Source organism: Mytilus trossulus, chromosome 14 (genome assembly GCF_036588685.1).
Source record: "Mytilus trossulus isolate FHL-02 chromosome 14, PNRI_Mtr1.1.1.hap1, whole genome shotgun sequence".
In the NCBI taxonomy this organism is placed as follows: Eukaryota; Metazoa; Mollusca; class Bivalvia; order Mytilida; family Mytilidae; genus Mytilus; species Mytilus trossulus.
The window spans coordinates 20,706,400-20,980,210 of record NC_086386.1 but is presented as its reverse complement, the minus strand read 5'-3'; the positions used below and the strand labels follow the sequence as shown (position 1 = coordinate 20,980,210).

Here is a 273,811-nt window from a genome sequence, read left to right as displayed (position 1 = left end):
GTCAGGAATACTCTGTCAAATGAAATGGTCACTGGCGAACTTAAAGTCAGGAACACTGTCAAATGATATGGTCACTGGCGAACTTAAAGTCAGGAACACTCCCGTCAAATGATATGGTCACTGGCGAACTTGAAGTCAGGAACACTCTGTCAAATGATATGGTCGCCGGCGAACTTAAAGTGAGGAACACTCCTTCAAATGGTAGGGTCACTGGCGAACCTAAAGTCAGAAACACTCTGTCCAATTATATGGTCATTGGCGAACTTAAAGTGAGGTGCACTCCGTGAAATGGTATGGTCACTGGGGAACTTTAGTCAGGAACACTCTGACAAATGATAAGATCCCTGGCGAACTTAAAGTCAGGAACACTCTGTCAAATGATATGATCACTGGCGACCTTAAAGTCAGGAATACTCCGTCAAATGGTATGGTCACTGGCGAACTTGAAGTCAGGAACACTCCCGTCAAATGATATGGTCACTGACGAACTTAAAATGAGGAACACTCCGTCAAATGATATGGTCACTGGCGAACTTAAAATGAGGGACACTCCTTCAAATGATATGGTCACTGGCTAACTTAAAGTCCGGAATTCTCTGTCAAATGATATGGTCACTGGCGAACTTGAAGTCAGGAACACTCTGTCAAATGATATGGTCACTGGCGAACTTAAAGTGAGGAACACTCCGTCAAATGGTATAGTCACTGGCGAACTTAAAGTCAGGAATATTCTGTCAAATGATATGGTCACTGGCGAACTTAAAGTCAAGAACACTGTCAAACGATATGGTCACTGGCGAACTTGAAGTCAGGAACACTCTGTCAAATGATATGGTCACTGGCGAACTCAAAGTCAGGAACACTCTGTCAAATGATATGGTCACTGGCGAACTTAAAGTAAGGAACACTCTGTCAAATGATATGGTCACTGGCGAACTTAAAGTCAGGAACACTCCCGTCAAATGATATGGTCACTGGCGAATTTAAAGTGAGGAACACTCCGTCAAATGATATGGTCACTGACGAACTTAAAATGAGGAACACTCCGTCAAATGATATGGTCACTGGCGAACTTAAAATGAGGAACACTCCGTCAAATGATATGGTCACTGGCTAACTTAAAGTCAGGAATACTCTGTCAAATGATATGGTCACTGGCGAACTTGAAGTCAGGAACAATCTGTCAAATGATATGGTCACTGGCGAACTTAAAGTGAGGAACACTCCGTCAAATGATATGGTCACTGGCTAACTTAAAGTCAGGAATACTCTGTCAAATGATATGGTCACTGGCGAACTTGAAGTCAGGAACACTCTGTCAAATGATATGGTCACTGGCGAACTTAAAGTGAGGAACACTCCGTCAAATGGTATAGTCACTGGCGAACTTAAAGTCAGGAATACTCTGTCAAATGATATGGTCACTGGCGAACTTAAAGTCAAGAACACTGTCAAACGATATGGTCACTGGCGAACTTGAAGTCAGGAACACTCTGTCAAATGATATGGTCACTGGCGAACTCAAAGTCAGGAACACTCTGTCAAATGATATGGTCACTGGCGAACTTAAAGTAAGGAACACTCTGTCAAATGATATGGTCACTGGCGAACTTAAAGTCAGGAACACTCCCGTCAAATGATATGGTCACTGGCGAATTTAAAGTGAGGAACACTCCGTCAAATGATATGGTCACTGACGAACTTAAAATGAGGAACACTCCGTCAAATGATATGGTCACTGGCGAACTTAAAATGAGGAACACTCCGTCAAATGATATGGTCACTGGCTAACTTAAAGTCAGGAATACTCTGTCAAATGATATGGTCACTGGCGAACTTGAAGTCAGGAACAATCTGTCAAATGATATGGTCACTGGCGAACTTAAAATGAGGAACACTCCGTCAAATGATATGGTCACTGGCTAACTGAAAGTCAGGAATACTCTGTCAAATGATATGGTCACTGGCGAACTTAAAGTCAGGAACACTCTGTCAAATGATATGGTTACTGGCGAACTCAAAGTCAGGAACACTCTGTCAAATGATATGGTCACTGGCGAACTTAAAGTCAGGAACACTCTGTCAAATGATATGGTCATTGGAGAACTTAAAGTCAGGAACACTCCCGTCAAATGATATGGTCACTGGCGAATTTAAAGTGAGGAACACTCCGTCAAATGATATGGTCACTGGCGAACTTAAATTGAGGAACACTCCGTCAAATGGTATGGTCACTGGCGAACTTAAAGTGAGGAACACTCCGTCAAATGGTATGGTCACTGGCGAACTTAAAGTGAGGAACACTTAGTTAAATGATATGGAACTGGCGAACTTTAAGTAAGGAACACTCTGTCAAATGATATGGAACTGGCGTACTAAAAGTGAGTAAATTTCCCGTCAAATGATATGGTCACTGGCGACTTTAAAGTGAGGAACACTCCTTTAAATGCTATGGTCACTGGCGAACTTAAAGTCAGGAACACTCCCGTCAAATGATATGGTCACTGGCGACTATAAAGTCAGGTACACTCCTTCAAATGATATGGTCACTGGCGAACTTAAAGTCAGGAACACTCCCGTCAAATGATATGGTCACTGGCGACTTTAAAGTCAGGTACACTCCTTCAAATGATATGGTCACTGGCGAACTTAAAGTCAGGAACACTCCCGTCAAATGATATGGTCACTGGCGACTTTAAAGTCAGGTACACTCCTTCAAATGATATGGTCACTGGCGAACTTTAAGTCAGGAACACTCTGTCAAATGATATGGTCACTGGCGAACTCAAAGTCAGGAACACTCTGTCAAATGATATGGTCACTGGCGAACTTAAAGTAAGGAACACTCTGTCAAATGATATGGTCACTGGCGAACTTAAAGTCAGGAACACTCCCGTCAAATGATATGGTCACTGGCGAATTTAAAGTGAGGAACACTCCGTCAAATGATATGGTCACTGACGAACTTAAAATGAGGAACACTCCGTCAAATGATATGGTCACTGGCGAACTTAAAATGAGGAACACTCCGTCAAATGATATGGTCACTGGCTAACTGAAAGTCAGGAATACTCTGTCAAATGATATGGTCACTGGCGAACTTAAAGTCAGGAACACTCTGTCAAATGATATGGTCACTGGCGAACTCAAAGTCAGGAACACTCTGTCAAATGATATGGTCACTGGCGAACTTAAAGTCAGGAACACTCTGTCAAATGATATGGTCATTGGAGAACTTAAAGTCAGGAACACTCCCGTCAAATGATATGGTCACTGGCGAATTTAAAGTGAGGAACACTCCGTCAAATGATATGGTCACTGGCGAACTTAAATTGAGGAACACTCCGTCAAATGGTATGGTCACTGGCGAACTTAAAGTGAGGAACACTCCGTCAAATGGTATGGTCACTGGCGAACTTAAAGTGAGGAACACTTAGTTAAATGATATGGAACTGGCGAACTTTAAGTAAGGAACACTCTGTCAAATGATATGGAACTGGCGTACTAAAAGTGAGTAAATTTCCCGTCAAATGATATGGTCACTGGCGACTTTAAAGTGAGGAACACTCCTTTAAATGCTATGGTCACTGGCGAACTTAAAGTCAGGAACACTCCCGTCAAATGATATGGTCACTGGCGACTATAAAGTCAGGTACACTCCTTCAAATGATATGGTCACTGGCGAACTTAAAGTCAGGAACACTCCCGTCAAATGATATGGTCACTGGCGACTTTAAAGTCAGGTACACTCCTTCAAATGATATGGTCACTGGCGAACTTTAAGTAAGGAACACTCTGTCAAATGATATGGAACTGGCGTACTAAAAGTGAGTAAATTTCCCGTCAAATGATATGGTCACTGGCGACTTTAAAGCGAGGAACACTCCTTTAAATGCTATGGTCACTGGCGAACTTAAAGTCAGGAACACTCCCGTCAAATGATATGGTCACTGGCGACTTTAAAGTCGGGTACACTCCTTCAAATGATATGGTCACTGGCGAACTTAAAGTCAGGAACACTCCCGTCAAATGATATGGTCACCGGCGAACTTGAAGTGAGGGACTCTCCGTCAAATAGTATGGACACTGGCGAACTTAAAGTGAGGAACACTCCTTCAAATGATATGGAACTGGCGAATTAAAGTGAGGAAAACACCAGTCAAATGATTTGGTCACTGGCGAACTTAAAGTGAGGAAAACTCCCGTCAAATGATATGGTCACTGGCATTCTAGCATGAACATAAACCATAAAGTATACAGACCCCATACATTATGTAAAGGTCGCTTTTTGGAAACTCTGGAATTCTCACATTCCCAGAAAAAAAAATTACTAGGCGTAGAACAATTAACGTTTAGTAAAATTTGAGTTCAAATCAATCTCTAACTAGATCTCTATTATATTCATCTTTAATAACACACATTTCACAGCATCGTCATAAACGATTTTCTCTCGTAATATTAGTGTAACGACCAACTTACATTATAGTTGTTAATTTTTGTGTCATTTTGGTCTCTTTGGCAATCATACCACATCTTTTTTTTATAATTGATTATTATTATTGTTCCACTAGTACTACTTACATTTTATTTCTAATAGACAGACGTTATTAGGTCCATTAGAAGAAAAAGTTGTTATTTGCTATAGGACGCATGCAGGGGCGGATCAGTCCATTTTATTAAGGGGGAGAGTTCCAACTATATGTCCAAATTCAAATGAATTGATCGACAAAAAGGGTGTTCAAACCCCCGGACCCCCCTCTGGATCCGCCACTGACGCACGGTAGTATTTACATTCCGGAATTTAGATTGCTCTGTCTTTTGTGTATATATATATAATTATGTATCTGAACAGAGTGATTGGTAAAAAAATAAGTACATTTTGTATCAACTGAACAAAGTGTTCACAAGTGAGGGATGAATGAGGTTTAGACAATTACAAGTATACATACAGGTGAACATGAATTTTAGAGAATTTTTCAAAATTTTGTATTTACTGCACGATACAAGTCCTAAAAAGGCTGGAGGTTTTTAAAGATAATAACAACAACAAGTAAATGGTCATGATACATATTCAAATTCATTTCTGAATATTATAATGTAAGTACCTGATCAGTTTACTGTGCACGCAGAATTTCGGGCAGTGTTAGAAAGTTGGGAAAATTAAAAAAAAAAAAAGTATCATTATGCCTATGGGCCAGTAAATACTTCCTTGCCACCTACACACACACACACTGTATTTTATAACAAAAAACATAATCATGGATATTTACACACTTTTTTCAATACCTTGTATATAACTGAAAATTGTGGTAGATACTAGTAGTTCAAATTTAGATATAATTTGTAATCAGTTCTAGGTAAATACATATCATATGTACATTATGAAGCGATAACGGGGAAATAAAGATATATATTTATTTTATAGACGAAATTTGTTAATTTAAAATGGTCCAGGAAAGTAAATTGAAAATTCTTTTCTTGTTTTGGTTGAAACTGGCGTTTGTTGTATGTTGTTGCGTTCCAGACCAATGGGAAGGACGATTGGCAATAAAATTTGGAGAAATTGAAGATGGCCGACTTAGTGCTGGTTGGGTACGTTTTATGTCATTTGAGTATCGAAGTATAATGGTTACATAATTGTGAATACAAAGTTTTTCCTGTAGGAACACGATGTTTGAATGCAGTAAAATGCAATTTGGTACATTCTTTTGGTAAGTATTTGTTGATGTTGTAGTTTTTTTTTATATCCATTAAGTCGAAAGTAAATCAAGTTGCAGATACAAGTATTAAGAGTATTTTCGCAAGCTATACTGTATTGTAGTTTTATCATGGGTAGGCGTTATATTCGTGATTATTTTGCCCGAACGATAGTGCGGGCAAAAATAAAACATGAATATAATGCCTACCAACGTTAAAACTACAATAAAGTATATAGCTTGCATTAGTTATTTCGATTCTGATCAGGACAATTACGATAATTTCTACAATGTGTATAGGTGTAGAGCGTTTGTGTAGGCTCTTCCGTGAACCTCTCTTTTATGTTGTGAACACGGCATGCAATGTGTTTTTCAGAGGGAGGGGGTTTGTTCAGCCAACATGGACGTTGTCGTATCTAGGTCAATACGTCAATTATACATTGTAACACAATTGTAGTTAGTAACAGCTTGTGCCTCGATTCAGTTAAGAGTTCTAGTTCAAAGTGTTTTAAGTTAATGAAATACATTAATTTCATTGTTCTGCGGGAGCCATCATACGCATGTGCAAACACATTTTATTTGATTTCAAGCATGGGTTTGTTAACAAAGCAAAAGACCAACTCATATTAACATTACTCTTTATTTGAGCAAATTGGCCTATCATATGTTCTTTTAAATGAGATTTGAAGAAGCTCATAAAAAATGACCATAATAATAAATTATGGACTATCCCGGACTATACGAACATATTGCCCACATTCTTTTATAATCCTGTTCTCGTACCAATGTATTCGGCACATATGCTTAGGGTAAGGACTAAAGCGAAATATTGTCTCAATAAAAATTGTACATGGTCCAAATGCTCACATGGTTAAACTTGTACAACTATAGTTGTTGAATAATTGATGGAACATTCGAAATTATATATATTAGTTATATTTGTTCAGGAGTTTTACAATATGTCTTTTGATGCCACCAATCAGAAAGTCGCTTATGTTGGTCATATTGGAGTCGACGAATCAGAATGGTATGAACAGGTGTTACAGGATTATTCAAAGGTAGGCTAACTAACTACTCAAAATTAACATAATACAGTTACTTGGATTGAAGTACTCTTTTCAGGAGTGCAAATTGAACCACACTTTTTTAACGGTAGAATCATCAAATTGGACAATAGTGTACCTCTGAAGATGGTAAAACAATTTTGGTCTATCTCGCATGGTTTAGCAATTATATTAATCTTAAGTTTTTCTTTTGACTTATTCATTTGACGGAACTAAAGCTGTGAAACTCAATTCGTACAAGAAAATATAATAAGTATGAAGAACAGCGAAATCTATGAGTTATACTTTCTATTTAGTAATTTCCTAAATAATATAAATTATACTTGTCACTGAGTTTGTACTTAAATTATCAACACGACGAGTCTCACATGTGGAGCAGGATCTGCTTACCCTTCCAGAACACACGAGATCTGCTACCCCCAGTGTTTGATAGTGTTTGTGTTGCTCAATCTTACGTATATTCTATGTTTCGTTTTGTGTATTTTTGTTCAACTGCTGATAGTTTTCTCAATTATCCTCTGCGTTGTTGTCTTTTTTTTTCGAATTATGAGTTTGACTGTTCCTCTGGTATTTTTCGCCTCTGTTTTGTAAAGTGGAAATTTCATATCTATCTTTTAAATTATCATAATTAATCCAACGATCAAACACTAAATAAACATAACCTTTGGAAATAATAATAGGTCATCGTACTTGGTTTTTTTTCTATGATTAAAAAAACTGTAGATTTATTTTGCTATGCTGCCTAATCAGAAAATGCTTTATCGCGATAAGGACTTTACTTTAAAACCTTGCCTGAGATGTCTTCAGTATAAATCTGAATGTGTGTGTGTGTGTGTTTCAAATAAAATAAAAACTAATGTGGAGTCTACGTCAAATAGAAGCACATACCCTTTAAAAGTCACTTTGTCTTGTATTTTAGTTTATTTATAAAAGTACGTCATATCTAATATTTATAGGGCAAACAATATGCAGTTAAAGCTGGAACTTGCAAGATAACACCATTAGAAGGAAACGTAACGACATGCATCCCATGTAAGTAACAGACAAAGATGTACTACCTCTTGATAATACAGGACGCAATGAGATATATAATCATTGATATTGGTTACTGTACTTCTTGATCGCTTACAACTGATGCAATATAAATGAATATAAACCATATCAACTTTCATCCTTGAAAGTTTACTTGTTACAAGCGGTTATACGAACGGCTCTTATAAAGAAGGAATATTTTACCGGCTTGTAAATACTATGAAATCCCCTTGGATGTTTTAAGGGCTACGTCACTTCAATTTCTTATTATTTTGTACCAGAGGCGGATTAAGAGGTTTTTTTCAGGGGACCTGGTTCCCTTTTGTATGAAAAATTTGGTTGATTATATATATAGGGAATCGCTAAAGTATGAATTTAGTGGGCCCTCTCTTAGGCAGTCAGTGTCTCCCCCCCCCCCCCCCCCCCCAAATATGAAACTTTCTGGATCCGCCCGTTTACTACTCGATCTGTGGAACTTTGTTTACCCATCTTTCTTTATTTTGGCATGCTGTTGTACATGTGTTTTTTTTTACTGTCTTTTCTCCTCGATTTTAGCCTTACTTCTTATCAGCTTCGAATTAAAAATCCCGGGCATCATAATTGCCTACAACCAATAGTTTACACATGCAGTATATCGACAGCCTTTTTAAAAATTTTGTTGCATAATACATAAATTTTCCTCCATGACGTAAGTTGATATATCTATAATACTAAAATAACGAGGTCCAATTTGTCAGCCTTCATCATGTAAAAACGACAAATCAAAGAATTCAACTTTATATACTAGTATAACCTATATATTAAAAAGGTGTAGATTAAAGATAACACCAATCCAGGCCCTTTTGTTTTCCACGTAATTAATGAGTTATTAATATTGCCAATAATTAAGAAGTTCCGGGTCGAGTCCGATACCGATACCAATAATATATTCACCTGTTACCTATTACCTTAAATGTACGTTCCGCATCTGACAGGCGCACCACCAAACGGTGTATTCAGGATTTCTTCTTCCGTTAACACCCATATACCACAACCACTGATAATAATCATACTAATAAATAACAAAAAATAGTAAAGTGCAATACCACACGACAGAGCCGAGGGCTGGTTTAATAACAACCATTAAATATCTATTGTATGCAAATTTCGAATCAGTACGAAAAGTCATCATTTATATAGATATATATACAACTCGTCTAAACATCAACCAAATTATGTTAGATCTGTAAATTTGCTAGCGCAAATTCTTGTTCTTCCCTCGTCGGGATACGAACCTATGCTACTGATCATGAGATATCGTGACACCAAATCGCCTGCACTATAGCCTTCCCGCTAGATATATATATATATATATATTATATGTACTAGTATTTCAATACACACAAACATTTGTAAACAATCGATCTCTTAATGCAAGATACAAAATATCAAATGGCATGGATGTAAAAACTAACGTGACCTATCGAGTAGACCCTGTCGTGTCGAATGATTTAACCGCCAAATCACACAAACCACTTAACATAAACGCCACCTATATGGGCAGACAATTTAGAAGAAAATAATTTCATTCTAATTCATAAAATCAACCGACTGAAATTATATTTCTTCTTCCGCTAACACCCATATACCACAACCACTGATAATAATCATACTAATAAATAACAAAAAATAGTAAAGTGCAATACCACACGACAGAGCCGAGGGCCGAAAACACAAAGAACAGGAAAATTTAAAAAGGTGATCTATATCATGTAATAAAGATCTGAAAATAATGCTAGAAATTATCCAAAGAATCCTTCACGATAATATCGTTTACCGTTTCGGAACACCATCTACCGTGTCTCTATAAACTTTAAACCTAAATTAGCACAAGCAATAGCACCTTCAGACCTAAAACTGTGAAACCCATAACACTTAATATCAAGAACATACGACAGAACACTTCAATAAAGAGCTCGCGCATCCTATAGTATGACACTGGCGTATTCTTTTACGTAAAACATCAACATCTAAACATTAGGAAAAATTCAAACAAAAAATAGAATAAAATAGAATAAATAAGTAACCTCATCAAAACAGCTAGAAAAATCAGCCCAATGCAGAAATAAATCAAATGTTTCACTGACACTTATACGAATGACACTGAATCGCCTTCTCTCAATCTGTATACGCCTGTTTTGAAACGTTAAATGACAATAGACATATAATGATCTAAAATAACTTAAAATAATCACTTCGTCGAATAGATAGCAACTCAACTCGCAAAAGCACTGAAATACGTACAAATATCAAATACGCTGATTATACAAGTCACCAAAAGAAAACATAACCCACATTATATGCAGTAATTCTACCGAAACAGGCTACTTTATATCGTAGGAGTAGGCAAGCTACGCTTCACATCTTCTAGTAGGTTAATTACTAAAGACGAATTCGTCGATACACATGATGATCCAATAAGAGGATGTATCCACTGTAAAGAGTAAAACGGTTGTTCAACTGGACTAACAATATTTCTCGAATGTGTCAATACAGCTAAATATAAACCAACGTAAAAAGCTTTTGCTGGTACAGTATAACCATTTTCAATTCTGTTTGATGCAGCCCAATTATTCCAACGTAAAATACTCAGATAATATCCTTTATAGTAGAAACTGCTAAGATTCCTACATTAGTTCTAAGAGAAAATTCACTTTGCTAACTAGTGAAGCAGGTTAATTCTGCAATTCTTCCGGTGAGTGCCTGCAAAAATATATGTGTAATTAAAAACTGAAATATAACTAATAAAAGCAATCTAAAATTATAACTATCAGCTAAGTACTATGCATCTAATTATCCACAAAATTCATATGAAATCTCAAATCAAAAACTGACATTCAAATCTAGTAAAGCTAGTAATCTATACCAAGAGATCAAGGAAGATCAAGAGAGATCTATCATAAACATGCTCACATCAACGTGATCTATAACACATGCTCACATCAAAGTGATATTATACATGCTCAGATCAAAGTGATCTATGACTGGATGAAAAATCCATCATTAATGCTATTAAATATGCAAATGTTAAATCAACATTGCCAAATATGGTCTTTTTACTCTACCAGCTATATAAGCATGTCTGTAAGTAAAAAGATCCATAAAATTTGTCACTTCAGAAAAGAAACCATCACCATATAGAAAAAAACATCACCATATAGAAATGCTTTAGCCAGAAAACCAGCAGAGAGCCAGTATAAAGTAAAAGTTTAATTTTCACTGTCGAAAATATATTAATTCTTGTAGGAACAAAGAAATAGGAGAAACGAACAACCCGTTAATCCCTCGCCAATCAACCGTGAAAGCGTCAATACCTGACGAATTCACATTCCAAAATCTGGAATAAAAAACTATCAATTTAAAATTTGCCATCAGAGGCAAACTAATCAACCTCATGAAGTCCTCGAAGTGATTCAACTATCTGAAATACAAATTCAGAATAAGCCTGTAGCCAATCTTGTTAATCAACAATCCGACTAAGATAATCTGCTCTCTTATCCTCAGTACGTAGGCTCACTACCATATCAATATAAACATTGTGCAATATATATGTGCTAAAATGTCTAAAATCAAATTTTTGCAATACTGATGTCGTGCTCCTTTTACTAACAACATTTTAGTTGTCGTTACTAGTAATCTTATATTGTTGCAAGCTAAAACGTTTATCAACGACAAAAATACATATTTCACTACTGTGAACTCCTTCCATTTTGAACTTGTAGAAACCTCACATTCTATAAACCACATATCGTGAACAATATCACATGGAGTTTCACTGTAAGCTATAGTCTGCCAAGAACTTCAGATTTAAAAGGTTTAATATTGCCTTCATGTGCATTTAAAACCTTAAATCTTTTTATTAATAAGACCAATACTGTCTACAGATAAATGCATATTACTGTTCCTGCATGAATGACCACTATTTATATCATTAGACAAATGTTTTGTCAATAAATATACAATATTGCCTATAACTTGAGAAATAGCTGTCATGGCTACCAAAGAACTAGCATGATTATTTAGACGGTGTCGAAAATTGTTGAACGGTTCGGGCTTTCGCCCTCACCGTTCAACAATTTTCGACACCGTCTAAATAACCATGTTAGTTGGGTCAAAGCATGATAACTTATAATATCTCCCTAACAAATACTTTCCGTTTTTGCTAAACACAAATCAATGTATGAAATGATATTCATTATCTTGTTTGTACAATTGTCAGTAATAGTAAAACTCCTTTATCTTAGCCCCTGAAAATATAAAATTTTAATAGTAGTACACAAACGTCTCAGTCGTGGGTATAAAATCGCTATTTGTTGTATTACATAATTCCCCATCGTCATGTGCACCGAATGCATCGTCTAAGTACATAGTAATCTGCTTATTTTCTCCTCTCCATTTTAAAGAGATATTCTAGTAAAACTATAACAAGCAGAAACACCGTTAAAGTCCCATACAAATCATAGATATTTAGTATGAGGTGGAAACATTTAGACTAATGTGTAACATTCTTAAACGTATATGAATTGGTATACATGTAATGTTTTGCAATACGCATATCTTCAAAGTTTACACTTGTCTTCCGCAAATACCTGTCATATTCTGTCTCAAATCTGCTTTTAAAACTGTTGTTTAACTGAACAGAAACAGTTAACGGATTCACAAAAAAAAGTGAATATTTGACATCCCTACAATTAAATCATAGCTAATAAATTAGTAATCGCTGATTTAACAAAAGAGGTATCTTAAAAATAATAAATTATTTGACAAACAATAATCGATATTGTATTTGAAAAGAAAGGTAATATACAACCATCTCTAATAGTATCTATAATAAATATAGGCGTATCAATATCCATCTAAAATTGAATGTTTCTGCTACGTCTATCCTTAAGTAATACCAATAATATCAGGTTGACCTACTTGATATTCAATAAAATCATTGGTCAAATTATAACCAATACAATTATCTATTATAGCTAACATTTATAGATAATTTGAATACTCATCTTTCAAAATTTCACTGAGGCCAGGTTTTGTGGGTAATTTACTACTATTGACATACGGACTGAACCTGAAGTTGACCTGAAGTGCATGTAGGACCCACAAGAGTAGTATATTCCCTTTTTCTTTTCTCTTCACCTGGCAGTGGTACTCCATCAACTGATTAGCACACTAACTTATCCAAGTCCACCAAATTTCTCTCTACCACCAATAATTGCCGACTCAATACCTTACTTAATTGATTTAAAGCAGTTAAAACAGTTCTCAATGAAATATCGGGTTCACCTTCATAATCCAAGACTAAATTCGAACGTACTAATCGACTAACACAGCAAGAAAAATTAACGTGACCTATCGAGTAGACCCTGTCGTGTCGAATGATTTAACCGCCAAATCACACAAACCACTTAACCTAAACGCCACCTATATGGGCAGACAATTCAGAAGAAAATAATTTCATTCTAATTCATAAAATCAACCGACTGAAATTATATTAATATGCTATATACACGGGTCATAATCACAGGTTGACACTACTAAATTGTCAAATTGTTACCTATTGTAGTATTTTAATCAATAAGACTTTCTAAGATAACAATACGAATACTAAAAATCTGGACTAAAATAAGGCGTATAGGTACAGTTTTCAATTTATTAGCGGGCATGACGTAAAACAGCGAATCAAAAAATTCAACTTTATTTATAACAAATATAGGACAATGTTGTTGATTAAAAAAATACTCCATTCCAGGACCTTCTGTTTTCCAAATAATTAATATTACCAATAATTGATAAGCTCCAGTTCGACGGGTTAAAACAGAAAGATTTGAAAGCATAGACAACTGTGTATTTTATAATCGGCATGACTTTATCAGATGACAATACTAATACTAAAATAAGGCTTTGGCATAGTTATATACTTTAATTCAGTCACGGACCCGCGATATCACGGGTGTGTTTTAGTACAGTATATATATATATATATATATTCAAATGAAAAAAAAATCAAACTCTAAAGCTTTAAGGTTACATTAAACTCCGATGTGTACAGAAAAGTTATAGTCTTAAGTTCTTAACGCTATTTCAGTGTTGAAGACCACAAAAACGGACTTTCGGAATACCTCAGCACTAAGCACATTGATCACTTGACTTACATCATAAATGTATATAATATGTAGTCAGAGAATGATGCGATATTACGACACATAATTTCCGTTTATCGCATGGTATATTGTCACCACCAAAATAAATAAATACCGATCTGACTTGAAAGTGTGAAAAACATTAAGTTAATGGAATTTACATTCTCAGTGTATATTGTCACGGACGCCATGTATCTCCACTTTAACTTGCAAATTCAAGCAAAAGTTTGGTATCATCGAAACCTTAACATCAATGCTCTGTAATAATGGACCAAATATGAAATTTTTTGGCCAGATAATTTTTTTCTGATTACTTTTTTTAAGTTGAAATGGTCCAAACTAACAGTCAAATTAAAAAAAAATCAATAAAAAAAATCTGAATAGTCTGGTTGCCATGGAAACCACGTGACATCATATGCATATATTAGTAGGGCAAGGTGAAATGGCTAACATTGTATTTTATGGTAAAAATAAGATAAAGCATATTATTTTTTGTTATTTTCATGGGTATAAGAGAAGATTTCAATCATTAAAACTGCTAACTGACAAATTTTTATACTGTGCTAATAACGAAATTTTTACTTGTAGCAAGAAAACAAGTTCGGTGACACCATTTTTTCTTTTTCTTTATCTTTTCTTAAAACTTATTATGAAACCTTTCTTCTCACAATTTATTTCAAAATTCTATCTCATAGAATTTTTTTTATGCACACTAATGTGTTTTTTCATGAACAAACTACATTGTAACCAAATTTTGGCAATTTTCAACGACTCATAGCTTGAAAAATAGCACGGTGACCCATACTTTTTACTAAATTTTTGAAAAGAACATAGTAAAATCTTCATTTTGGCAAATTATAAAAAAAATCTGTCTCAAAAAATATATACTGGTGATCTACCTTACCTTCTGAGCAATAACTTTTTTTAACAATGGCGTCTTTCTCTTCCAACATTATCTTCTTTCTCAAGTCAGTATTCCACATCGATGTTAACATTTATAATTTTCACTTTTCTGGACAAAACCAATACTAACTGCCGCCCGCTAGCATTCAGTGCAATTTTGGGAGAATGCTGGCGAATTTTTACATGTGTTCATTCCCCATTGTTCAATAAGATAGCATTAACCAATCACACAGCCGGTAATTCTTGACCCTGATTACAAGATGACCATACTGATATTAACAACTTCCATAAGTCACAGACAACCCCAGGCACATTTACAATTTTATGTAGCTCTTGTTTAGAATAATGTCCTGCCAAAAAATAATTTTGTGTACCATACAAAATGATATTTTTTTGTATTTTCTTTAAATGAATTATGTCGAGAATTTAATTTCTTTTTTTTTTTGTACAGCTAACGCTAAGATGTTACTATCCTCATACTTTGGTTTTGGGCAGGACAAATTAAGTGTCAATTTCTACCAGTTCTCATTGAATCAAACATCGATAGAAATATCTGTTGTGAAGGAAAGCTGTGTACCAGTAACCCAGCACGTAGAGACACAGACTGCAGTTGGCGAAATGCATTACATAGGGGTTGCGGCAGGAATTAGTAATAAAAAAATCTTCGACATCCCATTATCCTGTCAGAATCGAACACAATCTTCAGTGGTGAGTGTGTCAACGAGATCTTATCATCTCTAAATATCCCCTAATTAAAATATAACTACATGATCACATGCAAATACAACGATTTCATTATTTCTAATAACCCCCTAATATAGGTTAATAAAAAGTAAAATCATAATAATACTGAACTCCGATGAAAATTCAAAACAGAGAGTCCCTAATCAATTGGCAAAATCAAAAGCTCAAACACACCAGACGAATGGATAACAGCTGTCATATTCCTAACTTGGTACAGGCATTTTCTTATAAGGAAAATGATGGATTGAATTTGGTTTTCTAGATAGCTAAACCTCTCACTTGTATGACAGCCGCATTAAATTCCATTATATTGACAACGATGCGTGAACAAAACAAACAGACATTAATGTACAAATGTCAACATTGTTCTACAATCATAATCACTTAAAAAAAAACATACTAAAGTAAATACGTATTTGTTTAGGGGCCAGCTGAATGACGCCTCCGGGTGCGGGAATTTCTCGCTACATTGAAGACCTGTTGGTGACCTTCTGCTGTTGTGTTTTTTTATTTTGGTCGGGTTGTTGTCTCTTTGACACATTCCCCATTTCCATTCTAAATTTTACGTACTATACAGAAAAACACTTCAGGCGCTCCAAATTTATATAAAGTGTCATTTTTTTTAATAGTAATTGATATCTGTGTTGAGAAGCATGAACAAATAATATGGTTTTATCAATATATTCAAAAGTTGGAGTGCAGATAAAACAAAGTCTTTTCAGTTTTAAAGAGGCATAACTCAACGACAGTAAAAGTGATAGAGTGCGAAAAAAAGGCGGTTTTGCATTTTTTTCAGAGGGATATCACAAGAACGGGTTAACTTTAATTGATACCATCCAAATTCGAAATTGATATGTGTTTGGTGGTAATAAGCATTGTGTTAAAATTTCATAACATTTGTTCGAGGCCAAATAAAGTTCGAAATTAAGATGAAATAGCAAATTCAATCATTTTCCATTTATTAGGGGATACAATTTTAAAAAGAACAATGGAAATGACACAACCCAAAGTCAAACTTGAAAAAATTTGAAAATGAAGAGTAAACATTTCCAATACATTTTTATACTGACTGTTGAAGACCCGAAAATTTACAAATAAACTTACCCTTCTACAGAACCTTGGTGTTTTGTAGACATTTTAGTTATTGTATTTTCGTCGATTTCTTTTTAGCCAAGGTGTCTAATTATTTTGTCGTATTTTGAAAACAAAAAAAAATAATGATTTTTTCTTGATCATGACTTTGTGTTGAGAAAAGACTGGCTACTAGTTATATGTACACTGATGGTAATATCGTGAACTAATATAATGGTGCACCGTTATATGTGCCGTCTCGTTTGTAGTAAAACAAAATTATACGCACAGTACATGTATGCAAAACAGGTGTATTGTCAATTCAACACAAACACAGTGACCTATAGCAGTTGGCGGGAGACGTTGTAGGCTGAAGACCTGTTGGTGACCTTCTGCTGTTGTTATTTTTCTTTGGTCGAGTTGTTGTCTCTTTGATACATTCCCCATTTCCATTCTCAATTTTAATTTTAAATTTCTACTTGTTATAACTATATAATTTTTTTTTTTACATTTTTAGGATACATCAATCAAGTGGGTTAACAAACGACGAAACTCATTTAGCTCAGTATGGTGGTGATATCCAGTTCATTTTTATGCGGAATAGAAGCATGTATTTTAATTCCTATCCACATAATGCCAAAGTTGACTTTCAGATACTTTATAATATTTATTAACAGCGTGTAGTTTAAAATACGGAAGTGTATTAGCGCCACACATTTTTTTTTTTTATTTTTCTTCCTATGTTTGCGTTATAACGCCAACCTTTGCGTTATAACGCAAACCTTTGCGTTATAACGCAAACCTTTGCGTTATAACGCAAACCTTTGCGATATAACGCAAACCTTTGCGTTATAACGCAAACCTTTGCGTTTTAACGCAAACCTTTTGCGTTATAACGCAAACCTTTGCGATATAACGCAAACCTTTGCGTTATAACGCAAACCTTTGCGTTTAACGCAAACCTTTGCGATATAACGCAAACCTTTGCGTTTTAACGCAAACCTTTTGCGTTATAACGCAAACCTTTGCGATATAACGCAAACCTTTGCGTTATAACGCAAACCTTTGCGTTATAACGCAAACATTTGCGATATAACGCAAACCTTTGCGATATAACGCAAACCTTTGCGATATAACGCAAACCTTTGCGTTACAACGCAAACCTTTTGCGTTATAACGCAAACATATCGCAAACCTTTGCGTTATAACGCAAACATCTTTATTTCAATTATTCATTAAGTTTTGTATATATGCCCGTCTGTCATTCATTTCGGATGTGATTTACTAGTAGATAAAAAAAGAAACATACATACAAGGCCAAATCATTATAATAAATATGCATAGGAATAATGGAATAATTTAAGTGCAATTATACATAAATTAAGACTGATTTGTGCATCAGAAAAGTATATAATTTAACAAGAAAATAGATATAGTATATAGTCATATTAAAATTGAAAGATCAAAAATAATGTCATACAATTGTGAAACCTCCAAGTCAAATAGACAAAATGATCTTTCTGCTTTAAAATGAATTATTAATAAGGAAACATTTTTTTTAAATCTCAGAATATGATCAAGATTCTTTGATAGAAAGTCATTGAATTTTCATTTCAATATAATGAAGTATTTTTAAGATGCTTGGGTAGCAATTTGAATTGAGAGAACATAATTTTATTAATGAAACATCTTCATTCTATACATTTATTGCCAAAGGGTAGCTTGTTTGAATGTAACCTACTTTACACAGTTCTCAAACGAGAGTATATTTATATTCGGTTATAGCTATATTAGCAGGGTTGATTTTTTTCTTAGGTATAACCTCAATTTACTCAATTTTCTTTGTAATATATATACTAGTAGTAACTTGGATATCGTTTTTGGGGACCTTATAGTTTGTTGTTTAGTGTGAGCCAATGCTCCGTGTTGAAGACCGTAATTCGGCCTATGATGGTTTACTTTTACGAATAGTGACTTAGATGGAGAGTTTTCTTATTGGCACTCATACCACATCTTCTTATATTATTATGCTCATTATTAGTCATTGATATGATCTAATTATTCAAGTAGTTTACTTTGCAATTACTACAAAGGTGATAAATTTTATTATATCCAGCCTCCTCCATTAATAACTACTGTTTCCTTTGAATCTTAAATAAGAAATAAGATAAAACAAATGTTTGCGTTATATCGCAAAGGTTTGCGTTATAACGCAAAGGTTTGCGTTATATCGCAAAGGTTTGCGTTATAACGCAAAGGTTTGCGTTATAACGCAAAGGTTTGCGTTATATCGCAAAGGTTTGCGTTATATCGCAAAGGTTTGCGTTATAACGCAAAGGTTTGCGTTATATCGCAAAGGTTTGCGTTATAACGCAAAGGTTTGCGTTATAACGCAAAGGTTTGCGTTATATCGCAAAGGTTTGCGTTATAACGCAAAAGGTTTGCGTTATATCGCAAAGGTTTGCGTTATAACGCAAACATAGGAAGAAAAATAAAAAAAAAAATGTGTGGCGCTAATACGCTTCCGTATTAAAATACATGTTAAAATGTAGCTTTCTTTCTAAATATGTATTCAAATTAGACATGTTAGATATTTAGTATTTGTTTTGGGTAACTTTTTTTTCTTTTCGTTACAATCATCTGAAAACACGGACTTTGACAACCCCTATAGCAAAGACGCATTTATTGTTTGGTTTTTATTATGCTCAAAGTCCAAACGAGTAATATTATCGAACACGCATACAGAACCTTTTCAATAAAGAAATTAACTATATGGCAATGTATAAGATATGGACACAGATCAGTATGGCTCTTAATATTACTACAAGTATGTTGTGTGATGTGTTTTTTTCGCTCAAGAGTTAATGTATGGTGAGGCAATACCATTTGTTGTCTGAGCTTTTCCTCGTAGGGTTACATTCTATACTATATGTTCCACAATTACAGCCATAAGGGTTTAATATAAGTAGCGTAAAACACGCTCATATATCATTTTGTCATTAAATTTATTAAATATTTGGTAAAACTATTCATTAATCATGATAATGTTTTAGTGAGTAAACTATATGGGCGTCAAGTTGGTTACCTATTCCCTATTCCCTATTCGTTACCTATTCCCTATTCCCTATTCGTTACCTATTCGTTACCTATTCCCTATTCCCTATTCGTTGCCTATTCGTTACCTATTCCCTATTCCCTATTCGTTGCCTATTCGTTTATACCTATTCCCTATTCCCTATTCGTTGCCTATTCGTTACCTATTCCCTATTCCCTATTCGTTGCCTATTCGTTACCTATTCCCTATTCCCTATTCGATACCTATTCGTTACCTATTCGTTACCTATTCCCTATTCCCTATTCGTTACCTATTCGTTACTTATTTGATTTTAAATATCCTTCCCCCTTTTTAATTATGGCATGGAATAGTTTAAGATGGCTGCCGTTACCATGGAAACGGCACAATTTTGAAAAAAAATCAGTTTTTGGTTTTTGGTGAACTGTTTGGATATGCTTCAACTCAGAATCATCATATTTTCAAACAATGTAGGTGCCCACTATGTACAGGTGTTGGATGATTTTGGCGATCATTGGAACTATTATGTTGCTATAGAAACTACACCAAAATTTTCAAAATTCTCCAAATGCTCAAAACTTCATGAAACTTCACAGTAATGATGAGCAACATTAGTAGATGTGGCATTTCGAGTTGGAATTTCCAAAATAGGTCTTGTTACCATGGAAACAATGCAAAAAGGTCCTAAATTTCAAAAATAAGAATTTTCAGCAAACTGGATGAAACTTTACAGGAATGGTAACTGGCATAGCAGATTTGGATTTTGAAGTTGGAATTTTCAAAATGGCCGCCGTAACCATGGAAACAGGAACAATATCAAAAATTTTAAAAATTTCAAATGTGTCCGTGTCTCTAGATCTGGTGGTAAAAATGTGTTCTTAGAGATGACAATACCCTATTAGCGCGCATGTACCCGTTCCAGCACTCGGTTAATACCCTGTTACCTATTTGTTACCTGTTCGTTACTTATTCACTTAAATGAAACGTTTGTTGTACGTTGCAACTTTTAGAAAGGAATTTTCAATTGTGTACGTGTCTCTGGTGGTAAAAATGTGTTCTTAGAGATGAACATACCCTATTAGCACGCATGTACCCGTTCCAGCGCTCGGTTAATACCCTGTTACCTATTCATTACCTATTCGTTACCTATTCGTTACCTATTCGTTACCTATTCGTTGCCTATTCACTTATGATACGTTTGTTGTAAGTTGCATCTTTGAGAAAAGGATTTTCTATTAAATTCATATCTCTAGTGGTAATACTGTGTTCTTATAGATGAAATACCCCTATTACCGCGTATGTACCCGTTCCAGCGCTCAGTAAATACCCTGTTACCTATTCGTTACCTATTCGTTACCTATTCACTTATGATACGTTTGTTGTACGTTGCACCTTTTAGAAAAGAATTTTAAAAGTGTCCGTGTCTCTGGTGGTAAAAATGTGTTCTTAGAGATGAAAATACCCTATTAGCACGCATGTACCCGTCCCAGCGCTCGGTTAATACCCTGTTACCTATTCGTTACCTATTCGTTACCTATTCACTTATGATACGTTTGTTGTATGTTGCACCTTTGAGAAAAGGATTTTCTATTAAATTCATATCTCTAGTGGTAATAATGTGTTCTTATAGATGAAATACCCCTATTACCGCGTATGTACCCGTTCCAGCGCTCAGTAAATACTCTGTTACCTATTCGTTACCTATTCGTTACCTATTCACTTATGATACGTTTGTTGTATGTTGCACCTTTGAGAAAAGGATTTTCTATTAAATTCATATCTCTAGTGGTAAAAATGTGTTCTTAGAGATGAAAATACCCTATTGGCGCGCATGTACCCGTCCCGGCGCTCGGTAAATACCCTGTTACCTATTCGTTACCTATTCACTTATAATACGTTTGTTGTACGTTGCACCTTTTAGAAAAGGATTTTTTAATTGTGTCCGTGTCTCTTGTGGTAACAATGTGTTCTTAGAGATGAAATGACCCTATTAGCGCGCATGTACCCGTTCCAGCGCTCAGTTAATATCCTGTTTCTTATTCGTTCCTTATTTGCTTTTTATGCACGAGGTATACGTTGCACCTTGAAATCAATCGTTTTTTAATTATGTTCATGTCTCTGGTGGTAACAATGTGGTCTTAGAGATGAAATGACCCTATTCGAGCGCATGAACCCGTTCCAGCGCTCGGTTAATACCCTGTTACCTATTCGTTACCTATTCGTTACCTATTCACTTATAGTACGTTTGTTGTACGTTGCATAGGCTCTAATTGGGTCATTTCATCTCTAAAAACACATTGTTACCACCAGAGACATAAGCACAATTAAAAAACGATTTATTTCAAGGTGCAACGTATACCTCGTGCATTAAAAGCAAATAAGGAACGAATAAGTAACAGGGTATTATCCGACCGCTGGAACGACAACATATGCGCCAATAGGGGTATTTCATCTTTAAGAACTCATTATTTCCACCAGAGATATGAACTTAATTGAAAATTCTTTTCTAAAAGATGCAACGTACAACAAACGTATTAAAAGCGAATAAGTAACGAATAGGTAACGAATAGGTAACAGGGTATTTACTGAGCGCTGGAACGGGTACATGCGCGCTAATAGGGTAATTTCATCTCTAAGAACACATATTTACCACAAAAACATGGAGACAATTAAAATTCCTGTTCTAAAATGTGCAACGTACAACAAACGTGTTATAGGTGAATAGGTAACGAATAGGTAACAGGGTATTAACCGAGCGCTGGAACGGGTACATGCGCTCTAATAGGGTCATTTCATTTCTAAAAACACATTGTTACCATCAGAGACATAAGCACAGTTAGAAAACGATTTATTCCAAGGTGCAACGTATACCTCGTGCATTAAAAGCAAATAAGGAACGAATAAGTAACAGGGTATTATCCGAGCGCTGGAACGACAACATATGCGCAAATAGGGGTATTTCATCTATAAGAACATATTATTTCCACCAGAGATATGAACTTAATTGAAAATTCCTTTCTAAAGGATGCAACGTACAACAAACGTATTCAAAGCGAATAAGTAACGAATAGGTAACGAATAGGTAACAGGGTATTAACCGTGCGCTTGAACGGGTACATGCGCGCTAATAGGGTCATTTCATCTCTAAGAACATATTGTTACCACCAGAGACACAGACACAATTGAAAATCCTTTTCTAAAAGGTGCAACGTACAACAAACCTATTATAAGTGAATAAGTAACGAATAGGTAACAGGGTATTTACTGAGCGCTGGAACGGGTACATGCGCGCTAATAGGGTAATTTCATCTCTAAGAACACATTTTTACCACAAGAGACATGTAGACATTTAAAAATCCTTTTCTAAAAGGTGCAACGTATAACAAACGTAGTATAAGTGTATAGGTAACGAATAGGTAACGAATAGGTAACAGGGTATTAACCGAGCGCTGGAACGGGTTCATGCGCTCTTATAGGGTCATTTCATCGCTAAGAACAAATTGTTACCACCAGAGACATGAACACAATTAAAAAAGGATTTATTTAAAGGTGCACCGTATACCCAGCGCATTAAAAGCGAATAAGTAACGAATAGGTAACAGGTTATTTACCGAGCGCTGGAACGGGTTCATGCGCTCTTATAGGATCATTTCATCTATAAGAACACATTGGTACCACCAGAGATATGGGCACAATTGAAAATACTTTTTTAAAATGTGCAACGTACAACAAACTTTTTAAAAGCGAATAAGTAACGAATAGGGAACGAATAGGTAACAGGGTATTTACTGAGCGCTGGAACGGGTACATGCACGCTAATAGGTTAATTTCATCTCTAAGAACACATTGTTACCAGAAGAGACATGTAGACAATTAAAAATCACTTTCTAAAAGGTGCAACGTACAACAAACGTATTATAAGTGAATAGGTAACGAATAGGTAACAGGGTATTAACCGAGCGCTGGAATGGGTTCATGCGCTCTTATAGGGTCATTTCATCTCTAAGAACACATTGTTACCACCAGAGACATGAACACAATTAAAAAACGATTCATTTCAAGGTGCAACGTATACCTCGTGCATTAAAAGCAAATAAGGAACGAATAAGTAACTGGGTATTATCCGAGCGCTGGAACGGGTACATGCGCGCTAATAGGGTAATTTCATCTCTTAGAACACATTGATAACACCAGAGATATGAACTAAATTGAAAATTATTTTCTAAAAGATGCAACGTACAACAAACGTATTAAAAGCGAATAAGTAACGAATAGGTAACAGGGAATTAACCGAGCGCTTGAACGGGTACATACGCGCTAATAGGGCCATTTCATCTCTAAGAACACATTGTTACCACCAGAGACATGGGCACAATTGAAAATCCTTTTTTAAAAGGTGCAACGTACAACAAACGTATTAAAATCGAATAAGTAACGAATAGGTAACGAATAGGTAACAGGGTATTAACCGAGCGCTTGAACGGGTACATGCGCGCTAATAGGGTCATGTCATCTCTAAGAACACATTGTTACCACCAGAGACACGGACACAATTGAAAATCCTTTTCTAAAAGGTGCAACTTATAAAAAACGTATTATAAGTGAAAAGGTAACGAATAGGTAACAGAATATTAACCGAGCGCTGGAGCGAGTCCATGCGCTCTAATAGGGTCATCTCATCTCTAAGAACACATTGTTACCACCAGAGACATGAACACAATTAAAAAACGATTTATTTCAAGGTGCAACGTATACCTCGTGCATTAAAAGCAAATAAGGAACGAATAAGAAACAGGGTATTATCCGAGCGCTGGAACGAGTACATATGTGCTAATAGGGGTATTTTATCTATAAGAACACATTATTACCACCAGAGATATGAACTTAATTGAAAATTCTTTTCTAAAAGGTGCAACGTACAACAAACTTTTTAAAAGCGAATAAGTAACGAATAGGTAACAGGGTATTTTCCGAGCGCTGGAACGGATACAAATGCACTTATAGAGTTATATCACCTCTAAGAGCCCAAATCTTCTACCAGAGACAACAAAACAATTGAAAATGATGTTTTAAAAGGTGCAACGTAAGATACTCGTATTATAAGTGAGTGATCGAACGAATTAAACAAGGTAATAGCATGCTCCGAAACGATGTACACCCTGCTTACATGTTTAACTCCACCACATTATGTTAGTATGTGCCTGTCCCTAGACAAGAGCCTGAAATTAAGTAGTTATTGTTTGTTTTTGTGTTACATATTTCCGTTTATTTTTTTGTATATGAAATACGGCGGTCAATTTTGTTGTTTGAATTGTATGAGGTTGTCATGTCTGTGCCTTTTATATGTGACTACACGGTTTGGGCTATGCTCATTGTTGAAGGCCGTACAGTAAACTATAGTTGATAATTTCTGTGTCATTTTGGTCTAATGTGGAGTGTTGTCTCATTGGCAATCATACCACATCTTCTTTTTTATGCAAGCGCTAACACGATGATTTCATCCCGTCGAACCAAGATCCATCTTCAAACATAAAACAGTTAAAAGGTAGAACGTATAAGAAAACAAGTAAGGAACAAATGCGTATCGAACATGAAGTAAAAGGATCGGTTGAGCACAAACACATATAAATAGGTCATAAAAAGATCATTTTACCTCAACAAATTTAGAACTATTACCATATGTAAGAGTATTAACAACTAGATTTGTAATTGCTAGCAATAACGGATGGCACCCTTCCCCCTATAACCAGGTGAGCGGCAGCCATTTTGACAATTCCAAAGTCAAAGAGAGCATCTACAGATGTCTAGTAACATTTTTGCAAAGTTTCATTAAGTTTGAACATTTTGAAATGTTTGATATTTTTGCTGTTTCCATGGTTACGGCGGCCATTTTGAAAATTCTAACTTCAAAATCCAACTCTGCCTATGCCAGTTACCATTCCTGTAAAGTTTCATCCAGTTTACTCAAAATTCTTATTTTTGAAATTTTTGACCTTTTTGCATTGTTTCCATGGTAACAAGACCTATTTTGGAAATTCCAACTCCAAATGCCACATCTACCATTGTTGCTCATCATTACTGTGAAGTTTCATGAAGTTTTGAGCATTTTGAGAATTTTGAAAATTTTGGTGTAGTTTCCATGGCAACATAGTAGTTCCAATGATCGCCAAAGTCATCCAACACCTGAATATAGTGGGCACCTACATTGTTTTAGAATATGATGATTCTGAGTTGAAGCATATCCAAACAGTTCAACAAAAACCAAAAACAGATTTTTTTTCACAATTGTGCCGTTTCCATGGCAGCCATATTAAACTTTTCCATGCCATAATTAAAAAGGGGGAAGGATATTAAAAATCAAATAAGTAACGAATAGGTAACGAATAGGGAATAGGGAATAGGTAACGAATAGGGAATAGGGAAAAGGTAACGAATAGGTAACGAATAGGGAATAGGGAATAGGTAACGAATAGACAACGAATAGGGAATAGGGAATAGGTAACGAATAGGCAACGAATAGGGAATAGGGAATAGGTAACGAATAGGTAACGAATAGGGAATAGGGAATAGGTAACGAATAGGGAATAGGGAATAGGTAACGAATAGGCAACGAATAGGGAATAGGGAATAGGTAACGAATAGGTAACGAATAGGGAATAGGGAATAGGTAACGAATAGGTAACGAATAGGGAATAGGGAATAGGTAACGAATAGGTAATAGGGAATAGGTAACCAACTTGACGCCCATGTAAACTATACTCGTACAAATTTAAAACACGTTACTGTATATGTGATATGATTGCCAATGGGATGTAACCATTCACCAAAGACCAAATAAGAGTGGATGTAAGTAATTATAGGCTACCGTGTAGCCTTCGACAATGAGAGAAACCCATACCGTAGTATCGGCTATAAAAGGCCCCGACTAGAAAAATATGCAACAAATCAATTGTTGATTTATGCTCTAAAATTGCAAGCATCTTTGTATTTGAATTTGTAAAGGCACAACAATTCCAAATTAGTAGAGGAACAAAATGCATCCATAATCTTAACTCAGTGGCGGATCCAGCAATTTTAAATAGGGGGAGTTCCCAATCCAGAGTAAAAAGGGGGGGGGGGCTCCTACTATATGCTCCCATTCAAATGCATTGATCGTCCAAAAAAAGGGGGGATTCCAACCCCCGGATCCCCATCCCCCTTGATCCGCCACTGTAACTTAACTATGTTGTAATATGCGAGATGGTTTCGATGATGCTGCTTGTTTGTATTAAATTCTCGTAGGATTATACTTTGTTCCACTGTAGTTGTAATTTGTTATTTTGGTTAGTCAACGGAAGGTTTGTTAAAGGTAAATATGACCAACTCACTGTCATAAATGCAAGATTGAATTTAAAGTATACGAGATGGTTTTAGCAAAGAAGCTATGTGTATGTACCCCCGTTGATGGCTTGGCGATATTTTCAACTCTGAGGTCATGGTTGTTGTCTCTTTGCCAAATTCTTCTTTTCCATTATCTATTCTTTGGATAATTGGATGTTAAACTGTGTTTAAATTCGGTGGCCATCATATGTTTTGGTCGGCAAAAACCTTGAAATTGTTTTTTTTATGATACATTGTATCTATAAACCATTTCTATTATTTTCTTAATTTGTGAGCCATGGCACAAGATTCATTAGAAGTTCTATGTTAATTAATGTACTACTAATCAGAAAATAGTTTTGGTCCATGTAGCTACAAATGTATATAGCTATTTAAAATATTAGATCCGCACCATAAAATACAACTTTATTGATTTTTTTCTTTCAAATATGAACATTTCTGACAAGTTTCTTGTCAGTAAGCAGGAAAGATTGTACAGTTACAAATTATTTTCATACTTGTATATGTCTATTTAGGTAAAATTAGTCGTTACTGGTTCTATACATTAATGTTGGGACGATTAGTGGTGCTCAAGCTGTTAACATATCTGTATTTCCTCGCATTCATCTGCTTTTTATAGCGTAAAGCTCCGAAACATACAGCAATGCACACAAATGTAGCTGTTATAGGAATTGATATCTTTAGGAGTACCTGCCTGAAAAATATAGTAATGTAATGAGTCACATGTAATTATTCACATACAGTAACTTATCATAAAAAATAAAGGGAAAATATATCAACATTATTGAGGGAGGGCAATATGGGGTCCATTAACATGTTAACAACAACTAGATTTTTGAAAAAAAAAAACAGTTAACAACAAATGCAAAAACGCTGATAACAGTTAAAACAGTGGGTTGAAAACAGTTAACAGTTAAAATGTATCTCAGATAACAGTTAACAACACATTGAAAAAGGCCAAAACAGGTAAACATAAAAAGGTATTGCCCTCTCATTATTAGAGTAAGAAAATATATAGACAATATAAAGAACACTTTACAAAACGTTAAATGATCGTTCCTTAAATACAAAAGTCATATCTTTCTAATTCAGTAATGTCACAATCCAGGGAAAAAGAGACAATGTTTCTAAAGGGGCGTGTATATGAAGTTCGGTTGACCGGAAATAGAAATTAGATCTACTAATACTTTCACTACTTTTGTTAAAATAGATACACTAATGAATAATACACAAAGCTTTTAGAATAAGTACATTTATAACTTCCGTATTATATGGCAACTAAGCTGTCGTTTAGTAATGATGATCGTTGATGGTCAGGAAAAAATTTATAAAAAAACATCAAGATTGAAAAATGGCAAAAAAATTTAGAAAAAGTTTTTTAAGATGTAGTAAAATGATATTTTTTGAATGATGAATGCAGCCCTTGAATGAGCTTATCTTACTAGATATATTAAAGTCATCATATCATTCTTAAAATTGAAAAAAAAAACCAAAAAACAAGATGAATGTTTATATATTACTAAATGAATGTATGTACGTACTCGAGATTCCGCCAATTTAGACGCACCCCTTGATTGACTGCAAGGGTACAGCGGATCCATGTACAGTCCCTACGGATTAATGAAGATGTGTCCTTTACAATATTATCCAACCACCAGAACAATCCCCACCCAACACCGCCCAAAGGAGCGTGTAGGACACCGGGAAGTCTGTTATTATGGTGGAGGAAGTCGAAGTACTCGGAGAGAACCACCGGGCCACATGAATATGTTTTATCATTAAACATTAAATCTTAAACATACATTCGATCTTCTAGCAAAACTTTCTATATTTTATCCGTCAGAAAATGTTTATCGATAGTACTGTTATTGGATAATTGTTACTCCGTACTCTTATTCATCGACTGTGTTTTTCTATATGCAGTGGCTTTAATTCACAACACCTTACATTTCTTCATTGCATTGCGCAAGTACTAAAGGAAAACCCCTGATAGTAGAAATATTCAACACATGCGGAAGGGAGATAGTATCAACCCATGGCTATTTTTTTTATATAAATGTATATATCAAGGACACTAGCGATAAACTATGGCAACAAAACCCAAAAGTAAGTCAACAGCTTAAGATATGTTTTATTAAAGATTTATGAAAATGAAACGAGCCGAATTATGTTTAATCAAAGTGTTTGGTACCACCCTAACTATTGCCAGCCCAGGACTATTTATTGACATACATATACAAGAACAAACTGTATACTCTTTCATTACCCGTAGGTCATCATCCGCAGTTGATATACTAGTCAAACAAAGGAACTGACTACCTCATAAAATAAAAACCTCAATCGCCAGTGTACTAAAAATGTGGTTAAACTTACACTTAAGATGACTTATATAAGTAAAAAAATACAGCTTTATAGCTCTATTATATTTAGTATATTACGACAAAAAGGTCGATTTTACGTTCACCGTTGTATTTAAGTTGTCAAATATTTTATTGTTTTTAATAAAAATGAGAATGGAAATGGGGAATGTGTCAAAGAGACAACAACCCGACCAAATAAAAACAACAGCAGAAGGTCACCAACAGGTTTTCAATGTAGCGAGAAATTCCCGCACCCGGAGGCGTCCTCAGCTGACCCCTAAACAAATATATACTAGTCCAGTGATAATGAACGCCATACTAATTTCCAAATTGTACACAAGAAACTAAAATTAAATTAATGTTCTAAAGTATTTTCAATTATTGAAAGGTGATAACTATAAACTACCTAACCCAACGCTTACCAATTCAGAAGACCATTGCTTCCATTAACATCCCAACTTAGAGAATTTGTTTTCTCAACAGTGGTAAATAACGGAACTAGTGGTGTTGATGTTATGGTTGTACTCGATTTCCTGTAATTTTTAACCACTATAGTTGGTTCAGTAGAGGTAGATATCAATGGTATTGCGGTACTCTGTAAGCTCGTCAACACAGGAGGTTCAGTAGAGGTAGATATCAATGGTATTGCGGTACTCTGTAAGTTCGTCAACACAGGAGGTTCAGTAGAGGTAGATATCAATGGTATTGCGGTACTCTGTAAGTTCGTCAACACAGGAGATTCAGTAGAGGTAGATATCAATGGTATTGCGCTACTCTGTAAGTTCGTCAACACAGGAGGTTCAGTAGAGGTAGATATCAATGGTATTGCGGTACTCTGTAAGTTCGTCAACACAGGAGGTTCAGTAGAGGTAGATATCAACGGTATTGCGGTACTCTGTAAGTTCGTCAACACAGGAGGTTCAGTAAAGGTAGATATCAATGGTATTGCGGTACTCTGTAAGTTCGTCAACACAGGAGGTTCAGTAGAGGTAGATATCAATGGTATTGCGGTACTCTGTAAGTTCGTCAACACGGGAGGTTCAGTAGAGGTATTTGATGTGTGAATATTTTTACGTAATAATTTTTTGTACATGTACACATTTAAAAAAAATATAAATGTATAGTAATAGAAGTTTGATAAGATGTGAAGAATGTTATATAAGATATATAAGAGCATGTACATGTATGTCATGACAAGAAAGGTAACGTTTGAGCGAGAAGAACAAAAGCCATTTGTGTTTTTTTTAAGCCATGTCGTTGTAATTTTTGTCGACTTACGAACGTGAATGTCTATTTAGTATCTGTCGTCTCTCATTTTTAACAGAATTCTTTCACAAATTTAGAATATAGCGTGCATATAATCAGGTATAAAAATTCTTTTACCCGATTAAACCAAAATGTGAAAAATGATATATTACAGAAGATATGTACTTTTAACTAATTTTTGGTTATTTCATACACAATGGGTGCTATTTGTTTACACCCTTATAACTATGCTTACAATAACATCAGATCATAGCAGTGTTTAGATCTGGTAACGCAATAAATATTCCCTTTAACTTGACAGCATGATCCTTTCTTGCAGAAATATAAATGATATGTTCCATCTTTTGACAAAGAACATGTCTGCGAACCTATAATAAATATAAAGCTCAGTAATGCTTTTAATCATATTTCTGTGACATTTATATTTTTTCAATATTCACATATAATTTCGATATATGAATCATTCCTTAACATCATAACAATATTTTTTTTAAAAGATTCCATTATAAAATCTCTTTCTTTCTTTTGGCTTTCTATATTGTGTTTTTTTACTGTTGTTGATGTTGTTTATATTTTTTTTTTACTTTTTTACTGTTTTTGCTGTAGTTCATATTTTGAGTATTTTACCGTTGTTTATATTTCGAGTGGTTTTAGTTTGAATACTTCTTTGATATCTTTCACTTCTCTTTCATAAGTAAGTTCTCTAACATGTTTAACCCCGCCACATTATTTATGTATGTGCCTGTCCCACGTCAGGAGCCTGTAATTCAATGGTTGTCGTTTGTTTATGTGTTACATATTTGTTTTTCGTTCATTATTTTACATTAATAAGGCCGTTAATTATCTCGTTTGAACTGTTTTACATTGTCTTATCGGGGTCTTTTATAGCTGACTATGCGGTATGGGCTTTGCTCATTGTTGAAGGCCGTACGGTGACCTATAATTGTTAATGTCTGTGTCAAATGGTCTTTGGTGGATAGTTGTCTCATTTACAATCATACCACATCTTCATTTTTATATCTTTGTCCAAATAAAGATACATGCAAATTGATCTTGTACTATAAATTGATACACTTTATATTATATACCTGTTCCCTTATTTATATCGCACATATGTCGAAGTAACGACATAACTTTTCTAAACATTAATATAAAACGATTGGAATGTCCGTTCTTTCAACCGTTTACCCTTCTATCCATAATTTGGCTAACCACCAAACCAGGTTCAACCCACCATTCTTTCTTAACATGTGCTGTTCCAAGTCAGGAAAATGGCAATTTTTGTCTAATTATAGTTTGTTTTTGTGTGTGTTGCATTGTCGTTTTGGTTTGTTGGTACATTTTAGTGTTTCTGTTGTTTCGTTGGTTTCCTTTTATATTTGATGTGTTTCCATCAATTTAAGTTTGTGATCTGGATTTGGTTTTTTCTCAATCGAGTAATGAGTTTCGAACAGCGGTATACTACTGTTGCCCATAGAATCATATTCAAAACAGTGTGGTCCTGGCCATTGATTGACGACTTAAATTATCCCATTGACTGGGACAGATTAGGTGAACGTTTGTCGCTAACAACCACTGCTCACTATGTACTTGTTAAAAACACTGAATCTGTGGGGTCACCAAAGGTTCTCAACACCTAAATAAAGCAATTCGAAAAACGAATCCGGAATAATACAATGTGTTGATTTATATCAATAATATAAATCAAAATATAAAGGTTATTCCTGAATAATTTTTCGAATTCTTTTACTATAAGAGGTGTTAAGAACCTTTGGTGACCCCACAGTTTAAATTCTATAATAAGTAGGAAGTGAGCAATGGTCGTAACAGACAAACGTTCACCTAATCTGTCCCAGTCAATGGCCAGGACCACACTGTTTTGAATATGATTCTATTTAGAATCCTCGATAATTCGAGAATTTTGTGAACTTTCACACAGCCTCATTCACAAGCCATATCTGTACATCTTTTGTATCGATCGAAAAACACATTTAAAAGATTTTAATCACATGACATTACCAGAAAGAAGTAGAAAACCGAACGCGGTTATGAAATATTAGCACTGCAATTATTCTGAAATCTATTTTTTTGCTTACCATTCATAAGCTGTAACCCAAAGGGTTGAAATGGGGATACCTGCATGACGAATAACGATAAGAATATCTCGTCCGTTACCAGTATTTGTTGTTGCATAACATATAATAAACATTTTCATTACAGCAAACAACACATTGAATGCGTTTGACGATTAAAAAAAATAACAGTAAGGGATAATAAATATTGTTTGCCAGATCTCAATCTCAGCCGAATCACAGTACGAAATTTGGATTAATCACGATAAAAATTCAACAAAATGTGATTTGACGCTAACGATAGCGAGAATGACCGTTTGACACCTGACGGTTAATGGGATTTCTACAATTAAAAAAACGTAAATGATATCTGTTCATGTAAGTACTTACTATGCGTTAAATTTACTTTGATACCAAGAATGAATATCCCGATTAATATTGTACGTTTTTTACAGAATATTGCTTTCATCATGTTCATGTACACCATTTTTAAGTTGTAGTTTAATTTGTTGTAAAATGTCTAATATAGGACTTTCCAGTATGTAAATAGTTTTTAGTTTTTGTTTTGTTTACCTTTTATTTCATACCAGACATTCTAAAAAGGAAGTTATAATCTTGAGGATATTTAACGAAAATATTATATTTCTTTTTTCCCAATTGCGGTTTACATAAGTTTTAAAATCCCAGTGCTTTTAGCTAGTTCCTTAATGACTACCAAAGATATTATCATTAACTTTGTTAAAAAATCATATGAAAAAAGAGGAATAAACTATATGTGGAACAATAAAGTCTTTGGGTGTATTTGATATATTACGTGCTTTTGAAGATTTTTTGACATTTGAAATCTGAATAATGTAATTCCACACAATCTTAAGGTAGATCACAAGTATATATTTTTTGAGACAGATTTTTTTTTTATAATTTGCCAAAATGAAGATTTTACTATGCCCTTTTCAAAAATTTAATAAAAAGTATGGGTCACCGTGCTATTTGTCAAGCTATGAGTCGTTGAAAATTGCCAAAATTTGGTTAGTTTGTTCATGAAAAAACACATTAGTGTACATAAAAAAAATTCTATGAGATAAAATTTTGAAATAAAGTGTGAGAAGAAAGGTTTCATAATATGCTTTAAGAAAATAAAAAGAAAACATGGTGTCACCGAACTTGTTTTCTTGCTACAAGTAAAAATAAAAAAAAAAAACCTATTAGTCCAGTATAAATTTTGTACTAAAAGAGTTATCTGCCCTTAAATGGCTCATTTAGGAAAAAAAGATTTTAAAACCAAACAAAAAGATATTTGTTAAATTATTTTGTATAATACAATTAGTTAACAAGTTTTCTTCAAATAGATAAAACAGTCTAACCATTGAATTGCATATCTGTCTCCAAATTGCAGATTTAGGCAAATAACTAGACCGATTTTGTACTGTGATTGTACAATCCAAGATGGCGGTATACCATGCATCTACCTTAACATACACAAGTGTTCTTCAATAAAATGTTTGACTAAATATATTTGGAATAATAAAGTCTTTGGATGTATTTGATAAATTACGTTCCTTTGAAGGTCTATTACTTCTGTTGACTTTTGAAATATGAATAATGCAATTCCACACAATCCTAACAAACACGAGTGTTCTTAAATTAAATGTTTGACTAAATCTGATTGCAAATATATTTGATGCAATTCGTGTCAAGCCTTCATCTCTATTCAGAAGTTGAAATATGCTGCTCTGTTAAAACGTTAGAATCTGCTGCATTCGTTTGCACCTGTCCGAAGTCAGGAACCTGTTGTTCAATGGTTGCTCTTTATTGATGTGGTTTCTCATTACTTGTTATTTTGATATCGATTAGACAGTTGCTTTTCCTGTGTGAACGGTTTTACACTATTTAATATTTTCGGCTCTTTAAAGCTTGCTGTTTTGTGTAAGCCAATAATCATTGTTGAAGACCGTACATTGACCTATAATCGTTAACTTTAACCAATTGTGACTTTGATTGAGAGTTATGTCATTGGCACTCTGACCAATGTTAAAATACTAAATAAACAGTTCATTATTCATCCTACAACCCACTATAAATAAATGTGTTTAATCGAAGTTCAACATTCACAGACAAAACACTGGGTTTCTTATTATCCTTCAGCACTTTGTTTACACAAAGTAAAGTTTAATGAATCAAAAGCAGTAAAAGCATTTCTAAGTTTGTATGTAAAATTCTGAATTCAAAATTATGAAATTAAAATACCAATATTATATATACACTAGAACACACCCGTGATATCGCGGTTCCGTGACTGAAATAAAGTAAATAACTATGCGAAAACCTTATTTTAGTATTAGTATGCTGATTATAAGATACACAATTTTCTCTGCTTTCAAATCTTCCTCTTTAAACCCGTCAAACTGGAACTTAACAATCATTGGTAATATTAATTATTTGGAAAACAAAAGGTTCCGGGATTGAGTATTTTTTAATTAACAGCATTGTCCTTTATGAGTAATAAATAAAGTTGAATCCTTTGATTCGCTGTTTGACGTCATGCCCGCTAACAAATTGAAAACTGTACCTATATGCCTTATTTTTAGTCCAGATTTTTAGTATTCGTATTGTTATCTTAGAAAGTCTTACTGATTAAAATACTACAATAGGTAACAATTTGACAATTTAGTAGTGTCAATCCTGTGATTATGGCCCGTGTTTTAATCCTGAATACACCGTTTGGTGGTGCGCCTGTCAGATACGAAACGTACAGAGAAGGTAATAGGGAACAGGTGAATATACTATTGGTATCGGTATCGGACTCGACGCGGAACTTCTTAATCATTGGCAATATTAATTACGTGGACAAAAAGGGCCTGGAGTGGTGTAATTTATAATCTACACCTTTGTACTATATTAGTTATATATAAAGTTGAATTTTTTGATTCGTCGTTTTTACGTGATGACGGCTGACAAATTTGACCTCGTAATTTTAGTATTATAGATGTAATTGTGTTTTTCCTACTGATCATTTTTTCTTTGATTTATACATTTTTCACATTAAACACGTCCGCTCTTATTTATATACTGCATTCTCTGAAATTATAAAAAATAGTATTTATAAAAAATGTAGACAAAACAACAACATTTTTGACCTTTCTTGGAGATGATAACCTTTAAACCTAAACGGAACCATTCAATTTTATTTGCTTAAGTTCCACAAAGTTCATATTAGTTTGAAATTGAACATGGATACGTTTCTTTATACAAATTTCTAAAGCATGTTTCAAAAGACAAACACAGAATATATGTACGTATGCAGAATGTAAAAAAGGGGGTGTATAAAAAGCGTACAAAGGAAAACTATAGTCTGATTTAATTATATTTGATATCAATCTGCTTTAAAAGTGATTGTGAGTGCAGACAATCATTATGTATAATTGATTATTTACCTAAGACCTTATGCATGTTCTATTCACAAAGCTGTACAGGATATTTCAACCTAGTTTTCTCTTTTTGACGAACTTAAAATATATTGACTCATAAATATTCTTTATCGAGACTCGATTTATAATATACAGCAGAAATGGTTAATTTCGGTTATCTTAGTTGTTAATATAATGACTAATAATCACAGTTAAGTTAAATGTGACACACTTCCCACCTCGATACAGAACCCTTTATACTGATTCCTACTTTTAAACAGTGAAATAATCTATAACAGTTACAATGCTTTAGGGAAATTACGTATATTATCCATTTATTTTATGATACACGTAAATTTTATTATTTTCAATAGCCTTTCATAAACTATGCCAAACCATAGCAGAATGTGATAATATTAGCAACGGGTGTTAATGTCTAAAATAAAAAAACAACCGCCTGAGCCTGGTGATTGTCAAATCGAAGCAATGTACATTGATACATTTGGAAAACAAAATTTGGCGCAAATGATACCCCTGAAAAACAGTAGATGGGCAAAAGGACTTCTGCCCCACACTACTGCCAAGGTTTACCGATTCTTATTTCTAAATCATTTGTATACTTATGTTGTAGGTATTAGTAAACCAGCTTAATTTATGAATTTATTTATTTTACAGTTGTTGTTATACGATGCAGGAAATGCTTACCCTTCCGGAGCACCTGATTTCTCTCTGCCCTGCAATACACGAAAGAATATGTAAGCGTTCAATTCAAATTGTCTTTCAATATATAGTTCTAAAAGAGGGACGAGAGATACCAAAGGGACAGTCAAACTCATAAATCTAAAACAAACTGACAACGCCATGGCTAAAAATGAAAAAGACAAACAGAAAAACAATAGTACACGTGACACAATATAGAAAACTAAAGAATAAACAACACGAACCCCACCAGAAACTGGGGGTGATCTCAGGTGATCCGGAAGGGTAAGCAGATCCTGCTCCACATGCGGCACCCGTCGTGTTGCTTATGTGATTACACACCCAGTAAATAGTCTAATTCGGTAGGTCAAATTCATGAAAGGGAAGGGGATTGTAGTTACGACGTAAGGAACATATCCGATATCATTCGTGAAACGGTTATTCCATAACGGTCAACCAACTCGTGATGGCGTCCGTAAAATTTACGAAGGGATGATTTCAACTTCACCATTTGGAACTCTTGGTTTAATAGCTTCCTTGTGAGCAGTAACCCTCTATCAAGAAAATCATGATAGGAAATGCAAGCACGGGAATATCGTATCAATTGGGAGATATATACCCCGTATGCAGGTGCTGCTGGAATGTTGCTACTTAGAAATGGAAAGTTCACAATTGGAAAGCTGAAATTATCTCTTTTGTCGTAAAGTTCAACCGACCCTCATTGTCAATTTCTAGATGTAAGTCAAGATATGAAGCCGAATTAACTAACTTATGATAATTCATTATGTGAACGCCATTTAAAGTTTGAAATATTAATTTGAAAGAAGACGATAAAAAAAAAATCTTCAAGAATCAAGATTAAAAACTAATCTGTAGATGCAAGCAAACATGCATACAACACTTGATTCTAGTGTGCGCAAGTATTCTATTAACTAAAGGTGGTACCCAACACTTTCACTAAAATTAATTTGGCTCGTTTAATTTCCATAAAATTTTGTCAAGGTATGTTCTTTGACACTCTTACAAAAATACAAAAACTTTAAATGTTTTGAACCAACCGTTTTGTCAGAAAAAATACACTGATTATATAGCAATTTGACAAACACCAATTTTTATCATTGAAAAGCTTAATATTCCTTTTACATCACAACATTATTAAAACGTTTAGCTGACTTTACAGAGTTATTCCCTGTAGTGTTAGGTACCATATGGTTAAAAATGAAAAAGACAAACAGAAAAACAATAGTACACATGACACAAAATAGAAAACTAAAGAATAAACAACACAAATACCAAATGATATTGAGTAGCATCACAGTAAAAAATGAATGAAACTGAGATAATTCATAGCATACTGGTAAAGTACATTTGTTTGTTTTTATTTTCCAATTTAATAAATAAATTTCAAATTCTTTACATTACTTATAAGGAAAAAGTAAAATAACAAAAATACCGAACTCCGAGGAAAATTCAAACAGAAATTCCATAATCCAATGGCAAAATGTAAAGCTGAAACTTGATAAAAGGCTCGAGATATATTTGTTCAAAATTGATTTAGTACTTGATATGATGTGATAACAAAATAAGTAGATTCATGTTATTGAGTAATAGTAACATCTTATGAATAAGGAATGAAACTGAGATAATTTTAAGCATACAAAGTATATTTCTTCATTTTATAAATAACTTTCTTTTTTTAACGATATTTATAAGGAAAAATTAAAATAACAAAAATACCGAACTCTTAGGAAAAATCCTAAACAAAAATTCCATAATCAAATGGCAAAATCAAAAGCCAATATACAGCAAACGAATAAATAACTGTAATGTTGTTTTCTTACATGTATTTTCACCGTTTAACTATTAGACATGCATTCTTCTGATATGAAAATGAAAAGTATACTTACTCTACCCTCTCCACCAGTTTCATTGGCATGTGCTCCTGCCGACACACCCTCATATTCCTTCCATTAGGCAGGTCCACAACAAGAGGATGCTAACTGAACAAAAACTGCAAATACGGCGATAGTTAACATTGTTCGTTTATCAATAGTGATTACTGAGATACTTTTGAATATAATTTTAACCAGAGTATTTATAGTAGTATTTCATTAAAATTCCAGCGATAGGTGGCCATGAGTGACAATCATATGCATTATTGACCTTACTGCTTTTAAAATTGTTCATAGTTATTTCAAAATATTTTGCTGGGAAATTCCGTTTGCAAATCGTCTTATTGATTGACAATGTGTACCATCAAGACCTATACACGAAGCGAGTTGTTGTTATATTTTATGACCTTAAAATGAAAATTGATAGTTTGATTATCATTTTAAAAAACAAAAATTAGAAGAAAAGAAGGCATATAGGGTACCAAAATAACTCATGAAATGAATCTTTTTTTGGTTACTTTATTGGGGTGTAAATGCAAAATACATTTTGTATGAAGCACGGATGAGTTATTTAGGTACCCTATATACAATTGAAAATGGAAATGGGGAATGTGTCAAAGAGGTCAAAGAGACAACAACCCGACCATAGAAAAAAAAACAAAAGCAAAACGTCACCAACAAGTCTTCAATGCAGCGAGAAATTCCCGCACCCGGAGGCGTCCTTCAGGTGGCCTCTAAACAAATATATCCTAGTTCAGTGATAATGAAGTCATATTAAATTCCAAATTGTACACAAGAAACTAAAATTAAAATTATACAAGACTAACCAAGGACAGAGGCTCCTGACTTGGGACAGGCAAAAAAATGCGGCGGGGTTAAACATTTCTGTGAGATCTCAACCCTCCCCATATACCTAAAACCAATGTAGAAAAGTAAACGCATAAGAATACGCACATTAAAATTCAGTTCAAGAGAAGTCCGTGTCTGAAGTCAGAACATATAACCAAAGAAAATAAACAACATGACAATAATACAAAAATAACAACATACTACTAGCAGTTAACTTACATGCCAGCTCCAGACTTCAATTAAACTGACTGAAAGATTATGATTCCATCATATGAACATCAGGCACAATCCTTTCCGTTAGGGGTTTAATATCATACCATCATAACATATATGAGAAAAACATAACCTGTGTCATGCCAACAACTTGATTTTGAATAAATGTGTTTAGTTCCGATGCAAAGACCCTATAAGTGAATCAATATTAACGCCAAAGTATGCAATCTTTAATGATCTGACAACAGTATCGTAACTCTATCCCTTCTTAATAAGTCTATTCAAAGGTTTTGCTAGTTTCTGAGGTGAATACTGACAACTTTGTGCTCTATAAAGAATATTTCCATAAAAAAATTGGATGTGAATACCTGAACGTATAAGAAGTCTGCATGTTGATCTATATTTACGAAGGATGTCCTTATACCATGTATACCGATGATAAAATTTAGTAAATGTTTTGACTAATTTGTGATATCAAAAACCCTGGTGTTATAATTTTTCAGTAATACATATTTTTTTGTTAAAATCTAAAACATTGGTACATACACGAGAGAATCGTACACGTTGAAGTATATAAACACCATAAGATGATGACAAGAGAACGTCAGCATCTAAAAATGCATAATTAACGATAGGAAAATAAAAATCATCTCTGTTATCATAAATTTTATTATTCAGCTTTCCGTTAGTGATATAGATATCAAGATAGAGTAAAGGGCAGTGGTCATTGTTAGTATTAGCTTTATTTAAAGTTAGTTCAACAGGATAAATTTCTTTAATATACACACTGAAGTCGTCATTATTGAGAGCCAAAATATCATCCAAATATCTAAAAGTATTATTAAATTGGTTTATCAGATGCTGTTTCGATGGGTTTATTTTTGTCATAAATTGTAACTCATAGCAATACAAAAACATGTCCGCAATAAGTGGTGCACAGTTAGTCCCCATTGGAATTCCGATAAACTGATGATATACGGTCTCCCCAAAGCGAACATAAATGTTATCTAGTACAAATTCAAGGGCATATATAGTATCAAAGCATTCCACTTGACATATTTTTTTTGTTTATTGCTACTAAAAAAATGACCTAAGAGAGTTTAAACATATATATTCACATTCTTTCTAAATGCTCATTTAATTAGGTGTGTTATTTTTTTTCTAAATGAGAATGTGAGACAATGTGGTATACAGGGTAGTAAAATCAAATCAAAACTTTGAACAGATTCAAAATCACCAATATGAGCATGCAATTTATCAAGTACTTCCATCGAGTTCTTGACACTCCAAAAGTAATTAATTCCACTATGTTCGAAGGCCTTATTTGAACAATTTAATATCAGGTTTTTATATATGCCTTCTTTTCTTGAAAAAATGAACAAAATATAATAAAACTATTAATTATCATTTTAAGGTCAGAAAATGTAACAACAACTGCTTTATATAAAAGTTTTGATGGTATACATTGTCAATTAATAGGACGATTTGCAAACGGAATTCCCCAGCAAGATATTTTGAAATAACTATGAACAATTGTAATAGAGGCAGTGAAGGTCAATAATGCATATGATTGTCACTCGTTGCCACGTATCACTGGCATGTTGATAAGATACTACTATAAATACTCTGGTTAAAATTCTATTCAAAGTATCTCAGTAGTCACTATTGATAAACGAATAATGTTAACTATCGCCGTATTTGCAGTTTTTGTTCAGTTAGCGTCCTCTTGTTGTGGACCTGCTCAGTGGGAGGGATATGAGGGTGTACATGCAGGAGCACAGGTCAATGGAACAGGCGGAGAGGGTAGAGTGAGTATTTTCTTCTTTTATTTTTCAAAAACAACGAATGTGTTCATTATTAATATCGTGAAAAATAAGATAGTTATTTACTAAAAGTTGCAAATTTTCTATACAAGTATGCTTAATATTATCTCAGTTACATTCTTTATTCACAATGATGTTATCCGTTAACATTTATCTAAGTACTACATTAATTTTGAACAAATAAACAGTAAGCCATTTTATCATATTTGATAACATTTTTATTATCTCAAACCTTAAGTGCGCACACTTTATCGAATAACTTCCTTCTATTGAGAGAAAATAAAACGTGTACTAATCAATTGATATGGTGATTTGCCGGCCGTGAATAATATCATAGTGCAATTAACGGACTGTTTCTGTATTGGCACTGGTACAGATTGAAGGTTTACTGTATTGGCATCGAGACACGTAGCAAATACAGCTGACTGAGACTCTATCTATACCAGTGCCAATACAGAAACAGTCATTTCATAACACTTTAATCAAATAATCCAACTTTTTCAATACAGACTTGTTCTGAATGCTGTATTTCATACATCAAATGTTAATATAGGGCCAATATTTCCAATACGGACTGGCAATGAATCCTGAATAACATAATGCGTTACCCAATATCACTGTTTGGCTTATATTTAAGGTATTATCATTCAATTTGTCAGCATTCAGGTAGAATGTTTAGGTACATTTACTTTTACATGTTTAGTGTTAGACGTACAATGTCCGAAAATATTCCTTATATAAACCGACTACTCTGACTTTTATATCTTTTTAAGTATTTCTTAGTGCTAATACTATGTTTTTTTCTTTCTGTTAGTCCCCAAATAGTAATAGAAAACAACAAAGTCTAATACGGGACTTACTTACGAAAAACACGTTACTGCTATTTTGGTGACAGGAACGAGTTATTCTTCTTTGAACATGTTTTGTTTGGTGTATGGGTGTCGTGTTGTTTAATTTTTAATTTCTGGAAAACATGCATATTCTAATATATAACACTCAAAGAATATATAGTATATGGTATATTCAAATGATAATCTACTTTGAATCTTTTAGGGACTTTTGAATATATCTGTTGATGCCAATATAAACAAAGTAGTCGTCAGAGGATATAGCATGTGGAACGGTCAGCAAGTTAAACAACATATTCTCAACGATTATTCAGCTGTAAGTCTCTTCTCTCACACATGAAAAAAATATCTATGACTCACTAGTCGAGATGAAAAAAAAACTGTCAACTTGAACCTCAGCATAGCAAACCATAGTCTGAGTACACCTAAACACACACACAAAACGGGTTTGATCTGGAACGATGAGTAGATCCTGTACATTATGATAAACCTGTCACAAATTCGTCCACATTTTTTTTCTAGATATTGTCGTGCATTCAAAAAAATCTACCAATTCACATATTTTGTCCTTCATCAAAATACATAATTTTTGTCGAGACAACTTTTCAATTTCCTCTTTAGTTTATAGAACTATACTGGCGCACAATAAAATCAAGAGTTTGGTTGCCTCTTGTTTTTATTTATGAATTGAGGAGGTTTTTTTTAGCTTTAGTTAGTTATTGTCTTCTTTCAAAGAAAGCTTCCAAACTGTTAATTACGTTCACAACATGATGAATTATAGTCTCATATATTGCAAAACTATATTCTGCTTCTTGCAGGGCAAAAAGTACACTGTTTACGGTGGGAAATGCGTGACAGCCGACTTACCCCCATATCCAGCTCCAGGGAAACTTAACTGTGTACCATGTGAGTTTTGTACATAATTGATTAACTTATGTGCAGTTAGTTATCTGCATTATAGATTTATAGTCTTCTTAAACATTTATATACCACGTAAATAAGATTAACCAGTATTAGTATGAAGCATTTTTGTATTGACAATAAGGCCTTAAACTAAAATTATACTAATTATTAGTTAGAATGCAAACCGGGATTAAGTTCATAAATTTGCACAGATTTAAACATGAAGTTAATGTTTCTGTTGTTTTTTAATATGAATATCTTTGTCAGGAATATGACAGTTGTTATCCATTCGTTTGATGTGTTTGGACTTTTAATTTTGCCTTTTGATTTTGGATTTTCCTTTTTGAATTTTCCACGGAGTTCAGTATTTTATTGTTTTTACTTTTTGTAATCTCTGCTTTTTCTTTTGATACTAGTAGTTATATTGACATGCCAATGTTGTATTTGAACCTTGAAAAAATGCCAAAGTCTTATTTCTACCCTATTTTCAGTTTTGTCAAACCACTACTTTTACTTTCAACAACAAATTTTCCCACATTTTTTGCATACTTTGATATACAAAAATGTTAATGCAACTGATAGGACTAATAGAACATCTGAAAGTAAAATTTGAAGGAACGCAGTAGTCAGAATAGTATCTTTAAACAAACACTCAATATAATATTAAGACTATATTTGTAAAACACGAATACGAACAACAGGAAATATTTATGTAAACAATTTGAAAATATTAGAGCAAATAAATCATTTGGACTGCAAAGATAAACGTACGGTTATAGCAAACAGGAGCGAAACACAAAAGGTGTTGACATGTAAATCAGTTGGTCTTTCTACAGGAGAACCCTGATACAGTATAACCGGTAAATATCAGATTAAGAGAACTCTGATAAAGTATCAAATTCAGAAACAGTGGTAACGTTGCTTCGCTTAACTATCATTTAAGTCAACGTATATAGGATATTTGCATGTTGAAAGGTTTTTGAGTACATGATGAGTAATTACCTATATACTAAAATATACTTTGCATTTAGTAAGTAATGCTGTAAACATATATTTTCCCGTGTGTGTCATAAGTAGCATGCATGTTCCACTAAAATACAGTTGATATAATTCAATTATACCTTGAACATGTAATATGGGGAGAGCTTTTATAGGCTGTGCCTGTTGCTCAATCCTTTTCATATCTTAATGAATAAGATATTTTTAAATTCAAATCAAAACCAAGTCAACGTAAAGATGACGTAACCACTGTTTCGGAGATCGATGAAGTATAACCCGTAAGTACCAGATTAAGAGAACTCTGATAAAGTATCAAACTCCGAAACAGTGGTGACGTTGCTTCGCTAAACTATCATTAAAGGCAGCGTAGCGAAGTAAAGAGGACGTAACCGCTGTTTCGGAGTTCGATAATGTATAACCCGTAAATACCAGATTAAGAGAACTATTTTTGTTATTCCAGCTGATGCTAAACTGGTGCTTTCTACCTATTATGGAATTGGCGATAACAAGTACGAGATTGATGTTTATGAATTTATGGTAGAGGGTAAGAAAATGGAATTTAGTGTCACTAAAGGATCATGTGTTCCTGTGGGAGAACAACAACAATTGACCAACGGCTTTGCCGATGTTGGCTTCATCGGATTAACCGAAGGAATAAAAGACCCATCAGTGTTTAATATCCCATCAGAGTGCAAATGAGACAGGACAGTTTCTCCGGTAGGTCAAAATGTTACACACGTATGTACGTACATTTCAGTTTGCTATTATAACTATACTGGCCTTGGATGAAGGTGTTAGGGTAGATTAACGTGGGTGATAACGTTTTCATTGAGCGTGTTTATCTCTCTAACACCTTCATCTAAAACAGTATGTTTGTATTATACTATGGCATTAGAAGGAAAATTGTGAAAACAAATAAGGTTGTGAATTCAGATAGTTAAGAAAAAAAACCCCGACAGAAATGATGTAGAAATAAGAATCGACAAACCTCGGCCGTAGCGGAAGTACATTGTTTCGAATAGGCATATTTCCGTCCGATGCATGTGTTGATTTTAGGCATCAAAATGTGTGCTAATATCATATCATGTTGCTATGGGTAGACAGAACATAGACATGGCTTGTGAAAATTTACAAATGCTTCGTTTATAATAAAATTAATGAATAATATATGTAATTTGCATAAAGAATAATAATAGATTATATCACTGTATAAAGTAAGAATCTGTATAATGGGTTCTGTTCCGAAGAGAGAAGTTTATATTGTGAGTTATAGCTATTATAACACACGGAAGCAATTTATCTGCTGTACAGTATGTAATAAATCGAGTCTTGCTAAAGAATGTATGTAGGTCAAACTGTTCATCTTAATCAAGTTCGACATTATAAGAGAGATTCGAAACTGACTTTTAAAGGTTGTGTGATTTACCTGAATAGTTTGATGAATAGCACATGCATACCAGTTCATTTGAATCATTATATATACATAATCTTAACGATCACCAAAACATTAGAACTGATTTCATGTATATACCAATGATCAAAAATCAAATCGGACTATAACTTTCCTTTATATGCTGTGTGCCCTCTCCCCCTCCTAGATTTTACATGTGTACATATGAATAGTATGTAGATATGTTTTTGTCTTTTAAAATTTCAATTGCGAAATAGATGTAAACAAACGTATACATTCAAACCTTATTTCATTTCGGTTTAAGTTAAGGAATATCGAATATAATTGTATTTATTTTACCTTTATCATACTAGTACATACTTTATGTTTTACCTTTATCATACTAGAACATACTGTATTGTTTACCTTGATCATACTAGTATATACTATATTTTATAATTTCAGAGAATGCAGTATATAAAACAGACTGGACGTGTTTAATGGGAAAATGAATAAATCAAAGATATATATTTTAGTATGAACAAATCCTATTAGATATGATATTTGTATTTGTTTTTGTTAATTCAGATTTTAAATAAAAACTAACAAATATTACTGCTGCTTTTTGTTCATTTAACTTTATTATGTGTAAACAGGTTACTAAGGGATAATAATAAAACTATTTTTTGGTCAGTAAATTCAGTTGAATATTAAAAATAGGTAGGAATATAAATATTTTTTGTTGCAATTTTATTCGTTTAAAACCTGTTGCAGAAGTGTTTCTTCAAAAATAGGCCCTCCCTACCTGTTTGTCTACATGTCTGCTCGTCAACCATCTGTCCCCATCATTTGTTCAGACATTACTGGAATGGATGCTACACAACCAAACTATCTCAAATATTCAGTTAGTCCCTCTTTTAAGTTTGAATGGCCATCTTTATTGATTGCTTAAACAAAACATACAATAGAGCTTTAATTAATAAAGTGAACAAAGAGATAAATAAAATCAGAGGAATAACAAGAACTAAACATGGAAACCTCAAAATTATAAATAGAGCAAAATGATCAAACCTGTCTCAGAAGGTAACTAAAAAACAAGGTATAATAAGGGATGTTTTGGTTCCTCTTCTAATGATTTGAATTTTATAATTTCAATAGACTATAAGATTGAGAATGAAAATGGGGAATACAGCCCGTAACAGAGAAGTGATCGAATTGATGTTTCTTTACCGTCAAAACTAGCTAGTACGTTATCGACAAACTTACTGGAGTAGTGACCGAACCATTGGTACTTTAACGTTAAACAGATTGACAATGCTGACAAATTTTCATGTGTCGATTATCAAGTTTAAGACCGATAATATTGAAAATAATTCTAATAAGATGAAACAAAATATGTCCATGCACCATTCCGAAGTCAGAACAGAAAAAAAGATTTATGGAAGGACGTCCTGATAGTATTATTTCCTTAACAATTTTACCCAAAACTAAAAGAAATACACTGGTAAACAATTATAAAGGTGTTTGATAGGAATGAAGTCCTTTATTTTTTCGGACTACATTGTGTACCGTACGTAACTATGTGTAATGGGTTTGAATTTATTCAATAACTTTGAAATGTTTTTTCATATATATATATGCACAAAAGGGAGGACTGGTATTTTTACTTTTGTTAGAATATGTCTTCGTCCGTTTCACATGCCAAACTTTTTCTAGTACAGTTTAAACGGGAACATTTGGTTGAGAATTCTTTTTTAATATGACAAAATAACGAGCATAACTATTTCTTGCAATGGCATACACAGAGAATATTTTTTTTTAGTAAAAATCAGTAAAAAAAATTCTCCAAAATATACAATGGCCAGGACCTGACAGTTTTTAACAATGTACAAATGAAAATCGTTCGGAAAACTGCGTTTGCTGTTATTTTAAGGGATCATGCAACATTTCACCTATTATCCATAAACAACATAGGTTCTCAATTACTAAAAAAAGTTCTAAAAGATAATTTCAAATCAGAGTAAACATATTAACTTCCTTATATACAGTCGAATTCGTCTATAGGTTACACAAAGCTGGTTCTCAAAACGTTTGTCTCAGGGAAAACATTTTCTTTGACTTTTAAAACATGTACGGGAAACGGATTTCCTAACCATTCACATATAATATTCCGTATTTTTTGTTCGATAACGTAAATTATACGACTTTTTTTTATGACTACGTGAACTTGTGGCATTTATTTTTGCTGGTCTTCAGGAAGACAATTTACAATTGTGCAGTGAGCGGAGGCACTTATACATAACCTTATAATTCTGTTTGGAAACAAAAATAAAAATTCCCAATAAATAAATATGCATGTATGAATATACATGTATTATATGTCGTGTACATGATTGGATTTTGTAGATATAACTACCGCACAGAAAAACATTTTAAAGTATCATGGATTTCGAGGCTTTCAAATTCAAGGTTTTGAATTCTACCCTTGTTGAAAACCTGTGGAGACCTCTACAGTTCCTAAAAACCTCATTTTTTTTAGTGCCGTCTCCGTGAACATGCTAACACTTAAGTCATATCTTTTCATTTTCATATTTTTTTCCCTGTTTGTCTCTGTTGTCTGGATTGTTGGAACGATTTAGGGTATCTTACAATATTTACGAAAACTTTCTGAGAATAATGAATATTTCTTCTCTGTCGGATATGGATCATTACCAATGATAAAATGAAATGCCGTTCATCACATCTTATAGAGGTTTAAGTTTCAAATATTCGTCAATAACTTAAGATATAAAGCAATTTTGTCTTCAATATATTTGTATTTTTTACTTCGATCTGAAGGACATTTATTTCAGTTTTTCTGTGACAATATACAAGCATGTCGGTATTGCAACAATGAACAGATCTGTATGATTGACATAATCCCGGGGACATAATAAACAGATAGGTAAGAAAAAGAAAAAATATGGGATATTCTGTATCAGACGAAAAAAACCTATTACAGAGTTTAATCTCATAAATATTCACAGTGCAAGCAGTATATAATATCTACATTGAGCAAACCGATGAGGTCATGTGTATTGTAGAAACGATGGATGCGACCCCGATAAAGACATTCTAACCGCATTTCTGCGCCTGTCCCAAGTCAGAGGCCTCTGGCCGTTGTTAGTCTTGTGTTATTTTAATTTTAGTTTCTTGTGTACAATTTGGAAATTAGTATGGCGTTCATTATCAATGAACTAGTATATTTTGTTTAGTGGTCAGCTGAAGGACGCTTCCGGGTGCGGGAATTTCTCGCTACATTGAAGACCTGTTGGTGACCTTCTGATGTTGTTGTTTTATTTGGTGGGGTTGGTTTCTCTTTGACACATTCCCCATTTCCATTCTCAATTTTATAGATTATGTTTTTTTTTGGTTCCGTCCGTTCGAAAGTATTTGATCATTTCAACTCCTTTGTATTTCATAATTATGATGATAATATGTGTCATGAACAAAGATATATGTTCGATTGAATAATGATTTCCTCGTAACAAATGATAGAAATTTCGGAGATCCCGTATTTGATCCTTTACTGTTAAAATGTAAATGCCAATGACAGAGGTTGATAATAAAAAAAAAATACTGTTTTAAATAAACTTTGACTTAAACAATGAAAACTTACACGTTGGACATGAAATATTTTGTCGATGAAGAAAATTAAATTATGTCACTTCTGAAATAAGTTTGTCGACAATGTAACGTATTCTGACTGTAACGAAACGCGAATTCGATCACTACTCTGTTACGGCCTGTATCTGAATGAGACAACAACCTGACCATGTAGCAGACAACAACCAAAGACCACCGATGGGTCTTAAATGCATCGAGAAACTCCCGCACACGGAGTAGTCCTTCGGCTGGCCCCTAAACACATATGTTACTAGTTCAGTGATTATGAACGTCATACTAAACTCCGAATTATACACAAGAAACTAAAATTAAAAGTAGAAGCTTAAAAAATGATATATTGCTTTTGTAATTATCATTTTGTTGTTACCAAGCAACATATTTTAAACCCGGTGAATGCTTTGTTTCTATATGAATTATATAATACATATACTAGTATTATATTAAATTTGAAACTGTAATGTCTTAGATATTTATATTATCTTGACTAGTTTTTAACATCTTAACCACTAGAATGACCCTAAGCAACGATACTGTATACAAAGCCACAGACTTTGGTATCTTTCAACGGATTATGCAATCAGTAATTAAAGAATAAACAAAAGCTTTGTTTCTACTGTTAGTTGATGAAATGACAAATGTAAAAAATCTAACATCATTTTGTTAGCTATTTTATGCTTGGAAACTTCCTAGCAACCGTACTCATTGCAAAGCAACGAATTTTTCGTCGGCCACTTCAAATGTGGAACATGAACATGTCAACAGACATATGGCTTTCTGTATATCTATAGGCCTGCTTCAGATGATACACTCTTATTGTCATATCTCTGATTTTTTGGGGCGTTAGTTTAAATCTTAACTTTTCGCTTGTCATTCACCCTGAATATGTAGTCATTTTGAGCATTGTCCCAACGTTCTTCTGAACATGATTATCACGCTGTGCTATATTCAGTTAAGACTGGTCAAGATCTTCATTGCAAAAGACATTAATCAGTGGAGCGTGGAACCAATTAATGAATGCATAAACTATTCTAACAAAATCTCCATAATATGGAACGAAGTGCTTTAAAAAGACTTTGTCGAAAACGCGCACCTGTGTAATGTATCAATTGGCGTTGTCAACTACCCAACGAAATTTTCCAATGAGGTCAGAATAAATTGTCCTCTCGGTTGTATGATATGGAACGCCGGAACTGTCTTATAGTGTAAATATTTAATGTGTTTTGTCGCTTTGCCTTTACGTCCTGTCATTTCTTCTTTATGTTATGTGAAGATGCCTTTATATCCTGACATGGCGTCTCTGTGTTATGTCAAATTAGTAATTTGTTTGGTCAAACCATTGTATGATATGTCATTGCTAAACTTTGTTGTGTAAAATATGCATTACATTATGCTGTAACTGTTATATATTCTGTAAATACTTCGGAACTTTATGATCAACCACTTTACATTCTCTCATATTTTATCTACGTAAGTAAGTTAATAATTGCGTCCAGTCGCAAGTGTTATTGTTATGTCAAATTTTCTAAAGGTTTTGCTTTGATACACATTTGTTCTATGTAAATCTCATGATATTACAGTCTTTTGGCGTTATTTTGTGTTTATACATACGTATCTCCAGTGAAAAACATAATACATCATGGTATAATTCATATGCGTTTTGCCGTACAGTTGATACTCTCTGTGAGCATTCATTACGTCATGTGCAAATGCCTTTTACACTATGTACAAACAACTAATACGTTTTGTGCAAAACTCGTTTACCTCATGTGCAATCCTCGTTTCCCTCATGTGCAAACATCGTTCACTCTATGTGCAAACATCGTTTACCTTATGTGCAAGCACCTGTTACGTTATGTGCAAATATCTGTTTGAATGGTTTTACACTAGTAATTTTGGGGCCCTTTATAGCTTGTTGTTCGGTGTGAGCCAAGGCTCCGTGTTGAAGGCCGTACTTTAACCTATAATGGTTTACTTTTTAAATTGTTATTTGGATGGAGAGTTGTCTCATTGGCACTCACACCACATCTTCCTATATCTATGTATAAAAACTACATCATTATTTGCAAACACTATTACGTTATGTGCAAATACCGCTTACATTATGTGCAAAGACCGATTACGCTATGTGCAAATGCCTATTACATTATGTCCAAACATCTATTACGTTAGGTGCAAACACCTATTACGTTATGTGCAAACACCTATTACGTTCTGGTAAACGCTTTTTTACACTTTGAAAGTTAAGAAGTAATGGCTTTCTAAAAAGCCCTGAACTACTTCGCTGTATTCTTTTTCCTGGTTTTCAAAATGGCTGGACCCGCCCCTGAATTGTTATCAATGATTTAAATGTTTTGCTCTAAATTTTGCAGAACTTAGATATATACATATATTATAACATACCATTGCTTTGTCATATATGTAGTATTATTCTACAAATTCTATTTTGAAATAAAAAAGTATTATTAAAAGAATTTGTTGAATTATTATTAGTAATAATATGTAAAAATATCAATAATACAGCAGTCAACATTGTTCTACAATCATAATCACTTAAAAAAACCATTTCAAAGTAAATACGTATACAGAAAAACACTTCAGGCGCTCCAAATTTATATAAAATGTAATTTTGTTTTAATAGTAATTGATTTCTGTGTTGATATAAAATTGAGAAGCATGAACAAATAATATCGTTTTATCAATATATTCAAAAGTTGGAGTGCAGATAAAACAAGTCTTTTCACTTTTAAAGAGGCATAACTCAAAAACAGTAAAAGTGATAGAGTGCGAATAAAATCAGTAAATTTGGCTGTTTTACATTTTTTAAAGTGGGATATCACAAGAACGGGTTAACTTTAATTGATACCATCCAAATTTGAAATTGATATGTGCTTGGTGGTAATAAGCATTGTGTTAAAATTTCATAACATTTGGTCGAGGCCAGATAAAGTTCGAAATTAAGATGAAATAGCAAATTCAACCCTTTTCTATTTATTAGGGAATATAACTAAAGAACAATGGAAATGACACAACCCAAAGTCAAACTTAAATAAAGAAAATGAAGAGTAAACATTTCCAATACATTTTTTTCAAAGACTGTTGAAGACCCGAAAATTTACAAATAGACTTACCCTTCTAAAGAACCTTGGTGTTTTGTAGACATTTTAGTTGTTGTATTTTCGTCGATTTCTTTTTAGCCAAGGTGTCTAATTATTTGGTCGTATTTTTAAAACAAAAAAAAATATTGATTTTTTCTTGATCATGACTTTGTGTTGAGAAAACACTGGATACTAGTTATATGTACACTGATGGTAATATCGTGAACAAATATAATGGTGCACAGTTATGTGTGCCGTCTCATTGGTGTCTCATTTGTAGTAAAACAAAATTATACGCACAGTACATGTATGCAAAACAGGTGTATTGTCAATTCAACCCAAACGAAGTGAGCTATAGCAGTTGGCGGGAGACGTTGTAGGCTGAAGACCTGTTGATTACCTTCTGTTGTTGTTTTTTTTTATTGATCGGGTTGTTGTCTCTTTAACACATTCCCCATTTCCACTCTCAATTTTAATTTTACATTTTACTACTTGTTATAACTATATAATATTTTTTTTACATTTTTAGGATACATCAATCAAGTGGGTTAACAAAAGACGAAACTCATATTATACGCACAGTACATGCAAAACAGGTGTATTGGCAATTCAACCCAAACACAGTGAGCTATAGTAGTTGGGAGACGTTGTAAACCTACTTGTTTTAACTAGTATATATAATTGTTTTTTTTTACATTTTTTGGACAGATCGATCAAGTGGGTTGACAAAAGACGAAACGCATTTAGTGCAGTATGGTGGTGATATCCAGTTCATTTTTATGCGATATAGAAACATGAATCTTAATTCCTGTCCACATAATGCCAAAGTTGACTTTCAGATATTTTATAATATTTATTAACAACGTGTAGCTTAAAATACATGTTAAAATGTAGATTTCTTTTTAAATATGTATTCAAATTAGATATTGGGTATTTGTTTTTGATGGGTATCTCTTTGGGTTTTTTTTCATTACAAACATCTGAAAACACGTACTTGACAACTCCTATAGCAAAGACCCATTTATTGTTTGGTTTTTTATTATGCTCAAAGTCCAAAACGAGTTATCGAACACGCATAAAGAACCTTTACAATAAAGGAATTATTTATATGGCAATGAATAAGGTATGGACACAGATCAGTATGGATAATAATTTTACTAGTAGTATGTTGTGTGATGTGTTTATTTTTCGCTCAAAAGTTAATATATGGTTGTGTCATATCATTTGTTGTCTCAGCTTTTTCTATGTATTTCTCGGAGGGTTACATTCTATACTATGTTCCACAATTACAGCCATAAGGATTTAATATAAGTAGCGTAAAACACGCTCATATATCATTTTGTCATTAAATTTATTAAATATTTGGTAAAACTATTCATTAATCATGATAATGTTTTAGTGAGTAAACTATACTCGTACAAATTTAAAACACGTTACTTTATATGTGATATGATTGCCAATGGGATGAAACCATTCACCAAAGACCAAATAAGAGTGGATGCAAGTAATTATAGGCTACCGTGTAGCCTACGACTATGAGAGAAACCCATACCGTAGTATCGGCTATAAAAGGCCCCGAAAAGAAAAATATGCAACACATCAATTGTTGATTCATGCTCTAAAATTGCAAGTATCTTTAGTTTGTATTTGAATTTATAAAGGCACAACAATTCCAAATTAGTAGAGGAACAAAATTCATCCATAATCTTAAGTCAGTGGCGGATCCAGCCATTTTAAATAGGGGGAGTTCCCAACCCAGAGTAAAGGGGGGGGAGCTCCAATTATATGCTCACATTCAAATGCATTGATCGTCCCAAAAAAGGGGGGTTCCAACCCCCCGGACCCCCATCCCCCTGAATCCGCCACTGTAACTTAAATATGTTGTAATATGCGAGATGGTTTTGATGATGCTGCTTGTTTGTATTAAATTCTCGTAGGATTATACTTTGTTCCACTGTGGTTGTTATTTGTTATTTCGGTGTTTCAACGAAAGGTTCGTTATAAGTATATATGAGCAACCCATTGTCATAAATGCAAATTTGAATTTAAATTGTGCGAGATGGTTTTTGAAAAGAAACTATGTGTCTGTACCTCCGTTGATGGTTTGGTGCTATTTGCAACTCAAGGCATGGTTGTTGTCTCTTTGCCAAATTCCTCTTTTCTTTTATCTATTCTATTGATAATTGGATGCTAAGTAACTGTGTTTAATTTATTTGATTTTTTTAATGCATGTACTACTTCTTGTCAGTAAGCAGGAAATATTGTGCAGTCACATATTCTTTTCATACATGTATGAATGATGAGTAAACGATATGTCTATTTACTAGGTAAAATCACTTTCCTGGTGGCCGTGCTATACATTAATATTGGCCCGATTATTAGTGCTCAAGCTGTTAACAGATCCGTATTTCCTCACATTCATCTGCTTTTTATAGCGTAAAGTTCCGAAACATACAGCAATGCACAAAAATGTAACTGTTATAGGGATTGATATCTTTTGGAGTACCTGCCTGAAAAATATCGCAATGTCATGAGTCACATGTAATTATTCACATACAGTAACTTATCATAAAAAATAAAGGGAAAATCTATTAACATTATTGAGGGAGGGTCCTTTAACATGTTAACACTAATTCGATTTTTGAAAAAAAAACGTTAACAACAAATGCAAAAACGCTGATAACAGTTAACACAGTGGGTTGAAAACAGTTAACAGTTAAAATGTATCTCAGATAATAGTTAACAACACATTGAAAAAGGCCAAAACAGGTAAACATAAAAAGGTATTGCCCCCTCATTATTAGAGTAAGAAAATATATAGACAATATAAAGAACACTTCATACAAAACATTAAATGATCGTTCCTGAAATACAAAAGTCATATCTTTCTAATTCAGTAATGTCACAATCCAGAAAAAAAGAGACAATGTTTCTAAAAGGGCATGTATATGAAGTTCGGTTGACCGGAAATAGAAATTAGATCTACTAATACTTTCACTACTTTTGTTAAAATAGATACACTAATGAATAATACACAAAGCTTTTAGAATAAGTACATTTATAACTTCCGTATTATATGGCAACCTAGCTGTCGTTTAGTATTGATGATCGTTGATGGTCAGGAAAAAATTTATAAAAAAAAAATCAAGATTGAAAAATGGCAAAAAAATTTAGAAAAAGTTATAAGATGTAGTAAAATGTTATTTTTTGAATGATGAATGCAGCCCTTGAATGAGCGTTCTCTTACTAGATATATTAAAGTCATCATATCATTCTTAAAATTGAAAAAAACAAAAAAAAACAAGATGACTGTTTATATATTACTAAATGAATGTATGTACGTACTCGAGATTCCGCCAATTTAGACGCACCCCTTGATTGACTGCAAGGGTACAGCGGATCCATGTATAATCCCTACGGATTAATGAAGATGTGTCCTTTACAATATTATCCAACCACTAGAACAATCCCCAACCAACACCGCCCAAAAGGAGCGTGAAGGACACCGGGAAGTCTGTTATTATGGTGGAGGAAGTCGAAGTACTCGGAGAGAACCACCGGGCCACATGGATATGTTTTATCATTAAACATTAAATCTTAAACATACATTCGATCTTCTAGCAAAACTTTCTATATTTTATCCGCCAGAAAATGTTTATCGATAGTACTGTTATTGGATAATTGTTACTCCGTACTCTTATTCATCGACTGTGTTTTTCTATATGCAGTGGCTTTAATTCACAACACCTTACATTTCTTCATTGCATTGCGCAAGTACTAAAGGAAAACCCCTGATAGTAGAAATATTCAACACATGCGGAAGGGAGATAGTATCAACCCATGGCTATTTTTTTATATAAATGTATATATCAAGGACACTAGCGATAAACTATGGCAACAACACCCAAAAGTAAGTCAACAGCTAAAGATATGTTTTATTAAAGATTTATGAAAATGAAACGAGCCGAATTATGTTTCATCAAAGTGCTTGGTACCACCCTAACTATTGACAGCCCAGGACTATTTATTGACATACATATACAAAAACAAACTGTATCCTCTTTCATTACCCGTAGGTCATCATCCGTAGACTGATATACTAGTCAAACAAAGACAGTGACTACCTCATAAAATAAAAACCTCAATCGCCAGTGTACTGAAAATGTGGTTAAACTTACATTTAAGATGATTTATAAAAGTAAAAAAAACAACGTTATAGCTCTATTATATTTAGTATATTACGACAAAAGGGTCGATTTTACGTTCACCGTTGTATTTAAGTTGTCAAATATTTTATTGTTTGTAATAAAATTGAGAATGGAAATGGGGAATGTGTCAAAGAGACAACAACCCGACCAAATAAAAACAACAGCAGAAGGTCACCAACAGGTCTTCAATGTAGCGAGAAATTCCCGCACCCGGAGGCGTCATTCAGCTGGCCCCTAAACAAATATATATACTAGTCCAGTGATAATGAACGCCATACTAATTTCCAAATTGTACACACGAAACTAAAATTAAATTAATGTTCTGAAGTATTTTCAATTATTGAAAGTGATAACTATAAACTACCTAACCCAACGCTTACCAATTCAGAAGACCATTGCTACCATTAACATCCAAACTTAGAGAATTTGTTATCTCAACAGTGGAAAATAACGGAACTAGTGGTGTTGATGTTATGGTTGTACTCGATTTCCTGTAATTTTTAACCAATATAGTTGGTTCAGTAGAGGTAGATATCAATGGTATTCCGGTACTCTGTAAGTTCGTCAACACAGGAGGTTCAGTAGAGGTAGATATCATTGGTATTGCGGTACTCTGTAAGTTCGTCAACACAGGAGGTTCAGTAGAGGTAGATATCAATGGTATTCCGGTACTCTGTAAGTTCGTCAACACAGGAGGTTCAGTAGAGGTAGATATCATTGGTATTGCGGTACTCTGTAAGTTCGTCAACACAGGAGGTTCAGTAGAGGTAGATATCAATGGTATTCCGGTACTCTGTAAGTTCGTCAACACAGGAGGTTCAGCAGAGGTAGATATCAATGGTATTGCGGTACTCTGTAAGTTCGTCAACACAGGAGGTTCAGTAGAGGTAGATATCAATGGTATTCCGGTACTCTGTAAGTTCGTCAACACAGGAGGTTCAGTAGAGGTAGATATCAATGGTATTGCGGTACTCTGTAAGTTCGTCAACACAGGATGTTCAGTAGAGGTAGATATCAATGATATTGCGGTACTCTGTAAGTTCGTCAACACAGGAGGTTCAGTAGAGGTAGATACATTGTATCATTGGTATTGCGGTACTCTGTAAGTTCGTCAACATAGGAGGTTCAGTAGAGGTAGATACATTGTATCATTGGTATTGCGGTACTCTGTAAGTTCGTCAACACAGGAGGTTCAGTAGAGGTAGATATCATTGGTATTGCGGTACTCTGTAAGTTCGTCAACACAGGAGGTTCAGTAGAGGTAGATATCAATGGTATTGCGGTACTCTGTAGGTTCGTCAACACAGGAGGTTCAGTAGAGGTAGATATCATTGGTATTGCGGTACTCTGTAAGTTTGTCAACACAGGAGGTTCAGTAGAGGTAGATATCAATGGTATTGCGGTACTCTGTAAGTTCGTCAACACAGATGTCCTGGTATTACGAGTTCCACTGAATGCATCGGTAGGTTTCTGTACTTTCCGCGGAACATGTCTGAAGCAATAATCAATTTTATTTATTATTATATTGCCTGCTTGTAATTCAATTCTTCATTAAGCGTTACTCCAAAGGCGTCGAACTTTGTGTCAGTCGTTATTTGATGTGTGAATAGTTTTACGTAACAAACTATTATACATGTACACATGTTAAAAAATATAAATGTATATATAGTAATAGAAGTTATGATAAGATGTGAAGAATGTTATATAAGATATATAAAAGCGCGTATGGCATGACAAGGAAAGTAACGTTTGAGCGAGAAGAACAAAAGTCATATTTGTCTGTTGGTCTGTGTTTTTTAAAGCCATTTCGCTGTCCTTTTTTAGACTTGTGAACGTGAATGTCTATTCGATATCTTTCGTCGCTCTTTTATAACAGAATTCTTTCGAAAATTTAGAAAAAAAAATGTGAAAAATGATATATTACAGAAGATATGTACTTTTAACTAATTCTTGGTTATTTCATACACAATGGGTGCTATTTGTTTACCCCCTTTTTACTATGCTTACAATAACATCATATCATAGCAGTGTTTAGATCTGGTAACGCAATAAATATTTCCTGTAACTTGACAGCAGGATCCTTTCTTGCAGAAATATAAATGATGTGTTCCATCTTTTGAAAACGAACATGTCTGCGAACCTATAATAAACATAAAGCTCAGTAATGCTTTTAATCATATTTCTCTGACATTTATATATTTCTTTTTATATTCATATATATAAATTCGAAATATGAGTCATCCCTTAATATTATAACAACAAAAATTAATGCTCTTTAGCTAGTTGATACATTTGTTTTTAAAAATACAACTGACATATAAGGATCGTAATGGTGCAATGTGGATAAATTTATCGGTTTCCAAGAGCAAAATTTGTAGCACTTCATCCCTACAATGGCTTCCGTTTCTACGTTGTGAAAATGAACTGGCGTAATGGGGAGATAATTTGACGAAGTAGGATCCTGACTGCGTATGCAGAATGTTAACAAGAACTATCTTTAAAAAGATATCCGACGGATTTAAGTTTAAGTATATGTTTAAAACTATCATTTCGATAAGCACAATGATTTAATGATGCAGAACCTCTTTAATTAAATCTCCATCTGAATGTAACTACAAGAAGTTCTAGTTCAGTATTCTCGGTCCTCGTATCTTTCTGTTTACATTCACCAAAACCCCGCGGAAATCTCTCATGCGTAAGTGCGTTCAACAAGTCATGTACGTTCGTACAACAAAGTTTACATAAACAATTATATATAATCATATTCAAAACAGTGTGGTCCTGGCCATTGATTGACGATCTAAATTATCCCATTGACTGGGACAGATTAGGTGAACGTTTGTCTATCGATCTGTAACGACCATTGCTCACTTCTTACTTATTATAGAATTTAAACTCTGGGGTAACCAAAGGTTCTTAACGCCTGTAATAATAAAAGAATTCGAAAAATTATTCAGGAATTACCTTTATGTTTTGTTTTATATTATTGATATAAATCAACACATTGTATTATTCCGGATTCGTTTTTCGAATTGCTTTATTTAGGTGTTGAGAATTGGTGACCCCTCAGATTCAGTGTCTTTAACAAGTACATAGTGAGCAGTGGTTGTTACCGACAAATGTTCACCTAATCTGTCCCAGTCAATGGGATAATTTAGGTCGTCAATCAATGGCCAGGACCACACTGTTTTTAATATGATTCGAATTGTCCCGAATGAACAGCTGTCATGTATGCAAAGAGCTATTGGAGAAACATTTATTTAAAAAAATGTAAATCTTTGTAAGATCTAGTTCAAATATTTATAGCTTTATCACTTGCTTTCCATCACGATATTATCAACGAGACGTCTTTTCAAATACAACCAAATCACCCACCATGACAGCATTTTGTCCAATCACAGAAAGGATTTCGAGCATGCGTATTCTGTTGCCATAGTTAAGCTTCCTTAAGTTCAAAGAGCACAAACCGAAACTCTACCGACTACGTCGGAAAAATGGGTGTATAGAAAGCATTCGAAAAAAAACTATAGTCTTTAATTTTAGATTTAATCTTAGTCGATATCAATCTGCTTTGGTGATTGTGAGTGAAGACAATCATTATGTATAATTAATTATTTACCTAAAACCTTATACATGTTCTATTCACAAAACTGTCCAGGAAAAAATCAACCTAGTTTTCTCTTTTTATAGTGTCGAACTCAAAATATATATTGACTCTGTCATAAATATTCTTTATCGAGACTCGATTGACCCAACAGAAATGGTCAATTTCGGTGCTCTTATTTGTTTATATAATGACTAATAATCACAGTTAAGTTAAATGTGATATACCTCCCACCTTATATAGAATCCATAGTACTGATTCCTACGTTTAAACAGTGAAATAATCTATTATAGTTACTATACTTTAGGCAAATTTGGCGTAAATGATACCCCTGAAAAACGGTAATTGGGCAAAATGACTTCTGCCCCACGCTGCTGCCGAGGTCTACCGATTCTTATTTCTAAATCATTTGTATAATTTTGTTGATGTAAATGTCCTTTGGTTTTGTAAGTCTTTGTGTATACATGTATAAGATGACAATAAATTCAAAGTGCAGCTAACGAACTATGTTTATATGTCACCACTGGAAAAAAACTCACATGGTACACAGTTAATTTTCCCTCGATATGATGGTAAATCGGTTGTCATACCTTTTCCGCTATATACAGAGTAAGTTTTGCCCTGCAATATACGAAAGAATATGTAAGTGTTCAATTCAAATTGTCTTTCAATATATAGTTCTAAAAGAGGGACGAGATACCAAAGGGACAGTCATACTCATAAATCTAAAACAAACTGACAACTCCATGGCTAAAAATGAAAAAGACAAACAGAAAAACAATAGTACACGTGACACAATATAGAAAACTAAAGAATAAACAACACGAACCCCACCAGAAACTCCTGGAAGGGTAAGCAGATCCTGCTCCACATGCGGCAGCCGTCGTGTTGCTTATGTGATTACAAATTCGGTAAATAGTCTAATTCGGTAGGTCAAATTCATGAAAGGGAAGGGGATTGTAGTTACGACATAAGGAACATATCCGATATTATTTGTAAAACGGTTATTCCATAACGGTCAACCATCTCGTGATGGCGTCCATAAAATTTACGAAGGGATGATTTCAACTTCACCATTTGGAACTCTTGGTTTAATAGCTTCCTTGTGAGCAGTAACCCTCTATCAAGAAAATCATGATAGGAAATGCAAGCAGGGGAATATCGTATCAATTGGGAGATATATACCCCGTATGCAGGTGCTGCTGGAATGTTGCTACTTAGAAATGGAAAGTTCACAATTGGAAAGCTGAAATCATCTCTTTTGTCGTAAAGTGTTGTCTTCAAACGACCCTCATTGTCAATTTCTAGATGTAAGTCAAGATATGAAGCCGACTTAACTAACTTATCATAATTCATTATGTGAACGCCATTTTAAGTTTGAAAGATTAATTTGAAAGAAGACGATAAAAAAATCAAACAAATCTTCAAGAATCCAGATTAAACTAATCTGTAGATGCAATCAAACATACAACACTTGATTCTAGTGTGCGCAAGTATTCTATTAACTAAAGGTGGTACCCAACACTTTCACTAGAATTAATTCGGCTCGTTTAATTTTCATAAAATTTTGTCAAAGTATGTTCTTTGACACTCTTACAACAATACAAAAACTTTAAATGTTTTGAACCAACCGTTTTGTCCGAAAAATTACACTGATTATATAGCAATTTGACAAACACAATTTTTTTTCATTGAAAAGCTTAATATTCCTTTTACAACACAACCTAATTAAAACGTTTAGCTGACTTTACAGAGTTATCTCCTTGTAGTGTTAGGAACCACCTTAAGAGGAATTTAAAAAGTAGTTCAGACTTAATTATATATATATTTATAAAAATTTTAAGGGATAGACTTCTTCAAAGAAAAGGGTACGAATAAGTGTTTACCACATGAATAGTTTACCAGTGGAGCAAGTTGTATCCACTCTTCCGGATCAATCCCGTTTTTTGAGGAATTTGGTTTGCTTCCCCTTACTGAAGAAAAAATCAGCCTCCTGCACATAGTTGCTGCAGGTCTGCTGCGAACTTGCTGCAGACTTGCAGCGAACACAGAGTCTGTGTTTGCAGCGTGTTTGCTGCAAATACGCTGCAGGTCTGCTGCAAACAATTTACCATGCAAATGAGTGTTTGCTGCAGACCTGCTGCAAACATTTATATGCAAATGAGTGTTTGCGGCAGACCTGCTGCAAACATTTTTATGCAAATTAATCTTTCTCCTGCGTGTTTGCAGCAGACCTGCTGCGTGTTTGCTGCAGACCTGCTGCACACATTTATATTCAAATTATTTTTTCTCCTGCGTGCTTGCTGCAAACTTGCAGGAACTACATAAATGATTATACAATACTAACCAATTAAGTCATGTTGTGTATACACATCACATTATCTTTATTACACAGTAAATTCTGAAAGTTTGGTTACATACATACATACAATATTGCAAATAATTAATCATTTGCGTATTTATCATAGTAAAGGTTTATTCCTTTAAAAAATAATTGTAAGATTTCTTGTTGTTGAAGTACGTGGTAAAATGAGTTGAATGCATATCTAAAATACGAAAAAAGGTTTATTTGAAATTTATTTTGTGCAAAAATACTGCTTTTTAATTAACATTTTAACATAATTCAACTTGAATTATAACAACCCAATATTTTAAAATAAGTTATAATCTCCAAACATTCTTGACTCATGTACTGTATAGTTGATACGTGTTTGAAAATTTATGTTTTTCAAAACTTCATGCAGGTATGAGGGGACGAATTTCATATATTTACACGTCTATGAAGAATCACTACTTACAACAAATGTCTTTGAAAAATTTTCTTTTAATTTCCAATCTAAAATACTCCCTGAATACTAATCCATTGTATGAAAAAATGACTCAAACACCTTCAACATTTTCAAATTTCAAATCTGTATCTTCCAGGAAGTTACCAATGGGCATGCTCATTCGTTTTATGTAATTCTTGCAATGTTCTTGCAAACATATAGAATTATCAAAGATTCCTACAATCTAGCTGCGAACATCCCTTAAATTCTAGAGTTTCCTGCAACCTTTCTGTATGCTGCAGACCTGCTGCAAACATTTCAGTTCTGTAAGGGTAGCCTTTGATTTTCTATGCTGTGGTTGTAGACCGGCTTTCATTTTTGTCGTCTTTTGTTTTAATTTGACTTTTGAGTTTTCAGTATCAAATAATTTGTATGTGTAATAATGAGACTTACAGCTAAATAATCGTTGAGAATATGTTGTTTAACTTGCTGACCGTTCCACATGCTTTATCCTTTGACGACTACTTTGTTTATATTGACATCAACAGATATATCCAAAAGTCCCTAGAAGATACAAATAGATTATCATTTGAATATACCATGTTCTTTATATTCTTTGAGTGTTATATATTTTTATATGAATATCTATGTTTTTACAGAAAATTTAAGATTAAACAACACAACACCCATACACTAAAAACCATGTCATAAGATCCTTATCCAATCATGTCACCAAAATAGCAAATAACGTGTTTTTCTTAAGTAAGTCTAGAATTAGACTTTACTGATTTCTTTTCATGGGCTAACGTAAAGAAAAGACCATAATATCTGCAGTAAGAAACAATTAAAACGAATACTCAGTTTATTTAATGTATTTCTTTAAATAAGAAAATGAGGAAATGGATTCTGTCCTAATACAACAAATTATAATATTCTTCTTCAATACAACACAAGAAAGTAATTCGAAAATGAGTGTGTACTTTTTGCTTTGAGTTAATGAATATGCAACCAAGTTAATAAAAAGGCGCTAAGTGTTCAAAATTGATGTAGTACTAAGTATAAATGTGATAACAACTACGATGATAAAAGAGGGACGAAAAATACAAAAGGGACAGTCAAACTCATAAATCTAAATCAAACTGACAACGCCATGGCTAAAAATGAAAAAGACAAACAGAAAAACAATAGTACACATGACACAACATAGAAAACTAAAGAATAAACAACACGAACCCAAATGATATTGAGCAGCATCATAGTAAAAAATGAATGAAACTGAGATAATTCAAAGCATACTGGTAAAGTACATTTGTTTGTTTTTATTTTCCAATTTAATAAATAAATTTCAAATTCTTTACATTACTTATAAGGAAAAAGTAAAATAACAAAAATACCGAACTCCGAGGAAAATTCAAACAGAAATTCCATAATCCAATGGCAAAATGTAAAGCTGAAACTTGATAAAAAGCTCGAGATATATTTGTTCAAAATTGATTTAGTACTTGATATGATGTGATAACAAAATAAGTAGATTCATGTTATTGAGTAATACATGTAGTAACATCTTGTGAATAAGAAATGAAACTGAGATTATTTAAAGCATACAAAGTATATTTCTTCATTTTATTAATAACTTTCTTATTTTCTACGATATTTATAAGGAAAAATTAAAATAACAAAAATACCGAACTCTTAGGGAAAATCCTAAACAGAAATTCCATAATTAAATGGCAAAATCAAAAGCCAATGTACAGCAAACGAATAAATAACTGCAATGTTGTTTTCTTACATGTATGTTCACCGTTTATCTATCAGGCATGCATTCTTCTGATTTTAAAATAAATGAAAAGTATACTTACTCTACCCTCTCCACCAGTTTCATTGGCCTGTGCTCCTGCTGACACACCCTCATATTCCTTCCACTAGGCAGGTCCACAAAAAGAGGATGCTAACTGAACAAAAACTGCATATACGGCGATATTTAACATTGTTCGTTTATCAATAGTAATTACTGAGATACTTTTGAATAGAATTTTAACCAGAGTATTTATAGTAGTTTTTTTATTAAAATTCCAGCGATACGTGGCCATGAGTGACAATCATATGCACTATTGACCTTCACTGCTTTTAAAATTGTTCATAGTTATTTCAAAATATCTTGCTGGGAAATTCCGTTTGCAAATCGTCTTATTGATTGACAATGTGTACCATCAAGACTTATACACGAAGCAGTTGTTGTTATATTTTATGACCTTAAAATGAAAATTGATAGTTTGATTATCATTTTAAAAAACAAAAATTAGAAGAAAAGAAGGCATATAGGGTACCAAAATAACTCATGAAATGAATCTTTTTTTGGTAACTTTATTGGGGTGTAAATGCAAAGTACATTTTGTATGAAGCACGGATGAGTTATTTAGGTACCCTATATACAATTGAGAATGGAAATGGGGAATGTATCAGAGAGGTCAAAGAGGTCAAAGAGACAACAACCCGACCATAGAAAAAAAACAAGAGAAAAGGTCACCAACAAGTCTTCAATGCAGCGAAAAATTCCCGCACCCGGAGGCGTCCTTCAGGTGGCCCCTAGACAAATATATCATAGTTCAGTGATAATGAAGTCATATTCATTTCCAAATTGTACACAAGAAACTAAAATTAAAATAGTACAAGACTAACCAAGGCCAGAGGCTCCTGACGTGGGACAGGCAAAAAAATGCGGCGGGGTTAAACAAGTTTGTGAGACGACCTCAACCCTCCCCCTATACCTCTAATCAAATGTAGAAAAGTAAACGCATAACAATACGCACACTAAAATTCAGTTCAAGAGAAGTCCGAGTCTGAAGTCAGAACATATAACCAAAGAAAATAAACAACATGACAATAATACATAAATAACAACAGACTACTAGCAGTTAACTTACATGCCAGCTCCAGACTTCAATTAAACTGACTGAAAGATTATGATTCCATCATATGAAAATCAGACACAATCCTTTCCGTTAGGGGTTTAATATCATACCATCATAACATATATCAGAAGAACATAACCTGTGTCATGCCAACAACTGGATTTTGAATAAATGTGTTTAGTTCCGATGCAAAGACCCTATAAGTGAATCAATATTAACGCCAAAGTATGCAATCTTTCATGATATGACAACAGTATCGTAACTCTATCCCTTCTTAATAAGTCTATTCAAAGGTTTTGCTAGTTTCTGAGGTGAATAATTTGTGCTTTATAAAGAATATTTCCATAAAAAATGGATGTGAAATACCAGAACGTATAAGAAGTCTGCATATTGATCTATATTTACGAAGGATGTCCTTATACCGATGATAAAATTTAGTAAATGTTTTGACTAATTTGTGATATCAAAAACTCTGGTGTTATAACTTTTCACTAATACAGAAATTTTTGTTAAAATCTAAAACATTGTTACATACACGAGCGAATCGTACACGTTGAAATATATAAACACCATAAGATGATGACAAGAGAACGTCAGCATCTAAAAATGGATAATTAACGATAGGAAAATAAAAATCATCTCTTTTATCATAAATTGTATTATTCAGCTTTCCGTTAGTGATATAGATATCAAGATCGAGTAAAGGGCAGTGGTCATTGTTAGTATTAGCTTTATTTAAAGTTAGTGCAACAGGATAAATTTCTTTAATATACATACTGAAGTCGTCATTATTGAGAGCCAAAATATCATCCAAATATCTAAAAGTATTATTAAATTGGTTTATCAGATGCTGTTTCGATGGGTTTATTTTTGTCATAAATTGTAACTCATAGCAATACAAAAACAGGTCCGCAATAAGTGGTGCACAGTTAGTCCCCATTGGAATTCCGATAAACTGATGATATACGGTCTCATCAAAGCGAACAAAAATGTTATCTAGTACAAATTCAAGGGCATATATAGTATCAAAGAATGTCCACTTGACATAGTTTTTTTGTTTATTGCTACTAAAAAAATGACCTAAGAGAGTTTAAACATATATATTCACATTCTTTCTAAATGCTCATTTAATTAGGTGTGTGATTTTTTTTCTAAATGAGAATGTGAAGCAATGTGGTATACAGGGTAGTAAAATCAAATCAAAACTTTGAACAGATTCAAAATCATCAATATAAGCATGCAATTTATCAAGAACTTCCATCGAGTTCTTGACACTCCAAAAGTAATTAATTCCACTATTTTCGAAGGCCTTATTTGAACAATTTATTATCAGGTTTTTATATATGCCTTCTTTTCATGTAAAAATAAAAAAAAATATAATAAAACTATTAATTATCATTTTAAGGTCAGAAAATGTAACAATAACTGCTTTATATAAAAGTTTTGATGGTATACATTGTCAATTAATAGGACGATTTGTAAGCGGAATTCCCAAGAAAGATATTTTGAAATAACTATGAACAATTGTAAAGGCAGTGAAGGTCAATAATGCAAATGATTGTCACTCGTTGCCACGTATCACTGGCATGTTGATAAGATACTACTATAAATACTCTGGTTAAAATTCTATTCAAAGTATCTCAGTAGTCACTATTGAAAAACGAATAATGTTAACTCTCGCCGTATTTGCAGTTTTTGTTCAGTTAGCGTCCTCTTGTTGTGGACCTGCTCAGTGGGAGGGATATGAGAGTGTACATGCAGGAGCACAGGTCAATGGAACAGCCGGAGAGGGTAAAGTGAGTATTTTCTTCTTCTATTTTTCAAAAACGACGAATGTGTTCGTTATTAATATCGTGAAAAATAAGATAGTTATTTACTAAAAGTTGCAAATGTTCTATACAAGTATGCCTAATATTATCTCAGTTACATTCTTTATTCACAATGATGCTATCCGTTATTATTTATCTACGTAGTTGTTATCACATCTTACTAAGTACTACATTAATTTTGAACACATAAACAGTAAGCCATTTTATCATATTTGATAACATTTTTATTATCTCAATCCTAAAGTGCGCACACTTTATCGAATAACTACCTTCTATTGAGAGAAAATATAACGTGTACCAATCAATTGATATGGTGATTTGCCGGCCGTGAATAATACCATAGTGCAATTAACGGACTGTGTCTGTATTGGCACTGGTACAGATTGAAGGTTTACTGTATTGGCATCGAGATACGTAGCCAATACAGCTGACTGAGAATATATACCAGTGCCAATACAGAAACAGTCAGTTCATAACACTTTTATCAAATAATCCAACTTTTTCAATACTGACTTGTTCTGAATGCTGTATTTCATACATCAAATGTAAATATAAGGCCAATATTTCCAATACGGACTGGCAATGAATCCTGAATAACATAATGTGTTACCCAATATCACTGTTTGGCTTATGTTTAAGGTATTATCATTCAATTTGTCAGACTGGGGTATAGAAGTATGGTCACTTGGTCTTCTCCCGACCGGCAGTAAAACGCTTGCCCAAGTGGGGCGTCCGTTTGGCTGTGCGGGATGTATCAAGTTCGCAGTCACGTCCGGTCAGAAGGGGGACGTTAAATCCGATGCCTCGTGTAAAGAGAGTGCCACGCTCTTTGCCCGTTAAGAACCCTTGCAGCAACTCTTTGAGGGGTCCGTAGGTGGCCTGTTGCAAGGCAAAATTTCTGTCCCTATCCATATACCCTCCTTTTCCGGTTGCAGTCAAAATTTCTCCGACCATAATCCCTAAATGGCCTCTATTGTATCAACCTACCTATTGAATTTATTGTGAACTTGTTCTCGTCCTGAATATGCATGAAATATTTGCCACTGGACGTTAAGCAACCAACAATCAATCAATCAATCAATTTGTCAGCATTCAGAAAGAATGTTTAGGTACATTTACTTTTACATGTTTAGTTTTAGACGTACAATGTCCGGAAATGTTCCTTATGTAAACCGATTACTCTGACTTTTATATCTTTTTAAGTATTTCTTAGTGCTAATACTATGTTCTTTTCTTTCTGTTAGTCCCGAAATAGTAATAAAAACAACAAACTCTTATTTGGACTTACTTACGAAAAACACGTTACTGCTATTTTGGTGACAGGAACGATTTATTCTTCTTTAGGCATGTGTCTTTTGGTGTATGGGTGTCGTGTTGTTTAATTTTTAATTTTCTGGAAAACATGCATATTCTAATATATAACACTCAAAGAATATATATTATATGGTATATTCAAATGATAATCTACTTTGAATCTTTTAGGGACTTTTGAATATATCTGTTGATGCCAATATAAACAAAGTAGTCGTCAGAGGATATAGCATGTGGAACGGTCAGCAAGTTAAACAACATATTCTCTACGATTATTCAGCTGTAAGTCTCTTTTCGCACACATGAATTTTTTTTATATATATAACTCACAAGTCGAGATAAAAAGAATGTCAACTTAAACCGCATCATAAAAAACCATAGTCTGAGTAAACCTAACCCCTAAAACACAAAACGGGTTCGATCTGATACGATGAGTAGATCCTGTACATTATGATTAACCTTTCATGTTGTAAACACACATTCGTCCAATTTTGTTTTTAGATATTGTCGTGCATTAAAATAAATCTACCAATTCACATATTTTGTCCTTCATCAAAATACAAAATTTTGTCGAGACATCTTTTCAATTTCCTCTATAGTTTATAGAACTATACTGGCGCACAATAAAATCAAGAGTTTGGTTGCCTCTTGTTTTTATTGAGTAGGGTTTTTGTAGCTTTAATTTGTTATTGTCTTCTTTCAAAGTAAGCTTCCAAACTGTTAATTACGTTCACAAGATGATAAATTATAGTCTCATATATTGCAAAACTACATTCCGCTTCTTGCAGGGAAAAATGTACACTGTTTACGGTGGGAAATGCGTGACAGCTGACTTACCCCCATATCCAGCTCCAGGGAAACTTAACTGTGTACCATGTGAGTTTAATACACAGTTAGTTATTCGCATTATAGATTTATAGTCTTCTTAAACATTTATAAACCACGTAAAAAAAAATTAACCAATATCAGTATGAAGCATTTTTGTATTATACAAATTATTAGTTATAGTGCAAATCTTTTGAAAAGAATTTAGTTCAAAAATTTGCACAGATTCAAACATGAAGTTAATGTTTCTGTTGTTTTTCTAATATGAATATGTTTGTCCCATGGTAATTCATCTCTGCTTTTTCTTTTGATATCAGTATTTATATTGACATGCCAATGTTGAATTTGAATCTTAAAAAAATGCCAAAGGCTTATTCTTACCCTATTTTCAGTTTTGTCAAACCACTACTTTTACTTTCAACACCAAATTTTCCCACATTCTTTGCATACTTTGATATACAAAAATGTTAATGCAACTGATAGGACTAATAGGACCTCTTAAATAGTAACATTTGAAGGAACGCAGTAGTCATAATAGTATCTTAAAAGAAACTCTCAATATAATACTACGACTATATTTGTAAAACACGAACACCAACAACAGCTGGAAATTTAATATTTGGACTGCAAAGATAAACGTATAGCAAACAGTAGCGAAACACAAACGGTGTTGACATGTAAATCAGTTGGTCTTTTTACAGGAGAACTCTGATACAGTATAACCGGTAAAAACCAGATTAAGAGAACACTTATAAAGTATCAAACTCCGAAACAGTGGTCACTTTGCTTCGTGTAACTATCATTAAAGTCAACGTATATAGGATATTTGCATGTTTCAAGGTTGTTGAGTACATGACGAGTAATTGCCTATATACTAAAATATACTTTGTATTTAGTTAGTAATGCTGTAAGCATATATTTTCCCGTGTGTGCTCATAAGTAGCATGCATGTTCCACTATATTGCATTATTTTAATACAGTTGTTATAATTGAATGATACCTTGAACATGTCATATGGAGAGAGCTTTTATAGTTTGTGCCTGTTGCTCAATCCTTTTCATATCTTAATGAATAAAATATTTTTAAAATCAAATCAAAATCAAGTCAGCGTAGCGTAGTTAAGAGGTCGTAACCGCTGTTTCGGAGTTCGATAAAGTATAACCCGTAAATACCAGATTAAGAGAACTCTGATAAAGTATCAAACTCAGTAACAGTGGTGACTTTGCTTCACTAAACTATCATTTAAGTCAACGTAGCGTAGTAAAGAGGACGTAACCGCTGTTTTGGAGTTCGATAATGTATAACCCGTAAATACCAGATTAAGAGAACTATTTTTGTTATTCCAGCTGATGCTAAACTGGTGCTTTCTACCTTTTATGGAATTGGTGATAATAAATACGAGATTGATGTTTATGAATTTATGGTAGAGGGTAAGAAAATGGTATTAAGTGTCACTAAAGGATCATGTGTTCCTGTTGGAGAACAACAACAATTGACCAACGGTTTTGCCGATGTTGGCTTCATTGGATTAACAGAAGGAATAAAAGACCCATCAGTGTTTAATATCCCATCGGAGTGCAAAAGTGACAGGACTGTTTCTCCGGTAGGTCAAAATCTTACACACGTATGTATGTAAATTTCAATTTGCTATTATAACCATACTGGCCTTGGATGAAAGTGTCAGGGTAGATTAACGTGGGTAATAATTTTTCATAGATCGTGTTTATTTTTCTTACACCTTCATATAAGACAGTATGTTTTTATTATACTGTATACTCAATGATGTCAGTGTCTAGTATGTCATTAGAAGGACAATTGTGAAAACAAATAAGGTAGTAAATTCAGATAGTTAACAATAAAAAAAACAAAAAAAAAACAACAGAAATGATGTAGAAATAAGAATCGGCAACTCTCGGCCGTAACGGAAGAACATTGTTTCAAGATGCAAATTTCCGCCCGAGGCGGTTGTTAACGTTATATAGGCATTAAAATCCTTGCTAATATTTTAACATGTTGCAATGGGTAGACAAAACGTAGACATGGCGTGTGAAAATATACAAATGCTTCGTGTATAATAAAATTAATAACCAATATACGTAATTTGCATAAAGAATAATAATAGATTATATCACTGTATAAAGTAAGAATCTGAATAATAGGTTCTGTTCCGAAGTAGAGGTTTATATTGTGATTGTTAGCTATTATAACACTTGAAAGCATCTATGTCTGCTCTACAGTATGTTATAAATCGATTCTTGTTAAAGAATGTGTGTAGGCCAAAATGTTTATATTAGTAAAACTCGACATTATAAGAGAGAACTGACATTTACTAGGTTGTGTGATTACCTGAAAAGTTGATGAATAGAAAAGCATATCCGTTTATTTGAACCATTATATATACTTTATCTTCACATCACCAAAAAATTTAATCTGATTACAATGTACATGTATATGCCAATGATCAAAAATCAAATCGGACTATAACTTTCCTTTATATGATGTGTGCCCTCTCCTCTTCAAAGATGTTACATGTTCACATATGAATATTATGTAGATATGTTTTTGTCTTTTAAAATTCTAAATACGTAGTTGATATAAACAAACGTATACAGGTTGAATTTCAAACCTTATTTCGATTCGGTTTGAAGTTAAGAATGTCGAATATAATGGTATTATTTTTTACCTTTATCATACTAGTACATACTATATTTGAAGTACATACTATATTTTATAATTTCAGAGAATGCAGTATATAAAACAGACTGGACGTGTTTAAGGGGAAAATGAATAAATCAAGGAAATATTTTTCAGTATGAACAAAATCACATATAATATTTGTATTTGTTTTTTTAAATTCAGATTTAAATAAAAACTAAGAAATATTACTGCTGCTTTTGGTTCTTTAAACCTTATTATGTGTAAACAGGTTACTAAGGGATAATAATAAAACTATTTGTTGGTCAGTAAGTTTAGTTGAATATGAAAAATAGGTAGGAATATGAATATTTTTTGTTGCATTTCTATTCGTTTAAAACCTGTTACAGAAAATTGGCTCTTCCTACCTATTTGTCTACATGTCTGAGCATGTCCCCATCTTTGGTCTAGATATCTGTCCCCATCATTTGTTCAGACATTACTGGAATGTATACTACACAACCAAAATATCTCAAATCTTGTGTTAATCTCTCTTTAAGTTTGAAAGGCCACCTTTATTGATTTACAAATCATACAATATAGCTTTAATTAATAAAGTGAACAACGAGATAAATAATACCAGCAGAACAACAAGAACTAAGCATGGACACCTCAAAATAATAACTAGAACAAAATAATTAAACCTGTCTCAGAAGGTAATTAAAGAACAAGGTATAATAAAGGATGTTTTGTTCCCTCTTCAAATTATTTGAATTTTATAATTTCAATAGACTATAAAATTGAGAATGAAAACGGGGAATGTATTAATGAGACCACAACCTAACCATGTAGCAGACAACAGCCAAAGACCACCAATGGGTCTTAAATTCATTGACAAAATCCCGCACACGGAGGAGTCCTCCGGCTGGCCCATAAACACATATGTTACTAGTTCAGTGATTATGGGCGTCATACTAAACTCCGAATGATACCCATCAATTTAAAATTAAAGTAGAAGCTGCAAAAATGATATATTTATTTTGTAATTATCATTTTGTTGTTACCAAGCAACATATTTCAACCCGGTGATTACTTTGTTACTATATGAACTATTAATACATATATTATATGAAATCTGAAACTGTAATGTCTTAGATATTTATATTATTTTAACGAGTAGATATCAACATCTGAACGACTAGAATGACCCTAAGCAACGATACTGTATACTCTATAGGCCTGCTTTAGATGATTATTTTTATAATGATCATTATTTAGTGTTGCTCTGTTTTGACATTGAGAAAAAAAAAGAAAGAAAAACCGCTTAGTGTTAGTAATGTAGCTTAAGTATGCAGCGTAGATGAACATAACGACAACTTTGGAAAAGTTCTTCGTATTTTTGTTGACGTATGATTGACGCGATGCGTAGCTTTATCAATAATATAGTTAATATGACTTGCCCAACAACCGTTTTCTTGAGAAATTAACCCTAAATGTGTATGTTCGTCAACCTCTTGTATCCGTGTATCATTCATATATATTGGTGGATTATGCGGTTTTGATTTTTTTCTAGATATGGTCATGGTTTCAGTTGTTCTTGAATTTAAATTAACAAGCCATTGTTGAGACCATTGGTGATTTTTTTCTTTATCAGAAGTCATCAGTTCATATGTAGCATACTCGTCCTCAACAACTATATATCATGACATATCGTCAGCAAAAAGTCTGATATTGCATTATCTGTCACATGCAGTATGGTTTTTGAATAGTAAAATAATACCGGTCCTAAAATTGAGCCCGGGGGGACACCTGCTTTAATGCTATACACCTCAGTGGTCTGTCCTCCTATGACAACTCTTTGTCTTCTTTCAGATAAATAATTTGTAAACCATTTAAGAGAGTTCCCTCTTATTCCATATTTTTCTTGTTTATGAAGGAGACCTTCATGCCAGATCCGGTCAAACGCTTTACTGATATCACAAAACACAACTCTTATTTTCTTTCAAAAATGATGGGCTTAAGCGATATCGTTTGTAATATAAATAAGTTGATTAACAGTACTATCTCCAGGCATTAAATCTGATAACAAGTTTGTAATAATTTTATAACAAGAAAGGAAATTAAATAAATATTTAAAAACACATTTTTCCATCGTTTTACCAATAAAATATAACAGAGAGATTGATCCATAGTTTGATAAAATTTCATGAGAACCACTCTTAAAAACTGGTATCACATTTGCTATTTTCCATTCATACGGATAAGTGCAAGGTTGAAATGACTTATTGAACAACAGAGCCAGGGGATAGCTTAATTTGAAGCAGCATATTTAAGAAATGTTGGACTAATGCTATCGGGGCCTGACACGTCTAACAAGATAAGTTGGTAATAAACTTCATCTTGCGTTATAATTATATCATCTATTGTATGTATGATTTCATTTAAATTTTGTTCTGTGATATTTGCAGATGAGTCATCAACACTCGATTGATCACAAACGATTAAATGCATTTGCTTTATCCTTATTAAATTGTGTTTGCTTCTAAGATATTTTCACTCACTTCGTGATATGCAAGAATATGGATATCATTTACCATAAGGGGGTCGAGGAGTGATAAGGAATTCTAACAATAAAATGTTTGCTCGGTAATTGCTTGGTGCATACCATTATCTAATATGATTTTTGAATTATTACGGTTGGCCAGTAGTAAGTTTTTGTTGAAGTCACCCATGACCACATTATTTGTTTATACGGCTGTTTACTGCGTTTTCGATTGACTGATTTATATGATTCCAAATATGATAAGGTGAATCCGGAGTACTGTAAAGTAAGCCAAACAAAACTTAACAATCCTCAACTACTACTTCACCCCTTAAGTATTCGAGAGTATTTATTTCTAGATCATTTCGTCGCTTACTTGGGATATTTTGTTTAACATAAATCATGACCCCCCCCTCCAAGCTTATCACATTCTCTGTCGTTACGATAAGGAGTCTTAAAATTTGATAATGCACTGAATTGTCGGATATATTCGGCTTTAGCCAAAAGAGCAAGTGTGATCCCTGAATAACCATTTCGAAGCATAAGTAATACAACAATAACAGTATTCATGTCAATATATTATTTATGATGAAGTTGAGCTGACCTCGTATAATTTAACCCCACCCTTATTCTATCAATAGTTATATCAGTAGACATACAAAGGTATAAACAAATTACGGTATAGAGTAAAAGGGTGGGGCTTCAACAATATAATAAACAATTTCAAAGAGACATAGAGCATGTCAAACCACAGAACAAGCATATAAAACAAAATAAAATAAAAAAACAAGATAAATACATATACACACATTTTGTTTAGTTGTTGGTTAAGGCCTTCCAATGTGACTTTACTTATAAAAATCGTAATTAGTATAGGATCTTTCCGTATGTTTTTAGTTTATGTACTTGAAAACAACAACAAAAATAAAAAAAATAAAAGTGTTCTTTTTGAATCAGTATGGACAAGGTATTAAAAGCAAATGTTTCTATGATATAATGGAAAAGAAAAAAAAAGCAATCTTCTTTTTTATATAAACAATCAACCCCCCCGTTTAAGCAGTGCATAATACTTTGTGAATGCTGCCTAGAATAGAATCATATGTCTAAGGTGACGATATGGCATACACTCAACATCTTGGAGAATTCAATTTCGTTCCGGATAACATGTCTAGTTTCTGATAAGTCACATACATATGTTTTACCATCTACCACAAAAGTTGATTTTCTTCCTTCTAACTAACTGTCGTGCTTCGTAAGCTAGACCACTTCTTGCCACGGTTAGGTCTTGATTAATAGAAATACCTTGTAGGTCAGGTCTGTCTTTTAGTTGTTTGGATGCCTGCAGTATTTTTTTTTAAAATTATGGTTTGGTATACGAGCTGTAATCTGTCTAGGTTTAGCTCTCCCTGTACTAATCAGTGTGTCATTTGGCTGCACCTAATTTATTGGCGGTTTCTATAATATTTGTATTTGTATTGTCACCTGAAGTATTTGGTAAACCGCTTAGCCTTACACACTGCTTCCTGCTGTGCTGTTCTGGCTCATCACATTTAATTTTCAGAAAGTCTATCTGGTTTTTAAAGTTTTTGACGTCTTCTCCATAGGAGAATTCATGTTGCTTTTGTTTTATTTCGACTAAATCGAAGACAAATAGGCCTTCGTTTTTCTTAATAAGGACTTGGAAATCATCAGGCATGATTTGCTTTACTGCTATAGCTATTTTAGCGATGTCACTGTCACTAATGCTAACAATGGGTTGTTGCTTGGTCGCTGCAATGCTATCAGTACAGCTATCAAGGACAGTACTGCGGATAATATTTGCTTTTTTGTTGCAATCTGTATGTTTTGGGAGGATGGTCTGGATGAGTTTCTACATCTTCGCTTTTTTAAATTTAAAGACTCAGCTGTATTGCATTCACCCTGCATTAAACTGTATTTGAATTCCTCAAAAGTGTTAGACACAAATGCTTTTTATTTCAGGTTTTTTTTTTCAATGACAGACGCTCGAGTAGTCTATATCATCAACGGAACGTGTGTTTGTTTGTTTTCTTTTAAAAGATGCACTCGAATAGTACTATTGAAAAAATCAAAACCTGTTCACATATCGTAGTTCATTAAAGTACATTTGATTCAAAATTCATATAGTTGATGTCCGAATCGTACATACACTGAACTAAATGCACTCAAACATATAGATATAGGAGGAATGTATGTTAAAGTCACATATGGAAGCTGTTTTCTTGTGAAAATCACATTATTTTATCGGAGCCTCAAATCACGTCTGTCCCTTTCAGGCTTCAGGCATGCGCATGCTTATAAATACAAAAAATAATTACAAATTTAAAATTTTTGAGAACATAAAATATAAGGGACATAGAACTAAATGTAGAACACGAGTCCTAGGAGTAATTCAGACGAGAAAATAATTCATCATTGCTACAAGAAAGTCAATGGACAAAAAGGCAACCAAGCACTAGAGGCGTCATTAATCCTGAAATCGTACAACCTCCAATATGGTGTACATCAAAGTTGCACCTTATGTGTATTCTTTGTAAGACGGAAAATTCAATTAGTCATAAGAACAAGTCAAGCTAATTTCCTTGTCAAACTACGGATCAAATTATCAAACTCAAACTAGGAAACCCTTTCATTTATAATATAAGGCGATGCGTACAGTTAGCTTGGCAATCTCATATTATCAAAAGTTCATTCAATTATGGGATTTTACCATATGAGCCATAGTGTTTTGGGACCACATCCATATTATGCAAATACCCACAACAACAATGCATCGATTACAAACATTTATCACAAAACAAATGAAGAATATATTAAGCAATGAATAAAGGACGACGATCGAAATTTAAAGTTGAGATGCCTTGTGTCATCAAGACGGGAAATAACATCATAAAACCGAGGGGGCAATTTATTCTGACCTCATTAGAAAACTTCGTTGGGTAGTTGACAGCGCCAAAGAATACATTACACAGGGGCGCTTTTCTCGATAACGTCTTTTTAAAGCACTTCGTTCCATATTGTTGAGATTTTGTTAGAATAGTTTCTGCATTCATTAATTGCTTCCACGCTCCACTGATTAATGACTTTTGCAATGAAGATCTTGGCAAGTCTTAACTGGATATAGCACAGCGTGGTAATTATGTTCAGAAGAACGTTGAGAACAATAATCGAATGTTTAAAATGGCTACCTATTAAGGAGTGAATGGCAAGGTAAAAGTTTAGATTTGCTTTTACTAATTAACGCCCAAAAGAATCAGAGATATAACAACAAGAGTATATCATCTGAAGCAGGCCTATAGATATACAGAAAGCCATCTGTCTGTTGACATGTACATGTTCCAGACTTGAAGTGGCCGACGACAAAGTCGTTGCTGTGCAATGGGTACGGTTACTAGGAAGTTTCAAAGCATAAAAAATCTAACAAAATGATGTTAGATTTTTACTTTTTTCTTTAATCAACTTACAGTAGAAACAAAGCTTTGGTTAATACTTTAATTATTGATTGCATAATTCATTGAGAGATACCAAAGTCGGTGGTTGCTTAGTATAAAGTATCGTTGCTAAGGGTCATTCTGGTGGTTAAGATGTTGATAACTACTCGTTAAGATAATATAAATATCTAAGACATTACAGTTTGGGATTTCATATAATATATGTATTATATAATTCATATAGAAACAAAGCATACAGCGGATTTAAAATATGCTGCTTGATAACAGCAAAATGATAATTACAAACGAAATATATCCTTTTTTAAAGTTTCTACGTTTAATTTAAGTTTCTTATGTATAATTCAGAGTTTAGTATGACATCCATTATCACTAAACTAGTAACATATGTGTTTAGGGGCCAGCCGAAGGACTCCTCCGTGTGCGGAAGTTTCTCAATGCATCTAAGACCCATTGGTGGTCTTCGGCTGTTGTCTGCTATATGATCAGTTTGTTGTCTCTCTCAGACATTCCCTAATTTCATCCTCAACTTTATAGTCTCATGAAATTATAAAATTCAAATCATTTGAAGAGGGACCAAAACATCTCTTATTTTACCTTGTTCTTTGGTTACCTTCTGAGACAGGTTTAATCATTTTTCTCTAGTTATAATTTTGAGGTGTCCATGTTAAGTTCCTGTTATTTCTCTGATATCATTTATCTCTTTGTTTACTGTATCAATTAAAGCTCTATTGTATGTTTTGTTTTAAAAATTAAAACAGGTGGCCATTCAAACTTAAAGAGGGATTACCTCAAGATTTGAGATATTTCGATTGTGTAGCATACATGTCTGGTAGGGAGGGTCCATTTTTGAAGAAAAACTTCTACAACAGGTTTTAAACGGATAGAATTGCAACAAACAACAAATATTTATATTCCTACCTAGGTTTAATATTCAACTGAAATTTATGACCAACAAATAGTTTTATTATTATTCCTTAGTAACCTGTTTACATATGATAAAGTTTAATGAACCAAAAGCAGAGTGATATTTTTTAGTTTTTATTTAAAATCTGAATTTACAAAACAAATACAAACAATATAATTTTATATGATTTTGTTCATACTGTAAAATAATCCTTTGATTTATTCATTTTCCCCTTAAACACGTCCAGTCTGTTTTATATACTGCATTCTCTGAAATTATAAAATAAAGTATGTACTAGTATGATAAAGGTAAAAAAGAATACCATTATATTCGACATTCTTTGGAGATTCTTAACTTCAAACCGAGATGAAATAAGGTTTGAAATTCAATCTGTATACGTTTGTTTATATTAATTACGTAATTAAAATTTAAAAAGACAAAAAACATATGTACATAATATTCATATGTGAACATGTAAAATCTAGGAAGGGGAGGGGGCACACAGCATATAAAGGAAAGTTATGGTCCGATTTGATTTTTGATCATTGGCATATACATGTAAGTTATGAGATAATGCATATATAATGATTCAAATAAACTGGTATGCTTTTCTATTCATCAAACTTTTCAGGTAAATCACACAACCTAGTAAAAGGCAGTTTCGCATCTCTCTTATAATGTTAATCTTGATAAAAATAAACAGTTTGACCTACACACATTCTTTAACAAGACTCGATTTATAAAATACTGTAGAACAGACATAGGTTCTGTCGTGTGTCATAAAAGCTAACACTCACAATACAAACTTCTCTCTTTGGAACAGAACCCATTATACAGATTCTTACTTTATACAGTGATATAATCTATTATTATTCTTCAAGCAAATTACGTATAGTATTCATTAATCTTATTATACAGGAAGCATTTGTATATTTTCACAAGCCATGTCTAAGTTCTGTCTACCCATAGCAGCATGTTATAATATTAGCAAGGATTTTGATGCCTAAAGTAAACACCCGCCTCGGACGGAAATTTGTCTTTTCGAAACTTCAGCTACGTCCGAGAGTTACAGATTCTTATTTCTACATCATTTCTGTTTCTTTGTTTTTTAACTATCTGAATTGACAACGGTATTTTTTTTCAAAATTGTCCTACTAATAACATATTGCACACTGACATCATAAGGTACAACATATACAGTATCATAAAAAAATACTGTCTTAGATGAAGGTGTTAGAAAGATAAACACGATCCATGACAAAGTTATTAACCACGTTAATCTACCTTGACACCTTCACCCAAGGCCAGTATAGTTATTTTAGCAAATTGAAATGTACATACATACATGTGTAAGATTTTGACCTACCGGAGATACTGTCCTGTCCTTATTGCACTCCGATGGGATATTAAACACTGATAGGTCTTTTATTCCTTCGGTTAATCCGATTAGGCCAACATCGGCAAAGCCGTTTGTTAATTGTTGTTGTCCTCCCACAGGAACACATGATCCTTTAGTGAAACTTAATTGCATTTTCGTACCCTCTACCATAAATTCATAAATATCAATCTCGTACTTATTATCCCCAATTCCATAAAAGGTAGAAAGCACCAGTTTAGCATCAGCTGGAATGACAAAAATAGTTCTCTTAATCTGGTATTTACGGGTTATACATTATCGAATTCCGAAACAGCGGTTACGTTCTCTTTACTTAGCTACGCTGACTTAAATGATAGTTTAGCGAAGCAACGTCACCACTGTTACGGAGTTTGATACTTTATCAGAGTTCTCTTAATGTAGTATTTACGTTTTATACTGTATCCTAGTTCTCCTTTTGAAAGACCAAGTGATTTACATTTCAACACTTTTGTGTTTCGTTCCTGTTTGCTATAACCTTACGTTTATCTTTGCAGTCCAAATGTTTAATTTGCTTAAATATTTTTAAAAAAGTATTTCCTGTTGTTCGTGTTGGTGTTCTACAAATATAGTCTAAGTATTATATTGAGTGTTTCTTTAAAAGTACTATGCTGACTACTACTTTCCTTCAAATTTTACTATCTAAGAAGTCCTATTAGTCCTATCAGTTGCATTTACATTTTTGTATATCAAAATATGTGGGGAAATTTGTTGTTGAAAGTAAAATAAGTAGTTTGACAAAACCTAATCCTTTTACAAAGAATTGCATTCTAACTAATAATTAGTACAATTTTAGTCAAAGGCCTTGATGTCAGTACAACATTGCTTCATACTGATACTGGTTAATCTTATTTACGTGATATATAAATGTTTAAGATGGATATAAATCTATAATGCAGATAACTAACTGCACATAAGTTAATCAATCATGTACAAAACTCACATGGTACACAGTTAAGTTTCCCTGGAGCTGGATATGGGGGTAAGTCGGCTGTCACGCATTTCCCATCGTAAACAGTGTAAATTTTGCCCTGCAAGAAGCGGAAGATAGTGCAATATATGAAACTATAATTCATCATGTTGTGAACGCAATTAACAGTTTGAAAGCTTTCGTTGAAAGAAAACAATAACAAATTAAAGCTAAAAAAGACCATCAGTAATACAAAAAAGATGCAACCAAACATGCAAGTCGTGATTTTATTGGGCGCCAGTATAGTTTTATAAACTAAAGAGGAAATTGAAAAGTTATCTCGACAAAATTATGTATTTTGATTAAAGGATAAATTAAGTTAATTGGTAGATTTCTTTTAATGCACGACAATTTGTGAACGAATGTGTGTTAACAACATGAAAGGTTAATCATAATGTACAGGATCTACTCATCGTATCAGATCAAACCCGTTTTGTGTTGTGGGGTTAGGTTTACTCAGACTATGGTTTTCCATGCTGCGGTTCAAGTAGAAAGTTTTTTTAATCTCGAAGTGTGAGTTTTCATTGGTTTTTTTATGTGTGAGAAAAGAGACTTACAGCTGAATAATCGTTGATAATATGTTGTTTAATTTGCTGACCGTTCCACATGCTATATCCTCTGACGACTACTTTGTTTATATTGGCATCAACAGATATATTCAAAAGTCCCTAAAAGATTGAAAGTAGACTATCATTTGATTATACCATACACTATATATTCTTTGAGTGTTAAACATTAGAATATGCATGTTTTCCAGGAACTTAAAAATTAAACAACACGACACCCATACACCAAAAAAAAACATGTCGAAAGAAGACTAAATCGTTCCTGTCACCATAATAGTAATATCGTGTTTTTTCATAAGTAAGTCCCGAATTATACTTTGTTGTTTTCTATTATTATTCGGGGACAAACGGAAAGAAAAAAAACATAATATTAGCACTAAGAAATACTTGAAAAGATATTAAAGAGTAATCGGTTTATATAAGGAACATTTCAGGACATTGTAAGTCTTGTAACTAAACATGTTACAGTAAATGTACTTAAAACATTCTATCTGAACGCAAACACATTGTATGGAAATGCCTTAAATATGTACCAAACAGTGACATTGGGTTACACGTTATCACGTGACATGTAATAACTCAATTAGTTTTCTTTTAATTGCAATGAACGACAAATAACCCTTAAAAATTTACGCCAGAGGTGAATAACCTTTATTTATCAAATAATACGATTAAAACAGCACTAATACTACCAAAACTACATGTGTCATATTGTTGACGTCGTCCTTGTCATATAAATCATTTGATCTATGTTGTTTTTTCTGCTCGTTCCAATATTTCCAAAAAGACTGGCAATGAATCCTGAATTACATGTAATATACATTGTGCATGTAATTAAGGATTCATTGCCAGTCCGTATTGGAAATATTGCCCTTGTTTTCACATCATTGCCAGTTCGTATTGTAAATATTGGCCTTGCTTTTCCATCATTGCCAGTCCTTATGAGAAATATTGGCCCTGTATTCACATTTGATGTATGAACAAGTCTGTATAGAAAAAGTTGGATTGTTTTATAAAAGTGTTATGACCTGACTGTTTCGGTATTGGGACTTGTATAGCTTCTCGGTCAGACCTACGGGTCTCGAGGCCAATACAGTAAACCTTAAATCTATACCAGAGCTAATACAGAAACAGTCAGTTAATAAGACAATAATATAATTCACCGGCGAATGACCATTTGAATTAATTGGTACACGTTTTATGTTCTCTGGGTACAATAGAAGGAAGTTATTCGAAAAAGTGGGCTCACTGTTTACTTTGAGATAATAAAAATGTTACCAAATTTAATAAAATGGCTCACTGTATATTTGTTAAAAAATTAATGTAGTACAAAGTAAGATGTGATAATAACTACCTTGATAAATGTTCTTGAGATACATCATTGTGAATAACGAATGTAACTGAGATAATATAAAGCATACTTGTATAGAACATTGGCAACATTTATTAAATAACTGATTTTTCACGATATTTATAAGGAACACATTCGTCGTATTTGAAATATAAAAGAAGAAAATACTCACTTTACCCTCTCCGCCTGTACCATTGATCTGTACTTCTCCATGTACACCTCATATATTTTGTACCCCTCCCACTGGGCCGGTCCACAACAAGAGGACGCTAACTGAACAACAGCTGCAAATACGGCGATAGTTAACATTATTCGTTTATCAATATTGAGTACTGCGATACTTTTGAATAGAATTTGAACCAGAGTATTTATAGTAGTATCTTATCAACATTCCAGTGATACTTGGCCATGAGTGACAATCGTATGCATTATTGAACTTCACTGTAGATTGCCCTTGAAATTGTTCATAGTTATTTCAAAATATCTTACTGGGGAATTCCGTTTGTAAATCGTCCTATTAATTGACAATGTATAGTATCAAGACTTATACATGAAGCAGTTTTTGTTACATTTCCTGACATTAAAATGATAAGTTATAATTCGATAAACATTTTTTTTATTTAATTTTATAAAGAAGGTATATTTATTTAATTTTATAAAGAAGGTATATAGGGTACCAAAGTAACTCATCCATAAAAAAACATCCTACTAGGACATAATTAATGCATCGAATAAAGCGTACATATTACAAGCAAAATCAAAATGTTCTCCAGTTTGAGAACTAGAGCAAAATACTATACCCATTTTAAAACATAAAAACTAATGTTAAACCAATTTTACCATTTGTTTAAAAAAACAAAATTGTCTTTATATGAATTAAATAGCGGAATTTCAAAGTTAAACGCAATTTTGACAACTGACTAACACATATCGTGAACAATTTATGAAAATAGCTCTTTAAACACCTCATAAACCAATTATTGTAAAAATGTCATACGAATACGGTTTGGACCGTATGCGTACTTTTTCAAAATACTCATACGCGTACGGTCTGACTGATATTAAGAAGTTGGTCAAGTTTACTAGATATAAATGCATATAACAGATCAACATAACTTAATGATATAAAAAAGTTCAATTAAAATTGAAATAATAACTTTGTATTTTGTATTTTTTTTTAAATCCACGCTTATTAAATCTGTTAATCTCTTGTATTAAACATGTTGATTATTAATACATTAATTGAATTTTGCAATTATTCTCACTGAAATTGATGATATCGGAGGTAAACATAATGTGGGAGGACAATTGTTTAGAATATTTAGCAATTTTTCAGCAAAATGCAAATGCAAAGGAACATGCATGAACTTGAATCATGTAAATATAAAAAAAAATAGTACGTTATTTGTACGTGGAGGCAAGTGTCAACTTGGGCGATAACAACAAAAAAGGATTAAAATATACCATTAAACAAATATTTAAGTTCAAATGTTAGTTTGTTCATTTTCTCCTTCCAGTTGTAATAATAACAATTTGTAAAACTTAAAAAAAGGTTGTGAAAAATGTTAGTTAAAATTTAACCCAATGGCATGTGATCCAATAACATGTATGTTCAGCTCGTACAGGACCATAAGCGTATACGCATACGGTCCGATCATACGCGTGTGGTCGGATCCTTCGAATATACGTATACGGTCCGGATCGTACGAGTACGGTCCAAATACTCATATGGTCTGGAACATATATATATCATATTAGGTCACTATCTCATTGCTTAACAAATTTATGGTAACGACTATTCAAACATGTGGTATTTAGATCAGTGGCCTATCAAAATGTTTGTTTTCTGCCATTATTAGAAGGTGGGATTGAGCACTCACAGTATTTTCGTAACTTAATGTAACTTTGATGAACATTATAAAGTTGTTGCATTTTACAATGATTGTGAAGTCAAGAGTTCCAAATAACCCTGTGTCTCGACTGCCTTCGCAGCTCTCTGTGTAAACAATGAAAAGTTTGAAACGTTTTAATATAAGAGAATTTTTGTCGTCGATATGTTTATTTGATTTGCAACTTATTGAACCCTTTTCTAGTATATTTATTTCGAAAGCTATGCTAACAAATAATACAGTATCTCCTTATTGACGAAATGGACGACTATCCAAACATGTGGTATTGAGATATTTGCCTATCAAAATGTTTGTTTTTTGCCAACATTAGAAGGCGGGATTGAGTACTCACAGTATTTTCGTAACTCAATGTATCTGTAATGAACATTATAAAGTTGTTGTATTTTACAATGATTTTGACGTCAAGAGTTGAAAGCAAAGCTCAAAAACAATACGGTATTTCCGTATTGGCAAAATGGATGCCCATTAAATACCATAACTCTAACAAAATCGATTTCAAAAAAGAAATTGTTTAAAAACAAGCTTTGATTAGTTTCATATTTTTTATGATGTGTACATTCATATCTTAAATTGTGTTGCATTTACCGCCTCATAATCGACACGTTTAGACAATGACAGAACGGCTGTTCCATTTGCCCTTATGACATTCATAAAGGTCACCGTTTGCTTTCTCGGAAAGTCAAACGATATTTTCATATTTGCCTACAAAATGAAAAAAGATCACATAATTATCTTTAATTGTTACAGACTTAGTTATATCGTTACCTATATGTAACGGGAAATATTGATAATTTGCTACATATTGTTATCAACCATCGCTCAAGCATGTTAATCAAGGACTCAATATATCTAGTTTCGCCGTCAAAGCCGTTGATCACGGTTTAATTTTTGGTACATACTTGTACCCAATTAAGTCTCTGATTAGTAGAAAAAAAAACATCCCGAAGGAATAGATTAGAAGAAAAACATTGCAACTGTGGGGCAGTTTTCTATTCCATTTATTCACTCTCCGGTTTTTTGGAGCTTGACACAGGTATCAAGTGCTGTCTATTGATGGATGCTATGCTGCACTCTCCTTGTCGTTTAATTTCATTTGTCGTTCGGCTCAGCTGCTGCCCCAATTAAGTTAATCTATTTTGTAAAGGGATATTCAAAACACGAGGACCACCACTTTGCTTTGTCTGTCGGAAATAGGATGTATATTTTCATTTAAACTGATGAGTTGTGTTGATTGGCCAGCAGGGGACTAGTATAAACCCATACATATTACAACATTTTTTAAGAGGCTTATCTAGATAATAAACGCACATATAGATATCGAATCGATTAACAGTCAAACATATATTTTTTTAAGTTACCATGCTTATAATTTGATAGGAGAGACCTTGTTTCGTAGTTTACTCTAGTTAAGATGCATGCGTAGTAATGAAATGGAAATATTTGAAAGTTTAAATCAAATAGTGTATTTAAGAGCATTAAAAAACCAAAGTCATCTAAAAGGGGTACCAATCATAGAAGAATAATAAATCTCGCCTAATGGAAGTCATTGTGTCATAGCAACTGAGTACGGACTAAGTTTGACTTTAGAACGTAGAACTTACAAACTTGTAATTCTCCTAACAAATATTGCTATATTATAGTTATCATTATGTACATCTATGTTGCACATCAACGTTGCAGTGTCAATAATATGTAGAAACCATTGGTTTTTTTTTAAATTTGATTAATGTTAAAAGAGGAAATTCATAATTGACTTTTATATAATTCATAAGAGGAACACTTCAATAATTGTTCAATGAAATTAATTCTTTAAAATTTCCGTCTAATGATTGAGAAAATAATTTATATGGAAATTGATCTATTTAAATATTGTTCATTCCTACATGTACGTCTATGTCTAGTAATAATTTGCTTCTACTTTTACATCTACTTATTAAATATCTAGAAAGTTGACAGCAAAATGACACACTTGCTTAAATCGATGTAGCAAATTTAAAATTACAAAAATCCCTTGTCCCTCTGATATATACAACGTGTCTGTTTCCTGTTCTTTTTACGAGTATCACATATTCATGTTTCCGTCCCTATATCTAGTATACCTATATATTCAGATATTCTATTGATTCACTAGTACTGGACTGCTTACGAATCATCAATAACATAGTGACAATGGATTTGATCGTAAATGCTGTAGTGGGTTTACTGGTTGCGACACAATATGTGTACTCCTCAGCACCATGCTGTATGCCAGATAAATTTGAATCACACGAGTATGTAGAAGGACGTATACTCCAGGCAACTCATTTTGAAACGGTAAAATATTAATAATAAATTAATGTAATTTTTAATCATTTGTTACTCTTTATAAATGTGTTAGTCAAATTTGTTTTCACATATTAAAAATCACATTAACGGCATAATATCATAAATATATTTATTGACTAAGGTAATTAGTTACCTATATCAATATATTATATTTGGGTATGTAACACAAAATTGTCATAAAGGATCATATGTGCATGACTGTAAACGGAGTAAATCAAGTTGAGTTAAAAGGGATTGTCTCCTGCTTTTCATTTATCAACCACCAAGATTTTCCGTACAATATGTTTAACAATATAACAATGATAACCTAGCCTGTAAAAAGTGAAGATATACAGGGGTGATCTTTTTATTTGAATGTGTTCATTATTTTAGGCAAATATGAATATATCGTTTGATTTTACGAGCAAGAAAGCAGTGGGTTTTAGATACAACATAAAGACAGACGGAAAAGTTTTACCGCCAATGTATACGCTTGTTGATTATGAGTCAGTAAGTACACAATAATATTAGATAGGAATGTATTAATAAAAAAACAAAACAAATCTGCATTCGAAAAAATAAAATAAACATATGTATATAAAAGTATTATTTGATTATTTCGTCACGATACTGTTTTTTTGTTGTTTTTGTTTTGTTTTGCATACTGCATTTACTAAAATAATATGCAAGTGCAGAGTTTAATGTTGAAAATCAAGTTAATATTGCGACAAAAATCCTCTTATAAATTACAACGTATTCATTATAACATTATATGTGTACACTGACAACAGCGAATGCAGGTGAGGGGCTGGATTATTTGGAATTTTTTAAGTCTTTCTAGGTCAATAATGAGTTTTTCTGCCATTTTATAAAAAAAAAATTATAGTGCTATGGAAAGACTATGTTATTTATTATTTGGTTTCGCCATGTGATTATGGTCTTTCCGAATTGATTTCCTCTAAGTTCAGTATTCTTGAGATTTTACTTTTTAAACAATTCTTAGACTAGAAAGGTTAAAAGACAATATGTAAGACCTTCAAACACATACCATATAATTCTTTGGTGGAGTGATAATGCTTATCAAATAATGCAAGCTATTATTTTAAATAACTTATAAATAATATACTTGTAACATATATTACTTTCAATAATACATGATCATTACCAAGAATTAATTCGAAAGCTTTAATTCAGGGATTTGCTTACGTTGTTCAAAACAATAAGTGTACAAAGAGTGCAGCTCATGGAAAAATGCAACGTGCTTGTATCCCAGGTAAGTAAACAAATATACCTGATAATTTTATGAGATGTTCCCATTATTAATATGAAGATGTGTCATTGAGACACATTAGATAGTACAAGATTAAATATCAGTCAGGTTTTCAGTTTGCAATATTGTTTCTGTGCCTATATTCAATGTCGCATGTTAATATAAGTGAACAAAAACACATAAAAGGTCAAAACACTGCCTCCATTACGGAGCACCGGCTCAAACTGATCAGAAAATTTCCCCCAAAATAACTGATTAAAACCATTTAAACTGTAAAACCAACGGTCTATTCTAAATAAAAAAACGAAAAACCAGACACACTCATGGACCACATTAAGAAACGGCAACTCCAAACATCAGAATCATGTTATGCGTGTTGAAAAATGCGGACGATGCCAAAGTGACAACCAAAATTTATCAGTCATAAGGAAAACCGGCAAAGGTACGGCTAAAGGCAAAAAATCAATAACAAGTTCACAAAATACGACAAAGTGAATAAAAAAACAGAGCCACAAAAATCTTTACAAAAATGAGCTGGCTAAGGGTGTTCCGAATAAGCAGGATCACATGTGGCACCCGCCGTGTTACCGAGCGTGCTAGTACTGTATAGTCAGTCACGGTTGTTAAAATTTTCCTTTATACCCGCCGTGTTGCTCATTAATCCTGTTTATATAAATACTCTTAACCTAGGCATAATTTTATAAAGAGTTCCAATGATTTCATTAAAGAAATGTTCAAGATGGTTAAAACTACACACTTTGGTGCTGGTTCAGAGATGTTACCTGTACATAAATATCAGTCAAACATTGGAAATAGTACAGGCAGCATTACAGTGACAGCAAAGAACTGTTATTACATCAGCTACGGAGGTTACAACTGTAAGTTTATATTTGAAACATCCAGTTAACCGAGAAGAGAATTAAAGGTAAAATAAATTAAGTAAAATCACAAAAATACTAAACTTCAAAACGGAAAGTCCGGAATCAAATGGCGAAATCAAATGATAAAACACATTAAACCAACAGACAACAACTGTCATAATTCTGATAGTTACAAACTATACGATGTAAAATTTGTCGCTGTTTCTAGTATGGACAGAGATGATAAAAGACCGAAGTTGCGATGTATTTCTAGCTAAAAAGTTAGAAACAATTATAAACTTTTCACCCATTAAGGCTTAATATATGTTAGATACAATGTAAGCAGAAAAGCGTCTAAATAAACTTTAAATTGACAGTTAATATGGATGTATATTAATTATATTTCACTACTACTCAAAAGTCACCTTGAATTAGTCATTTAGGAGATTCAGTATCCTCGTAAAACATAACGATAAATCTTTACTTTTTATGTCCCACTTCGATAGTATAGTGGCATTATGTTTTTTTTTTCTATGCGTCCGTCCGTTCGTCCGGATCCGTTTGTTCGTTCGTCTGTTCGTGCGTCTGTCCCACTTCATGTTAAAGTTTTTGGTCAAGGTAGTTTCTGATAAAGTATAAGTTCAATTAACTTGAAAATTAGTACACATGTTCCCTATGAAATTATCTTTTTAATTTCATTCCGAATAATAGTTTTGACCCCAATTTGACGGTCCACTTAACATAAAAATAGATAGTGCGAAGATCAGGTTAAAGTTTTTGGTCAAGGTAGTTTTTGATGAAGTTTTTGAAGTCCAATCAACTTAAAACTTAGTACACATGTTCCCTAAAATATGATCTCTCTAATTCAAAAGTCAAATTAAAGTTTTGATCCCAATTGCACGGTTCACTACACATGGAAATGGATATTGCGAGTGGGGCATTCGTGTATTACGGACACATTTTTGTTCTATTTGAACTAACATATTCTTTAATATGACATATATTATCTAGTTATCTATAAATTATTATTCAATTAATACAAAAAGTGTTCTTCCATTTGGTATATATAGAACATATATTACACTAATTTATATAACAAATAATTGATATAGTGAATATAATATATGACATACAATTAATGATTCAAACAGCACAAAGACCAACAGAAGGATTACGGGGTGAAGTATTTGGAATCACACTAGGAATTAAAGATCCATCAGTCTTTAGTGTTCCTGCTCTATGTAAAAAGACAGCTGATCCGCAGGTAAAATTCGGAACAGATGATTACATTTTGAATCGGAAAAAGATTTGACAAATCAGTAATGCACGTAATGCAGATAAGGCATTATTATAATATAGAAATGATAATAAAGATGAGAGTTGTGTTCATGAAAGAAAGATACCAATGTATCTTAAGTAACGGGACTAAATCAGATATATTCAACAGAGTGTTATTGATTTTGACTTTTTATTGATATATCTACTAAATGATTCAATTAACTCTATCATTTCAATAATGTTATACAAAACTTCCAATCCTCTTCACGCAACTTTCCTGTCAATCAAAAAAGGAGACCTGCTAACTACAACATTACACTGTCGTTACGACAAAACGATGGGTAATTTATTCGATCTGCTTGTTGAAAACTGTTCTGACATACATTATACATAAAGAAAATTTATCTTCCAGGCTCACAACGCCACACACAACCTGTCTATTCTATACGTTAACCTTTTAAAATCCATTTCCATTTCCAAACTGGGTTGTTTGGTAGATATTTAACATGATTCAAAATCACCCTACAATGATCGTATGAGTTACTTAAACTTAGTTTCAATGTATACTATTATACTTATTGGCTATTTAACTGTCCGATCATACTTGAAGATATACATTTTGTGTGCTTTCGATAGCGAGTTAACGTTCCTTACCACTATTAAATAGAGGACCACAAGAGACTGCTCAACCTTTCGAGATCATCCTATATTGTTTGTTTTTTAAAAAGAAAATATACAATGTTGAATACATACACAACTTTAAAACGTCTAGGTAACAATAATGTGCAGAGCATTAATCAATATTTGTACAAAAAAAAGTTTTAAGTTTTAAACCTCAATAATTTAAAAATAAGCAAAATTAGATTAAAAATATTCAATTATTAAATAACCTATTGGCTTTGAACTAGCTGTCAGTAATGTCATCTAGAATTCTCAGATCTGTACTTTTTTTGTTGTGGGAATGTATTGATACCCTTCCACGTCTGGTATGTATTTTTTATCTGTTGTAATTATGTGGTTGTTGTTTGTTGCTGTTTTTTATAATTGTTTTTTGTGCATCGTTTTGTTCATAAATCGGACCATCAGTTTTGTCGTTTAAATCATTTTGGAGACTTTTTTGCTGACTATAGGAAACTCTTTTTAAAATCTTTTTAGATCAACGTTTCCCTATTTCTCTTTTCAGGATATCCTAGAATATCAGGCAGGCAAATTCCATCCATTTGTTTGACGTGAAAGAATGACTTCTTTGACAAACATGATCATGTTTCTACTTTTCCTAACATGGAACAAATAAAAATCATTTAACATATTTTTGAAGATGAAAACCGGATGATGCATTAGAAACAAAATATGTTTTTTTACAAATTTCAATTTTATTCGTATGAAGGTAAGAAATTGATAAAAAAAAAAGCTTTCATGTCAAGAAAATTCACTGATGTTGTTATTTGAACATACAATGGTACTATGCTTATCTGTATATACACGATATACCTTCAATTTCATAACTACAAAATTAATGTAACTGTTAAAGGTTTTTATATTTTAGATATAGGGACTGATAGTTTTTTTTGTTATTTTTTTATCATAAGGGGAAGGTGAAACTTTAATAAAATGTTGTTTTATGTTTGTCTTTTGTCTTATTTTGTCTTGTTAAAGTAAACATAAGTATTATGTATATGCTTCCAAGCGATATGGCGAAAGAGGTTTATATATTTTACTTTGTTTGGCATTACAAAGACAATAACAATCAAAACCAAGGAGTAAAGTTTTAATCGACCGACACTGGTAAGTGTAATGTAGACGAAGCAGATGCAATTGTCTAATAAAAGAATAGGACAGTTTTAAATGGGTCAACAATTCAATGTGAACAAAGATTGCTTCAAGGGAATTATGATTTTCTAAATTTGGAAAGTTAACTGAATGTTTTTGCATATACAGAGGCATATGTTGGAAAATTAAAGTATAAAGCCCGGACATTCACCTATAATCGTTTATATTAATAAATTGTTACTTGGATGGAGAGTTGTCTCATTGGCACTCATATCACATTTTCTTATTCTATTTGTAATGGTAATCAACGAACATTTCAAAATTACTAGTTTGTTAAATACGTTTTTAAAAATATAATACATGTAAGAGCATGAACTCCTACGTATTGTTAATAGTGGGAGATATTATGGACATAATTGTGCAAATCGTGATACAAGCATGAAATTTGGTATAAAGGTTAACTAAATGATACTTATAAAAAATCCGCTGCTGGCCAGAAAAAATAATAATTTTTTCAAGATGGCCACCACACATTTTGAAAATGGCGTCATAACAAATTAGCCAATATTTGTTAATCCTTTGAAAGGTGTGTTATATGTAAAATCCATTGTAAGATTTGATAAAAAGAAAATGACAGTTCATAAATAACGACTAGACAATACATTAATGAAATTTAAGGTGACTTCCTGTTTCAAAATGTCGGCTAACGAGTAAAAAATTTCGATTTTTTTTACTTTCAAGCAATTTTACAAGGGATTTTAATCCTTGAAAGATGTGTTATGTATAATTCAGTGTAAGATATGATAAAACGTTTAAAACAGCTCCTTAGTACGACAAACAACACATAACTGAAGAAAAATAGTGGTTTCCGGTTCCAAATTAGATGCAAGTACGTTAAAAATATTTTAATAATTTTCATCAACTTAACAAGTAATAACACAAGCATGAAATACAAGCATGAAATTTGGTATACAGGTGTACTAAACGATAATTAAAAGAAATCAGGCGCTGGCCCTCAAAATTTCCATTTTTTCAAGATGGCCACTGATCATTTTGCAAATGGCGTCATATCCAGTTGTAAATCTTTGAAAGTTGTGTTATAGGTATAATCCAATGTAAGGTTTTATAAAGCGTAAAGTACAGTTCCTAAAGTACTGAAAAACAACACATAAATGACAAAAAAGAGTGATTTCCGGTTTCAAAATGGCGGCTAATTTTTTGAAAATGATTTTTTTTATAATTTTCATCAAATTAACAAGTGAAATCATATTCTTTGTTAAGATTAAATGCCTAGTTTTGTTAGAAAGGCAGGTTCGTTATCTTTAAATTATCGGACAGTAGCCAATAACAAAACTCGTACAAGGAAGGACAGAACGGTAGCATTTACAGTCACCTAGTGATTATTAGATGTTTCGCCTCCTCATTTCAAAAGTTCCCGACAGGAGGATGCAACTTTGGATATGCTCTTTGGATGTGCTCCGAAAAAAAACCTCTTGTGGGCGGAACTACATCACAATGCCGTTGCTTCCTGGGTAAAAATTTACATCGTGCCTCGTTAACAGCAAATAGTGATGTTGTTCTGTTATACATGATGCAAACAAATGCTTCTTTTATGTCCTTGTATGTGTCTTTATACTTCAGCAAAGAAATAAGTAAGTCCTTTACATGTTGAAATACTTCCTATGTCATCCAAACTGACCTATTCCCTTAGGGTCACATGCACCGAATGTATGAATGAAAGGAAGAGTAGCTACACGAGGACCAAACGCATTTGATATATCACGTACAGGAAGCCATCAAAAGTCTTCATTCAGCGAAAACCTATTCACAGTTTGTTCCACCATATTTTTGGAATGCTGCAATTCTTAATACTGCTACATCTGTGTCGGTGCTACCTTAAATTACCGTCCTACAACAATTTTCATAATCAGGCCGAACATGGAAAAACATTCGTATATCTGCTTCTCCATGCTTACAAGGGATAGCTGGAAAGTATCCTTATTAGTCTCTACAGAAGAATTTCTGTCGGCAAGTCACTTGAAAAATTTCGTTTCGTTGTCATCTTCATAGAGAAAACTACTCAAGAACCCAACTTGTGTCTTCTCACATCTAGCCTTTCAATGATTCATTTAGTAAATCTAACACAATATCTACTCTTGAATACTTATCGATGCAAGATTTTATTTAAGGCCGTAAAACACAATTGCAAAATCATCCAATATTGATTACCTATAAGGTGGCCTGGAATTAACCATTGCTGCTCTATTAACGATAAATGCGTCAGAATATGGATATACAAATTACAAAATATTTCAAGTTTATCCATTTGCACCGATTTAATATCACTGTTTAAAATGACATCCGAGGACAAAAACGGAGGAGCAGTTTGTCTTTATGGATTAAGAAATATTCCAAATCAATTTGTCCACTGCGACAAAAAATAAAAGTGTAGAAAAGATATTTAAGAGCTCTAGCTTTGTTTTTTTACAAAAACGTTTACAGTTTTATTTTACCGACATGAAAGGAGTTGTTCTTTTTAATCTGGTTATAAGAAACCGGTTCTCCTTCGTTTTGTATTTGCTTCAAACGATCTTCAAATTATTTGCCTTTGATCTTTTTAAAAAAAAACTTGTGTGTTCATTAAGTCGTTCATCTATTATAGAATGCCTCAAACCACTAGATCTTGCAAATTTATCTGATAGTCTACTGACTTCTGGTCTAGATACCATCAATACGTCTTAATGAGGTCTTCGGTTAAACCTATGACAACACATCGCCCTTTACAATTGCATTATTCTGTTTTTGTCTGATCAATTGTGTTATAAGAAAAATATTTTCTGGTCTTACGTACAGTAAAATTATCATTTTCAAAATCAATTGCCACCTGTGGGTGACTTAGGAAAAGGGAAGCCATATCTCGGAGAAGGTCGTTCGCGATCGAGAATATGTTACACGATTAAGACCTAAATCAATACAGTATCATTCTTTATATGGACTGTTTGTACAAAATCTGACTCATGAAATAAGCATACTAGTCTACCAAATTCACAAGAAGTTCTTATTTGATAATTGAACACCAGGAATTGAACTGTTGTAGATATGACTATATTTTCTTACGCCAGTCTATCAAATCATGGAACGTCACAAAGTCATGACATGATTATAATTTCTGTGTTTAACTTTCTTAAGCCGATATATACCTTTCAAGCTAAAACACATAGAGTTATATGATGCGCGTGTCTATTCCTATGTGCATTTTAACATACATACAAGAATATGCCGTTCTATGTGTTGCCATGATGGTTTTACCGTCACGTAATATATCACCCAGAATTTTATAACAAGTCATTTCAATGTGAAATCCACCTTACATGACGATAAACCTATCTTCTCTGTACAAATCAGGCAATTCCCACTGAATATCCATTACCAAATGTGGCTGATCTGCCGTTACTTTTGATGTTTTTTTCTCGTTTTAACCACATTTTCCATCTTATCCATCAAATACCTGATCATTGCAACTGAATTGGCTTGAAGTGGCATCATAGATTTTACACTTACTTGCCTTTTAGAGTATTGAGATGAACTACGATTTATACCAGTTTGCACTGGTAGTACATACAAATCACTCATTATGTCTAAAAATAGTTTGCGCATGCGCAAAATTGTTACATCATGTGTGTCATAACCTTGAAAATGTTATCAAACCAAATCATAATATCATTTAAAATCCCAAATCATTTATTTTACAGTAAATAGTTAAAATATTTTTTAATGAATTTTGTTACATTTGCGCGCATGCGCAAACCCTGAATGTGTCAAATACTCATGTCTAGTGAATTTTTCACATGTAAAGAAGGTAGCTACCAAACCTGACAGCTGTTTTTCACTAAAAGAAGGTAAACGAAAAGTTTTCCCGAAAAAATCAGTATTTTCAAACTGAAAAAAACAGCCATTTTAGAAAACGGCGGTGGCCATCTTGAAATTATTTTTTCTTAATGGCCAGCAGTTGTTTCTTTAAAAGTATATAATAATGATGCTTTGTGGTAATTTTCATGCTTGTATCATCATTTACACAATTCCCTCGATTTTGCCTGCTAATATCTTCCACTATAAGTGGCTCCAGCGCATGACAATGTCATCGGTCAATCATCTGTCGTCTTTAGCCGTAATAGTACGATAATGAACTCTTAGATAGGTACTCTTCCTGAGTAAGGAAATGATAAAATGTCAGAAAGACCACGGTGGAAAGACAGCCTATTTCTATAACAAATAATCATAGTGTAAATCTATCAACACTAGAATACAGTCAGTATAGATAGTAAAGAGACAATATCTACATGTCCAGTTTGTTCTGACATTACAAATGATGATACAATTGAATGTTACACTTGTCTAACGTGGTTTCATTATAAATTATAAATTCATTATAAAATGTGTTCATCTTAATAAACCCCAGGTTGATAAAAACTCAGCAACTTTAAGTATAACATGCATGTATTGTAACGACCTTTTGCATCTGAATACTAACTAGTTCGTGATAACCTTTAAATTTAAAACAACATTCGGCAAGCATTAGCCTTAAGGTGTAATACCACCAAATCATGGTACGTCACATCCGGTTGTATACGAAAGAAGGTCTAAAAAAATATTCCCTTGAATTTGACCGTTGTAGGTAATTAATCCTACATTTTATTGCAGTAAAACTATGTTTGTGTCATAAACATATGTCTTGGGTATTTCAAAACACCATTATTTTTTATTTGTGATTTCTATACAATTTTTGTAATCTTGAGGTTACATGGTGACTAAACCTTGTACACAGATAGAATAAGGGGAGAAATTTGATTAGTTAACTTCAAATGATGGTTACTTTCTTATATGCAATGAAATATTCTGTGAAAATTTTTCTATAGAACTGGACAGGATAAAACTTTACTCATGCCAAGTATTTCTTTATTTGAAACAAAGATAAATTCTGCACAATTTTTTGAAAAGTGGAAATTTAACAAAGACTAATAGGGGAAAATCAATGGTGGTATTACGCCTATTTAGGGAAGCTGTACATGCACCTATGGCCTTGTGAGTAATCTCATGTGCTAAAATTTCTTGCTATTTAAGTGCAATAATACAAAAAAAAAAAATATTCTGAGTGGATTGAGTCTCCAAAACACATTTTATGAGAAAATTGTCTTGAAATAGGACTGTACCATAAATATTCAGTTGACAGAACAAGCCCTACTAAGTGCATACATTTATTTTTTTTGAGGGGTGGGCTTTTTCTCCTTATTTCTTATATTTTGCTATGATATAACATTTTCCTAGGAAATACTTAAATGAATATATAGTTTTAAGTAGATGAAATTATTTTAAATGCTGTATCGACAAGGTATGCACTTAAAGAGAGGCCTTTTATGTCCCTCTTTGGAACGCGGCGTAAATTAAATTTTTACGTAAGGACTTATTGAAACCTCCTTGGAGACAGTAAATTTTTATATGGATTTTTCATTCTACTAAAATGCTTCAATTACTAATTTTTTATAACATTTCTACCATAAATGAGTGAAAGTTACCCCATTATTCTTATTTTTTGGCCTGAAAAGTTGAAATTTTGAGGAAATGAGAGGTATAAATTGACCTAAAGAGACCTTATAAAGAAGACAAAGAGGTTCATTAGTGGTATTTATCTTCCTAAAATCATTTTGTGTATCATATTCAACTGTGTGAAGGCAGATAAGATAGATACTTGATCATTTATTGGTCCACACTCTATTCTATCTTGATGGTTTGGTTTGGATTTGTCGAAGAAAGTTTGCTCGAATCCCTGTAGATGTTGTCTTTCATTATACTAGATTTTCTCTCAAACTATTGAACTGATTATGACAAAACTTGACAGAAATGCTTGAAATAACCAGTTTTACAAAGGAAAAAAGTCACATACAGTTTATTGAACAAAAAGGTCTTCTTTAGGCAGCAACAATTTGATTTTCTGGGGGGGGGCTATGTTTTTTTTTTCTGTGCAAACTTTTTTTTTTCGCCTTCTGCGAAGAACAATCTATTTTTTTTAGCGACAAACCGAAAACAATTTTTTTCTTTCAATTTTAGCATTACATATAGTGGCAGCTGAGGGTGAAATAAACATTTTTTTTTCTCAGGGTCCGAAACAAATTATTTTTTCACCAAATCCTGGAAACAAACTTTTTTTTCCAAAAAAAAACATAGCCCCCCCCCAGAAAATCAAATGGTTGCTGCCTAACTCAATAGGCAATATTTTACAGGTTTCTATAGCTGTAACTTGTAGTGTTTTTTCATCATGGATCAATGGCTCACTCTATTGTATGTGTTATTCCAACAACTCACTCAGGGTTCTATTTCAAACAAAATTTAATTCGTAAATTCCACAAATTCATTTTCGACATGTACCTATACATCATTAAAGATACTTTCAACAGGAACACAACTTACTTACTATTCCTATCAGACATGTACTGAGTATTCGTATCAAACAATATTCCTGTAAAACCAATGAACTACCAAGGACTTGCCCTTGTTCTTCATGGACACAACTATATTACTCATATTCATATCTCATATAGTTCACATGTATCGCAAACACGATTCAATCTACAGACCAAGGCCATATTGATTCATCTTCATCTCTTCACCAAAAGAGTTTCCATCAAATGATTCACCCAACCAGTCAGCACTGTTTTCTTATCGTAATCTTAGTAATGCCAAGGGGTCAAGCAAATGCAATGAGAATATATCCATATTCTTATCGTGAATCAGTTTCAAGAATATACGGTAAAAAATAGGACCATTCATGATTATGATCAACATTACTTATAAGGCTCGCGGATTTAAAACTTTCGGATAAAAATTAAACATTTAATTTTCATTACGAATTTTATGTTTTACCTTAAGCACTTGTTATACTATCATATGGTACCCAAAAAATCCAACAGATCATTTAGTGTTGACCCAAGGTGACTTTTAAAATGTAGATATCATTGAAAAAGCTCCAAATTAGAACCATGTCCACAAAAAGACGCATGATATCACAAAAGCGACAGAAAATTGCAAAAGAGCGGAAGCAACTTTATTTCTAAAGGTTTGAATCTGAAAAAGCTAACAACTTTCATAAACTTATCGGAAAAGGAGTATTACAAACACCATTATGTATAATTGATATTGACAAACAAGTTCAAGAATTTGCAGGGTTATATTAAGATCTTGTCGTTCCAAGATAACTTGAACAATTTGAATGTCATTTTTTGGAAAACTCTCAAAAGATATAGTTCAAGGAGCGCCCTGGTATTATTTGCATCACTGTCAATAAAAAAAAAAAGAGGGACGAAAGATACAGTCAGACTCATAAATCTAAAACAAACTGACAACGCCATGGCTTAAAATGAAAAAGACAAACAGACAAACAATAGTACACATGACACAACATAGAAAACGAAAGAATTACCAACACGAACCCAACCAAAAACTAGGGGTGAATTCAGGTGCTCCGGAAGGGTAAGCAGATCATGTTCCACATATAAAAGTGTTTTTGCAAAAAAAAATGCTGTAAAGTACATGTAAATCACAGGTTTCAAGAGAGAAATAATTAGTATGGCGTTCATTATCAATGAACTAGTATATATTTGCTAGCTGAAGGACACCTCCGGGTGCCGTTATTTCTCGCTACATTGAAAACCTGTAGCTGAACTTCTGCTGTTGTTTTTTCTATGGTCGGTTTGTTGTCTCATTGACACATTTCCCATTTTCATTCTCAATTTTACATAGTCATTGCAAAAATGTGAAACATAACAAAAAAGGCGAAACACTTCAGATGCTTCGTCAGTCCTCTATATAGTGAGATATTTTATCAAGGATATATTAAAAGCTACAACTGTAAATGTATCAAATTACTTTATATTGTCATATCACTTTGTAATTTTGTAATGAAGGGCTTTAACAGGAAAATCCTTGTCAACAAGGATGATGACTTTCTTTTTTTTTTTAAAACTAGTCCATAGTTAAAATTGGTTATAATTTTCCTTTTCTTGTACTGACAATTACCCTTGGTCATTTGATATTAACTTACTCCCGGATTCTTTTATTGCTTTTTTTTTTGTTATTCTTGTGATCATTGTGTGTTTTACGCATCATATGATTAATCACATGTTGCAAATGATAATGCATGTATATGTTAATCTAAATCTTGTATTTTCAATCTATGACTGATATTTACACTAATACCATACATTTGTCTAAAGAGTACAAATGTTCCTGATACATTTAGTAATTGGTTTACTTGTGGTAGCAATATACATACATACAGATGAATCATGTTGTTGTATGCCAGAGAAATTTGAACTGCACGAATACGTGGAAAATATCCTCACAACGCCATCAGCAAGAATAAATATGGTATTGTAATAATATCAATTTACTAATTCATTAAACTTTTTATTTGGCTTATATTCAAACTAAATATTCGAAATTAAAGTTAAATACAACGGTGCAATAAAGTATACACAACAAACCTAGCATTTTAAAATGACAATGATGGAACTGCATAACCTAACATTGATAATTTAGCTAACAATAAATTCAGTGCATTTTTCTTACAAGTGAAGACCAATGAAAACATTTGATATGATTTGAAAACATGGTCAATTAAGTAGTATCTTGTGGTTTCGTAGACATAAAGGATAATTTTACATTTTTCGATTTATATTTTTCTTTATTTCATATTCTTGGTTTGTTTTGTTTGCAGTGTCGAAAAGGGTGATAGATAGCACTTTTATCAAGAAGTTATATATGCGGAAGTTCTGCTATTTATCTGACAGTCAGTAATTATTCTGAAGAACAAATGTACACATGTCGACCAGAGGCATTGAACAGAGAGTAGAGGTTTTAACGTACCAGATGCTAATCTGAGATTCCGATTTGAACTAAAGAAAGCAATATATAAAGATATGTAGGAGAAATAATCTATATGAATAAAATTATGCCACAATAGGAACTCGTTTTTTTAACAGAATTTGTCAAACGCATCCATAAAATAAGAGATGTGAATGCATGCTTCATATTCTTGTAATACTGATGGTAATAATTTATATAATTTCTGAGATGATATACTATAGCATTGCCATTGGTTTCACTTTTCTCTTTGTTCAAAGAACTTGATCATCTGAACTTTTTTCTTTTTTTTTTAAATTGGAGCCCTGCTCAAGAACATATGCTTAATTTTCGGAATTTTTTTTAAAACCATATTTTTTTTTTTTAAATAAAACAGGTTGTACATTCTACATGAAATATGCCAGTCAACCGTAAATGTTAACACCCAAAAATGTATATAATATAAAAAATTATATTCATTTTTCAACTTATAAAATATGTCAAAGGTTTAAGCATCCAAAACATTACCATGTGACTTGAGTTTTTGATTTGTCAATATCAAGCAAACTTGATATTTTCCATATTAACATCATAATAGTTCCGTTTTTATTATTAAAACAACAAAGGACTAACTCTTGTACAAAACTGTAACAGGTTATCAAAAACTGTCTAGTAAGTACAATTTAACCCAAGCTGTTGGTTGATTGTAAGTGTTCGGTGCAGAGACCGAAGTCTTGAGACAATAACATGGAAGTAAGTATGTATAAGAACAACGTTTTCTAGAACATAGGGGGATAGGGTGAGGGGCTTTCGTCGGGAAAATACAGGGAATCACTGAACACTGGAGCGGGCACTCCTTATCTTAGTCAGCCCCACCCCACCCCTGTAAAGTTATTGATCAATCACTGAATATTGGTTGGTACAGTGCAAAGGAAGTCTTCAATTGTATATAATTATATAGAAAAAATAATGAAAGTCGTTGCGCTGGTTATTTACATACGGGAGCGAAAATTTAACTTCAAATTGTGAAATAAAGTGAGGGTAAGATTCATTAAAAAACATCGCTCTGATAAGAAAACCATACTCCCTTTGAAGTCAAGTGATTAACTTACTTCCTTGTTGGGTGATTGTTTCCTGGCTTGCTTTGGTAAAGTATTGTTGCACGTTTCACACTCGAGTAACATATGTAAGCAGAGGCAGATAAAGATGGGTTTTCAGGGGGCCCAGGCCAGCCCGTTTGTGGGGGAACAATGGTTGATTTGATATGGAATCACTGAAGCATGATTGGAGCAAGCCCCCTCTTAGGCAGCCAGTGGGCCCCCTTAAGAATATTTCTGTATCCACCACATGTGTAGTACATGCAATATGAAGAAACTCGTGTACTACTAGTACTTGACTAGTAATAGTGAGCATGTATGAGAAAAATAGAGTGAACCAACGTATACGGTAAAAATTAATATAAGGGAACTTGGATATTCTTGAATCTGTTTCTGAGTTGTGAAGAACTAACAGTGGGACGGTTATTCAAGTTAAGTACTATAATATAAACGAGTCTTTATGTGATAAACTATAATAAAATTGAGTCCAATGTAAAACTTTTAAATAAGTAACAGTGGCAATCAACAAATAACACGCAAAGAGTCACAAGAAATAAATAAAAATATCAACTACCGACTTATTATACTGTATGATCGAACACAAACATAGCCAAACTATGACACCAAAGGAATAAGACGCAAACTAAATTACAAGATCAATACATGATGCATAAAAAAATAATTCCGAAAGTACAGTTGGTTAACACAAACAAAAGGAATACAACGATATAAATATATGCTACCCCAAAAACTAAACTTCACAATGGTCAACCAATCCTACATGTAGTTACTGTATAACTAAGATGTAACAAAATGTGTAACAAAACCTTTTTAAATAATACAGAAGTTATAACTGTCAGTGTAATTGTTTAAGAAGAAAACTTGTCAAACATGCAAGTATTATTAAAAAAAACCCGTTTTAATCACTAAAAAGGCATGTGATGTTATGTAGGACGGGGCGTGTTCGATGCGTAAATTAATTAACAAAACCCCGTCATATAACATCCAACTTTGAAATTGCGTACAAATGTCAAATTTAGGTGTGCCACTTTGTGAATGGTCTTAAACGATTGACAATTCATTATTTAACTTTTGTAATTTTTCTCAGATTTTTTCTATGTCGGGCCAAAAAAAGTAGCAGTTTATAAGGAGACCCCCTAAATAACGTAACAACTTGACTTATGGTCGTTTTAAAAACGATTTTTTGCAAGTTGCGTTGTTAACAATTGTACAATATGAAAATTAATCAACGTGAATGCAAATATTTATAATGACTTTACGAAAAGTAACTTTTGTGACATCTTTACAAACGTATACAAAGTTCATTTCACTTTTCTACCTTCTAAACACAAGAGGTCGAATTCTTTTGTTCTATTTAAACCGCATATCGGACTGTAGTGTGGTCGATTCTTTATTGACTAACAAGCATTAGCCTTTTAAAAGGGCTAGTCGACTCTTAGCTGATAAAAATGGAAAGAGCTCTCGCTTTGTAGATAAATTCATTTACTAGAGTAGCCACGTGCATCAATCAACAAATTTAACCATACACGTGAGGTCACACGTTATGAAGTAGAATATATTGTTTCACGTTGTTGTTTACGAAACTCCAGAAGATTCGACTATTTATAGATAAAAGTAACCTGTGTACTTATATCATGAATATGCATGATTAATGACCAGGCAAAATATAATTGCTAAAACAGAGAGGACAAATCCGATACTCTACGGGATTGAAGGACATTTACTAAGTTTGGATTGTCCTAACCAATCAATAAACTTTGATTATTGACGTCTCGTAATATCTTCCAATCAGGTAGCAAGCAAAATTTACGCACTAACTGTCCATCGTTCAATTCTTAATATCGACTCTAGGAGTCGATAATAAATGTGAAATTCTTAAAAATGATTCAGAAAAACGTGATTAAAAAGATTTTAAGGGATATTTTAATGAAACAGCAGCCCACCAAACAAAACAACAACAAAAACAAAACAAAAAACGCCTAGACGTCAACATACCGAAATAAAATAATTTTTAAAAGCCGTAATATATATGAACAGTCCGTAATAACCTTTCTTGAGATGTTTCTCACTTGAACTACACAGAGAGAAGTATTTATGTTTCACATGATTTGATTCTTAACACAATATTACCAATTTATAGGTAGCTCTTCATAAGTAATATTTATACATCTGAAAAATGTCGCCGATAACTTGCAGATATTATTGGCGGGAGCCGTCGAAGTTGTTTGCCAGCGGCGTCGTGCATTTTAGCGCTTACGTTGAGATTACCAAGGGGGACACAGTATTTAAAGATCAATCGCGTTTATCTTTGAATCCAGCACGGTGACATATATTGTATTATTTCAGATTTGGAGAAAGCACGACAAAATACAGTTTGTGTAGAAAAATGATAAAAAAAATCATTTTCAGAACCACTCTATTATTAGCTAAAAAAAAAAAGAACACCACTTTGAGCAAGGCTTGAATAATTGTAGGGATTTATCCTCCCCCCCCCCCCCTATTTTCACTTATCATAGCTTCAGATTAAACACGATCTTATTAATTTACGACGATGAATGGCTACTCCAAAAATTTGATAACATTGCCTAACTTTTTACACAATTGCACAAATCCCCAATTTTCAGCCTCAATTTTCTAGAAAAAAAAAGCATGGTGACCTATGATTATTTTATAACTCGCCAATGCCTTCAACATATTTCAAAATTATAAAAATGACATTATATCGAGAAACTATATCGGATGCCCTTGATTAATTTTAATTGCTGAAGGCCGTACAGTGACCTATAGTTGCTAACTTTCTACATTTTATTTACATGTATTTTATTTGGTCTCTGGAGGAGAAATGTCTCATTGGCAATTATACCCCTTCTTTTTATTTACAAGTAAGTTTCTGTTTTTTTTATCAGTTTGGATAGTAACGCCCCCTATCCCCTGACCTTGGACCTGTCCTTAAATCAGGAGTATGGCCACAAAGTAACGATATTGTCCCTTTGAGGTGACAAAATATAAAAGAGAAATAAGGTGAAATCTTAAAAGCTAAGACATATCTACGTCTATATCGATATTCCTTTTCTTCTTCTTCTACTTCTTCTTCTATTGCATGGATATACGTAAAGTATTAATGTGTGGAATTAATTTTAAATTACGCACAGGTACTGTAGTAAACGTTAAGCGAGAATAAGCTTAAAATCTAAAAGGATTTAGAAAAGGATAGTTTAAACAATACAAGTTTAGCCAGTTATTATAATTTTATGAAATCATACTTTTGTGACAACAATAATGTGACGTAATACCCGGAATCATACCGGGATGCCGTTAATGTCAATTTCTGACCAACGTTATGTTACTCTTATTTTGATAGTTTGACACTTTGACTTTGTTTGAATCAATATTTAGCCTAGCCGAGGACCGTGGCTGCATCAAAAATTAACTTTTGCTAATAAGCAAAACCTAATTCAAAGCCGCCGTTTCCGAGGTAAGAACTTTAACAATTGCTATAAACTAAAATAAATTTTATATGACTGTTATGTTTCTGTTTTTAGAGTGCAAACAAACCAAGATAAATAGACGCTGAGACTACAATAACAATAAGTAATCCTTCTGCAGTAATTTCGTCAATTTCTGAGACAGGGCCGTTTTTAACCCTTCGGCTTCGTGGTCCTACTCCTTTTTAAATCCTTACACAATTGATAAGACTTTTATTATTTTGCACAACCTGTAGTCTTGAAAATAAGTTAAATTATCTAAACCTTATTTTGACATACATGTATAACTGTTGAATATCATCATAAAAACTACTTCGTGGCTAGTATAGACATATCTACGGAAGCGTATTAGTACGGAAGCGTATTAGCGCCACACATTTTTTTTTTTTTTCTTCTTATGTTTGCGTTATAACATTTGCATTTGCGTTAACGCAAACATCTTTATTTCAGTTATTCATTAAGTTTTGTATATATGTCCGTCTGTCATTCATTTCGGATGTGATTTACTAGTAGATAAAAAAAGAAACATACATACAAGGCCAAATCATTATAATAAATATGCATAGGAATAATGGAATAATTGAAGTGCAATTATACATAAATTAAGACTGATTTGTGCATCAGAAAAGTATATAATTTAACAAGAAAATAGATATAGTTTATAGTCATATTAAAGGTTTGCGCTATATCGCAAATGTTTGCGTTATAACGCAAAGGTTTGCGTTATATCGCAAATGTTTGCGTTATAACGCAAAGGTTTGCGTTATATCGCAAAGGTTTGCGTTACAACGCAAAGGTTTGCGTTACAACGCAAACATAGGAAGAAAAATAAAAAAAAAAAAAATGTGTGGCGCTAATACGCTTCCGTACTTATCTTTTAGTTGTAGTTAAATATATAATATACTTGCACCTGTATGTTAATTTCACCCAGTTTTTGTTTTTGTTCTTACATTTCAAAAAAAAATCCATGTGCGCACTCCAAAAATGTGGCAGGATAGTCAACCAGGTGACAGCGGTCGGTTACTGGAGGAAGAAAAAGACGAAGATATGTCTTTGGCCAAACTTTAACTGTATTGTATCCTCGTATCATGGGTTTTCCTGGTATAAGAATGCATTGTACACTGTTTTGTTCATTGTTTTAATTATCAATTATGTCAATCATATGTAACTGATTTTATGCCCTGGTTTTTTTTTGATAAAAAAGTTTCCAGTTTTTGGAGAAAAAATAATTTGTTTTGAATTCTGAAAAAAAAATTGTTTGTTACACCCTCAGCTGCCACTTTATGAAATGCTAAAATTGAAAAGAATAAAACTGTTTTCGACTTGTCGCGAAAAAAATAGATTGTTTTTCGCTTTACAGAAGAAAAAAAAAACCCATAGCCCCCCCCCCCCCCCCCCCCGAAAATCAAATGGTTGCTGCCTAAGTGTATGTAGAAAGCAAAATAAAAAAATACCGAACTCCGAGGAATATTCAAAACGGTAAGTCCGTAGTCAAATGGCAAAATTAAATGTTCAAACAAATCAAACGAGTCATATTCTTGACTTGTAAAGGCATTTTCTTTTGGTTTAAGTGACTCAGTATAAGACAGTCCAAATTATCAATTCTTATTCAAATAATTTTATATTTCAAATTAGCCGGTTGAGTTTATTATAAACTGACAGTAATATATATTCATTTAAGGTGGAGGATATCACTCCAGCTAGATTTGGATGTGTGCCTTGATTTGCAGAATTTATTAAACATATTACCGATTAACGTCTGACCCCCTCCTAGACCAATATAAAACTACCATTTTGCATTGACAATGCTATCTGGCTGCCCTTATGAACAATTGAAACAACGTTTTGGTTATCCGTAAACCATTTTAATGCGTTTATCTCTCATAAAATCTATCAAAGAATGCAATACGCATTTAACAGCCGTAAGTTTTTTCCAAGTAGAACTGTGGTGTACATCGTTTTCATGCCACATACCATGAGCAAATATTCTTAGGATTTTCTACTGTAAATCTACCATATCCAGTTCCATTAGCATCACTATAAACAATGGTGTGACACTAAAACATCGGATACAACATTTTTAAAATTAATACGTTTTTCCCGCCACAATATAATAAAATTAACGGTACCAATTTCTTGCACCAGATGCGCATTTCGACAATACATGTCTTTTCAGTGATGCTCGTGGCCCAACTATTTGAAATCCAAAGCTTATATAAAAGATGAAGAACTATTATCCAAAAGGTCCAAAAAGTATAAGCTGCTCTTTACTTCGAACCGAAAGTTCAATATTAGATTTCCAAGAACAAATAAAAAAGAAGATGTGGTATTATTGCCAATGAGACAACTTTCCACAAAAGACCAAAATGACACAAACATTAACAACTATATTATTAATTGGTTTTGGCTTTTAACTAGCTGTCAGTAACTGCGAGTACTCTCAATTCATATTTTCTTGTTAATTCGACCTGTTGATACTGTTTACAATACTTTATTGTTATTTTTTTTATTTATATGGATCTGTCTGTACACTAGCTTTGATTATTTGTAATATTTTCAATTTTTCACTTATTCCTACTACATTTGTATAAACTTCAAGATTATAATTATTTTTTTAAAACCGTTTTTTTTTCTAAAATGAATATTGATTGGTTAAATATTTCACAGTGGTGTCTTGCCATGGCTTTGTTTGAATTTGTTTGTTAGCTTTTTGGTCATGAATGTTTGTCTCTAATATTTAATTAACTGTGCATTTGTATTCAGATATCGCAGATCAAATTTATTCGTTCATTGTGTAAATCATACGTTTTTTGATTGAGATAAGTCTGCCAATTGATATTTTATCGTGTGTTTTTCTATGTTGTGATGTTATGTTATTGTTTCAGGAAAAAGGGAGAAGGTTTGGATCCATTAAAACGTTTAATCCCGCTGCAAATGATTGCACCTGTCCTAAGTCAGGAATCTGATGTACAGTAGCTGTCGTTTGTTTATGTAATATATACGTGTTTCTCGTATTGTTTATATAGATTAGTCCGTTGGTTTTCCCGTTTGAATGGTTTTACACTAGTAATTTTGGGGACCTTTATAGCTTGTTGTTCGGTGTGAGCCAAGGCTTCGTGTTGGAGGCCGTACTTTAACCTATAATGGTTTACTTTTTAAATTGTTATTTGGATGGAGAGTTGTCTCATTGGCACTCACACCACATCTTCCTATATCTATATAGGTCACCGTATGGCCTTCAACAATAAGCAAAGCCCATACCGCATAGTCAGCTATAAATGGTCCCGATAAGACAACGTAAAACAATTCAAACGAGAAAACTAACGGCCTAATTTATGTAAAAAAAGTTAACGAAAAACAAATACGTAACACATAAACAAACGACAACTACTGAATTACAGGCTCCTGACTTGGGACAGGCACATACATCAATAATGTGGCGGGGTTAAACATGTTAGCGGGATCCTTACCCCCCCCCCCCCCCATAACCTGGGACAGTGGTATAACAGTACAACATAAGAAACGAATAGCCGACATAACATCAATACTAAGGTACATGAATTGCCTCCACCTATAAAACGTGGGCACCATGATAAAGCCTGGCTCGTTGAAAGTGACATTAAACACAAACAAACTCCACTTTGTAGAATTATAACCTCAACATTGACCCGTGTATCTGTGCTTGTTGAGTTTCCGCTCAATTGATAGAATGATAGCTTACTGCACCAAAGGCCTTGATTTCAAACAGGACTGCTATGTAATGGTATTATTTCAAAAGGAAAATTATGCTCTACTGTTATCTGGAAAACTTATTTCTTTTCAAAAGAATAGAAGTAATTAATAATTATAATGCATGTTTTTTCTTGGTTTGAAAATACATTGAAAAGAAAAGTGTGCAAGAATATAAGTCAAAATGGCTAATCAAGTTAATGCTAAAATATATTTAATATATCATGTTCATTGTTTTTTTGTGTTTTTTTTTTTTACGAAAATGGGTTTACTAGAAGAATTATCGAGGGTTTATGAATGGACTAAAGAAACAAAGGGTATGGATTATAGTCAGGTTGATTTTCATTCAATATTTTCTACAGTATACAAGTTACTGTGTATACATTTATTTTTGGTGGATGCCAATTTTGTTGAATTGAGGAAAAAATGTATTTTCGTGGATATTTGATTTAGTGGTTTGGAAATATAAAGCATATAAAAAATTGTATTTCATTGTTACATTTACATTTTTGGTTAACCTTTACCTTGTTTGTCCAAGTAAAAACAGGAAATTAAAAGGTAATTACCCCCAAAAAACAGCTTTTTTATTTTATCAATTTCCAAGTAGACCTGACACCAGAAAGAGGAGTATATCAGATTGTTGTTTTGTCAAGCTTTTAATTACTAAGTGTCCATGTCCACGCTGTTATGAAATTCATTCTATCTGTTTCTGGATAATATCACGAAAATTTATCAATAACCGACTCTTCTCATCTGCCATTTCAAAAGTGCGATCACATGATTTATTTACTGCCGCATAGTTCCAGAAGGAGCGTTCATTGTTGGATTTATTTAATTATGTCATTTTAGATAAGATATATTATATTAGTTAATAAGACATCCAATAAACTAAATAAGATATCTTATTAAGTAAATAAGATATCTGATAAATCAATCATATAAAATATCTTGTATACTTAATAAGATATATAATAAAGTAAATAAGATATACTTTTAAAGATATCGTATAAACTATACAAGCTATCTCATAAGGTATTTGTTGAAAAGATATCTTTAAAAGCATATAAGATATCTTATAAACTATACAAGATATCTAATTAAGTTAATAAGATATCTTATAAAATAAATAAGATATCTTATAAAATAAATAAGATATCTTATTAAATTCAAATTAAATAAAATATCTTATTTAATTCAAATTAAATAAAATATCTTATAAACATTATTAAATATCTTATCTACTTTATAATACATCTTATTAGCTTGATAAGATATTCATAACTTGAAATTGAATAAATATAAAAACGGCTTGCCATACATAAGATGCTAAATTGGTGAATTTGAAGATGGCTTTGTTTACAAATCGAAAGAAGATCATTATATATCAAGTAATTGATATTTCGATATTAAGCTTACAAGCCACAGTTTTTGCTTGGTATCACTCATATTATCCTAAATTGAGGTAAATTAAATAGCCTTCCAAATATTTTTCGATCCCTAACATCACTGAAGAGACATTAATTGTCGAAATCCGGATATGGAGTAAAAAGTTTAGCACTTCGTGTTGTGGTTTACCATCTTTGTAGCAAGTTTATTGTTGTCTACTTGGTATTAAGTTAATATAGAGATTCATTTTGTTACACCTTGTGATCAATTTATTTGGCAATCGCCAATGGCAGTCAGCAGGGTTAAAGAACATCAGTTGTTCGACCTGCTAGTCGAATGCGTTTTGTTAAAATATTTTTTTTTCACTCTTTTGGTCTTTTGGAAAATGTTGTTTGTGCTGTATTTAGACCCTTCTACAACAAACTTTGTTGCATGCACATGTATAAAAATTGCGGTTGTTATCTAACGCAATCAGAGGTTTGAACGTTGTTTTCAATTTAGACTTGTTTATGTATATATGATGATCTGCTTTCGATATATTATATATATATACAACTCGTCTAAACATCAACCCAACAATGTTAGATCTGTAAATTTGCTTTTGCAGTTTTAATCTAGCGGCGTACTACAGTACATGGGTTCGAATACCGGCGAGGGAAGAACCAAAAATTTGCGAAAGCAAATTTACTGATCTAACATTGTTGGGTTGATGTTTAGACGAGTTGTATATACCAGACTTGGGGTCAATTACATTGGAATGTAATTAATTAAATTACACATTACATTGCAAAAATGATCAATTACATCAATTACACATTACACAGTTAATGAAATGTAATTAATTAAATTACAATTACTTTACTAAAGTAATTAATTAAATTACACATATCATTTCATCATAAATTTTTTTAACAAAAATTATACATGGATATAAAATGCAAACATATGTAAAATATTCATGTAAGCATAGTTTTAGTGTTGTATTTGATAATCATTAGTTATTTTAATGTTTTTTCATTTACTCTGAATCTCTCTGGTCTGAACACTTTGACAGCAATTCTAAATAGTCTTTCGACAGGAGCTAATGTGGCAGATATTGCTTGATCAGAACATGGAAGTTCCATGAGCAGAAGATCATTATATCGTCATATTGATAGGAGAGGGAATTTGTTCCTATTAATTTGCCAATACATCAAGGGGTATCTTGACATCTCAGAAATGAAGTCATTTAAATTAAACATAAATTAAATAAAGAAATTATAAATAAACTAAAAATGTTTATTGTTTACTTTAAAAATATTAAAAAGTGTGCTTATCACAATATGGAAAATATTTTTAGTACAAACAAGGTATGTAATGACTAAATATTAGCAATATTTGCTAATTAGATAACATACATGTAATAGTGGCATTGCCCCTGGACATTATTATCTGATTAAATGCTGTTTGTTTTTACAGCTGTTAATTTTTATGCCCCACCTACGATAGTAGAGGGGCATAATGTTTTCTGGTCTGTGCCTCTGTTCGTCCGTTCGTTCGTTTGTCTGTTCGTCCGTTCGTTCGTCCAACTTCAGGTTAAAGTTTTTGGTCGAGGTAGTTTTTGATGAAGTTGAAGTCCAATCAATTTGAAACTTAGTACACATGTTCTCTATGATATGATCTTTCTCTGTGCCTCCGTTCGTCCGTTCGTTCGTTCGTCCGTTCGTCCGTTCGTTCGTCCCACTTCAGGTTAAAGTTTTTGGTCGAGGTAGTTTTTGATGAAGTTGAAGTCCAATCAATTTGAAACTTAGTACACATGTTCTCTATGATATGATCTTTCTAATTTTAATGTCAAATTATAGTATTGACCCCAATTTCATGGTCCACTGAACAAAGAAAAAGTTAGTGTGAAGCTCAGGTTAAAGTTTTTGGTCAAGGTAGCTTTTGATGAAGTTTAAGTCCAATCAACTTGAAACTTAGTACACATTTTGCTTAGTTAGTAAAATGAAAATTTCAAATAAATCAAAGTGATAACTTCTGTTTGTATGCCCCACCTACGATAGTAGAGGGGCATTATGTTTTCTGGTCTGTGGCTCCGTTCGTTCGTCCGTTATTCCGTCTGTGCGTCCGTTCGTTCAGGTTAAAGTTTTTGGTCAAGGTAGTTTTTGATGAAGCTGAAGTCCAATCAACTTAAAACTTAGTACACTTGTTGCTTGTGATATGATCTTTCTAATTTTAAAGCCAAATTAGACTTTTGACCCCAGTTTCACGGTCCACTGAACATAGAAAATGAAAGTCAGAGTTTCAGCTTAAAGTTTTTGGTCAAGGTAGTTTTTGATGAAGCTGAAGTCCAATCAACTTGAATCTTAATACACTTGTTGCTTATGATATGATCTTTATAATGTTAAAGCCAAATTAGACTTTTGACCCCAATTTCACGGTCCACTGAACATAGAAAGTGAAAGTCAGAGTTTCAGGTTAAAGTTTTTGGTCAAGGCAGTTTTTGATGAAGCTGAAGTCCAATCAACTTGAAACCTAATACACTTGTCGCTTATGATATGATATTTATGATTGTGAAGCCAAATTAGACTTTTGACCCCAATTTCACGGTCCACTGAACATAGAAAATGAAAGTGGGAATTTCAGGTTAAAGTTTTTGGTCAAGGTTGTTTTTGGTAAAATTGAAGTCCAATCAACTTGAAACTTAGTGCATATGTTCCCTATAGTATAATCTGTCTTATTTTAATGCCAAATTAGATTATTATCTAATTTCACGGTCAATGAAACATGGACAAGGATAGTGCGAGTGGGGCATCTGTGTACTTTGGACACATTCTTGTTTTCATTTTATTAGGCCCTAGTTATTTTGTAGTGCATTTCTTTTAGACAATAATTTCAAATTAAAAAAATCGCACCTGCTCTATCTCAAAAAGATGTTTACAGTGTAGTCTACCACTCTTTGGAAAAATAATAAGTCTTGTGTATTCCTTAGTCCAAAAGAAGGAAAGGGAGGTCAATGTCATGTTCTTATATTGAATTTAGCCTGTATTTTTATTTCACAGATACATCTTTTTTTGTTCCAAATTGTTTGTTTTATCTTGTGAATGCTTCAGTAAAATGTAATACAATGAAATCTTACGTAGTCCTTAGTACATAAGAAGGAAAGGGAGGTCAAGGTCATGTTCTTAATTTAGAATTTAGCATGTTTTTTTATTCCACAGATACTGCAATAAAAGTTTTTTTGTAAAAAAAATTGGTTATTATGTGGTGGACCTTTGATGCATTTGAATAAACTGTTTCTGTGATCATTTATAGGAGTTTTTACCCTTATACATTTGAAATCAGTTTAACTTTCCCACTTACATGTAAAAGATTTAGGCTCTTTTGGTTTGATATGAGCTTGAAGTTCAGGGCAAGGTCACAAATCGTGATGATCAAGATCTTAACTATTTCTATAACTTCATGCTGATTCATGATAAATCGATTACATCTCTTGCATTAGGTTGGAAGGTCAACCGGAAGTGAGATTATCTAAACCAAAATTAGTTATTTTTGCACTTATAGCTACGCTGCTGCCACCACCACCACCGGATCACTATCCCTATGTAGAGCTTTCTGTAAGTCGTAGACTCCACAAAAATTGAAAGGGAACTAAGTATGTGAATATATATATATACAATTCGTCAAAATCTTTATGGAAATTGATCAAATCATTTTCCTTGTTCCATTTACGTTGTGATTTAATTAAATGTTCGTTTTAACAATTTTTAACAATATTTCGATTACTGCAAAATACCATAAAATGGCTCGAAAAGTTTCTAAAGCAAATATTCAATCGATTTTGTTCCTCATAAGGTGATCTGAAACTATAACGGTTTCAAAAGTTGAAATAAAATAATAAATTGTATTATACCTTCTGTCCATGATTCATTGTTATACAGGGCACAAGTTTTGTTACACATTTCACCCTGCATGAAAGGTGCTAGGTTTGTATCTTCAATAAACTGTAGTAACAAGTTTGGTGTCAAGGGTTTAGTAGTTTCGTGGTTTCTGTTTAACAAGTATGCGTTCAGTAAAAAACCTAAAATATTTTTCTTAAATTAAGCAATTTTCAATTTTTCAAATTGTATGCGGAGTTACGGTATAAACTTTCTTACGTTTTCTTATTTCTTTTTTATGTAAAAATAAAAAGAATGCACAATTATGGAAGTGAATGGTCATCAAAATGTACTTATTACTTTATAAACATGTACTAAATGTACCAGAAGTCCAGTAATCGATTGGACTTCTGATACTACATGTATATTTAATCAATCAAAGTTGAAATGTGTTGCTAAATAAAAAAAGAAGGAAAATATGATGATTCAATTCATCATCATCAAAGTATTGGTGTTTCCCAGTGGCAAGTATTTCATGTTTAGCTTTAACCATCGGTCTATTTGTGCGCTCTTTAATAATAATATTAAATTAGAACAAACGAATTTACTTACTATTTAACGATTATTTAAACTTTACAAAACAGATTAAATGCAATGTTTATGGGTTTTTTTTTCAAAATACGAATGACATATTTGCCACTGGACAGTAAGCAATTCATAGTTAATTATGTGTTGTAAACTCAACCTGCAGTTATGCTTGTTATGAATAACCTATGTTGAACAAACTTATACTTAACTAGAACACACCCTTGATATCGCGGGTCCGTGACTGAATTAAAGTATATAACTATGCGTATGCCTTATTTTAGTATTGGTATTGTCATCTGATTCATGCCGATTTAAGATGCACAGTTTTCTCTGCTTTCAAAATCTTTCTGTTTGAACCCGTCGACCTGGAACCTATCAATTATTGGTAATATTAATAATTTGGAAAACAAAAGGGCCTGCCAGGAATAGAGTATTTTTTACTCAACAGTATACAGCAAAATTCTAAATTCACCGTTTGGTGGTGCGCTTGCAGATGCGGAAATACAGATAAGGTAATAGGTAACAGGTGAATATACTATTGGTATCGGTGTCGGATTCGATCCGGAACTTCTTTTTTATTGGCAATATTAATTACGTGGAAAACAAAGGGACCTGGAGTGGTGTAATTTTTAATCCACACCATTGTTCTATATCAGTTATATATAAAGTTGAATTCTTTGATACATCGTTTTCAAGTGATGACGGCTGACAAATTGGACCTCGTAATTTTAGTATTATAGATAATCATGACATACAGTGAATTACCGGGGAAAAATACAATATAAAATGTATTAGTTTTCTTAATTGTGAAGTACCTCTGTCTGAACTTTATTATACTACTAATCATATTGATAAATACATAATCATAAAACCGCTTCAAATAAAAATGATTTTTTATTGCTCAATTACTTTTTTTTTATAAACAAGGGGTCTGTGTCTGCAAGCAGAAAGAAGTGTGCACAAAGAAGTATATATTGGACATTTGTCTGTACGAATTGCTAAGGCTCCTTGCTCCATGTTGAAGGCCGTACATTCTCCTATAATGGTTCACTTTTATAAATTGTTATTTGGATGGAGAATTGTCTCATTGGCACTGACACCACATCTTCCTATATTTAAAGACCATTGTTTTTACCGTTTGAATAGTTTTACACTCTTAATAGCTTGCTGTGCGGTGTGACCCAATGCATATGTATTATATAACCATAGCCAGAACCTAACAAAATGAGAAATCAAAATAATTCACAGACATCCTTCTTTACAATATAAAAATAGGAAGACTGTGGAATGATTTTTACCCCAACAAATGCACAATGAGAGAAACCCATATATCGCATTGCCCAGATCGCATAGTATGCTAACAAAAATATTAAAAACAACCCGAAGTAACACAAATGTTAGCGTAAAAACACTTCAAACAAGATCACTTATAGAAAAAAAAAGTATTTAAAAAAAACTACACCAATATTATACACAGCAACAACTGAACAGCAACCCCCTACACACAGCAGTCAATGTGACGAGATGAAATAATTTTGTATAATATAGGCACCTGGGACAATGTTGGACCTATATATATATATCAAAATGTTTCCCAAATAAAATGAAGCATTGGTATTAAAAAATTACAGTAAACATTGGAACCACATTTTTAAAAAGTGGTTCCAAATCTGGATATAGGGTTTCTAAATAAATTACCCTTTTCCAATTTAGGCATTTATCGTTAAAAAGGGGGTCCAACCTTTGGACTCTTCCCCTTGATACGCCGATTGGTTTACCCTACCTTCCTTTTATCTAATCATAATTCCAGAAATATTCAGGTTAATCATTCTCCAATATCAAATAATAATACTTTATTCTATTTAATAAGGTTTGGTTAGCAAGTAATAATATAAATCTATCATAAAACAACCAACGATTTTATAGCGTCTCCATTAAAATGTTTGACCTAACGTTATGGCAATAGTTTTGACATTTACAGAAAGCTCTATAACCAGGGGCGAATCGACCCATTATTTTAAAAGAGGGTCCCAAACATTCGGGATAAAGGGGGGATCCAACTAAATGTCCAAAATGCATTGAACGTCCAAAATAATTTGGTGTTCCAATCCCTGGAACCCCAGAGGTTCGCCACTGTGTAACGTATTCTCCTACTTTGGCTACGTTATATGTTTTAAATTAGCTATGCTACAATTTTCTCAGTTTTAAAACATTCAATGTACTACTATACCTTGATTTACGTTCTATCCAGAATTTTTGTACTTCTGGCCACCGTTTCACAAAGCCTTCGTAACTTATAATCATCGTATCAGTTAACGATCTGTTCACGTGTGTCTCTTCTATCACGTTACGTGACTGTGTTTCACAAAGGCATCGTAAAGGACTACCAAGTTGATCGTTTGTTACGCCCTGTGAATCATCGTAAGACTTAGTGTATCGTTAACTGAGAAGAGTGCTTTCTCTCACGTCCGCACTTTTTACGAGAATGGCATGCAAAGTTAACATGCGTATATTGGCATTATCGAAGAGGTTTGTTAAGCTAATAAACGCTCATATAGATATCGGAAAACCAGCGAAAAATACATTTATCAGAGTTATAGGCTTATAATTGAGTAAGAAAGACGCTTGTTTCGCAGTTTCGTCAAATTAAGACACATCAGAAGCTTTCAAATGAAAATAGTTGAAAGTTATAATCAAATACGAAATGGAAGAGCATGAGAAACCAAAATCACAGAAAAGTGGTAGCAAACATAAAAAAAAATCAAAAAAAAATCACATGGTGTCACAAGTGAGTCGAAATTATGTTTGACTTTAGAACGTAGAACTTATCCAAATTGATTGAATTCAAATCATTAAATATTTTTAACAAGTATTGCCATAGTTATCATAATGTACATCTCTTTTACACATCCAAGTTGCAGTGTTAAAAATGTGTGGTTTTCTTTCGTTTTTTGTTTCTTTTCTGTCACAATGTTAAACCAGTGCAACACTGATGAATTTTCCGAAAACCTATAATATGTAGAAAACAATTTTGTTTATAAACTTGAGTAAAGTAAATTGAGGAAGTTTATAATTGACTTTTATATAATTCATGAGAGGAACACTTCAATACTTCATATGTAATCATATCTTTAAAATTTCCGTATAGTGCTGGAGAAAATAAAATATAAGGGGATTAGATCTCTTCAAATATGGTTCATTTCTTCATCTATGCCTAGTAATGATTTTGTTTTCCAATTATTAAATGGCTAGCAAGATGCAGCAAAACAACACACTGGCTGAAATCGTTGTAGCAAAATTTTAAATTACAACAATCCCTTTTATCCTCCAACAAGTACATCATGTCTGTTTCCTGTCAGCCTCCTTTCTACAAGTATCCGCATGTTTCCGTCCCCATTTCTAGTATACCTATATATTTAGATGTTTTATTGATTCACTAGTAAAGACTGCATTAGAATTATCATTAACATTTTGAAAATGTTCGTACATTTTGTTGTTGGTTTACTGGTTGTGACACAACATATGTGTATTCCTCAACACCATGCTGTATGCCAGATAAATTTGAATCACACGAGTATGTAGAAGGACGTATCATCAACATGGCAAAGTCAACTTATTTACAAACGGTAAAATATCGATATTGAATTCATGTTATTTTTATTCATTTGTGACTATTTAATGTATTTTTGTCTTATGTTTCTTATTAAAAATAAAATTAACGAAATTATATCATAAATATAATAAAAATAAGAACAAAAACAAAGAATAATAAACAAGTAGGTCAAAGTCGGATAGATAATACAGATAATGTCAAAAGGAAAAGGAATACTGTGGATTCATTAATATTCGTTTGATACCATTTCTTGTGGATTTCGGTGGAACAGAGAAACCACGAATTTTAATGTTCAACGAAATACAGATTTTCTAAAGGAATATATGCAAACCTTTCCAAAAACTACGAATAAAAATATTTGAGGAATGACTGTAATATTTTTTCTGTCTATGAAGAAATAACATAAAAAATTTGGTGCACACTGAATAACGCGCGAAGCGGGTTACTTAACAGTGTGCACCATATTTTTTATGTTATTTCGAATAGACAGAAAAAATATTACAGTCATTGCTTATAATTTAATTCTAAATTTCATTTTAAACCGTAGAAAACAATGAAAAAACGTTGATGACGTCACGGTCACATGACAGATTATGTCTATGGGCTCATAACAAAATAACGTCAGCCAATCAGGAGACGTATTTCATCCAAAATTAAATTATTCCATGTTAGGCTTAAATTAAAATATTGTTTGTTTGCAGTTTACCGACCGACCCTTGAAAATCCTCCCGACTGTGAAAATTTTATTGCTTTAAATTTGAAGAATTTTTTTTTAATACTTCTATTGACGCGATCCGGAACTTTGGGTCCTTTCCGGAAATGATTTAAAGTCTGGGTCAATTACGCATTTCAAGTTCGGTTTTTCTTAGCTTCCCGCCAAGCGTTCATGTGACCATTTAATGATAAAGCACATGGAAATTGTTTACAGGTATCGATGAAGTCACGGAGGAGTACTTTACGCTGTCGTCTCGTGTCAATTTTAAGACAAATAACAAACAAAAAAGTTTATTAGTAAACTGTTTATACAGATTCAGGCACATGTAATGATGTGTGATGATATCATTGACGATGAGGCAGCGGATATTCATAACTGACACAATAACCATTCTGTCTCAAAGAAATCGGATTAAGAATCTGTGGAGCCTGACTTATGGAACCAATTTCAGTGGTTAAATAATTCGACAGCAGCTTGAAGTATTGCATATTTTCTTCAAATCGTTGTGAAGAGGACAAAGATGAAACCACTCCTCCGTGACTTAAATCTTCATGGATATCTGTAAACACGCCTGTACGGAGGAAGGGCTCATTTGAAATGTTAATCATTAAATGGATATAGATCATAACAAAATAATAAGAAGCAACCCTAACTACACAAAGATGTAGAGAAAATGAATGGTTAGCTTGAAAAATAAATATACTCTCTCTATATTAAATCTATCTTCGATTGCAATGAGTATGCTCCTTTAGGATAAGGGGGGCTGCCCCACTCATTGCAATTATTCTCTTTCTTACAATATTAAATATACCCAAACTGTGTGGCCTGTGTTAGTTCAATTAAAACATGTCCTTAGGAGCTATGCTGCCAATTTTTTTTATGCATTAAAAGCATTTCAGTACAGACCATTTACTTTTAATTGGGTGCTATGGATTTCACCCCAAACTTTAGATTTCTTTGGTTTCCATTAAAGCCTGGCAAAAATATAACCTTATTACATATATTTAAATATTGTTAGAAATATGAAAACAGTTGGATGTCTTAATACTTTTTTTCAAGTTGCTTTTTTTCAATTGAGGATTTTTTTTTTTATTAAAAATACACTCTTTAATACATTGTCTTATAAATCTTTAATATCTACATTTATCTTATGAAAATACTCTACTCATGAAAACATTCTAGTCAAGAAGCACACATGTCTGAATATATTTCTTTAAATTAGTTCCAGTCATAATGACATTCCTTGTTTATAAGTGTTCCAGTATTTAATAATTATACCATATTTTATGTCATAAATTGGATAATGACACTATGTTAAAGTTTCAGTTTTGGTTAAAAAGTTTTTTTTATCTGAAAATGCCTGCTCATATGATGTTGGTTTTCAGCATGTCCAGTGTTTGTTGTTTTAAAATGGTTTATTTTTTCTTCACAAGAAACTTGGTTTAGTGTAACTGCTTGTTTAAACTGTATTTTGGCTGATAAAATAAAATATTTTTCCTACCTACCGACCCTTCAGTCTGAAGGTACAGTCGGAAAACTGCAAACAAACATATTTTTAAGGTTGGCCTTATCTATATTCAACGATGTCGGTTTGTTTCTATTAATTCAGTTTGTATTTACTTTTAATAAATATAGGCTTAAACGACATTAAACTGATTTAGCCCGTTATTTTACGTCGAAAGTTATATTCATTTTAAAATTTAAAGCATATAAAAAATAACGCGAAGATACAATAATAAATATGACGTAGATGTAAGCAACTATAAAAAACCATAAACATGACAGAATACTAAATAATTCAAAAGAAAAGACTAATTTCCGGATTATGAAAAAAAATCCAACTAATTGAAAAATAAAAGATGACTAATAAGATAATGTACTAATGAAAAATTATTCATGTTTGTCAACCATAATAAGGATAAAAGTAATAGGAATCGTATATCCTCATAATCACTATATAGAGAGTAATACAAATTGCGTTGACAGGGTCAAGTCTCCCGCTTTACATTATTCATTATTATTCGCTGGATGCCAGTTTTCATGGTATTCGTGGATAGAAGTGAACCAAAACTACAGGTGAACCACGAGTACAAGTAAACAACGAATACAAATCTTCAACAAATAACAAATTTACTATCGGGTAATATGCAGAATATGGCAAAACTACGAAATCCCATTTCCATGAAAAGGCAAGTTTTCCTCAATTCATGATAATTTGTAGCCACGAAAATAAATGAATCCACAGTAATCAACCATCAAGATCATTTTCCAAAGCATATGTTTAAGAAATATGACTAAGTCTGTAACAATTGAAGATAGACAAGGTGTGATCTTTTAAGTTGTGTTTATTTGGTTTAGGCAAATATGAATATATCGTTTGATTTTACGAGCAAGAAAACAGTGACGTTTATGTATAACATAAAGGCAGACGGAAAAGTTGTACCGCCATTGTCTAAACTTGTCGATTATGAGGCGGTAAGTACAAAATAATATTAGATATGAATGTACACATCATAAAAATTATAAAAAAAAAAATCTGCTTTTTAAACAAAATATAAACATATTCATTTATAAAATAGTATGTATTTGGCGCCCATTATGTCAAATAAGGAGATACTGTATTGTATATTAAGCTTTGCATACGAAAAACATATTCTCGTAAGGTGTTTAATGTTGCAAATCAAGTTAACATCGCGACGCAAACTCTCTTATATATATTATTATAACGTATCAAAAGTTTAATTTTTAATACACTGACAGCAGCGAAAGCGGGCGAGACATAGGGTTATTTGGAACTCTTGACGTCATTTTTCTTGATCTATTATGATTTTGTTTTGCCAATTTTTTTGTTTTTATCGAAACAAAAACACTAACTTAATAATATACTGATCTGGAATGATGTATTATACAATTCTTAGACTAGAATATTTAAAAAAATTTGTTAGACCTTCAAACACATACCATATAATTCTTGGGCTGAGTGATTCTACTTATTATATATCTAAAAATATTTTTTTCAAATAACTAATGAAAAATACACATGTATTATATAATTTTCAATCAAACACAATCACTACCAACAAATAAATTCGAACTCTTTAATTTAGGGAGTTGCTTACGATGTTCAAAACAACAAGTGTACCAAGAGGGCAGTTCCTAAAAAAATGCGACGTGCGTGTGTACAAGGTGAGAAAATAAATGTACCTGTTAATTATCTGCCAGGGTATTAATCGAGGATTTATATGTTTCTATTATAATGAAGATGTGTCATTGAGAAAAGTTAGATAGTACAAGATTAAATATCATTCAGGTGTTCATTTTGTAGTCATTTCTTGTGCATATATTCAAGGTGACATTTCAATATGAGTAAAAGGAATATGGGTATACGTTATTGGTATACTAACATTTCAACAACGCACATGGCCAAAATTCGTGTAAAATGCAGCACAAAGTCTAAAGATGTAAACAGCTGTGTAAGCAAACTACTGAGATTTCGAAAACACATGCAAATCATTAGGACATTTCATAAGACATCCATGAAATCTCAATAACTCAGCTCTTTCCTGTAACAGTCACCGATGGCTCTTTTTACCCGTTCTCTGTCTGGACTTGGTTATTGTAGTTGAAACATTAAATGACAACTTAAATATATGCAGTTTAAAACTAACACTTAAGAGATGTTCAACAATTATTTAGAATATAGTTGATAACAATATGATTGGATTTCTCCTCTTTTTTTCAATCGCAGTTTATCATCGAAATCGATTGATTACGAAAATGTCATTTGAAGCTAGACATCCGTGTACATTTGTTTACAATTGACTGCCATCTTATCTTTGCTATTTTGTTTTGATGGTGAACCCTGATATCAAACTCATATCAGCTGAAAATTACGAGAAGAAATAAAATGTGTTATGCTTGTTTTAAAAAAGTGGATGATGCAAAAGGAACAACCAACACTGAAGATTTCCGTCAAAAGTTTGTCAAAGAAAAGAAAAGAAATACAAGTTTAAAAAATACTGCATAGAAAATAAAATACAGAGCAAAAAACCCTAACATATGAGGTGGCTTAAGGTGTTCCGGAAGGATAACCAGGTTCACATGTGGCACCCGTCATGTTGCTCATGGTCATTTTGAATTCGGTTCATATATATATACCCTTAACCTAGGCCTAGTTTCATAAATTATAGGTCCAATGTTTTCATTATAGAAATGTTTAAGATTGTCGAAACTACACACTTTGGTGCTGATTCAGAGATGTTAGCTGTACATACATATCAATCCAGCTATGGAAATAGTACAAGCAGGTTCACAGTTACTGCAAAGAACTGTTATTACATCAGCTACGAAGCTTACGATTGTAAGATTATATATATTTGAAACGCCTAGTTAACTAAGCAGATCAACAAAGATAAAATAAAACGCAAACTATACGCAAGAAAAGCAATTATAATTTGATCACTGTTTTTAGTATGGACAATTTGAAAGATAAGAAACGACAGAAGGTGCGATGCCTTCAAAAGCAATTATATATTTTTACCAATCCATGAATTAGACATAATATTAGCAGAAAAGTTTCGATAGAAAATTTTAATTGAAAGTTAATACAGCTAGTTGAGATTAAGTGTCCTCGTTAAACGTAACGCTTATAACGATTTAACTAATTTGTTTTCGTTGATCCAACACATTTGTTTTTTATATGACCACACATTGTCGGAATTTATAGCAAGTATAGTTATCTACATATTGTAATTCATTTAATTCAGAACTCATTTTTTTCCAATTGGTATAGACTATATCTTTCGTCGAAATTACACTTACATGTGCATTTTGATAACATAACATATAATATTGTGAATGAAATATATGATATACATTTAATGTTTGAAAACAGCCCAAAGACCATCAGATAGACCACGTGGTGTAGTATTTGGAATCACACTAGGAATTAAAAATCCATCAGTCTTTAGTGTTCCTGCTCTCTGTAAAAAGGCAGCTGATCTGCAGGTAAAATTCGGAAAAGGATACATATTGAACTAGAAAAAGCTTTGACAAAAAGATATTGAAGATTAGGCTTTATTTTTATAATAGAAAGAATGACTTCGATGAGAGAAAAAGTTATCTTGATGTAACTTAAGATCATAGCTAACCTAACTGTAAATACAATGTATGTGTTGATGGAAGAAAGATACGAATGTATCTCAAGCAATGGGTTAATATAATACATGTTCAACAGTGTTTTATTGACATTGCTGATAAATATTTCAATCTATCAAAACTCTATCAAAACAGTGATTGAATTATTTCTATCATTACAATAATGTAATACAAAACTTACAATTCCCTTCTCGCAACTCTATTCTCAAACAGAAAGGAGACATGAGAACTACAACACTACACTGTCGTTACGACAACACGTTGGGTAATTCATTTTTCTGCTGGGTCAAATCTGTTCCGACATACATATATAAAATGTATCTATCAGGCTTACGATACAATACACAAGCATTTTTTCTATTTGCTGACTTTTCTAATTTTATTTCCATTTTCTAAACTGGATTGTGTGGTAGAAATCTAACGCGATCCAAAATTAACTTAAAATGATCTTATTGGTTACTTTCCAATATCTACTATAATTTTACTAATCAGCTATTCAATTATTCGACCATATTTGAATATTCATATGTGCCTTCGAATGCGATTTAACGTTCCTTACCACAACCAATTTTTGGAACATAAGGGACTGCTTAACCTTTCAGGATTAATCCTATAGTGTATTCATTCAAAAATTATTACAACGTTAAGTATATACAGAAATACGTTTTTTTAAAAGGTAGATTCAAGATATACCGCCATCTTGGATTGTTCACAATCGGTCTAGTTCTTTGCCTAAGTCTGCAAATTTGGTTACTAAACTGTTTATTAGTATAACGAAAAATAAGAGGTTAATAAAATTGCATTTTTTAGATGTTTAAACAAAAACCAAATATGTGGGTATGTTTAGAATTATTTTTTTCAACTCAGCCTTATAAGGGTAGACAACTCTTTCGAAAAAAAATATATTGGAATTATATATGTCGCAAGAAAAAAAGTTCGATGACAACATTTTTGTTTTTAATTTCTTAATGCATAATATAAAACCTATCTTCTCATATTTTATTTTAAAATTCTATCTCATAGATTTCATTGGATGCACATAATGTGTTTTTTCGTGAATTATCTATGCAAATTAGGGCAATTTTAAAAAATAAAAAAAAACCCGCACGGTGACATATACTTTTTATTATATTTTTGAAACAAGCAACATAAGAATCTTAATTTTGTTAAGTAAATTCTATCTGAGGCAATATATACCGATTAACTACCTTAAAAAGTGTAAGTAAGTTTATAATTGGAAGCAATAATTCACTTGCGCTGCGCGATAATCAATATTTGCTCACAAGTCGCTTTGAAGTTTAAATCATATATCCCAACAACTTAGAAATAAAAAAGAATAGAAAAAAATCATCCAATCATGCAATATGCACTTTGATGATTCAAATACAACGAGAAAATTAACTAATTTAACCAATGATTTTTTCATTAGTTGCTATTGGCTTTGAACTAGCTGTCAGTAACCGCAAGTACTCTTAGATCTATACTTAGTATTCTTTGTTGTTGTGGAAATGTATAAATATCCTGTACGTCCAGTATTAGTGTTTTACCTGTTGTAATTCAATGTAATTCAGTGGTTGTCGTTTGTTGTTGTATATCATATTTGTTTTTTTTTGTGCATTGTTTTGTATTATTTACATTTGTCATTTCGGGGTCTTTTATTGCTGACTTTAGAGTATGTTTTTTTTAAATCTTTTTTACACAATATATGGTGTATCATTGTTATATCTATAGCTTATTGTTTATTAACTTTTCGCTATTTTTTCTTTTCAGGATATAGCAGAATATCAGGCAGGCAAATTCCATCCTTTTGTTTGACGAGAAAGAAAACAATTCTTTGACTTACATGTTTATGTCTCTCAGTTTCCTTACCTGGAACAAAATAACAATTCTCCAAAAACAATTTGTGAAGATGAAATCTGTCAGATGATGCCTTTGACACTAACAATATGTATACGCACATGTAATTTTTATTTAAGCAATCGATCTTAAACTGTATTCCTATTTAGAAGGGACGAAATTGACTTTTTGTGAAACTTTCATGTTTTTTAATTTGAATATACAGTGCAATGATCATCTTTTATATATTGACAATATCCCTCAAATTTTATAACTTATTGCTAAAGGTATCATGATTTGCTCATTAGGACTTATGATTTTTTTTTGTACCTTTTTTTTAATACTAGGAGTTGAAACTTTAATTAAATGTTCATTTTGTCTTGTCTTGGTAAATAACTTGTTTGCGTATGCCTAGAAGTGATATGGCGAAAAAGGTTATCATGCTCTTGTACAATTGATACCATTGAACAATAATATTTTGTCGCAAATGATACATCTGAAACTTATAAATGGAACTAGAAGGGCCCCAATTCTTAATGGTAGTGTTCCCTTAAATCTCGGTACTTGGCTAATCAACTTCATACTTTGTTTGGCCTTTCAAAATTTTAATCGACCATCACTGATAAGTCTATTGTAAATGAAACACATACAAATGTCCAATAAAATAATAGGACAGTACAAAACCCTAGTAGGGCACCCAATATAAATAAAGTTTGGTTTAAGGGCTTTATCATTTACTAAAATTGGAAAGATAAACGGAATGTTTATACAAAAGCATGTGTTGATTAATGTATCCACGAACATTAATGAGTTTACCGTATTTAAGAGAAGATAAAATCATTATGGAATATCGTATGAAAGTAAACTATATAATGCTAATCCATGCAAATTTAAAAAAAAACCTAGTTTAAACACGTTTCTAAACTTATAATAAGAACAAGGGTTGAACTCCATGTTATGTGAATTGTTCAGATTTTCCAGAGTATAGCAATGTCATCAGTATATGATATTGTCATTCACAAAGGTAAGCATACTGACATTACCATCTGCAAAAGTCAGCTTAGTTCAATGTCATCTAAAGATCAGAATATGACAATGCCATCTGCAAAGGTCGGAACATTGCTATGTCATCTTAAAAACATCAGCACGTGTGTCATCTACCAAAAACACACCATATACAAGGATGCATGTTGTATTTCATCTACAAATAAACTCACCATATACAAGGATGCATATTGTATGTCATCTATGTAGGTTAGCATATGGCAATGCTAACTGGGAGGGTCGGAAAATACTACAGTAATACAGTGATGAGTTATCTATTTCCATAAAGTTATTGATTGCATTGTTATTGTGTAACACTAACTTTGCATTCATTTATTTTCGTGAGTACCAAATTTTGTGGATCAAGAAAAACTTAAATGTTCTTGGACATTTAATTTCGTTGTTTTGGTGAAATCTGCATGCAAGCCTATAGAAAATGTGTTATTCGTTGAACAATTCGATTCGTGGTTCACCAGTACCCACGAAATCCACGAACATTAATGAGTTTACAGTATTTAATAGAAGATATAATCATTATGGAATATCGTATGCGCGTGTTTTGTGAACGAATATCGGAATCATACATTTATTATATCCAGATAAAAAGTAACAAAATACTGAACCCCAAGGAAATTTCTAAACTGAAATTCCCTTATCAAATGGCAAAATCAAAAACTCAAATAAAGCTTTCTTTCGAGACAACCATGACCCTTTAAACTCTCAGACCTTTTATTGGACATTTGTATTTTTAGGTAAAGTTTTGGTTCGTTCTCCCCAACACATGCAAATGTCAAATCTGGATTTTTGTCGTGATTGCATTGTGTGTAATTTTAGAGACATAAAATCGAGAAGGGAAATGGGGAATGTGTCAAAGAGACACCAACCCGACCATAGAACAGAAAACATCAGATGTTCACCAGTAGGTCTTCAATGCAGCGAGAAACTCCCGCACCCGAAGGTATCCTTTAGCTGGCCCCTAAGCAAATATATATTAGTTCAGTGATAATGGACGTCCTATTAAACTCCGACTTATAAACAAGAAAACTAAAATTAAAAATCATACAAGACTAACAAAGCCCAGAGGCTCCTCACCTGGGACAGGCGCAAAAATGCGGCGGGGTTTAACTTGTTTTTTGAGATCTCAATTTTCCCCTATGCATGTAGCCAATGTAGAAAAGTAAACGCATAACAATACGCACAGTAAAACTCAGTTCAAGAGAAATCCGAGTCCGATGTCAGAAGAGGTAACAATAGAAAATAAAAAAAATAAAGAAGATGACAATAATACACAAATAACAACAGACTACTAGCAGATACTGACATGCCAGCTCCAGATCTCAATTAAACTGATTGAAAGATAATACCTTCCTTATATGAATATCAGGCACAATTCCTCCAGTACGTGGTTAAGTATTATACCATCATAAAATTTATGAGAAGAAAAAAACCCATGTCATGCCAATACCTGGTTTTAAAATAAACGTGTTCAATTCCGATGCAAAGACCCTTTAAGTGAATCAATATTAAAGCCAAAATATGCAATCTTTAATGACCTGACAACAGTATCGTAACTAAATCCCTTCTTAATAAGTCTGTCTAAAGGTTTTCTTAGCTTATGAGGTGAATATTATCATAAAAAATCGGATGACAGTGTGAAATACCTGAACGTATAAAATGTCTGCATGTTGAGTTATATTGACGAATGCTATCCTTGTACCGATGATAAAATTTAGTAAATGTTTTGACTAGTTTCTCATGTCATCCGAATCTTGTTGGATAACGAAAATTGATTATTATATAAATAAGTAGGTGTTCTTTTACAAAAATCGTGATATCATTTGTCATAACGCAAATGTATATAACAGAGAGACGAAAGATACATAGTAGAACATTTGAATGACGGAGAAGGAAGGAAAAAGTACCTTAGCACCAATTTTATCGTTTTATCAAATGTGTGTTTAGTCACAACACAATCTTTGATTAAACAGAATTGTATTGTCACTTTCACTCCACATTTTACCTATTTTAAATTATCCATTTAGCATTCAACCAGTATTTCAGTCCTCGCCGTCATCTTGTTAAAATGTAGTTTTAGATTTGTAGATTTAAAAAAAAAATGTTTTATCTGTATCGTCCGCGATGTCTCTCCGACTTGACGTAATCCACTTTGTCCCACAGGGAACATAGGGCGACCACAGTGGCTTTCCATCTTGTCTTGTCCTTGGCTACTTTCTTTTCTTCTCCCTATGTTTTCCCGATTTTCTGTCGATTATATGTTAAATCTCTTCGCATCGCTTTGTGGATTTGTGTCGCCTTCTTTTACGATGACCCTGATGATTCCAATCTAACGCCAATACATTTACTTTTTTTTTACGTAACTTGTGTCCAATCAATTTCCATCTGCGTGTTGTAATCGTTCTTTGTATTGGTTCTTGTCTTGGCCTTTTCAATAATTATGTGTTGCTAATGGTTTTTGACCACTTAACTGCAATACTGTTTCTTAGACACCTGTTCATGAAAACATGAAGTGTTTTGGTAGACGCAGCTGTTTTTCTCCAAATTTCTGACCCATAGAGTATAGATTTTACATTTGAGTTGAAGATCCTGATTTTGGTGTTTGCTCTGAGCGCGTTGCTCCTCCTGACAGGTTTAAGACTAGCAAAGGCTTATTGTGCATTTCTCTTTCTAGATTGAATGTCATCATCTGTCCCTCCTAATGTACTGATGATACCCTCATAGATTTTTTTTTTTTGCATTTTTTCAAGGTTGGTTGCTTGTTGTTTTGAGTCTTTATGGCGATGGAAAAGCTGGCAGATATCGTCTGCAAAGTCAAGGTCTTCGAGGCATGACTGTAAAGTCCATTTAATACCCAGAGGAGTATTGTATGATTTCCTACTAACCCAGTATATAACTATCAGAAAAAGGAGAGAGAAGAGTAAATACCCTTGCTTGACACCAGTTAATACAGGAAATGGGTATGTCAGGGTATCTGCATGGCTCACTTGACATATAAAACCGTCATAGAGCTGTTAGATGACGGATATGATTTTTTCAGGTATTCCATAATATCTAAAGTATGTGATGGTCTATACTATCAAAGGCACTCTCAAAATCTACAAATGTTAGGTATAGGAATGCCTGCCAATCAATGGTTTGCTCAATGGCGATTCATAATGTGGCAATTTGGTCAATACATGATCTCTCTTGTCTGAAACCGGCCGGTTCATCTCTCATTAATTTATCACATTCTTTCTTTAATCTTCGTAGGATGAAGTGACAAAGGACTTTGCTAGGAATGGAAAGCAAAATAATACCTCTCCTGTTGCTACAGATGGATTTGTCGCCATTCTTTGGTAGTTTAATGATGATTCCTTTAAGTTAGTTTTCAGGTATACGTTCGTCATTCCATATTGTGTTAAGAAGTTGGAAAAATGTATCAATACAGATATTATCGATTGCCTTAATAGCTACAGGGGGTATGTTGTCAATTCCTCCTGCTGTTCCATTTTTTTAGTTGTTTTATTGCAGCATTTACCTCTGTATTTGTTATATCTCTTGTCTTGATATTCAGAACCTGTCTCCCTACTATGTTAGGTGGTTCTGTTTAGTACTTCCTCAAAATTTTGTTTCCATCGTTTGAATTGTTCTTCGATTTTTGTAATCACATGACCATTTGTATCTTTAACTGGAGCGTATGAGTTGCTTTTAATACTGAGACACCTTTCTAGAAGTGTTTTATTATCGCAGATTTATTAAACGGCTCGTACGAGCTCAACCCCTTCAAGCCGATAGGAGTGCAGAGAAGTGCACCGCCTTGATACGTCGAACTGTAATCTTAAACTTGATGCTACATGTAGAAAATTGACAATGTAAATAATAGTGTTAATAATGTTCATAGTGAAAATAATTAGCTTATAAGTGATATGTCTGGTTGTAATATATTCAGTGAACAACAATATAATGTATTAAACAGATGCACTAATGATTATAATACAATAGATATATCACCCAGTAATATACCGGTAGGGGGTAATGCGTGTATTGATAAAAGAGGGACGAAAGATACCAAAGGAACAGTCAAACTCATAAATCTAATACAAACTGACAACGCCATGGCTTAAAATGCAAAAGACAAACAGACAAACTATAGTACACATGACACAACATAGAAAACCAACGAATAAACAACACGAACCCCACCAAAAACTGGGGGTGATATAGATGATCAGATTAATTTGGTTTTAATGTAAATGTTGAGTTTGATGAGCATACAAACATTTTAGATGATGAGAGCCAAAGCCTCATTCTAAGCAGTGAATCTTTAGATTAGATCTATATCTCAGGTAAAAGCTTAAACAGGATATGTGGTATGATTGCTGATTGTCAAAAGACCAAACGACCCAGCAATTTTAAAACAACTATAGGTCACTGTATGGCCTTCAACTATGAACAAAGCCCATACCGCTTAGTCAGCTTAAAAAGACACAGAAATGTTCACATCTGAACTCTAGAATGGATATTCTTTAAAATACTATGATGAACAACTCCAAGGTTCCATTTCAAACAATTCATAATTCATTCACTCCATCTTTGCCAACACATACCCATTTCAAAATGTACCTGTATATCCTCAAACAAACTTTCAACAGGGTTATAGAGCATGCATATGTCTTATATGAAAACTCTTATAACGATAAACTGTCATAAGCAGACCTGTCCTCAGGTCTGGTCAATAGCAGACTTGTCCATAGGTCCGGTCAAAAGCAGACCTGTCCTCAGGTTTGGTCTGATGCAGACTTGTCGATAGGTCTGCAGCAGTCCTTAAAAAAGCAGACCGTAGGTCTGGTCCACCAACGACGAAGTTAACCTGCTTGACTGCTTAAAAATTCTCAAGTTAACTTAGAAAGCAGTCAACAAGTTAACTCTAAGTTAACTTTTGTCAAGGTTAAGACCGCACCCATCTGTAACTCCGTCCTTAACATATTCCTGTAAATCCAATTAATAAATAAGGTCTTAGACTTGGACACAACTCTATTAGTTCCGTTCACCTTTTACAAAATTATTTTGTATCGTTTAAACATGGCCTAAGTCAAGGAAATATTAATTGAACGCCATCTTTTCCCCAAAGGATTTCCCATCCAATGCCCAATCTAACCAGTCAGCATTATTCTAATCGTTATCTTAGTCATGCCCAGGCTACTTACAACAATCGTAGATGTCCAGCACATACAAAGAGAACACATCCATCTTCTTACCGTGAATCAGTTTTAATGTGGTTATACATGCTGATACTCTGATAATGACGTTAATTAGAACACAAATCGTAACTTGCTCGAAATCATTATTCAGAAGTAATGTGAGTCACACCAAATTATACTCGTCGTCGATATGAATGCAACAATGTTACTCTCTCGACGTAATGATTCCGATAGACGTTTTAGATCTGTTATAGACAAATACAAACTATTCACTTATGCTTTCATACCAACTTATCAGCATGGAATATAAAGTACCAGGATTATAATTTTAAACGCCAGACGCGCGTTTCGTCTACATAAGACTCATCAGTGACGCTCAGATCAAAATAGTTAAAAAGCCAAATAAATACAAAGTTGAAGAGCATTGAGGATCCAAAATTCCAAAAAGTTGTGCCAAATACGGCTAAGGTAATCTACTCCTGGGGTAAGAAAATCCTTAGTTTTTCGAAAAATTCAAAGTTTTGTAAACAGAAAATTTATAAAAGTGACCATATAATTGATATTCATGTCAACACCGAAGTGCTGACTACTGGGCTGGTGATACCCTCGGGGACGAAACGTCCACCAGCAGTGGCATCGTCCCAGTGGTGTAAATAGTTATCAAAAGTACCAGGATTATAATTTTAAACGCCAGACGCGCGTTTCGTCTACATAAGACTCATCAGTGACGCTCAGATCAAAATAGTTAAAAAGCCAAATAAATACAAAGTTGAAGAGCATTGAGGATCTAAAATTCCAAAAAGTTGTGCCAAATACGGCTAAGGTAATCTACTCCTGGGGTAAGAAAATCCTTAGTTTTTCGAAAAATTCAAAGTTTTGTAAACAGAAAATTTATAAAAGTGACCATATAATTGATATTCATGTCAACACCGAAGTGCTGACTACTGGGCTGGTGATACCCTCGGGGACGAAACGTCCACCAGCAGTGGCATCGTCCCAGTGGTGTAAATAGTTATCAAAAGTACCAGGATTATAATTTTAAACGCCAGACGCGCGTTTCGTCTACATAAGACTCATCAGTGACGCTCAGATCAAAATAGTTAAAAAGCCAAATAATAGGATCATCCAATATTGACTATATTTTCAGTCATGCAGATGTCTAGAACTTGAGATATGTCATCAACAGTCTACAAATACTTCTAGTCATGTTTCAGTCGTATGTAAAATAAAAACTACTTTAAGCCTGACCCTTTTAAAAAACTGATAAACCTCCAGACAGATGGCGGCATATGTGGACAGATTGTGATACAGAGTTATATTAGAGAATATGTCTAATACTCAGAAACCCATCATTAAACAACTTGATCAAATGAAGACTTTTATAGATCAAATGAAAAGTAATATTTTAGCTGCATCTGTTAAAGCTATACCATCTAGAAAATATGATTAAAGGGACCAAAATAGAAGGCTAGTCTAATTACTTGCATAAGGCAAAACAATCAGACCATCGAAGAATCAACCAATAATCAATGAACGCAAATCAAGACTACACCAGCGACAGGACATGGCATGTGAGCGTAAACAACAGACTACACCAGCGACACGACATAGCATATGAGCGTAAACAATTTCATTGTCAAATTCTTTAATCGGGAAATTTTACAACTTTTCTAAACTTCTCAAAAAGGGAGTATCAAATGCTATTTCAAACCATAGGCCTTAATGAATGAAGGCCAGCTTGTTATTGATCTTGACAAACACAGTACAAATTTGCAAGGTTCCATGAAGTCCTTGCCATTTCAAATCAAATTAAATAATTGTATTCTGACTATCAGGAAAATACTCAACTTCATATAGAGCTAATAAAAGTGTTTTGTGAGGGAAAAAAATCCATAAGGTAAAACACAGAATTCAAGGAAAACATTATATTGATTTGTTCAATGCAGAAATGTGAAAAAATCAATAACTGCATTTTTAACGCCCTTCAAATGATTGGCAAATCCCCTGTATGGTTAGATGTTTTATCCAGGAACAATACATACAAAGGTTCAATTATATCAAATGACTTCATATTGTCATATCAATTTGTAATGAAGGGCTTTAATAGGAACATCCTTTTCACCAAGGAAAATGACCTTCAATTATTTCTCTTTCAATTAGTCTATTTTTTGATGTATTGATATCAGTTTCTTTTGTGCGATAACAATTATCCGATGTCATTTGATAATAACTAATTCCCGGATTCTTCAATGTTTGATCATGTGAAAATTTTGTGATCTTGGGTTTTTTCACATCTTATGATTAATCACATGCTTTAAATGATATATATACATATATATGTCAATTAAAATCTTTTATTTTCATTCTATAACTGATATTTACTCTGATACCATACATTTGTCTGAAGAGTAAAAATGATCCTGCTACATATAGTTGTTGGTTTGCTTGTGATATCAACATACATGCATTCAGCTGAATCATGTTGTTGCATGCCAGAGAAATTTGAACTACACGAATATGTGGAAGATATCTTCACTTGGCCATCAGCAAACATAGAAACGGTATTGTAATATTATCAATATGTAAATACATTTTAATCTTTTATGAGATACTATTAAACATATGAAATTATAGCTGTATGCAACTGAAAAATAAAACATATTTAGCCTGAAGACAACAAACCTTCTTTTTTTAAATTATAATAATATGTTTTCCGTAAAATAAAGTTTCTCCGTGTATTAATTGATAAAAGTTACACGTGATAGATATGATGCACCCAAGTGCTTTGTTGAATTAAAGTTCACCAAGAACACTAAAAAACATAACATTAACAGTCAACAATGTTTAGATAATTAGCTAAATATACATAATGTGTTTTTCAAGGATGAATAGTTTGTTTTCTATTATAGAATCAAAACTGGCCTTTAAAGAATAGTCAAAACAATCATGAGCTTCTCTAGGGGCCATGACAATCATGTGAGGTTTGATTTTCCTGATGGCGATCGAAACAATGTCAGCTTAACTCAAAATCAATGGAAAGTTTTAGAAAAACACGTATTGTTTTTCTTTCACTTTTTGAAATGTTCAACTTTTGATATATTTGGTAGGAAGAAATAATAAAACAGGTGACAGAAGTGAAGACTATGACAAACAGCATATTTGTTGTTCTTTTTCAGGGCTTTGCAAATATTTCTTTTGACTTGGAAGTGAAAAAATCTGTATTTTTCTTCTATGACGTGAAACTAAATGGAAAAGACGTACCCACACCAACATATCTTTTTGATCATTCCTCGGTAAGTACAACAAATAACGTGTAAACTAGTATTCAACTGTATCAACTACAGGACATCATCTCAACTTGACATTATGTTGGTAACATTTCAATTGTAGTAAAGTATACCACAAAAAAAGAGATAAAATAGAATATACTGTATACCTCATTATCTGCAAATGATTTGATTTTTATCAACGCTGTCTGCTTAATGCAACTTGAATCTAGTAAAATTCGGACTCACATACAACGGGATATTACAAAGTATTAGTGTTGGCTACATGCAAGTTAGAAAAGGATGTATAATGGTTTAAATTGTGAGTACACTTCCACTGTACTAAATCATAGTACTAAGGATTGATTCATCGATGATAAGTACATGCCTCAGCTCACTAAAGACATACTTTGATTGTCGTAGATCTTATGACACAATTAAAGTCGTGCGTAGAATGTATGCATGACAGAAGACGCGTCCCATGTCGAAGAACCTGATATTTCAAATCCCCATATCTTTGTGTGATATATTTCAAAAGGATTTTAGGATTTAGAACATATCTTGCCTCGCGATTTTTTTAAATGATAATTCACACTGTCTTTGTTTTAATGTCAATGTGATCTTTCTTACTTGTGAAATACTGGTAATGTTTTGTTCACTTAATCAAGATAGCCTCAGTTAGATATTATCCTCCTTTCTTTGTTTTTTTTCCACTCCTTCTGTACAAAAAATTCAAAACTATTGTGTAGTAGAAGCACATTTACTTATTTGTTAAAATCATGTTTTATTTAAGAAACTGGTAACTGTCAGTGTCCTATACTCTATATTGCTTGTATATTTTAGGGATTTGTGTACGTATATGATCTGAGGTCCAAATATTGTAAAAAGATGCCTATCGGGGGAATGAACCCTGTATGCGTACCAGGTAATTAGCATTTAAGAGATATTTGTTTCGAATAAAACAAACTCGAAAAATCTATATTAGTATTAATAAATGATCTTAGAAATACCGACTAACATTTGTCAAGAAAAATAGTGCGACAGTGTACATACTTTTTGTGTTTGTCAACTATGTGCAGCTATAAATACATAAAAATAAAAAGATCTCGTAAAATTCACTATCAAAATATCTGAATTTTACTAATGCCTTTTTCACATTAATAAATATATACTTTTGATACAATGATGTATTTGGAAATTCTTTATAGAATATTTTATCTTTTAAATCAGATTTTAAAAAGTTCATTTACTTGAAGACATTATATCTACTTTGTTGATAGTCGTAAAACTCTTAAGACAAAAAAAAAGCATCTTGGAAAGGTCTTCTATTGATAATGTTTTGTCACTTATTAAACCATATCTATGTTATGAATGCTTTTATCTCATTTGCTATTTAAATAAAATGTTCAGTTGAAGTAGAACAGTAGTTTTTGTAATTTTTAAATATTGATCGCAGCATTTGTGTTAGACACTTTGTATTAAAAGGGTAATTAATTTCGGCTAAACATCAAAATTGGATGTAAATGTGATCAAATTGCTTAAGAGCAACAAAGACTTTGAAACAAATTGACCTTCATGTTAAAACTTCTGATGTTTTCATTCTTGCAGAATATCAATCTACATACACCACACATCTCGGCGCACCAAAAGAAATGCTATCTGTTAAGACATATCAGTCCACAGCTGGGAATCAAACAACTAGTACCACTGTAACGACAGAGAAATGTTATCTCATCAGCTCCGAACTCAACGGTTAGATAACTGAAAATTATGCCTGTGAATTCTTTAATACCAAATTGAATTCAAAGCACAAGCCAATAGTTTCTTAAACTATCAAGTATGCCCAGTCTCAGTTTGTGAAGGTTTATATTTGTAACATTCCAGGGCAAAACAAACCCAAATAGCTACTTAACAGAGAAAAATCGTCTATATTCTAATTTGTCCGAGGGAGTTTCGCTGCACTAGTCGAATGATTAAACAATAGTTTTATAAACTGCAGTCATGGAACAAACTTTGTCGGGCAGTTATACATGTATATTGTTTTAAGTGAAAATAGAATTATTGCTGATTGATCGATGTGTAACCAAAACTTCCAAAACAACCAAATTCTATTTCTTGAAAAGTATATGTGTTTTAATAAATAAATAATGATAAACAGAATACGAAATGTGCATATGCTCCACTGTTTGGTCTTTTTGCTTTTTATTCGAGCGTCATTGGTGAGTCTTATATAGACGAAAAGCGCACATGACGTACATAATTTCAATCATGGTTTCTATGATTTGTTTATTCAAATTAACTTCTACATTTTGAAATTTGTCTGAAATAAACAAAATTAATGCAATGTTCTCGTCATGCACAAGTCTAATATTATTACGTTTATAAATGTATGTACAATGTACATTGTTTGTGTACGTTGTATGAATATACAAAACAAAAGTGTTCCAGTTTCAATGACTTAGCCATTTTATTTATCAATATCACATGTTTTCTAATAGTTACATTCTTATTTCAATGCAGCTTGGAAAATTAGATCACATATATTGTCATAATATTATTGTATACTCTTTAACTACTGTTCTCTGCTGTCTTTTGTTTGTCATATATTGTATGTATTTTCGTTTGCCATAGCATGTATATGCTTCTTGCAAATAAAGTATTCATTCATTTATTGATTCAATACACTTTAACAACAGTAATTACTTTATTACAGACTCGGAGTATCCAACAAGTTTGAGAAGACAATTTTACGGTACGACATTAGGGATAAAGGATATGTCGGTCTTCAAAATCCCCGCTATTTGTAAGAAGATCTTTTGGAATACACAGGTAATTTTTTGCTGAAGAGTTTAAACTAATACATGACGAATTTGCTGCAATAATATTGAATATAGGATGAGCTATATGTCCACAAATAGATCTAAAGGACTTACAAAAACGACATTTAAAGACTTAAAAATGAAAAATACTGAAAAATTGGAGGCTATCTAACGAACCAACTGTCACGTTTTAAAAGTACACACTACGCTGGAAGGTTTACCTCCAAAAGTACTTAAACTAACTAATCCCAATCAGAGGTCATAATATTTAAAGGTCATACATGATATGACATGGATCAACTACATTCTAACTGCTCGAAACAATAAACCACATTGCATGTTCAAAACATATGTGATTGACTGATAATGATAATATCACAAACACATAAAGAATGATGTCACCTTCAACTTTTAATGAATCTGAAAACTTTATTGTTAGAGAGAAAAAAAATATAAATGGAAAAGAATCTGAATACTCAGTGAAAGATGGATATCTGCTAAACTGCCTAGCATTTACAAATTGTTTCCGCAATCACCTGGTAATTCATCTTTTAAATTGAACCTCTTAAACTTTAACTTTACAAGGCCTTTTAACTTTTTGGGGTTCGAGCATCACAGCCATGAGCCTTTTGTAGACGAAACACGCATCAGGCCTCTCGGTCATTAAACTTTCTAGTTAGTTTTTTATACTCGTACTCCAGATTTAACCAATCATAATGCTGCATTTCATGTTTCAAGCACGATTTTTGTGTTCCGAGCACTGAGAAAGTTTTATTACTTTAAGCCCTGTAGTGCAAAATTATAAGCCTTATACCTTTGATGAATTATTTTTTAAAATGGAATCTCGATACCTATAACATTGATTCTATAATGGTGCATCTTTGTCATGTCCCCTGAAGACATTGCATTTGTTTTAAGTATAAGATTTAAATTTATAAATTAATTGTTTAAATATTTTTTCTGTTGAATATACTGTGCCCAAATGAAGTTTAAGTCTGTTTGGTTGGTTTTCATTTTCCTAGAAACTTTCATTTCAACATCTAAGAGTTTTTGTTAGATTTTTTCATAGTTCACAATAGAGGTTAATATTTACAGTGGAAGTTGTAAAAACATATTTGAATATTCTAATTTCAGGAAATACCAGAGGTTTCCCGTCGTGTATTTCATCCATTCTACTTATAGAAAAAACGAAAAGGTTAGAGACGGTACCGATTTGATGTAAAGAAGTCATCAACAATGTTAGAATTCATCTTCCAATTTCTAAAAAGAAAACTTAGCAACATTATGCATCTAGTTTTACTATGGTTTAATATTTTCTTTGTCGGGGTACATATGAATTACATTTATATATCGTTGTCTCTTTTTCTATTTTACATGTTATCATTCAAATTTTATAAGAGCTTGCCCATATCATTTTCAACGTTCTCTTGTTAGCAACTTTTTAAATGTTTCATAGTGAAATTTGAACTAAAAACAGGCATATTGATACATCACAGAAAGGCTTTATACACATAGGATAGAACAAGTATTGTTTCAAAGGTTTCTGCGCATAAAATTTTAAAATCATTTCATAATTTCAAACAATAGTTTATTTATGTATTTATCGCCTTCTAAATACTATAAAACACATTAAAACTGTGTTTCTGCTAGCTGTTTTTTTTTATCGTATAATAAACGCATTTTTTAACCAATCTTGTGCTATTTGCTGTTCTATTTATAGCCAGTTAAAGAAATGACGTTTTTTCAATTTATAAATCTACTAAAGGAACATGAAGTCACCACTAAGAAATACAGGAGGTAAAAAGAAATCACAAATATCGAGGGGGGAGTAAATAAAGTACCTGAACTGTGATAATGCTCATTACTTTACACCATTGAAATAAAAATATATATTTTTTGCAAATTATTGATAAGATATTTAAGACATTAACAAACAGTTAACTAAATTCATTCATTCTCTTTTTTTTTTTTTTTTGAGGGGGAGGGGTATCTATTCCTTTTGTGATGATGTTGTGTACATATCTCATCAATAACTTGAGTGCGTGTAAACCTTATTGCACCTTTATTTGGTCTTTTTAACTTTTTTGGATTCGAGCGTCACTGATGAGTCTTTTGTAGACGAAACGCGCGTCTGGCGTATTTACTAAATTAAGACCTTGTATCTATGATGAGTTTATTTAATCAACTTATTCTTTACAACAAAACAATACTACATTTATGGTTTATTACATAAATAAACAATTTATCGCTTTCCGGTAATTAACACTTATGATTCACATTCTGCTGATACATATAATTTTGCATTACACATTCATGACATTGTCATGCTTTCTCACATGACTATAACAACAAGTTGAAATTGGGCTTAAGGCTGTCATCACTGCGAGGTTTCTGAGATCACTATTTTGTGTCATATGTTATGATTACTACCTATCTGATAAATAAATCACTTTTAATTGTTTTGTACAGTTTTATGTGATGTGAAGTATGTTAGGAGAGGGTCGAGCGTTCACAAATATAATCTACTCGGTGACAAAGTTGTAGATCACATATACTTTTGAGTAATTGCTTTTGCATTTTCAACATCCATTTACAGTGTCAATTTGATTTGCACCTTGACCTTGTATTTGTATCAAATATATTGTGACTGTTACGCAGTATAACGTCATATCAAAAGGTTGAGAACGTTCAGCTTATATTAGTTTTGGTGATTACAAGCATTCTTTGACGCGCTTGATTACTGTAACTTCATTTATTTTTATTGGCTACTTATGTTATTGGATAATAGATTTCATGGTTGATAAATCTACAGTATTTACTTTTGATTGATCGTGACATTTTGTTTTTTAATATATCGGTATAACAGAGTGACATTGCACAAGGCCATGTTTTTCACTGGCTTTTTATGACGTCTTTACACTAAATCCATTGAATGTTGGATGTGTACAGATTGATAGTTTATTCTTACATGCATGATTTTCTTATCTTAGTTGTAAGTGGCTTTAAACTAGCTGTCAGTTAAACTGCGAGTACTCATCGATCTGTTCATTATGTCTTTTTGTGTGGGGATGTATAAGTACCCGGCCACATTCATTTGTATGTTTGTCCATCTGATGAGTTAAGCCTTTTTCAACTGATTTTTATAGTTTGTTTTTATGTTGTACTGTTTTACCATTGTCCCAGGTTAGGGGAGGGTTGGGATCCCTTTAACATATTTAACCCCGCCACATTATTTATGTAGGTGCCTGTCCAAGTCAGGAGCCTGTAATACAGCGGTTGTCGTTTGTTTATGTGTTACATATTTGTTTCCTGTCATTTTTTTTATATAAATAAGGCCGTTTGTTCTCTCGTTTAAATTGCTTTACATTGTTTTATCGGGGCCTTTTATATTTGACTATGGGGTATGGGCTTTGCTCATTGTTGAAGGCCGTAGGGTGACCTATAGTTGTGAATGTCTGTGTCAGTTTGGTCTCTTATGGACAATTGTCTCATTGGCAATAATACCACATATTCTTTTGCACTGAAATGATTTTCTTTTTTTCGTTACGTTATGTATTTTTTTGTGATTTCACTGATCCCGTTTAACCATAGAATTTCGATAGTACCTATATTGTAACATGAAGCTTTATTCATTTCTGTATTGTTTAATGTATGACCGCTTTTTCAAATTTCTACAAGAAGACAACAATATTGTGGTTAACCTTCTGTCGAAATATTGATAGATAGAACATTTTCAATAGAAAATATACACAACAAATAAAGATCTGCATATGAGCTTATTGTATAGACCTGCAAATGTCGGAGTAAATTTTAAATGTTTAATCAGGCTATTGGTTCTTGTCATTCTCACATTTACGCATATATGCAAAATACATAAAACATAAACTCATGAATTGAGTACACCAGACTCTCGTTTCGTCTACAAAAGATTCATCGGTAACAACAAAATATAGTTGTATCAAATACATATCTCCTGTCACCAAGCAGTCAAAAATATCTGGAAACCAATGCCAAATAGAATAACTAATAATATTCCTGTAAAAAGAAAGAAATATGCGATATCAATATTGAATTTCGAATTCGTAGTGAGTAACTCTTTCCATAATCAGTGGTTGATATGTTTCACATCACAATTTACATTTCTTAAGTAAATTATGTTAATTATCCTTTGCTTGTTTTTTTACATGAATTGTATAATGTTAACAAACCGGTTTTAGTGGGGTTCGTGTTGCTCAGTCTTCAGATTTCAATGTTGTTTTTTTTGTACTGTTGTCTTTCGTTTGGTCTTTTCTTTTTTTCGCCATGGCTTTGTCAGTTTATTTTCGAATTATGAGTTTGAATGTCCCTTTGGTATCTTTCGCATCTTTAGCCTGCATGTATCATGGCATTATTTTGTTTCAGAAATCCTCACACTTACATGGTAACCAGTGCTATTATCATTTGGTATTTACCGCTGTCTTTTCTGCTGTAAGATATGTGTATATATGTTATAACTTCCTTTTTTGTAATATTTCTTAAAACCTACTGTTTGTTTGTGATCTAGTTAACAAATTAAGATATGTAACTACATTTGTAGCATAATTCATGGGATTCCGGTAAAGAATAAGTACCTTCGCTATTGGAAAAGGAGCCATCCACCTGCAAACAACTGTAACCACCTTTTCTAAATCCTAATCCAGGTTGGAACTGGCACTGAAATAAAGTTGTAATTTTTCATGGAATACGACTTTAAAATATATAAGTACGATGTAGATATAGGAAGATGTAATGTGAGTGCCAATGAGACAGCTCTCCATCCAAATAACAATTTAAAAAAGTAAACCATTATAGGTCAATGTACGGCCTTCAACACGAAGCCTTGGCTCATACCGAACAACAAGCTATAATGGGCCCCAACATTACTAGCGTAAAACCATTCAAACGGGAAAATCAACAGTCTTATATGTATATTTATTAAATAAAAAAGACAGCTATTTTTTAAATTAGTATGAAAGGGATAAAAAGTTGTACAAAATTCAAAGCAGAAGTAAATAAGAAAATTTCCCTTCTCACTACAATTTCATGACAGGTCGTTCCTTTAATTTGTTTTGTCAAATTATATTACAATCACTTATTTTTCCACTAAAAGAAGGAAAAAGTAGGAAAAGATACCAAGGGAACACACACATTTAAAGAGAGACTAAATACACCACAATAAAAAAATAACGAAAACGACAAACAGCACTCTACAAAAACTTCACAGAACAAAACGAAAGAACGAAAATTACGAAAACACAAAGTTCGTGAATTACCTCAGGTGATAGAGTATCTGTTCAAACATTTATATACCATATCTTGGAATATGACAGTTCTTGTCCATTCGTTTTTGATGCGTTTTGTTATTTGATTTTGCCATGTGATTATGGACTTTCCGAATTGATTTTCCTCTAAATTCAGGTTTTTTGTGATTTTACTTTTTGTAACAAGTCAGTTCAGTAACATGAAATTTTATGTTATTCTGATATATCGATCTGACTTGTAATTTAGATGAGGTGAACAAAATATCAAATTAATGTCTTGTTTGAAATTACCTTGGTATCGGGAAGACATGTGTGAGTGCCTCTAAATATATTTAAGAATATATCAATAGATTCATCATCGTCATCAAGTTCACATTGATTGATATCAGTATCGTTTAAGTTCATATCTATGAATGCAACACCTCTAAAAACAAAATTTAAAAAAAATCAGTTCCCTTTTTTCAGAACTTGCATAGTTAACTAAAGGTGCGAGTAAAATAGATAAAATTGAGAATGGAAATGGGGAATGTGTCAAAGAGACAACAACCCGACCAAATAAAAAACAACAATGAATATGAATCATGTAGCTTCAAAACTTATATAGTACATGTTGAAATAAACTAGTCATCCTTTACTGCCTATATAATTAGACTTTACTATATATAATCATACAACAGAGGAGACTAGTGGAGCAGGAACTGCTTACCTTTCCAGAGCACATAATTCATAAGTTGGGTTTGGTTAGATTCGTTACTTTTTTTTAAAGTTTTTTTGTGAACTGTTTTAATTTGTTAACTGTTACAGACATTTTGTTTCTAATTGTGAATGTTTTTCTGTCTTTCTTCCACTTATATATTATATTAAAAAAATATGTGGTATGATTGCCAATGAGACAACTATCTACAAAAGACCGACATGACACAAAAATAAACAACTATAGGTCACCGTACGGCCTTCAACAATGAGCAAAGCCCATACTGCATAGTAAGCTGTTAAAGGCCTATGTTTATTTTTGTATTTTGATCCATTTTACGTTTAGGCTGTTCGATCGTACTAGTAGACGGTTAATTATAAATCATTAGGAAATCGTCATCTAAAAGTCACCGATAATAGTCGCTTACATGCACGTAGTTTAATCTCATTCCGCATCCATTTATTTTTTTAAATATTCAAGATGTTTCTTATATCGTAAATACCATATTGAAATGTCAATCGTCTGAATTTAACTAACTAAGGAAACTGTTGGTTAGAACTTATAGTACGAATGAATATTAAAAATAGTTCTTTGATTATTTCTTTTTAATTTATTAACAACTTTTATAGATTCGAGACGACTCGGAGTTAAGCATGTTAAGCATGGTAGATAAAAGCATGTCTATAATTGATGGGATGATAAATATATGGCCCTTCAAATATCTTTATGGTTATTTTTGTCATGCGGTTGCTGTAATATTGATTTTATAACAACATAATATACATCAGTCAGGGGCATTACTTAAACAAGTAACAATTAAAATTACCTATACAAGTAATGTTGAAAATGAGGCTAATTTAAATATAACTTATATAAGTTACTTTTCTGAATATTATTTTTATAGGTGTCCAAGAATACAGATTTTACTAGTTTTAAATAATTTTCACAGTTATCTGGTTATTTTTCCCTTAATATATAAAAACTAATTCTTCAGAAACACTAATTAACTTTCCGACGCACTTATCTTTCATACCGACGCTTCTGAGTCAAAGATTGGTCTCTTGGGACTATCAAATTATCATTTTCCTCTAAAATCTTGAAGGTAGACTGATATAAATAGATAGATACTTGTGAATTAATTAAGACCTGAAGTTGTTTATAATTTGTAACCTTAATCAATTGCATATGTGCCTTAGATAAGTGTAATTGCTATTTTTTTCAAAAATGTTTAAAATAACTTATTCAAGTAATATTTTTGTCATTATTTTCAAAGTAACCCTTTATCTCTATACTCCTCTCAAATCTGATAAATTCTTTATTTTATGATATGAAATGTTGTTTAAAATCATGAAAACTACATTTAGTCTATGTTTCTTTTGAAAATTAAAATAACTTTATTAAGTAATTTTATTATTTTTAAAATAAAAAATACTTATATAAGTAATTAAAAAAAATAACTTGTTTAAGTAACGCCCCTGACTGTACATGTTTAATTTCAGATTAAGTCGTTAAAAAGAAAAATGAAAAATTATTAAAAAATGTATACTGAAAATTTAAATAATAAATATGTCTAACTTGAATGTGGGCTTTCCAGAGGGATCTTGTCCAAATATTGGCACAGAAAATGTAACCAACCAAATATTACTAAACCCACAATCAAAATAAGGTTTAATCCAGTGTCCATCTTCTTTTTGTCCAAAATACATCACGATCTTCTCATCTTGAATGTCCGTGCTGCCATTCCTATTACATAAAGATTATAAATAAGAAAATTATACGGGTCAATTAAACGACAATAAAATAGTTACCGGTACTATATTTGCATAGGTTTAAGATAACTTCTTTAAATGTGAAACGTCAAAAAGACATAACATAATGAATTTAATAAGATAATGTGGTATGGGTGATAAGTCTTTCATAGTAACTGTAAACTTCTACCCAAGTGTTTATCTATCTAGATTTGGGGTCGATGCGGAGCTTGCAATATTGTAAAGAAAATTGTTTCGTTGTTTTACATCTTAAGGTCTTTTGTTTTATTTTTGTGTCGTTTATTTGTCTGACCATTGACTTAATCACGCATTTTTCGTTATTTGTTGTGACTTCGTTTGTCCAGAAGATAAAAGTTGCACTTTAAAGCAAACTTTCAAGGTATTATGCAACACCCTATTTTTTCTGCTTTTATTTTTCGTTTGCAGATAAATGCAATTGTTTGAGAAAGTATCAAATGATACAAAGTAATACTAAAATGTCAAACTTAAGAATAAAGTTTACAAATAATTCAAATCCTACGAAAATGTATAAAACTATTTTTTGGCGCAGATTTATTTCTGTATAAAATTATTCACTAACCTTTGGTGTGTTTCCGTTAGAATTGACGATGCATTATCCCAATTTCTTGACTTTAAGTTGTAATACCATTCTGCATCAACTGATGTTTGATACACATAAGAAAGCGATAAATCGAAAAGACGAATGACTCCATTTTTATAATATGCATAAGGTGCAAACTCTTTGTATCTTAAGAATACACCTAACTCAAACGCAAGACCAGAACTAAAAACTTTGGGTGCTCCTGTGATAACAACATTTCTGGCTAAATTAAAGAATGTTAAATCTGGAATAGACTCCATTGTTCCTTTGTTCTGGTAAATTAATGTAGTCATGTAATTAGCATTATATATAGCTAAATTTGTATATTTATTCCAACGTGTGAAATCTAATGTTAAGTTAAGGTTAGCTGCAGATCCAGAGCACATGTCTGTATGAGTATTTTCAATTATATTAAGAGCAGTGATTGCTTCTAACTGTCCACCTTTTACGAAAAAAATAGTTCCATGCATCAGAATAAGACAGGTAAAGACCAACACCGAAACTCTACGTTTAAGGTTCATAATCGACTGCATATACTTTTCTGAAAAAAAGGTTTAGTTTAATATTTGAAAAATAAACTATTTTGTTTTTTTCAATTCACATTTTTTTTAGGATACAAACAAACTTCACAAAGATGAGACAGATTATTTTTGTACCAAGCAGGTGATAACATCATGCAATATGAAAACCTTTTTTACATGCTTACACAATACAGAACTAAAGAAGAAATTTTGACTTTAAAAAGCGATTAAAATAACCTTTGCTGATCTACGACTTTACGAAAACTTGACTAGATAGTCAATACCTTCTGAACAGATCCATGCATACCGTATTGATCAAGTCCATAACTAATAATTGATAATAAATCCTTATATAATCTTTATTATTTATAGTTACCTTACTATGAACCAATATCTATTTAATATTTTCATAACATTTAATCCTGATAAACTCTTACCTTTCTTTGTACGAATGCCTTACATTTATACATGTCCAACATAAAAATCTAATGATATCCATTATTTACAATTTTCCTATTTGCCCTTTATTAAAAGAATAATTTTCTATCATAAACGATAAGGCAACCATTATATGAAAATTAACTAACAATTACCGTGTTGAATGACATTTATACAAAAACACTGTGTCAAGACTATCCCGGCAAAAAACGCTTCAACTAGTGAAATGTATCAATTTTAGTTTGATGATGGACCACCAACAAAAATCTTTAAAGCGACATAAAATTTAAAAAGTCTGTTGTTTTGCTTTATTCCTACTCATGAGTGAACGTGTTATATTGAAAATCATGTCCTTCCATGTCGCTAATTTCATTTGACATATTTAATGCTCAATATGATCTGACTGTTATATATATGATCAAAATAGAAAAACATTAACTTGGTTTTCATGACAATTTATCGAAACGTCCGTTTCCCATCCACTTTCCTATCTCTGTTTACCTTTTTTTTATATAGCTTATGCTTTATGTATGTGATCAAATAGACTAACGATGAAATACAACCAAACCAATATTTTAAAGCAAATAAATTTTAATACTCGCTATACGTTTTTCATTTGTAATTGGAAATTTTAATGTTGTATCGATCCCGAGAAGACATTCAAGTACAGAACCTTCGTTTAATTTTCTTGGACGCATAACGAATCATAAAAATAAAGATAGTGCGTTTCCTGGAGAGGACAATGGACGGCATTTCCCGTTAATGTTTGAAAATAATTATCCTGGCCAAAAAGGGTTGGATATGACAGCGGAAAATATAAAGATACACACATTTAATTTTAGAGATAGTAAAATATCTCACTTGTATGACTGTTGCATATAGAATGGAATTCCCTCCCCCTCCACAAAAAATGAAGTAAACAGTTGCTGCTTAATTCATTTGAAAAGGTCTTCCCGAATCGACTTGACGTACACAGAAATTTTCGCCACTGGTCTTTACTCAAACAACGATTCTCGCATAAATGCATGACTAAAAACAGTGTGAGGTAAATGATATGTTTGTCTAGTATCTCAGATCCGTTAAATAACACTTAAAATAAATAAAAAAAAAACGTTACCCTATTCCTTTACCAAATACTCCTTGGAGAAGAAATACCATTTGAAACGAACAGAAAAGATAAAAATGTAGTGATCCCTAATATATCAATCCTTTTTTTTCGGCTGTAAGCACGCTGCTGCAGCTAACGTTTTCTAATGCGTAATCGAGACATCTCTTGTATATTCAAACAACTGCAAATTATAAAAACGGCTTTCATAAAGTAGCAACAACTTAACTTAAAAAAAAAGGGGGGGGGTATTTTTTTTTATCTGAGTCAGATTTTTTTTCGCGCGTACGTTTTTATTCCTTTTTTTTCGATGCTGGTGATCAAATACTTTTTTTCAATGTTTAACACTATAATGTATGGGTAAACTCTTGACTCAGAATATTTTTTTTATCATCTGTATGACCCCATTTTTTTTTTATCAAATTGGGGATCGGAATATTTCCATTCCCACCCCCACCCCACCCCCTTTTGAAGTTAAATGGTTCTTCCCTTACCGCTAGAAAAATTGTCCAAAAATTTTGAATTCAGTTCTACGTAATGAACATTTAAATGACATATAGTTTACAAGTGGGAACAAATCTTATGTACAGGTAGCTAAACAAGGTGTATAGATGTGAACAAATGTAATGTGAAACCAGTGTACACTACACTAAACTAATTGTAAACATGTTTACTCTACGCGGCGTTTGGTGTGAACACGGCCTAAGTTACTTGTACAATGTATAAGGAGAGAATAATCAATTCTTGAAAAAGTAATGAATTTAATTAGAAACGCATTTGATATAATAGAATCAACGTTAACAATGTTACTGCACCAGTTGGCATTTCTACAATAGTCCTTCCAATGATACTCGATGCTAAAATATATAAAATTTTAAATTATTTAAAATTTGCAGTGCTGATAAAACCTATAAGCACACAGAGTGTATCCTAAAGCTTGGTACGTTTTGCAGTTTTGTCATTGTTTATATGCACTTGCCTTTCAGAACTTGAAACAAAAACTTTCACATAGTTCTACAGATGATCGATTGGTTATTCTTCCAGTCTCGAAATAGGTTGTAGTTATAAGTTTTAAAATTGTCTCACCCGTATGTGGCACAACTTTTTTGGAATTTTGGATCATCAATGCTCTTCCAACTTTGTACTTGTTTGACTTTATAAATATTATTTGATATGAGCGTCACTGATGAGTCAAATGCAGACGAAACGCGCGTCTGGCGTACTAAATTATAATCCTGGTACGTTTGATAACGATTTTATTTTAACTGATATTTTGTAATGTATTAAATCAACATAGATTAACTTAGCCTGATTTGGCACAACTTTTGGGAATTTTGAATCCTGATTGCTCTTGAACTTTGTACTTGTTTGGCTTTATAGATATTTTGATATGAGCGTCACTGATTCAAAAATTTATCAACAGATGAATTTATGAATATAAACAATACCTTAATATAACTCACAGTAATAAGAACAAGAATCTGTCCTCGGTATATATACGGATGCCCCATCCGTACTATATATAATATGTTCAGTTGACTGTGAAATTGGGATAAAAAATTAGAAAGATCATATCAAATAGAACATGTGTAAATGCAAGTTGATCGGACTTCATAAAAAACAACTACCTTGACCAAAACTTTAAACCTGAAACGGACTAGACGAACGAATGAACGGACGAACTAACGGTGGCACAACCCGTCGTAGGTGGGGCATTTGAGAACAAGTTCCATCCACATATAAAGATGTTTAGTAGAGATTCATAGTTGAAAAGTAGTTAGTAAAATGTGTACGCATATTTGTTTAGTAGCTCGATAAATTCGTGATGATGCCTGCTGGGGGAACGACCAATGTTTTATACCTTAATTTTGTAATCTCACGGTTGCTTACATACACAGAAAATAACATAAAAACACAAGCACATCAAATCTTATAAATATGTTAGTTTATTAATCAAATTATCCAAATATACACACTTTAAGATAATACATAAAAAATCTAAACACCTTATCACAGTTAAAATATGTGGATTCAACTAAAACTCCAAAGTCGTGATATATCATATGTATATAAACTGTTACTCAAACAAAATTATCACAGCAATCAATGTGAATTATAGTAATATCACTATATTTAATGAAATATATCAGTCATCCTCCAACTTGTCGTTTTATAGACGAGGTCATTCACTTTTTCACCAAATTATAGAATCTTTTTCCCCAATTTTAAATTTAAATTCCCTGTTGCATTTGTACTGTCTGAAATAAAGGTCATATATATAATATTAAACAATCTTCAGGATACAATGGAAATAATAAGATTACAGAGAATATAGGGCTGAAAGTTACCAAATGGATATCAACTTCTTTACTCGAAAACAAATTAGCAATGGCAAAAAAAAACTTATAGTTTACAAACCACAAGATTGAATAACGGAACAGCACAAAACACTTGGAAAATTAAGAGATGGACTGAGGTGCTTTAGAAGAAAAGCGGATTCTGTCAATCAATATGGATGCCTATAATTTTTAATATTTATGTATACTTCATATTTATTTTAGAACATGTTTATAATTTTAATTTATTGTCATGCACAAAGAATTATTATGATTATCCCATCGTCTAATAAATCAACCATTATATATCCGTTTGTAGAACGCAGCAGCAATTTAAGTTTTACGTTAAAATGATATATGGAAACTTCCAAGGAGACCGTTAGCTTTTATGTCGATAGTTTTTTCAACTCAAACACTTCACATACTCAGTTATTATCCCATTGCTTACATTAATTTATATTATTTACCAAAACGTTGGGATTTATTAGCCTATATATTCATAATGTTGAGGAAATAAAAGGTATAGAATAAACAAAAAAGTCCTTATAAAGAGAACACCGTTGTCCTTAATTGAAGTTAATCACCTTAGAGTCATCATGTGTATTATATTCAACTGTTGTATTTTTTCGGATGCGATGAATATCTTTTAATTTATTGGTGCATTTATTGGTCAACACTTTACGTAATCTTGAAGGGGTGATATTTCGATTAAATTTTCTTCAAACCACTGTTGATGCCGTCTTATTTTTGTTTTATTTAACTGATTATAACAAAACTTGACAGTAGTGCTTGAAATGATAAAATCATTCAGTTTAATCAACAAATTTGTGTCTACAAACATCAGATGTAACACGAATTGTGCTTTGAAACATGCATGCTACATGTATATATTTGTATGAGAAAAACTTTTTTCTCTGAAATAAAATGCAGGGTGAATTTCTTAAGCGGTATTATACAAGGGAATGTTTTTGTTCAAACAAGTTTTTCATATGAATCAAGATGTGACGTACTATGATTTGGTTTTATGACGCCTTCAATGGAAAATGTTATTCTAAAAAAGGAGGCGGATAATATCTAGCGATTCATAAATCGAAGATGACCTTTCAGTTCTGACAATGACAAAGAAAATATGCGAAAACAATGAAACAACGAACACTACACAAAAACTATTGATTGAGCAAAAACAACAACTGGAACATATCCGTGTTAATCTGTGACACAGATATTCGGTATCAGTGAACCATATCCTTTCTGTTGGAATTTTCCTACAAAGAAACGGAATTTTAACAATTTTAGAGTTCAATCGTCACTTATTCTAAATGTAATCATAAAATGAGGTTAGACTAAACAGAATGAGTGGATATCATCTATTTTACGGGACGCAAAGTCAAAGAATGAGGCTAGGTAATTTATATTCGTCCTGAGAAGATCTTATATGGTCTTCATATTCAACAACACATTTTCTTTTTGTTGTCAAGGAAATGTACATTCAAAATGACTGTTGTTGTACATATAGGGACAAAAAACGATCTGTCCTTAAAATTGATATGATAAAATTTTCTAAAAAATATTTAGTTAACACAAGCCAGACACAATATTTTTGATTATTGCTAGGACATTATTTTTCTTTTATTCTCTAACTGTTTTTATTAGTTTTTTTCAAATTTACTATCTATACATTTGAGTTTCGCATAGGAAAATGTGTTTATTTAATGTATAATGATTTATTTTTTAACTTAGGTTGAAGGTGGTAGTTATATTAGTGGAAAATATTGTATATTAACGTTGATATTATCCATGAGTTAAGGAAGCTGGCTTGTGATATAGAGGATTCTTTTGTCAGATTTTCGGAATCCTCTGGTTTTATCCATTTAAATGTTTTGAAAAAAATTGCCCGGTGACCCGCATTTTTCTTTTTGAAATTCTTTAACATGCCATCTGTAATGTCTTATACAATTTTAATTACTTTTAAACAGTTTTTAAGAACTGTAACTTGTCAATGATAAAGCTCTGAAAAGTCAAGAGAGAATATTTTCCTTCAAAAATTTCAATGCTCATATATCGAAAACAAGCACGGTGACCTATTATTTTTTTTTGCTTTTTGGATTCTTTTATTAATTCCTTATCAATATAAATTATTGTTTTAAAAAGTTAATTACTTTGAAACTGAGAAGCGAGCTCCCTTAAAAGAAAGTTTTTGGAGAAGGGGTTGGTGAGTACTTATCATTATAATTGCAGTCTCTAATAATACGGAATGCTAACTTATAACAAAATGAATTAAAGAAATAACATAAGACAGACATGAACCAAAGGCACATATTGTTCTAAAGGTCTTTACTATTTACAGGTACAATTTTCATCGGGAATATGGTGGGGTTAAACTTATTTGTAGGTGCTCAACCATCAACCTCACCTTGTTGTTGTAAGGAATTAAACTGTAGCTCTTCCTAAAAGAAGATGTTCCTATCGACATTGGTCATTCTATTTTATAATCACAAACAGTTGAACTTTTTTTTGCAATGTCTTAAAGTTAAAATAGGTTTTTTGTTTATATAGATTAGACCGTTGGTTTTCCCGTTTGAATGGTTTTACACTAGTAATTTTGGGGCCCTTTATAGCTTGTTGTTCGGTGTGAGCCAAGGCTCCGTGTTGAAGGCCGTACTTTAACCTATAATGGTTTAATTTTTAAATTGTTATTTGGATGGAGAGTTGTCTCATTGGCACTCACACCACATCTTCCTATATCTATTTACTAGAGCTTAACGTAAAGAATGTGTTAATACTATTGAAGAGTGAATACTTAATATAGTGTATGTACTCTAACAGTTATTTCCAGTTTTGAAATATCTATATATGACACGCATTTCAGATGCACACTGCTCTAGATCAGCAGTTTCACATTTAGGTTATAATTGATTTTAAAAGTTTCATGAGTTTGACAAGAGGTTTCGTAGAGCACTATGCAAACTAAGCAATACCCATTTTTTTACCATGACACTAAAAAATCTTGTGTTCAATTCGAAATCTACTATTGTGAGGAAATAAGTTTGATTAGTCTGAATTTCCTCTCTAGTAAATGACTTGGCATATATGTTGATATTCCAAGTAAGTTGTTAATTCAATCACCAACCAGAGTATGGTAAATAAATTAGCACACATATAAACGATGTTATATGGTAATTTATCTGCGAGAAAAGAAACATATTAGTCACGGATGTAAGATAGTTGTGTATCAACATATCTTTTCAAATAGATGTAATATGTGCGTTTATACCATTATTCAGTTTTTTAATTACAATTTCTATGAACGATCGTACAGCCTTATTGCTTACAGAAATAGTTTTTGTGTTTTCATTTATATTTCATTTATATATCCCGTTCCCTATAAAAAAAATGCATGAACTCAATTTATTTTGTTTTTAAATTTGTTTTTAAATTTTTTGGATCATGCTCATGGTATTCCGACCGTCTAGCTTATACAATCGAATTAATGCTCATTATGTTAGTATGAGAATTTTTTTTATTAATCTTTTGATTTTCAAATATGTTGGCCTCACGCATGGCTGAAGAGACATAAAGTATAGAAATGTGCATCTGGTGCAGAAACATTGGTACCAAGTAAAGGAGGTATTGAGATGTTTACCAAAAAATACAGATGTTACAAAAGGACTTGGATATAAGCAAACATAAGTAATTGTCAGGTATTATATAGTATGCAAGTTCTGTACCGTATTGTGGAATCTTGAGCTATATATATAGGAGTAACACGACAAAATAATAAAGAGAAAGACACAACGACCTGCTTTATTTAAATCTCGTAATGAAAAACAGACAAGACAGACAGCACTTATCGATACACAGGCTAGTTTAGTTAACATTGAATATTCCTGTAAGTTATTTCAAGTAAAATATAGGCAATGTATGGTTACAGTTGTTCAAATATAATGAAGGCTGTTTTATCTCAGGCATATATTACCATAGCTGTATTTGGCAAAAAAGTTTGGAATATTGGTCCAAAATGCTCTTCAACTTCGTAATTTATTTTGCCTTTTTAACTTTTTTGGTTTCGATAGACGAAACGCGCGTCTGGCGTATATACTAAATTTACTCCTGGTATCTATGATGAGTTTATTGTTCAAATATAATGAATCAAGTAAGAAGACACACATGAAGGTTATACGTAAATTAAAGAAGCAAGACTAAATATGTCGATAAGAGGAGCTAGCATTATTAAAACAATATCCTGTAATATTTCTCAAACGAAATAGATCAGTCGTTTTCGGAATTGAAAAGCTAATATGATGTTTATATTGATTAAGTTTAAAGTTTCGATCAATACAAATTTCCGTTTAACTTTACATGTTTTGTAAAGTGATGTTTTTGAAGAAATCAAATTCGTCTGTGTAAAAACCATTTCTTAATTTTAAATAGTTGAGGGTTAATTATACTGCAGTAAATGGAAAATGAGGGACGAAAGATATCAAAGGCACAGTCAAACTCATAAATCTTAAATAAACTGTCAACGCCATTGGTAAAAATTTAAAAGACAAACAGAGAAATAATAGTACACATGACACATCATAGAAAATAAAGAATAAGCAACACAAAGTCCACTAAAAACTAGGGGGGGGGGGGGTATCAGGTGCTCCGGAAAGGTAAGCAGATCCTGCTCCACATGTGGCAACCGTCGTGTTGCTAATGATATCACAAATCCGGTAAATAGTCTAATTCGGTAGGTCACAGAAATGAAAGAGAATGGGGTTGTAGTGACGATGTTAGGAACAAATCCAATATTATTTGTGAAACGGTTATTCCATAACGGTCAGCCAACTCATAATGGCGTCCGTAAAATTTACGAAGGGATGATTTCAACACCATTTGAAACTTTTGGTTTAATAGCTTCGTTGTGAGCAGCAATCCTCTATCAAGAAAATCATGATGGGAAATGCAAGAGTGGAAATATCGTATCAATTTGGAGGTATATGCCCCGTATACAGGTGAATTTATGCTACTTAGAAATTTCACGATTAGAAAGCTGAACTCATCTTTTTTGTCGTAAAGTTTTGTTTTCAATCGACCCTCAATGTCAGTTTTTAGATGAAATGAGTGTATATTAATGACCTGCGCTGCTCTTAAAATGATGTGCTTTTTTTATTTTTTTGACTTTTCATAGATATGGCATGAGTGCCGATGAAACAACTTTCCATAAAAGTCATAATTCCTAAAACCATTATATGTCAAAGCACGCTCTTCCACAAAGAGCCTTGGCTCAAACCGAACAGCAATATATAAAAGGGCCATAATTTTGACTAGTGTAAAACAGTCTAAACGGGAAAATAAACGGTCTAATTTATATAAATACGAGAAATTTGAAACATTTATGAACCACATAAACAAATGACAACCACTGCACATCAGATTTCTGACTCAAAAGTGGTGCAAACCAATGTAGCGGGTTTAAATGTTTTTATTTGTACCAACCTTCAGGCTTAATTGAAACAATTGTATACCATCAAAACATAAAATATCAAATAAAATGTCTCAACTCAATCAAAAGACATGAAAACACACAAGTGAATATAACTTAAAGAAAGATTTATGACGCAATGCAAATACAAAACCAATAAAATAAGGAATGGGATAATAAACAATATCATAAGGTCAACCATTTCCGTAAAAAAAGGGGTTGAACATGTTAGCGGGACCTGAACCCTCCATCAATCCTGGGTCAGTAGTGGAACAGAATACTATATCAAATAAAAAAAAAAACAATAAACAAATAAGGCATATGATCAACAGAATACCCGCTCAATTTCCTATGACTTGGGGCAGACACAATGTTTGTCTCTAATATTTAATTAACTGTGCATTTGTATTCAGATGTCGCAGATCAAATTTATTCGTTCATTGTGTAATCATACGTTTTTTGATTGAGTTAAGTCTGCCAATTGATATTTTATCGTATGTTTTCTATGTTGTGATGTTATGCTATTGTTTCAGAAAAAGGGAGAAATTTTGGGCCCATTAAAACGTTTAATCCCGCTGCAAATGTTTGCACCTGTCCTAAGTCAGGAATCTGATGTACAGTAGTTGTCGTTTGTTTATGTAATATATACGTGTTTCTCGTTTCTCGTTTTGTTTATATAGATTAGACCGTTGGTTTTCCCGTTTGAATGGTTTTACACTAGTAATTTTGGGGCCCTTTATAGCTTGTTGTTCGGTGTGAGCCAAGGCTCCGTGTTGAAGGCCGTACTTTAACCTATAATGGTTTAATTTTTAAATTGTTATTTGGATGGAGAGTTGTCTCATATGCACTCACACCACATCTTCCTATATCTACATATATAATTGTTTACCCACCAAAAAAGTAAATGACAAGTTCTTTGATAATGGATAGAAAAATAGTTTTAACATAGCAATGAAAGGTAAGTTGTAGAGCACACTTACGAAAAACCGATTTTTTTACATTTGTAGTTTTAAGAAATGGTAGCAAATACAATTTTCGATCAGATTTTTCAACAAGCACATTCCGGAAAAATTTTCTTTACTTAGTGATTTGATCTTCTTACGAGACTAGTTTGATGTAACAGTTACTTGCCTGGCACTTATATTGGCACTCTGGAACATTTTATGTGTGGCTTGTTCGTCTTTTCTAGTTAAATCTGTCGTTTTAGATCTATAAAAAACCACCTCCTTAATACCAGACTGTACTATCAATTTAGCGCATTCGTGACATGGAAAAAGAGTCACGAACAGTCGACAATTTCGTATATCCGCTTGTATTTTGTTGGCAATGGCGTTGAGCTCAGCATGACAAACTGAAAGAAAAAAAAACTAAAAAAACAACATTTCGACGAAAATTCAAAATATCATACCCTTATTGTTTTCGTCTGGATTTGTTTTTTTATCTATAAAAATAAATATTTAAATAAGATGATATAGTAAGAATGTAACTCTTGTTGAACTGTTATTCATATATGCTATTGCCGAAGTTATAAACCAGCAACCATTATTGGAATTCTTATTGACTATATTGATTATATGAATCCAAATATCTGATATCGTTAAATAAAGTGTGCATACCATATAGATGTTTGTCACCCTTAGTCCAGGGAAAATCAGTATCCGAACATCCATCAGGCATGCCATTGTAACCCATTCCAACTACTCTTTTGTCCTGATTCACAATACAAGCTCCAACCTGTATAATATTTTTTGAAAAGGAAAGAGGAAATTAAATTTACCTACTGATAATCCCTTTCACACTGAATTGGACTGTTGTATAAATAATAGTTTTATTATCGCCAACAAAAGTACTCCATGAAATTTACTATCTGATAACAAATTAACTTCAAATATAACTTGTTTATATTTGTTACAAATGTTACTAACGAAACATTCATAACGTCAAAGGCCACAACCGAATGTTCTCTCGACCAATCATATACCATTTTCCCTCATAAGTAAATCATACAAGAATTATACAGAATAAAACACAATGTATATATATATATACAATAATAGGTTTGAACGTAGTTTTCAATTTAGACTCGTATATATATATATATATATATATAAAACGTCTGAATAATAGTCAACGATTTTTCCCACGAGGGCGCTGGATCGTTACAAGTAACGATACATGTACACAATAAAATAAATTATATAAACGCCTAAAAAGTGTACATAACAACACCAATAACACAAAAAGGAACTATAAATGTAATTATTTATAAATATTTCGGATAACAGATATCCTTCGTCAGTCAGATTCTGATGTTAAATGAATCATCTTTAAGTCTTCTTAGATTAAACTTTTACTAAATCTTGAAATTTATACAATAAAAAAGGCAAACCGAACATCAGTTAAGATGATGGTGATACATATATATATTGTTGGGTTGATGTTTAGACGAGTTGTATATATATATATATATACAACTCGTCTAAACATCAACCCAACAATGCTAGATCTGTAAATTTGCTTTCGCAAATTTTTGGTTCTTCCCTCGCCGGGATTCGAACCCATGCTACTGTGATATCGTGACACCAAATCGCCTGCACTGCAGCCGTCCCGCTAGACCACACGACCACCTGGGCTCTCAAAAAAAAAGAGCTTTCGGTGGCCATATGTTACCTTTCCACGTCAGTTTTAATCTAGCGGCGTACTACAGTACATGATATATAAGGCATGAAGATGTTATTGTTACAGATCAGCTAAATTATCTATAGTAAAGGATCCTACAAATTAATGTAAGATACAGTCACAGAAAATAATTTATTCATAAGTACGTCTGAGTCAGTGACAACCCTACAACAGATGTATCCATCGGATCGCCATCAATGATGGTGATACATGGCTGTGTACATAATGTATATACAACTCGTCTAAACATCAACCCAACAATGTTAGATCTGTAAATTTGCTTTCGCAAATATATATAATTGCGAATATATATAATTGATTTCCATAGATGTCCCGAATCAAACCATGTACATATAGTTTTTTTTATATTGGACCATATTGTGTAAAATTCCAATTTCATTTTTTCTCAGTTCTTTGAACACATCCAGTCTATGCCAGATGTCTTGTTGTGTCAAATTTCAAGCACAATGCAGAGCCGGTTCAAAGTAAAATATACAGTATATATCCATACTTGCCCAAAATAATCAGGTCCAACTGCTTTTAACACCGTGCATTTCGTTTGCTATATTTTGAATCAAAATGTTCGAATTTAAGCCCAATAGACCTTTACAAATCATATACTTTTATTTGTATAAAATACAACAAAAATTAGATAAAATATTGCTCTAATTATGTACTATGGTATTAAATGTAATACTTATGTTTATAATATCCTCATTTATGCTTATTTCCAAACAATAACAAATAATTGTCCTATATTATATTTGTGTCTATAATTTCACTTGGATTTTGTATCGTTGTGTTAAAATAAACATTACAAATTAACCGTTTGCTTTATTTCTTAATAACAAAAAAAGCCCAATTCAACGTTAAACGGAATGGCTTAACCAGAAAATATTGAAAAAAAATCAAAACAAAATGTATCAAATTAAATGTAATATAAGATAAAACAAAGCAAGTTAAATTTTATTTAGATGTATTTCCAATAGGCAAAACCTTTCAAAATGGTTTATATATTTTGTCGATTATTTCAAATTTTTTCAACAGTTATTTGATTTTCTGTATTACAAAAAATATCTTTGTGCAGATAATATTCCATATATTCTTCTTCATGTGTTGCCACATATCAAAATATATTCTATTTGTTTTAAAGGTAGAATTTAAAAAAAATATATATAATTAAAATCAGAATCATTCATATCACTTTATCGCACAAAACTTTAAAAAGTTAACATTCCTTACCATATAAATATTGTATGCTGCTCTTAAGTTACAACAGTATCAGATTATCTTGTCCCATGTGATAACCGCTGTTTAAATCCAGAATTCAAAGTAATCAATTTCTATAAATCATTTTTATCATGTTATTTGAAATATTTTCAATATATTTGTTCACCTAAGTAAGTAATCAATGATTCGGATTTAGTCGTCAATGCTTATCAGATATTATTATTAATATGAGAACAAAACTCCTGTGATGTTTCAAACAAAAGGCAGATGATTAAACAAAACACCATAACGCTCGATGATCTTCGATTTCTCTACTTTTCAATTTAAATATTAATTTCATAAAGATGCAATTATTACCTGAACTTTCCGTGTAGGGGTAAAATAATCTGTATTGAAATGATATGTGCAAATTAAGATAAACATGGATGATACCTTACAAAATCTCTTTCCTTTATTGTAAATGATCATTAACGGATACTTGGTGTGTTCCTTTAAGAAAACATGTATGGTTTGCTTTTTTGCAGGAAAATAATAACATTGAATCATAATTCCATATTCCTTATATATTTCCGCGCTAAAAAAAGCGTCGTAGATAATAAAAATGATTTGTTGTTCATCTTGAATATGCTCCAAAGAATGTTTCTGTTCTTAATACAAAATTCAGAAGATGTGGTATGATTGCCAATGACACATGTCATCAATCTACCAAAGACCAAAATGACATAGATGCAAGCAACTATACCATATACTTCTTTCAAAAAATTAGAAATAGTTAAAGTGTGGTCTAGACGAGCATAGTTTGTGTGTAATAATAATGCTTCAAATGATCTGTCACGCTCAACTATCATTGAAAATTCTCAAAATCCCGCATACAAAGGTATTCGACGGGCCATAAACTTGAGTTTATCATACCTACAGCTTTCATTTTGTATAACTTATATTTAATTTCTCTATCCCCTCACAATGGTAAAAATAAGCCGAGAGATTAACATAATTCACTAGTAAAATTACCTTCAGGTTATGACTTATCGAAGTATTTGAATGTGCCTCAGTTTTCAAATATGCGGTATCATTTACCCGGTATCATTTGTTTTTATTCCTTTTTTATCTAAATTTAGTATCTAGTTTGTCCTCTACTTTTGCCTTATTATAAAACTTCCGTGTTACCTAACATCAAATCTTGCCTTATTACACAAATATGTCAATAAAAAGGTCTTGAACTGCACGAATATCTCAGGTATTGTACTTTAAAAAAGATATGTTAGACATGTTATGAAGTTATGAAGGTGCCGAGGTTATTTCATTTCTTATCAATTTATTTATTTTTAAGTACTGTGTCATGAAAAATAATAAACGGGATAACTTTTTTTTCTGTAAACTGACTTTCCATACAATTTTAAATCATAAGAAACACTATTCTAAACTTCCGAATTTTTTAAATTCATTGTCATCGATTCGAATCAAATTCTCATATTTTATTTATAACAATGCAAAACATTTATCCAAAATATCTTAAGGATGTACTCTTCTGACTTTTCAGTCTCGTTCAGTCTCGTTAAAATCTCTTTCTTGAATTAATTCCAAAATGTGTGATACACGTGAAAAATATCAATGAATTTCAAAAATAGTATAATCAAACATAACTCTGTGAAAAAATTGTGTAATTACATTGAACAGTTTTTGAGTAATCAAGTTTTCAAATTTTACGACCAATCAAGTCTGTATTTTTAGCCAAAATTATGAGAAAATGGATGAGGGATACACAAAATGATTTTACAGGAATCATGTATATCACATATGATTTTGATCTTTTCAAATTTGTTAGATATGTATTTTTTCAATCATTTATAACAAAAAAGTTGAAATAATATGCACTTTTTTTAAAAACTGAGAAAAATCACAAAAATACAAAATTGAAAGCATGGCAAAGGAGTAAGTTCGATAAGTGCCATAATTGGCCCCAATTATAAAATTCATGGTTACAAGACAATACTTATTTTAAGTTGCCTTAAAACATGTGAGAAAGTTAAACAGAGCTGTTTTTGTCAAAGTTTAATTTTAACACGTCGACTTTACATCCCAAAAAGGTCAAAATAAGGGATTTTGGTGAAATTTGACAAAATCACCTGGATTTCAACCAAATAAAGGACCAGGAAACGTAGAGCGCAGGCGTCGACAAGCTTAATATTCAATTACGACATGTTAAATGTCTTCACAAACATTATTTTCAAAGATCTTTGTTGTCGACGTATGCGCTCTATGTTTCCTGTCAAATAATCTTTAGAAATTTACCCATTTCATTGATTTTTTCGTGAAAAATCAATATTAGTACAACTTGTGACGTCATAACGAAACGCAGAAACGTAAAATTTTCAACAGAATGGCTTATATCCTATCTAGTCAATGTATTAGCTATAATTTATCGTGATATTGGTCAATAAATCCGAATTTGAAATTTACGCTTAAAAAGGGGGCCATTTGAGGACTTTATCGAACATACTCCTTTTACACAAAAAAGCGTCAAAATATGATAAAACTTTCTAATATTAACACCTACCTATAGTTTATTAAAGTAAAGTTTATTCAGATTGGTCTTCTTAATCGTTCTAGAAAGTATGAACAAAAGATTAATTAAAGGACTGTGAAATTTGTCAGGATAATAGCCCAAAAATAGGTAAAAATCGATGAAAAATGAGAAAATCATCAAAATTTGCCATTTTCAAAGGGCCATAGCAAACAAAAAAGTGCACCACCATGTGATTTTTTCTTCTCCAATTATTTTGTTATAGTCTTACAAACCCAAAATCAGGTGAATAAAACAAGTTTAATTCTAGAAATTTTTTGCTCCTCAGAGGTGTACATCCTTAAGTCTAAAATAAACAATTTACAGGGCACGGACACACTCATATTAAGCTTCGATTCGTGTGTATTTTTAGACGACATCTTATTAACTATTGAGTTGACCTCCCACAACCATGTAAGCGATGCAAACATTAATATAGATATAAATAGATTTAGCAGATCGTGAAAATGGAATTTTATAGGGATGTTCAATTTTATAATATATATATTTTATATTATAAAAATATCATCATTTTTACCTTTATAATAATATTTTTTTGTGGATCAAATCAGTCAAATAATTTACCTTGGTTTCAATTTCAATGTTGACAATCTTTTCCAAATAGAGCATTTGTCTTTTTCACGTAACAGTGCAGAGATCGACGTATACGCATCGGACAGATTTGTATAAATTATGATTTAGCACAGACCTCAATTAAAACTATATAGATAGTAAACATGGTAAATGCATTATAAAATATCTTCATCGGAAGCAACTTGACTTTCTTTATCCTTTCTTCATATACGTGTTATACCCAGATAGAACAGAAATTATGATGTTTTCAATTATTGAGACTCCAGAACTTAGTTTTTCCTTAAATATTAAAAAACATATCCTTAAGTACATGCCCTAAGCACCCTGGAGTTATTTTCAGTAGTAACGCAAAATAGAACAATCATATTGAAAGTGTAAAGAGACACTTAAATGTTAAACGTTAACCTAAATACCGATTATCTCGAAACAATTTAGGAAAACTATACTTAGTTTCTATTAGGCCTATTTTTGAATATGCCAAGGAAGTGTGGGATAATTGTGGAATAGGCTACTCGCATACATTAGGTATTTGCAATTAGAGGCCACACGAATAGTCAAATGTCTACCTTTATTTACAAAAACTTAATATCATATTATGAGGTTGGCTGGATATCTCTTTTTGAAAGAAGAAGGAGACGAAAATTACAGATGCTTTATTACATGAACCAAAAAAGTGCACCAGAGTACCTATGTAATCTTGTACCTCCTTGTGTACAAAGTACAACTAACTACCCGTTGCGAAATGGCCATGATATTATTGCTCAATTTTGTAGACTTTCCCTAACTTCTGAATCGTTTATTTCCCTCTACAATAGGTGAATAAAATAAACTTGATCCAAACATTCGCATTGTCGAATCTATATCTAAATTTAAGAAAGGATTAAAAAAACGATAGTCTATTATGTAAAATAATTCTCTTTTTACTTTCTATCCTCTATTTTTCACATATGAAAGCTAGTATTATATTGTATAAAGTTTTTGCTTTATATGCATGTCCATTGTATTATACTAATATTGTAACGTTATATTGTATTATGGAGAAGACTTCATAAGTATGATTTACTTGTGTCTTGTCCATTTTGCTTTTATTCAGCAGATAAAATATGTACTAAACTAAATCTACTAATCATTGCTGCACAGGACTTCAACTTAATACTGAAAGCTCAACCCAAATGGGCGGTCCCTGATGATGTATATTTATTTACTGAATTAACCTCTATAAAAGACAACTCTTTCAAATCATACTTTGTTTGTATTAATTATGTAATGTAGCCTATTTTTCAGTTCAAGATTCAAAACAAGATGTGTAAAGGCTCAATTGTCAAAGTTTAAGGAAATTTTGTACTATAGTCCATATTGCGGCCAATGTATATTTTGTACATAATTTGAACATTTTATGTTGTATAAAAACAATGAGGTAAAAAATATATTGTTTAATAAAAATGGACTGTTTTTTATGTTTGTTTGAACATATTATTGGCAAATTTTATATAAAATCATATAACGTTCAAAGCTTGATGGTTTTTTTTAAATTATCAGCCGTATTAATATCATTACATCACAAAGCTTTATGTATGATAAACAATTAGCTAGTTGTTTTTAAGTTTTGTAACCGCACAATGTTTAGCATAAAATAAAAAAAACAACGTAAAATTTACTATAGCCATACAAAGGTTGGTATATGAAAAAGAGTTAGCTGTGTAAATACTACAACCGTTCAAACATTGATATATAATAAAAAGAAAATAGATGTGGAAATAACATCGTAAATCAAGGTCGATTTAAATTTCCTGTACAATTACCTTACATAACGTATGCATCCATATGATTTTCTGAAAATCAGTGTATACAATTTCTACATCGGTATGTAGCAGGTATTTGGAAGGTTGATTTAATGAAAACGATTAAAAAATAGTATGCATCATCTATTTTATATAGTGTATATTATGTTTCTTTGTGGACAATTTATTTATTTTAAGTGCCACTGCATACGAATGCATGTAAATAAATTCATCATAGATACCGAGATTAAAATTTTACACTAACGCCAGACGTACTTTTCGGCTACAAAAGACTCATTAGTGACGCTCGAATAAATAAATGTTTAAAAGGCAAAATAAAGTACGAAGTTGAAGAGCATTGTTGAGGACCAAACATTCTTACAAAAATTGCCAAAGACTGCTAAGGTAATCTTTCCCTCAGGTATAAAAGCCTTAGTATTAATAACATACAGTTAATCTATTATTATGGACATGTTAATGATAACTCAAGTCAACACCGAAGTGCTTACTACTTGATTGTAATACCCTTGGGGAAATAAATCTCCACCAGGTAGGGCATCGACCCAGTGGTTGTAAATAGACTCATCATAGATACAAGGACTAAAATTTTACACTTACCCCAGAGGAGGGTTTCGTCTACAAACGACTCATCAGTGACGCTCGAATTAAAAAAAATGTAACGACCATATAAAGTACGAAACTGAAGAACTTTTGATAAAGTTTGTTAACAATTTCACATCAATGTTTGATATACTATTACTGATTGCTATCTTGATACTACGTTTACATCACATTGAAAACACAGTTTATCTTTACCTTTATATTCGGCATGCTAAAACAGTTTCGTTTTTAATAAATTGTAACAGATTACTTTCATACTAATCCTAGACATAGTAGAATCTCCATTTTTAAAAGCTACACAAATTTACAGGAGTACCACGATGTGGTTAAACCAATTAATTACTGCAAAAACAAATATGATTTCTTTTGCAGAAAACAAACTTTTCACTTTGTATTCTTTTTATCAATTCAAGACCAACTTTTTTGATAAATAGTATACACGAATTATCTACTGTCTACTTTTCATACTTTTATTCCAAACAATACAGCAATTGCATTTGGTATTAAAATAAAGTAATCTGGATTAATAATAAACTTAATTATATATTTAATATAAAGAATTTGGAAAAGTGAAAAACTAGACGATAAATTGTGATTTTGAAAATCTGTAAACTAAATAATTGATTCACTTCATCATACAACACAGTTGTCCTTGTTTTCTTGGAAAGTCATGAGTGTTTATTATTATATATATTATCTTTTATCTTGTGATTTTGAAACCGGTTGTTGGGAAAGACAATTTCATAAAACAACGTCGTGTGGTTCACCTAATTACACGTTTGGTAGATTTTCTAAATTGATAGATCACATTCGTGCGATGGAAAATAGAATTGTAGTTACGACCTAAGGCACATATCCGGTCTCATCTGTGAAACGGATATTCTACAACATTTTACCAACTCGCGTTGGCGTCCATTAAATGTATGAAGGAATAATTTCAACCGAACCATTTTGAAAATATCGGTTTGATAACTTCCCTGTGAACAGCAACACTTTATAAAGGAAATCATGATAGAAAATACAGACCCGGTAATATCGTTACAATCGTGGGTTATGTTCTCCGTATAAATGCTTCCTAGAAATGGAAATTTCACAATTGAGGGATGAAATCATCTCTTTGGTCGAAAAGTTTAGTTTTTAACCGACCACCATTGTCAATTTTTAGATTCATGTCATGATACGAGGAAGACTCAGTTGTATCTGTTGTAGTTTGATTGGATAGTTGCGTTAAACATATTCACCAAATCTTAAATTAGTATGAGTATTCAGTGAGTGGACATTATTTATATAGCGGAAGGTAAATTTAAAGGAAATAGCTAAGTTATTCTCTTTCTTCTTAAGAGGTATTTGTATGCAGTCAGCTTGAAAAGAACATATGAAACAAATCTGCAAAAAGAATGAATAAGGTAGGGTGCAGGCATATCAACACGCAACATAACTTAACTTACTTAATAACAATCTGCTTTATCATTTTTACGTGGAAAGGAGTAGGTCCGGTAAGACCACTTTTTGGCCCCAAAATATAACAGTTTTACAAAATTATTAAAATGTAAAATTTTAGTTATTAATTGGACAGTTGTATGCCTCTGCTACATAAATATGGGCTGTTTTTGACAATACACTGCACATATATCGGGATGTAGCACCATTAAGTCATGCTTAATACCGGGAATCTTCAAAATTCTATAATTTTAGTTAAATTTTAGACGGTTTCCGTTTAAAAGGAAAGTGGCCGCATTCGTGTTCATCCTTAATATTGAAAAGAAAGTTGTAGTTCATGATAATACATAACATATATAAAGGTTGTGGATGAACACCAACAAGGAGTTTAAGCTATAACTTGTTAGAGAATTTTTTATTGAATTGTTTATATGTTTTTTAAATATTTCTCAGTTAGGTACAGATGGATAATTTTTTAAACGTATTATAACTTTGGCATTTTTCGCTGATAAGAATGTGAGAACATTTATTTTTATTGACATTGTTAAACTCAGTTTGCATTTCGAAATTGGTTTTTATAACTTAGCAATGTTTGGAATGAATAACTGAAACTTGTGAAAGGTGGTTGACCATGACATGTTACACATAATAGTCTGACATAATTATCTTCTTGAAAAATATAATATTTCCTTAACTAATGAATGTGCCAGTTGTAAAGAAACAGAGACCATAAAGCATAAATTTTTTGAATGTACCGAAATAAAACAATTTTGGAGAGAATTTTCTAATTGATGGTATTTAGTTTTTGGAGTGAAAATATTTTTGAACAAAGACAGTGTAATTTTTGGTGTATTGAATTCTGATAACTTAGTTTTAAATTATTGTATTCTACAGGCAAAGTATTACATCAACTGTGCTAAGAACACACAATTAGACAGACTGTTAATATCTGTGCAAGCGTTTCTTAAATTTTTGAAAATACGGCTGGAGATATTCGAATATTCATATCTGTCTAAAGACAAACACGAGTCATTTGTCGACAGATTGGTTAGATTTATAGAAGTTATTTAACTAAATTTATTTTTGATTTGATATCATATATGTTTTAATGTATTCCAAAGTATCCGTAAGAGGGATGATAAACTGAGATCATTTACTTGTACATTTTTACTATGTCTTATTCGTAAAATAGCAATAGTATAACAATGCCATAAAAATATCATGTTATTTATTTATGTATTGTAAACATGTATGTATCCACTTTAGTTTGAACACCAAAAAGATCAATAAAAAATAAAAAAAAAAGATTATTTAAAAGTCAATGCATTTGGTCAAAAAAAAAAAAAATTAAAACAAAGATTTAGGAATTGCTTATTTCCGTACCCCTTTTTTGTTCTTTATTTCTAGGCGGATACGACAATAACAACAAAATGCGTTTCAGTAGATCTTTTAAAGTTATGGAACGTTGTGTAACATGTTTAATTTTATAAAATGACATTCACTTACACCAGCGTTTTTTGTCCAGAAACTTGAAAAATATTGCTTTTGACCTCCTTTTGGACAAAAACTCACAAATAATTAAGACCATAAACACCAAAGTATATTCCAGTTTGGTTTTAGGGCAAAGACGAAGACGCCATACCATTTTATGGTTGCAAATTTGTATAAAACAAAAGGGGTAATGTCAATTCCTCTATTTTGATATGAAAAGTTAAGAGTTGTTTGCAATGTGTCTGTCTGCTCAATTTCAAATTCAATAGAACCATGTGCTGTTCGTTGTTGGTTGTCTTTGCCTGTATTCATATATTTTTGTCGGGTTAGTCCTCTGTTTACAAATGGTGTGGTAAGTTGACATATACAGTACTATTGGTTTTCCGTTTTACAAGTAATTGAAAAAATATTCCTTTATCAACTGCCAAAACCTATGTCGAATGTATCCGTAATCATCGAAATTTAAAATATATATATATATATATATATGTTAATGTTAACTTAAAACAAACTTAGTCATCCTTCAGTATCTACCTGTTTATTGACAAAAAGATAATATTTTCTGTTTATCACAGAAAGTTTTCATCAAATTCAATAAAAGTTAAAACGTTTTCAAAGGTTATTGATTTATGGAACCATTTAAATAAAGGCAACATATATATATTATATATATAACAAGTCAAAAAGGGTACAACATCACCATAAAATAACTATAAAATATACAAATATTAGATATTTCGGATAACAAATATCCTTCTTCAATAAAAGCACGATGTCAAATGAATCATGTCAATTCAAATCTCGATTTGAATTGACATGATTCATTTGACATCGTGCTATTATTGAAGAAGGATATCTGTTATCCGAAATATCTAATATTTGTATATTTTATAGTTATTTTATGGTGATGTTGTACCCTTTTTGACTTGTTATATATTATATTTTGTAGTGTACAGAATCATATTACATGATCCATCGCCCTGTAAGATTGATCGTTGACTATTTATTCAGTCATTTTATATATATATATATAATTGATTTCCATAGATGTCCCGAATCAAACCATGTACATATAGTTTTTTTTATATTGGACCATATTGTGTAAAAATCCAATTTCATTTTTTTTCAGTTCTTTGAACACATCCAGTCTATGCCAGATGTCTTGTTGTGTCAAATTTCAAGCACAATGCAGAGCCGGTTCAAAGTAAAATATACAGTATATATCCATACTTGCCCAAAATAATCAGGTCCAACTGCTGTGAACACCGTGCATTTCGTTTTCTATATTTTGAATCAAAATGTTCGAATTTAAGCCCAATAGAACTTTACAAATCATATACTTTTATTTGTATAAAATACAACAAAAATTAGATTAAATATTGCTCTAATTATGTACTATGGTATTAAATGTAATACTTATATTTATAATATCCTCATTTATGCTTATTTCCAAACAATAACAAATAATTGTCCTATATTATATTTTTGTCTATAATTTCACTTGGATTTTGTATCGTTATGTTAAAATAAACATTACAAATTAACCGTTTGCTTTATTTCTTAATAACAAAAAAAGCCCAATTCAACGTTAAACGGAATGGCTTAACCAGAAAATATTGAAAAAAAATCAAAACAAAATGTATCAAATTAAATGTAATATAAGATAAAAAAAAAAAAGCAAGTTAAATTTTATTTAGATGTATTTCCAATAGGAAAACCTTTCAAAATGGTTTATATATTTTGTTGATTATTTCAATTTTTTTCAACAGTTATTTGATTTTCTGTATTACAAGAAATATCTTTGTGCAGATAATATTCCATATATTCTTCTTCATGTGTAGCCACATATCAAAATATATTCTATTTGTTTTAAAGGTAGAATTTAAAAAAAATATATAATTAAAATCTGAATCATTCATATCACTTTATCGCACAAAACTTTATAAAGTTGATATTCCTTACCATATAAATATTGTATGCTGCTCTTAAGTTACAACAGTATCAGATTATCTTGTCCCATGTGATAACCGCTGTTTAAATCCAGAATTCAAAGTAATCAATTTCTATAAATCCTTTTTATCATGTTATTTGAAATATTTTCAATATATTTGTTCACCTAAGGAAGTAATCAATGATTCGGATTTAGTCGTCAATGCTTATCAGATGTTATTATTAATATGAGAAGAAAACTCCTGTGATGTTTCAAACAAAAGGCAGATGATTAAACAAAACACCATAACGCTCGATGATCTTCGATTCCTCTATTTTTCAATTTAAATATTACTTTCATAAAGATGCAATTATTACCTGAACTTTCCGTGTAGGGGTAAAATAATCTGTATTGAAATGATATGTGCAAACTAAGATAAACATGGATGATACCTTACAAAATCTCTTTCCTTTATTGTAAATGATCATTAACGGATACTTGGTGTGTTCCTTTAAGAAAACATTATGGTTTGCTTTTTTGCAGGAAAATAATAACATTGAATCATAATTCCATATTCCTTATATATTTCCGCGCTAAAAAAAGCGTCATAGATAATAAAAATGATTTGTTGTTCATCTTGAATATGCTCCAAAGAATGTTTCTGTTCTTAATACAAAATTCAGAAGATGTGGTATGATTGCCAATGACACATGTCATCAATCTACCAAAGACCAAAATGACATAGATGCAAGCAACTATACCATATACTTCTTTCAAAAAATTAGAAATAGTTAAAGTGTGGTCTAGACGAGCATAGTTCGTGTGTAATAATAATACTTCAAATGATCTGTCACGCTCAACTATCATTGAAAATTCTCAAAATCCCGCATACAAAGGTATTCGACGGGCCATAAACTTGAGTTTATTATACCTACTGCTTTTATTTTGTATAACTTACATTTTATTTCTCTATCCCCTCACAATGGTAAGAATAAGCCGAGAGATTAACATAATTCACTAGTAAAAAAAAACGTTTTTAAGACATGTTATTTTCTTACCTACCCAGATATCCTAAACTCTAACAATAATTTAATTACCTTCAGGTTATGACCTACCGAAGTATTTGAATGTGCCTCAGTTTTCTAATATGCGGTATCACTTACCCGGTATCATTTGTTTTTATACCTTTTTTTTATCTAAATTTAGTATCTAGTTTGTCCTCTACGCTTGCCTTATAATAAAACTTCCGTGTTACTAAATATCAAATCTTGCCTTATTACACAAATATGTCGATAAAAAAGGTCTTGAACTGCACGAATATCTTAGATATTGTACTTGAAACAAGATATGTTAGACATGTTATGAAGTTATAAGGTGTCGAGGTTATTTCATTACGTATCAATTTATTTACTTTTAAGTACTGTGTCATGAAAAATAACTTTTTTTCTGTTAACTGATTTTTCATACAATTTTAAATCATAAGAAACACTATTCTAAACTTTCGACTTTTTGTAAATTCATTGTCACCGATTCGACTCAAGTTCTCATATTTTATTTATAACAATGCAAAACATTTATTCAAAATATCTTCAGGATGTATTCTTCTGACTTTTCAGTCTCGTTTAGTCTCATTAAAATCTCTTTCTTGAATTAATTCAAAAATGTGTGATACACGTGGAAAAAAAGAATTTAAAAAATATCATAATCAAACATAACTCTGTGAAAAAATTGTGTTATTACAATGAACGGTTTTTGAGTAATCAAGTTTTCAAATTTTACGACCAATCAAGTCTGTATTTTTAGCCAAAATTATGAGAAAATGGGTGAGGGATACAAAAAATGATTTTACAGGAATCATGTACATCCCATATCATTTTGGTCTTTTCAAATTTGTTAGATATGTATTTTTTCAATCATTTATAAAAAAAACATTGAAATAATATGCACTTTTTTTAAAAACTGAGAAAAATCACAAAAATACAAAATTGAAAGCATGGCAAATTTTACACAAAAAAGCGTCAAAATATGATAAACTTTCTAATATTAACACCTACCTATAGTTTTTTTTTTAAAGTAAAATTTATTCAGATTGGTCCTCTTCATCATTCTAGAAAGTATGAACAAAAGTTTAATTATGGGACTGTGAAATTTGTCAGGATAATAGCCCAAAAAGAGGTAAAAATCGATGAAAAATGAGAAAAAAATCAAAATTTGGCATTTTCAAAGGGCCATAGCAAACAAAAAAGTGCACCACCATGTGATTTTTTCTTCTCCAATTATTTTGTTACAGTCTTACAAACCCAAAATCAGGTTAAGAAAAAAAGTTTAATTCTAGAAATTTTTTGCTCCTCAGAGATGTACATCCTTAAGTATAAAATAAACAATTTACAGGGCATGGGCACACTAATATTAAGCTTCGATTCGTGTGTATTTTTAGACGACATCTTATTAACTATTGAGTTGACCTCCCACAACCATGTAAGCGATGCAAACATGAATATAGATATAAATAGATTAAGCAAATCGTGAAATTGGAATTTTATAGGGAAGTTCAATTTTATAATATATATATTTTATATTATAAACATATCATCATTTTTACCTTTATAATAATATTTTTTGTGGATCAAATCAATCAAATAATTTACCCTGGTTTCAATTTCAATTTTGACAATCTTTTCCAAATAGAGCATTTGTATTTTTCACGTAACGGTGCAGAGATCGACGTATACGCATCGGACAGATTTGTATAAATAATGATCTAGCTCAGACCTCAATTAAAACTAAATACATAGTAAACATGGTAAATGCATTATAAATATCTTCATTGGAATCAACTTGACTTTCTTTATCCTTTCCTCATATACGTGTTATACCCAGATAGAACAGAAATTATGATTTTTTCAATTATTGAGACTCCGGAACTTAGTTTTTTCCCTAAATGGTAAAAAAAATATTTTTAATTACATGCCATAAGCACTCGGGAGTTATTTTCAGTAGTAACACAAAAATGGAACAATCCTATTGAAAGTTTAATTACAAGTGTAAAGAAACACTTAAATGTTTTACGTTAACTTAAATACCGATTATCTCGAAACCATTTAGGAAAACTATACTTAATTTCTATAAGGCCCATTTTTGAATATGGCACGGAAGTGTGAGATAATTGTGGAATAGGCTACTCGCATAAATTAGATATTTGCAAATAGAGGCCACAAGAATAGTAAAAGGTCTACCTATATTTGAAAAAAACTTAATATTATATTCTGAAGTTGGCTGGATATCTTTTTGAAAAAAGAAGAAGAAAATTACAGATGCTTTATTACAAGAACCAAAAAAAGTGCACCAGAGTACCTATGTAATCTTGTACCTCCTTGTGTACAAAGTACAACTAACTACCCGTTGCGAAATGACTATGATATTATTGCTCAATTTTGTAGACTTTTCCTAACTATTGAATCGTTTATTCCCTCTTCAATAGGTGAATAAAATAAACTTGATCCAAACATTCGCATTGTCGAATCTATTTCTAAATTTCAGAAAGAATTAAAAAACGATAGTCTATTTTGTAAAATAATTCTCTTTTTACTTCTTCTCCTCTTTTTTTCACATATGAAAGCTAGTGTTATATTGTATAAAGTGTTTGCTTTATATGCATTGTATTATACTAGTATTGTAACGTTATATTGTATTATGGAGAAGACTTCATCAGTATGATTTTCTTGTGTCTAGTCCATTTTGCTTTTATTCAGCAAACAAAATATGTACTAAACTAAATCTACTAGTCATTGCAGCACAGGACTTCAACTTTATACTGAAAGCTCAACCCAAATGGGCGGTCCCTGGTGACGTATATTTATTCATGGATTAACCTCTATAAAAGACAACTTTTTCAAATCATACTTTTTTTGTATTAATTATGTAATGTAGCCTATGTTTCAGTTCAAGATTCAATACAAGATCTGTAAAGGCTTAATTGTCAAAGTTCAAGGAAATTTTGTACTATAGTACATATTGCGGCCAATGTATATTTTGTACATAATTTGTGCATTTAATGTTGTATAAAAACAATGAGGTAAAATATATATTGTGTAATAAAAATGGGCTGTTTTTTATGTTTGTTGGAACATATTATTGGCAAATTTTATATAAAATTATATAAACCGTTCAAAGCTTGATGTTTTTTTTTTAAATTATCAGCCGTATTAATATTAATACCGCACAAAGCTTTATGTATGATAAACAATTAGGTAGTTGTTTTTAAATTTTGTAACCGCACACTGTTTAGCATTAAATTAAAAAAAAAACGTAAAATTTACTATAGACATACAAAGGTTGGTAAATGAAAAAGAGTTAGCTGTGTAAATACTACAACCGTTCAAACATTGGTATATAATAAAAAGAAAATAGATGTGAAAATAACATCGTAAATCAAGGTCGATTTAAATTTCCTGTACAATTACCCTACATAACGTATGTATCCATATGATTTTCAGAAAATTAGTGTATACAATTTCTACATCGGCATGTAGCAGGTATTTGGAAGGTTGATTTAATGAAACGATCAAAAAATAGTATGCATCATCTATTTTATAGTGTATGTTATGTTTCTTTGTGGACAATCTATTTATTTTAAGTGCCACTGCGTACGAAAGCATGTAAATAAATTCATCATAGATACCGAGATTAAAATTTTACACTAACGCCAGACGTACTTTTCGGCTTCAAACGACTCATCAGTGACGCTCGAATAAATAAAGGTTTAAAAGGCAAAATAAAGTACAAAATTGAAGAGCATTGTTGAGGACCAAACATTCCTAAAAGTTTTGCCAAAGACTGCTAAGGTAATCTATCCCTGAGGTATAAACATGATAAAAGCCTTAGCATTTAAAAAAACAGTTAATCTATTATTATGAACATATTAATGATAACTCAAGTCAACACAGAAGTGCTTACTACTTGATTGTAATACCCTTGGTGAAATAAATCTCCACCAGTTGGGGCATCGACCAAATGGTTGTAAATAGACTCATCATATATATCAGGACTAAAATTTTACACTTACCCCAGACGATGGTTTCGTCTTCAAACGACTCATCAGTGACGCTCAAATTAAAAAAAAGTAACGACCATATAAAGTACGAATCTGAAGAACTTTTGATAAAGTTTGTTAACAATTTCACATCAAAGTTTGATATACTGTTACTGATGACTATCTTGATACTACGTTTAATATAATCTTAAAGCAATCCTAATTCTAGCTCACTTTTAAATTATAGTTTTTCATAGTTATCAAAAGTACCAGGATTCATGTGTGACGTCATGCTGTTTATAAATTTTATAAATTCAAATGTAGCATAACGTTTGCCTTTTCGCCATCGTTTGTGACGTCATTTTTTTAATTGCGTTAACGCCTGCACTGATTCTGGTGTGTCTATGCTGTATTGAACTTGGCATCATGTATTCGGGTTTAGTTTTCTGTAATAAGTTAATACTTTAGTTTCATTATGAATATATCTTTCACATTCATTTGTTAAAATTTACTGTTTGCAATAACATGAATCGTTCTATATGATAGTGTTCTTATCCCGGGCATATTACAATGCCGTATTTAGCAAAACCTTTTCAACTTTTGATCTTCAGTGCTGTACAACTTTGTACTTTTTTCACTTTCGGTCTTGTATATCTGGGCGTTATGTATTCGGGTTTAGTTTTCTGGAATCAGTTTTCTGTAATTAGTTTTTACTTCAGTTTCATTATGTACATGTATATCTCTTTCATATTCATTTGTTAAAATTTACTGTTTGCAATAGTGTGAATTGTTTTATATAATATGAATGTTCTTATCCTGGGCACACAAACAATGCCGTATTTGGCAAAACCTTTTCAACTTTAGATCTTCAGTGCTGTACAATTTTGTAATTTTTTTTCGTCACTGGTGAGTCTCGTGTGGACTAGACGCGTTTTTGGCGTATTGAATTTTAAACCTGATGCTTTTTGTTATCTATTAATCATGCTTTTCTTTGTCTAATATGTTCTGCTTTTTATTTGTATTGTAGTCCTGTAATATTTTGTTTTCATTTCAATGTTATATTTAACTGTGCCATTAAAGTGCGAGGTTTGGCATGCCTTAAAACCAGGTTCAACCCACCACTTTTATTCCCCTTTAAAAGTGTCCTGTACCAAGTCAGGAAGATGGTCATTGTTATAATATTGTTCGTTTCTGTGTGTGTGTTGCATTTTAACGTTGAGTCGTTTCTGTTTTCTCTTAATTTTGAGATAAGACGTGGCACGGTACTTGTCTATCCCATATTTATGTATTTGGTTTTGATGTTATATTTGTTATTCTCGTGGTGTATTGTCTGTTGCTTGGTCCGTTTCTGTGTGCTGTTGCGTTTCGGTGTTGTGTCGTTGTTCTCCTCTTATATTTAATGCGTTTCCCTCGGTTTTGGTTTGTTGCCCCGATTTTGTTTTTTGTCCATGGATTTATGAGTTTTGAACAGCGGTATACTACTGTTGCCTTTATTTACATCACATTGAAAAAACAGTTTATCTTTACCTTTATACTCGGCATGCTAAAACAGTTTCGTTTTTAATAAATTGTAACAGATTACTTTCATACAAATCCTAGATATAGTCGAATCTCCATTTTTAAAAGCTGCTCAAATTTACAGGAGTAACACGATGTGGTTAAACCAATTAATTACTGCAAAAAAATATGATTTCTTTTGCAGAAAACAAACTTTTCCCTTTGTTTTCTTTTCATCAATTCAAGACCAACTTTTTTGATAATTAGTATACAAGAATTGTCTACTGTCTACTTTTCATACTTTTGTTCCAAACAATACAGCAATTGCATTTGATTATTTATTTTTTTCTTTCTTCCGCCTAATTTTATTCTTGAGATAAACATTTGTTTCGCAATATGTCGCTTAGATATTTGGTATATGATATCGAACAGTTTATGCGCTTTTGAAATTTACCCTGCGTAAACGAAAACTTTTCTTTGTAGGAGTTATCTCACCAAACACTGTTTTCCTTGTGAGCGCAACTCCTTCGCAACCGTAAAATATTATGACAAATTTATTTTACAAAATTGCTCGTTATATCCTTCGCATGATTTGTCCTATTTTGACCGAAGTGATATGAACGCTCCATATGAGAGTTATATCCCCTTATGCATTTGATCTAAGTGATATGCATTTCTATCTTGTAAACCATAAGTGCTAGAGACCAAAGATCTTTTGATTTGATGTCCTTGGTCCAAAAAAATAAAAATTAGGTCAAGGTCAAAGGTCAAGGTCATATTCTGATTTTTGAATTTGGCTTATTTCCACTAATTTCCAGAAACTGTATAAGATATCGACAAATCATTTTTTCTAAATTGTTAGTTGCGACATGTCGTAACACGTAAATTTTGATTGCAAGGGTACGGTGAGCGTGAAATCGAGTTTTCTTCCCTCTTGTATTTAAAAATACGCGTATGGTGATATAACTGATTAACCAAATATAATTAAGACCTAATGTCCTTTGACTTGAGGTCCTTGGTTTATGACCTTGAAATTGATCGCAAGGTCATAGATTAATTTGACGTTCTAGTTTTTGACCTTTGCTTTCAGCTCATATGTATACATGATATAGCCATGAGACTTTTGGCGAAAGGTATCAAACCATTTAACCTTGAAAAACAACCGGAAGTGACCTTGTGTTAACCTGAAATAGCTTTTTTGTACTTTATTAATAAAAAAGTATATAGAACCAGATCTTTTTGGAATTAGTGTCAATAAAATATTCAAATATTATCGGAAGTAACATTTTTCAAACCGGAAGTAACAAATTATCTCCCTTATTTAAAAAATATTGTATAGAAACCATATATTTCTGGAATCAGCGTACAATAACCTATCAGTTGACGATTGAAATGACATTTTAAACTTAATTTTACAACTTTCATATTAAAATACATTGTTTTCAGTGGAAAGACCTTCAATTGTTCTCTGAACAATTGGTTTTTAATTATATATATTCTCTTTTATCTTGTGATTTTGAAACTGATTGTTTGGAAAGACAATTTCATAAAACAACGTCGTGTGGTTCACCTCATTACTCATTTGGTAGATTTTCTAAATCGGTAGATCACATTCGAGTAATAGAAAATAGAATTGTAGTTACGACCTAAGGTACATATCCGGTCTCATCCGTGAAACGGATATTATACAACAGTTTACCAACTCGCGTTGGTGTCCGTTAGATTTATGAAGGAATAATTTCAACTTAACCATTTTGAAATATTGGTTTGATAACTTCCCTGTGAACAGCAACACTTTATAAAGGAAATCATGATAGAAAATACAAGCCCGGTAATATCGTTACAATCGTGGGTTATGTTCTCCGTATAAATGCCTGATGGACTGTTGCTTCCTAGAAATGGAAATTTCACAATTGAGAAATGAAATCATCTCTTTGGTCGAAAAGTTTAGTTTTTAACCGACTACCATTGTCAATTTTTTAGATTGATGTCAAAATACGAGGAAGACTCAGTTGTATCTGTTGTAGTTCGATTGGATATTTGCGTTCACCAAATTTTGAATAAACACATGTTATATGAGTATTTAGTGAGTGGACATTTTCTAAATAGCGGAAGGTAAATTTAAAGGAAATAGCTAACATGTTCTCTTTCTTCATAAGAAGTATTTGTATGCAGTCAGCTTGGAAAGAATATATGAAACAAATTGGCAAAAAGAATAAATAAAGTAGAGTGCAGGCATATCAACACGTCACCATAATTTAACTTACTTAATAACCATCTGCTTAATCAACTGTACGTGCAAATTTCGTTTTGCTTAAAGTAAAAGTGAAAAAAACAAACAATAAAAACTTTATCATTTTCTATTATTCAAAAGCCGGAAACTTTGCTAGATACATAAGCAGATCTCACTAGGAGATACTATGTTGATAGCGGTTAGAGAAAACAATGTACAACTTTTCATGATACCAATTTCTTGAAGAAACTACCTTTCAATATTGTCGTGTTGTGTAAACAAACTTTGATGTATGAACGTTTTATCAGGAAAGATGTTGATTTCAAGCCATCTTGTTCCATTTATATTAACGCTGTGTCTATACTAATTAGCATGTTCAATTGGTCTTAGTTCTCTGTTGCAAGTAAACTCGTCATTAATAACGCAGATTTGGTAAGTTATGTAAGCACCAAACGTTTTTCTCCGTAGTCGAAATATGAAATAAATAAAATACTGTTCAAAACAATGCATACATAGCATATATCATTAAATTATAAAACATTATCATAGTAAATCAAGCTACATAAATATAGATATCTATATATATATTGCATGACTGGGACGATTATTATCATTAGACATTAGACATTATTGTATTATACCAATCAAGGCCCCTTGTCAGGCAAGATACAAAAACATCATAATACAATGATTATATAAACATTAGTGAAATACACAATAAATATCCACAGATAATAAATTGATAATATGAGCAATGTAGGATATAATTATGGTAAGAAACATTGAGTGTAACGAGGCCGATTTAATATAAAAAGGATATGATATTAAGTTTATTTTAAAATACGGAAACTAAAAATAGTATAATAGTATTATCAGTTTCCATCCACACAACTTCTTTTCTTTATACGCATTGTTGAATTGCAAAACAAACAGAGAGACAATACAGATGATTTTCATGAGCTAGAAATGTCAAGATTTGTTTACCGTATTTTATCGTCGTAAATCTGTACTCATTAACCTTTCCCCATCTGTATTGTAATATTTAATTGTCCAAGACCAAATTAAATGGATAAGATCAATGCATGTGTTGAGAAAAGATGATGCTGTAGCTCTGTTTGTCTTTATCACTCCTCATTACGTACTTACATGTCTACTATACCTTTCTCTAAAGTGGTGATAAATGAGGTGAAAAATGTTGTGTGTGACATCGGGGAGAAAGTATAAAATAATTGTGAATGATCATGCCTATATAAACTATTAATCATAAAGCAAATGTATATAACATGATCTGTACATAATTAATATGCATACGTTAAGATGATTTAAATTGTAGCCAAGATCCGAACATATGCTGTGAAGTTTTATTCCAAGCCATAGAATATATGATAAGAACTTAATTAACGTTAAAGGTAAATGCATAAAAATAGTGTATGACTACAGGATACATTTCTCATATGGTAAAGGGCTATGAGAAACAGAGAACAAAACTATAGTATACAACCTGATGCAACTCTTTGTTTCATAGTTCGTTATCTACATCGAATACAAAATCCAGATAATGTATGCCACTTCTAGGCCATGTCAATGTGTATGTATGCTATATTGAGATGAAATATTAAGAATGTAATCAATAATGATGAGTGTTGTTTCTTACTCAAATAGTAGATACATGTATATGTAAGTCCGTAACAATAAAGGGTAGCAAAATAATGAATTTATTATGATATACTAAATCCAAAGTAAATCATTTTAAGGTGCATACTAACGATAATAGAACGAGAGAAATACAATTGAGAATAGAAATGGGGAATGTGTCAAAGAGACAACAACCCGATCAAATAAAAAAACAACAGCAGAAGGTCACCAACAGGTCTTCAATGTAGCGAGAAATTCCCGCACCCGGAGGCGTCCTTCAGCTGGACCCTTAAGTACATTAATAATTTTTATCGAATATGATAATCCAAATATGTAACACTCATCAAGTGCACTGAAACTGTTTTAGCTGATTCTTGTAATCAATAATTGGATTTTATGTTTCGATTATCAAGTAATTATTTTTCGATTATCCAGCAATTATGTTTCGATAATCAAGCACTTATGTTTCGATTTTCATGCAATGAATTTGAGTATTTGTTAGTAACTATTTAAATGGCCAAGTTATGTGAACCACATTTAGATTGCTTTCAGAAATTAAAAAATGTACAATAAACAGACCTGTCTTGCAAACATTAAACTTATACTAGTTTAATCATAGAGCTGTTGAAAACCTTTGTATGCCTCCATCCATATCTTCAAGACTGTATCCACCTATTTTTCAGCAATATAGTCGATGAGTCGACCAATAAATCGACTATGACCGAAGATCGATTGCTTACTATCCATATAACTTATTGAATGACGAGCGGTTCTCGTATGTTACATATACTAGTGCACATTGTTTATTTGATAAATGAAAACATTGTAAAACATTGTAAACAATGGTTATTGCACTAAAGATATAAATAAAAACACACACACTTTCCATTCCACTTTACAAAGTATCCAAAAAAAGTACTTTAGAGGCATGTTCAGCTGTGAATATTTGAGAATGTAAACGTCAAATGTCATATGACACAGCAGAATTCCAAAAAAAACTGCGGTTAAACAATTTGCAGACATCATAAATAAGTCAAGAATAAAAGATAAAGATACAACTGGCAGCTGCAAGGAAATAAACACTTACATAAACTATAATGAATGAACATTAATACACATTTAGGGTAATAATGTCAAATATTTTATGTGAATGGTCAGTAAGACAATCTAAATTTACATCACCCGTTATAACAACATTTGGAGTATAGCGCATTACATTTTCGATCGATTGATGAAATTTATCCCAAAAAGTATTGTTATTTGAAGGTTGTCGATGTACAACACAAAGGAGTAATTTGTTAGAAGGGAATGTAATTTCAAGCCATAATGCTTCATTATGAAAATCCAAATCAGGTCTCGGTTTGGCTTGAATGAATTTACTTATATAACTTATAATTCCTCCTCTTGACCTATTGCGGTCTTTTCTATAAGGATCTTTATTATAAACCTCAATAAGAATATCTTCATTTTTTATATTTTTGTCAAGATGTGTTTCGGTTAAACAAATCACATCAGCTTCATAACTAATGTTTTCAACCTAATCTACTTTAAATTATTACGCATACTTCTAATATTCAGGTGAAAAATTGAGGAAAAAAAAAACACCTAAAGGACCCGGATTAACTTCTACATCATTACTTAGCATTATCAATAATAATACAACAAATGTTAACATTGTTTTCAATAGAAACAAATCAAGATATATAGAATAGCATATCGACATTAAACATTTGCATTCCATAATAAGCAAGAACAGTTCAAATAAGTAAGTGTGTCTTTTTCTTAAATACATCATTTTCCTACAAAATACTGTATTAAGGTGGTAGACCTTGATTCAGGGAGATAACTCTTTAGATCAGTTAAGCGTTTGTAAAAGTCAAGTTCATCAATGTATTTTAAGCATTTACTTGAAACAGATTGAAAATAATCTATGTAACATAGAAGCTTAGAATATATTTTTGAAAATAGTTGACACAAACGTACTGATGATTTTAAGAGTTATTTCCCTTAACCTAGGTCTACCGCCTTAAGTTTACAGTAGAATTGACCTATCGACGAGCGAAAAGCTTGAATATCATTACCCATTGTCAAAAACAAACATAGTTATACAAGAATTCGACAGGTCTAACAATACAATGACTACATCTAAACAATATTTCGTCACTGCAGTTAAAAACATAACAAAACATATGTACAATAGTTTAGATTGTGGGAATAAATATACAGGCTGTGGATGAAAAATATTTTTTGAGTAAACTTTGATAAAAAATAGAGAAAGCAAATAAATGCATGATACATTTTGTTTGGTTTTTTTTTCCAAATGTTATGAAAAAGAAAGGACAAAAAAACAACAAAAAACAAATGGATGGTCTGTGTTTATATCTCAAAAATCCATGCAGAAGGTTTATACAACAATAAACTGAACTCAATGCAACAAAACAAATAAAAAAAAACCAGACAGATAGCTTAATCTTGAAATATACTTTGTAATGGAAATCTGGGCAATAGTAAACATCGGAATGCCTTCACGACTTAAAAATGACATTTCAGATAATCGTTAACAACATTTCTCTATTTTCAATTCGACAGGTTGGAAGAGTTTACTCGACTTGTAAGTTATTTATCGATTTTACTGTTAAGCGCGCTTGCGCAGTAATATAAACAATATTAATATAACCCAAGGGCAAGCCCGAAGCCCGGGTTAATAAGATTGAAGTGGACCCGGAGGGTTCTATTCGTGTAACCACTACATTTTTATCAATACCACAGCCTTACAGAAATAACTGCATATGTATATTTATAAACGAGTCTAAATTGAAAACTACGTTCAAACCAATGATTGCGTTGGATAAAAACCGCAATTTTTATACGTATGCATGAAAACAAATTTCGTTGTTGAAGGGTCTAAATACAGCACAAACAACATTTTCCAAAAGACCTTAAAAGTGGAAAAAAGTATATTTAAACAAAAGGCATTTTACTAACAGGTCGAACAAAGTGATGTTCTTTGACCCTGCTGACAGCCATTGGCGATTGCGAAATAAAATTGATCACAGGATGAAACAAAATGGATCTTAATATAGATTTCATACTAAACAGAAAACAATTATCTTGTGGCCACGATGTTATGCCACAAACATAAGGTGTCAATATATATATTTTTTTTTTATTTTTTATTGTACACCAGATCAAGATTTCGACAATAAATGTCTCTTCAGTGATGTTAGAATTCGAAACGGTATTTGGATGGCTATATAAAATGTAACCTCATTTTTAGATAGACTCTTGAATTTTAAGAGTCAATACAGGATGAACGGATCATATAAACCGGAGGGAAAATATGATACAAGCCCAAACGAAAAAATATAAACGAGTCTAAATTGAAAACTACAGTACAGCCTGTGACTTCCTCTTAGTAATGTCCACCCTCTTACATGGTTAACATCCAATGGTGGACATTTATTGGGGTATTCAATCTTGAGATGTTGGCCATTTATTGGGGGTCATAAATCATAGGCAGATTTTTATCGAATTATGTTACCTGTTAAAATCAATTAGGGTTGAAGTTTTCAGCTGGTATGTTTCATTAAAATTTACCTGTACAGGTAACTTAGGTTTCTTTTAAAATTGACATTTTACCTTTTTTTTAAAATGTAGAATAAAATATTGTTTTAGTCTGTTAATTTATTTTTATTTTTTTGTCTTTAATTTTATTTATTTTTTCATTATTTAATTGTTTTTTTTTCTTTCTTTTTTATATATTTTGTTTCTTCCTTTTTTTTCTTATTCTTTTAATTTCTTCTTAGAAAGAATCTTGAATAGAAATGGCAAAAAGTCAAAGATCAAGTTATTGACTAGCATTTGAAATAAACATACTTTTAATAATTGTTTTTTAAGTCAAAGGTTTATATAAATGTACATTATGTACATTGTATTCAATTGTTTGTTAACATTATTAAATGAGTTATTTCTATTAATAATAACTAATAATCATGCAAGTGATATTTTAAATTAAAAAAAATGAAAATAATTAAACAATTTGGTTTCTTAACAAAATAAGATGATCATTTCAATCCTTTTACAATAAATTTTGATAACATCTTATATTATTCAGGAAAACTACAAGTACTACCATCATGACCATTATATGGTTTAGGAAAAAAAATATTTGTTTATCTAAATTTTCTTCAAATCTCAAAACAAAGAGTTGTGCACAAACAATCACTGAAAAGACTTATTTTCCAAATGCCCACCTAGTTATCTTAAAATTTTAATAAATGTTCATTAAAAATGCTAATCATAATGAAAAATGATCTTATATATCTGAATCAAGTGAATCTGTTGAACAGAAATTATTTAAAGAAATTGTCTTGAAACTTACATGACTTATTAAATATTATATTATCTTCAGGTTGGTTAATTTCTTTCAAAATTTGTCTCCAGAAAAAAAAAAGTGCACTTCTATAGATGGTGACACTTTAATGGTCTATTATTAAATCATTTTTTCAGTGTATTATATTGTCGATAGTGCTGGACTGGCATGATACATATTCTTGGTATACATTTACAAAGAATATTTCAATCAACCTAGGCCTTTAAGATAAAGTTAATTATTGCCATGATTGCAGGGACTTGAATGAATTAAGACTTTTTAAGTTATTAATAAAAAAAGAATTTACAGAAAAATCTATAAATAAAAACTTATAATAAAAACTGTAAACTTGATTGTATCAATTGGTGATAATTTAGAAATAGAAAATAGTGGACAATATAAAATTCCTAGAAAGGATAGAATGTATAAAGTGTGCCTCTTGTAGGTCAATGAAGAACACCTATTGCTTGATTGTAAAATTAACAAAATAACTTTGAGATGATCCATTTGAAAATTATTTACCTTCTCATTAAAATGTCTCTGACCCAAGAATAAAAAGTAAAAGAAATGCTTAACCTCTAAATCATGGGTCATGTTTAAAATATCATATGACAATAAAAATAATATCAAATTTTGCTGTATTGAATATTTCTAATACTTATAAATATTTTATTCAATACAGAAATAATGAATTGCATAAATTTTATTTAGGTAAGTCCTAAAGACAATCTTAATCCTAAGTTAAACAATGTTGAATGCAGATCAGTCTATCTACAATAATAAACCATTTTGATTTTAGAAAATTAATTTGAGAAACACCTTGTCAATATATAGAAAAAGGCAGGCATTGTAAATGTTTGCAGTATATTTAAAAATGATATTGATTTATTCTTCACTACCAAAAATAGACTTAATATAAAAAAATAACTTAAATTGATCAAAAATTATTTAAAAGGTATAATATCAAAACTTATAGTCAGGAGACAATTATTTTTTAATTAAGCTGTTTGTTCAACTTGTTTTATTATTTCATTTTATTTTTGAATTTCTTGTCATCATGGTCATAATCACAGTTATTAAATTTGACAAACACATACATGTACATTTTACCTGAGACACCTGACCTGTAAGTTATATAATTTTAACACTTCAATGCATTCAAGATTTCCCTTTATCCTTGACTAGTTTTTGATTAATACCTTGTGTATTAAAAAAGCAACATGGGGTATGATGATGGACTTATAGGGCCACCATGGTCAACATATTTTTTTATGGCCACCATTAATAAGATAAAGTCACAGGTAGTACTGTACGTTCAAACCTATGATTGTGTTGGATAAAAACCGTAATTTTTATACGTGTGCATGTAAAACCACAGCACAGCACAACCATGTACAGCATGAATAACATTTTTCGAAAGACCAAGAAAGTGAAAAATATATTTGTTTATATTTCTAGCGGGACGACTACAGTGCAGGCGTTTTGGTTTCACGATCTCTCAGTAGCATGGGTTCGAATCCCGGCCAGGGAAGAACAAAAAATTTACGAAAGCAAATTAATAGATCTAACATTGTTTGGTTGATGTTTAGACGAGTTGTATATTATATATATAATACATTTTCTTTTTAACAGTTTTTGTATATCCCCACCCCTAGCCTGTTTCACTTGAATTATTGTCAGCTTACTCTATATATGTGCATGTTTTCTGACACGTTTGAAATAAATGCAATTAATCGAATGTTTAAATTATATTCATACATCTATTTTATTATAAACATTAACATGTTTCAAAAACAAAAATGGGACAATAAAGCTATCAATGCTTTCTTTTAAAATTTAAATGAAATAAAAACAAATCATGCAAGGGAAATCAATACTGATAACGCGGAAATGACAATCTGTTACACAGAATAATAGTTGTGCGTTTCTTTCCAGTGGGTCTCAATCAATCGACATATACAGAAATCTTGGTAAGAATTTAGTCTTAGATGCATGCGTTTTTATTATTTGTTGGTGAGGCCCCTCATCGGGGGTCCTAGTAATCACATAATCACCATTTTTTTGCCAATATAATCACATAATCATTAAATATTTGCTTATCTTAAGTAATCAAATAATCATAAACTAAAAATACAGTCCTAGGTAATCAAATAATCATGAAATATTTGGCTTAATAATCAAATAATCATTAAAAAAACGGCCAAGTAATCACATAATCAAAAACCCCATGAGGGCCCTCATTGGTGACTTTGAACTAGCTGTCAGAAATTTCAAGTACTCTCAGATTTACTACATGTATGTGCCTTCTGTTGTTAGGATATCCGATAACGGCCACTCTGGGTTTTTGTTAGATGTATTTCTATTTCTATTCTTCTGAAGAGTTCAGCCTTTTTTCAACTGATTGATATAGTTCGTTCTTATGTTTTACTGTTACACTAAGTGTCACAGGTCATGGCAGTGGGGCATGTCAATATGTTTAACCCGCCACACTCTTTTTGTATGTGCCTGACCCAAGCTAGAAGCCTGTAATTCAGTGGTTGTTGTCGTTTTTTGATGTGTTACATACTTGTTTTTCCTTCAATGTTTTCGGTACATAAATAAGACCGTTAGTTGTGCCGTTTGAACTGTTTTAAATTTGTAATTTATAGCTTACTATGTGGTATGAGCTTTGCTTATTATTTAAGGTCGTACAGTGACACCCATAGTAGTTCATTTATGTGTCATTTGGTTTCTTTTAGAGAGTTGTCTCATTGGCAATCATACCATATCTTTCTTTTTTATATAACATTAGTGGTAAATATATCCGTTTTAAATTAGCGAGATAAAGAACTTTTAGAAAAAGCATTTCCATAAAGATTCACAAAGCAATTTCATTTAAATGTTTGATGTTGTTACTTTTTTTGTCAAAGAGACAATAACCCGACAAAAGAGTAGATAAAGATGTTGAATCCTCCAGCATTGTTGCGCCTATCCCAAGTCAGGAGCCTCTGGCATTTGTTATTTTTGTTTGTTTTTAGTTTTAGTTCATTTTCTTATTTTGGAGTTTGAACTAGTAATCATTTGGTTAAAGAGTCAACTGAATCCCGCCTCCGGGTGCGAGATTTGCTCGCTGTATTTAAGACCCATGCAATGGGGGCCATCGGCTGTTTTCTGCTATTTTGTCGAATTATTGTCCCTTTGACACACTCCCCCTTACCATTCTCAATTTTCTAAGAATGTTAGGTTTAAATGAAAAATAAATCTTTAATCTCCGTTAATAATTAATGAAGGTCATTCATGTGTCATGAGTACAGTTGTGATATAGATAATATACACTGATTCAATCATTTTACCTACAGTTCATTTCATGCACATGCAAATACATGTATGAATGGTCTGTTTGTATATCTCAAAAATCTATACAGAAGGTATATGGGTGTTTTTCAGTAAAAAACGTATTTTGTTGTCCTAGCTACGTTAAAAAAAAATGTGTTTGATCTTTGCAAGTATTTGTTTGTGCAGTCAGTACATTGAAATAGATTTGACATTTTTAAGCAAAGAAACAGTTAATATTTTGCAAAGGCATTGATAAGATATTGATTCCTGAATAGTCCAAAACAACCAAAATTGCATGTCCCTTGACCACCTGTTCAACATTATTACTCTAAACTATCGTAATAAAATGTAGAAATAAATGTTATTTTTACTTAACATAAGTTCTTTAATAATTCAAAAGTATGTTTAAAGCCAACATATTTTAACAGCTTTTAGCATAGAATTTGTAATTTCAGAAGGTGTGTCCCTGACAAAATTTCCACTACGAAACGAAGTCATTTAGATTTAAAATCAATGTAACTTCTTTTTGCAAGAGATATTAACATTAGGGTCTTACAAAAGAAGTGATATAACGGGATTTGTACATCAAATGTACCAATGTGATACCGTATTTTTGTTAATGTCCAGTACGAAACGGGTCAAATCTGAAAGTTACGCTTTTATTGAAAAACTCCCATATATGCATAACACTTTTTATGCAAAGAACCTTAAAAATACACTAAGGCAGAGAGCTCGATCTAGTGATACACTTTTTTATACTGTTCACATGTTACTTGATAGCTTTGTAACTGTAGTATATTTATATATAATTTATGTATGTTAAATCCACCCATAAACGATTGAAAGATTTTGTGTATTGGAACAGCATGTTATATTAATACACAGGCTAGGTAGAGATATTCAATAGTTTTGTCGTTCAAAGCATGACAAAAACATAGTATATAGTTCCTTAAGGATTACTTTCTGCAGTAAATTAGATTTACGTTTCCTTCTTGTTGCTTGTCTATATTCATATTTTGTTTTTCTTCCTAAAAAGAGCAATGTCATTATGTATATAAAAAAAGGCATATTGACAAAGCATTAGCAAATATGAAAAAAAGATAATAGAACAATAACACAATAGCGGGATGTTTGAATACGAAACCAGGTCATATGTATCAAAATAACACTTACAGTCACTCGGACAAAGCAAAAACTAAAGATAATACAAAAAACTACAAAGACGAAATATAAATTTAAGAACGCTACTAAGTACTTTGTTTTAGAAAAATGATGTGACGTTTTTTTGACATACCCCTGCTTCATCAACTTTCTTCTAAGACACTGCAGACGTTTCACAAAGTCTGTTTAGGAGCTACAATATCTTAAATACTGAATAAGTTGGGAAATGATCTGAGAATCCATCTTCTATGAAAGAAAAAGAACTTAAGCATCATTTTGAAAACTTTTTAACAAATGAAAAACGAAACTTTCACCCGTATGTAAAAAGACTCAAAGCAAAGCAGCAAAAGGGAAACTTCAATATCAAGTAGAGTTACAGTTACTGTTTATATATTTAACAAATATTTCGGGGCTGGAGTATTTTCAAGCATTCAAAAAAGTTATAACGGCAACGGTTTTTTTTAAATTTATTTTCATATTGCCAAATGATAATGTTATATATAATGTATTTAGAAACTATGTGCATTTGCAGTATTTGTTTTTTAAAACGAGCTAGCACTCTGAAAAATTAGGATTCTATGCTTAAAGTTCCAAAACATATGTTTAAATGTCAAAAACTATGTTTACTTTTCACGGAACTAGATATATAAGTATATTTGGTTTGAGTGACAATGAGCCAAACTTTTCATCCAAGTATAGTTAACCATCAAAGGTCAACATAGACCTTCAACACGATTCCTAAACTCATCAAAATAACAAGCTGTAAAGTGACCACAAACTATCAAAATATTTGTAATTAGGGTACCTGCTAGTTAACAATGCTATTGTTCACAACTGCAAAGATCTACTCACCAGGTTTGCAGTCAAAATAAGAATCTTAAAATTTGTAGACGATCCTAGTATTTATAGGCTAAACATAAGGCATAGGTATACGTACTTACAATCATCATGACTTAATCTGATGACCATACAATTATTAAAAATGTAGGCTAAACATAAGGTATACGTACTTACAATCATCATGACTTAATCTGATGACAATACAATTATTAAAAATCTAGGCTAAACATAAGGTATACGTACTAACAATCATCATGACTTAATCTGATAACAATACAATTATTAAAAATCTAGGCTAAACATAAGGTATACGTACTTACAATCATCATGACTTAATCTGATGACAATACAATTATTACAAATCTAGGCTAAACATAAGGTATACGTACTTACAATCATCATGACTTAATCTGATGACAATACAATAATAAAAAATCTAGGCTAAACATAAGGTATAGGTACTTACAATCATCATGACTTAATATGATGACAATATAATTACTAAAAATCTAGGCTAAACATAAGGTATACGTACTTACAATCATCATGACTTAATCTGATGACAATACAATTACTAAAAATCTAGGCTAAATATAAGGTATACGTACTTACAATCATCATGACTTAATCTGATGACAATACAATTATTAAAAATCTAGGCTAAACATAAGGTATATGTACTTACAATCATCATGACTTTATCTGATGACAATACAATTATTATAAATCTAGGCTAAACATAAGGTATACGTACTTACAATCATCATGACTTAATCTTGATGACAATACAATTATTAAAAATCTAGGCTAAACATAAGGTATACGTACTTACAATCATCATGACTTAATCTGATGACAATACAATTACTAAAAATCTAGGCTTAACATAAGGCATAGATACTTACAATCATCATGACTTAATCTGATGACAATACAATTACTAAAAATCTAGGCTAAACATAAGGCATATGTACTTACAATCATCATGACTTAATATGATGACAATACAATTACTAAAAATCTACGCTAAACATAAGGCATAGGTACTTACAATCATCATGACTTAATCTGATGAAAATACAATTACTAAAAATCTAGCCTAAACATCAGGCATAGGTACTTACAATCATCATGACTTAATCTGATGAAAATACAATTACTAAAAATCTAGCCTAAACATAAGGTATAGTTACTTATAATCATAATGACTTAATCTGATGAAAATACAATTACTAAAAATCTAGGCTAAACATAAGGTATAGTTACTTACAATCATCATGACTTAATCTGATGAAAATACAATTACTAAAAATCTAGGCTAAACATAAGGCATAGGTACTTACAATCATCATGACTTAATCTGATGAAAATACAATTACTAAAAATCTAGGCTAAACATAAGGTTTAGTTACTTACAATCATCATGACTTAATCTGATGAAAAAACAATTAATAAAACTCTAGGCTAAACATAAGGTATAGTTACTTACAATCATCATGACTTAATCTGATGAAAATACAATTAATAAAACTCTAGGCTAAACATAAGATATAGTTACTTACAATCATCATGACTTAATCTGATGACACTACCATTACTAAAAATCTAGGCTAAACAGAAGACTTAAATATGTGTAGTTAAGGTACCCGCTAGTTAACAATGATATTGGTAACAACTGCAAAGACCTGCTCACCATGTTTGCAGTCAAAATAAGAATCTTTAAAGTTATAGACGATACTAGTATTTAGGAACAGTTTTTGCATACATCCTATAGTGCATAAAGCAACAATGGATTGTTTCCCGTTTGATAAGCTGGTTAAAATTAAAATTTGGTCACCACAAAAAAAAAACCATTAAACCTTCACGGTGTTCTAGAAATTTTCTTTTTTCCTTCAGAAAATATCTCATGTTCAACTTGTTTAATTGACCTTTTAAAGTTAATCAATGACGTTCTAGCATATATCTTGTATACTTGTGACCTATTCAATTGTCAGTGTCAAATATTAACAAAAAAGAAGTATAAACCGTAGATATATGCGAATGAATAAACCACCATGGCGAAAAACATGTCGGATAGCTGTAACCGTTTATATCTACCTTTTAGATTGCCTGGTTTTGGGTATGCATCAACTAGATACTGAAAAAACTGTTATAGGTATATGTAGTTATTTTAAAAAAAAATATCTATATTTATTTTTTTTGTAAAAGTTTAAATAGCATGAGTATTGTTTTGACCGAAATGTTCCTTTGGTTTGGAATTTTTATCAAAGCTTTTCTTTTATATAAGAAACTGATTATTGCGTGATGTCGAGTCGCAGTTACACAACTCTTGTTTTTCATAATCTTTATGATGATTTAGTATATTTGAATCTACAAGTCAAAGCAAAAAACATCCAATTGTGATTTAAAATTTAAGCATTTTGGTATTTAATATCAATCGAAAGTCTTATACAAATACAAATTCATTATGAAATCATACGAAAGGGCATGATTCTGAACGTATATACATAACTCTAGGGTAATGCACAAAGTATTGGCAGTATTACCACGATGTATCAGATGCATGAGTTCGAATCCCACCGAGTGAAAACCAAAACTCAGTTAACTTAAATTTATAGATCTAAAACTTCTTGAACTTTATTTGTGAAAAGACTTTTTCGAATTATTAGGTAGAAGACAGTCTGTCTTAAAGTTGTCACTCATCTAGACGTATAATATGCATTAAAAAGGTGATATGACGTACAGATGGGTGCAGTCCAAACCTGTACACAGCAAGTTAACTTGATAACCAGTCATTTGGACTGGTCAAAGTTAACCTGTGACCGAACTTAGGACTGCTCTGACCAGTCCTAGGACCAAAATCTAGTTAACTTGAAAAGCGGACTAGGTCCTAGGACTGGTTTTATGTCTGCCAAAAAGTTAACTTGGAAACAGGTCCGCTATTGATATAAGTTAACTTCGAACCAGTCCTGTCAAAAGTTAACTTCGGAACCAGTCCTGTCATAAAGTTAACATAAGTTAACTTTTGTTTTGACAAATCCGATCAAAATCAGACCTGTTCCCAAGTTAACTTTTGACTGGTCTGCTCAACACTAAGTTAACTTGCAACCAGGACCGCTCTATACGATTTTTTAAAAGGCAGTGGTTATTTGACCGGCACCGGCTAAATAGCAAATTTGCTATTTGACCGGCAAAATAGCAAATTTGCTATTTAGCCGGCACTGAATAAAACTGTTCATTGTCGTGATTAGTAGATTAGTAAAAAAGCTTAATAACAATATAAAATAAGTTTATCACAATATCAAGCATTTTAAAAAAATAAACAGTACAATCAAAAATAAAACATTGAAGATAGGTTCATAAATCATGTAAATCATAAAATAATTTGTAACTTAAAAATATTAATTAAAAGCATGAAAACACATTTGTACTTAATAATATTAATTAACAGCTTGAAAACACATTTGTATATAAATACATTACTAATATAGATAAATATATTTGTTTATTAATATTTATTAAAAAGATGTCTAAATCTGTGTAAAATGTTATGGTTTAAATATCCTGCCATGCTATAAAAATAGCGTTTTGTAAAACTATGAACATATGTTCATCATAAAAAAGACAATAGTATAGATGTTTGCAACAAATTTCAAAAGGACACATGATCATTAACATTAAGAATTGTTTCAAAACCAATTCTTGCCTTTTGAAAGTTGTTTTAATCTAGCCCAAGATAAATGTTGCCACTGCCACTACACATAACACTGGCTTCCTTTGAATCTGCATCATGTGTGCATATGTCGCATATGTAGATAGGGTTCTTTTTATTCCCTTTATAAACGCTCTTATTAGCTTTCCATGCATCTTTTTGACAATACTTTTTTTTTATTATACCCCACGCAACGAGTTGCGGAGGGTATAATGTTTTTGACCCGTCAGTCCGTCCGTCAGTCCCGTTTCTTGTCATCGAAACTCCTCTCAAACCACACAACAGAATTTCATGAAACCTCTTCAGATAATTAGGACATACTATGTAGTTGTGCATATCGACGGGAAAATGCGATTCAATTTTTTTTCTAGGAGTTACGCCCCTTTGAACTTATTTACTTTAATGTACTACTGCAACAGTTTGTCACCTAAACTCTTCCCAAACCACACAACATAATTTCACGAAACCTTTTCAGATAATGAGGACATACTATGTAGTTGTGCATATCAACGGGAAATTGTGATTCAATTTTTGTCTAGGATTTACGCCCCTTCGAACTTATTTACTTTGATGAACTACTGCAACAGTTTGTCATCGCAACTCCTCCTAAACCACACAACATAATTTCACGAAACCTTTTCAGATAATGAGGACATACTATGTAGTTGTGCATATCGATGGGAAAATGCGATTCATTTTTTTTCTAGGAGTTACGCCCCTTTGAACTTATTTACTTTAATGTACTACTGCAACAGTTTGTCATCGCAACTCCTCTCAAACCACACAACAGAATTTCACGAAACCTTTTCAGATAATGAGGACATACTATGTAGTTGTGCATATCGACGGGAAATTGCGATTAAATTTTTTTTCTTGGAGTTAAGCCCCTTTGAACTCATTTGCTTCAATGTTCTTCTGCAGCAGTTTGTCATCTCAACTCCTCTGAAACCACACAACATCATTTAATGAAATTTTGTAGATAATGAGGACATACTATTTAGATGTGCATATTGGCAGGAAATTCATTTTTCTTATACAATTTGTTTTTCTTACACTTATTTAATTTCTCCAATGACAATGTGGGGACGTAGGGTATGTGATAGTGCTCACTAAGGTTCTTTAATTAAATCAATGTTTACAATGTTTACAAGTGACTCCAAACAAGAGGTAGTTTCTTGTATGCTTCTTTACTCAAGCTTAGAGAAGTTAATCACGAAAATGTGTTTGTTGCATAGATTATTTGATGAAACTGGTATATTAGAAACCCAGTCATCATATGTACACCAAAAAGAGTGAGGAAAATTCTCAACGCACAAAAAACAGGGAGACACAAATTATGTTACAGCAAATTGCTAGTCTTATATCCGAAGCTACTGTCGGCGAATATCAACAGAGATTAGATGTTATTCAGGGCATTACAAATTTTTAGTGTCATGGGACGAAGTTTATGGTTCTTGAACTTCTAGAATCTGATTTTGTGGAAAGTAAAAGTTTAAGTGGGAGTAAGCATGAACAAACAGACGTGCATGTTAATGAGGATATTGAAGACATCAATGATGATATAAATGTAACAGACAACAAAGAAAATGATACTGATAATGTCTATATAATCGAAAATTCACGAAAACTAGTTTAAATAAGGCTGTAAGTTTTCTCGTTTGAATTGTTTTACATTGTCATATTGGGGCCTTTTATATCTGACTATGCACTGAGTTTGGGCTGTGCTCATTGTTGAAGGCCGTACGGTGACCTATAGTGGTTATTGTCTGTGTTATTTTGGTCTCTTGTGAACAGTTGTCTCATTGGCAATCATACCACATCTAATTTCTTTTATATTCGCAAGTTTTGCAGAAGGAAGAACGATAAACCCCTCAACAAGAAGAACACCTACTGGATTCCGGTTCTTGTGGATCAAGTTTTTAGCATATATCACTTCCACCAAAGATAAAAAAAATGTGGAAGGCCAAAGGGTTTGACCCAAACTGTCATTTGTTTTTATTTTTGATTGTACTGTATTTTTAATGCTTGATACTGTGATAAATTTATTTAAAATTACTATTAAGCCTTTTTATTCTCTACTAATCACACCAATGAACAGTTTTATTCAGTGCCGGCTAAATAGCAAATTTGCTATTTTGCCGGTGCCGGTTCTCTGTATATGTATCTGTATATTACACAGTGCAGGATCCGATCGCGGATATATGCGCACTGGAAGGAGAGCTTGTTGGTTAGTCCAACCGTTGGAGGGCAGCCGTGAAACCCTCAACTGTCTTTTGACATGCAGTTACATTTTGTACCTCGTCCAGATGGTTCCACTCAACTATTGTTTTTGGAAAAAAAGAATTCTTTCGAACGTCTGTTTTGCAGTCTATTAATTTATACGATCTGCTATTTCTGGTTTCTTGTCTTTCCACTATGTTTGAATATTGGAAGTCACTAAAGTTTTTTGCTTTGACTTGGCGTTTATTTCTAGTCTTTTGTAGATAATCTGTTGGATCAATAGCCGGCACCAATCAATCAGCCACTTTGTAGAACATAGTCAGCCTCTGAGGTTTCCTTCGCTCTTGGAGAGGTGGTAGTTTTAGCTAAGAAAGCATATTTGTGACGCATCCGGTGTCTCTGGATTTATAGTCATGCAGAATGAAACGTGCTTCTCTTTTCTGTATACTTTCTATTTTTTCTATTTCCCTGATGGTGAATGGGTCCCAGATGACAGCACCGTATTCTAGTACGGATCTTACCATGGCTAAGTAGGCAAAATTTTTGAACTCTTTGGGGCACTGGCGTAAATTTCTTGTCAGGAACCCTAGTGTACAGCTTGCCTTGCTTGTTGTTTTACCTATGTAGCTGGTCCATTTTAGGTCATCAGATAAGTTAAGACCTAGGTAAGGATTAGTTTGTACCTGTTGTAGTATGTGGTTGTCTAGTTGGTAGAAGTGTGTTGATTTTTGTTTGAAGCTCATTATATAGCATTTTTTGCGTTGAAGTTCATTCCCCAATTTAGTGCCAATACTTCCAGAGCTTTTAGATCTTCTTGGAGAGTTTGGTGGTCTTTTGTGTTTTTAATCTCTCGATAGAGTAGGCAGTCATCTGAAATAAACGAACTTGAGATTTTACGCTTTCCGGGAGGTCATTGATGTGGCATAGGAAAAACAGCGGTCCTAGTACTGTGCCTTGTGATACGCCAGAGTCTACGTGGGCATATTCTGAGTGCTCGCCTTCTACGACAACCCGCATTGATCGTTTTTGCAGAAATGCTGCTAACCATTTGTTCAGATTTCCATCTATTCCGAAACTGTTTAGTTTTGCCAGAAGTTTGTTATGAGGCACAGTATCAAAAGCCTTTGAAAAGTCGAGTATAGCCATATCGAGTTGAATGCCATGGTCGAAGCTCTTTAGTAGGTCTTCTGTTGTGACTAAGAGCTGTGTTGTACAAGAGTAACCTAATCTGAATCCATGATTTAAATTTGTCAGTATTTTGTGCTTTTCCAGATGTTTCCAAATTTGTTATTTAGCCGGTGCCGGTCAAATAGGCACTGCCTTTTAAAAAATATTTTTAATATCTTTGTTTTGTAGTGTTAACATCGAAAATAAAGTAAAATTAATACTTCCCTTTTATAAACAGTATTAAATACAAAATGAATTATTTGAAAATTAAGTACGCATAAAACTTGCTTGTAACATAAATTTATCTGTGATCTGACTATCTATCAATTATTAAAACGATCATGGTTACAATGATAACGGGCACTAAATATATATATTCCATTACCTATCAAATTCAACCGTATTTGCACTTTATTATGTATATCTTTGGAAAGAAGTATATTTGATATTTGATATTAGTTGTATACGTCCTTGTTAGTAATACATTCTTGAACTATGCAGTCACAATTTGCAATCATTTAATTCATTTACACACATGACTACAAGTTTTTGTTCGCATAGATTTCGGGCGCCAGCATGTCCTCCTTTTATTCAAAATATTGATACGTAACAAAATTTCAGTAGTTTTGATACCTCATGCTGATTTGTACCTGCATAGTAAATCAGCCATATTTTTTTATGTCAGGATTCAATGTATAATACAATGGACAACAATATTGCAATACAATAAGAAAACAATTTTGTTCGCATAAATTTAGGGTGCCAGCATGTCCTCTTTTTACACAAAATACTGATATGTAACAAAATTTCAGTAGTTTTGATACCTCATGCTGACTTGTACAACAAAATTATTAGACCGCATTGACCAAAACTGACCATACGTGCACTTTAATTTGTAAATCTATATACCCGCATAGTAAATCAGCCATATTTTTTATGTCAGAATTCAATGTATAATACAATGGACGACAATATTGCAATACAATAAGAAAACAATTTTGTTCGCATAAATTTAGGGTGCCAGCATGTCCTCTTTTTACACAAAATACTGATATGTAACAAAATTTCAGTAGTTTTGATACCTCATGCTGACTTGTACAACAAAATTATTAGACCGCATTGACCAAAACTGACCATATGTGCACTTTAATTTGTAAATCTATATACCCGCGTAGTAAATCAGCCATATTTTTTATGTCAGGATTCAATGTATAATGCAATGGACAACAATATTGCAATACAATAAGAAAACAAATTTTGTTCGCATAAAGTTAGGGTGCCAGCATGTCCTCTTTTTACCCAAAATACTGATACGTCACAAAATTTCAGTAGTGTTGATACCTCATGCTGACGTGTACATCAAAATTATTTGACCGCATTGACCAAAACCGACCATTTGTGCACTTTAATTTGTAAATCTATATACCTGTATAATAAATCAGCGATATGTTTTATGTCAGGATTCAATGTATATTACAACGGACAGAAATATGGCGATATAATTAGAACAATTTTTTGTTTGCATAAATTTAGGGTGCCAGCATGTCCTCTTTTTACCCAAAATACTGATACGTAACTAAATTTCAGTAGTTTTCATACCTGCAGCTTACTTGTACAACAAAATTATTTGACCGCATTGACCAAAACTGACCATATGTGCACTTTAATTTGTAAATCTATATACCCGCATAGTAAATCAGCTATATTTTTTTATGTCAGGATGCAATGTATTGTAACATGCCAAAAATTATATTAGAAATTTTTGAGTTACCTCTCTTTGTATGTATAGAGTTCAGCTATTGAAGTTTGTAACAAGTCAAATACAATGTATTACATTAGAAATGTTTGAGTTATCTCTCTTTGTATAGAGTTAAGCAAATGAAGTGAAATTTGGAAATTAAATAAAATTGGAAAAAAGAGAAAAGATAATTTTATATTAGCTTTTATAGATTTTATCAAATCATATGTATGATACAGTTTGATTATTGAGTAATGGTTATTATGTGCCCTTGATTGATGTTATGATTATGTTTAGTTAATTTTTGATATTTCTAATTGAAACATTATTGATTATTCATAAACAATATTGTTTACTTTGAAGACTTTCTCTTGTGTTCATATTTTGATTTGAGAAATGTTATGAATTGTAATATTCAGAAAGGGAGATAATCAAGTTCTTAAAGCTTTTATATAGCTTTGGTTAAACTAATGTTTATATTGTATTTAATTGATATTTGAAAAAGCAATCTTTATTTCAAGTTAAATTTAATTGAATTTAAATCTGCATTTCATTAGACTTATGATGTTTTGTGTTTTTCTATTTTCTACAAATATTGAACTATTCAGCGTTACCAATAATTAATGTTATTTTCAATATATGTATAATGTGAATTCGAATATATGAAGACAGTATAATAAATTCATGAACCTTACATTTGTGCTTTCGTTAGCCAGTTTCATCGTTTTCGGAGGTTACAGTATAATACAATGAACAACAATATTCCAATATACTCATGATAATAAGAACAAATTTTTGTTCGCATAAATTTAGGTTGCCATCATGTCCTCTTTTTACTCAAAATACTGATACGTAACAAAATTTCAGTAGTTTTCATACATGAAGCTAACTTGTACAACAAAATTATTTGACCGCATTGACCAAAACTGACCATATGTGCACTTTAATTTGTAAATCTATATACCTGCATAGTAAATCAGCTATATTTTTTATGTCAGGACTCAATGTATTATACAATGAACAGCAATATTCCAATATAATGAAAACAAATTTTTGTTCGCATAAATTTAGGGTGCCAGCATGTCCTCTTTTTACTCAAAATACTGATACGTAACAAAATTTCAGTAGTTTTCATACCTGAGGCTTACTTGTACAACAAAATTATTTGACCGCATTGACCAAAACTGACCATATGTGAACTTTAAATTAATTTTTGTAAATCTTTATACCTGCATAGTTAATCAGCCATATTTCTAATGTTGGGATTCAATGTATAATTATAATCGACATTAATATTGCAATATAATAACAACAAAGTTTTATTCGCATAAATTTAGGATACCAGCATGACCTCCTTTTATTGAAAATATTGATACGTAACAAAATTTCAGTAGTTTTCATACCTCAAGCTGACTTGTACAACAAAATTATTTGACCGCATTGACCAAAACTGACCATATGTGAACTTTAAATTGTAAATATATATACTCGCATAGTTAATCAGCCATATTTTTAAAGTTGGGATTCAATGTATAATTATAATCGACATTAATATTGCAATATAATAACAACAAAGTTTTATTCGCATAAATTTAGGATACCAGCATGACCTCCTTTTATTGAAAATATTGATACGTAACAAAATTTCAGTAGTTTTCATACCTCAAGCTGACTTGTACAACAAAATTATTTGACCGCATTGACCAAAACTGACCATATGTGAACTTTAAATTGTAAATATATATACTCGCATAGTTAATCAGCCATATTTTTAAAGTTGGGATTCAATGTATAATTATAATCGACATTAATATTGCAATATAATAACAACAAAGTTTTGTTTGCATAAATTTAGGATACCAGCATGTCCTCCTTTTATTCAAAATATGGATACGTAACAAAATTTCAGTAGTTTTGATACCTCATGCTGACTTTACAACAAATTTATTTGACTCTATTGACCAAAACTGACCATATGTGAACTTTAAATTGTAAATGTATATACCTTCATAGTTAATCAGCAATGTTTTTGATATCAGGAGTTTTTAGTAGGACCATAAATGTACATGTAATCAATAATATTTATAAACTATATGAATGCATAAAAAAAGTTCCGCATAACATGAGAGTGTCAGCATTTCATCTTTTTATTCCAAATAACAGTCACTACATGTATAGTAGTTCATAATGGTGTGTAAAACAAACCTATTATGATGCATCATCAAAGTACCAACACTGACATGTCTGAATACAACTTAGTATAGCTAATCCCGGCTGACCCAGCCGATTGAACTTTTGACGCATACAACAATCACTTTTCCATTGTGGCGTCAGATATTTTGTTTGATGACATACAAATTTACATACATATGCTTACGGACACGACTATAAAATTTCTGTTAGAATATTCTGCCGAAAATAGAATAGTTAATCCAATGCAAACAAGTTGAATAACAATGGTATATCCATGCATGTACAAATTTATGCATAAAGTAAAATTAAGGACGGGACAGGTAAAAAACGGGGAACGAAGCAACGTCGACAATGTTGTTTATATCCTGTGAATATTGCTCCGAAGCGTTGGACAACCTTTCTATCCGCCTTTTAATTATAAAAAAAACAGTCTATGTGATTGTATAGGCATTTTTTTAAATTTATTTAAGAATACATGTATATCAAATAAAAAAAAGAGAATTTGTATAATATCTAGTAAATCTAGCGAGTAAATAATAAATGATTTATGTGGGAAAACAATGCGAATATTGTTTAGTATTTTATTTAAAGTTCAGGTCTGATATGAAAACTCTTATAACGATATACTGTCATAAGCAGACCTGTCCTCAGGTCTGGTCAATAGCAGACTTATCCACAGGTCTGGTCAAAAGCAGACCTGTCCTCAGGTCTGGTCAGGAGCAGACCTGTCTACAGGTCTAGTGTGAGGCAGACCTGTCATCAGGTATGGTGAAAAGCAGACTTGTCCACAGGTCTGGTCTGTTGGTAGGTCTGCAGCAGTCCTAAAAAAGCAGACCGTAGGTCTGGTCCACCAGCGACGAAGTTAACTTGCTTGACTGCTTAAAATTCTCAAGTTATTTTAGAAAGCAGTCAATAAGTTAACTCAAGGTTAGGACTGCACCCATCTGTAATGGTCATTACAAATCATTATTTACGACAAACAAAAACATCTGATCAAAAGGTATACCATCTATGTGCAACTATACCTTATTGCACTGTTTTACAAATTCTGAATGATTAGTTACCAAAGGTGGCAGGAGAATGATTTAATACGTCAAACGTGCGTTACTTAGATATAGAAAGATGTGGTGTGAGTGCCAATGAGATAACTCTCCATCCAAATAACAATTTAAAAATTAAACCATTATAGGTTAAAGTACGGCCTTCAACACGGAGCCTTGGCTCACACCGAACAACAAGCTATAAAGGGCCCCAAAATTACTAGTGTAAAACCATTCAAACGGGAAAACCAACGGTCTAATCTATATAAACAAAACGAGAAACGAGAAACACGTATATATTACATAAACAAACGACAACTACTGTACATCAGATTCCTGACTTAGGACAGGTGCAAACATTTGCAGCGGGATTAAACGTTTTAATGGGCCCAAACCTTCTCCCTTTGTCTGAAACAATAGCATAACATCACAACATAGAAAAACATACGATAAAATATCAATTGGCAGACTTAACTCAATCAAAAAACGTATGATTATGGTTACGTCTACATAAGACTCATCAGTGACGCTCTAATCAAAATAGTTATAAAGTCATACAAGTACAAAGTTGAGTACCCAAAAGTTCAAATCACATATGGTATATCTTATAAATCTAGATTCGGCACTATTTTTACATTGAATGTATATAGCAGACTTGCCAACGTAGATACAAGTATCTTGTCTTAGGGAGGGATAAATCCTACTTTGTAAAGAATCATTCTGATTCAAAAAAAAAAAGTCTCTGAAACCGATATTATCAAGATGCTTGATTTCTTAATTGACAACATATTTGTTACGTTCGGAGGACGTGTTTTTCAACAGACTGTCGGCATCCCAATGGGAACAATCTGTACCCCTCTTCTTGCTGACTTGTTTCTTTATTATTATGAGGCTGACTTCATACAGGAACTTCTTAGGAAGAAAGATAAAAAGTTAGCAATATCCTTTAACTCTACTTTCCGCTATATATATATGACGTTCTTTCACTAAACACTTCAAAATTTGGTGACTATGTGGATCGCATCTATTCCATCGAATTGGAAATAAAGGATACTACAGATACAGTTAAGTCGGCTTCATATCTTGACTTACATCTAGAAATTGACAATGAAGGTCGGTTGAAGACAAAACTTTACGACAAAAGGGATGATTTCAGCTTTCCAATTGTGAACTTTCCATTTCTAAGTAGCAACATTCCAGCAGCACCTGCATACGGGGTATATATCTCCCAATTGATACGATATTCCCGTGCTTGCATTTCCTATCAAGATTTTCTTGATAGAGGGTTACTGCTCACAAGGAAGCTATTAAACCAAGAGTTCCAAATGGTGAAGTTGAAATCATCCCTTCGTAAAGTTTACGGACGCCATCTCAAGTTGGTTGACCGTTATGGAATAACCGTTTCACAAATGATATCGGATATGTTCCTTACGTCGTAACTACAATCCCCTTCCCTTTCATTAATTTGACCTACCGAATTAGACTTTTTACTGGATTTGTTATCACATAAGCAACACGACGGGTGCCGCATGTGGAGCAGGATCTGCTTACCCTTCTGGAGCACCTGAGATCACCCCTTGTTTTTGGTGGGGTTCGTGTTGTTTATTCCTTAGTTTTCTATGTTGTGTACTATTGTTTTTCTGTTTGTCTTTTTCATTTTTAGCCATGGCGTTGTCAGTTTGTTTTAGATTTACGAGTTTGATTGTCCCTTCGGTTTCTTTGGTCCCTCTTTTCTTATATGTTTTAAGGGTTTCATAAGACCTCGGACCTTACCCTATTGGTTCATAGTACTTAAGCAAACACACGACCATCACTCTTTAGCGTTAGACATCAACGTACTTTAGCGTTACCATCGTACTTTAGAGTACTATCGCACTTTAGAGGCCTACATAGCATTTATTGTGCTATATGTGAATGACAAATTAGGAACTATACATAACTCATAATATAATATTGTACAATCGTGCACACAATTAAAAAAATCATTTCGGTTGGGAGGACAAAACTTGTAAAAAGAGCTAGGCGGAGACAAAAGCCAATAACATACATTATTACATTAGTTGCAATGAATAACATTGTTTTCCAAGTGAAATAAAAACCGATAATTTCACTTTCATTTGCGCTTCTTGGACCTTTTGCATTTAAGCTCTTCATCTTTTAAAAAAGTTTTGGATTTCAAATATTTTGGCCACTAGCATCACTGAAGAGACATGTATTATCGAAATGGACATCTGGTGCAAGAAAATTGGTACCGTTAATTTTATTACTACCACTGGGTCGATGCCTCTGCTGGTGGACTATTAATCCCCGAAGGTATCACAAGCCCAGTAGCCAGTACTTCGGTACTGGCATGAAAATACGGATTTTTTTTTGTGTTATTAAAATTTGCTGTTTCAGAAAATTAGAAATTATTATAAATTAAGGAATTTATCTCCCTCATGCAAAGCTCTGAATCCTTTCACGGATTTGGCTATACTTTTTTAACCTTTTGGATTATAGCTCTTCATTTTTTATATAAGCTGTGGCACTCACACCACATCTTCCTATATCTATTTGGATTTCAAATATTTTGGCCACGAGTATCATTGAAAAGACATGTATTGTTGAAATGCGTATCTGGTGCAAAAAAAATGGGACCGTCAATTCTATTGCATGTTATTTCATTCCTCTGACGTCATAAAACAATAGGCGTTGTCATGAAGTCAGCTCAAAACAGATTGATATGCTTAGAAAAAATATAGTTCCTAACATTTTCTAAGTTAATTTTTTGAATAAAAAAATCCATATGCTATTTTAATAAAAAAAATATCTAGTCAAAGAGTTCAAATATCGAAAAATATTCTTAACCCAACACTAATAATTCACTCATGCGCTACGCGCATTCGTAAAATTGATGATTTATTTGATCAGTAATCCTATAAATTTGAGAAAATTACGATGTAATATTATACCAATTTTTATTGATGCATTTATGCAAGGACATAATAGTTATCAAAAGTACCAAGACTATGGTTTAATACGCCAGACTTTGTCGGTATATACATGTACCTATCATTGGTTGATTGATTAGCTATATTTCTTGTTATATATTACTCCTTGGGTAAATTTAACTTATTAAAAGGTGAACAATATACATGTTTCTTGGCATCTTGATCGTCGCTTACAGGTACGTTGGATCCGTGAGAATACAAGGTAAACGTTGACTAGGTTACTCTTTAATTTCTTTTTAGGTCTGAAACTGAAGAGATAGTTCTAAATATTCAGATCTTATATGTTTGAAGTAAGTACTAAAGAATAATTTATTTTATTGCGTTTATCTAGTTTTAGAAGTTTAAATTTGCAAGGAAAAGTTTGCTAGTGGTCTATTGTGATGCCAAAAATTCATGATGAAAACTTTCCATAAAAATCTGAATTATGTTTGTTGTTTAATTTTTTTAACAAGTATATTTATTTAGAACTTGTTGTGATCGATGAAACTTTAGCTTTGAAGTAATTCACTTAAGAAAAAAATAATAGTATTAGTCCTGATTTAACGTTTTATTTCATCATATTCACTCAAATAAAACATTATTTTTTTTATAAGTGATCAGTAAATCGCAATCGTGCATTTTAACGTGGTTGACTATGCGGTATGGGTATGCCGTTCGGTTGCCTATAGTTGTTAATATCTGTGTCATTTTTGTCTCTTGTGGATAGTTGTATCATTGGCAATCATACCACATCTTCTTTTTTATATTTGGAAGGTAGATGAAAATCATCAAAAACTTTTCTATTTTTAAGCCGGGATACAATATATTGGTATTATTTGCCAGCTGAACTTTGTTCCTTAAAGGGACACTAGCTAGGAGATATAAAAAAACTGAAGTAAGATTTTTTGTTTTGTTCAATCAATAATGAAAGTGCAAGAGTGAAATAATAATTCGCTTTTAGCAGTCAAAATGGTTTAATTTTGTCAAAATAACCGACGAAAACATTCATAATTACGTATTCACTTGCAAGTTGACCTCATCAAATCCGTGTTCATGTTAACTTCAATTTAATCCCCTTGCTAGAGTTTGACAACGCATGCATTGTACGTGAACTGGTTATTTAAAGAAATTGAATGAAAGTGAAACTACGGTAAATCATTTGATTACTGATTCGATCCATATAAAATCATTCTTATACGGTTAAAAACAACGAGAAACATATATTTTATCAAATAAACTCAAATAGACCTAACAACATGAAATTGCACGTAGTGGTTTAATCTATTCATATCTGTATACATGTTTACATCGCTTATATGGTCATATGAGGTCAAACCGATAGTGAATTAGATGGCGCATGGACTAAAATACACACGCAACGAACCTACACATTATCTACTCCATGCTCTGTAAACTGTTTAGTTTAGACTTTTAGTATTTTGGATAAATGTTTTACATTATTATGAATCAAATATTCGAATTTGTGTCAAATCGGTGACCTCGAATTTGACAGCTAGTGCCCCTTTAATTCAAGCAAAAAGGCACAATTCATTATCTATGATAACAATTTGTTGAAAAAAAGAATTGACCTAACGTTTTTTTCGTCTTTCTTTGTGTAATTATAAGACATTTGAATTGAAATTATCGATGTGATTTAAACAAATATGATATTTATTTGTAATCATATACGTATGAATTGTAAAAAGATAAAGCACATGTGTTGAGTACGAATTAATAATGTATTACGCACCATGATATACATGATAATTTACTGATATACTTAAAATATGCACAGACATTTAGATATCGTTAATAATAAAAATATAGTCTTCTTTTTGTAAACATAACACATTGTTCACTACCTTTTCCTAAGATACAATAAGAATATTAATTTATATGGAATCGGACACACCTTTAGTTTCGAGCAGAAGTTGTAAGCGTATCTTCCTATATATGTTCGATTAAGAGTTCAAAACAAAATTTGAATAATAATATATACTTTATATCTGAGCGTTCAAAGAGTAGGTTAAATTTGTTTTTCGTGTGCAATTTAAACATACCACTGGGTCGATGCCACTACTGCTGGAGATTTATTTCCCCGAGGGTATCACCAGCCCAGTAGTCAGCACTTTTTGTGCTGACATGAATTGTCATTTATATGGTTATATTTATAAATTATATGTTTACAAAATTTTGAATTTTTGAAATACTAAGGCTTTTATACCTCAGACATAGATTACCTTAGCTGGATTTGGCAAAACTTTTAGGAATTTGGTCCTCAATGCTCTTCAACTTCGTACTTAATTTGGCTTTTATAATATTTTTGGATTCGAGAGTCACTGATGACTCTTTTGTAGACGAAACGCGTGTCAGGCGTATATACAAAATTTAGTCCTGGTATCTATGATGAGTTTATTTATAGACTGCATATTCAATATGATTTTATCGAATTTGCTTATTTTCTAAACATTATAAGGATTAAGAGTTTCAAGATCTTTTAGAAATTTTGATTTTGTTGCTTTTTAAAGTGCGTTAAATATTGTTATTTTAATATCAGTTATGCACACTATTTAACCTAAATTCAAAAATAAATTAAAAGAAAGGAATACATATGTAAAACACACACCATAACAGAAATATTCGTCAGTTTGACCATGTCGGTGATTTTTTTTCGTACCAATGGTACATCTATTTCGTATTGCTTTACACTATATGTGAGTTTCAGGTTTTCATAATCATATAGACAATAAATGTTTTATGTCTTTAAATATTAGCTGTATTTGTACAGGACTAAAAAAAAACAGATGTAATGCGAGCTTTATCTATTACTCCTGTGTCGAGCCGAGTACAAACACAGACGATATTTAAAAACTATTGTCTTTATCCTGAAATGAATTATGTATGATATTTGTGCTTTTATTTCCGATTTTTTAAATCTATAGAGTCCCGTGTAGAAATAATAAAATGATTATTAAAATCACGACACGGGTTCGCAAAAATAGAAGCTCGAATGGTCAACAATAATACATCGCTCAAGGTAAATAGTTATTTATTTCAAAGCTCATTCTAGGGTCACACATGTTCATACAACACTCATCAGTACACAAACGTACTCACTACGATAATAATTACATTACATGTATGTTTCACTATAATACATTATTCTGATTGGCTAACTGCACACCACATGTTATTCCGTAAGCAATTGCATTAGAAAATAACATTTATCATTCACGGTGACACGAGGTCTCACAATAAACTGCACAGGTGAATTAGATAAAACTTGATAAAAATCGTGTTTTCATGATCCTAGCTAAAAATAGTATGAAAAATGTAATTATAAGTATTGAATGCTTCTTTTTGTAACTTTATAGGGTTGTAAAAGCGTTGACCGTGCGTACATTTTTAGAATGAAGCGCGTCCGCCTTCATACAGAATGTACTTCGGTCAACGCTTTTACACCCCAATAAATTTAAAAAAAGAAGCATTCAATTCTTAATTAATCGCAAACCTGTGTATATAGATACTGCATAGTGATATCTGCAGAATTGTATCTTTATAGTTATAGTTAGAAACCTAATTGCAGGATACAATAAATTATTTATATGTTTTACAAAACTGGACGCTTTTCCAGCATGTATTAAATATAAATTCCTCGATGGAGCATTAATGACAAGACAGAGAGCATAGACGATTCTCAAATTAAGGGGTGTGCTCATCGTCTGCATTCATAGGTTAAAGGGAATTTTTCGAAAATATTTACAGAACTGGAAATTAAAGGAAACCTGTTGCGACTAATATTTAAAACCAATTTATCTTTCTTTGAAGCAAATTTGTAATATACATACCTTTGAAAGATTACATATAAATAGCCCGAAGGAGAGCTTAGTCGATTCTACAACTGAGGGGAACAACAGGTAACGGAAAATCACCAAACCTTGACCTACTTAGTTAAATGAAAATTTATTTTCTTAATAGACATTAAAGTGTTGTTAACAATATATAAGTTTATAGTTTAAACCTATTTAATTTTATTTATAGTCGATTGGGAAACACGTTTAAGTCCTTCCACTTTCCAACAATCTATGCCAGTTTTCAACTGAGAAGTGAACATTCTTAACTTCTGATTTCGAAATTAACATTTTGTTCTAATATATTAACAGTGAATGTTATAGAAATAGACATTCTAAGTAATGAAATATAAGAATCATGTACATTTTGCTTTTCTACAAAGAGTAATAAAAGCAGAAAGTTTCAATAGCGGTTTACAATTATCATCCAGTTTGTGACAAATTTGAAGAAAATATTGTTATAAATTGTGCTTACACGAATATTATTGACTTTGAAGACTATATTTCGAGCGTATACGTATATGGGTTCGTGTCCATGAAATTTCATGATTATAATAGGTTGGAAATGGACTGCGCAGTTACTCATCAGGATAAGTAATAGAATCCAGACAAATAAATACTGTTAAGCTAATGTACATGCATTATGTATATCTTTTTTTGATTTCTATGTTTGTATGATATGGGATGAGCATCATAAGTGTTCTATGATAGTTTTCAAACTGCGTAAGACAAGGCCTACATAAACCTTAGATTGATTTTGCCATTTGTTGTTGCTCCTCTTTTGTCTCTGATATCTCCTTATTAATCTTCGTATTTCAACATTTCCTGTTTCCAAATGCTATGGTTTGAACATATCCTATGGAGGTCAATAATTAATAAAAGCCCTTCGAACCTAGTAAATTTATTAATTGTAATGTTCATTTTTTTATTGTAGGTATGGCTGCTAACTCAAAAGTCAAATTAAGTCATTGTACCAATCTTCGACGGATTTGTGTCATATTTTGGATGGTAGTTTTATGGCATTTGACGACTTATTTGATTAAAGACACATTGGTTGATAATCTATATGTAGATCCTGATCGAAAGATTTCAATTATACAGAATAAAAACAACAATTACAAATCAAATCCATACAAACAAGCAATCAGTTCAACCGTATACATGTATTCTGCAATATTGATAGAAGATATAACACAAGAATTTGATGGGAGAGGAAATATTATAATAGTTAACGGATGGGAAACGATAGCGTCGCTTAAAAAGGTGAATTTCACATGTTGTTTCTACGGAGAAGACAACGCACTGTTTTACATTAACTCAACTAGAAAAACAGCAACCTTTTTGAATAAAGGACCATATCATTCTGTTCAGTTTAAGTGTCCGGTGGATTTCTCCTCTGTAACGAAAGTGTCTGTATCTGACGGACCACAATATTGTGTCGAAAACGAGGAATATAACATAAAGGTTGACACTCCGATGAAAAGCGAATCAGGAATAGCTGTATGTAGTAAAATAAGTTTTGGGAAATTGGATGCTAAGCGTCTTGTAGAGTGGTTTGAGGTCCAACGGTTACTAGGTGTCGACAAAGTTCTTACATACACTTATAAACTAAATACGCAAGCAATGAATGTTGTAGAATATTATGAGTCTATTGGTTATGCAGAAGTTATTCGAGACTTCGATTTTCCGTTTAAAGGTATTCTGTCATGTTGTTGATATAGAAATTATAACAAACAGTCGTTTAAACATTGTCTCATATATCAGAAAGTTTCATATAACAACCATTTTTGAAAATGACCATTTTGTTAATTCCAGCAAATACTTAAATTTCGCATTTTTTAGTTATTTGTTTTGATTTTTGCGCTAAGTTGTATTTAAAACGTCAATTGAAATTTGAATAAAGTACTCAGAAATACACCAAATCAAAACACTAGTGATTAGAGTACAAATCTTGTTCTTAAAGTACTGATTAAAGTTGTATGACCGAAATCCCTGGTGTTTCAGTTTCAATATTTCTTTCGCTTTCTACGATCACAATTAATTCTTAATTTATTTGATGAAATTCTTGTCTACCTCTCACATCCTTTAAGACGATTTACGTTGCATATATGAAAACGACTGAACCGGATTATGATCTTAAATGGTAACGAAGTTTGACGGTTTATTTAAATGTTTGTACCTTTGTTAAATACATTTCTTTTTAATTGTTTTTCAATTCAATTCGGCTACTGTTTTTGTCTTATAGATGTAACAATATAAGGTATAAGTGAAACTGAAACATCTCTCCATCCAAGTCACAATTTATAAAAGTAAACCTTTATATTAAAGTCAAAGTACGGTCTTCAACACGGAGCATGGGCTCACACCGAACATCAAGTTATAAAAGGCCCTTAAAATGTGTACTAGTGTAAATCCATTCAAACGGAAAAACAGCGGTTAAATCTATATATAAAAAACAAATAACGACAATAACATCAACACACAACAGTTACTGAACATCAGATTCCTGACAGGTGCAAACAATTGAAGCGGGTTTAAACGTTTTAATGGTAAAAAATCCTCACCCTTATCTGAAACAATTGTGAAACATCACACTAAAGAAAGAAACACTATAAAATATCTAAAAGTATGGGTGAACTCCATCAAAAGACATAATTACAAAAGTGAACATACATTGAACGAATAGATTTGATATTATGATACAATCTAAATACAAAATCAATTAAATAAAGGATGACCTTTTTTTACTTAAATAATCATGATGCTCATAGTACGAAGAAGTTAACATTTATAGTAAAACCAAACATTTATCAAAGCTGGTATATAGACTACATATAACACTGAATTAACATTAAATATCAAAAACGCATTACAAATATTATCAACTGTTGAAATAAACAAGAAAGTATTATTTGAGAGTACTCGCAGTTCTGAAAATTATTTTTGATTGTTTTTTACAAAAAAAGTACTAATAAATTATTTTGTAGAAGAATATCCGCGAGACGCCGGAGACCGAAATGGCCACGCCTGGACTGATCTACAAGTCATAATGCACGACTGTCAGTCCCGTTTGTGTAGCTACAAATATGTTGCAGTACTCGACAAGGATGAATTTCTTGTACCAAATATCACAGATTATGGGTTCTCATTGAAACGGGTTTTTGTGAGTATATACTGAATGTAATGTTGCTTCTTTGTCCTCCCCGTTATAATATAATATCAAAGAGGTTTTATTCCAAAATTGAGTATTATTTTTATCATAATGTATTCGTAATTTGCTAATTGATTTGAATCAGCAATAAGTTGTTCCTGAAGTTATTATGAAATCTTATGGGACGTCATAATTGCTTCAATATTAGATCTAAGAGTGGCAACATGTTTTTGGTGCACTTGAATGTTTCAATTTTTATCGTTGTTCCTAATAACAATGCATAGATGATTTAAATCACTCTATTTTAGTTTGTACCTCTGATTAGTCTTGAACAGCGGTTTACAGCTCTTCCTCTTGTAACGTTCAATGTCTGTATCTGAGACAATGATACGTGTTTCATGTAGATCTCCTTATGAACGGCCGAGGAGATTGTGTTCTACAGATGGGCGTATTCCTAACCTGTACAGCAAGTTAACTTGATAAACAGTCATTTGGACTGTTCAAAGTAAACCTGTGCCAAGATTTAGGATGCCTCTGACCAGTCCTTTCACAACAATCCACTTAAAAAGCGGACTTGTCTGCAATAAAGGTAAACTTAGATACAGATCCAGTACTGAAACAAGTACATTTCGAACCAGTCCTGCCATGAATTATCACAAGTTAACTTCGCAACAAGTCCTGCCATTGATTTAGACAACTCCGATTTAACCAAACCTGTTCTCAAGTTGAATTTTGGCTAATTTGCTCAACACTAAGTTAACTTGGTATCCCCTTAAAATTTAAATCCTTAATGGACTGTTTCTGTAAAGTCAAACTATGTATGGCTAGTTGCGACTGAGTCTAGACTAGTCGAGTATTGGTCGAGACTGGTCGTGCATTTGTCGAAACTATTTACGACTATACCAAGATTATAAAGTACTGGTAAGTTCAAGTATGAACTGTCAAGATTTTTACGAATCTCAACAATCAAAGAATGTGCTCGGCTTAAATGGATGAGCACAAATAATGGTCTAAGCAGTTTGTGGTAAATGAACACTTAGAATACGTTTCAAATATTGACACACACACATACACCATTAAATGTACATCACCTATTATCTACTCAGAATCTCACCAATAAGCATAACATAGTTTACATGGAGAAACACAGTTGACAATGGATGCTTTTAATTCATCTTATTTTAAAAGGTTTATTTTGTCAAAAAGGAGGAGAAAGATAGAACATTGTTATGCATTGGTTTGATTCACAATCCCTGTACGAGAAGCAGTGGGTCAATGTATTATTTTTATGATTTTTGTTCTATAAATACGTTTTGTGCTCTGATTATATACCCATATGTTAGTAGGAAAAAATATTAACAAATTACAAAAATACCGGTCGTTAAGTGGTATTTAAATCGGGAAAGATCATTGTAAGTAGCTAGTTTTTGCATGCATTGTTCATTGTCTACCCAGCATAACACTCTTGTACCCAACATAGCCATTCCATACAATCTGTTTTGAACCCTATGGGTACACATCATTCACCATTTTGTCCATCATAACTGCCAGTAAGAGTGTGAGTACTCTAAAATCGTACTTTCTTTTTTATTTTACCATTTTGATACTATTTTTAATGATTTTATTGTTATTTCATGTTTACTTATTCACGGTTATATCTCATCTATATAAAATCTTTGATAAGTGTTTGATACGACTATAAATTTGAACTTCGTATTACAAAATGTACAATGAATGAACTACAACATTACTTATTTTGTATAATTAGACTTTATATAAGAATGTCGCATTATGATTGGTTGTTAGCCAGTGTTTAGTTCGCGAATTCGACCATTTTTTCCTCAATTAAAACAAATGTGTCATTTTTTCACCACTGCCGCAGAATTCACCTAAAGTTTCCCGCTCTTTCGTGGTAATTGCCATTTTGGATATTCGATGTTTTTTTCTTTATCCCCGCGAGCTTCTTTCATCCAAAAATATTCGGAACCTTTCTCACTTTACCTGGGTTACTAAGAATACAAGGTCAAATCTCTATCGATTGAGTAATAGCGAAAACTGTACAAGAAATGTCAGAAATATACTTAAAAAGTAGAAAAAAAGACGTTTCTACAAATGAACGATGTAATAATGGAATTACAATGACGTTTACACATAAAAACAATGACGTTACATAAAGACATCACAAACGCGTGGTAGGAGACTAGAGGTAGGTGAAGAGGCAGATGGGCACTTCAAGTAACGAATCCTGATCAAGAAGAGATGTCGGAAAGACCAATCAAACCTTAATTACAACCTATTGCTGATGCATTAAGCTCAACTAACGATATTTTAGTGAACGATAGCAGAGAGTACACATATGTGTCAAGCATGGTTAACCCGTAGAAAAAAATGAGGGGGAAAATACACACTAACAAAACCTGCAGAGAGATTGAATACATTTTTTTTGACAATGGCAATGATAATGATGGTCGTAGTATGCATGTAGTCTAGGTCGTAAGAAGAGGGTGATTAGGACGGCATGGGCGTGTTAGTAATATACTATGGTCTTAAACAGCGTGGTGTTAACGTGGTACAGTCGTATTGGAAGCGTAGTTGGGTCGCGATGAGAAAATGATGGTCATAGTGAGGTCGATATAACGTCGCTGTAAGATCGTGCACCAGTCTCACCGAAAAATCACGCTTTCGATACGCTCTCGTTACGATGGTATAACGACATTTGTTTTATCTTACCACGACCTTAGCGCGCTCTTAATACGCTTTTACTGCGACCTGATTTCATAACGACCGCACCACGATTGTTTTGAACAAATTTGGTCACGCTCATCACGATCTTGAAGTCATATACCAAGACCGTGATACGACCTTAATGCGATCTATACGATCGCACTACGATCGTCAAAATTTGCATTTTTTCACAGATCGTAGTGCAATCGTGGCCTTGTGTGACTATGGTATTATGGAGGAGTATTTTCGAAAAATACCAGTCTTTGGACCACATTTGACTCGCCTAGCGGCTTAGGAAATTTCACAGACCATTGACTGTTTTTTTTCTCGCAATACCCCTTCATACCATGATATATCTTTTCAAAAATATTTTCGTTTTCCATATAAACTGTATTTTCATTTACCAGTGTATATTATTGTAGTTGATTGATTGTTGTGCAAGGTTAATTTTCCTTTCTGAAATCATTTAACATCAGACAACGGTATACTACTGTTGCCTTTGTTTATCCACCGCTTATTACATTTTATTTATATTTGCATAGTTTCACAGATCAAATTCATTCGTTCAGTGTATGTTCACTTGTGTTATTACATGTATGTCTTTTGATTTAGTTTAATTTGATATGTTATAGTATGTCTTTCTATATTGTTATATTACACTAGTGTTTTAGATACGATTGATGGTTGTTACATATTTAAATGTTTTCACCTACTGCACTTGCGTGTGCCTGTCCTAGGTCAGGAATCTGATGATCATTAGTTGTCGTTTGTTTATGTGGTTTATTAGAGTTCTTGTTTCTCGTTTTTTGTATAGATAAGATCCTTTGTTTTACCGTTTAGATGGTTTCGGGGATCTATATAGATTGTTGTTCGACAGGCTCCTTGTTGTAGACCATACTTTGACCTTTAATGGTTTACTTTCATAAATTGTGATTTCAGTGGCGAATTGTCTCATCGGCACTCATACCACATCTTCTTATAGCTATAAACAGATGATTATTTCTTATCGTCTGTTTTGAAATCGTTCAAATTTAATTTTTGGAGATTTTATTAAACAAAAACGTTTAATCAAAAACACGAAAGATCATTGATTTTCATTATTAACTCAATACTAGACTTAAAGCGTTTATATTTCAATGATATTCGTCCACGCAAAATAAAATATAAAAATAAATATACAATATTGGGTCAATGTCCGAAAAATATAAACTTTGTTTTGTATGAGGCTGAGAAACTGCGTAGGGTTAGATTGTACCTAGGCCTTCCACAGTTTAGTGCCGAGTACACAAAAAGTTTGTATTATTATGACACTGACCTGATATCAGTTTTATACTGCAACTAAGATTGTTTCTTTTATAGCTTTTTTAAAAGTAAAACCAATTTAAAATTTATTTTCATTTGTTTCTTAACCCTGATTTTGGAAAAAAGTGTTCCATGATAAAATTGACATTGCCCAAAATTTAGCTGAGTTACTACAATAAGGAAATAAAAATAATTAGTCGCAGTATAAAAGTAATTGTACGTGGGTACATAAAGGCAATAGTTGTATACCACTGTTTAGTAGTCGTAAATTCAATAAGCGAAAAGAAAATATAGTAGCAAACTGAAACCGAGGCCAACAAATAACCATAAGAAGGAATAAACAAATCAAAAGTAACTACAACGTAAACAAACGGTAGACATACATACATGTAGCAACTGATTACTTAATAACAACAGCAATATTCCTGACTTGCTACAAAATAGATATAAAATATGTTTTATTAAAGGACTTAGTTACCCATTGCTATAATTGCTTACATCCTCTTCATTTGATCTTTCGTGGATAGTTTTCTCATTGGGAATCATACCATATCTTCTGCCGTTTTGGCAAATATGAGGTTATTACCAATTATGTACGAAATAGCATACATTTATGTACATGTATAAATATTCAGTGAATTACAAAATGACACGCATATTAATCCTCTTTAAGCTACGAAAATGGTTGAATATAATATACTAGTCAACAAAAGAAACGATACACGACTTTGAAATAAAATTCATCAAAAAGTATTACATATAAAACCAAAAACGATACACTATTTAAAAAAGCTTTCATTTGCAATGTATGCACATGTGACAATGAAAGTCAAAACTTGTCGGAAAGTATCTAAATTCCGTGTAAACGATCATAGCGTGCAAATTAGTTTTGCGGGATGGTGAATAAAAATCGACACATAATTGTCTAAGTTCTAAATAAAATTTCAAATTTGCTTAACAATATTCAATATGCTAATCAAATGTTCAATGTTCATGTTGTAACTAAGGGGTTGAAATATTGTTTTTGTCAAATTTATAACAAAAAAATAGTTTTTTCAAATCTCAAAAAATGCAAAAAAATAAATTTATTTTCGTCTCAAATCATTGCTTTAGATATGAAAACAACACACAGTAAAATTTGGAACCTTTCTAATTAGTTTTAAGATTGTTACCGCTTTTTGAACATCACTTTACACATACTGTCTATGGTAAATCAGTTGATGATGTATACGTTTTCAAGATTTCTCGTGGGGCCGATCTTTGCTTAACAAATAAACGAAGAAACTGTATGATCTTTAAAAACAAATTGATGGCAAACATTGTATGTACTTTTAAATTAGAGGTTGGCATCATTAGTTGGAATTTCTGTTTTTAAAATAATCGTTTTATGTAAATTTTGTTGAAAAAAAACGCAAAAAACGTCACGAAAGCAAAACAAGTATTTATGTTTTCATAATGATTAAGTGTTACTACCTTCAATATTGGTCCAATGAACAGTAACTTTATCTTTAATTTAAAAAAAAAACAGTCTTGTATCGTTTCTTTTGTTGACTAGTATTTTTCTTACATTAGGTACAAAAATGCTTACAAGTATACTCCGTGGGGTATGAAAAGACATACACATACAAATTTCTATGAGGTATGAAATGATTCGTATACAGCATTGACTCTGCTACAGAACGAATTGGTGGTAATAAAATGGTTAGAGGGCGAAACGACTATTACTAAGTCCGTCATATGTCAATTGTTAACCTATCCGTCTATTGATTGATAACGTTTTCAGGAATTTCACGTTTTTAACTCATGTGACCAAAGGGTCAAGTCACTCAGCGTCGGTCGTCTATCTTCTTCGTCGTTCGTCTGTATACCTAATCAATAATCTTCTCCTCTGAAACTACTAGGCCGAAATTAACCAACATCTTTATTCATGTTTCTAGTTTAAAAAATTGGTCTGAAAATCCGCCTGCCAAACAAGATGGTCGACATGGCTAAAAATAGACCTAGGGATGAAATGCAAGTTTAAATTATTGTTTCGAAAACCATTATGATTAGACTTAATCTAACAGGGGAAGAAATATCCAAATTAGTCTTAATCTTAACCTAATGTCCATTTCCAACGAAACTGTCAGACAATTTTTCATAGGAGTGATTGCACTTTGATAAAAATATCTATATTTTTATTTTTTGGGGTATTTTGCCTTTTATATTAAAAGTTATAGCAGATAGATTGAAACTTTAATATGCAAACATGATCAGCACGACAATATCTACATTTAATACTGTTGGATTATAGCTCTTCATCATTTATATAAGCTTTGGATTTCAAATATTTTGGCCACGAGCATCACTGAAGAGACATGTATTGTCGAAATGCGCAGCTGGTGCAAAAAATTGGAACCGAAAATTTTATTAATACAATATAGTGGAAATCATAGAAGGACTCTTCATTATACCCTTCATGAACGATTTTTACCATTTTGTACGACGCGCCTAATGTTACATGATGCAAACTATACTAGACATATAGACACTTAAATAAGCACAATTGATTAGCAAGACCTTCTTACAAGTCAATTATTGTTGAAATAGTTTGTAGTCATTTTTTGTAAATTTTCTGTTTACTAAACTTTGAATTTTTCGAAAACTAAGGATTTTCTTACCCCAGGAGTAGATTACCTTAGCCGTATTTGGCACAACTTTTTGGAATTTTTGATCCTCAATGCTCTTCAACTTTGTATTTATTTGGCTTTTTAACTATTTTGATCTGAGCGTCACTGATGAGTCTTATGTAGACGAAACGCGCGTCTGGCGTAAAAAATTATAATCTTGGTAATTTTGATAACTATTGTAGACGCTTAATAAAAGTGATTGCCGTTCATTTATGTTTATTTTACCCTCTTTTGTGTTTTGAGTTTAAACTAAAAAAAAGAAATAGAAAATAAACGGACTAACTGATCATCAAAACAACATCAACAAAACAAAGAATTATGTAATTAATTCTTATCTTGCATTTAATATTGAAGACCGTCATTTGCTAAATATGCCCATTGAACAAGGTGAGTAGCACATGTTATGTAGAGTCTCTAGTTTCAATGTACGTTACTCTTCGTGTTTTTGTTAATTTGGGATGAATTTGATTATCCGTACTTCTTTTTCTGAAACAGATATCGTATTGTTTATGTTTTAGGACGACATCTTCAAAGGGGATTTAGCAGGAGCGAGTACTTTAGTTAAATTGCACATGACATCGTGGAAGCCAAGCAATGCATCGAGTGAACTTTTTCTAGGGAAATATTTATTAAGCACAGCACCAATGGTCGACAGAATAAAATATGTACATATGCCAAGCCGAACCAAATACGGATCAGTTGAAGTCCACCATATAAAACCATTCGGGAAATATAAAATGTATGCACAATGTATTGTAAGAATAAGCGAGTACATTTAATCACCAAGAATTTTCAAAATCGAATATTTAAATTCCAAAGGTGTATGATAGAAAACGACTAGGTGACTATAGAACCTCTAGAGTATAACAAGTCACGTGGCCAGTACTTCGGTAAAGACATCTAAAACAGCATATTATGAATTTGTTCAAATTGCAGAATTCTTCATGTGCATGTCCTAAGTTATAAGCCTATAATTTACTATCAGTTTTTGTAGTTCTTATTTGTTTTTCGTTCTATATTTTGTTTCAAAAACGCTTTTATTGTTTGAATATTTTTACATGTTTTATTCATGGGTTTTATCATAGCTGACTATGCGGTATGTGCTTGCTAAATATTAAATTTCGTGTGGTTATCTATACTTTTCATCTTTTTTGTAATTTTGTCCCAAGTTTCCTAAATGCAAATCATACTACATCTTTTTTTTTATTAGTGATCAGTTGTAGTCAATTCCTTTGACAGATTCTGTAAAACAAATTATTTTAGCGGATATCTGTTTTCTTGTTTAGACTTTTCTAGCCTATTTCGAGGCGATTTAATTTCACGATTTTCAAATTTACCGTCTCAATTGTTAAATTTTGTTTCTTTTTCAGAACGACCCTTCCCGTGACACAACTTGTTCTTCATCACTATAGAGAGTGTAGAACATCTTATGGAATCTCAAAGGTAATGCACAAGATGAATGCAGAACAACAAAATATTCTTTTAAGAACTAATTTTACAAATGACAAATGTTTTGGGTTCAAACCATATTACCAATCGGACATGGAACTTATTATAGAAAAAATAAGAAAACGTGTATTAGAATTGCATAGAAAACTTTTATTTAAAAAAACAGAATTAATCGTTAAGCAATTGCAGACACTTGTTTGAAGTTTAGTTTTTGAAAAATGCATACAGATTTTGATGATAGATTACTTATACCATCCGTCAAACACCATCGGCCTTTATACCATACACTGTTGCCCATACTTCGAATTTGTACATGATTTTTATTCTATCTAACCTTTCTTGCATGTTAAAAACATATACGATACATAAGCACCTATCTTGACACATTTTTAATGGTTTACAACACAGCGAGGGAAAAAATCGAACCTGGAGGCACGCTTCAACTTGCCCTTCAACAAAAAAATGAGTTCTTCAAACCATATTATCAATCGGACATGGAAATTATCATAGGGAAGTAAGACCACTCGTTTTAGAATTGCATAGAAAACCTTCATTTTAAAAACTAAAATCAATTGCTTAGAAATTGCTACACAGGTGGCTCAATAACACCTTTATCATTTCCATTTTCGTTATTATTACATGAATGGCATAATCTTCCATAAACCATACACCTTTACAACATGCGGGTTTTTATAGGTGAGTTTAAACAATGCAATAGCGGTGATTAGTGCGAATTAATCAACAATCAACATTGATGTATTTTTTCCTTTTTTACCTTCTGCAAGTCTTTTGTTGTAAGTGGCCAAAGAACGTAGTCAATCGTCAAACTTAATATTTTACTTTCATCACAATATTCAATACTTATTTATATTGTATTGTTATAAAAAGACACATTTCACTTCACGAATGAAAAAAGCCAACATATAATTATCTTGATTGGAAAAATTGCCATACATATTTTTTTTTGACAATTAAATACATTTTTCCATAAAACAAAACAGATCCAGTCGTTTTACATCAACCCAAAATTAAGTTTTTACAAAAGGGTTCAACACTAGAGATATCATGGATATATCGTGGTCCAAGATCTATTATCTTCCGGGGCACCTGAGATCACTCCAAGATTTTGGTTGGGTTCTTGTTGTTTATTCTTTAGTTTTCTATGTTGTGTCATGTATACTATTGTTTGCCTCTTTGTCGTTTTCATTTTTAGTCATGGCATTGTCAGTTTATTTTTGATTTATTAGTTTGACGGTCCCTTTGGTATCTTTCGTTCCTCTTTTACTTAATGTTATAGGTGAAATAGTAAAAACAATATTATTGACACTATAAGTACTAGGGAGACGAGAATTATGTTAAGGAACAAAAAAGCTCTTTTTTCGAGACATTGACTTTTGTAAAGAAAATGTTGGGAAAAAAGCTGGCTCGGACTTTAACATTATAGTTACAATCATTTGTTATCATTTTTGTCTCATAAATCTGTTGATATATTGAAACATAACGTTATATGTAGATATAAAAAAATGTGATATGGGAACCAATAAGACAACTTTCAATCCAAGTCACAATTTGTAAAAGGAAATTATTTAAGGTCAAAGTACGGTCTTGAGCAAGGAGCCTTAGCTCACACAGAACAGAAAGCTATAAAGGTCCAAAAAAATTAAATAGTGTAAATCCAATTAAACACGAAAAAGGAAAAGGTTGTAGAGTTCATGTTAAAGAGAAATTGTATTATGATATAACAACGAAGTTGTTGATACTTTTACCTATCTTGGTGTACTTTTAAATTGTTATGGCAAACCTAATATGCTACAGAAATTGTCAGAACAAAGAAGAAAAATAGTGTTTGCTTTTAGAAGAAATGTCAAAAATAAGTTTTTAAATTATGTCACTAAGTTATTTCTTTGTGATACTTATATCAATTCTTTATTTTGAAAATATACTTGGTGTTAAATTGGCTACTCACAATGTTATGATATATCATGAACTATGTAGATTGCAACTTAATTTCACAGGAAAATGGAAGATAATAAAATATTGATTGAAGTTGTTAAATCATTTAAACTGTATATTGAAAAATGTTATAATTACTGATAATGCAAATTCGAAAGATGACTTAAGGATGTTCGCTTGTCATGTTTTTAAATTTTTGTCAAACTTTGGGAATCCTCTAGGTTAATTCATTTGAATGCCTTAAATCATGTCTCTTTTCGTTCCCTCAAAAATCCCCTATCAACATACTTGATCCTAGTGTTATGAAAAGCTTGTTTTAAAAACAAAAAGAGAGGCGAACTTGTTTCATAATTAGTGAAACTGTTCTTTGTTTTTTATATAAATAATTAACTGTTTGTCACAGGTTTAAGTGATGTATGGTATTGCCGAAACCTTATTTCCGACTTGCCCGATGTAACTTTTGTATGGTTTTCTAAAACAAGGACTTGATGCTCATTTGTATACTTCTCTAAAATGTTCTTATTATAAATATAATAGATATTTTTTGTCTTCAATTTTGTTTATGCAAACCAGTTCCCAATATTTACAAAGCATGCATTACAAACATTCGATTAAGTAGCCACAACTTTATGGTATAATAGAAATTAATAGAACATTTTTGTACATTTCATCCTCAAATGTCAATGTTTTCAAAGTTTTAGAACAGTTCATATTTACCCATATAATTCATGTAATTGGGAAAAAACATCGATGTACAAATGTATAATACAAATGAGTACAAATAATGTAAAAGAGTAAAAAAACAATAGAACACATGACACAACATAGAAAACTAAAGAATTAACAACACGAACCCCACCAAAAACTAGGGTTGATCTCAGGTGCTCCGGAAGGGTAAGCAGATCCTGCTCCAGATGCGGCACCCGTCGTGTTGCTATGTGATTACAAATCCGGTAAATAGTCTAATTCGGTAGGTCAAATTCATGAAAGGGAAGGGGAGTGTAGTTCATAACGGTCAACCAACTCGTGATGGCGTCCGTAAAATTTACGAAGGGATGATTTCAACTGAACCATTTGGAACTCTTGGTTTAATAGCTTCCTTGTGAGCAGTAACCCTCTATCAAGAAAATCATGATAGGACATGCAAGCACGGGAATATCGTATCAATTGGGAGATATATACCCCGTATGTAGGTGCTGCTGGAATGTTGCTACTTAGAAATGGCAAGTTCACAATTGGAAAGCTGCAATCATCTCTTTTGTCGTAAAGTTTTGTCTTCAACCGACCCTCATTGTAACAGATCTAAAATTGTTATGCTAATTTTAAGACAAAGTATAAATCATTCTTATAACTCAACCTATGTGATATTGTGTCCAAGTTTCAAGAAATAAAACCACAAGACATATAGGAATAGTTACACATGTATCAATAAGTCAACCATAGGATTATCAACTAAACCTGTCCATACTGAAAACTTGTACAAACGGATCGAAAACGGGATTGAACTAATTGAAATGATTGAAAATGATGCTCGTGTTATACTTCCCTGTTACATTCGCACAACATTTTGAAAACAATTTGTTGAGTTGTGAATCTATGTCCATTCGTTTGTTATAAACATTATTTAAGGCAAAAACAAAAAAGTTGTTTTATTTATCGATTGAATTTGTTATTATTATTGTCTTATTCAAAAATCAACCCGGCATATGCTTAAAGTAATAACACAACTAATTTTAACATACAAAAAAATATATTCTAAAAGCTGACGGACCGACGTTTTTTCAGACATATAACGATTTGTCTTTGAATCTTTGCGTAGAAGACACTTTTTGGATCATTTATAGTAATTTGTTTTACAGTTATAAAGATTGTATCGCAGTGTTGGATGTGTACCACAGCTTTTTGTATATTTCTATAATATCTGTTTGTTTTGTTCACACATTGTTGTAAATATAATGGGATGATGATGCATAAGTGTCCTACACGTAAGTGGCTTAGCAATCTATAAAACAAGGTGTAATCCACTATTTTCTACAAAAGTCAATGACAGTACCAAGTTAGGAATATGAACTTTGTTTTTCATTTGTCGTATGCATTAAATACGTTAAGTTTTCGATTAGATACTGGTATTTTTTTCTTTAAATTTTCTGTTGAGTTGGTGTTTTTTTTTATTTTTACATATTAAAATGTGTAAACTCTTTTCCTTTTTTATCTGAATTGGTATTTTAGTCCATTAACTCGATTAACTTTAGCCTTAACCGTCTATGATTCTTGCCGTCCTTGAAGGCAAATGAATTAATCTGAGTGATCATGATATAATGCTTGGATTACTAGGGTTGTATAAACAATCTGAACTGCCTGCATTAACAGTTCGAATATTCTTTAGGTCGAATTGTCTTGCATCCTTTAGAATACTGGCTAACACACAAGTACAATGGTCATCTGGTGCATGTCAATCCCCTGATGAAGAGAAAGTTATAAATCTTAGCTGCTTTAGGTAATGTATAATTCCGTTTACATTGAGCCTATCAATATTTCAGAAATTTTAATTTGTAAGGCAACTTTCCTTTGCATTTTGGTGTTTTTCTGGCAACTTTCCTTTACATTTGGTGTTTTTTCTGACAACATTCCTTTACATTTGGTGTTTTTCTACTATAATGCAAAAACTCGTAATGTGTTTTAAAATGTTTATTTTTTGATTTTTGATTTCTATTGACTTAATTTTTCTTAAAGCGTTTTACTATCAACTGTCTTGAAATTGAAAGAATGAATGGATTTTATTTCTCATAAACTGCAAATTACATAGTCACAGAGAATATAAAAACAATTACATTAAATATTGAGTTTAATTGAAATTCAGTTTATTAAATGTTTTGTAACTTTACATTGGTGTACCTTCTGTCCGTCGTCTGGAAAAGCCATAGATCATCCATGTTGAAGTTCCAACGAATAGTGATTGACATAATCCTGATACGATCAATAATGGCGATTGGAAATATCATACAAACCATGACATATATATATATACGACTAACGAAGTCCAGTATAAAGAACTTATATACGACGCATGTCGAATCCGATACCGATGCCATAATACACATGCGTCTTCCGTTAAATACATGTTGCCTTCTATAAACCCCTCTCTATAATGAGAATCGTCAGGTAGTGTTTTATATCATTTTTTAGTACGTTTGGCGTACTAGATTATTATCCTGGTGACTTTCATAACTATTTTGAACTATAGAATAGTATGTAACAAGTTTGTTTTATACCTTTACCGATATTGTCAACCATAGGATTATCAACTAAACCCGTCCATACTGAAAACTTGTACAAACGGATCGAAAACGGGATTGAACTAATTGAAATGATTGAAAATGATGCTCGTGTTATACTTCCCTGTTACATTCGCACAACATTTTAAAAACAATTTGTTGAGTTGTGAATCTATGCCCATGGGTTTGTTATGAACATTATTTTAAGGCAACAACAAAAAAGTTGTTTTATTTATCGATTGAATTTGTTATTATTATTGTCTTAATCAAAAATCAACCCGGCATATGCTTAAAGTAATAACACAAATAATTTTAACATACAAAAAAAAATATTCTAAAAGCTGACGAACCGACGTTTTTTCAGACATATAACGATTTGTCATTGAATCTTTGCGTAGAAGACACTTTTTGGATCATTTATAGTAATTTGTTTTACAGTTATAAAGATTGTATCGCAGTGTTGGATGTGTACCACAGCTTTTTGTATGTTTCTATAATATCTGTTTGTTTTGTTAACACATTGTTGTAAATATAATGGGATGATGATGCATAAGTGTCCTACACGTAAGTGGCTTAGCAATCTATAAAACAAGGTGTAATCCACTATTTTCTACAAAAGTAAATGACAGTACCAAGTTAGGAATATGAACTTTGTTTTTCATTTGTCGTATGCATTAAATATGTTAAGTTTTCGATTAGATACTGGTCTTTTTTTCTTTAAAGGAGTAGGTCCGGTAAGAGCCCTTTTTGGCCCCAAGATATAGCAGTTTTACAAAATTGTTAAAATGTAAACTTTTAGTTATTTATTGGATAGTAGAATGGTTCTGCTACATAAATATTGGCTGTTTTTGGCAATGCAATGCACATATATTAAGTACTAGCACCATAAAGTCATGCTCAATTACGGAAATCATCAAAATTCAAGCATTTTAGTTAAATTTTAGACGGTTTCCGTGTAAAACGAAAGTGGCCGCATTCGTGTTCATCCAAAATATTAAAATTGAAGTTGTATTTGATGATAATACATAACATATATAAAGATTGAGAATGAACACGGATGCGGCCACTTTCATTTTTAACAAAAACCATCTGAAAAGTGACATTTTTTCGCATATTTGGTAGGTTTTTCATATTTTAGCTTGAATCGGATCGTTTTTTATGACTAAATGAATTAAAATCTTTCACATAAAATAATTGAATCAAATGAAATAGATACTTAAGTGTTTAAAAAGTGGTCAAAATCTTTCGTCAGATGAAACTGAAATTTGAGGCCAAAATCGGTCCTTACCGGACCTACTCCTTTTCTGTTGAGTTGGTGTTTTTTTTTATTTTTACATTTTAAAATGTGTAAACTCTTTTCCTTTTTTGTCTGACTTGGTAATTTAGTCCATTAACTCGATTAACTTTAGCCTTAACCGTCTATGATTCTCGCCGTCCTTAAAGGCAAATGAATTGATCTGAGTGATCATGATATAATGCTTGGATTACTAGGGTTGTATAGACAATCTGAACTGCCTGCATTAAAAGTTCGAATATTCTTTAGGTCGAGTTGTCTTGCATCCTTTAGAATACTGGCTAACACACAAGTACAATGGTCATCTGGTGCATGTAAATCCCCTGATGAAGAGAAAGTTATAAATCTTAGCTGCTTTAGGTAATGTATAATTCCGTTTACATTGAGCCTATCAATATTTCAGAAATTTTAATTTGTAAGGCAACTTTCCTTTACATTTGGTGTTTTTTTCTGACAACATTCCTTTACATTTGGTGTTTTTCTACTATAATGCAAAAAATCGTAATGTGTTCTAAAATAATGGCTTTTCGATTTTTGATTTTTATTGACTTAATTTTTCTTCAATGGTTTTATCACAACTGTCTTGAAATTGAAAGAATGAATGAATCTTATTTCTCATAAACTACAAATTACATAGTTACAGAGAATATATATAAAAACAATTATACATTAAATATTGAGTTTAATTCAAATTCAGTTTATTACATGTTTTGTAACTTTACATTGTTGTACCTTCTGTCCGTCGTCTGGAAAAGCCATAGATCATCCATGTTGAAGTTCCAACGAATAGTGATTGACATAATCCTGATACGATCAATAATGGCGATTGGAAATATCATACAAACCGTGACATATATATCTATACGACTAACGAAGTCCAATATAAAGAACTTATATACGATGCATGTCGAATCCGATACTGATGCCATAATACACATGCGTCTTCCGTTAAATACATGTTGCCTTCTATAAACCCCTCTCTATAATGAGAATCGTCAGGTAGTGTTTTATATCATTTTTTAGTACGTTTGGCGTACTAGATTATTATCCTGGTGACTTTCATAACTATTTTGAACTAAAGAATAGTATGTAACAAGTTTGTTTTATTTTATCATTATAAATCAGACTTCGATAATTAGTATAACGAAGGATTTTTAATAATAAGATTGATGTAGTATTACTACATCAAAACAACAAGAACAGGTTGAACAGAACATTTTGAATACAGAGCAAACAGTAAATCTTACAATTTGCATGATTTTATCTGATGACGCACTAAAATATGGCATCTTCACTTTAATTCAGTCAAGTAAAGAATCACACTTCAGAAAAATAAATAAACAAGAAATTAATCTGACATGGAATATTTTTAATACACGAAAGAACTGTCCCACTCCCTTAAAGAAATACACAATAAGGAACAGACAATTTATTTCAAAGAAATTGGCTAATGCGATGTGACGGACTTGTATACCCCTTTAAAAGAAGTGTTTATTAAATACATTGTACACTGTTTTGGGTTGATAACTTTTAAACTATCATAAAACAACAAACTAATTTAGATATATGAGTATAATTCACAAGTCTAGCACATTATCTCGACCGGAAGGACGAAACATGTAAAATAAGATAAGAGCCAATAACAGAAACAATTGAGAAGAAAACTGTCAACATATGAATTTTTATTGGTGCATTGGTGTACGTATATTATAACCTACATTTTGAACCATGCTGTGGTCGTGACACGATAGCCTGTGGGAATCCCCTGATGTTGACAAAGATAGTTCTGCGTATATATATATTGAAATACTATTTTGGTTAATTTATCTATTGCAATGTGTTTATCATTGGTTGATTGAGTACCAACATATTCATGTTATGTTCATGTACGCTAAAGGCAAAAGATACCAAAAGGACATTATAATATGTCATGGAATATGTGTCCTTCATGTATTTATAACTTACCAAAAGACTAATAACTGACGTGTATATTAACGTCTCAATCGCTTTTAACATGTTCCTTGTGTATGCGAGTATATGTTTCAACTTCCGTTTATTACTTCCTCAACTCTTGTACTGAGGAGATGTTCTTGTAGCTTATATGTTTTCAGTAAGTAATGAATAATTCTATTTATATTACATGTACTTTTATTTATATTTCAGAATTTAAAATTTGTAGGGCACTTTTTATCTAACATTGATGGTTTTCTACTGTGATTTGTTGAATCATATTTTTTAACTTCCAGGGAGGCATTTAAAGGACTGTTAATTCTTGAAGTCGTATACACATGTATTCTAAATAAAATGTGTGCGTTCTGATCCTTGTAATATTTAATCATATTTAATCATAAATACATGGTTATCAGATAAAATTGAAAAAAAATTCTATCACACATAAAAATCAGGAATATGACAGTTGTTGCTTATTCGTTTCCTTTTGAAATTTCCTCCGGGTTTCGTATTTTTGTGATTTTACTTTTTTCTGTATACAATCATCATGATAAATTAAAGCAATATTGGTGCATGATTACTTACATATATTACGTTTATGGTCAGCTATGATTCAGAGTGTCCAAATACTGACTTTTCTGCATCCATTAATAGTACTAGCATGCCCCTTTTCATTCAAACAATTGAATGATCACCAAATCAGTAGTTTTAATATCTAAATGTAGCTCGTTTAACTTTATATTTTAACTGCATCCAACAAAACTAAACACATATTTAAGTGGTTGTACTTTTTTTATGTAAATGTGTATACGTGACAAATCAGTAATTTGAATTGTTTTATGTCAGGATGATTGTATGATACAAAAAACAGAAATATAAGAAATATAATATATTACAAAGAGACTGTAAGTTTCCTATATATAAGCAAATTTTCCAATGCGTTGGGTAGCCTTTCTGTCGCCTTATAATTGGAAAAAAAACTATCATATTCTTTATAATAGCTGCATGTCGTATATATGTTTATGTTATAGCCATTTTTTTAATATAAATAAAAACTACAAAGCGCGTTCATTTTTCGCATGGTTCAATTTAAATGTATACACCACTCATGTCGTATAATAATATTTCATTCCTTATGTTTGATTTATTTGATATCATTGACATAACTGTTTATAGATAACAATACGTGTTTGGAACCTAAAAAGTGGATAATATAGGGTTATTGCATGAATATTGGGGAATATTGTCCCGAGTAGAATGTTATATTGCACGAGCTTGCGAGTGCAATATATGTTCTACGAGGGACAATATTCCCCAATATTCATGCAATAACCCTTTTATTGTATAGCAATATAATATTTAAAAGTAAAAAATGGTTTAAATTAGATTTTGACGTTGATGACGTCATGAATTTTTGAAGATTTTGAAGATTTATTGCACTAGTGCAATATTGGAATTTATTGCACGCTATCTTTTGGTTACTTTCTGTGGGAAATATTATATTGCTATACAATAATATCATTTGAAGTATCAAAACTGTAGGTAACGATACAACAAGATGGAAATGGAAATAATAAAAAGGCACTGAATTACGTCGGAAAGTTGAAACCAAACCAGAAAATCGACAGTTTAAAGCACAATATGTATTAACAAACAGAGAAACCGTAAATAACTCTTGTAATTCTGAATTAAAATAAGATATGAATTAATTTAAAGTTTCAAAAGTGTCAACATGAATCTTTGATTTTTTTAGTTCTCCCCACAACAAACACAATTTTTGATAACAATGATATGAAATTAAAACCCAAATAAATTTAATCTCGTCTTCTATTATTTTTAGGTAATGCAGGATCCTCGTGTTTTTGATCTTGTATATCTAATAAACAACAGTGACGAAATAACACAACTGGGGGAAAAAACGTTACACTATTAATAGGACCAGCAACACCAGAAATTATACAGTCGTCACAACCCAAGGACAAAAAGTTTGTAAAAATATTTCGACGTGATAAAATTAACACTAATTTAATCATAAAGGACTTAAGAGACATGGATTTGTCGACAACCGAGCTTAGTCGTGACTTAAGATCTTCCACTATTTTTTTTGAGTTTCAAATACGTGTTATTTTGTGCAAGTTATGCAAATTTCTGGAAGCAAAAGTGGTATCGACGTTTTTCCTGTCATGGCAACAAATTTTAAACCATTAGACACAACTGCAAAGAAAGAAATGATCAATGGGCCAACATCGGTTTGAGGACGCTAAACATTCTTTTTGATGTTTACATACGGCAGATGCATTATACCACCAAACATGTAGTGTTGATCTAGAACTGATAAGGAAATCAACGTTTCAACACAAGAAAAAAAGAGATCAAACGAACGACAAAGAGAAGATTATTTTTAGAAAGCTATTTGAAAATTGTAAGACAATTAGATGACACACAAGACGAAGATGCAACCAAACAAGGTGGTCAGCCATTATGTACAAAGAGATGGACCGTGACCTATGGAAGTTACGTCTTGTTTCTTTCCAATGAAAGACATGAATCCTAGTGATCTCACATGTATAAATTCATCATTTAACTTCATCTAGCAAGCAATGAAAGGCTCATCGTTTTTTCTCCTTTTTTGACATTTGATCAACCCCTCCATTTAAAGACAATGCCCTTAATTGAAATGAGCCATAATAGAAAGGATATACTAGTGAAAATAGTATCAAAGTTTTAATTTTTAACATTGTACACAAAATTATCTTGTTGGTGAATGTCGTCAAGTAAGATCTGTCGTTATTGGTAGATTGAATGGTGTTATATTTTACGCATTTATACATACACAGGAATGAATGAATTTATAAGTGATCTTTATTGATATTGTTGATACATTTATCAATCTGAAAAATGAATAGATCCCCATAAAAGGCAGTAGACTGCCTCGTGTTTTGGCATATAACTTTAAGTCTTCGTTATTCATTTTTCTCGAAGTCATTAACAAAAGGGTTTTTTGTGATAATGGATTTTTTTATTTACTACGTAGAGTCGGAATAAACTATCAAAGAACCAAGTTTAAGATATTCTTTATATGAGAGAACATCTGACAGTTCATTCAGAAGAATTTTATCCTTAATAGTTTTTCAAAGTTAACAAAAGTAATTTAAAAGGATTTGCTTCGATTATTTGGATACGGATAAAGCACGTTGGGTATATTCAGAGTGTGATTATGGAATCTAATTTATTTTGGGATATTATCACGTTTACATAATAGGTATTTTTATTTGTATGTCACATGACTGTGTATGAATTTAATTATAGAATAATTGCAACAACATAACAGCGACATGAATTCAAACATTATTGTGTATTTCTTATCGACAATATGTTGATAGACTCATTTTGTGTCGTTAAATGATGAAAAACGTAATGATTAAAACCAACACTATGAATATGCACGTATGTTACGAATCAACTTCAAAATGTTACATTGTAACAGGAAACACTGAGATTTTTGCATTCCAGCAGCACCTGCATACGGGGTATGCATCTCCCAATTGATACGACATTCACTTGCTTGTATTTCCTATCATGATTTTCTTGATAGATGGTTGCTGCTTACAAGGAAGTTATTAAACCAAGAGTTCAAAATGAATGGTGAAGTTAATTCCTCCGCTCGTTAGGTTTACGGACGCCATCACGAGTTGGTTGACCGTTATGGAATAACTGTTTCACAAATGATATCGGATATGTTCCAAGTCGTAACTGCAATCCCCTTCCCTTTCATGAATGTGACCTACCGAATTGGACCATTTACTAAAATAGTATTATTTGTTATATCATTAGCAACACGACAGGTGCCACATGCGGAGCAGGATCTGCTTAACCTTCTGGAGCACCTGAGATCACCCCTTTGGTTGGGTTCGTATTGCTTATCCTTTAGTTTTCTATGTTGTGTAATGTGTTCTATTGTTTGTCAGTTTGTCTCTCATTTTAAGCCAGGCGTTGTCCGTTTTTTTCGATTTATGATTTTGTCTGTCCTTCTGGTATCTTTCGTCCCTCTTTTAGCGTTGACAGAAATTTTGGTATGTACAATACTGCCATACGGTTCAATCGCCTTTCGGACAATCTCTATGGGAACTTGTTAATAGGTAATATGTGAGTTTGTTTGATTATATGTCATGCCCCGTGTACATAAGTACATGTATTTTAGTGAGAACTAGTCAAAATAGTGTTAAAAACAAATTTAGACGTCTGCTGTGTATGGCCTGAATCAATATAGGTCACGAAAAATATGTCATTCTTTATTTGTGTAAACATTTAGATCTGTAAAAGGTGGTAAATCCGATCGCTCATTATCAGTGGGCGGGTATTACAAATAGAACTTACCGACACATAATATTATTGAGCAATAAGCTATTCTAGTTCATTTGATTTACAAATGAAAATGTAACAATTTGATTGAAACTTTAAAGTCACTTTCCATAAGCGAAAAACTTGAAACATTGTACATTTTTTTCTTCCTGATCATGATTTCTAAAGTTTTCATGTTCCCGTCTATGTAATACATCGGCCATAATCATATGATGAATACTCAAGGCACTATATGTTTACCATAATTGGTCAGAAATATTTGTATAGAATCGTCTGCATATCTCCGCGTTGTTTGAAAACAGATAACTTATCTATAAAATTTGAGTCAGAAAGAACAAGGAATATTATTAAATTAAACGCCTTTTTAAAGGAATTTATAGGTGTATAAACTCGAACAATTCACTCACTATCAAATTTAAGTCCACATGACTTTTATGATATGTTTGTCAGTGACTTAGTCCAGTTCATACACCACGAAATTCCTATAAAATGGCGTTTAATCCTTATAATTCTTTAAACTTGGAGATGGGGAATATATATTGCCACTCTCGTTACCTCTATCACACGTAAATGTTGTATTTATATCATTGAATAGGCCCGGCGCATACATATTTGTGTTGGTTATCTAATAAACATGTACTCAATCAAATTTTCTATCTGATATAAAATAAACTGCCAAAACTCTTGTTATCCTTCAAACACATATGTTTGTGTTTATCATTTAATTTAACGATTAACTTGTAGTGAATATACATTTTGTTAACGTCAGTTATATCATCGCTGCCATCTTGTTTACATTGGTTATTAAAAGAAGTTCGGTCAAAGTCGTCTATCGTAAAATAACCAGCGTCAAGATTAACTACCGGATGTCCTCTCGATTAGTCATATCAACATATTCCCTAAAATTCAAATAATATTTAATATATAAGAATTATTCCTTTTTAATATTGAAATAACTTTTATTAAGTTCAGATCTTTCGTAGACAAAGTTTTGCAATCGAGTTACTTCACAAAAGTCAACATGAGTCTATATGGAGGAAAAGGTTACAGAAAAAATATTAAAAATAATTTAAAAATAGGTGTTATGCAACGTAATTAAATTTATTTATGACGTTATAGTTTACTTTTTTTTTCTAGGAAAAGACTCAAATTTTAAATCTGCAATTAATTTCGACATAGCAAGAAATTGGTAGTGGTTTTGCTAATTAATATTCATAATATGTAAATGAGAATTGTACCACGTGATAGGAGTTTGAACTAGACTGGCTTGATAGGCTTGATATCATTAAAATCTTTAAAAAAATGATATTATAAGTTGCCCGTCACAGAGTCGTTATTTACAATCACATTGATATATCCGTAAAGTTGTCAGGCGGTCAAAATCAAAACAATGAACGCGAATTTAGTGATTATTTCGTGCTTTCGTGAGTTTATTCTTCTTGAAATAGTGACATTTTAATTTTACGTGGGAACCTAGAGTTCAACGACTACACATACAAGGTTTGGACTTGCTTATTCTTTGGAAATTCAAGTTTCAAATTTCACCCCGGCAACTTGTTTTTGTAATGACATTGTAAGCCAATTTTCAACACGAAGTTTGCAAATTTGACGTTTCAGCCATTTTCGCCTGTATTTTACACTGCATTGTTAAAAGCCTCTCGCCTCGGTTTTTAAAATAGCTCAGGAACCTGTATTTTTGCAACAACAGTCATTATGTTTCGGTTAAATGGTGGTTATTGTTGTGTTTATTCATTTTATGCCCCGGCAACCTGTCTGTCACTTAAATTAAAATTTAAAAAAACGAAATTTTTTTCAAAATTTCCTATCATTTTAATGTAATTTCCGTGAACCGTATCCGATTTCTCTAGCATAATATTCAAATAAGCAAAGTGGCGTTGATTTCTGGATATGAGGAATCCAAAATTGTTCGTATGTTGTGTTGTCATGTTTGCCATACATTTAAAATCAGGAGCCCACCATAGATGTTAGTCCTACAGCTACATACTAACATAACTATACGGAACGTAGTAATAAATTACAATAATAATAAACAGAATGTTACTGTGAGTGTTCCAATGCGATTTGTTTAAATATTTTTTTGTTTAAATCAGTTAAAAGTTTTTTATTTTACATGAGAAGGTCTGCTGAAAGGTATATGATGATCTCTTCTTTTTCAGCATGACAAACGGATACTCTTTAGTGTATACAAGATGGACTTTCCTCTGTTCAGATGAAGACAGTGCACGTCTTTCATGTTTTTTTTGGTTTTTTTTTACATTGTGTATTCTAAAACTCTCTCTATGTTCGGGTTATTTTTTCTATGTTGATAAATTGTATGTCCTGGCTCATCCGCACATGGTTAATTTGCATATTAGATTGCTCAAGTGGGTATGCACAACCTGAACCGGATGTTTTGGCTCATGATTTTGACTTCCGGTTATGGAAAAAGGTGGCGGTTTTTGTGCTCTGTAAAAACTTAATTGTTTGAGCTGTATATATCGTTGGAACAAGACTTTCTGTGCAACATCGACCAAAAGAAGTATAAATAACATCATAAGCGTTATATTGAAAGGTATTCTGGTTGTTACACCACACACTCAACACTCAATTCTGACATTCTGTTCATATTCCGGCCAGATGACCAGGGCCACCACAACAATATGTCCGACTGAAAAATAAAGTGCGTTTAATCTACAACTGCTATATTATAAACATTGTCGCTTCTATAAACATAAAGTAAACAAAACAAAAGCATAACAGTAAACTTTATGTCAGAGACAAAACTCTGCAAACAGCAAGGAAACCACTTGCGGGTACGCAACAACTTACTCCGGTAATCCTTTCTGGTAGCAAAGGGTCATACCTCAGAGACCAGGTAGTCAATAAGTCGGACAGAAACATACTATGGTGGTGTAAAGGAGGAGCAACCATTGAGGACCAATATCATTGGCTGAAGTCAAACATTGTTAAACAAATTGAACAACTTGGCAACATCAGTGTATATGTTCCGGACCATATGAGTATTTGGACCATACGCGTATGGTCGGGGTAGTTAACACTCTGTTACAGTTTACTTTTAATACTTCTAAACTCTTTTTATGGTATTACAGTTTATTAAAAAGACGTCATCATATAGGTATTTTTATTATTATATTATTATAAAAAGATAAGCTACATAAAAATAAGAAGTTTCACATAGTTAATTTTACTTAATTGTCAAATTTGAAGTAAACATATTTTATACCAATGGCCATTACCAATGGTCATTACCGATTTGTTATAAGGGGTGAATGGCAATATATGTCGACAAAAAAAAAAATAATCTCAAAAAATTTTTTATGAACTGTTACATAAGAAGTAACTGAAAAGTAACACAGTTTATTTAATAAGTTGTCTTGTGAATATGGTGTATTGCAGTCATTTAGAGCTTTTTAAAAACGTAGACCTCGGTATCATTGTACGCAGCTGCAAAAAGGGTAGCTTTTCACTCGCAAGCAAAAGGTGTAAATGACAAGGATCGTGCAAAAAATTCTAGCAAATGCAAAAAAGATATGATGCCGTGTGGAAGTGAATGTCACCTAAGCCTACATGCAAGAATATTACTAGCGATGAAAACTAACTATGGCATCAATTTTTAATTTTTAAGTAGTTTATTATAAAAATTAATATATTGTCATTTAATCATCACTGTTGTTTTTAAATAAAGTTTTTGTATTATTGAAACGTTTATAATGTAATTTGAAAAAAATACCGATATGGTCTAAATACTCATATGGTCCGGTCCGTTAATAACCAAACGAGTATTATACTCATATGGTCCGACCATAGGCGTACGGTCGGACCATCCGCGTATGGTCGGACCATATGAGTATACGCATATGGTCACGACCATACGCGTATGGTCCAAATACTCATATGGTCCGGAACATATACATATTCCTTGGCACATGTAACCTAACTTCCAAGAATAAAACAGGTGAAATCACCTTTACATCGCAACAGGAACACTTCACAGATGAAATAATTAGCAAACTTGGCCAATTTGTCACATTGTTCAAAAAATATCCATCGTCAAAACTAACGATACTTGAAATCCCAGTATACTCTATCCCAGAATGGAACAGGTACAAAGGACATAAAAACCCTGAAACCTTTAAAGACCAAGATAGCCAATTGCAAAAACAAATTGAAAACATAAACGAGTGGATCCACACAACAAACCAGGAACTTGGTAGTCGCTTGGCATTACTCAACCATCATCTTCGTGCTCGAAAACAACAATCAAGAGGGAAGCACAGGCCTTGCAAAAAGTATTATAACGTCAAATTGTACAAAGACGGTATTCATCCAAAGCAGCTGTTAGCTAAAGCCTGGCTGGCAGAAATAGTTGAACAAGTTCATAAAGATTGTTGGGCATAACATAGCGACACTTATATTAATGCTTGAAGATCAGGAGGCATGGAATGGCCAAGCCACACTGACACCTTTACAGAGAGCAAAAATAACAGACTCGCACAAAAAGGGGACAGAGCTTGTAATTGGTGACTACACTCTTAATGTTGATAAAACCCTGAAGAAAAAACTTGAAGCCACTTAACGTTTGCAACATGTTGAATACAAATTTACCAACGGAGGCGTTGTTATCACATCCGATGCAGCAATGAAATATTATGAAACACTCTCCCCAAATCATGGAGTGGCACACATAAAGAAAACAACAGACAGCACTCGACTCCATAGAGTCCAAAACACTGTGCGAATAGTACAACCATCGAACAAAACCTACACAGTGAATATATACTATACAACAAGCAGACTACTGGTGAATGGTAAAAATGAGTCTGAATTTATTGATAGAGATTTGCAGAACATCCACATTATTATTTCTTCTAGTACAGGCAATAACACAAAACTTACTATTGATGACCTCAACGCTATGTTACGGGAACAGCTGACTAACATACTTAATGCAAATCAAATGAAGTATGAAGAAGGTAACAGCCAAAATACACACGATAAAGATTCTGAAAACATTGCATGTATAAAATGCACCAGAAATTGTAGGACAAAAAGTACTTACTACTCGATAGGCAACCACGGGGGGAACAGATGTCAAAACCTAACACAGGAGGACATAACAGAGATGGAAAAAGGTGAAAATAACACCTACACATGTACATTCTGTACTGGAGACTCCAAGAAACTAGCTACTGCAAAATACTCTGCAAATAGCCAACTGCAACCAATTAAATGACCTACTACAAGAAGAGGTAAGATTAAGAACAGATGACACTACAATGGGCAACAAAGACCTGTGCTTTGTGTGCGATCAACAAACTGATAACACACTGTGGGATGTTTGTGATCTTTGCAATAATGTGAGCCACACTACTTGTATGAACATTGAAAATAATGAACACCACTGTAACGCATGCATATGTAGTGAAATAATGGAAGACACCACAAGCGTAATTAAAACGGATAGGCTCCAGATAAACCAACATAACTTGATCGATCCAATAGAGGACATATCTGAGGAAAACACAAGCACTGTTGAGTCTAGTAACAGTCCTCAACCAAAACAGTGTGTCTTGAAAAAGATTGTACTACCAGAAAGGATAACAAAAGCTTCACTGCAAACCCAAGAAGAACTCCAACTCAAACATAGTGAACTCAGAGAAAGGGAGTTAAAACTTAGAAAAACTGAAGAGCAACTTAAACTTAGGGAAAAAGTGGTTAATGAATACAAAAAAGAGAGAATACTACTAGAAACAAGATGCCAGCTGAGACTGGAGGCAAGAAACTGTGAATTAGAACATACTTTAAAAAGCTTAAGGAAAAGCATTGAAATGAGCAACTTGTCAGAAGAAACCAGCCGAAATAAACCAGCTCATACACACGTGAGGAATTCTTTGCAAACAGGCAAGCCAGAAATGAATGATGTGTTCAATATAATGCAAACACAGCTAAACAACAAGGTTATGGCACTGCACGAAAAGCTAACAAACAAAGTCTTCTCTAAAATAGACAAACAACTGGACAAAATTAGCTTGGCAGACATGAATGAAATGGAAAAAATAAATCCTGAAATGTTTAATGTTGAAAGATCTACACCATTACAATCAAAACAGGACAAAAAAGAAACGGAAGAAATAAATCCAACAACATTGAAAGAAATACACTGTTGCAATCAAAACAGGACAAAACACCGATTACCTCCAAGACGCAACAGAAACTGCTCCCCATGTAGGGCAGCCGGTACAGAACAATTCACAGCGATATATGCAACCACGTAATCCTGCTAACAAATGGAACCTAGCCAACAGCCTAACAGGTCAACCACTTGTATACAGAGGATACCAGAACTACTGTTTGCAACAACCTATTGACCAAGCAGGTGTCCCATTCAAACAAAAACAAGGCAGAAGCAACCCACAGATTATAAACAATACAACCACAGGGAAAATTATACAACCTACAGATGCTCATTTTTTAGACAGACCAGGCCTCAAGAAACAGAACATGTAGCAGGAACACAAATTGATAGCAACAAGGGGAAGGGACATCTAACAATAGCCTTCTATAATTGCAAAAACATCAAAACCTGTGGCCATGCAATAAATGAACTGTTAAAATCAAATCACTTAATCTTATTACAAGAACACTGGCTTTTCCAATCACAAATTGATATGTTAAGCGACCTGCACTCAAAAATCAACTATGCAGGAAAGGGATTCGATATTAATAACCCTTTACTCCCGATGTATTTGCCAAGAGGCTATGGCGATGTTGCTATCATATGGCAAAAAAGTATCGATCATTTAATAAAACCATTATCTGAAGGATCAGAAAAGATGCAATGCATAGAAATATTAAGTAATAGTGCGCACAACTTGCTGCTTGTGTCAGTTTACTTACCGTCCAAAGGAAGTCGAGACCATGTTGAGGAATTTTTAGAATGTATTGACCAACTCTACAAACTTTATCAAAAATACTATGGAACACACGACATAATAATTGCAGGAGACCTAAACGAGGACTTAAATGATACTGCGACGTCAAGCAAAAGAAATAGATATTTGAGGAACTTTATCTCAGAGTGTAACTTGTCATTCAACAATGCAGGAAAAACCTTCATCAAGGCATCTGGAGTAGAATGTTCGGAACTTGATTACTTTTTACACACTCTCAAAGACCCAATGCTATACTCTAACAAAACAGTTCTACACTCCGTTAAAATGAATGTGTCAGATCATCATCCAGTACAAATGACGTGTGTGTTTGATTTCGCGAAGGTCACACAAAAGCAAAGGAAAAGTAGCAACGTCACCCCTAAAATAAAATGGGACAAAATGGACATGGACCTATATAAAGCTATGATCGACACATCATCAAAGTTGATATTGGAAAAAATAGACAATAAACAGATAGGACTGGAAGAATCAATTCAGACAACATGTGAGATAATGGCCAACCCAGCCATTAAATCCTCCAACATCAAACCCTCGTATAATACAAAACCAAAACTTAAAGTATGAACACCTGCAATACAGGTTGCTCTTAAGGAGATGCGAAATAGCTACAATGCATGGGTAAAATCAGGAAAACATGAAGATCTAGACAATGTCTTTTTCCTGGAGAAACGACGAACAAAACAACTTTTTCGAAAATCAGTCCGTGTCGAAATTGCAAAAAGAACGAGGACGAAAAAGAGCTGATCATGGAAACTAGAACCAGAAATATGAAACTATTCCATAGGCTAGTCAGAAATACACGTAAAAAAGGCGGAGAAATTATAATGGACTTGAATGCAAATAAACACTGCTATACTGGAGATGAAAACATACTAGCAGGTTTCAAGGAACATTTCCGCACACTAGCAACATACGATGAAAACATCAACATTGACAACGACTATCATCAAAATATGGAACATGAAATTCATATAATAAATCAATTGGTTAAACATTCCTGATGCATCAATGGAAGAAATATCAAACGCAATCAAAAATATCAACAAGGGTAAATCTGCTGACTACTATGGCATCACAATTGAACATATAGTTAATGCAGGAGAAATCATGGTCATCTTGCTCCAAAGCATCATAAATGAAATTTTCCAATAAGGATATGTGCCAGATCTTCTAAAAATCGGACTTCTCACACCAATTTTTAAAAACAAAGGAAGTAAGAATGATGCAGGAAATTACAGAGGAATAACAGTGCTGCCTGTAGTGAGCAAAATAATAGACACAGTGCTTAAAAATTGAACACAACCATCAGTAAAGGCCGTGCAACATAAATATCAACGTGGATTCACAAGTGGTTCAGGACCAATCAACTCATCACTCCCAGTGGAAGAAGTGTATCGTGAAGTTCATGACGGTGAAACAGAAGCACAAATAATACTACTGGATGCCAAATCGGCGTTTGACAAAGTGATACATACCCATATGATAAGAAGAGTGTACCAAGCAGGTATCGAAGACAAACATTGGTCACTAATAAGTAGTCTGCACCAAAATGCTGCCAGTACCATCAAATAGGGAGGAAATATCTCTAAGTGCTTCCCGGTCTCATTGGGTGTTGGTCAAGGTGGAATACTCAGCACAGACCTATACAAGCTGTACGTAAATCCACTACTAGACAGATTGGAAAACTCAAATCTTGGTATAAAGATTGGTAATATAACATGCAATGCCAGCGCCTGTGCTGATGATATAGCTTTAATGAGTACAAAAGAAGACGGCACACAAGTGCTATTAAATATGGCACACGATTTCGCGTACATGGACGGCTATGAGCTACAGCCCAAAAAAAGTGTGGCTTTAAACCTCTTGTCAAAAACTCATAAAACGAAAAATACAAACGAGTGCATATTCAACATTGGAAATAACGTTATGAAAAATGTCAAGCAGGCACTACATCTTAGAATAATTCGAACAACATCAATGAAGGAAAACGTTACTTTAAATGTGGAGGAAAATATCAAGAAAGCTAGAAGAAGAGCATACGGCTTTTTTGGCGGTGGTTTCCATGGACATAATGGACTTGACTCAGAAACACTGGTACACCTGTTTAAAACATACATTAGCCCTGTGTTACTCTACGGAATGGAACTATTGCTACCCAAAACAGCTATGCTACTTCAACTAGAAAAAATCCAGAAAAGATTACTGAAACAGCTGCTTTCACTTCCTACATCAACACCAGACCCGACGGTGTACATACTATCAGGAAAACTACCCGTCGAAGCACAAATTGACAAAAGAGCACTAGGATTATTTAACAAAATATGTAACCAAGATGAAAGCAGCACGGAAAAACAACTTGCGCGGAGACAAATCAGTGTTAAATTGCTGGACAGTAATAGCTGGTTTATACAACTCAAAAAGATCCTTTCAAAATATAACATGGATGAAATCAACACCTACCTTGATATACCTATGAAGAAAGAAAAATGGACCACATTGATAAACCGAATTACCCAAAAGCACTGGAGTGAGTCAATAATAAGAATGGTTCATTACTACAAAGGCCTACAACACCTAAATTACACGGAATTTCACCAAGGAAAGCTACATCCTCTACTAAAAACCAAATGTCAATCAGCTAGAGACATAAGAAGAATTCCTCCAAAGCTAAAAATGCTAACCGGCACATACATTTTGCAGTCACACAGAATCAAAATGTATGAAAATGAAACAGACCCGATTTGTCTTATATGTCACCAAGGAGACGAAACGCTGGAACATTTTATCATGGAATGTGAAGGGTTATCCGATACGAGGAATTCAATTATGGATGAAATTAGTGCCATTCTGAAGGATTCAAGAAATGTAGACTTTCATAAGCAATCATCAAAAGTAAAGATGCAAATTCTACTGGACATTACAATGCTGCGGGAAAATCTAAAACTAGATACACAACTAATGGCCGAAATCGAATATTGCAGCCGCCGACTTCTCTTTTTGTTACACACCACCAGATATCGCTTCCTGTCAAAAGGATGGAAAAAGGACAAGAAAAACGTAAAAGTGTAATAACCAAGAATCAGTGATGTGAACAATGTGGAAATAAACTGTATATATTAAACAAAATTCGATGGTATTGGACTGCACTACACGTATATATAAAGCACACAGGTGGAGGATATTACTGCACATGTTAGACATACTGGTGCCTGTGAAGACACTGGTGTGGTTCTCCTATATAGGAGGTTAAAGATACAGAGGTAAGGTAAGATATAGACAAAACACAGAGAATAATAAAACTATCTCTAAACTAAAGAAATACATAATATGTGCCTGTCAAGAGTACTTAGGTAAACTTTATTTCAAATATACACCCTTATTGAATTCGTCTAGTAGGTGTTAATAGTTTTTATTAAGTTTTGAACGTGGTCAGACTTAATTACTAGCGGTCCATCCTATAAAACGCACATGGCTATAATTCCTCAAACTGTCTACTTTTATGTCTTTTAAAGAACCCCACATATAAAAAGAATGTCACTTAACAGTTGTTCCAAACTGTATCACCTTTAAAAAAACAACAAACCAACCTGAGAGACATGGGATTCTCAAATAAAAGTAGAACTATCTGCTTTCAGCAAAAAGGGGGCACCCCGGACAACAATAATAAACAGTTGAACTTCTAATCTTCAAAATTAAAAACATTACAAAACCTGAAATGGGAAAAGACTTACAGAGATTTGCACCATAATCTTTTTATTTTTAGAGGTATAAAGAAAGGGGAAAACAGTTATTTTTGTTTTTTTTTTCTTTGTTTTTGTTAAAAAAAACTATTTTTGTTTTATATATAAAGGGCTGGGGGAGAGAGACACCCACTGTATTTTAGTTAATTAATTTACTTAATTAGAATTGTATTACCATGAAACGGGAGACCTCGGGTTGTTGTGGGTTAAACGGTTCGAAAAGAAACATTTTTATGTCACTTTTATTTCTCTCTACTTTTTTGTACTTTATTTTTTTTGTATTGCTCTGAATATGTTTATTGACTGTATAATTTTAGATCATTCATCCGTTACAATTGTAAGTGATATAAAATATGGTTAGTTTGAAAATTGGTTGCATAAATTGTATCCCAATGGGAACAAACTGTGCCCCTCTACTTGCTGACTTGTTTCTTTATTATTATGAGGCTGACTTCATGCAGGAACTTCTTAGGAAGAAAGATAAGAAGTTAGCAATATCCTTTAACTCTACTTTCCGCTATATAGATGACGTTCTTTCACTAAAAAAATCAAAATTTGGTGACTATGTGGAACGCATCTATCCCATCAAATTGGAGATAAAGGATACTACAGATACAGTTAAGTCAGCTTCATATCTTGACTTACATCTAGAAATTGACAATGAGAGTCGGTTGAAGACAAAACTTTACGACAAAAGAGATGATTTCAGCTTTCTAATTGTGAACTTTCCATTTCTAAGTAGCAACATTCCAGCAGCACCTGCATACGGGGTATATATCTCTCAATTGATACGATATTCCCGTGCTTGCATTTCCTATCATTAGTTCCAAATGGTGAAGTTGAAATCATCTCTTCGTAAATTTTACGGACGCCATCACGAGTTGGTTGACCGTTATGGAATAACCATTTCACAAATGATATCGGATATGTTCCTTACGTCGTAACTACAATAAACTTCCCTTTCATGAATTTGACCTACCGAATTAGACTATCTACCGGATTTATAATCACATAAGCAACACGACGGGTGCCGCATGTGGAGTAGGATCTGCTTACCCTTCCGGAGCACCTGAGATCACCCCTAGTTTTTGGTGGGGTTCGTGTTGTTTATTCTTTAGTTTTCTATGTTGTGTCATGTGTACTATTGTTTTTCTGTTTGTCTTTTTCATTTTTAGCCATGACGTTGTCAGTTTGTTTTAGATTTATGAGTTTGACTGTCCCTTTGGTATCTTTCGTCCCTCTTTTGTAGAGGCCTGTCTTCTGATAAAATTAAAAGAAGAGATATATTTAGTAAATGTAAAGAAAATTATGATATGGTCTTCTTGGTAGATACTCACTGTAAAAAAGAACTTGAAAAGTATTGGCAGGCAGAATGGGGTTATAAAATAATATTTGGGTCGCATACCACGAGCAGTAGAGGCGTGGCTATCTTGTTTAGAAGCACTTTTTCTGTTGAAATTTTTGGTCAGAGAGTGGATCAAAACGGAAACTATGCAATTCTAGATATAAAATTTTCAATAATAGAATGGCAATAGCAGTGGTATATGGACCCAATGAGGACAAACCAGCTTTTTTGTGAAATACTCCAAAGAATATTGAAAATTTTGGTAATACTTCAGTAATAGTGGGGTGTGATTGAAATTTACCACAAAATTATGATATGGATACTTTAAACTATTTGCATAAAAACAATCCTAAAGCTAAAAAAAAAAGGATAATAAAATGATGTCAGAAATAGATCTGGTTGATGTTTATAGGGAATTATAACCAGAGAAAAAGAGGTTTTCCTGGAGAGGACCTAACAAGAAGCAGGCAAGACTGGACTTCTTTCTTGTCTCATCTGATTTTCAACCACTGATAACCTCGTGTGATATTGGTGTTGCATATAGATCTGATCACTCAGTCGTATCTCTGTCCATTCAATTTAATACAAATGAAAAAGGCAAAGGAACGTGGAAATTTAACAATGATTTATTATACGACAAAAAATTTATTTCTAATACTAAAACTTGTATTGCTAATTATATTGATCAATACAAAATAGTTGATTCTGAAAATATGGAAGAAATAGAATTTTCCATTTCCGACCAACTGTTTTGGGAAACTTTAAAACTGATGATACGAGGAAAAACAATTTCTTATTCATCTTTTAAAAAGAAAGAACGCAGTAGGGAAAAACAAGAACTAGAAAGTCAATTGAACAATTTGAACAATAATGAAAATATCAATGATAAAAGTGAAGAAATTACACGTATTGAACTTCAGTTAAGGTCGTTAAGACAATCTAGAATAAAAGGGGCAATATAGAGGGGTGCAAAAACTAAATGGCAAATTGAAGGGGGGAAAAGTACAACATTTTTCTGTAATCTACAGAAAAGAAATTATATTGACAAAGTAATACAAAAATTAACTTTAGATAATGGTGAATTTATCACTGATCAAGCAAAAATTCGTGCGGAACAAAAGTTATATTATGAGAATCTATATTCATCTAAGAAACACTTATAAATAATACACACAGAGCTAATTTCTTTTCTCTTGAAAACCCATTGATAAAATTCTCTCTGATGAACAAACAATTAATTTAGAGGGGGAACTAGAAAGCTCAGAAATTCATAAGGCATTAAAATATATGAAAAATGGAAAATCTCCTGGTCTTGATGGTTTTACAACTGAGTTTTATAAAAACAATTGGCACGAAATTAATCCTTTCCTACTGCGTTCTTTCAAAGAAGCATTTCAAGAAGGTAAATTATCAATTTCACAAACACAAGGTGGTATCACCTGTCTACCCAAAGATGGTAAACCAAAACATTTTCTAAAAAATTGGCGACCTATTTCACTACTTAATGTCGACTATAAAATAGTATCAACATGTATTGCAAATAGAATCAAAAAAGTCCTTGATCACCTGATTAGTGAAACTCAAACTGGCTTTATGGAAGGCAGATATATTGGTATGTGTACAAGACTTATGTATGACCTCTTGAAAAAAGTAGATGATGAAGATATGCCTGGCTTGCTTGTCTTGTTGGACTTTGAAAAAGCCTTCGACTCTCTTGAGTGGAACTTCATATGTGAAACCTTGAAATTTCTAGGTTTTGGGGACGCAATAGTGAAATGGTTCACAATCCTTTACTACAATTCAAAAAGCTGCATTCAAAATAATGGCTATCTATCTGATTTTTTTGTAATAGAAAGGGGGTACGACAAGGGGATGCATTGTCTCCCTATCTTTTTATTTTATGTTTGGAACTGCTTAGTGCATCAATAAAAATATGACAACAACATTTATAGTATAAAGATTAAGAATTCTGAATTTTTACTCAGTCAGTATGCTCATGATTCGACTTTGATCCTGGATGATAGTGAAGAATCTCTCAACAGTGCTCTAAATAAGATAGACTTGTTTTACTCATGCTCTGGTTTGAAAGATAATTTTGAAAAAAAAAGTTATATGGATTGGGGCAAAAAGGGGCTGTGGTGAGGAGCTAAACACAAATAAAACAATAATATGGAATCATTCAGGAAATTTCGAACTCCTAGGCATTCAATAGTGTTTGTCAAAAGTTGATATATGTGTTGATAATTATTTAGAAAAATTCAAAAAGTAAAAAATCTTTTAAGTGACTGGTCATTTAGAAATATTACTATATATGGGAAATTGTAGTTGTTAAAACTCTCGCCCTACCAATTCTAATTCAATGTTTTACTGTTTTACCAGATCCATCCCCAGATATATTAAAGCAGATACAATCTATGCTATACAGATTTGTGTGGTATGGTAAAGGGGACAAAATTAAAAGAAATATACTTATCTCAAATTACGAGGATGGTGGTGTAAAAATGCCACATATTGAATCATTTAAAAAATCACGTAAGCTATCTTGGGTTAAACAAGTTTTAGACCCCACCAATTATTCCTCATGGAAGGTTCTATTGGCAGATCACCTTGAAATGAATGGTGGTGAAAATATGTTGCATTTATCATTGTTTATTTATGTAGAGTTAGATTTACAGTCCCATCTGTTGCTGAAGCAATTGGATGGCTTAACTATTATTATAGGGTTGACATGGTCTCTGTGAATTTGTGCTCTACCAGTAAAGCAATAAGATTAAAAAAAATGGTCAAGCATTGATAATAGAGCTCAATGCAGATGTACTCTGTATTCTGTTACTGACTTTGTATTTTATAATTTGTAATAAGTATGGTTAACTATATGTTAAAGATTTATAGCAGAATAATTTGTTTGTGCATCTTTATTTGTAGATGAGATTTGAAAATGATATGAAAATAATAAAATATATATTGCAAACATAATTATACGGTATAATTAACGAACGATGAAGAATGGCTGACCTGACGATGACTTTAAGACGAAAAAAGCAAGAAGGACGTTGTATCTTTTGATCTTTAGTTCTCCATTAGCATACAATGAATTTGTTTAATGTATTAAAAGTACTATAACAAGTCCTTATAAGAACAAGACAGAGTGCCATATACATGCGATATATGAGGGTTTCAATATTTTTTATTTCTATAAAAAGGCCTGGTAGAATTAGTAATTTTACGCTGCTCACAAAAATAGTTGTTGTACAAACCAACTGTAACGTGTCTATACTGATGTTGGTCATCAATTGAGATTCATAGCAACACAAGAATAAATTTGCTATTACAGAGGCCCTGTTTATGCCCATAGGAATACCTACTACCTGTCGATACATTTTATCGCCGAAACGTACATTTATATTATCCAGAAGAAAATTTAAAGCTTCAATCATATCTTCACATTTCACGTAAGTGCATCTAGCATTCCGTCAATTTGTCGTTACAGGAGAAGGCTTTAAACAAATTACAGCAAATTCCTTTGTTAATGAGAATTTACAAAAGACCATTTTATTAAATATGAAAACTTTTCTTGATTAGATTGTGTTGAAGTATAGTGTAGCGAGTAGAAAAAATATAACTGTCAGCCTAATTAAAATGTCCATCAAAAGCATGTTTTTTTTTTATCTAAAATCTCTAAAGAATTGTTAACACATTTAAACTAATTAATATTATAATTTTCATCAGATTTATTACATAAGTTCATAATAAGTTATTTGGTAGTTGTAAGGGAGGTCGTTAGAAATACTGATATGTTATTAGAAGAACACTTACTAGATGCGGAATGCAACGGAATTTAAATGTTATTTGGGTAATTTCGGTAACCAGTACATACATTGTAATAGGGACTTTTAGATGTTCGAAAGAGGCTTCAATCTGGGTAGTGGCAGTGATATGCTTGTTAACAATTTGACTTTCTAAAGCGTACGGACCTGAATGTAGAAGAATTAATAAGTTTGGTTAGTTCCGTGTTGTATATGCGTCACACCAGCACTACATTATTGGCTGCTTTGTCTGCCGGTTCGAACGCACACCTATTTGCAATGCAAGTACTTGCATTTTTTTTATTACTAAAGAAATGGAAACAGTATGGACCCTTTTATTATTTTCAGAACTGTTTTTAAAATGAGACATTCAAATATTAACAGTATTCTTAAGTTTATTGAAATAAAAACTCTTTCTCTTTGTTGTGCCATTTTACACGTGGATCAGCCATGTGAAACATTCAGATGTACATATATTCATAGGTGTAATGGTACTCTTTATATATGGTGTAATGGTACTCTTTATATATGGTGTAATTGTTAACTGGTCCTTTTTGTGCTGCGAGATCCCATTTTAATTAAGAGTGAGCTTTCATTTGTTTCGCTTTTGTCTTTGTCAGAAGACTTTATTTCTTTCATAGCTTTATTTGAACTTTTTGTTTTGATATCAATAATTACAGTGACACCTGTTTTAGAGACTATAAAATATATTTATTTGTTTTGCGATACCCAGTTCTTTTTATTGAACAAAAAAGGAACATTTAATTATTTCATTAATCTATACATTTGTGTTCTACCGTATCCCCTTTCCTTTTTTATAGTATTACATGCATTTATGTTATTCATGTTAAAAAAGCATGCTAACAAATAATTTGTACTATATATACTGTATTGTTGAGAAGTTAAGTATGTTTTCCGTGTATCTGGTTCGTTCTACTTTGAGAAATTAAAATGTGTTAAACCTAAAAGTATTCAATGAGATTAAATAGCTTACTTGCATGTCAATAATTCATTGGCAATGTTTCTTTGTTTGTTTTGACAAATGGAACAAAATTAGCTGCTAAAAGCTAATTATTGTTTCATTCTTTCACTTTCATCGATAGCTGAACATTATACAATCTTATTTATGTCTCGTAGTTAATGCACTTTTAACATTTTCATAAAAACTTTACATCAGCAAAATAAACTGTTCGTTCTTTATATTATAAGGAATGTCTTACATGCAATACATACAGCAATAAAATACAATTGCTTTTCATTTGTAGCGCATTCTTATAAATAAAAACAGAACGCTTTGATTTAAACAAAGTAAAAAAATGTAGCGCACTTAATTTCTAAATCTATTTAGTAAACATTTTATCTGGATATTTTGTTTTCCAATATTATGAGTCAGTGTTTATATACATGTTCATAACGGAAATACATTATTTGCCACGTCACTCATCCAATTACAAATTACACATTTTACTTCCTGTGACAATCTTGTATGACAATCTTAATTTACATGTAATTAAAACTGACTTTATATTATTTTGTATGTGCACGATTTGTCCTAATACCAGTAAATATGCCTTTCGAATTCTATTTGGATATTTCATCTTCGTTGTTACTGATGTTTTGTCTGTTTAAGGAAAGGCATTCTTTCAACGAAATGACATCTTATTGTTTTATGGTCGTCTCATATTAGGAACTATCGTCAACGTATCTGTATTCATAGTTATTTGTATCATAAACAAAGACGTCATTACTGAGGAACAAGATTCTATGGCAATAGTGTGTGTAACTGTTATATACCTAACTCAAATGATCATCTCAGTTCTTTGTTTTTGTATGTGTGTTTATCATAAAGAAGACATCATACTATTTCTGAAATTAGGAGCAAATTATAAACAACAAGACATAGTACTGGATATTCTGTTACTACTGTATTGTTTGTCTCTTACAAAATGGAGTATGACAATCTTTTCTATCGTTACTACAGCTACCTTTTCATTGGATATAATACTGAATTTAATTTCAAATTTTATAACGACAAGACGAATACGAATACGACATGACATGGATTGTGATTTTCTCAAACCATTTTGTCCTATGTGTACACTTTTAAATATATGTTGGGATAGTACGTTATGGTGAAACTATAGCTAAGGTATTCAGACAATTCTAGCAGGATAATTCAAATGTTTAACGAAATGACATTTGTATTTTTATTTATCAGCATTACAACTTAAAACTACAAAACGACCCGTTGCTTTTTCTACTAAATTCAGCAATCAAAAAATGTTCATGTTACCTACAACCCACAATATTGATATATCAGGATATAGTCACAGCATAATTCTCTAGACCATTCCTTCCAGCAATAACACACTGTTTAATGTTGAGAGTGCATTGTTCTGTATATGGGTGAATATATACGAAACAACTTATAAATATCCTATGCTGTGTAATTTGTAGAAACAGTAACCAAAATGGTACCCAACTGCCCCAGGTTATGATGATGGTTAGGAACATTCTGTGTTTGACTGTCCCAATTTAGGAGCCTGTAATACATTGGTTGTAGTTTGTTGATGTATACAATATTTGTGTTTACTTTCATTGCTTTGTCCATAAACCCGGTCGATAGAAATGGTTGTCTCGTTTGAATCCTTTCTTTTTTCCATTTTTAGGGCTTTTTATAGATGAGTATGCGTTACGATATTTGCTCATTGTTAAAAGTAGTATGTTGACTTATAGTCATTGCATCTTCTATGTCATTCTGTCTCATTTGCAGTGCTTGGGATGTTGTCTCATTTGCAATCATACGAAACCCTCTTATTTTTTTCCATATATTCTAGGTATATAGATATAGCAGTCTTTGAACTCAACAGAGCTCAAACAGATTCTATTTAATATACTGAACAAATTTTAATGACACTGAAAATAAATTACAAAACACTCTATACAAACAGATTAATACAATATTTAATTGGTTGTATCGGATGACAAGCATTTAGATAAAATACCATCTGATGGTAATATTAGAAATGTTTTATTTATAACAAATCAAAATTAAACCAATTGAATCAATACATTTCCTTAGGGTAGGTCTTATAATCATAAATTAATTATGCTTTCAAGGTATACATTACAATATCAATTTAGAAAAATATGGTAGGTCATGTGGTAAATCAAAACTTGTTAAGTTCAGTTCAAGTTAATGTCTTAAAACATTACTATTGAAGGGAAAATTCGATATTTTATATCTTGATTTATATATTTTTTTAGAGTGGATTCCATTTTAATCTTTAAATTACAACTTAAATCTATGATAGTCTACAATATCGGAAACCCCAACACATACAATTCTTCGAGCACAGCTCTTTGGTATTATAATGGAGACTCGTGTTAAAACAGATGTGATATTAAAAAAAGCCATATGATATTTTATTTATTTATTAGCAGCAAATATCTCAAGTGCAATTTGTAATAATTTTTATCAACACTCTACCCTGACCTTGCAATGTATGTCTGAGACGGGACAACACAAATGATTGTACACGTGACACAAGTAAACACACAAATATACATTCGAGTACGTTTAATTGAAAAACAATCGAAAATGGAAAATGACAACAAGATGTTCTCGTGTTGGCAATATTATTATATTAGTATCAAATTATTTGACATGTGATAAAACACAAGTTGTAAATATCAATCTTACCTGACAAATACCCTTCAAAATTCTAATTTAGGAACTACTATATTTGCAATCATACCATACCTTTCTAAAAAAAAATATATTATATGTATAAAGATATCACAGTTTTTGAACTCAACAGAGCACAGATAGAAGACAAATTTCAATATCTATTCGATATTTTGAATAAATGATAATGAAACTGAAACTGAATTACAAAACACTCTAAACAAACAGATAAATACAAACTATATTTGGTTGTATCAGATGACAAGCATTCAGATTAAATACCATCTGATGGTAATACTAGAAATACTTTATTGATTACCAATCAAAATGAAATCAATTAAACAAACTATTTCCTATGGGTATATCTTACGATCATAAATTGCTTATGCTTTCATGGTATATATTACAATATCAATGAGAAGAAACGCTAGTTACTGTGGTAAACCGAAACTTGTTAATTTCAGTCCGAGTTAATGTCGTTAAACGATATTGTTGAGAGGAAAATAAGTAGTCCAGCCCTGGCCTCAGTGACTCTTTTTTTTTTTTTGACGATGGCCTTGGAGAACAAATGAGCAGCCGTATATGTATTGTTGATATTTAAAATACGAAATGCAGTTATGTATACCTGTAATATGAAAATCTTCCACATTTTAATCAATTAAAATCAGTTCAATAAAGTTTACAGGAGTAACGGCACTGTAGTTGAGAAATCCCCATCGTCAATTGGCATTTTGATGTTCGCAAATGCACTTTTACTGTCCACGCGTAGTCAAATCAAAATTGATCGTGGCTTCTCTTTAACCATACATTTGTAGTTATGTTATTCCGATTATAATGCATTACACAAAGAAATGATATGTTAGAGCTTGGAATAAATGGATAATGTGTCCATAATAAATTTTATAGCATTTGGTAAAAGCAAACTAAAGTTGGAGAACAGAAACGAAACGAAAAACTCAGAAAACGACCTCATTAAAATACTCCGAGCGTCGTCACTACTTTATTATGATCTCATATATATACGGAGAAAGACTAAAAACTAGCAATTTCCCGGATTTTATAGTAAGTCCGTGCATGTGTAGAGACACATATAACTATCCTCGTTTTTAGATAAATTGATTCAAAGTTGACTGATTTGCATAGAAGTTTGTTTGATAAGAGGTTGTAAAATGTCCAGTGGCAAATACTTCAGGCATGTTCAGGACGACACAATAAAATAGTTGTATCCATAAAAAGTTACTATTAGAACACTCCGTCAGTTGTAAAAGTGATTGATAAAAATAAAATACATTTCGAATGATGTAAACGTGTGGGTTGTGTGCCTATTTGCGAAAAAGACCAAGTTCAACATTCTGTCATTCGTAAAAACTCTGCAATAAAATTATCTGAGAATATATGCATTCTCTATTAGTAAAACACATGGCGCATTATGTAAATTTTTAAACTGAATTGACTAAAAGTGTCACCAAAAAGTGCCGTTTTCATTCAATCCTGCGTTTCTACATGTATAATTTGTATTTATTTAAATACTGTATAAAAATCGGAATCAGCGTGCATCAGACTTACGAATTCAATAAAAAAAAAAACAGCTTAACAATCAGTGAAAAAGTTACCGGGGTTCTTGAAGCAGAATAAACAAAACTTCTATCTTGTGAAAGGACAAGACGGGAACAAGCCATAAAAAACACAATATATTATACCGATTTCTGTTGAAATCAGCTTCCCATACATTTGTGTTTTTTTTTATAGTTTTTATGGCGGGAGACAAGAGAAATGGGACGGGAGAATGGAGAAAGATATCCCCTGTCCGACCATTCATAAATCTAGAGCTGTAAAAGTGACGACATCAAAATTCAAATATATTCTGTGTTTTTGTGGCAAAATGCATTGTGCATAAGTTTTTATTAGTTGGTTGAGGAAGACTAAAGTAAGAGAATGGAAACTAATTTTGTAAAAACGGACGTACGCTATAATACGTGCATTCGGATCAACGTACAAACAGACAAAGATACAACTAATGCCCCCTTTGCTACAGCGGGGGCATAAAAATGTACATTCATGAAATTAAATAAAACTCCGCGAAACTTCATGAATTGTTTTTGCACATAGACGTTATGGATAAACGTGACGTCATATAAATGAAAACTAACAAACTGAAGGTCAAAACGTTACTTGTACGATTCAAATTTGGATAAAATTACAACAAAACGACGATTTTGAGGTAGGTGTTGTTTTATTTTCGATTATATTGTAGTTATCGAACATTGGGTATTCAAAGCAATTCAAAATGGCGGGTCCCTCCTTTTTTCAATTATTTGAATTCGAGTTATCTCCCTGTGTACGCAAACCTTACCTTAATGTGTCGATAACGATTTCCAACGTTTGACGTCGTTAAATCGACGACTTTACATCTATTACTTTTCATACGTTGACTTAACAGGCACTGAATGCTGCTGTTTAATTATGACACTTTAAAATATGCATTTTCAGATGAGGTTTATTGATCGATCATGTGTTTTTTCCCAAGAGACAGAAACTAAATTATTTTAAAGTTTCCAAAACATGTTTCAATTTATCCACGATTTTTTTTGGTTGTTTTTGTGTTTTTGCAAAATGTTCTTTATATCATCATGATAAACATTCGATGCACTGATATAGATAATTTAATCAGGTTGTGTTTTTTGTGTGCACCAATAAAAAAATTTACAATACAATATAGCATGATCGAATTAATTTAATCTACAAAATACGCTTCCTTCTATCTAATTTTTTTGACAATCTTTCAATTTTTGTTAACATTGATCCAATAGAATTACATGATTTCAGAGTAAATTTTTTAAATGATTTATAAGTCCTCCCCCCATGATAATTGAATAAATCTTCTTTTTGCAAATGAGAAATAAGTTTGATAACGTCCGTCCGTCTTCTATTACATCCCCCAACTGCATGCCATGTTCTTTGGCCTGTCATGGTGTCATATATACTGTTTATTTCCGTCTTGAGTCCGCCTACAATTTTATCATGTCTGTCAATCGTTTCGTCTGTCATTTTCCCCGTCATATGTAAAGAATTTATAAAGTCTTTGTTTAGGAATTCATTAACAAGGTCCATTTCTAGATTTGACCCTCTTCCTCCGGTGTAATTAACAGTTCTGTTCCAAATTATATCTTCTCTTAATTTTGTCGGTAAAAAACCATTTACACCTGCAAAGGAAAGTTATCATGGTTGGTCATAACCTTTTAGGATTAAACACCACTCTATTATCTAATATAATCCAAAAAAAAATGTCCATTTCTTCGTAAATATTCAGTACTGGACATGTGCAATAAGAAATCTCTTCAATATTTAATCATCGCACTTTTACCTTTTAAACAATTTTTCAACACAAATTTAGACGAAAAATTCCGATTTTCAATTTAGGGTTGAACGGCAGATAGGCGCCTCTGTCAGCCATTCCTTGCGATAACCTATTTATGAACATGTTTATTGTTCAAAATCATTTTATATATAAATATAATGATAAAATATATATAGCAATATAAATTATTGTAACTAATAAAGACAAAATGGCGAACTACTTTAATATTAACGATTTCCATTTTCTATCTTTTTATTCAGCTTTTGTTCATGTTTCATCTCGGAAATTCGGGCCGTGTTAAGTTTTTTTGTTGTTGCAGCGAATGATAGGTCTTATCTTGTTTTTCCCTTTTAGATCTTAGATTTAAATTTAAAATGTAAACGCAATTTTACGCATTTTTCAAATAACGATACACATACCTGCTAATAATCTATGGGCCAAAATAAAATATTTCGGATGGTGTGTAATGTGAAACTGGACTAAGTCCAGTTTCCAAAATCTTATCATGGCCGGACCATCTCCGTTCCGTACAGCTGTACGTCTGATTCTGTCATTCAGACCTCGCCAAAGCAATCCTGTGCTGTAGTTTAGTTTGTGATCTTCGGCTTCCTTGTTGCTTTTCTCACATTTTTTGGAACAATACCATTTACCATCTATTTAAACGAAAATACGGAATTTGTTTATTGTCACTTGGGTACGTTTTCAACTCGCCCTCAATTGGAATGTTCGGGGTAGGGGGTAGTGTTAATTGTGTATATTGAATGAGATAGGGAAAGCACAAAGAAAACTAAAGACTTCTATACAAACATACGCGTACTAATAGTAAAAAAGTGATTCACAATAAATACCTGTAGATGTGATCTTGACGGGAAACAAATTCCTTAATTATTGATATTCATTCCTGCATGCTTAAGGAAAATGAAATTAGTTTCGTGTATCACCTACAGCTTTACTCTTTAAAAAAATTGCACAAGATATACATTTTAGTTCAGTTTTCCAGAAGACCAGTACACGCTATTTAATCAAAGCACATGCTTACTATTCTAATAACTCCTACGATTAACCTGATTGAAACCATTCGATATTATGAGCATAATTAATATTCATACACGTACTTTTATCAATAAACTCAAGTCTTACTAAAAAATTATAATTCGTAAAAATAAATACAACATAAAATATTAAGTTTAGCAAAGTGTACCTGGAATTTTGTCAATTTTGACACAATCTACATGAAACCATGTGCCATTTGAACATGATTGGTTATCACAACCAATCATGTCAATATCTAGTACTCTGTACCTGTACATGCCAGCCTCTGCTTGACACAAATCAGTACAAAACCAAGGTGAGTCTAAAGGAGTATTGGCATCAGGCGCAACGCAGCTTTGGTGAAAATATCGTGTTGTACAGAAAGAATTTGTACATTGGACTATAGTATCCTCAAGTTCTAGAAATATACAAAAATATCGATTGGTCTATAATTGCTGATTACCCCTAGGCCAAACAAAAAATATGCACCCCCTGAATTTATAAGCAATTGCAATGTCGAAGCACTGTAATAAAATAATATGTGCACAATTTTTCAGCTTTATATAGACTACATATATATATATATATATATATATATATCAATTTTATTTGGCAATCGTCAATGGCAGTCAGCAGGGTTAAAGAACATCAGTTGTTCGACCTGTTAGTCAAATGCGTTTTGTTTAAATATACTTTTTCACGCTTTTGGTCTTTTGGAAAATGTTGTTTGTGCTGTTTTTAGACCCTTCTACAACGAAATTTGTTTGACATGCACACGTATAAAAATTGCGGTTTTTATCCAACGCAATCATAGGTTTGAACGTAGTTTTCAATTTAGACTCGTTTATATTTTTTGTTTGGGCATGTATCATATTTTCCCTCCGGTTTATATGATCCGTTCATCCTATATATTGACTCTTAAAATTCAAGAGTTAATCTAAAAATGAGGGTACTTTCTCTAAAAAATGAGGGTACTTTTTATATGGCCTTCCAAATACCGTTTCGATCCCTAACTACACTGAAGAGACATTTATTGTCGAAATCCGGATATGGTGTACTAAAGAAATATTGACACCGAATGTTTGTGGCACAACATCCTGTCCACAAGTTAACAAATATTTTTTTTTCTGTGACGTATTAAATTTATATTAACATATTGTGATCAATTTTATTTGGCAATCGTCAATGGCAGTCAGCAGGGTTAAAGAACATCAGTTGTTCGACCTGTTAGTCAAATGCGTTTTGTTTAAATATACTTTTTCACGCTTTTGGTCTTTTGGAAAATGTTGTTTGTGCTGTTTTTAGACCCTTCTACAACGAAATTTGTTTGACATGCACACGTATAAAAATTGCGGTTTTTATCCAACGCAGTCATAGGTTTGAACGTAGTTTTCAATTTAGACTCGTTTATATTTTTTGTTTGGGCATGTATCATATTTTCCCTCCGGTTTATATGATCCGTTCATCCTATATATTGACTCTTAAAATTCAAGAGTTAATCTAAAAATGAGGGTACTTTCTCTAAAAAATGAGGGTACTTTTTATATGGCCTTCCAAATACCGTTTCGATCCCTAACATCACTGAAGAGACATTTATTGTCGAAATCCGGATATGGTGTACTAAAGAAATATTGACACCGAATGTTTGTGGCACAACATCCTGTCCACAAGTTAACAAATATTTTTTTTTCTGTGACGTATTAAATTTATATTAACATATTGTGATCAATTTTTTTTGGCAATCGTCAATGGCAGTCAGCAGGGTTAAAGAACATCAGTTGTTCGACCTGTTAGTCAAATGCGTTTTGTTTAAATATACTTTTTCACGCTTTTGGTCTTTTGGAAAATGTTGTTTGTGTTGTTTTTAGACCCTTCTACAACGAAATTTGTTTGACATGCACACGTATAAAAATTGCGGTTTTTATCCAACGCAGTCATAGGTTTGAACGTAGTTTTCAATTTAGACTCGTTTATATTTTTTGTTTGGGCATGTATCATATTTTCCCTCCGGTTTATATGATCCGTTCATCCTATATATTGACTCTTAAAATTCAAGAGTTAATCTAAAAATGAGGGTACTTTCTCTAAAAAATGAGGGTACTTTTTATATGGCCTTCCAAATACCGTTTCGATCCCTAACATCACTGAAGAGACATTTATTGTCGAAATCCGGATATGGTGTACTAAAGAAATATTGACACCGAATGTTTGTGGCACAACATCCTGTCCACAAGTTAACAAATATTTTTTTTCTGTGACGTATTAAATTTATATTAACATATTGTGATCAATTTTATTTGGCAATCGTCAATGGCAGTCAGCAGGGTTAAAGAACATCAGTTGTTCGACCTGTTAGTCAAATGCGTTTTGTTTAAATATACTTTTTCACGCTTTTGGTCTTTTGGAAAATGTTGTTTGTGCTGTTTTTAGACCCTTCTACAACGAAATTTGTTTGACATGCACACGTATAAAAATTGCGGTTTTTATCCAACGCAGTCATAGGTTTGAACGTACATACTTTAAGTGTTTGTCAACTCAAGTGCTTGTAAATACATTACAATAGAATGAACTCGTAAACTACATTATTAAAATATCTTAATTGTAGTAAGGCCTTTTTCACATTAATAAACATATACTTTTGATACAATGAGTAGAAGAAGAACAGTACATTTTGTAATTTTTAAATATTGATCTCAACATTTTTGTTAGACACTTTGTATTAAAAGTGTAATTATTATCGTCTTAAACATCAAAATTGGATGTAAATGTTATCAAATTGCTTAAGAGCAACAAAGACTTTGAAACAACTTGACCTTCATTTTAAAACTTCTGATGTTTTCATTCTTGCAGCAAATCAATCTACAGACACCACACATCTCGGCGCAGCAAAATAAATGATACCTGTTAAGACATATCAGTCTACAGCTGGGAATCAAACAACTAGTACCACAGTAACGAAAGAGAAATGTTATCTCATCAGCTCCGAACTCAATGGTAAGATAACTGAAAATAATACTTGTATATTTGTATTACCAAATTAAATTTAAAGCACACGCCAATAGTTTCTCAAACTATCCAGTACGACCCAGACTCAGTTTGTGAAGGTTTATAGTTATAACATTCAAGGGCACAAAAACCAAATAGCTGCTTAACAGAGAAAAAACGTCTATGTTCTAAATCGTCCGAGGGAGTTTCGTTGTACTAGCCGAATGATTAAACAATAGTTTTATGAACTGCAACAAAGAGCAACTTGAACTGCAGTCAAGGAAAAAACTTGGTCGGACAGTTATATATTGTTTTAAGTGAAAAGAGAATTGTTACTGATTGATCGATGTGAGAACAAAATCAAAATTCAAAACAAACCAATTCTATTTCTTGAGAAGTATATGTGTTTCTTTTAATAAATAAATAAAGATAAACAGAATAAGAAATGTGCATATGATCCACTATTTGGTCTTTTTACTTTTTATTCGAACGTCATTGATGAGTCTTAAAAAAAAAAGACGAAAAGCGCACCTGACGTACATAATTTCAATCTTAGTTTCTATGATTTGTTTATTCAAATTAACTTCTACAATTTGAAATTTGTCTGAAATAAACAAAAACAATGTTCTCGTCATGCACAAGTTTAATATTATTACGTTTATAAATGTATGTACAATGTACATTGTTTGTGTACGTTGTATGAAAATACAAAAAAGTGTTCCAGTTTTAATGACTTAGCTATTTTTGTTTATCAATATCACATGTATTCTAATACATTATTATTTAAATACAGCTTGGAAAATTAATTCACATCTATTGTCATAATATTATTGTATACCCTGTAACTAATGTTCTCTGCTGTCTTTAGTTTGTCATATATTGTATATATTTTCATTTGCCATATCATGTATATGCTTCTTGCAAATAAAGTATTCATTCATTTATTCATTCAATACACTTAAACTACAGTAATTACTTTATTACAGACTCGGAGTATCCAACAAGTTTGAGAAAACAATTTTACGGTACGACATTAGGGATAAAGGATATGTCGGTCTTCAAAATCCCCGCTATTTGTAAGAAGATCTTTTGGAATACACAGGTAATGTTTTGCTGAAGAGTTTAAACTAATACTTGATAAATTTGCTGCAAAAACATTGAATACAGGCTGAAATATATGACCAAAATAGATCTAAAAGACTTACAAAAAGGACGTTTAAAGACTTAAAAATTAAAAATGCTGAAAAATTAAAGGCTATTTAACGAACCAGATGTTTTAAAATTACACACACCGCTGGAAGGTATACCTCAAAAAGAACTTTAAATTTAAATTGAACTCATTAATCCCAATCATTCTGAGGCCATAGTATTTACAGGTTATACATGACATGACATGGGTCAACTAAATTCTAACTGCTCGAAACCATTAACCACATTGATTGTTCAAAGCATACGTGATTGACTGAAAATGATAATATCACAAACAAATAAAGAATGATGTCACCTTCAACTCTTAATGAATCTGAAAACGTTCTTGTTAGAGAGGAAAATATATAAATGGAAACGAATCTGAATATTCAGTGAAATATTGATATCTTCTTAACTGTCTAATATTTACAAATTTTTCCGCAATCACCTGGTAATTCATCTTTTTAATTGAACTTCTTCAGCTTTAAATTTACAATGCCTTTTAACTTTTTTTTATTCGAGCATCACAGCCAGGAGCTTTTTGTAGACGAACCACGCATCTGGAGTGCAAAATTATCAGCCTTATACCTTTGATGAGTTATTCTAGAAAAGGAATCTCGATACATATAACATTGATTCTATAATTGTGCATCTTTGTCATGTCCCCTAAAGACATTGTTTTTGTTTTGAATATAAGTTTTAAATTTATATATTAATTGTTTAAATATTTTTTCTGTTAAATATACTGTGCCCAACTGAAGTTTCAGTCTGTTTGGTTGGTTTCATCCTCCTATAAACTTTCATCCTCCTAGAAACTTTCATTTCAACATCTATGAGTTTTGGTTAGATTTTTTCATAGTTCACAATATAGGTTAATATTTACAGTGAAAGTTGTAAAAAAATATTTGAATATTCTAATTTCAGGAAATACCAGAGGTTTCCCGTCGTGTATTTCATCCATTCTACTTATAGAAAAAACGAAACGGTTAGAGACGGTACCGATTGGATGTCAAGAAGTTATCAACAATCAAGAAAACTTAGCAATTTTATGCATCTATTTTTACTATGGTTTAATGTTTTCTCTGTCGAGGTTCATATGAATTAAATATATCTATCTTTGTCTCTTTGTCCATTTTACACGTTATCATTCAAATTTTATAAGAGCTTGACCATATCATTTTCAACGTCCTCTTGTTAGCAATTTTTTAAATGTTTCATCATGTTCATAGTGAATTTTGAACTAAATACAGGCATATTGATGCATCACAGAAAGTTTTTTTTAAATCATTTTGGAACAAAACATTTACGCATAGGATAGAACAAGTAATGTGTCAAAGGTTGCTGCGCATCACATTTTTAAATCATGTCATAGATTTCAAAAAATAGTTTATTTATGTATTTATCGCCTTCTAAATACTATAATACACATTAAAACTGTGTTTCTGCTAGCTGTTTTTTTTTTAATCGTATCTGACTATTTCTATTATAATAAACGCATTTGTGAACCAATCATGTGCTATTTGCTGTTCTATTTATAGCCAGTTAAAGAAATGACGTTTTTTCAATTTATAAATCTACTAAAGGAACATGAAGTCACCACTAAGAAATACAGGAGGTAAAAAGAAATCACAAATATCGAGGGGGAGTAAATGAAGTACCTGAACTGTGATAATGCTCATTACTTTACACCATTGAAATAAAAATCTATATTTTTTGCAAATTATTGATAAGATATTTAAGACATAAACAAACAGTTAACTAAATTCATTCATTCTATTTTTTTTATTTTTTTTGATGGGCGAGGGGTATCTATTCCTTTTGTGATGATGTTGTGTACATATCTCATCAATAACCTGAGTGCGTGTAAACTTTATTGCCCCTTTATTTGGGCTTTTTAACTTTTTTTGGATTGGAGCGTCACTGATGAGTCTTTTGTAGACGAAACGCGCGTCTGGCGTATATAATAAATTAAGTCCTGGTATCTATGATGAGTTTATTTAATCAACTTATTCTTTACAACAAAATAATACTAGCTTTATGGTTTGTTACATAAATAAACAATGTATTGCTTTCCGGTTATTAACACTTATGATTCACATCCTGCTGATACATGTAATTTTGCATTACACATTGTCATGCTTTCTCACATGACTATAACAACAAGTTGAAATTGGGCTTAGGGCTGCCATCACTGCGAGGTTTCTGAGATCTCTATTTTGTGTCATATGTTATGATTACTACCTATCTGATGAATAAATCACTTTTAATTATTTTGTACAGTTTTATGTGATGTGAAGTATGTTAGGAGAGGGTCGAGCGTTCACAAATATAATCTACTCGGTGACAAAGTTGTAGATCACATATACTTTTGAGTAATTACTTTTGCATTTTCAACATCCATGTACAGTGTCAACTTGATGTGCACCTTTACCTTGTATTTGTAACAAATATATTGTGACTGTTACGCAGTATAACGTCATATCAAAAGGTTGAGAACGTTCAGCTTAGTTTTGGTGATTGCAAGCATTCTTTGACGCGGTTGATTACTGTAACTTCATTTATTTTCATTGGCTACTTATGTAATTGGATAATAGATTTCATGGTTGATAAATCTACAGTATTTACTTTTGATTGATCGTGACATTATGTTGTTTAATATATCGGTATAACAGAGTGGCATTGCACAAGGCCATGTTTTACTATGGCTTTTTATGACGTATTAACACTAAATCCATTGGATGTTGGATGTGTACGGATTGATAGTTTAGTCTTAGATGCATGATTTTTTTTATTAGTTGTTTGTGGCTTTGAACTAGCTGTCAGATAACTGCGAGTACTCTCCGATCTGTTTATTGTGTCTTTTTGTGTTGGGATGTTTAAGTACCCGGCCACATCCATTTGTATGTTTGTCCATTTGATGAGTTAAGCCTTTTTCAACTGATTTTTATAGTTCGTTCTTATGTTGTACTGTTATGCCACTATCCCAGGTTAGGGGAGGGTTGGGATCCGCTAATATGTTTAACCCCGCCACATCATTTATGTAGGTGCCTGTCCCAAGTCAGGAGCCTGTAATTCAGTGGTTGTCGTTTGTTTATGTGTTATATATTTTTTTTAATTTATTTTTTATATTAATAAGGCCGTTTGTTCTCTCGTTCGAATTGTTTTACATTGTCTTATCGGGGCCTTTTATATCTGACGATGGAGTATGGGCTTTGTTCATTTTTAAAGGCCGTACGGTGACCTATAGTTGTAAATGTCAGTGTCATGTTGGTCTCTTGTGGACAATTGTCTTATTGGCAATCATACAACATCATCTTTTTCACTGAAATGATTTTCTTTTTTTCGTTACCTTGTACGTTTTTGTTATTTCACTAATCCCGTTTAACCATATAATTTCGTTAGTACCTTTATTGTAACATGAAGCTTTATGCATTTCTGTATTGTTTAGTGTATGACCACTTTTTAAAATTTCTACAAGAAGAAATATTGTGGTTAACCTTCTGTCGAAACATTAATAGATAGAACATTTTAAATAGAAAATATACTCAACAAATAATGATCTGCATATGAGCTTATTGTCTAGATCTACAAATGTCGGAGTAAACTTCAAATGTTTAATCAGGCTTTTGTTTCTTGTCATTCTCACATTTACGCATATATGCAAAATACATAAAACATAAACTCATGAATTGAGTACACCAGACTCTCGTTTCGTCTACAAAAGACTCATCCGTGACAACAAAATATAGTTGTATTAAATGCATATCTCCTGTCACCAAGCAGTCAAAAATATCTGGAAACCAATGCCAAATAGAATAACTAATAATATTCCTGTAAAAAGAAGGAAATATGCGATATCAATATTGAATTTCGAATTCGTAGTGAGTAACTCTTTCCATAATCAGTGGTTGATATGTTTCACATCACAATTTACATTTCTTAAGTAAATTATGTTTATTTAACTATCCTTTGCTTGTTTTTTTACATGAATTGTATAATGTTAACAAACCGGTTTTAGTGGGGTTCGTGTTGCTCAGTCTTCAGATTTCAATGTTGTGTTTTTTGTACTGTTGTCTTTCGTTTGGTCTTTTCTTTTTTTCGCCATGGCTTTGTCAGTTTATTTTCGACTTATGAGTTTGAATGTCCCTTTGGTATCTTTCGCATCTTTAGCCTGCGTGTATCATGGCATTATTTTGTTTCAGTAATCCTCACACTTACATGGTTACCAGTGCTATTATCATTTGGTATTTAACGCTGTCTTTTCTGCTGTAAGATATGTGTATGTATGTGTTATAACTTCCGTTTTTGTAATATTTCTTAAAACCTACTGTTTGTTTGTGATCTAGTTAACAAATTAAGATATGTAACTACATTTGTAGCATAATTCATGTGATTCCGGTAAAGAATAAGTACCTTCGCTATTGGAAAAGGAGCCATTCACCTGCAAACAACTGTAACCACCTTTTCTAAATCCTAATCCAGGTTGGAACTGGCACTGAAATAAAGTTGTAATTTTTCATGGAATACGACTTAAAAATATATAAGTACGATGTAGATATAGGAAGATGTGATGTGAGTGCCAATGAGACAGCTCTCCATCCAAATAACAATTTAAAAAAGTAAACCATTATAGGTCAATGTACGGCCTTCAACACGAAGCCTTGGCTCATACCGAACAACAAGCTATAATGGGCCCCGACATTACTAGCGTAAAACCATTCAAACGGGAAAATCAACAGTCTTATATGTATATTTATTAAATAAAAAAGACAGCTATTTTTTAAATTAGTATGAAAGGGATAAAAAGTTGTACAAAATTCAAAGCAGAACTAAATAAGAAAATTTCCCTTCTCGCCAGGTCGTTCCTTTGTTTTGTCAAATTATATTACAATCACTTATTTTTCCACTAAAAGAAGGAAAAAGTAGAAAAAGATACCAAGGGAACACAAACATTTAAAGAGAGACTAAATACACCACAATAAAAAAAATAACGAAAACGACAAACAGCACTCTACAAAACTTCACAGAACAAAACAAAAGAACGAAAATTACGAACACACAGTTCGTAAATTACCTCAGGTGATAGAATATCTGTTCAAACATTTATATACCATATCTTGGAATATGACAGTTCTTGTCCATTCGTTTTTGATGCGTTTTGTTAGTTGATTTTGCCATGTGATTATGGACTTTACAAATTGATTTTCCTCTAAGTTCAGTTTTTTTGTGATTTTACTTTTTGTAACAAGTCAGTTAAGTAACATGAAATTTTATGTTATTCTGATATATCGATCTGACTTGTAATTTAGATGAGGTGAACAAAATATCAAATTAATGTCTTGTTTGAAATTACCTTGGTATCGGGAAGACATGTGTGAGTGCCTCTAAATATATTTAAGAATATATCAATAGATTCATCATCGTCATCAAGGTCACATTGATTGATATCAGTATCGTTTAAGTTCATATCTATGAATGCAACACCTCTAAAAACAAAATTTAAAAAAATCAGTTCCCTTTTTTCAGAACTTGCATAGTTAACTAAAGGTGCGAGTAAAATAGATAAAATTGAGAATGGAAATGGGGAATGTGTCAAAGAGACAACAACCCGACCAAATAAAAAACAACAATGAATATAAATCATGTAGCTTCAAAACTTATATAGCACATGTTGAAATAAACTAGTCATCCTTTACTGCCTATATAATTAGACTTTACTATATATAATTATACAACAGAGGAGACTAGTGGAGCAGGAACTGCTTACCTTTCCAGAGCACATAATTCATAAGTTGGGTTTGGTTAGATTCGTTACTTTTTATTTTAGTTTTTTTGTGAACTGTTTTAATTTGTTAACTGTTACAGACATTTTGTTTCTAATTGTGATTGTTTTTCTGTCTTTCTTCTACTTATATATTATATTAAAAAAAAGATGTGGTATGATTGCCAATGAGACAACTATCCACAAAAGACCGACATGACACAAAAATAAACAACTATAGGTCACCGTACGGCCTTCAACAATGAGCAAAGCCCATACTGCATAGTAAGCTGTTAAAGGCCTATGTCTATTTTTGTATTTTGATTCATTTTTCGGTTAGGCTGTTCGATCGTACTAGTAGACGGTTAATTATAAATCATTAGGAAATCGTCATCTAAAAGTCACAGATAATAGTCGCTTACATTCACGTAGTTTAATGTCATTCCGAATCCACTTATTTTTGCATATTATTTTTTTTTTAATATTCAAGATGTTTTTTATATCGTAAACACCATGTTGAAATGTCAATCGTCTGAATTTAACTAACTAAGGAAACTGTTGGTTAGAACTTATAGTACGAATGAATATTAAAAATAATTCTTTGATTATTTCTCTTCAATTTATTAACAACTTTTATAGATACGAGACGACTCGGAGTTAGGCATGGTAGATAAAAGCATGTCTATAATTGATGGAATGATAAATATATTGCCCTTCAAATATCTTTATGGTTATTTTTGTCATGCGGTTGCTGTTATATTGATTTGTTAACAACATAATATACGTGTTTAAATTCGTCGTCGTCGTCGTCCGTCGTCGTTAACTTTTACAAAAATCTTCTCCTCTGAAACTACTGGGCCAAATCAAACAAAAGTTGGCCACAATCATTATTGGGGTATCTAGTTTAAAAAATGTGTGGCGTGACCCGGTCAACCAACCAAGATGGCCGCCACGGCTAAAAATAGAACAAAGGGGTAAAATGCAGTTTTTGGCTTATAACTCAAAAACCAAAGCATTTAGAGCAAATCTGACATGGGGTAAAAATGTTTATCAGGTCAAAATATATCTGCCCTGAAATTTTCAGATGAATCGGTCAATTGGTTGTTGGGTTGCTGCCCCTGAATTGGTAATTTTGAAGAAATGTTTCTGTTTTTGGTTATTATCTTAAATATTATTACAGTTAGAGATAAAATGTAAACAGCAATAATGTTCAGCAAAGTAAGATCTACAAATAAGTCAACATGACCAAAATGGTCAGTTGACCCGTTTAGGAGTTATTGCCCTTTATAGTCAATTTTTAACCATTTTTCGTTAATTAAAGTAATCTTTTACAAAAATCTTCTCCTCTGAAACTACTTGGCCAAATTAATCCAAACTTGGCCACAATCATCTTTGGGGTATGTAGTTTAAAAAATGTGTGGCGTGACCTGGTCAACCAACCAAGATGGCCGCCACGGCTAAAAATAGAACAAAGGGGTAAAATGCAGTTTTTGGCTTATAACTCAAAAACCAAAGCATTTTGAGGAAATCTGACATGGTGGTAAAAATGTTTATCAGGTCAAGATCTATCTGCCCTGAAATTTTCAGATGAATCGGTCAATCGGTTGTTGGGTTGCTGCCCCTGAATTGGTAATTTTGAGGAAATTTTGCTGTTTTTGGTTATTATCTTGAATATTATTATAGATAGAGATAAACTGTAAACAGCAATAATGTTCAGCAAAGTAAGATCTACAAATAAGTCAACACGACCAAAATGGTCAGTTGACCCGTTTAGGAGTTATTGCCCTTTATAGTCAATTTTTAACCATTTTTCGTAAATTAAAGTAATCTTTTACAAAAATCTTCTCCTCTGAAACTACTGGGCCAAATTAATCCTAACTTGGCCACAATCATCTTTGGGGTATCTAGTTTAAAAAATGAGTGGCGTGACCTGGTCAACCAACCAAGATGGCCGCCACCGCTAAAAATAGAACATAGGGGTAAAATGCAGTTTTTGGCTTATAACTCAAAAACCAAAGCATTTTGAGGAAATCTGACATGGTGGTAAAAATGTTTATCAGGTCAAGATCTATCTGCCCTGAAATTTTCAGATGAATCGGTCAATCGGTTGTTGGGTTGCTGCCCCTGAATTGGTAATTTTGAGGAAATTTTGCTGTTTTTGGTTATTATCTTGAATATTATTATAGATAGAGATAAACTGTAAACAGCAATAATGTTCAGCAAAGTAAGATCTACAAATAAGTCAACACGACCAAAATGGTCAGTTGACCCGTTTAGGAGTTTTTGCCCTTTATAGTCAATTTTTAACCATTTTTCGTAAATTAAAGTAATCTTTTACAAAAATCTTCTCCTCAGAAACTACTGGGCCAAATTAATCCAAACTTGACCACAATCATCTTTGGGGTATCTAGTTTAAAAAATGAGTGGCGTGACCTGGTCAACCAACCAAGATGGCCGCCACCGCTAAAAATAGAACATAGGGGTAAAATGCAGTTTTTGGCTTATAACTCAAAAACCAAAGCATTTTGAGAAAATCTGACATGGGGATAAAAAAAATTATCAGGTCAAGAACTATCTGCCCTGAAATTTTCAGATGAATCGGTCAATCGGTTGTTGGGTTGCTGCCCCTGAATTGGTAATTTTGAGGAAATTTTGCTGTTTTTGGTTATTATCTTGAATATTATTATAGATAGAGATAAATTGTAAACAGCAATAATGTTCAGCAAAGTAAGATCTACAAATAAGTCAACATGTCCAAAATGGTCAGATGACCCCTAACTATGAAACCAAAGCATCTAGAGCAAATCTGACAAGAAGTTAAATTGTTAATCAAGTCAATATCTATCTGCCCTGAATTTTTCAGATGAATTGGATAACTGGTTGTTGGGTTGCTGCCCTCCAATTGGTAATTTTTAAAGAAATTTTGCCGTTTTTGGTTATCTTGAATACTATTATAGATAGCGATAAACTGTAAACAGCAATAATGTTCAGCAAAGTAAGATCTACAAATAAGTCAACATGACCTAAATGGTCAATTGACCCCTTAAGGAGTTATTGCCCTTTATAGTCAATTTTTAACAATTTTCATTAATTTGGTAAATTTATGTAAATTTTTACCAAATATAGTTCTCTGTTACTAATGGGCAAAGTTCATGATAGATATAATTGTAAGAAGCAAAATCGTTCAGTAAAGTAGGAACTTCAAACACATCACCATCACCAAAATACAATTTTGTCATGAATCCATTTGTGTCCTTTGTTTAATATGCACATAGACCAAGGTGAGTGACACAGGCTCTTTAGAGCCTCTAGTTTTATATAGCGTATGCTTTATGTATGTGATCAAATAGACTAACGATGAAATACAACCAAACCAATATTTTTAAGCAAATAAATTTTAATACTCGCTATACGTTTTCCATTTGTAATTGGAAATTTTAATGTTGTATCGATCCCGAGAAGACATTCAAGTACAGAACCTTCGTTTAATTTTCTTGGACGCATAACGAATCATAAAAATAAAGATAGTGCGTTTCCTGGAGAGGACAATGGACGGCATTTCCCGTTAATGTTTAAAAATAATTATCCTGGCCAAAAAGGGTTGGATATGACAGTGGAAAATATAAAGATACACACATTTGGTTTTAGAGATAGTAAAATATCTCACTTGTATGACTGTTGCATATAGAATGGAATTCCATTTGATTAATGTGTAAGAAAAACAAACCGACATAATAGATAACTTTGTCATCTAAAGACAAAGAGCAGATAGGAAATTAAAAGAATACAAAATAATACGATAGAACAAAAACACAATGTGTAAATACCGAGTCCCAAAAAAAATTATCAACAAAAATAGACGCTTAATCTTAAAGAAAACGCATTAAGAGTACCTGTTTTACTTGTACAATGTATAAGGAACGAAAAATCAATTCTTGAAAAAGTAATGAATTTAATTAGAAACGCATTTGATATAATAGAATCAACGTTAACAATGTTACTGCACCAGTTGGCATTTCTACAATAGTCCTTCCAATGATACTCGATGCTAAAATATATAAAATTTTAAATTATTTAAAATTTGCAGTGCTGATAAAACCTATAAGCACACAGAGTGTATCCTAAAGCTTGGTACGTTTTGCAGTTTTGTCATTGTTTATATGCACTTGCCTTTGAGAACTTGAAACAAAAACTTTCACATAGTTCTACAGATGATCGATTGGTTATTCTTCCAGTCTCGAAATAGGTTGTAGTTATA

General features: G+C 32.2%; 8 protein-coding genes and 1 long non-coding RNA gene across 10 annotated transcripts; 6 read left to right on the top strand and 3 right to left on the bottom strand.

Annotated features, from left to right (window-relative positions):
• The first annotated feature begins 5,414 nt into the window (after window positions 1–5,414).
• Window positions 5,415–17,363, top strand: LOC134697096 (uncharacterized). Of its 2 annotated transcripts, none has more exons than XM_063559135.1 (5): window positions 5,415–5,592; window positions 6,644–6,754; window positions 7,717–7,792; window positions 15,329–15,585; window positions 17,210–17,363. In XM_063559135.1, the coding sequence occupies exons 1-5, from the start codon at window positions 5,446–5,448 to the stop codon at window positions 17,267–17,269; spliced, it is 651 nt and encodes a 216-aa protein (XP_063415205.1). In that variant the 5' UTR covers window positions 5,415–5,445; the 3' UTR covers window positions 17,270–17,363. The 2 variants fall into 2 exon arrangements, with proteins under 2 accessions (XP_063415205.1, XP_063415206.1); XM_063559136.1 differs by lacking the exon at window positions 5,415–5,592 and adding an exon at window positions 5,652–5,711.
• A 24,141-nt stretch (window positions 17,364–41,504) lies between these two features.
• Window positions 41,505–46,390, top strand: LOC134696393 (uncharacterized). The gene is made up of 5 exons (XM_063558143.1): window positions 41,505–41,711; window positions 42,780–42,890; window positions 43,393–43,480; window positions 44,937–45,193; window positions 46,332–46,390. Exons 1-4 carry the CDS (start codon window positions 41,583–41,585, stop codon window positions 45,173–45,175), a joined length of 567 nt encoding a protein of 188 aa, XP_063414213.1. The 5' UTR covers window positions 41,505–41,582; the 3' UTR covers window positions 45,176–45,193; window positions 46,332–46,390.
• A 10,821-nt stretch (window positions 46,391–57,211) lies between these two features.
• Window positions 57,212–63,711, bottom strand: LOC134697566 (mucin-1-like). Its single transcript, XM_063559848.1, has 5 exons — window positions 63,661–63,711; window positions 60,979–61,060; window positions 58,843–58,975; window positions 58,021–58,327; window positions 57,212–57,808 (listed from the first exon to the last, which is right to left on the bottom strand). The coding sequence occupies exons 1-5, from the start codon at window positions 63,709–63,711 to the stop codon at window positions 57,212–57,214; spliced, it is 1,170 nt and encodes a 389-aa protein (XP_063415918.1).
• Window positions 63,712–67,706: 3,995 nt separating this feature from the next.
• Window positions 67,707–72,966, top strand: LOC134696368 (uncharacterized). Its single transcript, XM_063558097.1, has 5 exons — window positions 67,707–67,915; window positions 69,431–69,541; window positions 70,048–70,135; window positions 71,431–71,687; window positions 72,825–72,966. The coding sequence occupies exons 1-5, from the start codon at window positions 67,787–67,789 to the stop codon at window positions 72,858–72,860; spliced, it is 621 nt and encodes a 206-aa protein (XP_063414167.1). The 5' UTR covers window positions 67,707–67,786; the 3' UTR covers window positions 72,861–72,966.
• A 6,786-nt stretch (window positions 72,967–79,752) lies between these two features.
• LOC134697149 (uncharacterized) lies at window positions 79,753–84,174 on the bottom strand. The gene is made up of 5 exons (XM_063559214.1): window positions 84,108–84,174; window positions 82,576–82,686; window positions 81,992–82,079; window positions 81,001–81,257; window positions 79,753–79,903 (listed from the first exon to the last, which is right to left on the bottom strand). Exons 2-5 carry the CDS (start codon window positions 82,624–82,626, stop codon window positions 79,868–79,870), a joined length of 432 nt encoding a protein of 143 aa, XP_063415284.1. The 5' UTR covers window positions 82,627–82,686; window positions 84,108–84,174; the 3' UTR covers window positions 79,753–79,867.
• A 3,748-nt stretch (window positions 84,175–87,922) lies between these two features.
• Window positions 87,923–93,180, top strand: LOC134695749 (uncharacterized). The gene is made up of 6 exons (XM_063557156.1): window positions 87,923–88,158; window positions 88,543–88,659; window positions 89,344–89,422; window positions 90,148–90,297; window positions 91,431–91,543; window positions 92,741–93,180. The coding sequence occupies exons 1-6, from the start codon at window positions 88,015–88,017 to the stop codon at window positions 92,783–92,785; spliced, it is 648 nt and encodes a 215-aa protein (XP_063413226.1). The 5' UTR covers window positions 87,923–88,014; the 3' UTR covers window positions 92,786–93,180.
• Window positions 93,181–119,802: 26,622 nt separating this feature from the next.
• Window positions 119,803–127,685, top strand: LOC134697565 (uncharacterized). The gene is made up of 6 exons (XM_063559847.1): window positions 119,803–120,011; window positions 123,072–123,188; window positions 123,821–123,899; window positions 124,924–125,073; window positions 125,608–125,720; window positions 127,641–127,685. The coding sequence occupies exons 1-6, from the start codon at window positions 119,934–119,936 to the stop codon at window positions 127,683–127,685; spliced, it is 582 nt and encodes a 193-aa protein (XP_063415917.1). The 5' UTR covers window positions 119,803–119,933.
• Window positions 127,686–136,300: 8,615 nt separating this feature from the next.
• LOC134696361 (uncharacterized) lies at window positions 136,301–265,208 on the top strand. The gene is made up of 6 exons (XR_010102937.1): window positions 136,301–136,509; window positions 137,125–137,241; window positions 138,058–138,139; window positions 262,470–262,613; window positions 263,591–263,706; window positions 264,717–265,208. It is a non-coding gene; the product is annotated as an uncharacterized LOC134696361 (long non-coding RNA).
• On the bottom strand, window positions 144,010–148,897 carry LOC134696817 (metabotropic glycine receptor-like). The gene is made up of 5 exons (XM_063558772.1): window positions 148,356–148,897; window positions 147,582–147,749; window positions 145,604–145,736; window positions 144,644–144,725; window positions 144,010–144,068 (listed from the first exon to the last, which is right to left on the bottom strand). Exons 1-5 carry the CDS (start codon window positions 148,895–148,897, stop codon window positions 144,010–144,012), a joined length of 984 nt encoding a protein of 327 aa, XP_063414842.1.
• Window positions 265,209–273,811: the final 8,603 nt, after the last annotated feature.

Excerpts from the sequence above, each read along its gene's own strand:
- LOC134697096 (XM_063559135.1), top strand. The coding sequence starts at position 5,446 with ATGGTCCAGGAAAGTAAATTGAAAATTCTTTTCTTGTTTTGGTTGAAA. Across the intron at positions 5,593-6,643 it reads GCCGACTTAGTGCTGGTTGG|GAGTTTTACAATATGTCTTT; the intron begins GTACGTTTTATG and ends ATATTTGTTCAG. Across the intron at positions 15,586-17,209 it reads ATCGAACACAATCTTCAGTG|GATACATCAATCAAGTGGGT; the intron begins GTGAGTGTGTCA and ends TTACATTTTTAG.
- LOC134696393 (XM_063558143.1), top strand. The coding sequence starts at position 41,583 with ATGTTAACTATCGCCGTATTTGCAGTTTTTGTTCAGTTAGCGTCCTCT. Across the intron at positions 41,712-42,779 it reads GAACAGGCGGAGAGGGTAGA|GGACTTTTGAATATATCTGT; the intron begins GTGAGTATTTTC and ends TGAATCTTTTAG. Across the intron at positions 43,481-44,936 it reads GAAACTTAACTGTGTACCAT|CTGATGCTAAACTGGTGCTT; the intron begins GTGAGTTTTGTA and ends TTGTTATTCCAG.
- LOC134697566 (XM_063559848.1), bottom strand. The coding sequence starts at position 63,711 with ATGTGGAACGGTCAGCAAGTTAAACAACATATTCTCAACGATTATTTA. Across the intron at positions 58,328-58,842 it reads TGCTATGATATGATGTTATT|ACATGTTCCGCGGAAAGTAC; the intron begins GTAAGCATAGTA and ends TTATTGCTTCAG. Across the intron at positions 57,809-58,020 it reads CTACCTCTACTGAACCTCCT|AGTACCGCAATACCATTGAT; the intron begins GTGTTGACGAAC and ends ACGAACTTACAG.
- LOC134696368 (XM_063558097.1), top strand. The coding sequence starts at position 67,787 with ATGTTAACTCTCGCCGTATTTGCAGTTTTTGTTCAGTTAGCGTCCTCT. Across the intron at positions 70,136-71,430 it reads GAAACTTAACTGTGTACCAT|CTGATGCTAAACTGGTGCTT; the intron begins GTGAGTTTAATA and ends TTGTTATTCCAG. Across the intron at positions 71,688-72,824 it reads GTGACAGGACTGTTTCTCCG|AGAATGCAGTATATAAAACA; the intron begins GTAGGTCAAAAT and ends TTATAATTTCAG.
- LOC134697149 (XM_063559214.1), bottom strand. The coding sequence starts at position 82,626 with ATGTGGAACGGTCAGCAAATTAAACAACATATTATCAACGATTATTCA. Across the intron at positions 82,080-82,575 it reads TTATCAACGATTATTCAGCT|GGCAAAATTTACACTGTTTA; the intron begins GTAAGTCTCTTT and ends CGCTTCTTGCAG. Across the intron at positions 81,258-81,991 it reads GAAACTTAACTGTGTACCAT|CTGATGCTAAACTGGTGCTT; the intron begins GTGAGTTTTGTA and ends TTGTCATTCCAG.
- LOC134695749 (XM_063557156.1), top strand. The coding sequence starts at position 88,015 with ATGGATTTGATCGTAAATGCTGTAGTGGGTTTACTGGTTGCGACACAA. Across the intron at positions 90,298-91,430 it reads CAGCTACGGAGGTTACAACT|CACAAAGACCAACAGAAGGA; the intron begins GTAAGTTTATAT and ends TGATTCAAACAG. Across the intron at positions 91,544-92,740 it reads AAAAGACAGCTGATCCGCAG|GATATCCTAGAATATCAGGC; the intron begins GTAAAATTCGGA and ends TTCTCTTTTCAG.
- LOC134697565 (XM_063559847.1), top strand. The coding sequence starts at position 119,934 with ATGCCAGATAAATTTGAATCACACGAGTATGTAGAAGGACGTATCATC. Across the intron at positions 120,012-123,071 it reads AGTCAACTTATTTACAAACG|GCAAATATGAATATATCGTT; the intron begins GTAAAATATCGA and ends TATTTGGTTTAG. Across the intron at positions 125,074-125,607 it reads CAGCTACGAAGCTTACGATT|CCCAAAGACCATCAGATAGA; the intron begins GTAAGATTATAT and ends GTTTGAAAACAG.
- LOC134696817 (XM_063558772.1), bottom strand. The coding sequence starts at position 148,897 with ATGAACCTTAAACGTAGAGTTTCGGTGTTGGTCTTTACCTGTCTTATT. Across the intron at positions 144,726-145,603 it reads CATGTCTTCCCGATACCAAG|TGCCAGTTCCAACCTGGATT; the intron begins GTAATTTCAAAC and ends ACTTTATTTCAG. Across the intron at positions 144,069-144,643 it reads CTCCTTTTCCAATAGCGAAG|GAATATTATTAGTTATTCTA; the intron begins GTACTTATTCTT and ends TTCTTTTTACAG.